Raw genomic sequence first — 288,358 nt, 5'->3', positions numbered from 1 at the left:
TTATTCCATTGGCATCCGCGCGATCTGCGCTCTCTTCGTTTCTTCCTCGCTATTCTAATGGTCGGGAGAGATTCTTGGAAAATGGCGACAGATAAATTGCAGCTTTCCAACTTTTTGTCGCGTTAAGGCAATTCTATTGTCAGATATTCTTCGTTTATTCCTAAGCAACTAATTTATTGGTATTTTTATCGTTGGATGGAATTGCGGGACTCGATGGCATTTCGAAAGCGGAGAATTGCTGTTATATGTCAGAAATAATTAATTATTGAAGCGAAATACGGTGACGTGCTCCGTAGAATAAATTTTCTATTCTATACCAGATTCCTATAATTTTATCCTCTTATGTAAGTACTCAAAACTAATACGGCTATCATCGATAGACGACGGAGAAAGAATTTCGTGGAAATCGACTATCGTCGATCAACGGCGACGTATTTATTATTATTATTGCATTTTTTACTCCGTCATTACTTTCCATTTAAAGGTAACCATTTATGAAAGTATACTCGTACTTAAGCAATTAAAATCTACAAGAACTTATTCAACACCTTGCATGATGATATTGCAACGATATCGTATGAAAAACACGGAATTCGGGTTCGTGTTAATTTCCCGAATAAAAATTCCAGGCGAACGGCACAAAAAAAAGGTTATCGACCCTGAACAGGCACCATCGTATGGTAGTTCGCCACTGATGGGCTGGCCACTTTTTACCCAGCTTCCGGCTCGGGAACCCTTCGCGTGGCACCGGAAGCGTTTAGGCCTCGTCACGCTTGTTTTAATTACGTGAGCAGGCCACGATGCCCCGGTCCTTCTCGTCCGTGATCACGTAACACACCCACGAACACACGTAGATCAACCACATCCTTGGCAGGAGCTTCGACACCTGGCATTCTCCAGAAGGGAATTAATTTTTCGGATTAGCTTATCGCCTGAAGCCGAGCTAGCTATTTCACCCGAGAACGGGGTTAAGACCGGCTAAGCAGCTTTGTCTTAATGAGGTTCCGGCCTGAAACATCGACGCTCGTTTCTTCTTCCTTCCTCGCGGCTGGTTATTACTTTCAACCCATCCGATAATATCAATTTGCTCCTCGATGAATATGCTTAACGAATATATTGTCTCTAAAGATCGTATCATAAAAATTCTGCCTTCTGTTCTACCAGCGAGCATCGTCACGCGATTAAATTTCTATAAACTTGTTCCCTTCTCGGAGCTTCACATGAAACGAAGATAATAACATTAAATTCTCAGTCGCGATGAACATGAAAGGAATACCGTAAAATAACGTCGTTTAACACTCGTCTCATTGATGTGTGTCCCATACGAGCAAAAATAATGATCCCTGCAGGTGAACTCAGAGTGCTTTGGGTGTTCAGGTGTCGGACGGAACACGTGAAACAGGTTAATCTCTGGATCAGGCGATCAAAGTTCCTATCGCCGTTTGTGGCCATCTCGCGAGATTTACTGGTAATGCTCGTCGTAACGTAGATTATACGTGGCCACGGTTTCCTCCAGTCGCCGCATAAACGACCGATTAATTCGAAAATAGTGTCCTGACCGTCGTTCTTCCCTTCCGCCATCGATTCAACGTCTCGTTTTGCCTTTTTCCCGTACGCTGTGTTCCTTTTCGCAAAGAAATCGTTTGAGCAATGCTGACTCTCATGGTGCACGCGCTCCTGTCGCGGTTAAACGCCGTTCCGAGAATAATGAAACGAAAGTTTACATCTCGTCCGACTGTTTATACGGTCGATAAACCAACCGCCGTGGCATCGACAAAAATAAACGTTAATTGTAATGTCCACGCTAAAGCGAGTTAAAGGCGAACTCGTACGATTGCACGCAATGGATGTTCCATCGGTGGATGGTGCGAGATGACGAAAACGAAGAGGCAAGCTACCCTGCGGAGGCGCTGGTCGTTCACACGAGCGGATTCGTGACTCCTTGAAGGTCCTAAACGCCTCGCGAGTAGAATAAATTGCAACCAATCGCATGCTGGGAGACCATGCCCCTTACGATATACGTGTAAGACACCGTTTACAAAGTATGAACTTTTGTCGGGAACGTGGCGAATGCGCCGCTTGATGGCTCGTGCGCGCAGGTAGATAATGTTACCGCGAGATTTCCATCCCGCGTTTGACGAGGGTGAACGTAATAAAACGTTGATATAGCCGAACGTTACAATTACGAAAGATTTTTTTACGCGATCACGTAATACGAGGTCGACGCTGGGAATAGTACCGTACGCTAACGGTAATTACGAGGCATTCTTTAGTATAGATCGCGAAGAACTTGTGTTCTGAGCGTTTATCGATGAAAACCGTATTGTTTCTTCAGACTAGAGTCCCTTCGATCTTTCTAAAATTAATCAATGGTGACGGATTAAAATTCTAATTGATATGAATTTCGGTTCTTATTATTCTATAAAATAACGTAGAATTCAAAATTCCTCGTTTAGAGTATCATAAAAAAAATCTTCCAACCAGTACACCGCTAGAATAGTCTTCCACAAACTCTTCCGCGTATGAGTGGAGGAAAGGGAAAAAGTCTATCTTTGGAATGACGATAATTCTTCGAGCTAAGCATAGGGGGATGCGGTCGGTTTTGTTGAAAAGCGGGTGAAAACAAGCGAAAAACCGAATCGTCGGATCATCTGGTCGAATGAAACGAACCGCGAGCCAGGAGAATCTCCCAAAGCTATCTATACACGGTTACCCCGGGTCCGTCTTTCTTCTATCAAGACGATCCAGGACGATCCTTTGCGGTACTATCCGTTTCAGTGTCCCATTGTCTTCCCGTGGCTCCTTGTCTATTTACACGTGGACCCTTTGAAGAAGCCGCTGCCAGTTTTTCGTTGCTACCGCTGTTAAACTAAGCGAAAGGCATTCTTAGAGAGCAGCAAGTAGGCTGGGTTCCCGTGGTAGGTACACGCTGGTACACTAGACACCACAACCGAGAGAGACCGAGGCCCTGTTTTAGGTCGGTATACGAGGTCAGCACGCGCTTTGTACTATGCGGGTTAAGTTACTCGAGCACCAAATCGAGCCTTTGTACCTTGTTAAGTTAAAACCTCGCTCTACTGCAGGGGATTGCTTGTCTTCCGAACATGGTGTTCGGGAGAACCGAGCGGACCGTTCTTATAGGAAATGCACGATACTGAAACACACCGGGACGTTGACTAATCTCCGTGTTTCCTTCTCTCCCGGTGTTTGGTACCATAGTTTTCGCGCCTAACCGTGGCGCACGAATCACCGATATCGATGAACTATTCGCTCGTAATTTGTAAACGGTTATCCCACGTCGTTCTTGGGAACCAACGAAATACAACTAGAACGCTATTTTCAATTCTGTGAATATCGATTGTGTTCGTGGCAGCTCTTGTTTCTTTGCTTTCTTTTGGTCATTCTTCCGAGTCTTTCTGAATTTTCTTTCCTCTTTGACACTGGAGAACACGAATTGAGAACACACTGAAATGATCCCACGGTCCTTTCAGATCGCAGCATCCTTTATTACGAGTCGTTTGATTCAGTATCACGCCTCGCTCGCGAGAGTCTTCACGGCCCCCTTTCACAGGGCACAAGACGCTTTAACATATGAAAAAGTCCGCCGAGGGGATGAAAGGAACGACGTCGCTTTTGTCGCATCTCTTCTTCTGCTTCTTCTTCGTCGTCTTCTCCTATGGACCATGTTTCCTTTCTGCATGCTGTGTCTACGATGCCTCCGACGACAGGTTCGCGCGCTATCATATGGGAAGGGTGGTGTCAATCCCGGATACACCTTTGCATACATAAATGTTTATTGGGCTTCTCTTTGTGTTCCGCTTTGTTCATTCAGAACCCCATGTTGCTCGTCACACGCTCTGGCAAGGTGGTACACTATGTTGAAAAACGATATTTCGTGGATTACGGTATTCCTTGATTTCAATGGTGGAAAAGCTTTTATAATAACTCTGAAATTAAGTAGAATAGACCATTATCAAGATAAAATGGAACGTCTTTTGTGGGAAAATTGTTATTTATTACTATAAAAAGAAATGGCGATATACTTAACTTCTGTTTCTTTTTATCACATGAATTTGTTTATTTATTATATTCTAATATGATATACACCGCAACTGATTTTACACTTTGCTGATTTACATTCTCATACGAACACTCAATAACCCCTGCATAACTTTAATCCTCATTATACCATCATTTCGCGTCCCACTAGACTCTGAACCAGAAAAGATCTCGTCTAGCGTTCGTCAACGAAGAATTCCTTGCCGGTTACCTCTTTTTCAAACTGCGCCACTTAACTCCTTGACTTACAATGCTCGACCACGAGGCCTCTGCATCTCCACCCCTCTTTCCCCCCCCAGCTCGATCTCCCCCTCTCGCCCAGATTTTATTCTTTTGTACTGCTATCCACGAGCTACGCAACCCTTAATGCGGGTTCATTATATTCTGGTTCCGGACGTGCGCGCAAAGATCGCGATCGGCTTGAGAACTTTAGGGTGGTCGTACGGGACGGTGTTTCTACGCCACATTACGCAGCAACATGCACCGCGGATCAAAGGGAGCTGAAGGAGCGGAAAGTACATTTGCCGGACAAGTGGCTCGCATCCCCCTGCTGCTTGCCACCCCACGGAAACCTCATAGTACGAGAAACGTCAACGGCCATCTAATTGCCACTCAACAACGCATCTTGATTCGGCTCCACCGCGGCTCCAGCCACCTGGCAAAATCCACGATAATGCGATTGAGGTCTACGGGATGGTAGAGTTGCCAATTCGTTACGAGAACGTAGATCAAACGCGTGGAATAAAGTTACTCCTCTTTTCGTATTCAATAAGTTTGAGAAAGGTTTTTAATTGGATGAAATACAGGGGACGAAGTTACATAATCGCCCATTATATATTTAGAAAATCCAATTTTTTTTTCAAATCCAATTTTCCTTTGAATGTCACAAGTTTGAGAAATTTAATTGTGCGAAGGAAATAGGATGAAGTTTAGATAGTCTCAATTTAAATTTCTTTTGCAATTCCATAGGTTTGAAGAAACTTTTAATTCCGCGGAGGAGATTGACAACTGGTAATTAAATATTTGGAGAAGCATGAATATGAATATTTCTGAGAACTGAGATTCGATAGCAATAGGATATTATTTAATAAAGAGCGCCCGCATCGGTAACTTATCCCTCGCCTGAGATTTATTACACCACCAACTGTAGGGACTCCCTGTGCAAATAGATGAAACTGTAATTTGTACATCGTCAATGAAGTAGTTTTCACAGACTGTATCCTAACCGAGATGGTGAAGGGCAAAGAGGGGAGGAGGAGCACATCGTTCGCGAGGCTGAATACCATGAAATATTCAAGGGGACGAGACTCTTTGTTCGAGCATGTTCCAATGCCGCGACAAAGACATCCGTTGAACGACAGAAACATACATTTCATGCAAGGACTCGTGCGACACGGGCTATTATATTGTCGGGCCGATTAAATCGTAGTCGAGATTCAAGCCAAGCAGTCAAGACGAACAAGCGTAATGAGTCTATTCCGAAGCACCCCTTTTTTTGATCGTTATTCCGTGAACCTACCCCTGGCGCGCATAATGTCGATGGAAATCGTACGAGACACGATAACATCTTAACGGTCACAGGCCTAGAAATGCTCGTGGAAGGCGCGCACAGACCCCGTAGGATGGTTTAAGGCGGGGGAAAAATAGCGGCGGTAGTAAAAAGGAGGGCCAACAATAGTCAAGTGTCGTGATTTGTGCTCGACCAGTGGGGTATACCTTCTATCCAGTCTTAATTAAGCCCCGTTTCCCACGTGACTTCTTACCCCCGTGCGTACGGGAATAGTTTTACAAGCTAACGTACTTTTTTTTCGCTCCGTTAAGCTTCGTCGTGGAACGAGATCGTCGAATCACTTGCTATCGCATCACCTGCATCTACTAGCTTTCGGATTTTACGGTTAGAAATCGTGGTACTTGATTTGGGAGAAAGAAAAGTAGAATCTCGGTGGCTCTCGATAGAATAATCATGTGATAAAGGATTTCGCTTATATTTGTTAATAAGTTACTAAAAGTAAAACTTCCGTGCAGTTGGCGCGGATCACAAGACACTCGCTTTAAGAAAGTATAATACTCTGACTTTTTTTTAAATAGAAAAACGGGAATTATCGCTAATGAAGATGAACTATAATAGCACCGCGATTCACGCATCGCAGCAGTAAACATTAATTCTTCCATAAATCGTTCCTCATTCGATCCACTTGATCCGACATGCTAATATCCTCCTGTCCTAATCACCGACACACATAACGCTGCAAAATGGTCTAAAAGCGTTGATCCGCGGGATACCTCGTCGAAGATTGTACCCGTTTGCCTGGTGATGCATTTACGATTGATTCGCCGCAGTTATTCAAACTTGATCATCATCCACCCCACCACGAAAATTCAATCTCTCGCGGTGCGGTACTTTGTAGCCCGTCATGAAGGCCGAATTCCGTTAACGGGCGCAAAACCCGGCAACCGCTTATTATCGATAATATGCAATACACACGCAACCTGGCCCCTAACCGCTCGGTATGTTGTCTATTCATTATCCCGACGGCATTCTAGCCGGCGCGTATGTGCGCTTAATGGCTCAATACTCCATCGCGAGGGGAGCCGCAGCCATAGATCACGGCTAACGTTGCACCAGAGAGACGCTGCATCTCGCCTCGCGCGTTCACGTACTACCAATATTGTTTCCACGAATGGTGAGAAATGCCCCGGTGGCTTTATAACGCCTCCTGCCCTCACGGGGTTAACCGTCCGTCCAGCAGGCGTCAGAATAATGGCGACTATTAGGTAAGTACCGTCTCTCTGCCTCGAGCACGAGCATCGTTCTTGAGCATCGTGCTTGCGTTGCAGGTATGGGATATTGAGACGTGGCGATGTGCGTGTTCAATTTTACGAGTTTCCGTGTTGTGCATAAATATTTAATAAGCCTGTGAGAATATTGTATAAGCAGAAACGCCACTAAGAATGAAACGAGCCAAACAGTCCGCTTTCAACTACGGATCGCTCACAATTTACTCGTAATCGAATTTGATAATTACGAGGTAAATCGCTTATGTAACTCGATTAAAATATTTTACTGATCTATGTAATCCTACTACTGCCACTTTCTAACTCTTCTAAGATCTTTCGTGTCTTTGAATATTATTATTTTATTTAAAGTTTGAAAAGTTGCGAGTAACAATCTGAATCATAGAAACAATAAGATTTTTTAATCCTTCCAATGCACCACATGAGTCTAAGTGAGATTCAACGAATCTGCTATACAGAGCGACACAGCTCGCAAGAGTTAATGAGTCCACGTATACCAGTCATTCAACGAACTTTCGTATTATCCCCCGTTGATTGTTGCTTCGTTTACCGTAACGGTACGCCAGTGATTACTACGTAGATTTGGTAGATGAGTGGCGCCAGCTCGGTAACTAGCTCGCGGAGCTAATATCGCGGCTAATGCGCAAACGATAGGCTGGCCTGTTCGTACAAACGCAAAAGGAGGAGTCAAGGGTCCGCGAACCACCATGGCCAGGAAAATGCGTTTCCGGCCAGGTACGGGACTTATGACCCTGGCCAGATGAGGTGCTGTCCCGGCCTGTAATCTCGTCTAACAGGGGCCACCGACAATTCTGACTTTGCTTTCGAGCAACCCTGTTACTTTAATCCGCGGAACCGGATAATGGAAACGCCGTGTTAGCACGTTGCCCGTTCGACTTCTGGTTGCGTGCCACTCCATGAGAACTAACCACTGAATCAATGAGATCGATGGTGGAACAGCGTGTCTTTAAATCCAACTCTGACTACTCCGCTGAAGCCTCGAATTTTTTCACGAGTTTACCTGTCGATCGATAAACAGGTTCGACGTTCTGCTCGAGTGCTGCATTGGTCTCGATTCTCATGGAAGAATCGGTAGATAACATCGAGAACGATATGTACCGTGTGAAGTATTACAAATTTCATAAGAATCACGGAAACGGATCGAGTCAGACGAAAGAAAATGAAGGCTAAGTTATTCCACAGTTTCCATTTATACCATAGGAGTATCCGTCGTGATTCTCGTTCGATCTCGACGAACAATTACAAGAGGCAGTAGTCGTTAGCCTATGCCCCCCGTTAGTATGCGCACCGTCACACCTGACTGGCCGCGCACACGCGCTCTACCTTCTTGCCAGCGATTCTAGAGAAATATCCTCGGTTATTCGTGCCGTTTCGTAACGTCTGTCCGGGTTAATGGGGAAGAAACGCAGCGAATTCCGACCTGATTACCCACTACTTGGCCATCTGGTTTCTTTCATCGTGACTTTCGATCGTTTCGATCGAACGTGCTTAGTCGATCCGCTTTCACTGCGAAACATTTTTTCGATGATTTTGCATTTCTAGTCTTAAGATTCGAGAGCTTTAAAGATATAACACGTTATTTATGAACGCGTACAATGGCGCTCACGTCTGGAACCAATTCGAAACCTAGGTCGTAATTGAAACAAAGAAATAAAAAGTAGATACAGAATCTGCATATACATTGGATAAGTTATTAAGAAATGATATATTTTTAATAATTACCATTTCATTTTAAATATGCCATTCACTGTTAATCCTCCTCCAAACTCCTTAGAACACGAGCAAATAGATTTCCATCGCTACTATTAGATTTCACATCAAGCAAATGTTTATTAAATCTGTATTTTACAGATAATTTCGCTTGTGAATGATATTACCCTTGTGTCCTTTGATAACACTAATATCGTGTAAGCGCACAAAATCAAGGGTTATCTTTTAATCTTCCAGAATCTGTCCGCTTCGCATGATACGCTGTACGTAGAAATCGGTAAGGGAGAAGATGATCATCCAGGAAAGTATGGACCGTTCAAAGGTCGACGGAGGGAGGCAGACGTAGCAGGGTCGATGTCGGAAGGCCCAGGGGCTCTACGGATTCCGATGCCTCTCGCGTAGGTAAACGAGAGAAGCGAGGAACGGATAAAATGCGAACTGTTGCCGCGTGCAGTTAGGTTCCCAGGCAATTCTATGAATACGAAATACGAGGTCAGCCGAACCGGTGCACCGTGCACTGCCCGTTTCGTTCAATCATCGTTGAATCTTAGACACGCCCGGCATGTTTGTTTTGCATAAGCTAGCCCGCGAGCCTTCTGTATCTCGCTCGCGACGACGACAACGACGACGATGCTTCGTGGGTGTCGCGTGTGAACGTGCATGGCGCCCTGCGCACGCAAAGGTCGGCTATCCCGAGGGAAAATCACGGGTTACGTCGCTACCGATGTTGATAATTATTTAACCGCTAAACGCCAGCAAACCCGCGATTACTGTCGTTCACGATCTCGAGGGCTGCGTGCCAGTAATTCTCCGTGTCTTACATTGCTCGGAAATGAAATAAACTTGATTAAACTGGGTGGCTAGATCGCACGAAACGGAAAGTTGCTACTCCTAATCTTTTAGAATGGCAAGGTTGAAAGAAATTTGTATATAGGCTTATGTCGACTTTCAAGGGGATATTACCAACGGTTCTTTCTTTTATTATTAGCCCCTACTTAAAAAGTCTCTCGAAAGCCTCTCCCCTCGAGCCCCATCGTGTCAATACTATTCTTCGCGAACCGGAAATTTGAAGAAAGGCGCTGGGTAAAAGACCGGACCGTCGAGATTGGCGCGAGTCGTAAGCGGAGCGGTCGCATTAATAATCGGAACAATATTATTAGTCAGCTCGGCGGGCCAACGATGCAGCCTGTATCGACGAGGCTGATATACGATCAAGTAGTCGCGCACCATCTGAACCAGCCACGGTGTAATGTTCCAACGCGAAAATTTTTTCCTCTGCAAAAGGCTCGTCGCGGACTTTTTGCCGACAGGCCGTGCGCGCCGGGACCGATTGTTTAAGAACGTTCGATCCCCGATACCGACGCAGGGGCTGGTTATTGATGAGCCGGCGGTCTTTCGCGCGCGCACAGCCAAGCTGCTTTTGGCTTAGGTTACCTGCGATTTGTATGACATTCGATCCCTCGCCCACGCGAGTATCAGAGACCTCTCCGCTGCTCTCTGTGCGCTCTCCACGCACTCTCTTCTCCACCTCTAGCCTCCTTGTCCAGCTCTCCTGACCATCCCTCTTCTCCGTGTGTTTCGTTCCCGCCACCGTTTCTTCTTGCCTCGAGTCGCCCGTCGAACCCGCCCGTTCGACGGCTCTATTTATTTCTGTAATTCGCGTTATTTATCCAACGCTACCCAACGATGAACCGTTCTATCCCGTGTTCCTCGCCTTGTAGCCCTGTCACCGTTCATAATTCGCATTAAGTCTCCATCGATGACTCGTGGACGCCCTCGAGCTGCCCTACGAGACTGGATCGGACTAGATCAACGGGAGAAAAAACGAGAGCACGCGAGAATGTCCTCCGGTTGCAGCTACATCAGCCAGTCGACTTCTCGCAGCTGCGTTTGCCTCGATATCGCCGATGTGACCAATCACGCGCCTTGCTGCGTGGGTCTTCCGCAACCGACCAACTGCATCGCTCTTGCAGTTTAGCGAAAATTACTCTTCGCGTGTACGCGCGACGTGAATCTACTAATCTAGTAGCTGATCGCGGCGATACGTCACCGCCGTGCCGACGATTTATGCTTCCCATTATTTTCCCGCGTTTTCGTCTCTTTTGCGGCTCCGTTCCTTGGTCCAATTTCACGGTTCGATGTCGTGATGGAAGGTGCCTTCGACCCGGGGAATCCAAGTAATATTAGAGAGACGTTTATGGGCTAAAGCACGTCAAGCATTTTTTAAGAGAGTCGAAAGGTTCTTCGTCTTTACAAATTTTTCTACAAGAATTTCTTGAATTCGCCACAGGTCTTCCAAATTTCTTTGTCCCTAAAGTTTGAATTTTTTAGAGATATTCATATTTTCCATTAATATTCATTCGTTCTCGGACAAGTACAAATTAGAGACGATGTAAGTAATTAATAGAACCTAATTTTGTACGCGTTTATTTTTCACGCGTAAGAGATTTCCACTTCTCGGCCCGATATCTAATCAATTATTCGATGCAGAAGAAACTCTGGTTTCACGTCGTTCCACGACACGACCTCTCAATTTACGGGACTCGAACAACAACGCGTGGGCATCCGGATCCAATGACGACATCAAAGCGAACGAGAGACGTTCTTAACGTTCGATAAAAATCGCTCTCGGATCTAGCACGCGCCGTTAACCGACGATACATCTTTTTCGAGTCGCGACCACGAGTCTCCGCCAGGTCTCTACCGGTCGTTTATGGTCCAAGTGGAAGCCTTTCACAGTTTGTAATGTCTACATCGGGCTGGTCCTAAATTACGTTGATCACCGGCGGTCTCTTAACGATCGTTGCGCCAGCGGTGTCATTCCGCATTGTTCGACGTCTAACAAACACGTCGTGTGCCGCCAAGCAGCCGTGCAGGAAATTCGATATTTCCTGCATCGTGTTGTGTGTGCCTCTCTCTGTGCCAGGGTATACGCCCGACTTTCCTCTTCCCCTTTTCGCCTTCGTCGAGTTCCACCCGGTTTCTAGTTCCTACAAGAGTCACGAGCCTTCACGGAAAATCGTGAACCCTCTTCTTTTGGATCTTCCGGACGAAAGAAGTTCTCCGTTGCTGGAGGGAGTCAAGCGAAGCCCAAGCGGAAGACACACAGGGTAAAGAAAGACACACACTGGAGGTGGACGAACAGAACGAGTCCTCTTTTGCCACGTAACGAAGCCAGTTGTAAATAACGCGGACGGACAATGTTGTGAGTTATGGTGGTACCAATCCCATAAATGGCGTGGTTTTATGTTGGCAGCGAGGAGAGACGCGGCCAGCCACACAGGACGATCATTCGCTTCTTCGCTGGTTCGTGTAATGTCGGTTCAGCAACGGCCACGTTGTCACGCAACAGACGTGCCTCGCTTATTGTCGGATCGTTACTTTCTCCTCTCTGTGCTCGGTTTTCAGTTTTCGAGTGAAGTCGACTCCGGTTCCCCGTAATATTCGTCCAAGATTTATCGCCGGCTCTAACTCGCTAACCCTGGGTAAAACAATCACCCGAGCTAATGGAATTAGACGATTGACTCTTGCAAATTCGACGCCACGATGTTTCTATAATACGCTTTTGTACGAAAGCACGAAAGAACGGTACACGGAATGGGAATAGGCAAAAATTAAAGGTGGAACCTTCAATCTACGAGCGATAGCATGATCCAGGTACCTTTATTGCCCGGCGGGAGTTACGTATCAAGCTCAGGCCGCGTGTCGGCTCTGAAACGGATAAGTCCACGGACTGGAGAGAATAATGGAAGGACTTTCTACTATCAAATAGATTTATGGATATCCAGCCGCGTACCTACTACCGAGGTTTATACGGCCGCGAGTCCGACGTCGTGCTTTATCCGCTGTTAACCGTACACGTCTCACCGATATACGCGAGAAGCGAATATGTTTATCCCCCAGAGTGTGAACCCTCTCGAGGAACACGCGGGGGAGAAGGAGAATATTGGACGCGCGAGAAAGCGGAATTTCGTATTGTTTGGGGATACTATTTCATGGAAGTTAGCGTTCTATGGCCAGATCCACGACGATACGCTGGCTGGATTTTGAATTATGTACACCGTGGATAGAAGTTGCTTGCCTATCCGCGAGACAGATTACTCGAATGGAACAATGGCCCCGGTAATATTGGAGTTTCCCGGTAGGGTCATCGAGATATCGTACCGTCACTTTAGCCTTGAACCGACGATGATCGATACTTTTCTGGCGGACTGTCGCATCTTCCAGCCCGTTTCGAAGCTACGATTCGTGGTCAATTATTCACTCGGATGACTCGACGGAATCGGTGGTCCGCCTTTGAACAAGATTGGAGAACAACGATACCTATCGTCTACTTCTAATCCACGATTCACGGTGGAATGACTTTAGTCTCGATCATTGTTAGCCCTGTTTCATTCTCTACCGAAGTATTTCGATACTTGTAACTGGGTTGCGATTTAAATGTCCACTGTGCGCGATATGAATCTGATTCGACGTATAGTTAAAAAAAAAAAAAAAGAAAATATATATACATGGTATCCGTAAAAAATATAAAGATGACAGGATGCTCATAATATATAAAGATATACAAAATATCTAAAAAAAAAAAACTTTTAATAATATTCAATAGGAGAAGAAAATTGTTCGGTTCTGTTCGTACAAAATTTGGATTTGCGTAAATATCCCTAAGAATACGATTCTCGTGGAGCTTAGAGAAAAGCATACACTTTGACGATATTAGAATTGCATTGGAATATTTCCTTGCTACTTGTGTAAAACACGCAATGGTATAACTTACTCGAGTAGAACAATGGCTGCTTTATTTTTGCCAATTATCGCATATCGACAGACCACGTGACATGAAACGCGTGAAAGTTGGCGAATCGTTTAGATAAATCAAATTCCCTCTATAGCTTCACAATATTAAACCGCATCCTAAACGTTCCGGCAACTGGTATCGTTATCGCGTTCGATGCGGCGACTTTTCACCGGGATTGAAATCGGCATTGGTCGAAGAAAAAGAAGAAGAAAAATATGAAAGCTCGTTACTTCTTTAGAAAGCAGATATCGCGTTACCGTGCACAACGCGAAACGCACTTAATGCCACAATTCATCAATCGCACACAGAGGCTAGGGAGCCAGGGCCGAGGCATATTTCGAATACGAAAGATAAGTCACCTGTCCAATGGGGCCGGCGTATCGGTCGATTATCTGCGATCCGGATAAACCGGCCACAGCTTGGAACCGCTATCGAGGACCGATATAGAGCGTCGTGCGTTATCGGGCTCGATCTTGATACTTCCGTTTGCTCGAGGGCGTAATCCCGCCCTCGATCACGCCGAGATTCGCTCGTCTACGATTACACGATAAAAGTGTGTAAACCTGTTCGTGAATTACTATAAAGTGGTCTCTCTTCCACTTTTCTCTCTTCCCTCGACTCGTTCTCTAAAGGATCTTCTTCGAAAAGGAAAAACGCCGCTTTGCTCTCGCTTCCACTTATAATTATTTTATCTTTTAATGGCGAGCGTGTTTCGATGCGATTTTACAGCGCGGAAAACGCGATTGTCTCATAATCGTAGGGTTAGAATTTTACGATACTGGCTGGTCGATAATAATCCAACGAGCTCTCGCTGTGAAAAGACGCGGTATAAATAGTCATTGGCATCCAGTGCGCAATTTATTCTCCAATGAACGTTTCCTTTCACGTGGCGCTGTAAATAAGAAAATTCAGATCGTAAGTTCGAAAGGGAAATCGTTGATAGACGTAATTGACAGGAGCAGGAAAAAGTGTCAAAGTATAAGTGGCTCGCCAATGTTTGTCCATTTTTCCACAACTGCTCGTAGACACACGTTGGCGTGGCGTAACGTGCGCGCGTGGCAGTCGCGTGTCACCTGTCCGCTACGGTTTCGTGAGTGCACGCTACTTTCCCTGGACACCCTCCACGAGGAGGAGACATGGCCGACTGATCGCCAAGACCTGCTGCTGGAGACCGAAACTATTCGCTCCCCTCCGGGGCAATATTAATTCGAAGTGTTTCGCGGAGAATTTATTCGTCGTTGGAGAGCGTAACGTTTGGTTCCAGTAATTAAGTCGAATTTGTTTCGAGATATTATGTAATTAAGAAGGCGGTATTATTTAATAGTTGTAACATTTGGTGAACGAATGGTAACGATGTTTAGCTAATGTAGGTTATATATAAAAATAAAAACACTGCCATAAATTAAATTTATGGGGCACTTGGTACTTGGAAAGTAACAGTAAAATTTTGTAGAATAATTAGAAAGTAAGAATAAAGTTAGAGATAAGAATAACGAAACTAATAAAATATAGAATACAAAATAACTATAATGGGAAAATAAAATTTCATGGCAGGATATAATAGACTTAGCGATTTAACATTTGCCTAAATTTTCGTTTCGTGATGCCCCCAAGCGTGTATTAAAAATTTAGGTGGCTGCTTAGAGTGGCGGAATGCAAGGCGTCATGTGCCAAGGAATCACGCACGACTGCTCCTTGGGTAGAAGCACCCTGTCTTGGGGGTTGCAGGTGCAGCAATACCTCCTTTGGCGGATTCATGGTTGCGTGATTCCAAGTTCTGGCAGGTCCTCCACGAAGAACCCGACTCAATGGGTTCTCCTGGCACGCGCTTTTCGTACGCTGGTGTTGCAACAACGAAGGTGGAACATATGTGAAGGAATCATGCTCGAATGGGTTGGCTCGCCACCCCGCAGGTACCACGAAGACATTCGGCCGCAGGTGGTGGTGCACCTTAAACCGCCACCTTGTTCGCAGCAGGTTTCCAGAAACCGTTTCCTTGCCACCATAGTGAACATGAAATATGTCGATTTATAAAAGGCTTGTGTCTAGCTAGATGAAAAATGACCCTCTCATTTTACTGCTCCGTACAATACTCTCGAACTAAATTCTGAATTTTTTTAACGCGTTTACTTTGTCGCTAAATACAAATATATGCGCCATATCGCTGTTATTATATCGTTGTTATTTGAAGCTGGTTTATAAGCGAATATGATTATGATTACTTTTTATTGTGTTTCGTCTTACAAGGATCTAGATAAATATAACTATAGTGCAGTATAACTCTGCAGTTTGAAATCGAAATAAATACAAAAAACATGATAGATCATAGATAATATATTTTATGGCTGGCATTCAATGAACGGTTTGACTTAATAGACTGTTTAATGGAAATCGATGTGGATTTTTATGGATAAAGCCACGTTTCTTTGACCCCAGGCGGAAGTGTTCTATAACGTATTCAAGAAGGAACGATAATGGGTACCCGTATCGGCAGGAAGTTAAAAAAGGAAGAATGGAAAAAACGCGGGGAAAGAAACGAAAACGTAACGCGACACGTCGATGCACCGGTAGGTAACAGGAAGAAGCTTAAACAGACAAAACCCGTGGGATAGGCACACAGAAGTTAACGGGGTCGGCTCGGGTCAAACAGTAAAATTAATTCTTGCCGTGTGCATCCGCTCGTTTAGATCGAAGGGGACGTGATCGAGACCCACAGGTACGGATACTAATTTCATGAAGTAACTTATGTGACATAATACGTTTAATTACGCTTGGCCCTCTCCGCGAGAACTACGTTTTTTTCCTGTACTTATGACTCAAGTAATTTGGAAATTAATAGGATAGACTCTACAGACTTTAATAAATTGCAGAGAATTCGTGAGATATATAAATAACTTTTGGTTCAAATATAGATCGTAGTTGGTATTTGCTAAAAAAAACCATCAATTTCAGCCGAATTATTTTCTACTTTTAACTTCATATAGAAAACTTGGAAAAGTTTACTCTCACAAAGAATAGGGAAATTATATTTCCAAATATTCTGAATAAAAATCGCCACGAAAGCACAACGCTCTTTCTAAATGCTCCAGATACAGAAATTTCTCGAGCTCAGATTTCCCAGCTTTTACAAAAATTTCGAATTCTATCTTCTAAGTTCGGTTTCTCCGAGTGTCACAAGATCCTCAAGCTGTCACAGGCTTCTTGGAAGAAACCATAGGAAGGCGATTGAAATCAGATGTCGCGATAATGAAACGCACCCTTTCGGTTTGTTCGCCATGGCAACTGTCGTTTAAAACAACGAAACAGACACGCTGAGACGACGTTACATTCGCTCGCGTGCAACGCGTTGTCACGGCAATCGGCTTGTGCTGGACGCGTGCATGCGTCGGCACGCGCGGCCTGCAGGTGCCTTCTAGCTGCATCGTTGCACCGCAACCCACTACCCGCACGATTTCTAAGATAACGGGTGACTCTCGTAATTATCCTGCCCTAAGCAGATACGCATTTTTATGTGCGGTCTGCAGCGCGATATACAAACGGGGTTACGCCCACCAGTTTTCGGTTATTTTTAGCCCCAGTGGCTGCAGAACGTTATAAATCATCGGCTGCTGCGCGTTGCTCTCAGATCTACTATCTAACGTGTTACCGAGAACTTGTTATTTACACCTTGCTCAGGAGCGTTCGTCTCTTAGTATTATCAAAGGGTGGAATTCGAGATCGAAGATCGAGTCTTTTGCGACGAGTAATAAGCAGTTCGGATTAGAAATTCAGATATCTGATGTAATATCTCTTCAAAGCGATCAGCTTACAAGTTGTTCTACTTTGAAATTTTCTCATTTGGAGGATTTGCATAAATACATAAGTGATTCTTGGGATATTTTGTACAAGTATTTCTGATTAGTTTGTTACATGTTCATTAGTTATAACGAAAGGCAAACAAGTTTATTAGAACCAGAAAGATAATTTTATCCATGACTAGTCAGGCAATTTTATTCGTCATCGACCTAGTTAAGCGACGACCGTTGTCATCTAAAGGCGTTGGCATTGATCGTGCAATTACACGGTGTGACTCGATCGTTTCATTAACGTCAATTGTCACAGGTAACGAGTATTCTTTGCGACGCAGCTACAAAACTGGTCGCGTGGCTGGCACGCGTCGGGCAATGACAATTTCCGCCCCTCGTACCGGAAGTCGGACTGTGCCCGGAACGAGCAACTGCAACCTGCATTCTAGATGCACCCGCCTTTACACGAGTACGTTAAGTGCGAGGTAAATATCGACTTTATATGATGTATGCGTATAAATGATAGACTACTATCATTTATATGCTCGTACATTACTTTTTGCGCGTAACCGCCAGCCTATAATTTTCTAACTATTCAACATTATAAAATCGTTTCTGCAAATAAGCAACAAATTTTAACGTTGAAACGTGAGATACATTTAATGATAACGTAGATGGATCGATAGTTTCTATTAAAATTCGAATCTTTAATTAATTAATTTTGTAAAAAAGTAATTGTTTTTTGGTAATAAAAATTTGGATTAAAAAAACATATGTGTTTCTCTTCTTTTCCCCAAAAAAATTTCATTATATAATTCTTGATGGTATTCGATCTTGAATTCCATTTCATTTCGCGTATAAAAGATTTCTGTGACGTCTTCGTATCGATACTGATCACGTCCAATCAATTTAACAAAAGCACACATTAAAAAAACATACGAGTCCGCACATTTTACATAATTCCACGACTTTTCAGTTTCTTTCGCCAGCTTCCCGTGTTTCACCTCAAAGGCCCTAGGAAATCACACGTTTCAGTGAATCATATTTCATAACACGAGATTTACAGCGTCACCAATGATATCCATCTGCGAATAAGCATCTCTCTTGCTTTTGACACGATAATAGTAACAATCGTTCGGCGTGCCTTCGCCAGGCCCAGCGCACTCGTACGCGGATCCATGAAGATCAAGATAGCGTTTATTTACGTATTCCAAGATGGCAGGTGGGTCGACGTAAAAGTTAACTCGTTACATGATATAGTGCTGTATCGATGCTCCAGCAATGTGGGAGCAGTTCCATAATGATCGTCGTTTTATCGCCGCGACCACCGATCGGTTAACTCTTTCTTGTTTACCCGAGAAATTAACGGGAAATCGGACGACTTCGGTCGTTACCTATCCCACATAATGTGCTACGGATTTACGAGATCGGTTTAAAACTACTACACGTGGTCTACAATGAAGTAGAAACGGTAATAGAATTCTAAATCGCAGGCAAACGCTTGCTATTCTCCTTTGTAACTGTGATCGAGATTACTATCTGATCACGCTTAATTAAAAAAAAAGAAAATATCCAATAAAAATAACCAGAAACCTTTTGGTATTTTGAAATATACAAAAATCGTAAAGATCATCGTCAATTATTTTAAAAGCCAGGCGAAAGCTTAACGAAGAGGAAGAAGTCGCGCGTAAAGATACAGCGGAATACTCGCAGCAAGCCAATACAATATTGCCCCTCTCGGCAGCGGTCCGGACGTATTTACGACGGAAGATTCGTCCTCGATCAGCGCGGCGTAAAACGCTCGCAAGCGGTAAAAGGTATATATCGTGGCGCGACTATATTACGAAAAAGGTTCGATGACCTAAGACGCAGCCACCCCGTACATAAGTACGTACGTTTGGTCGTACGTTTCAAGGACAAAAGTCGACCTCCTTCGGGGTCTTTTCCTGGTTCCTGATGCTGGTGGGCCATCTCTCCCATGCGCCAGCTTAATTTAAAGCCACTCGAAAACCACGGTACGACAGCCACGACCTTCTTTTCTTTCACAGAAAACCCAGCCACCTCCTCCAAGCTCGTTCGCTTTTTGCTTCGTCCAGCTTCTCACCTACCTCCTCGGGACCCCATCCTCCTCGGGGATCGTTGGCCACCTTGAAAAAGTACCCGACGCGGAGCTGTATATCGCGGCTGGCTAATCTAAAAATACTAAAGTCGACCTTTCCCGCGGCAAGAGTGATGGCCCCGGACGACTGCTAAATCAACGGCGAGATTGAGATGCAAATGCAACGTCCCTCTCTTTCTCGCAGCTTTCTTCGTTCAGCACCGGTGATCGAGCAAAAGAGCTACGGAGGAGGGAGAAAGTTTACGAGAGAAAGAGAACAGCCAGCCGCTCGACCGAAGTTACGCCGTTGGAAGCTCCGCCGCGAACGAAACGACGAGGAATGCTCAGGGAGGCGGGTGAAAAAACCTGAGGAACCTAACAGCCGAGGGTGGAAGAGAAACGAGACGCGCGATAACTGTGCAATTCGTGCAATTAACATTTATAATGTCTCCATTGGGCGTCGTTGACAAGGCTGGCCAGTCGCGCGCGTAAAACGCGAAGTTTAACGCCGATAATTCAATCCTACCGCGATTGTGCGCCGCCCCCGACTTCTCTTCCTCTCTTTCCCTTTCTTTCTCTATTTTCGTAGGCTGGTGAGTACACGATGGAAGAAATAACTTTATTGAATTTCGCGCGGTTCGCCGATATCGCAATAATTCATGCGCGACGCGCTGGTGGAGAGTCGCGAGCGAGCGCGCGCCCGCTCAAACCCGCCTCGTATCGCGGCACACGATCTGCCTTGGGTGAACCACGGCGAAGTGTGCCGCAGCGTGGTGCTCTCTTACACACAAACGCGCGCGCCTACTTCGACTCCCTCCGCGGAAATAAGTATAAATCATGCGACTGCGTTCGCGTCGGTGTCGTCGGCGTCATGGCCCCTTCCTTGCCGCTCGTCGCGACGCGTCCTTAGCCTTTTACGCTTGTCTCCTTCTGCTTCGAGTCTACACAGATCGCAGACGTTATGAGAGAAACGAGAGGCTTTTGGAAAAGCAGCAATTTCGTGCGTAACGCGTGGTGGCTATATATTTGAAAAATTTGAAGAAATTGATTTTGTATTGTAGGAAGAAACAAGTTGGAACGCGATATGCAATTCGTATGTTCCTCAAGGATCACAATGAACGTTGTATATTCGAATAATGAGAAAGATATTCAGGATTACATGGAGAGATTTTGATAACAGCTCTATATGTTTCTTTGTAATATTTGTAACGATGTTACACGAGGGAACGGTTGGAAGTCGCACGAAAGAAACGATATTTTGTAGCACGTACTCGAAGGGAAAATTTATTCAGGACTTAACTCTCGTCGACTGGCTTACGAATTCGGTGACAGGTAACGCATTCATGTCCCTTTCTTCCACCGGCAACCACTTCCAGTCCATTTCCGCGGTCGACTGAATTGAAAGAATCGTAAATTTCATCAACGTTGACAAGCGTTGCTACGTTATTCAACTAAACTAACGGTTTCGAATACGCTTCCGTTCTTGTCCATCTTGCAAATCTCGTACTTAAAAAGTATAGTGTGCGGCCTTTCGCCAATATAAAACGTTCTTTCGCGGTAATTTCTCCTCAAGCGAATGGCGGACTCGTTGGTAACGAGCACTCCGGTAATCAGACCGAACCAATCCGCCGTTGCGAGGTCTGAAATATAGAAACGTGCATCTAAATGCAACTAAATCCCTTTTCACCGTGTTAGCGACGCTCGTGATCGTATACCGCCATTATCTATAATTTCGTTAGTTCGGAGAAAGTTCGATCCGAGTTTATCTTATTCTTACGAGGATACTGTTATCCATACCTTCGTGAGTCGACCGATCTATGGTCATCTCCCCCTCGATCAACAAGTCCGGTGCTTTGTCCAAGAAATAGCAGTCGATAGCTTTGAAATCCATTTTGTGTTTACCATGGTACAGGTTTACCTTAGATAATCGTAACACAACGTATAGTATCTAGCAATTTGTTCTCTTTCGAAGAGAATGAGGTTCAATTACTCGAAAATCTCTGTTATCGTCGGTAGTCTTAATTACTGGAAGATTCTTATCCAACCATTTAGGGTTACTTTTCTCGTGTACAAGAAAATCGCGAATAGGACCAAGCACTTTCAACTGCGGGGCGGCACAGAAGCATTGCACCTATAACGTATTATGAAATCATTAAACGAATTCGTCTTGATCGATCACGCGTTTTTTCGTCAGATTTACGTTAGAAGATTCTTGCACGAAGATATGGCCAATCTGATAGGCTTTCGTATCGAGGAAGTAGGGAATGGCCACGTATCCTGATCCAGCGATGTGCTCGACAACGAAAGGTCTCAGTACGTACCAACTCTTCACTATACACATGTCTTTCGAAACGTGTACTCTGTAATTTTTCTTCAATGTAATCAACCCCGCATCTCTCGACATTTTGAGGCCTGTGTGTGAAAATCGTGCCGTCAGATTACCAAGTATCTTCTTCCAACTATTTATCCGGAATATCATTTTATTACAACGATACTTTTATTTCATTTCAATCACGCGTAATCGTTCGATTTCCCACAGTATTCTCTATCGAAACTTTTAATAAAATGCATCCAAGTATCGCGCGACATTTTTACCTCGGTCGCTGTAGGTTAGGTTCTAAAATATCGAATCGAAACGCTCCTCCGATCGAAAGTTGCCCAAGAATTCGACTGCGCCACGAATGGTTCCTAAATCGAATTAAGCGATATTGGGGGAAGCGATCGATCACTCGACTTGTCCTTTTGGTCGGCGCAAGTACATCGGCCCGGCCATTTGTAATCATTAGCACCATGGTGCCGTTGGCACAAGTATCTTATTATGTCATTTCATTTCGTCCGTTTGCTTTCTGTCTACCCACGTTTCTCCATCTCCTTCTTTCTTCTCTCCAGGACTTGGTCGCGGTGTGTAGGCACACGTATATTTGCTATTGTCGATGATGAACCTAAGCGCAAAGAAGCGTTCAAAGATCGTAGCCAAGGGTGGTATCAACCTGACCTGCGCGAGAATCCTATCATGCGAACAAAGCATTTTCACCTACGTTTAATTAACCTCTTCCCTCTAAGCTACCTGCAAGGAACGTTCATTGACGATATAACTAACTTATACTTTTTACTTTATGATATTCCTCGATATTTGACTCAATTTTTAAGTATTTGTATCTCGTCAAATGTCTTCTTTTCTTCGAATGTTTTATTTGTAAAAAGCATACACAAATTATACTGAACACTAAAACACCAAGCAATTAAAATGTATTTTTAAAATGTATATTTTGATATTTATCGAAGAAGAAAAACAGATTAAAAGATAATAAATATGATTAAATGAATATTCCAAAAAGCTTGAAATATAAAAAAATAGAAGGGGACTGGATAAATATTCCCTAATTAAAGTAAAGAGAAATGGAACCTTAATAATCGCTAATAGAGGATTTCAAGCACAGATAATATTTTATCTAAGCTCACTTAAATCGCAATTTCTCATTTTCTCCTAATTCTAAGGATAGAACATCGGTGATAAATATCCTGACACGCTTCTAGTTTCGCGCAGCGTGCTAAATGGAGCGGCGATTAACCCAGTTTAACGCAATTGCTTTCAGAAATCACGACCGGCACTGTAATTATCGTGTTCGTGGATAAACACACGAAAACACCGATCATCTTGTAATATCGCGGCCGAGTTAGCGGTAATTCCGAGGATGCTGCAACCACACGGCTCGCGTGTTAGAAGCACAGCTCGCACGGTAGTAAAGTAGCTTACAGTATAGTAACTACAGAGAGATATTTAATTCCCGGAATGCGATAAACCCGCTAATATGTGGATCCACGGGCCACGGGCCACGGGCGCGAGTATGAAATTAGTATCGCGACCCCCCTCAGATTTCTCTAATTTACGTGCTCCATATAGCTAGCCATGGTGTAATTAAAAGAATCGCGGCCACAACGACTAGAAGTTACATTTTCCCACGAATTTCACGCGATCTTCCTATTTACAGGGATTAGAAGATTGTTAATGCACGCTGCTTGGAATCTAACTACTGGCAGTGGCGATTTAATATTAAAACGCATTAAAGGATGTTAGTATCGTAAGTTTACTCCAATTGAAGACTACAAAGGAAGAATGTATTCATATAAGTCACATTTTTCATTCATTACGGAGAAACTGTTTTAAAATTCAATATGATTTGAATTAATCGCGCGTCCTTTTGTTCGATTTTAGAGTCAAACATGAACTTTTCCATCCTCTTCCGAGTTTCGAAAGTAATAATCCCAAAATATTATTTGTCTTGGCGATTATATCTTCAGCTAGCATAAAATATCAACTTATTTTTGGATCTAACAGGCTATTTTCATATTAAAGTATTAGCCGTTAGTTATCAAGTTACATTAAAATCCAAAAATCAATGAAAACGTACTGTGTAATATAGAAATATTTAGGAAGAGTTTGCTTGATAAATTTTCATTGTAAAATGTTATACACTCTGAGAATTTAATTACGATTAGATAATCTTTGAATCTACCTATTCCAAATTTTATAAACGTAGCATCTAAATGTGTAACACGATCAGTTCCACAATTTTATTTCCACTTCCCTTTAATCACCCAAGTAGACAAAAGTGCGGTTTAACGCGAAGGCGGGACGTAGTAGCACCGATAAGATGTGTGCAGGGTTCCCGGACGAGCCTTAAATTTCCAAACTAACAAATTGAAACGAGCTTGGTCCGCATCGTGATATTGCTTATGGTACAAATTTAATAAGACGCCCGCTGAGACTCCCAGTTACCATGTTAATATCATCCACGTTCAAACGTAGAGTCCAGCTCTTCCACCTGACTCGACCGGACTCTGGTACGCGCGGAGAAAAAGAGACTTGAGAAGGCTGGAAAAAGGCGGCCAGGTAAGCGTGAAGAAAATGAAAAAAGCGAGAAGGAAGAAAACGAACAAGCTAAGAAACCCCGGCAAAGATGACGAGGAGGATGACCACGGTGAACGAGAGAGTTCCTGAAGAGAGAGACTCGTAACCCGTAATGTTATGGCACTGCCCACCGCGAGGGGGGTGCTTTAAAGGGCCCTCGTGGCGGGGTCTTTAGTGCCAAATTGGTTATGCGGACGCTTTACGACACGGTTCGCCGATATTAGCCGAATGAATTACATAAATTATCCTTAGCGTTACGACGACGACGACTGTGACGAAAAAATCGCCGGGAAGGAGAGACACGCCTGGCGAAGGGTGGCGGACTGTGATTTTTATGCTCCTTGTTGGACCTTTAAGCCCCATGGAACGTCGAAAAAATTCATGCAAAGATAATTTATCTCGCCATCAAATTAGAGAATAAGTATCCACAGCTGATCTACCCAAGTCGAATTGTATTACATACAATTAAAGTTTAACAAAGCTTTAAATAAAATTGAATAATCTCAGCGACGTTAATGGAGAAAAAAGGCGGAATCGAAAAATATTCTCTGGATTTCTCCAAACCGAAGCTGTTGACGATTGGACGAGATGCGAGGAGGCCACAGGTTTCGCGAACGAGAGGAAGACAGTGTCTACGCGTCGCATGAGGTCCGATCTCATCCCCGTCGTTTTATCATCCCGCAGAGTCTTGCGGGGTACCTACCGCATGGCTCTGCTCGTCTCGTCTCGTCTCGTCTCGACAGGCGCGTCTCAACGGGCAGCGCTGCGGTAATCTCGCATGTCCCTCGTGCTTCGTTCATTCCAAATAAGACGAGGATAAAGACGCACAGGGAAACGGGAGGACGGAGAAACGGAGAAAGAGTTAGAGTAAGAACATTTTTATCAGTTGTCGCTCGAGTCCTCCGCGGGAGGTCCTATGTGTGCGTGTGGTGCACGTATACCTAGTCACCACGCGAACCCACTACCAGGTGGATTTCGATGGCTGATAGATGCGCTGGAAAATCCATGAAAATTCTACGTGGCTTCCTTTTAAAGAAATCTTCAGGATCCTCGTTGAATACGTTTGGATACCGAAACATAGAAAGGCCATCGATAGTCGCTTTTACCAGTCAATCTACAGAATCATACAATTCTTTGTTGCGAAAATAAAATTTCATTGTATTTATAAAGTAACTGCTATCTAGTAATTCCTCCTCTGCACCGCAGAATACAAGATAGGTAACTGTTTCGTTTCTAAGTAGACAACGAGTCTAAGATGCGGGCTTCCGAAGACGCAGGTGACAAGCTTCGGAGTTCGTCAGCCTCAAAAGATGTGCGAACGTAATGCGAGTAATTGGAATGCAGCTTAAAGAACTTGGATAGATATCTGGTCGCAGTTCGTCCCGCTTGAAAACGGAACAGCGATTTGAATCGCGAAAACGGAATGGCGCAAGATTTAACGTGGCGGTGCTCGAGGACGTGTCCTCGAAGATCTCCTCCTATTTCCGTTCGGGCCGCCGCGATACAAGACGCGGCGAACGCGCCGGTTCAGAAGAGAATTAGCATATGGTTGGAATCGAACGTGGTACCCCCGATGTCTCCATCGCTCGTGAAATGGATATCCCATTGCATCGCGTTCTGTTTTCAGGATTGGTTTATGCTCGTGCAAGACATACAACCGGGCCGTGGCTCAATCGCTGTGAAGAGGAGCCCATACGGGCTGCCGCGCGTGTGGGTGTTTACGCGGATGTTATTGACTCCGTCTTGCTTTTTGTCGTCCGCCTCGTTTCCTTGAAACGTTCGGAAAAGTTGTTCCACCGCCTCGTCCTCGATTCCGACCAATTGAAGATTGTAAAGTTTAATTCGTTTGAGAAAGAAAGCTTTATGAACAACATAAAGGAAATATAAGACAAGTTATGTTTTTTATCCGTTACAAGAAAGCAATTTTAGCATCTAGAGTAGTCACAATTCCATTTTAACGATATTCTGTTTTCATTTGATTTTAGCTTTCTTCCACTTTCTAAGTATGTCAAAAATGTCGATTGTTGTAACGTTAGTTAAGCTGTTGCGAATCTTGCATAAAATTTTAAAATTTTATGCGTAACCGTCAACCATTTAGGTTCATTGAAACGTCGAAAATGTAATATTCATCAGCGTGGTGATAAAGACATTTAATGTTCTCCGTTTGTGAAATTGAGACACGTGTGAAAAATTACGGGACCACCGCTAATATAGCTTCCAGGTAAAGACCATAAAGAGGCGTTCGGGAATCGATGTGATCGTTCTATTATAGCGATCGGTGCCGGAGGTGTGTAACAAAGCGATACGATCGTCGTAGCCGTACGTGAACACCTCGAAACAACCTGGATTTCTGCCTCTTCAGAGAAGCTAGCCGCTGGGTTTAATAGAGCAAATTGTTCCCCTGCTTTCGACCAATTATCCGCCTCTTTCTCGCATGTATCCCTTGCTACTGTACCTGCGCGCAACCACAGAGGCTCGATACGCCCGGCATCATTTTTTCTTTCGAAGCAGACAGTATCCGAGATCCCACCCACTAGCGTAAAGTCCAATTAGAGTCGACTAGCCGTTCGAGATAATTGGCAAACACTCGTGCGACCACGTAACTCAACAGCCGGTAGCGTTTCCTCCTTCTTCTCTTCTTCGTTGCCGATCTTGTATCACGATCACCCAGGGTCATACGACTTTCGCCAGTTCCTTCGAACCATGCAGGGTCCCTGATCGCGTTTGACGAAGATAGCGCGTCCCTTAACTCTCTCTGTGCACTCTTCTCGTTTATTTTTTCTTTTGGATATTCCACGTTTCGATTTAGGATACACAATTTGTATGTACGTAATTGCTCGTTGTTTCGACCATCTATCGTTCGATATATATGCAATGACGACCATTTTTCGTCGGTGTATGCATTAGGGTGAAAAGATGGCTAGGCAAAGGAATACGACGTTGATTGGTTATTTTTGATCGCATGAAACCTCCTATCGTCGTATCGAACCTCCAATTCTCGATACTCAACGAATACATCTCCGGATCGATCAGCCAACACGACAATTCCCATTTCCATCGATCCATACAAGAGTGAGCAATTTTACGGTTCGCGAGAGGTGCATAAACTTGAACGGTGGGCATGATAGAAAGGAGGGTAGCCTCCTATCCCCATCGTGAGCGGTTTCTCGTCCTTTCCTCTTGCGATCTCGCTGTGTACGCGCGCGTGTAACGAGTTCGCGACGCGGCGTGCCGAACGGGAGACGTATGGGAAGACTGGTAACCGGGTGTACCGCGGCAACGGAGCAGAGTCGAACCGATCCCTCGCTTGTTTTTGTTCCGACTGACTTATCGATATTGGCACGTTGTGTTACGAACGTGTACGTAACTACTCCTCCGGGGGATGAGGAGAGAAGACAGAGGACAAGAAAGAAGAGAAAAGAGACGGGCCGGCAAAGAGGGAGAAAAGAAGAGCGATGGAAGAATTGTGGAGAACGAAGCCGCACGGAGGCAGAGGACTCGAGAAGCCAGGATAAATCGAACTCGACTGAATTATTGCTAAGCGAGGGTAGAACTTTGACCGGCGCGGCGCCGTGGCGTGCCGCGCGTGCCTGTGCGCGCGTTCAAGTTTCCGACGAGGACTAGGACATTTTACACGATATTTTACGTCCAAAGAAAGTATAATTTCAATGCTATTAAAAAAGGATATTATCTTCTACGTTACACGAACGTTACACAAGATTTAAATTTACTAAAACTCTGGATCCCGTTAGTTTTCTCGGATACGGTGAAACGATAAGAGACAATATACTTGTACTATGGAACGATAAAGGCATAACTCATCGTTTGTCGCAATTTTTCACAAGAAAACAAGCTGAAGCAGTAAGAAAAAGATGCATTATACGTCCAAGGATAACCATGATGGTACGCTAATATGGAAACGGGTATAATGTTGAAACGTGTTTACCTCTATCAAGAGTATATTATTACCGTCCACCGAGCGATTGTAATGGCCGGCGGGAGTGAAAGAATAGCTACATGACAGTCAAAAGAAGCTACTCCCTCGTCTTTAGAGGAGGCCGATACGCCACTTCCGCCGGCGTTAGAGAAAGGAGTATCGAGCAGCGTTCAAGAAAAGCGAACGAACGTTCCTTTCATGAGGCTCGAGTTAGGCGAGAGTTATTGCCAAGTAGACGCGTTGTAATAGAGACAAGTGAGTAATAGTTGATTCCTAGCCGAGTCTCGCGCCTCGCTTCGAAGTGGTTAATTATGTAATCTCGCTAATTGCGGGCGGGGGAATGATCGTTTCCGTTCCGTTCTTTTCTTCGCGTCTAGAAGACTGCCCTGTCGGTCTTCGGGCGATCATTTCGACTAAAACGGCTAGCGCGTGTTTGATCAACGAAGAAGACGCGATCCGAGGAACTGGTTTCGAGATAAACGCAACTATGTAAATTTCGGCAGCCGGACACGTGTATTAACGCTACATTTGCCAGCGGGGAGCAATAAATCCTTTTGTTCCTTCCACCAGGGATGGCGAAAGAGGACGAAGCACGGGCCACCTCTTTGTGTGCCCTCTCGTCTCGTTTTATTTCGTTCGATTTCTTTTCACGGGGGAAGCGGGGGGCGGGAGGGAGCTGCGTTAACGGTGTATCGACCTACTCGCGGTCAGAAGTGCAAACTGAGCGAAAGCTAACGACGTACTGCTCAAAACAAACGTGCACAACTTCTGTTCATTTTTTAAATCCATTTCTTGGACCAGTAACTTTTGTTCTTCGAGTCACCTGTTATTCGATTTTTACGAAAGAATTAGATAGAACGTTGAAAATTTTATTACATAGCAAGCAAACATTGCGATCAACGAGGAGGAAAGGAAGGGCAGTTTAGATGGAAACACGCGCGAGTAGACCGCATTGCGCAAGAAAACGGTAACCGCGATGCCATGTGAACGCTTTAATTATTTAAGTCCCGGATCCTGCGGCTCGATTCCACCTTCCTCGTTTTCTTGCCACGGCCTTGGTAACCCTCTCTTCTTCTAATTATTACCAGTGGCACGGTGCTCCTTACATGCCGCTCGGTAAACACAGGCCTCCGCCACTACCTGCTGACCGCGGGATTATTTATTTCTCTTAATTGCCCGTCGCGTTGCCTCCTTCGCCGCGATTTAAGTCATCGAGTATCGAGGCGATAACGAGAGGAACGAATTACTCATACATTGCACGAACCAAGCTGGAAATTATGAGCTTACGATAACAAAAGATACTAAATCGACATTTTTCACTGCTTCTTGTTGAAAAAAAATATCAAAACTGCCTTCGAAAAGAGAATGAAGCTCTAAAATTTTCAGTGAAAATTCTACGAAACGAAGCAACTAAAAAAGTACCACAAACTTGGAATATTTCACACCAATGCATTAAAGCTATCGATTATAGACACAATAACCGTTCAAACTCGGAATAAAATTGAATACTAAAAATTTTTGCGAAAGTTAAAGCGCTCGTCTCTCGGCGGAGCAGAAGACGGAAGATTTCCGGCGGAAAATCGAAAGCAAGAGAGGACGGGTCCAAAAATATCGCGTTAGACGGGCGAGCCGGTGAAACAGGTTCCACGTTCGCTTTTCGTCAACGGCAAAGTCAATACACGCAAGGCCGTCTAGCCAGAAGATGACCCAAGATGATCTTGCCCGTTCGCAATATGCATTTTTCCTTTTTTCTTTCCCCTTCTCTTTTCACCTGACACGAAAATAGATTAATACGTCGGCGCGAATCGAGCGTGAAGAATTTGTGCACGCTCGTCTCCACTGATCGGATGATCAATAAAGAATTAGCGGCGTGCTAAACGGCGAACGAATTAGAAACGGTTGCCCCGTTGTGGGCCGCGAGAGCAAACAGGTTTGACGTTTTCCATGCTGCACAAGGACACATCCGAGACATACTAGGTTCGCACTTTCACTCGATTTTTCCAGCGACGAGACACGTTAAATTAACGACTGGCGCGCGTTAGAAGTTCACGCGGATCGGTTAGCACCTTGTTTAGAGGCGATGTACGTAATGTAATCCCGATCGTGCCGGCGAATGTCTGTATTTTGTGTTTTAACGAGCTTAAATTGCACGTTTGAAATGTAATATCGACGCCTGGCCGAGTTGGTACGGTCGAATAATTCCTCTTGTATAAATCGTATCGATTCAGTTAGACGACGATAAAACGTACCGAGGGATGCAGGATGTTGTTTTTAAGGTGTTTCTAATGGTCAATAAAACGTGGTTATTAAATCTGGGAAATAAATAGCATTATTACGTGATACTCTTTTTCTCTTTTACTCTCGAACACGACCTGAGTCGTTGGGCTCCATTCCGAGGGTTAAATCGAAGATAAGAATGTCGAGCATTTAGTTCACCATTTATTGCGAGGCGAATACGGCCGGTAGGGTGGACAAGACACGCAGAGAGACTCCAGAAAGGGACTCCAGAATGTGGGGGAGGAGAGAAGAAGTCAGATATGAAGAAGAAGAAGAAGAGGAGGAGGAGGAGGAAGAGGAGGAGGAGGAGGAGAAGGAGGAGGAGGAGAAATAAAATGGTTAGGAAGGCGGTGGAGGCGGAGGAAAGAAAGGAAAAAGAGCAGACCAAGTAGGAAGAGGAGACGAAGAGGAACGGAATAGAGAGAGAAAGAGAGACGCTGATGGGATTATAAGTAATGCGCCGCAGCACGTGGCCCCGGTGAGCCCACCTCCAGGTTGTCAAACCTGTTTCTTCCTATGTGCCATCGTCTCGAAGGCGAAGATGCAGCGTGAGCGCGGGTGCCGCGCGTACCACGAAATCCTATCGACCGATTTCAGCGTTCGTCCCACAAAATAGACATCTTATGTACCACCTTTCATAACATCCACCAGAAATTCATCAATTAGAATAAAAAAGTTTCCAATGTCGACACATAAGAGAGGATTTACGAACAGGCTTTTCGTGTTGGTTGTTTGGCAACGCGGAGGCGTTACCTCGTCAGGAGTGAGATCCACTGTCGAAATACCCGGAGGAGCAAGTAGCAACCATTAGGCGACCAACCTGTGCCTTAATGGAAAAATTGAAGATAACCACCGGCCTGCCACTCGACCACTCAACCGATTCGCCTGCCTCGCTATGGGAGGCGTTTTCGTCGATTACGTCAACAAACTGGCCCCGATCGTTTCGTCTCGGTGAGCCTAAACCCTTCCCCCGGTAACCTGCCACAATCTCGATCTCCTTTCGTTTCCTTCGTTCGTGGTGTTCTTCGTCCCGAGAATAAAGCAAAGAAGGAGAGAGAGAGAGAGAGAGAGAGAGAGAGAAAGACTGCGATTTTTCGCGATCGTTAACATATACAGGCGATAGATCGTAACCTTAATCATAATTCTTCCCGCTATACGTTTCTCGCTTTAAATATTTCCAGCAATTAGCCCGCGATTTCTGCTAACGTGCTTGTTATTACGTGCATCGGCCGGCCCCTTTTAGCCAGATAATTACAGATCAGTATTCGAAACGCGCCAAAGATTCGTGTTCTGCCGCGTTAGCCGGTATCTACCATTGATTATTCGCTCCTATGTCAAATATGCGGCTGCTCGGATCGCGACCTGCCTTTCAAGCCGTTATAATTGAATCAGTTTAACGCGGTCAGGCAAAAGTAACATAGCGTTTCTGTTTGCAGTAGATATTATCTTTGTACAGCACATACGTCAATTTTGGAATATAAATCTACATATGCATTCTTTCAAAAAAATTTTTCACTAACTTAACACGCAATTTCGTTTATAATTTAACTGCTTTTACAACAAACGATTGCAATACGATTTCAGATAGGACCTATTTAAGAATCGATTCGAAAGATCCGTTTGCTGTAGAACAGGGAAGAAATTGAAACGTTGTATGTGCGTTCAATTTCGACGCTACCGGATCAATTTTATTTTATATTCGATCGCAGAGACACAAGAAATCTTTCGATCGATCGTCCTACCGCTGGTCACCGATCACCGGCGCCGATTTCTCCGCAGGTGTTCCGATCCGTGGCCGATCATCGATATTCTTTTTCAGGAAGATCGATGGATCACGGTTTGTATCATGGCTACACCTCGAGCCGGTATATTGTTACTCGCATTAAAACCTCTTCATCCAGACTTCCCCTTTTTTCCTGTTTCTCCCCGTCCCCCTTCTGCGTGATAATATTAATGGCCAATTTGATTTATCCTCCTCGAATATTGATTCAGTGTTATATTCAATTGCATCATGCATTGATGTTTAAAACTGGTAACTTGAATTTGTATATTAGAAAGTTTCAGAAAATTCTGTATTCTCCGATATTAAACGGTGTTTCAACGTAGAAGAGAAACTTGATAAATACCAATAAACAAAAGACTAGCCATTTTGCTCGGCAAAAGTAAAACTACTTTTAAAATTATTAATAAATATGAGACAAAAATCTGCGAGACTTCATCGAGGAGATATATGGAAATCATCAGGAGATCGACGTACATCGACAAAGAGAATTGACGATAAAACATGGTTACGAAAATCAGGGTAGACAAACCGCGGAAGATTAACGCTATTTAAGAACGTGCGTGAAAGTGGCTATTTGAGGCACAGGTGGCGAAACGATCGCTTTTACATCGAGCCATTAAAATAAGACTCGATCGTGCCGCATAATGGGATCGATTTGTACCAGCCAGCAAGTAAGCAGGAATCCACTTACGCGAGGACCGACTTTTCGTTGGAAACCTGTCGTACACGTTTCTCAAAATAAACCGGCAATAAATGACCGGGAGAATCGGATATCGTCGTCGTGTCTAATCGCAGAACCGTGGGTGACGTTCGATCTTCTAAGAAGCTAACACATGTTCTGTAAACCTAAAAGATTTTAGCTTCTAACGTTCCTTTGAATATTTGTGATTTGTTATTTCTAACATTCGTTGACAGTGAGCAACTATATTCCATAACCACACGAAATACGTGAAAAACTCTGCTATAATATAAAAATATTAAATGTCAAATGAATATAACATTTGACTCACGGAATATTCTACTTATTGTAAAATTATAAAGAAAGCAAACTAAATAAAGTAAATAGTATACAAAAGCAAAATGAACCTGCAATTCATATTTAACTGTAAATGTAAAAGATACAAATTCCAGAAATAGAATTTCTCAATGAAATATAAAAATTGTTTAACCTCTGATTAACTACATCTTAATTAAATTACTGTGTACGACACGAAAGTTTCAATGGCGTGCAAGGATATCGACGACAGAGATTCGCGAAATCGTGCTGAATATATTTCACAAGGAATGGTGGAAGGGACCGTGGAAGGTTAAAGGGGGTTGGGTCAGATGGAGACTGCATGGGTGTATCATTACCAGGCTGACCCCTCCCGCGACTGATCTTTCAGAATCTGGAGCAGACCGTTTCACATGTGAAAGGATACCGGTTGTGTCAACGCGTAATTATTGTCTGGGCTCATGGATCCAGTCGCAACTCGCGAATCAGACAATAGTTTCGCTGTCAACGCGTACTGGCGTTCGAGTGAAACGTCTTGTAGGACACCGAAGCCGGTCACGAAACGAAGTTTAGAACAGAAACCGCGCCGCTGCCTGCGGCTTCCTCCAGACCTTGCATGAATATACGGGGAAGCAGGAGACGTCGATCGGAATTTCATTGGAAACCAGCGTTTCCCACAGCTCATCAAAGGAGAATTCATAAAATATGTACACACGTCGACGGACGAGAATTTTTAAAAATATACAGGGCTATTAACGACAAGACCTTTTCATTTTTATTTGAATAAGACATTTTTCAAAGACAGTACCGTTCGATGGAAGATTTATTTTATGACGGAAATGACAGAGATGAGAAAAATGAAGGTTCGAAAAGTGAGGAAGGTGACGACGTCCAACCGAGTGACGTTTATCCGAGCAGACGGAACGCTCGTGCCATAAAGAACTTTTTTATTAGCCTGTGCACGAAGGGAGCAACGGTTGTCGACAGTCGCTACCCAGTAATGCGAACAGAAATTACTGCTATTAGCGATTGTAACGTTGCAAACGGGCAACGGCGAAAAGGCCGAATATCGATTGGCGTACAGACTTAACGATACGTTCGCGCCAGATATAAAAACAAATCTATAATTTCTGCCGTCGAAAAAGCGTTTCGCGTGCCGACCGGAGACAATAACCAAGCCACGGCCGGCCCTGGCAATTTTACATAAACGCAATTATCCTTTTACTGCCCTAATTGCTTTCGTAACGTCCACCGTCTCCGAAGGTCTGCGTCTCTGTAAGAAACACGAGCAACGTCGAACAGCAGCCTCTTTGTCGAGTCTATAGATACCGAATGTATCTCGAATCCGATCGAGATCGTAGCGAAACGATGGCACGCTGTAATCGATCGTTGCATAGCTCAATCGCGGCTGTCTGCACGCGTCCCGATTACCTTAGCCGGAGGCTATGGTTCATGCTGAATTTTAATTCACAACTGGTAGAGGGTGTAATTAGATAGTAACGGCGGCGATCCGACAGACTTGGGCAAGCTCTAAATTAAATCGCGAGCCGATCCCCTTGTACAGCTCGTGATCCCGCCACACGGTTCCGTGAGAGAAAACACGCGGCAAGACGAAAAGAGAAACGAAGAGAAACGGACAGATATGCATGCTTATCGATCGTGCCACGGCTTGGTGTGGGAACGCGTCATAATTAGGTAACCAGTGAAAAAGTAGCGAGCAAGGAGTTATGGAAACTGAATCGTTGGAACGCGATAATAGCTCTCCGGAATCACTATTGAAAATTGTCTTCTACAAGCAGGATCTTGACGACCGCAAAGACGTCTCCTGGTAAAATACACGCACGTGCCACGTACACGGGGAAATATACGCGAGGTGAAACTGCCATGCGGGGTTCGGATAGGTCAACCTTCGAGACCCGAGCTCCGATGTCGACTTAACGATTTGACCGGTTCCAGTCGTTAATCAGCTAGGATAGTCCGGTGGTGGGTATCTAATTGACGGCTAATTGAAACGGATTGTTAAATGAGAAACACGATAACGAACAGTACCAGGATTATTACAAAACGTTCTTGCAACAGCGTGGCCACCGATACGAACGAAAGGTACAAATGGCTATGGTGATTACGATTTCCTGAAACGACGCGATGACGAGCGACCGATGGAATTTTCGACGCATTTTTTAACACGTCTCCGACGACAGATGAAAAATCGCCACTATGTCTCTTCCCTTTTAGTCGTCGATCAGTCGTCTCTCTGATAGATCGAAAGCGAAGTCAGGTGTTTCGTTTATCCTTCGCCTCCTTTTTTTTTTTTCAGAAAATGGACTACGTGGTTTTCAGAGTAACGTACGACACCAGAAGCAAAAAGAATGGGGGGGGGGGGACGACCCATGCTCGACGCACTTCACGACTTATCTTTGCATCTGTCCCACTGACAGATTGTTTCCCGAAGCACGAAAGCGTGCCAAGCACAGGCGTCTGACTATTTTTGTTCGTCATCCTGGAGCAGATTCTGATGCACGCAGACGATCGTGGGGTGTCTTGAGCTAAATCATCAAGGTTTTCCAGTACCCGGAAGGAAAGAAATAGAAAATGTTCGCTTGTCAGAGATTTATTGTTTCTAAGTTTCATATTGTGAGATATGGAAGAAGAAATTGAGAAATTCAATTACCGGAATGATGAAATCTTAAAAATTCGAACTTTATCTTACTATATTTTTATTCAAGCAAACGTTTAAAAATTGGAACAAAATGGAACGAGGTTCCCTTAACATTCTGGCAGTGTTGGTCACTTATTCGAAAGATCAAAGAAACGCCGTAATTCACTGTTCCACATCACTCGAAGGAAAATTGAGAAGCTCTGGAAAAAAAAGGTTTCGTTAGCGCGAGCCGAAACGAGAGAAATCCTTATTTTCGATAAGCCGTCGGCGTGTTCCGCGGTGAATTGGGACCCGGAGAGTGATTTATACCGCCTCTGGATGAATCATCCTCGTCGGCAAAAGGAGCCGGATAAGTATATAACCGTGTGTCGATGCCGGGAGATTACCAAGATCTGTGCTTGATACGCGCTTGATGTGGAAGTGTGTGGGTGCGACGACCAGGCGAAGGAGGATCGACTGCACATTTTTCCTCCGAAACCCTCGTCGTTCTCTCCTCTTACGTCGCGCTACGGAGAAAGTTAGCGTATACACGTGAAAGCAGCTCGTATAATCTCGCAAGGACTCGCCTTGCTGCCGGTTTCCAACGATCGCGTCAACAATCGAGTCAAATACGGCTCCGATATCTGCATTGTTATCAACACTCTAATGCGCCTACGACAAGATTATCGCCGGATTCATGGAATACGAAACGTCGACGAAGAACAAGCCTCGAGCAAACAACCGCTTTAAGCGTTTATCTCGCGTTGCCTCAAGATTAACGTCTCATTTCGCGAATACAGCCGATTCATCCAAATTCGATCTTCATTGAATCGGCCGATAAATCAAGCCTCGGCCTCTCCGCGCTACGCAGGCCGAGCAATTAAGAGGCCTCCTAAACTCTAAAGGCGTTTCCAGTCTATTGTGCGGCCGCTATTGGCGATTCAAAGGCGCCGACACGAATCAAACGGTGGAAAATCGAAGGGAACAGAGCTCCTTCGGGATCACGGGCTCGTACAAGGACCTGCTCGCACATGTTTCGGTTTAAGTTCCCTCCAGCGGCACCTGGCGTTGAGTCCTTGAACCTTTGGAGCCGCGCCTTCCGGGTACGACCAGGGACCCACACCTACACATCGGTGAACACTCGTGCACACGTTCGGCTCACCGCGCCGCCGCGCACACATGTGTTTTCTCCCCCGCACCAAAGCCAGAGAGCAGTGGCGTAGCCAGTATGTAAATCAGTTCGTTCCTTCTGCTTCGCCACGGACTAGCCGAGCCGTTGCGAGGGAGGATCGAGAGTTTCGAAAGAAGATTCGCCTTCCTCTAACCGACGTTCAGAGGGGACGACCGATAGAAATTTGAGGAAAAATCGCACGCAATCGCGATTTATCGACGAACTTTTTTCGTTACTTTCTAATTGTCAGTTTGATGACGGTGTGATATGTTGAAATTGTTTATGACCTACAAATGTTATGCGAATTATACGAAAGTTAGAAAAGTTCTTTGACGTTTCAAAGATGGATTAGGAGGTTCTGATTTTTTTGGAAGTTCACTCGCATGTCGATGTACGGAATAAGAATAAGGAAAGAGAGACGCCAATGGGAATCACCCCGTGGCACGCGCTATCGCATGGAAACACCCTCTTGAGTAGGATTTAGACGTTATATACGGAAGTCTGCCGTTTCCTGACATGCACTTCCCGATACGACACGTGTCTTGCCAGCCACAGTAGTCGCAATGGATCCGAAAAGTCGTGGGGGGAAATAAGATTTATGTATTAGGAAGCAAGCAGACTAAACTGCATCTGATGCACCGAACGGAGGATTCTATAAATACCGATAACCAGCTACAACCATTTTCCATTTACGCTTCAATCAATTGTACACAAGTTTTCAACTATGTTGCTCAGAACCAAATACATATCTGCTGAGCTTTAATGCAGAAATCTTCGTTACAACGTGAAAGCAATAAATATATATTTCATTTATTTCCAAAAGATATGAAAAGTTCTTCGTATTCTAATTTATTCCAAATCATTTTTCGTGTCCTAAGATGCGCTTGTATTTTAATGGTAAGAGAATTATCAATTCACTTCTAGTTGAAATGCTTCGATGAGGAGCAAATTCGAGCAACGAAGACAGGTCCAAGTAAATGATAACGTCAACCGGGTTACCCTTTCTCTGAAGTCGCTTTAGGAGCTGCCGCCGGGTTCAGAGGAACACGCAGCATCGTGCCAGCACAAATGAGCGCGATGTTCCATCCGGTCGACGTGAATCCTGGTGCATGTCGCGAGCCCACGCCCAGAATTCCCGATCCTCTTCATCACCCCGGACCCGCCAAATGATATTGTTGCCCCGAAATCTCACCATTCCGCCGTTACAACGGCGGCGATGAAACAACAGAATCGGCCAAGAACGAGAATTCCACAGCTTGTCCCGTAAAACACGACGCAAGGTTCCAAGTACAAGGAAGGGAACAGCTCCAACGATTCTGCGTAGCGGTTCCCTTGTCACCGTGTAAGTATATCCGTTTTCTTGGCCGGAATCTGATTCGTACAATCGGAAACTTGATAGAAAAATTAGTAAAGACGTTGGAATCCTTCATTTAGCATTTGTTGAAAATTGCCCGAAAACGATTTAACTGGCAAAATAAATTTTTAGCATTTACATTGTCTAACATTTCCACTCCCGAATTATGGATCTACTTTAGGTTTGAAAGCTTTGAGAAGTTGAAACTGAGATTTCGTGGTTTCCTCGTTCGTATCGAAAACTACGAAGTGTCTGAATGACTCTTGCAACCCGAAGATCAACGCGTATTCACTTTCCCATCTTAAAATTTCGTGTAACTATTATAGCAAAGAGCAAGGAAGTAGATTCTCGAATTCAGTAGCCAGAGATAAACTGAAAGCTAAACGACGACTGTGAGGAGCTATCAATGTACAAAATAGAGCGATCTCCTGGGAGCGTCGGGGGTTTCACTCGTAGCTCTCTACAGCCTCATTGTTTTCTAGTCTGGCTGTCGTTTGGGCGTGGAGATCGTATCAGCTCGATTCACGTGTCGCGCCCATCCTCTCCGTTGATTTGACAATGTCTAGAGCACGGAAGCTGGAAAGGTCACGGATGACACCTAAGTGGAAATGCAAATAAATTACGCGACGGCCGTGGCCACGATTATTGCTCCACGCCGCACATAACCGTCCATTTGTAATTATAATGCAGCAATTAGGGGGCTGTCGTGATCCTGAGAGATCTACCGACCCGATCGCAAGGACGATTACGATCGGATCGTCGTGTATACTCGATCCTAAACTTAATCTTAAATGTAAAGTCTCCTCCCTCGTTTGACCCGCCCGTCGCGGTTGGGTCTTGGGAAACTAGGAAGAGATATCTGTTATTTTTTTTAATTGCTCTCTCTCCTCCATGTACAAGAAGCAGCGACCGAGTGATGCAAGCCGACCTAACGACTTGTTTAGGATTTTACGATAGATTGATTGGTCGTAAACGAAATCTTCGAAACCAGTCTACAACATAGATACGTTAGCTCGATAGCGTTGTAGCTTCAAGAATTCGTAGATGCACCGATCCGTTACGTGTCACGTGTGTACACGTGTGTTATGTACATTACGTGTTACGTTGTAAGTGCATATTTCACACACGTGTAAGTTGAAACGAAAGGAAGTGACGATGACAGGCAAGGAGAACGACTTCCGAGAGCAACCTTTAGACTTTAGACTAATTCAACGATTTCCCTCAGCGAAATTGTTCCAACCTCCCACTAAGATTTCACGGATATCCCCCTGAGCTGTTGGAGGATAGTCCTGAGAATGGTTACGCTCGTGGTGTCGGTGAGCACTTGGAGTCTTAACGCGCTGCACTTACGAGCACGTGCCTTCGAAGCGTAGGTGATTCGATAAAGGTTCTCGTGCATGTACATCTCAATGGTGGTCGAAGGATGAAGCCAGCGAGTTAAAGGAAGCGGAAAGAGGAACGGATGGAACGAGCAAGGGGGAAGAAGACGAAAGCTGAAGAAGAACGAAGCAAAAGAAAAGCACGAAGGCGCGAACGCAACAGTATAAGGAGGTTTATGTAAAACGGCATTCCACGTAGTGGTGTCTACTCAATCCTTATCTAAAGCAGTTATATAGAGTCGTTGGGAGTCGCGCCTTCTTCAGAAGGTAATGCACGCCCGGTACGTCTCGCTTACCTTCCCCTTTCCTCCATCACTGGCCACTCTGGTTCTCCTTTCCACGGACTGCCTATCCTCCCTTAACGTCTATCGGATCCTTTACTTACACGAGTGCGTGCGTACGCGTAGCACCAACGTTGCACGCAGGTGAGTATTTGCCTAGAGTGCTCCACCCGGTATTCTATCGGTTAAAGCCGCACTCGTTCTCTGTCTGTCTGTCTCTCTCTCTCTCTTTCTCTTTGCTCCTCTTTCTGCCGATCCTCGTGCAGCGGCTTTAGAACGCGCCTGCAGGGTTATCGAAACGTAGCGAAACGTGGTCGAAGAGCAGGCTGCGATCAAGCCGTAACGCGGCTACGCGGATGCTTCGTCCCGATAAAGATATCTTTGGTTAAGGTACGACTCTAACGTGGGCAACCTCGGGGCTCTGGCTTGTTCCGCCGTTTCCAGGTACCTGTAGTACCTGTAACGTTGCACCGGTGCATCGTGCACGCGGAACTCGAGCCACGAGGCCAGATAATTCTCGAGAAAAATTACGAGAGCACTTTTCGCCTCGCTTGTACGCGAACCACGAATGGATCTGTAGCATCGATTTCGAATCAATTAACTTTCGAACCCGACTAACGAGGGAGAAAGAGAAAGAGCAAGAGGAAGAACGAAGAGGAGTGGTATACCGCGAACACGAGGCAGATACGGAAAGCTGGATTCGATCCCGGCAAGATGGAACTACTACTTAAACCAGGCATTGGGTGTCCTCGTGGATCGTAAATATCGCGTCGGCCCCGGTAGTTGTAAAGCCACGGCAGGTGATTAAATAAGAAGAAAGACATCATTTGTCGCGTGTATCTGAACCTTGATCGGGCCCCGTTTTACGACGTTCAGCCTTCGGGTTCGACGAGATAGAGGGAAACGTTCTCGCGTGGGGTGGAGGGGCACGGCGAAAAAAATCGTTGCCCTCGATTCGATTGGACCTCAGAGCATCGTCTGCTGGCCGGTCGACCCCTCGGACGCAGAAAGGCGTGTCGGATAAAAAAGGTTGCAGATTACGCGGCGAGTGCAACTTTAGTGGCATCGTAAACCGGTATCTTTACCACCAGACGCCCACGCGTCCACGCACTATCCTAGAGCGATCTGCCTATCAACTCGGCGTGAAAACTTGGTTTAACACTCTCGCGCACTTACCGCTGCCTTTCATGACAACCACGGAGAGTGGCCTCGGCCTTACCAACTCTCTCGCTCGTGGCACCCATTTCGCGTCCATACGTCTCCGCGAGATCGCTAAGATCGAAACGCAACTATCGTTGCCTCTCAAGCCAGAGGCGAGTCGGTCGAACAATCGAGACGATCGATTACGTATTCCGTTCATTCAATCGCACCGTTCCGACGTACTGTGTTACATCTGAGAGAGGAGGAACAATAATAGCAAGGCTCCAAGAATGTCGCGTCGCACGGTAGCTGCAGATACGTTTGGCGAAAATTGGCGCTCTCGAGAATGAAAAAAGCAAACAGGAAAGGAAACAACGCGCAATAGTGTGTATAGGGCCACCTGTGTCAGCGAACCGGATGCTCCATTGACCATTGTCCAATTCTGTGGGCGGTACCGTCCTAGGAACGTAGCACAACGAGATTCTAAATAGAGTTTAGTTGTACCTAGTCAGGAGGCAAGATCGACGACACATTGTCGAAGGTGTAGCTCTTTCAGTGTTACGGAAGGAAAGAAGATACGCTACGAAAGAGAACTTCCCGTGAAATTTTCCTCATACAAATATCGTTTGAATCTCCGCTTATTTCTCACCGAATTTGGACGAAGCATAGAGATTGAAGCATAGAAACTGAATTTCAACATTGAAAAGTAAACAGATTCTATTCGTGAAAACGCTCTAAGGAAATTTACCTGCTAACCTCGGGTGAGAACGATTTTTAAGAAACTAAAAATCATTCTCACGAGGCTAGACGACGATGGTTTTCGACGATGATCGACTTCGAATTATTACGGGTTACTCGGGAATAGAGAACACTGGCTAAACGTTGGATACGGTGTTAATGGATTGGTTCTACGCTCACGTTGCAGCGCGTGGACCGTCTGTCGGGTCTCGATCGCACCTCTTACGCGGCCCAAAAAGAAGCGAGGCACGTGGTCTGCATTTCACGGTTTACCAAAAAATTAGCCATTAATTTACGCTCGGTCTATGGCCGATGGTCCGAGGCCTGTTCTTCTCTGCCTAATAGCCTAGCCTAAATATCCTAGCGCGGTAATCGGAGCCCACATGGTGTTTTCCAAGGGATTACCAAAATTTCGGAACGTGTCTACAAGAAAAATGCAGCAGATGATATACAGCCACGTGTACAACACGGATATTTGTACATATGATTACGATGATCCTCCTAGAGACTGTTTTGAGGGGCCTTCTCTCGTCTTAGGAAAATACTAGAAGATTAACTACGAATTAGGAACTAAGAAAAAACACCGTATTGTCCAGTCAAACTGGAGAACACGTGTCTTCCAGGATTATCGCAACTTTCTTGTACAAAACCAATATCAGTTAGCGAAATTTTCTACGTTCGAACGTATACGATATACAAGTTTTATAATAAAACTATGAACAAATTTTACAAATTACGAGACACCTGATTATACTATTTGACGTAAAACTGTAAACACCGTCAATTCACTAACGTTATTAGCCAGTAAATTAACGTGGTAGAAAGCCAAGATCTCCCATAAAATACTTTCATCCAACACACAGTTTCTATCGTATGATTTACTATAAAACAAGCATGACCTCTCGCGACAAGGTATTAACAATATCCGCCGTGTCCGGTGCGCACGAGCCAAGCGGATCATCAGCGGTTGTTCCGTTCGCCTCGTAACTTTCATCGTAATTATGCATTTTTACGACGGAGCTAGAAGCAGTCTCTGCCTGAAGCAGGTGCGATAGAGATCTCTTTCCGGCGAGACCACCGGCGCACGTACACGGTCCTGTAACCACCTGAACCAACGCGCGGCGGTACGTTCACGGGGCTCGTTCCATTAGCCATCGGCGTGCGCCGTAAGACCTCGCCTCACCGAGAGATAACCCCTTCTGTCGGCGCGTCGAAATATTTTAATTCCCCGTGGATGGAAACGCCTCGTTCTCTCGCCTCGTCTGCGCTAACTCATCCGCCGTGTCAGTACCAGCCAACCGGCCGGACCAAATTACGATCCTTCGCGGCGAGAACGAGGCGTGGTTTCTCGTAAATTCCATAGCTGATAAAAGGATACCGTGGAGACGGCACATGCCGAGCAACCGTGTGTCGCGTACCACACGGTCCGATAATCGAGGTCGAAGACTGTTTCTATTTTCTATTCCCAACCTTCTCACCCGAAGGTTGCCTAGAACGAGTACAATCCCCGCCGCGTATCCATTTTTCCACATTGCTGAATACAAGCTATGCCCCCTATCAACTAATTCTGATCTCGGCCGACCGATTTCCTCAGGTTCGACACGTCGCTGATTACGTATTTATATGCGTCGTTACCATGCATGTAATAAAACGTTCTTTTTTTCTCCTCGTTCCTCGATCAGGGTAAACTATATATTTGCATGTGACAAACTGCTCGGGAGTCCGGAACCTCGTTTCACGACAACGTTCTCCAGCACCAGATAACGAAACGAACGATTTCGTTTGGGATCTAGGGCCAAAGGTTTCCCCTCTTTGTTTAAAGTTTCCCTCGGTGTACGTGAAACCTACCTGCGCCCATAGATACCCTCGGTAAAAGGCATGCGCATCGACGATCACGGAACCTTACTGCCGGCATAAAACGACGATCTTAGGAGCGGCCGCGATGCCACGAGACGTTATTGCGCAACACTTAAAACGGTCCAGCTCGTATCAACCCGCGTACACTGCCTCCTTCCCGGCGCATCTCCACCCCTTCAACGAAGATAAACAATGCGCCAGGGATTCTCGGACTTTTCGAACAGGATATGGAACTTGAGAAGTCGGTTGGAAGACGGTCGGTTAAACGGTCGGTGCGCGAGACGTAGAGGATGAGTACCGACTCATAACACTCGCACGTATCTCCTCCTCGCCGCTGCCCAGAGAGAGATCCCGGATAAGATGGCGCCGTGGGTGGCCTACTCGCCCGGTAAGTAGTAAACGCCGAAGCGGACACGTAACCGCGGCCACGAGCTGCACTTACACTCGCCTTTTTCTCGCCTAAGTGCCGTCCGCGCTAGGCGTTTCGCCGCGTTCATGCTGCAGGAGAAACGAATCGAGGGCAGCTCGCGATCACCTCTGGCGATTCGCGCCAACGATCGTGTTATGCTCTTTCGAAGGATATTCGACAGCTATGGGGGTGGATTTTGAATGACACGTAGTATTTGCTTGGATTATAGAAAGATATTACGTTGAAACTTCGCAGATTTTTCGAGATTAACAAACTCGGTGCCATAGATTCGTTCTATTGCGAACTGAAATCTTTTCAAATTTTTATGTATTTTATAATTTCTTTTCTAGTTGCTGATATGTAATTGCTCGCTATCTCGATAAATTGAAAAATTAATTTCATACGTTCAAATTTTCCTCAAAGACATAAATATCTGCAGTTTATTTGTTGCGATTGCTCGATGCCTTGATAGATAGGAATAAAATATTTTAAGGATAAAATCTTCATTACCCAAAGCCTAGTATCTCTAGCTCATACGGCCAATATTTCTTTCGAAGAAGACCACGTTGGAGGCTCATCTTCACAAGTATCGCTCTACAAACACTCGTTGCATCGTTTGGATATCCGAGATTGGTGCAGGTAGATGAAACCTGTCAGTGCAGGGCATATAATTACAGGATATTTAGTAGGCATTCGGATGCACCTGTGAGGAGGTATCCTCTCAAGGTGATCCGTATGGAAGGCGAGAGGGGTTTAAGTACACGAGGCATGGAATAAAATAGCCAGGCGTAGGCGAGTGTCCGGTTCCCTTTGTGTCCGCTACCTGTCTTAAGACATCGCCTGCTCCCTTCCTCGCTCGCTCCTCTTCCACATCTGCCCCTCTACCCAGGTCTTCCTTCTTTTTCCCTGCACACGCGTATTTACGTGAAGAGGAAGAGAGGACGAGGCCAGATCCTTTGATAGCACGGCATTCTTGCCCATTCGTCAGACATTTGATAGCTTCACGTGGGAGCCGCGGAATTCTTCGTGGAGGCTACCTTTATCCCCCAGACCTCTTCGACCGCGTTCGAGTGTCAGGTACGTGTGGTTCCTAGCGTCGATACTCCTTCCCGATACTTCACCGAGAGACCTCATGCTTTTTGCATCCTAACGCTCAACTCTACCATACATTACTAGAGACGCTTCTACCTTTACCACCGTAAACTCTCGTAACTCTTCGAGTTACCAGATTTAGTCGTGCACAAATTATTGCGCCACGGTCTCGTACACGTACCCGCTGGGTTACACATCGCGGTGGAATTTTCCAGGAAAACGCAGGCGGGTATTAAACGGTATACAAAAGCGGAGGGAACAACAAGGTTTCAGACTGCTTCCGCTCCTTCTATCCTAGCAACGATCCAAGCGTTATCGTTTGATAAATAATCGGGCATGCCAAAGTAGCCAAGCGGCCGTTTCCAGCGACACACGGTCTCACTGTGGCCGATTCACCGCAGCGAAATAATTAATGACACGCGTGCCATCGGCCGGACCGGCGATTTCGTTGTACCCGAGCGGAAAGTAACGCGCGGCGTTCGTCAAGCGTGCGGCGGACGATGAACGGTGGTGGATGCTGCGCGCTGGAATTTGCATAGCGGTTATCGTGCCGCGCGACATATGCTGGCGACTACCTAGAACCAGCCAGGGACTACCACGTTTGCGCCGGTGGACATGGCCATGGAACGCATAAATAGAAGCGTACGCATAATGCACGTAATATATTTGTAGATCGCCATGATACAGGCGCGGTGGCGTACTGTACGGTGAAGCGACGCGATCACCGTGCCGCTACGCCACACCACACGACACCACACCGCACCGTGGCACGCTACGCTACACCATAACCTCGAGGGGACCATGCTCGTCTCTGTTCCGCTCGTGGTGGCCATAGTACGCCACGAAGGCAACGACGAACACCGCCATGTGGTGGGAGACGGCATATGGGCACGCGCCCAAGATCTGATAAGGTCGGCCTCTTCAATTGACTACAATCATGGGGGTTAGATATTAACTCGCGGGGATTCTTGCGCGCGGGATCGCCTGCCGCTGGCCAACGCCACGGGAATTTTTGCGTAACGAGAACCTGCAATTGACGGTTGTGTTATCGTGATTACGGTGGAAAATCGCGTCGTTCATCGGTGAAGCTTATTGTAACTGGGAGATAAGGGGTTGAAGCTCGTTAGCGTATGAATTTTAGGTAATTGTTACACGTGTTCGTTAGGAAGCCACCGTCATTTTTTAACGAACATGTGGTTGATTAGAAAAAAACGATCAATTTGGGGAATAGGTTTGTTACGTGGACGTCTATTACGGAGTATATCTTCGTTAATCGAACGAAAGGAATTTTTGTAGCAAACGAGGTACAAGAGGAACCAGTTGATACATCGATTGACCGCGCATCGTCATCGACGAACGACATCGGATGAGGTAATGAATGGGGTCGATTCATTAGTATCAATTTCATGCCCAATATGGTAGGCCCGGCCGACCGGCTGCTACTTGTTTTTGTCAAATTAATCGGCCTACAATTACCGTATTAGACGGGTCGAGCACGGCATAGGAGCGTTTCTCGTGTCAGTTGGTAGAACGCAATATGCTGCAACTGAAACCGCGATGCATAGTGATGACAGTACGCTTCTGTTCGTTAAAAACGGGGCGATTACGTATGCCACGGTTGAGCAGGAAACCGACGTCGGTCATCCTTTTGTATATAGTTGAATTATCACCTACGAAAGGGGTCGACCGTCTGTGTAGGCGCATAACATTAAAATTGAAATTAGTGGAACAAATGCTGAAACAACGCGACTGGTTAATTTGAAATTTCAAACAGAGAACATCGTAGCGAGCCGAGTAACCGTGGATTTCCTATTTCCACGGCGCGACGTAGATCGCTAGGTTAGGTTCTTCGCGAGAAGAACCTCGCCTCAAGGAACAATTCACAGAAATCAATCGCGATCTGCCTTTCTACGAAGGACTCTTTTCTTCCGTGATTGAGTCCTCCATTAGAATTTCGCCCCGCGGCGGATCCAACGTTAAGCGGAATCTCTCACGGGGCAAGAGAGGTGAAACGAGACGAAGAATAGCATACTGGATGCTGACATTCCAGCTGTGGAAGCTCCATTGGCGTTTCGTGAAAAATTCCCGAGGAAAGCCTGCGAGACATCTCCATATTTTCCCGAACAGCCGCCGAAACACTTTCGAACAAGCAACGAGACAAGAATAGAACGCGAAGTTGCATCACCGACAGTTCGAACGGAGAAAGGAGAATTCCTCTTGCGATGGTTGCCCTCGGGATGCGAGAAAAATCCCACAGTTCGAGATGCACGAGAGACATTATACCTGTGATTGGTGTTGGTCCACACAACGATTCTGGACAAAGCACCTTGCATTGTGTTGCTGTCAAAGCCCGAGGGCCACGCTGGCCCCCTGATTCCAATCGTAACGAGATTATTGTAGGCGTTGAGCCATAGAGAATGCCCATACAGTCCACAATAAGAGTCCCAGAATGAATCCCTGGTCCTTTTAAACGCTGTTGCCAAACTCCTCTGTGTTTTCCCGTCTCTTTCACCTTGCGTACACAGCTTTTCCTTTCGCCCTCTTAGCTGCTAAATTCCGACGTTCTGTCAAAGCACCGGAAGGCAAGAATCACGGACAGGTACGAGGCTACCAGCGAAGACAGTTTATTTGGTATACAAAGAGGTGGGTGTGTATAAGCGAGTTACGATTATCCCGCGATCGAGACAGAGTATGGCGAGAAAAGGGGGAGAATATTTGCACGGTGATGCAATTTCGGCCTGGGTCACCATGCGAATCCGGCTTACAGCGCGTAAAATATCGGACGAGCGACTTCGCTGGGGACTTTTTTATTACCCTCTGGTCGGATTAACGGTTCCCCGTCTCTCGATCCTTGCGCTTATCTTCCTCGTCCCCGTATCCTGGATCACTCGAAAAATATGGAACGGCCTCGCGGAACAAGCTCGAGGTCGTCCCCCGAGTGCCGGCGTGGCACTGATTTTATATACTCGTAAAACGAGCCGTATTTACGCGTTTATGAGATACATCGACGCCGGTGAGTTTTTACAAACGGTTACTTTGTACGCCGATTTAACGTCTCCTTCGTCCTAGCCGGTCGGCCCAACTAAATATAGATTATATTTTTCGCTTAGACGGGCCAATTAACTTCGGGACCAGCCACGGCCACCCACTTTTCGTCACGTAGAACCACCAGGATACCGTTCGTGAAATGGTTCGTTGCATGGTATCGTTTTCGTGCAACGTGCGAATAGCGTGTAGCGAAGAGTGCGGAGACTCGTCAGCCTAGCCACGAACCATCGTGTCTACCTGCTCGATCGTTCGCGACAGGGGGTCAGGGCTACCATAATTCCAGCTTTACCATCCTCCAGCGTCATTAAGAGACGCGTGTTGTGCGTTAGACATCGGCTACCAGCGGACCAGCTCCTTCCATGTAAACGTGACGAGACCTTATCTTCTCGCCATCGTCTACCTGACCCCTTGTCTGGCCAGATGACACTTGGACCGATCTTCCGGTGGAACGTGTTTCCCTCTGCCTACCTTGCCGTATATCGTTCAGTGGAAATGAACATCGAACAGTGTATGACAGCTTTTGCCACCAGTAGTCGTCATTTGTGATGATGTAAACCAGATAGATGAGTCACTTAACCATAAGAACCAGTCCATGAAAATTAACGAAACGAGATTAGGGGAAGGTGTACGGAAAGAGCAACTACCAAACGAGGTTTATCTTAATTTTGCCATCTTTTTATTGGCTATAGTTGATTACGATTAATTAGCTTTAGTGCCATTGACAATTAGCGTCGTTATTGAGAGTTAAACGATCGACTTATAATGGCATTGGTGTTAGAGATATAAAGGACAATGTTAAGATAAAAATTGCGGATTCTAAAATTTTTACTTTCAGAGAGAATGTAATGAGTTCAAGGAGTTAGTCACGTCATTAACTATATTGAAACCGAAGAAACCTGATGCACAATGTGTTCCATCAGAACGACCCTCGCCCGTACATGTCCAATTAATTCAATGAGTGAATCAGTCCCCCACCTAGCCGCCTGGCTCGCCATGTAACGTTTTAATGATGCGCCACGTCTAGACCAGATGACTCTCGATGCTTATCTACCCTCTTGCCACCAGCAGGCACACCCCTGCAGTCGATCCCCCCGACATCGAGCACGTGCCACCGAGGAAAAGGGCACATGTGACGGAATACGCGATTGCTCGTTACCTTAGTGTCAACGAATGCCCCGTTCGAAAGTAGGGTTAATTTCTGCTTGTCGCGATCGGTCATTCGTTATGTTAGACGCTAGGCAGATATCAAACGAAAACTTTTAGCCTCCTTTACTTCGATTTTACTAACTTTAACTACGGCTGAGAGTGTAAAAGTTTCGAAAACTAAAGTCCTTGACGCACATAGAATTTTTCCGACAAACTGATCATTTTCAGGAGACTCAAAAGCATCGTATAGCACTGGAATAATGACAAGTAGAAAGACTACTGTCCGATTAGTTTTGATACAATTAACGTAATTTTAAACTGTAGCGTATTATTAGACAGAATCTACAAATTATTTATTAATTCACTCGGTACTGAACGGGGGTGTTCTCGTGCCATTAGGCTAATCTTCTTTCTACCTCTGAGTAGCGGCATATTCTAAAATTGTCGATATCTTTATCCCAGGAAACTTCAAATATCCTCTCGCAATCTCTTCATCTTTAAGATTTCAAACATCAGCCAAGGAAAGGATCCGGTTTAAACGCTTTCTCTCTTCTTCTGTAATAAGTATTCAGAAAGGACGAAATTTCACAGTAAACTACATCGACCAGGGACAGGATACAACCGCGACGATTTTGTCGGCGGCGATAATTGAGAATGACGTACAATACGTCCGCGTACCGCCGCCGCGACCGCGATGGCGGCGGCTTTTAAGATCTCGAGACGCAGAGGGTGGGCGTACTAGAAACGTCGTTGCACGAGATTATATGCACGCCCGTTATATAGCGCGAGAAAGGCGGAGAACACGGATGGAAGGAGAAATAAAGAGACATACAAAAGAAACAGAAAGGAAGGGAGGAATACAGACGGAAGAAGAGGGAAGAGGAGGTTGGCAGACACGCACGTGGTGCGGCTCGCCTCATGGAATACGTATTACCTTGGGGTGTCGGAATTATTGCCCCGTGGGCCGCGGTCGAGCCGCAAATGGGACAGGTTGTTTCGCGTTGGTGGAAACGGCCGATAAATCGCGGAAATTAAATCGACGCCATCGGCTGTCGATAGGCGTCCCGCGAGGACGACGTATGAGACACGTCGGCCACAAAGAAAACCGAGGACTGGCGGATTTCACCTTCCTACCTGGTACACAAGTGTATCTGGATACATAATGACCTGTTCGAGCGATCCCAAAAGAGATCGTGTACCTGTGTTTCGGAGGGATGCCGATATTTTTAGTAGCACTGGTGTACAAGACATAAGCGATCGTATGGTATCAGTTTTCTCTACTGAAATATCTTAATTATGCGACTCCCAATAAACAGGAAAAAAATTAAATGGAATTCGTGAAATACCAGTAATAGCTTCTGCCTGTAGAAAGGAATATCAGGACAGTTTCTAAGAACACGATGATCACGATATGTTACAAATTACAGCAAAGTGAATTAGCGATGAGTTAGAAAAATCTTAAACAAATTGACCATGCAGATTTGTTAAGGGTAATTCCAGAGGCAATGTTCGTCTCTGCTTCAGAGGAACGCCGATATTTTAATTAGCGCCAATACTTGAAGTTTAAACAATCGATGTTCTCTACCGAAACGCTTGATTATACGAGTTAGAGGACTATCTAAGATTCTTGAAACGTACCAAAGACTTTAACCATGAAAAAGCGCGGTTTCTAGGAACACGCTAGTTATACGCGATAGCGTGATAAATTAACGATGGATTAGTAAAACTTCGTACAGACTGGTCGACGAAGGTGCATATAAACAAATGCAGTAGGATATGAATGAACGTAACGAGGTTTTCTGTGAAGTTTCGCATGATGTTTCCATCACGAAGTAGCGTCAGTCTGGAAGACCTGGCCCTGACACTCGCGCGGTGGCCTGTATGGCGTCGCTGTCCAAGATCCCATCGTGTATAAAGCTACACTGGGCATAGCGTGTGGAGTAAATGTTCCAATCGTCGTCGTGGCCTGTCCACAAATTATTCCTCGTGTTCAGCACGATGCGCAGCACGAGCTGGTCACACATACACACGCGTGCCACCATTCTCTCCGTGTGGATAGAGGTGCACGAGAGAGTTCAGCGGCGCCGGTTTCAGCGGGTGCAGCGACTCTTCCACTCATTCCGAGAACCGAGGATATCACGTCTTGGACTCGTAGAGACCGTCCCCCTGTCCCGTATGCCACGATCGGCCTAGCTGGACTCGATTCAGGGTCCACGGGGTGGCGTGGATCCCGAATGGAAGGAGAACGAGAAGCAGAGTTAAAAGAAAGGACGAAAGGAGTATGGAACTGTTGCCCGTGGAACACGAACCACGAGAAGACAGAAGGGGATGGCCGCTGTTGCACCACGTGTGTCCAAGTTGCCTCGTTTCGTTTCGCTTCGCTTCGGGAGAGCAGTCAAGGTGCTCTCGTTTGTTCCTCGTTTCGAGTCGTGTCGTCGTTCGCGTCGTCAGGAGCTCGTGTGCAAGCCGGCCACGCTCTCCTATCTCACATCTACCGTCCACCTGTATTCCCCGTATTGTCAGCACGTGGAATTCCGCAGAAATTAACGATTGACCCCCGCGAAAGCCTCCTCCTTATCTGACTCGTTCGATCATCCTATAGAACGCGGCTGTAAGCCTCGCCACGGAGAGGACCTCTCTTCTTACCGAGCTGCTATTCACTGCTGGCGATCGTAGATATTATACAGGACGCCGTGGCTGAACGTGACGGTAGAATAGAATTTGAATAAGTATATCGTTGCTTGACGCGCCCCGGGCTTCAAGGCACGATGGCGGTGCCGCGGCGTCGTTTAATCTCGACAATTAATTACCGAGTCTCACGTTTTCGCGTTTAATCGACGATGAATCTTCCAGAATTATGAAACCTTTCTAGGTTAGATGAAATTCGAAGGATGTAGTAAATCGTATTCTTTCGCATTTCTTAATATAAAAGGAAAACATTCGAATAGATTACGTTACTTGCAACGCTGTTGTATTCGATGACTTGCAACTATGTTTCTCTTTTAATTAAACTTCTTGCCGAAGGATCGTATGAAACACGATAGTGTTCGCTGGTTTTCGAAGCGAAAGAAAACGACCGAGTCATTCCTGAGACATTCGCGGCGAAGTCTCGCAATGACAACGGTGCTCGTGATACATTGCATCTCGCTCTAAAATGTAACAGGGTTCGCGAATCTTGTGTTTTTGTCGCGTTATCGAGCAACTGTATCTCAGGAAAAGAATACCTCTCGGGGTAAAGGTCTAATCTCCTGGGTGGAAACCACTTGCACGTACGAGAACAACGACGTGAAATAGTAATCGTTTGGATGCTACTTAGACAAATGGTAAGATCGGAGCTCGCGTTTCAATCCCAGAGTTCTTTTTCAATGTGACGGTACGTTCAAATTATTTTTAAAGCTTCCCTTTCGGATGTTATTATGGAATAAAAATATTTAAAAATATGTGGCAAAATAAACATCTGACGCTTATGTTGAAACGAAAAGTGGATGAACATCCAGGGTCAATTTCCTCTGAAAGCAACGAGGTGTTCGAAAAAAGCACCTGTTTGTCGTACGTGGGCAGAGAGAGGCAAGAAGAAGAGCACGATTTGTAGCGGTGAGGACGACGAAGTCGTAACCCCGAAGAGGCGACCGCGCCCATATAGAGCGACAGCCCGTTAAGCCCACTCTGAACTCCATACAGATATCATCGCGAATGCAAAACAGAAGGGCGACTTCCCTCGTTCTTTCTCCTCTCGATACCTCGCGACTTCATGCATCGAGATAACTCAACCAGCAATGCTGCACTGACCTTTCTGGTAAAATTGCAATGCAATTATCCGTAACTTTGTATATACTTGTCCTACCGTTCGTCGACATCCTTTTCGTCGTGATACACAAGAGTCTGCAGGCGGAAGATCCAGTTTGGCAATGTGGAACATGAAACGAAAGAAGAGATGAAAAGCCAGGTTGATCCAAAGTACGTCGTCGATAAGGCACTCGATAAAGGATTACCATCCTTAATCGAAGAAGCTCGAAGTTCAATTTGAATTTACAAGCAGCATGGAAACCACTGATGGTCATGCGTCGTTTCGTAAATCGCATCAACGGTATAGCTCGTAAAAACTACATAGGTATATATAGTCACACGTTATAGCTTTACAGAGCGAAGTTTGTTAAAATCAAAGCGAATGATTTAGCAACGTAAATCGGAGTGAACGATTAGTGTCAAAAAGTTCGACCAGAAGAGAGGATAGCGTTGATAATAGCACGCCGCGCCGGTTTATTTACGATCGAAGCGATGATTTTCAAGAATGAAAGCGAAATCCGGTGAAATCCTGCGAAAACGTTGCGCGTGCTGTGTTTGGTTCGCTACCACCTGCACCGGGTATTTTTATGTCACGACGTGGGAGGACGAGAAAGAAACGCGCGTCTCTTTGTTACGAAGCAAAACGTAGGCGGTCGTAGCCAGGTTCGCCGTGCAGCAACGTTGTCGCCGTCGTATCGTCGGCCAAACACCAGGAACGTATACCGCGGCATTATAATATATCGCGCGTATAAAGTGATTTTCAGTGGCCCGGGAGAAGATTTTCGAAGCAAGCCTGTCGATGCCGGCCTTCGAAAATAAGAGTTCCTCTCGCTTGATCTTCTTCAGGCGCGTTTTACGGTCTAATAAAAACAGCGGACAAATTACTGTGTTCGAGTTTTATCGATTATCAAACGGACGATTCGGTCGTTCGATGAAGAAACCGAAACGAAAGCGTACGGCATACTTGCTTCGCCGACGAAGAAAAATCGCGTCTCGTTCGCAGCGAGACGTTCGCCAAGAAGATACGCGGCGGTTAAAATAATGCTCGCACGAACTGTTTACTGCGTTACGTGGGCGTGATTAAGGCCCGTGGCAAACGAACCGTTCATTTTCACCGTCTGTCCGTGACTTTTTCTTTCAACATCTCCGCACCTTTCCGGTGTGTGTAGTTATTCGCAGGAAGGAGGCCGCAGGAAGAGACGAACGATGATCGTCAACGCTCGAACGAGGATACTGTAAGTAGGTGTCTTGTACGTACACGTACGGTACGTGGGCAAGTCAGGAAACGAGGGCACTCGAGGATATCACGGAGATTCCCCCCTCCCCTTCATATTAATAGGGACAATCGAGCGTCTGTCACGGGACAATGGCCAAGACTACGCCTAAGAATCAGTTTCGTCGGTTAACTGGCGTCACGTGAACGGTTTGCGTATGTCAATGTGTGTTATATTTGCGCGTACACTACGGATCATGAACTTCGCGGTGACGTACATGTGTTCCGTGTCTCCACGACCTCTGAACACCTATGCAACGATGTAAAAAGGGCATCCGGTGCACCTATCGTGTTAACTTCGCGCTACTTCGCGCTCGTGCCACGAGTCCATGACATCGGGGCACACCTACGAAGGAAATACCTGCCTGCATATTCAGCGAGCTTCCTCCATGAAACTCGACTGACCACGAGGTCAGGCAGCGAACCACGGGTGGCTTGATCAAGCCGTTCGTTTCTGCCGTTTCTGTCGGCTCTGTCGTTCGTTCGCAAGCGAACGATAGTAGGCAAGATTATAATTCACGTCGCTTAGCAGCATTTTACCTTTCGAACGTCTCGAATTAATACAAATTCTGAAAATCCATTATCTATTATAATGACACTAGTACGTCAACCAGCGAAATAATGCTTAATTTATATCCTACCAATTTAAAAATAACGTTTAAAATATATGAATATTAATTAAAAGCTCCTAAAGAAAGTACAATTCATGCGATTGCTTTACTTTCTAATTTAGATTCGGAGGAAGCCTGCATCATGATCGAAACGCTTCTATTATACCCATGATGACACATCTATAAGATTGAAACGGAGCAGTCCGTCAGGTATCGAGAGGTATCGAGCAAGGTATCGAGAGTAAAGCGGTGAGCGCAACGAGAGGGCATGGCTCATGTCGCGGCATCTTTGTCGGCAGGGCCGGTTCTTCATCATCGTTTTGCCGATACGAGCGGACTGTGCGAGAACAAGAAAGAAGGAGAGGGACGAGATGAGTCCCGAACAGAGACGAAAGTACGAAAGAGGAAAGAGGAAGAGGACGGTAAGCGAGTCTTTAAGATCGTCCCGCGAGACGAACCTGCTCGCCTCTTTGCCGGCCGATGGCGCTCATATATTAATTAGTACGAGGAGTCCGAGTTATTATTGGCTCAAAATTAATAGACCCTTCCGCGGATAAATAACCGAGGCCCCCTGCCTCTCCTCTGAGGTAGCTCCAAACTGTTCCACCTTGCGTCACTGAAGGCTGAAGAAGGAACGAGAGAACCTGGGCAACAAGAAGAGGGAATAAGGGACGTGTTTATTGGCACGGGCCCAACGAGTTTCCTTTTGTCGAACAGGTACAAGCAATTAGTTTCGTTCGGATTCGTATTTTATGGCGGCGCATCCAGCGCCGCGACCCATCGGCATCGTACGATCGCGGATATAACGAGAAACTCGCTGGTGTCTGGTGTGTACCAGGTGTAATAAAATCGTTCTTACGGCGTACAAGTTTAATCACAGCCTAATTGTTCCCGGAACGATCGTATAGAGGAACGTCAATTAGTAGTAACCAGGAAATCAATGTACAACGAATACGGTAGAATTTTATTTGACCTAATTATGACACGCGTTTGTATAATACGAATTTTTGGTTAATCAAATAATTTTGCTTTCATACAAGAGGAGATATCTTTAACTATTTTACGAATATTAAAAAAATGTAACAATTTCTTTCAGTTTCTACTCTTTATTTCTTACAAGTAACCATTAACTTTCCATTTAATCTGTATTCCAATAATGCATATCGTTCTATTAATCGACGTTCTGTTGCACGTGATAGGACAGGCAAATTGAATTCGTAATTCAGTGTACATCAGGCTTAATAAAATCGTTCTTACAGCATACAAGTTCAATCACAACTCAATTGTTCTCGAAACGTTCGTACAGAGAAACGACAATTAGTTTTCGTGTATCGAGGAAATCGGTGTGTAATAAATATACGATAGGGCAGGCTGGCAGATTGAATTCAAGATTGGAAGGATATCTAATGATCTTTAATTAACATGTAGCATATCCGGTTGATAGACAAGTTATAAGACGCGGCTCGATATTCAAGTCGTCGAGTTTATGGACACGCGTGCTTCGTACGGGGGCTGAAATTTCTTCAACTACGAGGGATCATTAATCGCCATCACGTCGACGATGCACGAGCGAATATCGAATTTCCTGGCGCGCCCTCGATTGACTGATACTTCGCCATTGTACCGGCATCGAGATCTACGAGGCGCGAACTCGTCGGTATCATTTATAAAAGCATTGTCCGGTTTGACAAATGTTCCATGCTTGAATACAAATGCGTACGCGGCACGGAAATTTATGTAACTTTTCCTTAAAACGCGTTCTCCCCCACTGATGAATCGATCTGATTAGCGAGCCCACGGTAGGAATGAGCGATCCAGCTAGTCCGGGAAGTTTGCAGAATCGTTTAGCTGTCAGGCGAAGGTTTCTGAAACGTTCCGGAGATCTTGATACCGTTATGTTGTGATTACTGGTCCCGCTGTTTTAATATTTCAGATAGATTGTCGCTCTGACTCATCTAGGAAGTTTGTCCGCGGAAGTCCTGGGTGTTGATTGATGCACGCAAAACCATAAAACGAATATTCTGGACATAGCTTCAGTAAACTGTAGCTGTGCTTCTCGATGAAGTACACTCTCACCCATGAGTCATCCGATACTTAGTCAAATTAAGAGACGGACGATTTAAAAATTATATTGCTAAGATTATATACCAATGACAGACGAACGACTGCATCTTCGCAACCTCATTCTTTGTTCTGCGTAATAACGAAACTTCTCTTGAGATATTTGTTTTGAAAGATTCCCCAGATAATTCTGAAGTCCCAAAGTTAAAACAACGGGTTATCTAACTCTAATTGCAGAAATCGAATGTGCGCGTTCTTTTGGCATTTAATCAAATTTTCGTACGTACGGTCTAACAACGATTTTACCCAAGATAAGCAAGTGTCCGCGATGCAAATGTGACAAGTGGGCAGGAATCTGAATATTCGATATTTTTCATAACATTCCTCAAAAAATTCCAGCGAAACTGTGATTTCTAAATTTCAAGGTCTTTAATTCATAATTGGAAAAGAGGAAAAATATTATCGAAAGTTTGAATGACGCGGGTTTCGCGCAGGTTGCTCCGGATCCGTGGCAGGCGTGCTGCCGACTTGCAGGGTGGTCTCGATGGCTGAGCACTGAGCACAGGACAAGCGGGCGACACGGGCAACGTGCTTCGCATCGTATACCCCTTCCACGCACCCTGTGCGCCGTTCCTTTGGGTGCCGTACATCCACCCTCACGGTGGACGTCATAACCATCTAACAAATGGCCGACAGATTAGAACTAGAAACGGGTACGCGCCGGGTCTCTTCCCGTGAGAGTCGGTGCCTTCGGTCGGTGCCTTTCATGAAACTGGATCTGAAGGGGGCCGTCGCCCCTCCCACGCTGTGCAACCAGCCAAGATAACAGGGCAATAATTCAACAACTTCACGATACTGGGACACGCGCGGGACTCCTCACCGTGAAAGATTAGTCACGGTTACATACGTTTGTGCCGCGCTTCCTTTCCGCTGGATTCTTCTTTCTTCTCCATATCGTCGTCGTCGTTGTTGTCGTTGTCGTCGTCGTCGTCGTCGATTCCTTGCTTCGCTCCATCGTTTTTCTTCAGGGTGGCACGAAAAGCGTATACACACGAGCCGGAAAGGGCGAGATCCGGTCGACCCGCTGTCGCTTCTTGCCATCTACGAGCATGCATGGCGACCACGAGCGTGGAAACGATCCACCGGATACGCTCCGCGAACAGGGCATATACCGCGGCATTGTTTCGAGTACTGTTATGCGCAACAGAATATGTTGGCAAGAATAATGGGGTTTACGGCGGTTATTAATCCTCTATGGCTCCTTCAGACTCTTTGGTATAGGGGATCCTCTGATCTCTTAACGTAAAATTCGTAAGAAGATCGCAGAATGTTCGAAGAAGTCGCAGAGGGTGTATTACGAAAGTCCTATTGACATACATTTGGAAGATGTTTCTCAGAGAAGATTCGTGGTATACACGGACACGTGTAGGCTGTAAATTCCGCGACAAAGAGGAAGATTACGAGGATCTTAATTGCACACCGTGGATGCACACGAGCTCTCCCATGTGTAACATCTTTACGACGTCCCCGTGAAATAGTTTGCGAACGTGATAGTACACGGAGGGCATGCGACACACATCTTCGCCTGCAATCTGCCCTCCTGGAATCGTTTCGACGATGATATACCAAAATGAGAGTGTACTAAGAAGTAGTTGACTATATTCCAGATAATTTCGAGAATCGCGAAAGATTTAAAAAAAAAACCACGAGTTGAAGCAATTTTCCCAGGTAAACGTTATATAATAAGAGTTAATTCAAAGCAAATAAAGAGAATAGAATCCTGAGAGTGGCAAGATAATTTCTTTAAACGTTGGTAAATGTTTGTAGAATAATAAAATAAATAGATACAGACCAGAGTCCTGAGAACCTTTCAAAATAATCTTTCTAAGCATCGATAAACATCTATGAGATAGTATTCCACGATCTGTCGAGGAATCGCTCGTGGATGAAGGTTGATTTAATCGATCAACCGACAGATATCACGCAGCGAGATCAATATAATCAAGAAACGGATCGAATGATCGGTATCCATGGTAAGAGATCGCGGACCACCCTGACTTCATCGGCCGGGGGTAATTAAGTACTGAAGACTGAAGAGTGATAGGTTGGCGTGACCGGCGGTCATACATCGCGCCTCTGCGTTCGTGATCCGGGCCATGGGTTCCTGCTGATTGTTTCAATTCACGAATCGCTTAGCTCGATCAATTTGTCAGACCCTAGGCAACAGATCAAAAATTCGACACACCAAATTTCGACTTCATTTCTGAGTGATGCGGCGATTGCAGATTACGAGATGAACTTGCGTAATATCGAAACCTATTTCAAATTTTTTAATGGACGTTCGCAAGATCAATTACGATTACGAGAGAATATGAACAGAGTTTTTGAAAACAAAGTTCTATGTTAATTGTAACAAGAAAACTGAAATCAAATGAAATGTAAAACGCACCTAACTACGAATCAATAGAGGCAAACACATCTAGAATTATTTAATCTTTAAATCTTTGTTTCATTAGTAATGCGCATAAAAGAAATTTCTTATTCCTTAGCGAGAATGGCCGCCAGATACGCTCCATTCCTACGTCGAGACTAATTGTAAGGCTCATGATCACGCGTGCACGCGTATACGCATACGAGAAAACTCGCCCATTGCGAGCAGGTTGCTTATATTCGGAATTTTATGTACTCAGCCGCGCCTTCGTAAGATGCACAACACGTCGCACTTTCATTCGCGTACTGTAAACTCTTTGTCTCCTTTCTCATAATAAGATCGTTCTCCTTGCGTACAAGGCTGTTTACTCTTTTAACTTCATTAGAACGTAGACATAATTAATAGATGTCGTATCGTATATATTGTTTGTTTCTTGATTGTTTCTCGGATTGTTGAATCGCTGAAAAGATCTAGACAAAGTGCGAACAATATTTGCAATAATCACTATCCTTATAGGAAATCTTTGACCATATCAATAAAGAAAGATTAACGTTATAAAGTAACTTCCCAGTTCCAACTCATTCATCTTCAGTCTTCGGAATCTTCTCTACCTTCTCATTCCTTTTTCTCCTTTCTTCTTTCTCCCTTCCGCATCTTCTTTTCTTTCCTTCCTACCTCCTTGTTTACATGAACAATGTTTGGAAAATGTTACCTTCCGATCTTTTGGAAAACTATGAAAAAGAATTTAAATAAGTCTGACTTTTCTTCCCTCAAGCAGAGTTGTAGAAATATAACAATATAATTTTCCGTGATATCTGGACGCCGTAAAGAGAAGCGATTCCATGACGATTAGCGGCAAGTTTCGAGCTGCAGATGGCGAACCATTCCAGTGCCGGTTTTACGCGATCGTTCCCCGATAAAAATCGCGTTATCAATGACCCTCGATTATAGCAACGCACGATAGCGGCTACCACGTTATAAATCAGTGGCATTCAGTGCGAGTCCGCGGGAATCCACGGGAGATTCTGCTCGATTAGCTGATCGTGATTATGTCGTAGAAGCGTTACGGAAATCTCTCGAAACTGGGAAATCTCGTTCAAAACTGCGAACATAAACGAAGAACTAATCAACGCGATATTTATACGATCAAAGTCGTATCCTTATACATATCCCTATACATAATTAGTTGACAGAGAAAAGTGTTCGCCCTTGATTTATGATCTATTTGCACTTCTACGCATCGTGGTTACACTTTACGATGTAGTCTAAAAGGAAATCCAATCTCGAGGTTTAATCATTTTTCCGTGAAACCTTGTAACTATTCTAGCTATTCTAATTAATTTGCACGAATTGACAAATTGTAAATCTGGTTAAATCGACGAGAAACAGTAAAAAGAAAACAGAGAAAACATGATCGTTTAAAGGATGCAAGATCGGTGACATTTATCATTCGTTCAAGCTGAATCTCTCTGTTTACCGAGGTTTATCGCGTATGCTATTAATTATAAATTGTTTGCTTTTTAACCGGTTCGTTTCTGACTCTTGTAGCTGTAAGAAAAATTACTGCCCAGGCTGAATTCGGACTAATCCTTTCATCGAGGTAGAGTTCCTGTACCATTCACTCTTTCGCATCCCGGGCAAACCTCAGGGACCTCAGTCAGCACAGCATGAATGTGAGGTGAGTGGATTTGACTAGAATAGGCCTCCCAATTCGTCGGAATTCCTCTTAAGAGAGAACATCAACTTCATGTCGGTTTCTGATCTACCCAAAATGAGTAGAAAATCCCATCCATTTTAGCTGACCATCGCAGCAATGGCTAGACTGCGGATTTTTATGCATTTATGAAAAATTTGAAGATGCAAAAATGTACAGCGTGTATATAATGTGTACAAATATATATACACCTATAGTAAAATATTTGTCATAATTGTTAGCAAGCAAAACAAATTCCTATTTCATTTCTATTTCTTCGGTTCTATTTATAAAAACATAAGTCTGCGTAACAATCCGCGGTCTAGTAACGACAAAAAAATAAAGCTACAAATGTGGGCTCGCTGTAAGCATTCAAAGGCGAATTTCTATCGATCCGTAGCTCTCTGTCGTCTCTATCATCAACGAGTACAAGCTACAAGCTCCTCGATTCCAGTCGAACAACATCAAAACACATTTCCATCGATGCACCGTACGACTCAAGGGACAGATCAATGGAATCGACGTATTTCTTTCTCTCTCGCTCTCCCCCTTCGCTGCACTTTACACGATCGTCCGTTTCACTCGCGCCATCGAACGAAGCACATGGTGGAGGCTCATGAATATTCAGCGGACAAGTTGCTCGCGAGACGCTCGCGGCTCTAACGGGTGACGTATACCCTTGTTGATCATAAGTGGGTTTGTTTCGCTGATTGTTGTCGCATCGAGGCGACTGGCCCAGGGGGTCCGTTGAATATGCATCGCGAGGGCCAGGTTGCGTGCGTCGCGATATGGAGCTCGGCTTATAGCTTCTATAATTTGCACCGTGCCGATAAGAGAACGGTCCTGGCGCAACCCGCAGACCTGGTCTCGGGTTAGGTATCAGCCGGGTATCACGAGCGGAGAACGCGTTCTTGCGCTGGCATCGCGATTCTCGAAACTGGCGGCGACGTGCAACAACACGGTGCACGTGGAACCGGTACATAAAGTACGAGTTGACCCGCGTTATATCAAACGGGAGTACGAACTAATTTGCAAGATAATGGCGGCGACTACCAGCGCGATTGAAAGGTCACAGGAGTTATCGAGCCGTTCGTACGAGTATATTTCAGTGAAAATAATACCTACCGAGGCGCGTTTTCTTTCCCCATTTTTTCAGTCGATATATTAATTATATTCTCGCGGAATTCTCCAACATGCAAAAGAAAAACTCTGCCGACCTAATGATATATTTTAGACGTCGTCGAGGCAATGATCCTTGCAACCGAATCAATGGTGCATATCGCGAAACCTGCTTTAGCCGGAGCTTCAAAACCGCGTGCACGCACCGTGCGCTGCCACGGAGCAAGCCGAGTCGAACACAGTTCGAACTGCTTCGAGCCTTGGCTGTAAATTAATTTACCAAAGGGTACAAGGGGAACAAGTTGTCCTCCGGTCGAGCGCGGCCGGCAATCTTCTTAATCGCGATGAATTCATCTTTGCGCGCCGTGGCTCGTCCCTGTTCGTGCACGCGCGAACACAGATTCCGATCGTTAACGCCTTTCGCTCCCGGGACCAGCAACTCGATACTTCAGACTTCTTTTCTGCGTCGAGTACACGCTGTTGCGCTATGACGACCGACACATAATACCCGAACCAACATCCCTATAAAGCCGAGAAACTCCGACGTGATTGCAAACTCGCTATCGTGAGAGTTTCTCCGATGGAACGAATGGAAAGGCTGTAATGAGAAGCAAAACGAGTAAAGACACGAGCGTGGAACCGAGAATCGGAGATGCCATTCGATGGATCGATACTCGGGGGGGATATCCCGCGGTGATTATACCGACGATCGACCGCGGTCTCTCCGACTACCGACAAAATGCTCCATACTGGCGGACTCCCGGTACCACTTATCGGCTCCTCAATCGAGCGTGTACACGACAACGGTAGTCTTGCGCAACCTGTTCGAACCACCTTCGCGACCTCGCGCTCGATTGCATCCATCGAAGCACGAATTATCGTCGGCACCTAACACGCATGATTGAGCGATCATTGGCTCGTTGCTGAGACGATAGAACCACGATCGTGAGCTTCCGATCATCGTCGACGATTCGTTCTTCTGCGAACGTGTGTGGTCGCTGCTTCGTTCACCCGGCATTGATGTTTCGCGGACGGTAGCTCTGACTGATTGCCCCCCTAACGGTGGTTATTGATCGAAATCATTCGTAGATACTACACGGAGGTACATTTGTTTCGACTCGTGTATTCTATCTGTTGGCTGGTTAGCGAGGCTCGTACCATAGAAACGAAGCAGGTAGCATCGAAATTGGATCGAGATAAGTGGCAACGGTTCGAGCTACGATCGTTAGTTGCGTAAGAATAAGATATTTCTCCATTGAAGTAGGCTTTTACGAAAGACAGTTGGCGATACGTACCACCTGAAAAGGGCCAATTTCCCTGGACGGAGCTAGGTCCGTGAATTAACCGTGCTATCGTCTAATGTCCCGATATATTATCCCGGCAGGGACATATTTCACGCGCGTATCCATCGTCACCGGCGATTGGTGGCGGTCAGTCCATAAAATCTAGAATTTCACGTCGCTTACCGGAGAAACGGGTCTGCCGTCTCGATATCTTACGCGTGGGTGGGGCTTTGTTCCTAACATCTTTATAGCAGAAGGCAGACGAAAGGCTTAGTGGCACGGTCCGGAAGTGTCCATACGTCTGCGACGCCCATGGACACGACGCAGCGGCGCGGTTCGCCGCTTATCGATATTAAATTGCCCGTAAATGGCTAGTTATCTGCAACAATGAGCAGCCATCGGTCTTCCGGGTCATCCTATTAGATCACCACGCGAGGATACCGTGATGTATGTTTTTCTCTTCTCTTCTACCTCTCGTCCTCTGTATTCGCGTAGCTGACAGTGGCTGCGAGAGAGCTTATAAGCGTGTGTGTGTGTCTATGTGTGTGTGTCACGGTGGTAAGTGTGTGCACGCGGTAAACGCGCGAGGGCCGTTGATCGTGTCTCGCACGTCCGCGAGGAGGATTGATTTATCACACGGCAAGAGACAGATTGCCGTACGACGCACGTTCGGCTCGCGAGGACTTGTAGCTGGACTCGGGCAAGAACCGAGAGAGAAAAACGACGCCGAGGGGAAACGAGGATGTATGGAATGGAAAGAGAGAACGATGCTGGAACGGGGCAATCCCGCTCGGAAGCAGATACTCGCCGCAACGCGCTCCAACTTGCTTATCTCGCTCTTTTCGTCTAGCTGGTTCTGTTAGGGAAGTTTCACGTAAATGGAACGAACGCCGACCGTGTATAGCACGCGGCCGATAAAGGGTTGGCAGCTTGCAGATTTGCCCTTTCGCTACGATCCCTCTTCCACGGGGAATTGATCCCAAGAATGGTTGCCTCGAAAGATCTTAATTCGGGGGAAGATAGATTGCTGAGAGGAACGTAATTGGAGGGTACGCTAGAGTGAATTTCCTTCATTGGATCATTTAAACTTAAGTTTCATTCTTTTCCAAGTATCATCGATGAAGTTCTTCGTGTAACTTACGTTCTTCTGTGATTCAACAAAAGTAGTCGTTCTTTCATTTCGTTTACCATCTTAGTAATTTTTACTGTATTTACACTTCTTGGTATTTGTTCTTGTAAAATATATTGAATTTTAAAGTTGTTCATCTACGAAAAGCGGAAAATGTGATTTACTATATATTATTGCCAAAAAAATTCATTTGAAACACGCGAGCGGACTATTATTAAAAAACTAGGTCAAAAAGAAACAATATTGGAGACAGATTGTTGGTTTCGGTGAAGAGAATCAGGTGGAAATAAGCAGGTTGAAACCAGCGTTCATCGACCATCGTTTACCTCTCGAGTGACACGTTTCTCGTATCTGTAGAAACAGGAACACGCGAGGAAGAAAACGATGAGGTGAAGGTGGACTTTGGTGTGTCCAGAACTTTTCGTAGAGAGATAACAACTTGATAATGACTATGCTGACCCAAGGTCTTGGAAGATAACCAAACGACTCTGAACATCTCGAGTCGAGGCCTCACGGCGGTATTTGGATCCTTGTCGGGAGTACGCGAGGGGATCATTATAGTGATTAATGCTGATGGAAGGCCCCGATAGCGCTGATTTATCGATGTCACCGGCAACGGATCGGAGACGGTGACGAGATAAATGGTAGACGCGTCCTCTTACGCCTTTCTTCCCGCTTGCGACGTAATGCCCGCGAAATAGTGCCGATCAACAGTGAAAACCGGCGGCCATCGACTCGATAAGTCGATTAAAGGTCTTCGGCCACGGATTTCTCCCATTAAAATTGCTCCTGCCACGCGGAAGATGCACACATTCACGAACCCATATTGAATCCGAAGGAATGCGACCGACTAATGTGAGAATATAATTCAACTATAACAGTTATACTCATTAGGATCGCGGTACAGCGAACCGTTTGACTCGCTAGAATTTCTGAACTGGTACCAAATAGAGAAGGAAATTTATAGGGTATCGTGCGATGATATTTAATCGTCGATAAATTTCGTTGCAAAAACGAAGATTAAATTAATAAAGTCGTCGTGCAACCTGCAACAAAGCGAGACTATGCTTTTTGTCTTTTAAGTCTAGATTCATTGTCATTCTGAATCACTACGAATCGTTGATCCAATTTCAACGAACGTCAAGCCTTATTACAGAGACAAGAACCTTCTTGTATTCCCATGTATTTATGCCAACAGAGCACTATTATCTCTCAGGCCAGCTCCAAAATCGCAAGAAGTGATATTATATCGTTGTTACCGTGATGTATACGATCATGTGCTGTGTCATTTTGCCGACCAACGACAACGAAACCGGGTGTACGAATCGACGTACGTCGAGAAAGGTTTGGACGGATTTCGAAAGAGCTACTTTTCGAGACAACTTTATTCCTTGCCCTCTTTCTCGGCTGTCTGTTACTACCTGGCGGACAATACGCTTTCCTTGTTCGTGTCGTACGCGGGCTGCGCGGTGTTTTCTCCGCGGTTCGCCTTTCGTGGCGTGGGCTAATGTATTCTATTCGATTAAACAAACACGGTATCTCGTAGGGAAGCTTGTACGTACGCAACGTTGCGATGTCAGGCCCTGAGAGTCGAGGGCAAGCGATATCCCTGCGGATATTCAAAGTTTGACCTCCCACTTCGTCAGCATCCATTGAATACTCCATGATACCACGATTACCATTTTCTTCCTTTCTCTTTTTTTCTTTTAGTTCATGGTGTCGATCGGAACGGTAGGACTCGTGGTTTATCAAACGAAAGAACGCGATTCCGTGTAGGGTGGAAGTTAGAGTTCTGGTAGGCCGTTGAAAAAGAGACATCTCGTAAAATTCGGTCGAGCTCACCGGTAGAAGTAGAAACCCACGCCTCCCAGCGACGTCGGCCACGTGGGCGAAACGAGAGTTATACCATGTATTGTCTACGATCCATTTTTTCCTCTATCCTTCGTCTCGCTGAGATATTCGAAGACGCCAGCAGCGTCAGTTGACCGAAACATCGATGTAGATCCGCGGCGTAAAGAAATTTACGGTGTATTAATGACGCACGAGGTAATAAGATTTCTGGAGTATCTTCGGCATATATTTTGCGTCAAGGTGGAAAGACTTGGCGATGTGATCGAGATCGCAAATAAGGTTCGCCGGTCGTTCTTAAGGTGTACAAGGCTTTTCAACTTTCCAGCCAACACACTGAGAGATGGGAAGTGCAGCGTCGTTTGTAAGCTCGCCATTCAAATACTATGCCGCGTATGATAATTCGCCGTGAACCAACCGGCCACAAGAGATCTCGAGAATCGCGGCTCGAGAAGCAGTTGGTAACACCACGGCAGCCAGGCTTAGGCTCGATAAGCCTGGACCACCTCTGAGAAACTATTGGCACCGTTGAAAAAAACGTTTCAGAGGATATTATCGAGCGGAGTGCAAGGAACACCATTTCGATATGGAATCGTAAAAGAGAGACTTCTCTGGAAATATCATCGATGTATTTCAAAGAATATTGTCAAGAAATTACCGAGAAACAAAAAATACCTACATATTCCGTGAGACGCTTTCTCTCTTTAAACCTTAACATCGAAGTTATTTAATTATCCACTGGACAAATCGTCGTTTAAAAAGAGATCCGTAAAATAAAAGAAAAAATCACACAAAAAAAGACATACGCACTGGCCTGTCGAGCGACGGAGTAAACATACGATACGCTCCAAAATTAAATTAACACTTATTACCCAACATGCAAATGAGAGGAGGGCCGGCGAGTCGACCGGCAAGGAAATACCGCGATAAAAAATTTATTTCGACTTACACCGACCAAGCGGACCCGCCGCATCGCGACGACTTATATTATATTCCTCCCCTCTTCCTTCGTCCCTCTCTTTGACATACAAATTTACCTCGTTATCCGGCTGTGCGCGCGGACGGCGAACACCGTGGCCGGATACCGGCGCTATGGAATTTTCGATCGATCGTAGAAGCTCGGCGGAGGCGCACGTGGGGTCCAGCCGAGCTGCCGCTTCGCCCTGGTCACAACAGCCGTTTGCTTTTCGTTCGATACACACGGCTAAACAAATCCGCCGGCTCGGAAACGCAATAAACGTCGGCGTGGCGACGCCGTACGAGCTCGTTCCGGCGACAGTTAGGTGGCCACTTTCCCCACGTGGAACACCGGCGCACCGAAGCGCCGGAAAGAAATGTGGCGCTTAAATAAGAGGGACCTCGAGATTACCGCGCGAGGTCTCGCGCGTGTATAAGTAAGATCTCGGGATTTTATGTCGTTACCTCACACGAAGCTGCCGCTTCGACTTGCCCGTTAAACGACCGAGCCTGTCTCTCTTTCCTTCTTAACTTTTTCCTTTCCACCTTTTTATCTGTCTTTCTTCTTTCTATTTTCATCGATCTGTCGCCTACCTCTCTGTCCTCGTCTGTCATTTTCTTTTCATCGTCCTTCCTTTTCCGTTTCGCGCTTTCATCGGATCCAGAGATTGTCGAAGACCGTGGGTGGCTCGTGTGTTCACCGCGTAAACAGGTGTAATGGGAACTGGTGAGATGATTCATGCAAGCCCGTATACTACACCTATGAAGCGAGTTTGAAATTTCGTGTTGCTAATACAGCGACTGATAGATTTTGATTTCTTCATTTCACGTGGTTTGCCAGAACGACGATTGCGAGTTACGCGATTGTTCCTCGGGTACAAAATAGAAGAGAGTACACGGTTTTCGTCGCGGATACGGAGTTCTCGTTGCGCTTAATGTATCTTTACGACACGGCTCCAGTTGGCTATAAAGCGACTAGATTTCAACGCGAAGCGTGCAGCGATTAAGAGAGAGGCGTTCGAGAAAATTTCGGTCTGGCGTCACGGTGACAGGTAACACGATAGGTAATAAACGTGTCAAGATTATGGAAGAAATGTGTCACGTTTCTTAGACACGGTTTAGATGTTAACAGGCGCCAATTGGAATTTACGAGCCGTTAGTATGTTCAACCCTTGTATGGTGAAACGCTTTCTACGTGGCTAGTGGAACGAGGTGAAATTGTTTTGGAGGTTTCGTAAAGATTCCTCACAATCAACCGATCAAAAATTAACATTGTAATATATTTAGAAACTTGTTGGATCAAGAGAATCCAATAGAAACGAATACTTCGTTTTCTTGCAATTCTTATTATACAAACGACACTCGTGCTCTTCACGAATTCTGGTTACAATTTTAAAAAACTAGATAGAACTAAAGATTTATAAGAAAGCTTAGTTATTACTATAACTTTAGTATTAATTTCTCAAGATTTGAAGATCAAATTGAAGAATAGCTAACAGCTGCTTAATTAGTTACTAAAAATATTCTGAAGCAAAGGGATAATACCACGCGGGTAAATACAAGCTGAATAAAGCGATTCAAGGAACTGGGCGGAATAAATACATTCTTTTAAGGAGTACTCGTCACTCTCACGTATTCAGCTATAACGTTGTACATTCTGGCGCCAGTCTGCCTACTTACACGGTCAGAAACCACCGGGGAAAGTGGTCGGAGTAAGTCGCAAAACTTCCCCGGCCGTTTTATCGCCGAATGGTAAAATGTATGAAATACGATAAAATGTACCGGTATTTTCTCACCGGCACGATCTTTAACACGCACGAGACAAGGTGGAGGGATTCTACGAGATCGTAAAGTAAAGCTCTATTGGATCGTCACGGTGTCCATGAGGAATCGTACGAGGCGGATCGCGCGGAGCCGCGTACACCGCGCGCGAACCAGCTCGTCGTCCGTCGTCTATGGACGTGGGCTAGTAAAGGTTTACGGCCAGGTAATTGAACACCCATGTCTTTCGAGATTCCTTCGAGCTGATTTAAGCCTCCATAATACCAAGAGAGCACACGCTGCCGTGGTATACCCATCTATGGTGTATTCGAGCCGGTTGTGTCATGGCCGTCATGGGTGTCACCACCCCCCACAATGCAGCCGATCCTATCATCATTAGTCTCGGTGACAGATAAGCAAAAACTACGAGACAACGTCGGGATATTCCTTCGCGGGGCGAAATACATTGGACGTGCTGTGGGGCTGGCATCAAAGCGAATAGAAAAGGCACACATTGCTACCTTCTTACATTTCTCTCGATGCTTAAAACGACGAGAGATGTTTTTTTTTTTAGGATCTCTGTGCGCGGCGACGAAAGTACGTGTATAAATAACCAAACGTATAAGAGACGCGACGCATGGAAGATACGACCACACGATAGAAACACTTTGATTGGTAAAAAGCTAGCGCAGGCCTACGTACCATTTAATTTGCGACGATTAATCAGTCTAGGGGATGGAAGATCGCATCTGAAAGCTGCAAAGCGAGGCGTAATAGGGGATAGAAGTGGCCATGGCCTCGCGCAATATAGAACGGCGATTTTAATCGGGAACCAAGATATCTGCAACTGTAAATCAATAAACGATACATACCGCGGAGCCACCTCCTCTCGCGTTGCCGATAGCACCGTCAGGTAAAATACCAGAGGTATCGTCGAGACTGTACCAAACATTTCGTTAGCCAGGAGTAACACCGAACGATACTTCTCCTAAACCTTTTTTTCTGCTGCTTCGTCTTTCTCTTCTTCCTCCTCTTCCAACGCGTAGACGCGACCGAGCGCGGTCGTTACTTAGTAGCTTATTTATTTTTGCATAGATAATCCGCCAGAGATACGAAACGAGATGTGGGTGGAGCGCATATGCTTGAGTCACGTGTGATTAAGCGATGTTATCCGCGGTTCTCGGTGCCGTCGCACCTGTATGCTCGGAACGCCTACGACTTCTTTGCTTTTCTTCGACTTTTTCTCCCTCCTTTCTCTTCGTCCGTCTCAGCTTCATCCCTGAAGCTCACGATTGACGGTCCAGGCGATTGTCCTTCGCGGAATGGAAAAAATAGAAAGAACGTAGACGGCGGTTCTCCTTGGCTGTTAAAGGAGGGCACGAATCGCGAGAGAAACGAATTAGATACGATGATAAATTACGCGATAAGGGGATCACGAAAAATTAATGATAGATATTATTGCTCCGGTTGTTCACGTGCGCACACCTGCTAGCGCGTGTCGTTAGAAACGCTCCGTTTGCCTGCAGTGCGTATTATATTCAGGCATCGGTCGTACATGCGTGTCAGGGTCTCGCGTGTACGAGGAGAGAAAGAAAAGAAAACGCGTCTACGAATCGCCAGGTTGCGATATCCGGACCGGAGTGCAACCGCCGCTCCGTATTTATAATTGCACTTTCTGTCCCGCAGCGGCTGATAGCGGTTCCATACGGAGAAAACAAGTGCAGCGTGGAACGAGGGGGGCAGCAGTGACTCTGTGGGTGCAGGCCATTTCATTCGACCATTATCCTGTTTGCGCGTACCGACGCCAGAAAGGAAGAAAAAGAAGCTAGACACGTGGAGAACACGAAGGACGGGCCAGAAACTCGGAATAAAAGAAAAAGGCGATACAGTGAAATGGAGTCTCTCTACTTCTGCAACGTATTTTGTGAATTATCGTAAATTTGATAATTTGCCTCGTTTTGTAACTCGATGGATCAATAATCGCTTGAATCCACAGACACAATACGAGAGTAGTTTATATAGTGTAGGTATTTGGATGGCCAAATTGATAAAAATTATTACAAATTGTTTCTGTTTTTATTCCATAATATCTGTCGTATTTTATTTTTTGTCGCTGCACTCTTGTCTCTTTTATTATACAAGATTTCTTTTTTTAGTATCATCGCGTCACTCTTTTTATTGTTACAACTCCTTTCCTTTTTGGTATACTTATGACATTTCTTTTTATTGTTGGTACTTCTTTTTTATGTCTTTGTGCTACTTTTCTGCAGCTGGAACTTCTTCCTTTTACTAATTTGGGACGGACGTTTCTCGCTGAAATAGTCGGAACCAGAAAGGAAGAAATTTTTTGAGAGAGATGTCCCACCGTTAATGTGACTCTACTTTTGGCCTACAGAATGGACGACACCCAAACGATAGCGGTAAAACTCGACCAAGGGGTAGATAATGCACAGCAACTTTAAATACTTTGGTGTTCGCATAAAAAAGACGAAGGTTCGGGAACTGATTCAAAGCTCCGTAAAATATATACGGTACCTGTCGTGAATCTCGACAAGAGATGCTAACCAGGAACAGCAGCTGGTTACCGGCAAATGTTTCGCGGTATCTTCGTGTTCGAGTCGATTCTTTAATAAGGTATACGAGTATCGAAATCCTCATTGATTATAAACCCATCGCTACACACGCTACTTCGCATGATCAATCGCTGCCGCTGTTTGACGCTTTAATTTAAGACCTCGAAATATCGTCTACTACACCCTTTAATATCCGGAGATTTCGAGTAACCCGTCCCGCTGCAGACGCCAATATCGTCCAGGTAAATTAAGAGGGGGCCACGGTCGATTAGTCGCGGCTGGCCGTGAAGCGCGTTCGTTCTCGTTAGTTATCGGCGTACGTGTACAGCCGATAGGAGAATCGGCCGTCACCGCGACGAGAGGAGAAATGAAAGGAACCGTGGCGAGAGCGTATCTCGTGATTCAGTAGCTTCTTACCGAACCGAGTAATGCAGTACTCGTGTACCAACGTTGATACACCGGCCGTTGAAACGTCGTTTTGCTCGCCTCTAATCCGCCGCTCAATAAGGAAACCGCTATCTACTTTCCACGTTGATATCAGTTGGCGAGCAACGGTGGCAAGATCGATCCCGAGCGTCAGTGGCGAACTCGTGCCGCTACTTTTGACCGAGCCAAATGAAAGAAAAGAACAACGAAAGAAGGAAAGAAAGCGAGCGAGCCAATCTGAGAGAGTGGCGAGGAGATATTCCACAAGCGGGTACTCGATTCGACTCCTTCAAAGTTACTTAACTAACCCACGTGCTGGAAACCGAACGAACTCGTGTAACTGTATCGCAGAACGAGCATTGTACTTTCACGATGTCAGATCAAAATCTACCGACCGACCGGTCGGTTAGGCTAACAATTAACTTTTTCCCTCCACACGAGCCAATGATAATCGACCAGCTTAGTTCCAACGCGACTACGTGGCCGACTAATTGTGACTTTCTTGCCTGGCGTAATCGTCGGAATCGATTTTTTCCGTTTTTCGAAGGTCTTTGTCGGCACGAGCTACGTCAAGAAGTTTATCAATAGACAGCGAGGTAAATTTGTTTACGAATGAGGAATTAGACTGATTATTACCTTTAGATATTTTCGCAACCACACCTGATAAAATTAGCATATTTATCAACTTATCATTGCCGTGCACACGCTACGATCGTACAAATGCATCGAGAACTCAATCTGATCTACTCGTACATACGTTTCAAAAGGAACTCATTTATTCCGCCCCAATTCCGTAGCCAATCGCCAATGGAAAAACCGATATTTACTGTTATCGTTCAGAGAGGAAAAAAAATTTTCTACTAGAAGACCACCTTCGGTCAGACGAGAGATGGTGCGTGGACAGCAACCAGTGTCGCGCGGCTTTTATCTCGCAGATTTCTCGATCGCACCTGCGCGAGATCGGAATTCGACTGGGGGATCGGTCAGGTTGAGGAAGAGAACGGAGAGCAAAAGCGAGGGGGATACAGAGCAGGGGGTCGCATTCTCGGCTTAAGTGAATTCCACGCGCGGCGTGCGGGTGTCGAAAACAAGCACAGGGTCCGAGAGTGGCTCGAAGCCGCGAAGCGTACGCGTGTGCGCGTTCGCTAGCTGCGGGCGTCGCGCTAAGTGCATCGTGTGCACAGGTTGCGGGCGCGCGTTTATGCACAGGGGCGGATCCTTTGTGTTCCATATAAAACGAATCATCGGGCGGCTAAAAGGGACCGCTGGAATTACGACCACAAGGTGCAGGGACAGCAGAGAGTTAGTTAGAAGCTTCGTGGACAATCTCCCCTCCATCTCCCTCCGGTCAAACGGAATTACGTAATGAAATTTATAGAGCTACCTCCGCTAGATTATACAGAGGGAGAAATAGAAAGAGAAGGAGAAAGATTACGTGTGTGTATGTATTCATGGTGATGGTACGCGTCTTTTCGTTACTTAAAACTGAAATCGACCTTAGCCTCCTTCACCCTTGCGTCCGTTTTCTTTGGCGCGCACTCGGGGAAGCAATTGACGCGCGACATAAGTTCGCATCCAGCGAGCCGGTGGCTGGTACATAGAACCACACTTAGGGGATATATATCCGGCCAGGAGGCGCAAGAATACGGAACGTAAGAACGATGTCCACTCGGTGGTTGTCTTCGCTCGAAGGTTAAGGTTCCTCCCAACACGCAGCCGCGGTAGCCACCTATAACCTCGCGCCAACCAGGGACGCACTAATGTTCGAGGTTTCTCGTAAACCTGGCAGATTTATGTACTACCGTGCTGCAGGCTGAATCCGTTTAAATAAAGTCATGACAGATGCTGTAAGATTATTATCGACGTGCCTTCTGCCACGGATGACGACCGTAGGGTAAAGTCGTAGGAATTTATAGAGAGATAAAATTTTCAAAGGAAAGTTGGTATGAGAACGAAGGAAAAATCAACGGTTCATCGTGTAAAATACTTTCCCAGCGAAATGTAGATCGTTGTATCGGAATTTCCCTGTAAACGAGAGATTTGAAAATGTTGAAAAACGCAAGTGGGACAGAAAGATTTACCACCTAGACCGATCGCGGCCCTGCTGGAATTTGCCTTTCTGCTTAATATTCACGGTGCCGCACCGGCGTGTTAATTAATTCTATTTAACGAATACTGCTTAAGAATGCTCGACACACGCTCACGATTACGACAATGTACGCAACGACGCGTACTCGCCAAGTAGAATTGTGTCGTGCTTCTTAACCCCGTGACTGTTAAAGTGTGGTTAAAGCAAGTTACACGTTCCTTCGGCGAACATGCAGAAAATTCACCGGAAAAAAAAACATGAATTTACCATTTATGGGGAGTTGGATCGTACGACTCACAATTTCATAGTGACTTAACCGAATGTTATACCCAGGTACAGTTAGACAGGAAGTAATTCAGCGTGCAGGTACAGGGTGAATATCCCATGCAAACGTTAATACAACAGGCGAACGTGGAACAGGAAGGTGGAAATTCCGTACGGATTTTCGAAAAATCTCACCGTCTCTTGGCAATCGTAGAAATTATGCGACGTAACGTGGCGCGTTTCACGTGGGCGCCCCGAGTTTCCGGAGAAGTTACGATACACGTTTGATCTACGGACAACAATTAAGCATGCCATTATAAATACCGCAGCGCACGCTTGCAAACATAACTTCTCGGCCTCTTTGGTCGCCCGGAGGCACCGTAATGGCGCCTGGAAGACGCGTGTGTGCGCTTTAACGCGCTTAGCTTCACCTACGCACCCCATGAAAAACCTCGTCTTCGTCTAGCTGTCCCTCGACTCCTTGTTCCAAGTTGACCAGCGGTCCCACCGTAAGAATTAGTTGAAGGTGTTGAAGGTGTTCTTCGGAGACGATCTACTGCATCGTTTCGCTCGCTGCAACCCATTTTATACCATGACTATAGAACGAAGATTAAATCTTCCGAGTCTCTAAAACATCATCGACGAAGGCGATCAGGTTCGGACAGTGTGTTTCACGTTGCTCGTTAAAATCGTTGCCCTCGCCTAGGTTTAAGTTTACGAGCGATACCGGCGCGAGCCAAATATGCTTAAATTATCGTAATTTACATCGGGCGTTAATGGTGTACGCGTGTAATCGATAATCGCCTCTACGAAAGCGACCACGTAGCGTCAGGCGTATAGCACGGGGCTGAAGCGGCGCTTCGTAATAAATGCTCGTGTGTCACGGTCATCTTGCGTGCTCGATCTCGAGCGTGGACCTCGGTAGTTTATAGTGGGCCCTCTGTCTTCCTCCCTTCTTCTCCCCCGCGACGATAATGCACGCTTTTCTCCGCTAGTGTCACCGACACGAGGAGGCATAGCATTAACTGGTCGTTGCTCGCGCGCAACTTGCCAGAGCATTCACAGAAGAGGCGATCGCAGCCGACCTAGCAGCCACTATGGTAAGAGAGAATCTTCGGTCTGTCAAGGGAACGGTAGTGCCATACGGTAGCCGTCAGCGTGTCAACCGCTGACTAATGGATCTACGGTGATGAGACGACGTGGTCGCGTCCCCTTCGTCGTAAGTAGCGGAGTCGGTAGCAGTGCCGGCGATCGGTAGCGTCGCAGCATCGCCTTATTATAAATAGATTCCTAGGTGGATCGAGCCGGTACTCGGTCGAGCCCATAAGCATGCGAGATTCATCTTATCGAGACCAGAGAGAAGAAATAAATTACAGTCGTCTGTTTCAGACCGAACGATTAGAACGGAGGAATGAACTTCCTCCATAGATCGCGTTCCCCTGTTTTTTCGATCGGCTCTGTTCCGTCACCATGTACGAGGATACGTAAAAATTACATAAGTTACATCTCTCGATTCGTTCGCAACGAATTACGAACGATATGATCGAGTTTATTAATGAATTTATCGATCGACATAATGCAGCCATCGTCGATTATGAAAGGTCGCTGATAGGAGAGAAATGGTAATTAATACGTCGCTATCGGCTATCGACACTAAATAATGTCCTTATCGGTTTCGCTACGAACCGAACCAGTATTTTGTATTTTTATCCAATTATCAGAGAAGTCTCGCGTGAAACCCTCCAACGATACCCTTCAGCAACAAACTGGAACGTAAACCTTTACGTCTACATCGGAGGTCTGGCGAAACGAAATTCTATATCTTTAGGATCGAAATAGGTAAGAAGGAACGCACGTGTATCTCGTAGAAACGCAACGATGCCCTGGGGTGAAGATAGAAAATAAAAAATAGTGGTCCTCCGCGAATAAAAGGAAAAGACTGACATCACAATCATCGATGATTTAACCCCTCGCGTTCTCCGTCATCTTCGATCACCCTTTTTCTTCGAGTTTCCCACTTGTAGCTGGCGATCCAAGTGGAATCAACCCTCGAGTGATGCCCACACGGTTGATTTATCACCCGTTTGGTCTTCTCCGCGTTTCCTCTGCCTCGTCGTCATCTTACCCCACGATGTTTTCCCTTACCTCTATTTCTTCCTCGTTTCTAACTCATCGAGAATGATCGTGCATGAAACAGGTGACAGGGCCTCATCTAATACAATTACCAATGATCACCGTTATTTATAGCTCATGAAAAACGTCACTGATATGTGGACGCGTATCGGCAAAAAGGGAAAGAAGCTACGAGTTGCCTCGAGCAACGAGACTACTCTGAACACGTATCATGATTGAGAGTGCATAATACAAGGTGTTGGAGCAGGCCCGACCGCGGTACTAATGATCGGGCGTGGGTGCGAATTAAACGGCCAAAGGAAAACGGGCCACGGTAACGATGTTTAATAACGCGGAACGCGATGGAAACGGTGAATATTATACGTATTGTCTGTCGTAATAAATTACACGATATGCATATATAACTTTTTTTTAACAAGTTTTTTACTTCTCCAAATGTACTCAACGAGGTGTCGAATTTAACATAGTCGTTAAGGTAACTGCGATTTTCGGAGACGTTTAATCAGACACGTTGTTCGACTCTTAAATTCGACGTACAATATTTGGACAATAATGAAACGCGAATGCCTGCGACAATCCGTGCATCGTAGCAGTGGTGTGATCCGAAGTATATATCTAAAATTTATGCACGATAGTTGTAACAATGTATCCTTTCATCTTCGACCGCCTACGAGCGAGGTGCACCTCAGGGTCAACGATGAAATCGAATAAAAAAGTACCAACGTCGTCGAGGTGGCTGGCGTCAATGTTAATTTTCGCGTCGCATGCAAATTTCACGATATAAATTTCACGGTGCAAAAGGTGACTCGAGGCATTATCGTTAAAACCATCGAGAAAAAAGTAATCGAACGTCGCGTTATTTTCGCCAATTTATTTAGCAAAAACGATTGCGGCGTAATCGAGAAATGAGCCGAGAGAGAAAAAAGAGAGTACGATACGCGCGCATTCGTTGAACATTTTGGCTATCTTGGCGATTCAACGACACGTACGAGATAGGAAAGAAATTCCCCGCCGACGATTTTAACACTTGGTTCGTTTAGCGGCGCTATTGACCCGCGTCTGGTTCGATTTCAATTGGTATCGAATCTCAATTACTGAAGATTACGAAGCTTTTTTCACCTGCTACCGGTACTAGCAACCGAAGCCTACCCACGGCTCCACGGTACGATAAGGTGCTTATGACTGGAAGAGTAGGGGAGAGTACCACCTACTCTCTCGTTCTCTTCCATCGATCGTGCAACATCTGTATGTCCCTCTCGCTCGGGTTCCGCTCGCGCGGTTTCAATTTATCGGGCCTTAAGATATGCGGCCAGCGCCGAGGCGTGCTGGAATATCATTTCTTCGTGGCAGTGGCGGCGACCGCAGCTACTTACAGGAGAGGCGTCGTCTCTTCCGCCTCCGTAAAGGATCGTTCGCTAGCCGGAGTCTTCCGCGCGCTACCACGGCCAAAAGAATCAGGCAGTTCCAGCACGTGTACGCGCGTGTGCGTGTACGTCCGTAAGGGTCATAACTCATGCGACATTAACGGAATTAGCATAGCAATCTGGCTGCGCAGCTATACGTGTGTTCAGCCTTCACTTCAGTATTCGAGGCTTAAACTCGGCCGAACCATGACGCATCCAATACGAACGCGCGTAACCGAGATAGCTTTCGTTTCTTCTCCAAACTATATCGGTTCTCGATCTACTAATCGGTCTCGTAATATGGCGGTCCCTCTATACCAGACCCTGGTACACGCCGTAACTCATGCGTGACTCCATAATTTTCTAGAGCGGACCATGTATTCTGAATTGTGTTAAACAAAAATCGGTCGACGTCTGTTTATTACTTCTCATTAGGGGGACGAGATTTCGCGCGAGATCTGGCCGGGACGGGGCTACGATAACGACAGCTGTTTCGATTATCGATCCCCGATCGAACACCGATTTCACGTCGTCTGTGTATAACCCTTTACCGCCGTTTAGATCTCGCCCCACTACGCTTCCGCGTTTCGACGATAATTTACGAGGCGATGCGAAAATTTTCCACCGGTTGGATTTATATCGGCTGGACGTGCGCCGGCTGCGTTTCACGCCGGCAACCGTGAACTCCGGAACAGACGCAGAAACACCTTCGTGGGGTAATAAGTTTCGAAAGTGGGTTAGAAAAAGTGTGGTTCGCTGCGAATCGACTTGACTGCTTTTGCGTGTATCAACACCTTCGAGCGGCGGAGGCGGTGTCTTTTAACGCAACTTCAAAAGGTCGATATAACTATATAGCATTCACAAGAGGAAATGGGAGGCACTTCGTCGAAAGAGACGAGAAGGAGAGCAAAAGCAGAGAACTCGGGTTAAAGCAAAAGACAGCGAGGTATAACGCGAAGAAGAGAAAAATTGTCTGAGCTGTGATTAGACCGTGCCGCCTAGTGATTTGTGGCCGAGCGGGTCTGTTAATTGTCACCAAGACGCCCCCACAGTTTTATACGCGCGTGCACGACTGCGTTGCGCCACCTTTTATGCGCCGCTTGTAATGCACTATCAGTTGCAAAGTTTATTTCGTCGGTATACTCGTCGCAGGGAAAAGGAACACGTAATGGCTCCGAATGAACTGCGAGCCGTCGCGAGACCAGAACGCTTTATAGTCGCCTATCTACGAGCATGACGACTCTGGACGCTTCTAAACTCGTGGATGACACCGTATACCTCTGCCCGATAATTCACTTTTCTGTTTGTAATTTAAGCCTGATGTCTTCACCAAGGTTCCTTCTTCGCATGAAATACGCGCAAGTTAAGCTCGAGTTATGCGATTCTCCGGTGTCCATAAAATCCTAATAAAGAGTCTAACGATTCTAGGCGATCGAGGAAACTCGATCGTATATTTTTATGCCCGGATGGCGTGCATACTTGGAAACTATTTACTCTTCTCGGAGGTACTTTTAAACGATAGCATAGAAATGGTACGCTACCATTCCGACAACCTTTAGCGTGCCTATTAGATGCAACGACCTTTCAGATTTTTCATGCAAATCAAAAGACAAACAATTGCCGTGGATGCCGGCGCATAGGGAGGGTAGATGGGACTAGCAACGATAAAGAGAACTACAAGATACCCTCCATAAATGGCGTACGACAAGGACGAAGGGCGACGGTGTCTCGACGACGTGTACGTATGTGGATACGTTTAGGAACGCATCACGCGCGGGAACGGAGGAAAAGGTGGAAGGAGGCCTTGCCGTGCGCGTGCACAATGGCCACGTCCGTCAAGGTTGGATCCTCTTAATTAACTCGACTGGTTACATCGTTCCTTCTCTCGTGGACATTCCGTGTGCACTTCCTCCGCATCCCTTCGTCCATTCCTGAAGATGCTCTTCTTCGTCGGAGCCCCGTTCCTCGACCTTCCATTCTCTTCTCTTCCAGCATCAGCGAGAGAGCGGTATCCTTTTGTCGGGATGAGTTGTGTCGCCGAGTACCAGCCGCTGGTGTCCGTCGTTATTATATCACTCTCATTATGCGCGCTTGCGCCAAAGGCGGTACCGGTCCGATCTCTCATACGTCCCGTTTTACTCCAGCTTGAGCACCGGCATGGGTACGTATAATACGCGAACAAACCGAGCAAAGGACACAATGAAGCGCAAACGAGAAACGGGCCAGCACGGAAAACGAGCGTGAGACGATTACCGGTGCTCTCGATTCGCTCACAGGTGCTGGCTAGATCGGCGATAACGGGAGAAGAATCGACTTCCGGGGTGGTTGTTACACACACGATACAACCAGATACGATAACGACACGGAGCAGGAAGAAACCCGGGAGAGAGGTACGTTCCTTTCGACCCTTTTGTTCCGCGGTGTTGTTCCGCTTTTTCAGCCCAGGTCGAACAACCTGTTTTCTGGAATTCGATGATATCCAACCAAGCGCACAGTCACAGGTGGAGCGAATTCTTCGAGTATCTCGAACGGCGTTGTATCTTTTAACGAGTGAAATAGAGAGAGCGTGTTTCAACTAGGTAGGAGGAGTGCGTAAAGCAAGCCACGTTACTGAGAAGTCAGCTAGATCGATCTTCCTACCAAGGAGGCCGGTGTATCCCGCGTGACGCGAGAGGTCATTAGGCTCCCAAGCTGCGTCGGATCTCGGATGTCGTCGACGCAGGACAATAAATTTCCGAGGAGGTCCACCCGGGGATAACGAGGATTTAGAGATACAGCAGGACGGTCCAGGGGAGAGGAAAAGGGTTAGGTGGTGGGGCCTGTTTCTCAACCCTGTCCGTGGAGCTTGTTGATCCCGGTGTCAGCGGAGGAGGATGTCGAGAGTTGTCGCAGAAAGGCTGCGAGGGGCATCCGTAACGACCGTAAACGTAAGGGCGTAAGGAACGTAAACGCGAGCGTAAAGAGCTTAAAACGTGCCTCGTAAACTGTCCTCTAACAATGTATATACTGTATAGCAAGAACGAGAAGTCTCTGGATGAGACTCGGTCGAGAGACTTTTCTCCCCCGGCTACTTCTCTCCGTCTTTGACTTTTTTCAACGATATATCCTCCTCTCTCTCGTTTACCCCGGAACTCGCGAGATATACGAGCGAATGCAACCTGCCCGGTAATGAATGCAAGCCGTAAAACAAGGATGCCTTGATTTACTCACCGGGCTAATGCTGGACGCGCAGTATTAATAAATTATCGGTTATTAAGTGCGCGACCATACTTTTCCATCGCGAGGTCGTTTCGTTACGTTGCTTCCTTTTTATCGCACGGACTTGTTATATTGAACGATTCACATTGGTACTATCTATGCCTGTTACACGCCCGACTACCGAATGACTATCGCAATCATGAGTAATTTAAGCACCTTACAACTGTTATTTTAATTTTATCTTCGCGAACCGTTGTAATTTTCATCGGTCTGTTGGACAGAACCGATCGTATTCTCGAATCGGGACTAAAACGACGGTATCGTGCAGCCAGAAATGTCTGGTTGCTTCTAGGACGCTGATAATCCTCGATCGAACGTGTATAAAGTAAATAAAATGGTGGCAGGCGTCGTATACTCTCTTGGACCGATGCTATACCTGTGTATAAATGGTCCGTAATCTCGGGACGAGCAGGACCACCATGACCGCTCCGTGGTCTCTCCCGTGTAATACGACAGACTCGTAACTCATATCAGGGCGCCCACGCCCTCAGGTAGCGGCGACAACGCCGGACAACATCGGACACCCAGCGCGAGGACACTCAATTAGGTTCCTCTCCTTCCATCGCGTTCTACCGATAAAACCTCCCTACTCGCGTTTATGGACGGGAAGAGGATGGAGGATTATCAACCTGACGTCGGACACCTTGCGCTCTGTCGCCACCTTTTCTTCGCACCGCGCCACCCTTCGCGGATTCATCCTCGAAATAAATTCCACGGTCGCGTCATAAACTCAAATGCAAATTTACATATGTAATTGACTCTGCAATGATTTGTAACGAAGATAAATAAAAGCACGCGTTCCACAAATTCAATCGTGGTACTTTTCCTCTACTTCCAATTTCGCTGCAGACCTCCCAAGTGTATAATTTTCAGCTTAAAGCTAAGAAGAATATTATTACGATTCCATGCACCGAGAAAACCTCGACGAACGCAGAAATTCATGGCCGTTCGTTAGACGAAGGAGGAGTTTACGGGGTGCCGGAAGGACTTGGTCGAAGTGGGCTCAGCCGGTGGTCACACACCCACGACGACGTGGAGAACGACAAGGGCTATTACGACGACTACCACGGCGACGGTGGTGCAGGTACGATCGGCAAGAGATCGGTATAATGAGCAGAACCAATATTAGTCGGTGTGGCCACCGTCCGGCAAAGGAGTTGGCGAACGAGCACCGAGCCAAGGGATCAGCCGGGTAATTGCCATTACGATATCATCTAAATGCTCTCACGGCTGTCCGTAATGAAGACACACACGGACAACACGTTCGAACACCTACGTGTACGCGGGTGGATATCGACGTACGTATTCGCGACGTGGCGATCTTTCGCGCGTGTGGTTACATCGTACCTTACTCTCGTTGGATCCTCGTTTCGATCGAGCTTCTCCTTGCCTCGATCGTCCCTCACCTTCGTCTTCCGCCGTGACTGCCCAATGCCATCGACGAGATATGAGGCGTGTCTAATTACGCGATCGGTGCACGTCCAATCAAACTGCCTTCCTGTCGGCGATCACCGTCACCATTATCGCGATCGCCCCTCGAGTCGATCGTCTCACCCTTTTCCGTTCGCGCCTCCCTAAGATCTGTAGGCGTTCACGGAGTGTGTCGGTGGTTGACCTCTTTGAAAATCGCATCCACGTATAACCAACTAATCGATCGGTTCCTCCTATTTATATTATTCGTCCGACTTATCTTAACACGATAGACGAATACATTATCCTTTTGCTTCGAAAACGAAAACGTTCCACGAATAACGTTCGATCGATAAGATTGAATCGGCGAAGGAATGTCGATAATTTACAAGCGGTTCGTGGAATAATTTTAAAATTGTAAATGTGATACGCGCGCACCGGTATCGCATAATTATGGGCGTTCGGGACGAAATCTCGTTAAGTCAACACGAGCTCTGCTGGATACGCGTTAGTCCGCGACTAACCTTTCGACGTGACTTTCCTACGATCAAACTCGTTTCTTGATAAGATCATCGGATGGCGTTACGTTCGAAGCAGGTATGCGCGCGTAATCTCCAACGCTGTTACACCACGACGACGCGGGAGAAGCGATTTTTTTGTCGATCTAAAGGACTATTCGCATCAGTGCGGGGAAAATCGACTTAACGGGGTGTAATTCAACGTGCTATCTTCACGCATGATAGCTACTGGTAATTGCAGATTTTACTCGCAATCAGAGCATGAATTTATCGACTACGTATAAGAGATTCGATTGCTTCCACTGTTCATTTGCCTGCTAGAACCAAGAAAACGAATACCCGACTTATAGCGCCTCGTTATTCGAACGTCGCTAATTAGAGTCGTTGTAACATTCGCGGACGATCAATGGGCGAGAATCCTGTAGCAATTTGTCATTTAGCAGTTCGTAATTTCCCTCGTAAAATTTTCCAGATCGTACTAAAGTAACACCGATTATTTATGCGTCTCGCCGCGAGGGAAACGAGAACCTACAGATATGTTAATGCAGCCAATGAAAAGCTCGCCGATCGAGATTATTACGCTCGAGAATCAATGCTCCTAGATGATGTAAAATAATTACTCGCGGGATTACGTTGCTCGTGCGGCATCGCAAAAGCTCTTACAAATTAAAAATGTTTACACGCTCTGAACTAACTAAATTGCATTTTGTATCGTTAAACCTTCTGAGGTGGAGATAATGTATAGTTGTGATAGTGCGCTACTGCTGGCTGTGTGTGTAATCTCCACTGATGTGTAGAGGCCTGGGGATAGTTGCTGGTGTAGATGTTGCTGCTGGGGTACTGCTGTTTTTTTTCTAATTTAGATGCGTGGAAGAAAAATCGGATTCCGGTCGCCGGGATTCGAACCCGGGTCCCGACGTTCGTAACCTAAGGCGCTAACCACTGCGCTGCCGTCGTCCGGCCGTAGTTGGTTGGCTGTCGAGTGCCGCTACAGTACCCCCTTATCAGTGATAACGTTTCTTCTTTCTGTTGTGCATATGGTCGTACGACTTTCGCTTGTCGTTTTCGTTTCAATGCGGGGTAAACGTGAGCCGCTTGTTGTCAAACCCGTGCAGAAATGTTGCGCGAAGTCTTCGATGTGGCGGTGAGCGTTTGGTGGACTACGGACTTTCCTATCACTTCTGGGGTCCGCCATGCTTACGTCAAAAAATTCGTAGTGCAACACAGGCTAAGTTGACTGACCGACCCATCCCCTCCCCTTTTAGGAGAAGAGGCCGCTATATAGTGACACCCATGTGTCCACACTCTCAGGAAAAAATCGGACTATGGGTGCCGAGGTTCGAGAACTCGGTCCCGAACGTTCGTAACCTAAGGCGTTAATCACTGCGCTGCTCTCGTCCGACCGTAGTTGGCTATCGAGTGCTGCTACACTTCCTTCCTGCTGATATCTATTCGTTTCTCGAGTGAACCGTGAAAATTTTGTCGAGTGCGTTATTTTTTTTTAATGAAAGTCTGCACATTTTCCATTCAATCTTGAGACAGGGTTACTCGATTTTCTATTTACGCGTATGTAGATTAGCGGTATTCACCGTTTTCTGATCGACGTCTCATTGCGAACACGATGATACACGGTCCTCGCGGGAGGATATGTGTAAATCCCGCGAGACTAATGCACCGCGCCGCGTATGTTTGCAGTGCAAACTTGTCAAAAGGCGTGTTCGTCGAATATAGGGGCACCGAGCTCCGACAACTTGGGTGGCGGACACGTTTCGAATCTCATCACCCTAGTGATGCTGGGTGTTGAACCCGTTTCGCTCAACCGATCAGAAAAGATGAACCGACAGGCTTGTTGCACGAGTGCCAGCCTTTTACGAGTACGTTTAACAAAACGTCGTTTAATGAACTGCACGCGGTTGACGTATCACACGAAGCTCGCTCGTCTACTATCCTATTAAAAGAAACCACTCTTCGTTCCGTAACCGAGACGATTTAAAGATTGGCTAACGAACGATCCACCGTGCTGGTCGACAAAGGAGAAACCAATCAATTTTCACGACGTTCGTAGACATCCACGAATCCATGAAGATTCCTAGCGCATGGATATGGATATCTCATTCCACGCGATTCTCTGCTCCAATATACAACAGCGTATGGTTGAAAATCCGTCTCGGCTTACAGATCAATTAACTTAACGACTGGCAGCTACAATGGCGGCAAGTTAACGCAGAGTTTCGCGTTAACATGCCGCCGAGAATGCCGTCAGAACTGGCCTCGTGGTCCGTTCATAAAGGCGCATAAACACGAGCGTGTCGACGTCGCGGGTTTATTAACGCCGACAATTATACCGCCGCCGGCTAGGCGTGATTTACAAGGGGAGTTTGTGAAACTTTGCAACCTTCGGTCGTCTCTTTAGCCTGGCTCACCAGGTACCACACACCGACGTCGTTCTTGAAACACAGAAACGCTTCCTGGAAGTATTCTTTCGGTCCGAGACGACGAGAGAATTTAGGGTAGGGCTTGGTTCACGAGCGGGTAACTAAAGTCAAGTTGACTGTCGCGTGAAACATTATCGTAAACATGCGTAGACACGGTTCGTACAAGGTGTTATGATAGCGAAGACAGGTTATAATTCGCAATCAGCACGGATTCGTGGTGATCTGTTTGCTGTTTAAGTTCCTTTGCTCGAACGCGCGGTGAAATTACAATGAAGGCGAAAGACCGAGAAGAGATGAAGAGTTTAAAGAAAGGATAAACGAGTCCGCGGTACCTGTAACTTGCCACGTAACTCTCTCTCTATAGTGAGCAACCGGCCCAAGAATGTGGCTACCTTCTGTTCCAAGAAGAAAGCCGAGTGGACTTGAACCCTGGAAAGCCGCGGTCTCTACCCTGGGTCCAGGATTCCCCTAATTTGTTTGAGTGAAACAATATCGAGTTACGACCGATGCTATCACTGAAACACGCACGTGCTACGGCGCACGGAAGGTTCATCGCAGCCCTCTGACGAGCTACCGTGCCGAGCTATCTTCACGAATCTTCTTGCTCGCTCCGAAAAGAAGCAGTAGAGGGAGGAGGCGAAGAAGAAGGAGGAAAGAACGAGAATGAAAGAGCCAGGGAAGGTGACTCCCTTACGACGCACACGAAACGTATATACTTTCGTCGTATATACTTTCAACTTGTACCACCGTGATACTAAAATCAGAAAGAAACGAAAAAGAAAGAAAGGAAAATAACAGAAACGTCACTTTTTATGAAGTCTCTTTTGTTCGTTAAACGTTTTGTCGGTTAAACTACGATAAAGATCTCGCGGCTTTGTATCGCGAAGAAAGTTCATTCTTGACGTTTAGATCGATTGGCAGCGGTTCGAGGACACGACCCGGGGTTCAATGTAATAGCCGGAGCGCGAGCTCGGGGTTCCGGTCACTCTTTGTGAAAGGAACCGTGCGTAGAACGTTCCCTACTACCGTGGAAACTCTTTGACAAGCCGACACGCCACCCAACGCGCGAAATTAGGGCCGTATCGAGCAAAAAAGGGCCGATATCCCGAGCTCGACAAGATGTCGCTGCTTAAAATTCCACCCATGGCCCGTACGACGTGGCATCAATGATGGATCCACCTTCTTCCTCGTCTTCTTCTTATTCTTCCACGCCGTCATCCTCTTTTTCCTGGTCCTCCTCCGCCGAGGAAACCAAGAGGAAGAGTGACAGCAAAGGGACGGTCCGTGGAACGTCAAGAACGAGATCCCAGATGCGAGTCAGGGGACACGAGAAACTGTCACGTGACATCTGTGAACGTCACTCAATGAAGTGTCAAAACAACGATATCCTTCTTCGATCAGGAAGAATCCTATCCTTCTTCTTTATACCACCTTTCTTCTTTCTCCCTCCCTCTCTCTCTCTCTCTCTCTCGTTTTATTTAATCTTTCTTTCTTGGTTTCCTTCCTTTTTCCTTTTACTCTTCACCCGGGAAGAGAAGCCCTCCATCGAACACGTCGTACGCGCGTGCGGACCAATCGCATTTATTAAGGCGCAGTGTCACCGAACACGTTACCTTCGTCTACCTTGTACGCGTACCTACAGCCTCGAGGTGTCAGCCACATCGATCGAGAACAGGTCGCGACGCGTGTCCCCCCATCGTGTATCCTAACGAGACAAAACGAAGCAATCGAACCGGTCGTCTTGACGCATTCACCGTGCGCCTTCTCTGCTGCCTCCAGTCCTTCCCAATTTCGAACTTCCAGGAACTCCTAGCTAATTGGCATTTTACAGTCATGGAGTAGAATTACGTGCTTCTCTTGACTCCCTTATGGATGTATTTTTCAACTACTTCTCTAATTTAAAGAGGAACAAAAAGAAGGAAGAAATCCGAAAAATCGGAATCTTTCAATATATTACGACAAATACTTGGCGCTATGAAAAAGAAAGCAGCTTCAATAATTTACTTGACACGGATGAGAGATAACATTCAATGGTTTCGTAGATGAATTTTCCGGAAAGCTCGATGTATCAGTCTGCTAAAAATCTCATTCAATTGTGGATATCGTACGATTAGAAGCAATTTAATAAAAGTACGTTTGTACTCTACTGCATTTGAAAATTCTCTTTTGCAGCATCACGTGTGCGTTTCTCTATGATTAATTGAAAGTATTTTGTCGTCTTCAAAGTACCCAAGCACGGCGACAAATTACGAATCGAGGTACGAAATTACACGCGGCGCGGGATAACGATACCGATGATAGTGCGCCATTTCGTAGAGACGCGGTGTTTTACCTGAACATTCGAAACGTGAGAGGAATGCCGGCTTGAAATCGGCCACGTCGGAGCCCGCGGGACGGACAAAGGGGATCGTGATTCCCGTCCGTCAGTCTCCGTATCCTGTCTCCGCGAAAGAAACAAGATCGTGTGAGGAGGATGCCGGAGGAGGTGGAGACGAGGAAGAAGAGAAACAAGAAGGGTAGAGATGGAAGGGAAGCGGATAGAGAAGAGTTGGTCGACGAAGGGAGGAAAAGGGCGAAGAGAGTCGTTTTGAATGCCCTGTCTCCTTTCGGAGAGCCGGATGCTCTCTCGTCTTGGGCGGACGCTTCGTAAGCGTAATCCAGTTTATGAAACCCTGGACGCAACGTGCACGCGTACGCGTGCACATGTATGTGTGTGGGTAACAGTATGAATGTACACCTTCTATTTTGTCGGTACGGTGCGAATGGACAGGAAACGGCTTGTTCTGAATACTTCTGGAATTGGATTAAGACCATTCTAGATCGAGGGCAACATAGTGGCCCCGCAGTTTCGTCATGGCTTCGCCAAATGCCGCAAACGACGCACTATGGCTACCATATACCTGATCGTTGCTCCGATTTTCTGTGAAAAGCTACAGATTAACGGAGCAGATTTTTTACGGAGCCAAGGATCATCCGGGAAGTCGTCCGGCTTCCGAAGAATTACTCGATCCAGATTCTGGAGGATCAACGTGCAAGCTGATCCCACTTTATGGGATCCTAAGTACCTCGTGATGGAGCGAGATATAACGTAACGATCCTTAATTTATGAAGGGTAATATACGTGCACGCCTCTTCGCCATCGAAAACACTTTCATATTTCTCCGTCGCGAATAAGGAATCAACCTCATCGAATATTCCACGCGCATAATTTCGCCCGTGTTCCTAACGAGTTACCAGCTGCCGCTAATTGCGCAATTAGTTTGAATTTGGGCGGAACCGCGTGTCCCGTCTCGAGGAGTGCGAAGTGAGGCGTACGCCCGGTTAACTTCATATAAACCTGAGGAGAAACCGAGAAAGAAGGAGAAAGAAAGAGAGAGAGAGAGAGGAAAAAGGAAAGAAGAGAAGAAGGAGGCAGAAAGAAAAGGGGGTAGAGCAGAGAGGAGAAGGAAAGGAGCGCGAGGGAGACGAGAACCGCTAATTAGGCGCCGCGCGCGAATACCGTGTCGGTATATATCGGGCGCCGTGATTATGGCTAAGCGAAGTCTCGTACGTCGAGAGTGAGAAAGAGAACGGGAGAAAGGGTGACGGAAGAGACGAGGGAGAGCGAGAGCGACTAGGTACGTGCGCAGCTCATACGTGGGCTTCATTAACGGGCCGTGTTAATTAGTCGCAGATAGCCGATCGGCCGTGGTTGGTATACAGTAAGGCAACCTCGTCGATGCCCTTCGTCCTGGAGCCAAGCGAGTGTGCACACACGCTCGACGCTGATCACCGAGAAAAAACGTACGTGATCCTTGATTTTCATCGAGTCCACGTGGACCCGGGTCAAGAAAAGTCATTCGTTTAACAAGGTTCCAGGATAAACCGTAACCAATTATAACGGGACGTTTGAGGACCACCCGTATGCTCTATTTATGCCAGAAAGGTTTGCTTGCTTTCCTTATCCCTTGACTTATTCCATGCGAACCTTTTCCTCGTCAAATTCTCGTATCACGAGCCTCGTTTTATCGCGCCTAATTAGCGTTTACCACGAGGATTTTATCGTAGAAATATCTTGCCCGATTGTGACTCTCTGATAGAACACTAAGGAAAGATGGAGATAAAAGATCGCGATCCGCCGGGGATGAACTGGAAAGATTCGAAACGGTTGATGCGAATACGATGCAATGGTTGGAGTTTATATTTGAAATTCTATTATTGCTATCCCTTGCAAGAGGAAGTATAAATCGGTGCGAGCGTAATGCTCAGAAATTGTTGGCAGAAATTGATTGGACACGGAACGCGTCAAGTAATCAGGAAATATGGTGTACGAGGCAAAAAAGCTCCTGAAGATCTAGAATAATTCGTGCAGCAAATATACGGAACGAGACATTAACGACACGTGGTGAGGCACGCCTACCGACAAGGCGGCGCAGGTTGGCCAACCGCAATTAACATTAGAGCCGATCAGAGAGGCACGGCTCAACGTTAATTAACGAAACGAAACGAAACGTTGTTCGAACGTTGGACTTCGGCCAGCAATGCAAGGTAAGAGGGGGTGGTGCAGCAACTGTTGGAAGCGCAAAGAAACGGCGGTATCTTTCGTCTCTAACACAAACTATCCGCGGCCGAGCTATTTAACAGTTTTCAGGCTGTCGCCGCGCGTCAGGTACAAGACAGGAGACGAGGACAGCCTTCGGCCAACCTTCGTCCATAGCAACGCTATGCATCGTTGCACCGGCTACCGCGTGGCGGATCGGCAGCAAAAGATCCTTTGCGGTAAGACGGCTGCTGCACTTGTTCATTAAAACGGGAAGATTGTTTATCCTCGGTTGGTTAAAGGAAGAATTTTTACTGGCTGATCGGAGAGCTCGACTATTGTTCGACGAACGAAAATACGTTCGTTGGAACAGGCAGGTACACGCGAAGCTGTATATCAGAGAACACAAAAGGCGCAGGGGGATAGAGAAATGTAGAAAGTCAAGCGAACTGGCGGATGACGGGAAACAAAGGACCGTTTTCTCGATGCATTATAATAATAAAGGCCCGAAGTCGCTCGTTACTCGACGAGTCACTCTCTGGTCATGCACCTACACCTCGGCTTAACAGTCGAAACGTGGAGTGGGCACACAGCCGGGGTCGTTTCTTCAATGGAATGGTGGGCGATCTACCATGAATGGAGGTCATTTATTCGCATTCAGCATCGTCCGACTGCATCGTGGACCTGCTATTGTGTGCAGGAGGACGAAGACTATACGGGGGCAAAGTCTATGATCTGACAAAAAAGTCGGACACCTCCGACATGACACCGACCGGAGGTGACGTCTATCTCTCCTTCTTTCGTCCGCGTTCCCTTGAATCATTTTTAAAGGGTATCTCTGGCGTCCTGTCTTCAAGTTATACATTCAAAGATCACTTAGCCACGGATCCTTTTACCCGGGACTTTAACCTTGCTTCTGACAGTCACAGAACGACTGTATCACAATGATGATGGAACGACGAGCAGTTAAAGGAATCATGTTCTCTAGCTAGCCAGGAGGTTACTCACCTCTCTAAGAATAATTCTCAATCGGACGCGAGACGATAGAACGATGCAACAAAGTTAAGTTACTTAGCTCGTGTCTGTAACGATAATTGATGCTGATTAACGCTGAACTCTACATGGAGTACGAGACGAAAGAGGCTATCGAAACAACCAACGAATGTTTTCTACGGGGCCACAATGCGTCATAGCATGTTCAGAGCCGCGTATCTTCCAACCCTGGTCACCGCATGAAATTCAAAGCGGACTCGTGTGAAACTGCTAGTGCCTCAATAGCTCAATGCTCACGAAGCGGTGTAGTATATGCAACAATGTCCGGGTGGTTCATATCGCGTAATCAAAGGCGAACTGCTGAGACATTGGTTTCCCGTACACGTCCACAATGCGAAACAAGTGGTATAAGCGCTAGCAGTCGCATAACACGTGCTATTGTGCGTGGCCATAGTACGCATAGAGAACCCTGAAGAAAAGGCTGTAAATCCCCGAGTTCTCTCATGCGCGTTTCATTGTACGCCGTGCTTACAATCTCGCTCGTTTCATGGCAAATCCTTCGTCAGGATAACCTGTACAACGACGTGTGTGGCCTGCGTGAACGTGTCGTTGCTGCTCCACGAAATTCATCGTATTCGCAATCCCACGCAACCCATCGCAACGAGAACACTGCCCCAAGAAATCAAGATCTCGAGAAGACAACGACGATGAATTCGAAACATGATGCTTCTTAGGCGTGGCTGCATACTCGTGACTTCTGTTATGTGAAAGTAGATCGAGGCTATTGGTCTCCTATGCGTCGAACAAACACATTTATTTATATAAGATACAGTTAAACCTACATATTCACGCGTGACTGCTGCGCTATAAAATTAAATAACACACTTCAATGTTCTACCAGCAAGAAGTATATTATAATAACGCAGCTGTATAATATTATAGCTGTATAATAGCCTATGTTACTTATTTCATTTCGTTTCATCTCATAGGAATTGTATTACTATCGCATAACTTTTAGCATTATGTTTCTATCGTTTTACGTTACGTGTCTGATTAAGAAATTAAATTTTACTACAGGTATTCGTTGTGAGACTGGAAACTTATCCACGCGGATACGATGGTTCTTTGTTTAAATATCTAAAAGATCATTTAGAAGGCTCCTTAAAAAACAAAGACATTATCCACAATATGTCTAACCTGAAGTTAGGCGTCCATTAGAAGGGACCGAATGTTTTCCAGCTATTACGGAAACATTGGGCCAATTGGACTTCGCAACAGGTGGGCCACGAAGTCCAGAAAGAAAGATCCTCTATATGGACCCACGTCAATGATCGAGAAGGCCACGTACGAGCAAGGTGGTCGAGCCCATGGGGGTGGATAAGCTCGACCGTTTTTCCCGACACGAGGATCGATTTATTATTAGCAAGGTGGCGGATAGCTCGTTTCGTAGACCCTAGTGGGTTCATATATAGCACCAGACACGCGCCATGTGGAAGCTGAACTTGCTATGATATATTGCAGGGGTGCGTCAGAAATTCATGTGAAAAATCATGCACAATTCATCGTGGGCGTCACCGAAAGAATTAGGAAAACAAAAATAGATAAAATATTATCCCTGTTGGGAAGTATCTGTCAGAATTCGTTGGAATTTCGATTGACTGTATCTTTCTTTTTCTTCAATTCTTAACATTTACGAAAACGTAGAAAGGAAGTGATCAAAGAATAGAAACCTGTAATAAACCGCAGTTTATAAAAGAGCAACATCATCGTGATGTCGCAACATGGAAGCGACAGCAGCTGACATTTACCTAAAATATCGATTCGGTGACCGTGTCGTCGGTAAAAATCAAATAAAGAACACACGGCTGAGTATAGACCTGACAGTTGCGACTACAAATGAGCCTGAGCCTCCATGTTCGTTGAGTTTCCTCGGATGGCCACATGGTGCAATTAAAAACGGCGCCGACTCTCTTTATGCCACGCGACCCGGAGGTGCCATATGGCTCTTCGGCACCCTCTTTTGGTCCTCTTCCATTCTCGAGGGTCGCGCTAGATAACTAAGTGGTTAAGAACACAGACTCGAGTGCACCCTCGAGAATGTCTTCTTCTTTTACGAAGAAAACCACCATAGTTGCTGGTATTCGAGAAGAAATCCTATACAACGCTTGTAAAATTCAATAATTTTGTTAACTTTGGTCGCAGAGAATATAATTAAGAAGAATGGCTTCTTTTCGCAAAGGATGCGCAATGGAAGATTTGTAGAATCGAAAGATCGTCAAATTCTAGTTTCTTTGTTTCTTCTTTTATCCGTATTTACATCTTAAGTCTGTATTCGTACGAATTTCAATGGGTGATGCAAACAAATAAAGGTTATCAACCGAATAAACAGTCGTTTGTTTTTTCTGAGGCGCACAAAGCAGTATTTATTGTTAAATGCACTTAAGAACAAAAGTACGATCATGGAAACGAAGAAATATCCCAAAAGTAAACCCATTCCTAAGATTGCTCTCTAAGCTTCTTACTTCTCTCATGGCAGCAGATTGTAAAGATCAGAGATTAAAGAAAAAAAAATTCAAGATTCGTTTGATCAGCTGTAAAACGTTTTACACGGAAGAGCTGGAGTGTGAAAGAAAGGCGTGGAATCTTACGTAAAAATCTGAAAGGATTGCGAAGCCTTCGGGTTGACAACGTCCAAGCATCAAAGATGATCTCCGTGAGTTTGTACGAATAAAGAAGGTATACACGGGGAAAGCGTCTTTCTGCCTGGTTCGAGCTCCATTCCCATGCAGAAAGTTCTCTTCTACAGGAAGGGGAAGGGCGGAAAAAACACGGAGAATAGAGGACGGTTTCCAAGATTCGGGCAATTCTGTGGGAAAGGAATGAATGAACGTCGTACCGGTGTCCTGCGGTGCTCTAGTATTATTCGTCAGGACAATGGAAATTCAAGCACAGACTGCTTCAAAATTGAGGGACGCAGAACTGTTCGAGGAAGGGATTAATTCACCAAATTAGAAAAGATCTCTCATTTCATTTTACTCTGTCCTATCATCTTCTTTCAAGATTGATTTTCCAAAAAAAAAAGAAACTTTCCACTTGACAAAATTTACCATGGAAACAAAACTACCAAGTTTTTCGAACGTAATACCCCATGAAATCCGCAATCTCTTTCAATTAAACGTACCTATACCTGCTGCAAAGCATCGCTGTCACCTATATCAAAAATTACATATATTATGTAACAATTAATTTGTATAAATTGTATTATCACATAATTTCTATAAATTAATTAATTTTGCATCGCTTTTAAACGTAATTAAAGCATTTTATTATATTTCTGATGCTATTTATACGTATACCGAAGGGTTGTCTATTCATAAGTAAATAAATAAATGAATAATGAAACCTTTTCTGCGGATTTCGAACTTTTTGTTTTGCAATATTAAGGAGGCGGCGTTTCGCCTAACTCAAGTCCAACAGCCGCGTAATTTCGAATTCCTAGGGGCTTAAGAAGGCTTCGAGAATCAGGTGTGGTCGGTCCCTTTGGGTCTTCTGCATAGGTGTCGTCGCGTCGCCAACGACAGACTCGAGCGACAAAGGACCCGAATCCGCGTAAAAGCGAACTCCTCTTGTCGGATAGACAACGCGGCGGCAAAACTTCAGAGGGACTAACGCGGGCAGAAACGGGGGCGAAGCGCAACTCGAAAGGAAGGTGCTGGTAAAAGGGACAGAAGAAGAGGATGAGGTGAAACCTTCGTCGCTCATGGCGCGTATTTCGCGATGCGCTCGGCGCGACGCGGTCGAGAAAAAAACTTGTCAACAACGAGAGACGGAGAGAAAAAGTGCATTGTACGGAAGAACGAAAGGAGCAAAGAGGTGGAGAGAGAGATGCCCTCCTCGAGTCGCAGACGAGAGATTAGCAGCGATGCCCGGCTGGTAAAAAAGCCAGTCCACCGACTGAATAATGCCCGGTTCCCGGGGAACTCGTTGCCAGGAATGCGAGACGTTTCTGCCCCGAACGCCAGCGTCCATCCGTTGCCTCGTACAAATTTGCTCTAATACGATAAAAACGCGAACATGCCGGCTATTTACTTTACAAATTTAGCCGGCGAAAGGATAAAGAATCCGGAGACGCACGACTCGTGCTACGTGAAATATCCACGAAGCATTTCTGTAGCTACTGTGAAGGTTTCTTTAAGGTGTTTTCTCTTCGACGAGAAGTTTGGAAAATTGGAAGAATTAAAATGAAGATCGTATCGATCAGGCGTAGCGTTGCGATACGTCAAGTTTCGTCCGAGGACTCGATATTTTTTTGTCTTTTTCATAGAATTGTAAGCGCAGGTTCATCGAAGGAAAAAGGACGGCGGTGTCTATTATTCGATTCGCTGAAAAAAACGGGGGAACCGTCGACGAAAGAGATCCGTGGTGCGTCGATGCACAGTGTGGGGGCGTTCTTTCGTAAGAATAGGAGTAAGAAATAAATACGTATGGGAAGGAAGAAAGACGAACGGACAGGTCTAGTCCGAGAAGAAAAAGACGTTCCCCGAAACGTAAACACGATAAAATCAACAAGGAACACGAAGACCGCGGAACAGAGGCGCAAAGAGAGTCAGATAATTCTCGATACCGTGACGACACGATCGAGAGGAACTAAAAAGCACGAAACGAAGGATTCTTTTCTATTCACCGACCTTTTTACAATGAATGGAACGTTCGACCGGTGTGTACAGACCGATGTATACCTATGTATGGGGTACATCCAGGCTCTATGGAAACGTAAGGTGCAATGTATTGTCGCGCGAGCATGAATGGACGAAAGAATGGAAAGGCTGGAACAAGTGTACCGACCCACAATGCCGAGAATGCGTGGAATCCAGAGTGATTTATGGAGTCAGTCTTGGCCGAGCTCATCGACGTTGGTCGGTTGGTTCGAAACAAGTCGAAGGACGAAGTCGATGACGACGGTGGACGAAGTCGACGCCCACACGGCCTGCAGCGTCTCTATACCCGCTGCCAATTACCGATACCGTGAACATTCATAAATCGTAATTCGTTAATTCGCGGTGTTCGTGAGCGGCGTGCGAGAGCGCAGACGTGCGTACGGCTAGCGGGATTCAAAATACGAACGTCCAAGTCCGCCTGCGGGCGGAATGCTATTCATTCGGTTCGAGAGATTCGCGTGGCCATTGTTCATGAGTTATGTTCTGGTAACGAGAAACGAGACTCGGGACGAGATGCAGGATGTTAACAGTCGTCGATTCGATCGTCCCCTCGGTTTTGTAACCAGACGTAAAATAAAAACGGGTATGCCAAAAATGGCATTTTTTGAACGATTGCTTTATAAATCGAAAGAATTTGATCTGAACTGAAAGAGGAATTTAGACACTCGTTTTTGGTTTCCGATCACACAACGCGATCGACGTTCTGTGATAGATTAATAGAGAATGGAATGCAGTTTCCTATGTCAGGTTATTGAGATCGATACAGTGCTTTTCAAAGGCGAATAGACCAACTTATTCCTATCAGAAACGATGCCGGTCCTTCAAAGATTTTCGTTAGATGGATGAATGAGACTATTATTCGCTTCTTATGGCTGCAGGTTGCGAATGCAGGTTGTATGCGACCCACCGCCAAAGCCGGATTATATTATGGAATTTCAAAAGTACCTTAAACCTAACCCGCGTTACCTGGACACCTTCTCCTCCCACTTTCCTCCGCGCTCACGACTTCTTCCTCGCATTCTTTCATCGTTCAAGTACGTAACGTAGCGTGCAAGGCGAAGCTATAGCTTCGAGGATCCATTAATTTTTAATGGTACATTTTCGGGTATTGTATGGGCACAGCCATAAGCGACAGAGAGTGGAGGAGCTACGTTTTTAAAATGTATGAACCGTTCGTTCGTCGAATCGTTAAAAAGTTAAATACATTGGAGATCTTTCGATAGGGGATGTTGAGAAACTAAAGGCAACGTTTCTGGTTAAATAAGGTGAATCAGGGAAAAAGATCACGCGCGTAGATTTTATTATACGCGCGAGACCGTGTCCCGAGATTCTCTTTCCTATAAATCTTGGATCCCGGTCCTGTTTTCGTGCTCGAGCAGTCGAGCGTGCCGGCTAAATCTCCCTGGCACAAAGGATTTCATAAAGTGGGTGGAACTTGTAAAGTGACCTTTTATGATCTCAACGAATGAGTGTCACGTGAACCGCTGCTACAATGCGGCTGGGATTTTCCAATTTCCTATGTCACCGTCGAGTCGGGTCGTGAGAGATCGAAGAAGGCGTCGTGTGAACAACGGCAAACGGGCATAAAACGGGAACAATTTTCACTAAGTTGCAGAGAATGGAGGTCTCTGCCGGCTTTTGAGTGATGTGAACACGACAAAGCGGTAATGGACTCTCGCTCCGGCCGATGTCAGAAGTGAAAGTCGCATTTCGTCGTTTCCATCTCGTCCGTATTATTCCACGAAATCAGCTTAACTCTTGTCAACGATCGCGGACTCTTATCGTAAGCACGAGGACAACATTAAGTGCCAAGATAGAGATGGGGAGGAGAGGGAGAGAGAGAGAGAGAGAAAAGAAGGAATAAAACGGTACGATACACGGTGCAGGTCTCGGAGAAACGAGTTATTTGGCTCGTTCGCGCTACCGAATATCATTAGACAGGCCCCATTAACATTTAAAGCACCGTGTCCACGACTACCAAGATTCTACCTTCGATCAGAATCCCATTGATCCGTGTTTGCTACGGAGAGAAGGGAATCCACCTAATGATGTTGATCAGTCAATAGAGTTGACAGGGAGACCGAGATCAAATCGGTAGTAACGCTTCCACTTATGTGTCCCATTAGAAATGAAATTCTTACCCATGAGATATCTTATCGAACGAACCTGCCTCAATTTTCTCGGACAAATATAGATCGGGAACGAAAAGAACGCATTAAGCGACAATGTGTTTTTGAGTCTCGTGGTTTATCGAAGGATCGTGGCTTGCAAAAAACTAAAAGGTTAACAGTCGAAGATCGCGAGATATTGGGTTTTCGCAGGTGGTGTTTCAATCGTGAGGAGCAGTTGCTGGTATATTCGAAAGTAACGGTCCAGTCAATGACATCTCTTCGATCTTCACGGAATGACGTGACCCCTGATCGGTCATCGGACGATCAGACTTAACCTCAAGGATTCTTCGATCGATTGGTCATTGTTCTCTTTCACGTCCGTGACACTCCGAGTCGTCTAGAATCGAATCGTTTCGTTCGTGCGAATAAAGGTCCTCTAAATACTTCGCGATATAAAAAAGTATCGAAGAAAATCCCGGCTGTTAACCGAGACACGGATACATTCCCACTACGTTTACAGACACGACGGATACTTTGTTTCAACGAAGAGAGGAGGCACGCTCTAGAAGAGACGCAAAATCGTGCGAGGGCGTGACTGGGAACACTTGGACGTTCCACATCTAGGATTCGCTTCGTGCCCTAGTGGCCGTAGAGACCATACGGTACTCGTCGTTTTCTCAGCAGCGAATCCCGCTTCGAGTAGAAACATCCCTGCAGCATATCGAGGGAACCCGGAGTTCGAGGCAATGGTAATGACACCTGATACTCCAGCGTCTCGACGGACGCGTGACCCGGAAACCGACCCGAGGCCATTTTTCGAGTCTTCGTCCAAGTGAAGCGGACGCGACGTTCCGCCGCGATCTAGATGCTCGCTCCTCTTGGTCCTGTTTTATTCCTCCCCTCTCCTTTTTCTTCTTCCGTCTCCTTTCTTTCTCTCGTTCCTTCTGCCGGTACCACTCGGAGCTGTGGCAGTCGAACTTCGTACAGCCGTGGCCGAGACGTTCTTCTTCATAGCACAGAGAGTCCGTGTAATAGCATACATAGAAAGGAACGGGCGAGATTAGAGGGACGATGGTCTCAGCTCCGACCGTCCTGGACCTACGGAGTCTACGGTCTCTCGAGGTCAACCCGCTTTGGGGCATCGTGCTAACCGCACCGGTGGATCCTTCTACCCGGAAACGGGTTTCTATCGGGCTCTCGCGCGCTCGATCCTAGGGTAAGGCGCTGCTGCCTTCTTCGGTCGCCTCTTCGTTTTCTGGTTACGATCACTCATAGGGGTTTTATGGTTTCTTTGCTCCGAGGCGGAATGCACTCTTCTCGTATCGACGAGATGGTTACGAGAGAAACACATTAAGCAGAGAATATTGAATTTTGGACATTACCGCGCCGTTTTCAAAGCTTGCTTCGATTTAAAATGACGGGAGTGTAGAAAAATTTAAGGTATTTATATCTGAAAACTATTTCTAATATCTGGACTTGGACAAACATTTAATACATCGACGAATAATATTATCCTACAACACATATCGGAATATCTTATTAACATAGAAATACGAAAAGATTGGTCACGGAGAAGCGATTCGGTGCTGTTAGAAATGTAACGCAATAGACTACGAATGGAATTAAGCAATATCCCTCGATCGATCGGCCACGTACTCGGCTTCCTACCCGTGGTTGTTACGAAGATGAACCTTGTACGAGCGGGTAGCCGCACCTCCGTGCCAGATGATTATCCGTTCTCGGAGGATCGTCAGACTAGAGGCACACGACTTCCTTCCTCAATTCTCGTGGCAATCAGACCGCGATTTCTACCCTCCCATAGACACAACGGGCAATTAGTTCGTCGAGCGTGTATCGGAGTGTATCGACCGATCGGCACGGCGGCTGGCGTCCTGCTGCCGTTCGTGATTTATGCCGCATTGTCTTCTGCCCCACAGCAGCGGTCGTATAGCTTCGACCGTTCAAATCCATCCGTCGTTTATATATCCCTTCCTCTTTCCTCGTTGCTTCTTCCACCTCTGTTCGAATCACTCGCTCTCGATATCGTGATTCGGTATCGTTGTTCCAGTGCCTCGAACCGGCGAGCTGGTTCTACGCGTGACCGAGTCCTCCCTCTCTTTTCTTCTTTATTCACCTCAAGCGAGTACTGTCTCCTTCATCGTTCGATGCCACGCCATGCCACGCCGACGCTGTTGCCGAGGAGAAGTACTCGTCGCGGCACGGCGTAACCTCATTAGTCGCCTGATGTCTTCCTTAATTGCCCACCTTCCACCCCGTCGTTTATTTATTGACGCTGATCGTGATCGCCATGGGTCGTCGCGTACCGTACCGTTCCATCCTTCGCCGAATCTCGCTTCTTCCTGCCTTCTCGCTTCTCCTTATGATTCGTTTTATTCAAGTTTGTTCGCGATCTTTCGCCATCCAAACAGAGAAGACATGCATCGATCGGCACGTTTCATCCGTGGCTCGGTGAAAAATCGCAACGCAAACGCGTCGGTTGTGTTCCTCTCGTGTCACTGCATCACATGGCCATATATTTTCCGACAACGAACGTCGACTCCCCTATATCCCTGTGCCGTCCGTGTATCGATCTCTTCTCACGAGTGATCGATGCGCAGATCCGAGACTATGGTCTCGTCGATCGTCACCGTCGTCGATACCGTCGTTGTTACACGATGATTTAAGTCCCTAACCCGAGACTCCTGCTGTCAGCCGCAACACAACGCCGTTCCCACTTCTACGCGGACTGCACCCTGTTCCCTCTTCCCTTTGCTCTTCCTTATCGACTCTTTTCGCTTTTTTCCATTACTTATGTTCATGAATTACGACTCTTTCGAAACATGCCCACTGACACAAGAGTCACGTACGCGTGCTCCACTCTGTGTCATAATTTATACGAGTATATTGGTCTACGTTCCAACAGTCGAGATCCTTATTGTCCCAAAGATACTTCCACCTACGATGTTTCGTACAAACGCTTCCCATCGCACGAGCACCACCGAAAATCCTGTTTCGACTCCTTCGATTCACTGATTCTCCTTCGAATTTATGCTATCGCGGTAGACACGTGTGCATTCGAGGATAATATTGTTCTACAAATCAGACAGCACGCACGCGTAGAACGTGTTCAGGTGCGGCCGCGCGGCCGCACGTTCCTGTTCGCGTCGGCTCCAGTCGAAACGGAAGAGGGAAAAGATAGGAGAAAAAGGAAAGAACGAAAGAAAAAAAGAAAAAAGAGGAGCGAACGCGTACGTCTTACACGTACGATCGCAAGAGGATCGAGAAGGTAGATCCGGAGAGTCGGTGGAGGGACCCGCTGAGTTATGGACACATTCGGGATTTCTTCAGGTTGTACCTGCTGGCACTGGTTAGAGGGAAAGGGCATAGTGCTTTATTGAATTGGGTTACATGATTTACGACACCGCCTTCCGATCTCGCTCGATCAGCACTCCCTGTCCAGGTTGACTCGTAACGCTTAACCCCTTTCGGGGTACTTGCTCTTTGCGTCGACTTTTTGTCAGAGACACGCTCTTGTTACGACTTGAAACAAACAAATCTCCAACAGGTGTTGATAATCGACGAATTCAAAGAATAGAGTTCCAAGAACGTAAAAGTTACTCGAACTTGTTTCGACTAGTATAATGCAGAATTTTCATGAGAAGCGATTATGAATGAAATCGACAGGGTGATAAGTAAGAAGAATACAATTATAATAAAAGGGTATTTATCTTGGCCAAAGACATCGCGCGCGATATGTTGCATCGAAGTGAACAGGAAAAGATAAGGGAATAAAACGGTCGAAAGATCGCTGCTTCCCTGTGTTCGTATTATTAGAGGTTTCGTCTTATCGCGACAGGTCGAAGACAAATTCTCGACAAGCGCGGACGTTAAATAGTTCTCCTCTCACGAAGCGTAGAACGTACACGCGATATCAGGCGGTCAAATGAGAAATGTAAATTCTCTCGCGGCGTAGACTGATGTAATTTAGTGATGCTCGAGAAACCTACCGATCGTCGAGAGGATTGTAGGTGCGCGCTCGCGGAGAGATATTAGCGATAAGGTGTATCTGCTTCAACCTGTTGCACGAACGATATTACCGCGGATTGATATAGTGCCGCGTCCTGGTGAATATGTTGCTTCGTGTACTGTTCAGCATAATGACGTTGTACAGTAATGGCATGGTAATCACTGCAACTATTAATACACCGACGCGATATTTGTTCTCGAGCCACGATCGTTCAGCGATCTCGGTCGCGGTCGAGATAGTAAGACGGTGGTTAGTAAGTTGGTATCAGTGTGCATTATAAAGATATTCCCGTGGATTTCGCTCGTTTTCGGTGTTTGATAAATATCGACAGAACCTCCTCAAGCCTCTTACATAGACTTGCAGACTACGCCCAGGCGCGTTCTTAATCGTTGGCGAGAAATAGGATCGTTCGATGAAATCGTACGGGTGAAATTAAGCAACGAACGACGAGGTCTGTGCGATGAAACGGATAACATTATTTTCACGAGACGCTTGACGCAATTGGATCGAACTTGAGCTAAATGCGGCACGTGGGTTGGAAAATATTCCGTGGATGCATAGCGATAAAACAGAAGTGAAATCTTTTCGCGGCTACGCAAGGTAAAACGATTTCAGCACCTTCGGCCAAGATGCGGAGCACGCGCCATGACCGCTCGTACGTCAATAAAATCAGCGGGTGTGGCTCGGATCATTGACAAACTCGTATAGGGTCGCTTAGATGTTATGATGCGAGAAGAGAGCCTCGTAAAACTAGCGACAGAGTGCCGTTTGTTTGCAGATCGAGTCACGGAAAAACCCTTTCGAACGCTAATCGAGACGCGACTAAACCAATCAAGCGATCGAATCGACATATCAAATTCGTATCTTTCGATGTGAAGTTTCTCGCAAACCTCGACTCAATCTAGAAGATTATAATATGGTAGAATCGAACAGGAACCTGCCGAATATAGAACGAAGTTCTGTTATAATCCGAATGGATAAATTTAAAGCCGTCTTCAGGGAAGCTGTATCTCGTGTAACCTCTGTAACGAGGCGATGGAGTGTAACGGTGTTCGCAGGATCCTTCGATCAAATTTAATCGAGAGCAGCTCGATCGGAGCTGTCGCAAACGCTTGACAAGCGATTGCATAAAGAATTGGGTAATCCGACAGGACCGGTACGCAACGACGGATGCAAACGTTTCTCCAATTTGGAACGACCTCGCAATCACGATACATCGCGTTGGACCAGGCTGGACTTGTTGCCGGTGTTGACGTGTACGGAGGCCAGACCGATGGCACGGGCTTAGAACGTGTACCATAAAACCGTTCCACTATATCAATCTCCTTGCTTCTTTCTTACACAGAGCTATATCGCGGTAAAAGCCGACGAGCCGTCGACATAATTCTTATGCTCGCTTTGCTCGATTGCGTGCGTTAAAAGAGGAAGAAAAGAACGATGAAAAAAATAGGCTGCGCTTTCGCGAGGAAGAAATAATCCGGGTCGTACAAAATATAAGTTACTGGTCGACCAAATCGATATCCTGAATTATCGCCAGTGAGCAAAGGGCGAGACCGTGCAAAAATGTATGACTGTTATACGTTACGGATCGCCCGAAGATGGCGAAGAAAAATGTCGTTTCAAAAGCGGTTTTGCGTGCACCAAGAAAATTGGCGATATACCTTACAGTAGGCATACACGTTCAGAGCAAACGACTTTCGTCGAGTCAACAACAAGCCCTGAGGATTTTATCGCTCGGTGACACCCGCAACAATTTCACGAATGAATTACACGCGAGTCGTTATTCCCTGGAATCCTTGGACGAGGACAGGCAGCAACAATCGCGGGTACTAGCATCGCGGTAATTACTGTCTCGTAACAACGGAGTTCCACGTTCGGTAATAATTTATATCCAAATGATATACCGCGACGTGGGTCTGGCTAATACGGTCGCGGAATAAGCTAGTGTAACCCAGCGCGACGTGTGTCTATCGGAAAAATTTCGTGAGAGACAGAGCGAGGCGGGGAAGGCTGGGACTATTGCTTAGAAATTACAACGATGCGTTCCGCGAACGGAGGAGTCGTAATACGATTTAACAGTGATTTAATAAGTGGACGCAGTGTGTGTACGCCAAGGAGAATGTCTCCAATATCGGTGCTCTCCGTTCTACGTCCTTTCTGAATGTTATTTCCACCTTTCTTCCAGTTCCTCCATCTCACTTACACGATCTTTCTCGGTGGAACTCCGCTGGACGCCGCCATAGTGGCGCCACGCACTCCCACCCACACTCACGTGTGCGGTTAAAGAAGGTTGCACGTATACACGCGGTGGTATAGTGCACTCAACGGCAGCGCTGGCCGGCCGTGCAAGTGCAACGTGTGCATCACGTACATCGACGATGATGTCAGAAGAATTTGCACCTGGCGGTACGCGAATGTATGCCGACGATCGTACGCTACATCGTCCGGAGGAAACGAAGAAGGAGAAGCGAATTCCTGGTGTCGTTAGGAGGTATATTGTATGTATATATATGTATATACGTATATACGAGGATCCGCGGACTACGGCGGTTACATGGGAAATCCTGCAGGCGATGGAAACTCCTGGCGAATGTATGGCTACATCTTACTCCATGGATACACACCGGTTGAATGCAAATAATTATCGTGGTTAGTTTACGGTTGCTCGCACGGTATCGTTTGCTACTGCCGAGATAAGAACATGGAAGGGAAATATGCGCGTCTGATGTGTGTACGGCATGTGAGAGAACGGACACGTTGTCTCGTATAGCGTAAGTTATCGGAGACGCTGCTACGGTAATTTCTTGTCATTCCTTAATAAATTCCCTAATAATTACGCAGACGATCGTACGACTAAACAGGAGGATATGTAAATCTGGTCGAACGATGATTAATATACGTTGAGAAGCGTGGTCTCGTCCATGGTGCAGGTAGACCGCCACGAACGCGATTGCGAAAGGAAGACAAGGCGGGAAGGAAGGGGTAAGTGCACGAGATACAGGTTGATCGATTTGGTAGACAGGTTACCGGTTCCTCAGGGGCGGCATCAGTGGATCTTCAGAGGTTCCAGAGAGGCTACTGAATTACTGACAGCCAAATAACAGGCCGATCCCTGGCGTGATGTTCCACGCGTTGTCGGCGCCCTTTCTCTTCCACCGTTCCTCGTGCTCTCCGGCGTCTCGCAGCTCGAACCTGCGGTGCTTGGTTGTCCCAATATGGGCCAACATATTATGCATATCGGCCATCGTGCCTCTTATCTAAACGACGTAAGTACGGGCGCTTCTCTTTGGAGAAGCCGCCTGCAAATGTTCATCGTGTCCCGGTGCTTATCCGAGCCGCTGCCATTCGTCGGATCAACTTGATTAGGCCAGAATCCTTCGGACAGCTCCGTAAATGAAACGTACCCATCTCGAAAACTAGTAAGACGATCCCGCAGCTACCGTCCTCCGACCGCTAGAAAATAACACTGGTAATAATACCAGGTTTTAACCAGATGCGATAAAGCGAATCGTTCCTGTTTCGTTCTTCGTTTAGATACTTGTTGCATCACGGCATTCGGAGAATAGCGTTGCAATGGTTCGTGGATAGTGCAAATGCGTGCATCGAACCTGCGATTTCGTATCGGTGTATAAGCGCGCCGATGTAATTATAGATTATGTCTCTGCGCGATCCATGCGCCGGATCTTATCGAACCATCCTGGAAATCGTTAGATCGTAATTATTGCGGCAACCATGGTTTAACGAATGTCTACCTTTATTGGATAACTTGGACCGGGCTCTTAGATCCTCGAGTAGATCGAGTTCTATACTCGTAGGAGAACAGAAGGCCGAATTCGGGTGCGGCTGTCTCGGAGAGAGGAACAAATGGCAGCGATTATGCATACATACATTAAAATGGATGAAACAAATTGTCACGATTAATCGTCTCGCTTCTACGATACGCACCTTGTGTAATTCTCTGTCAAAATAGTTTTAGACGATTATGCGAATTAATGACTGGCGCTCTTCTATCAGATTTAATATTCGGATATAAATCTAATTTTTCGGTGTCACGAGACGTGTCCGATTCCCCTGACAAGGTTATTAAACCGTGGATCACGCGTGGAGTCGTTCGACGCTCGAAGGTGCTGACTTCACCTGCCGTCATTTGAATGCCAGTATCCTTTGGTCGAAGCTTGTATATCAAATATCCATTGAACGCGTCTTCGTGCCAGGTATTTCGATACGTTTCATCGCCTTGTCATCGATAAGTTCGACCGATACTCGCATATACGGGCGACTTGGTTACTTGGGACGCGCGAATACGTGTCCCCAGAAACTCCGAACGACCCAGATGTGGCGAGCAAACATTAATTTGTTCCCCGTCGAATGCAATCGAGTCTCTGGAGAGTTTAACCGGGTATGGCAGCTTGTCGTGTCGCAGTTAGTCAACGGTGAAGTCGAGACCACCCCGGTTTGCTCGGGTTGCCCTGTGCTGTCTTTCCTTTGCTTTCCTTCGTGGTGCACCGACCTCCGCCTGTCTCTCCGTCCCCTTCCTTCTGCATGTGTTTCCTGCTTACCCCCTTTGTACTTTGTCTCTCCCTTTCTTACTCCTATGTGATTCATAGACTGGCCAGAAAGGAGCTACACGCGGGTGTAGATACAGCTCGGTTGAGTACCGCGGTAAGAATCTACCTGCTTCTCTTGGATCACGCTGGGTTCGTTCGCGTTCAACGCAAAAATATAGGTCTTCACGATGTACGAAACGTTTATTCGCGTTCGTCGTTAGTATGCGATCAATCACTTCCATTCTCTTTACATCCACGATCTTTTCGACGTTCCAGAGAAATAAATAGTTACTTCGATAAGCTGTGCTTCGTGATAGCTCGCGCGAGCGTAGGATTCTTACATCGAAAGGAACGGTGATTATCTAGTAAACCAGATCTAAACGAAACCTGAAATTCAACGTTACGATTGGGTATAATCGGTAATAAAGACTTTTGGTATTCGGTGTTAATTGCTGTTATTATTCTCTCTCTTTCTCTTTCTCTCTCTCTCTCTCTCTCTCTCTCTCTCTCTCTCTCTCTCTCAAGAGTAATATCTTGTCAGATATTAGATGCCTGTTTGGCGAAAGGAGAATTCGCAACTTTGAAATTTGTCACGGCGCTCCCAACGTGTAAAGAGACGTACTGGGACGCTGCATTGCACGAAGTGACGCGAAAATCGGCTTGGTCATCTTGGGGCATCGACAGAAATATCAAGGCTGCGAAAGTGTACACTTGCAACATGTTAACCAGCGATGTCAATGTAACGATGACAACGTTCTATTCGCGCATTGTCGCTGTGATTACGCAAATCCAAGATTGGCACTGTGAAATAACGGACGAGGTTTGGTTTAGAAAATACGTAGATCGTAGCTCGTCGACGTCTTCCTTGACTTTCGTTCAAAAGTAAATTCTACATACTTTGAACATTCGATCAATCGTTCTCGTATTAAACCTGTTTCTCGAATAATCGAATGAATTAATCAATATGATAGACATCACGAATTTCAACGGATTAATAGTCGAGATCTTTTAATAGCACTGACAAAAAGTACGATCACGTTGGTGGAAGTCGGTTTAAGTAGCTAACAGTAGGCACGAGATAACACGGGAGAACACATCGAGACCCGGTGGCTTAAAACATCCGATAAGGAGCACACGCAAAGGATGCTTAACGATTTCATAAAAGAGATAGCAGCCGAGGGTAGAGCTAATTAAGCGATATAATCCCTACATTCTGATGGTCATTAAAGGCAACATCAAATGTACGCTTATCCATAACGGAAGATATTTACGATAACAGGCTGTAACATCATTCTGTCTAATTATCGATGACATTCGTATACCAAATAAGACTGTAATGCGATTCAGTGTTTAGAATTCTATGTTTTAACACGCTATAAAACGAGCCATATCACTGACAGATACGCAGCCAGGGCGGCATATACCGACGCGTATTCAATTTGCCCAAGTAATAGTTAAGGATCAACGAAAAACGCAATTGCGTCGAGAAGCGGCAATTGCAGGACTAGTATTCGCGAGCTTCGTTACAACTAGTAATTCTTGTTTAACCAGTTCCCCTAGAGTCTAGCTCGTCATGAAAAATCGTTCAACGATGAGTTAAATGTTCTTCGAATACGATTAACTTTCATTTCGATCGATTAGGACATTCCGAGTCTTTTCCTTTATTTTTGTAGGATCTTAAAGTGAAAATCCAATATCGTCTTACTATAAGAGTACTATATGAGAATGTACGCTACGATGGAGGATAAATAGGCGGAGCCGGTGGTACAGAGTGTTCGTACCTGTAGAGGACAGGTCCGTAGCCAGAAGTTGATCCACGATTATAGCCGTGGCTGTCCTTGTTCTCTCGATCTGGCCCGATAACCGGGGCACTTGATATAGGGATTCGTGGAGCAGTTTTCGGCCAGAACAGTTTTCGATGTCGAGCCAATCTGCCTCGACCCGGAATGTGTGCGTACTGTCGTTGGACAACCCGCTGCGCCACCGATTTTTCGACGCTTAACCCCGTGATCTGTAGGACAAACGACTTTCCGACGGAAAATAAATTCCGCAAGCTATTCTCCAACAGACAGAACAATTCGAATAAAAATACTCCTGAGATCTGAATTATGCACATAAAGGGACCAAAGAACGGTTCGATGATAATTGTAGTACAAACTGGCTGCATAGTCGATATGTGTTAGTACTGAACGCGAATCAAATCGCGAAAAGAGTACGATAATCGAAGAATATGGCTCGATGACATTTTCTATCGCGAAACACCCACTCGCCGACAGGACGAGCGCAGGTGTGTCCTTCCGTTTCTTTTTGCCGTGCATTCACCACCACGATCGAACGCTGTTTCGCGCTCCCATGTAGACCACACCGGTCCAGGAATGCATGGCACTTTCTTCGTCTCTTTATGGAAACGCGAGAAGTGTGCGAATCGGTTCCTCGCGTCTCGTGGTTCCGTGGTGGTAGCGAAGAGAGAAAGGTGCCGAGAAGAAAGAGAGAGGAAACGTGAATTCTCGTACGGTTCACGAGTCAGACCGCACCTGCACGATTCCTATTCCTTACATGCAATATCACTGTCCATGATTAGGTTCCGTTCGTGTAAGTGCGCTTGCATTGTGGAACCGTGCACACCTGATTACGTTTAGGTGAACCGTACGCCGACCAACGAATCGTATGCAGAAAGCTTGCGTGCTTATCAGATGATAAACGTCCAATTCATCTCCATTTACTTTCAATTTAAAAACCATAAGCGTCTTAAATGGGTTCTCTAATGATTTCGAAGCTGCCGCCATTGCGCCTGGCACAATGCAACCGCGCCACGTCGCGGCACTGTCAGCCACCAACTGCGGGGGGTTACGCGACATTCGGTATTTCCGCTTCGAGATTATTTTCTCCCGTGAAAGTTCCACGTGTCATGATGATAATTAAAATAATTTGCTTCCATTATAAATCATGGGGTCATGAACAAAATGCATAAACCCAACATGTGAGGTCGATACCGAGCTGGATTATGGGAGTCTATAACGTTAGGCACGCGTAAAGATGGCCATAAAGAAATCGAACGAGACTCTGTGCCTTGACGCATTGCTCATAGTGGGCGTTGAAGAAAGAACGTAAAACAACCTTCTGAAACTATCAACTAAGGAGTCCGTATCTTCGAACCAACTGTGTACTACTTTAGAAAAGATTCTGGGCTAAAAGAGAACACAACCTTTTCTAAGTAACATCTGACGGTTTAAAAAAATCCGTGTCCTTTGACTATCCGCTTGATTCATACCGTGGTCACACTCTTGAAAACGTAAGAAGAGAAGCATCTTGAAAGGGACACCAAAGTCGTTGTCAGAGATTACCAACCAGGAGATCCTCTTAACAACTGCTGACCGAACCAAGGGCTCGGTGCAGTGGATATATCTGGAGAACGAACCGTGAATACGAGTCGTGGTACGCTCGTAAAAAGGTGAGCCGGTGACAACCGCTATGACGCAAAATTTACGACTCCGAGGTCGTAGCCCAGGTCGAATCGTGAACACCGCGGGACAAGTTGTCGTTCACGTTAGCAAAAACATCCTCTATTTCTGCTTCACCTCTGGCGCGCGTCCATCTTAGAAGCAAACACTCGTACTGGTCAACATTCGTCAAGACGTTTCGTCTTCCTTCGCCAATTTATTTTCCGGATATGAACAGTTAGAGGAGCAATTGCCTTGTAGAAACGACGAGCCAGTTAGACGATGCCACGCTTAAACGATCGTGCTAGGATTTTTGAATCGCAGAAGATTTTCGACTCTACGGTTAATGTGGTAGCCGTGTCTCTCGGAAGATTAAGACACATTTAAGATGGATGATGTGACAAAGCTTTGATTTATGGTTCCATCGCAATCGACCTGTGGAGTGATAATAATTCGTTAGAGTCCTCGTGTTATTCGTAGCCGTACACATTGTCGTTCGAACCCATATTAATGCGACCAAGCCTTCTTCCGTTTACAACTTTCATACCAACATAATAACGTATCATAGCTGCCGTGTTGTCTGATATCTCATTAATATTTCAATTACTGTCTTCCATTTACGATCCAGAGACTCTCGAGTGTGAGTACATATTGTATAACGAACTGCGAGTTTGTCATCGTCAATGATAGATCGCATTCCCATTTATTTATTGAATTTATTGTAATAAGACGACTATCGTTAACATTTTCGTTTTACAACGACGTAATGCGCCATCATGAATTATACGAGATTACGATGTTTGCCGTATCGCTCGAGTATTTCATTACTATACGCGATTTATACCTGTGATTAGGAGTATAACGTGTGTTTATGGCTGTTTACAATGTGGAATCGGTGTCAACCGTAAGTATAGGGTGATAGAAAGGAAAGTCGATTTAACAACTACCGAACATTATTTATCATCTTGATCCCTGTTTCCCATACTTTTCAATTAGTGACATAATTATGAGGAATTATTCATCATTGTTGCATCAGGGTAGCCAACATTTTCTCGTTCGTGTTGAAAAAAATCCACTCATTCGTCGTTCTATATAAATGCTATATACATACATGTATACAGTTCATTATATAACTCTGATCTGCACCGTTAACTTCGCGAACAAAGATCGGTACAGCAATTGATATTAATTTCAATGGAGGAGGGTTTTATGCTTGTCGCGCTTCGAGAATTATTCGATGCCGAGTCGTACGGTTTTCGAAAGAATCGCGTCTTAAATTTAAAGATACTTCATGCGCGAAGGAAACCTTAAACTCACTTCGCCAGCCCCCATGCGATATTTTAAGATTCGCGCGTTTTTTTCATTCGCACGACATCAGGAACCATAACCCCGTGACCTCGTGATGGCGCAGGAGGATATATCGTTTGTCGAAAATTCGAGGGCCCTTACGGTTGATAAAAAGATGACTTCCCTGTCCCCTAAGTTGGATGCAGGTCTCCATTTAATCGTTTCCTCTAGATAATTAATTGGCCACAGTAACGAAGTACGTGTAGAGGGCCGGGAGGCTCGCCAACGGAATTACAAACATTTATCATCTATTAATTAAGCGATTAGTCCGGCACTAACGAGAAGCTAGCGTGTGATGGAATTTCTCTGCCGTGCGTCTAATGCCGCCGGGCAATTTCTGTCTAACGTACGCCGGTTCGAAGCAATCGAGATAATCGGATTCTAATTTGGTTCATTATAAATGTGGATAGATTAGATCTCGGTTTCTCAATTACCGCGAGATCTGTTACATGGTACTTCGCACCATAAATCGGATATTTCGAAAGATCGGGCTCTTTGTTGCATTCGAAATTATCATGGGATAATGAAGCAAGTTTTTTCTATCGAATCGAAGAAACGACTAGGTGTAAACGTATCGTACAAGAATAAAATACCTAATTTCTGACTTCCAAACGTCGTCGAATACCTATCTTGCGAATCGAATATACGCTTTAATTCTAGAACAAAGTATCTCCGATCATTGCAATGACTCTCCAAAGCAAAGGGCCGAGTCACCCATTCCACGAATTGTTCCATCGGAAAAATCAGGATTTACGTCGATTATTTTACAGGCAGTAACCCGTACACTTACGATTGTTGTTCCAAGGATCTACAAAGCATTGTCTACCGATAACCGAACGATTCTACGTGGCCAGAAGGACCGGCAATCGTTACACTTTATGTCTGTATACGTATTCAAATGGGATGCGTGGGTGGCAAAGAGAAAAGACGCAGGTAGATTCACGATAATATACGACGCGTTGCACGCTTCGCACAGGTTGATAGACGCAACTATTCGGATCCGGCCATGGAAACGGCAACTTTTTCTGGAAGAGCGTTGCACGAGAAATGTAACGAAAAGTACGTGCATCCGGGGAAATTTGTATCCGCGAAATTTTTTCACGCTCCGCGTGGGTGCCTCATGTTCTGGTTTCGCAAGACATCCGTTGCAATCGCGACTGGTGACGCGCCGCCCCCACGATTTTCTCCATGTTACCACGGGAGGACCCCTAAGAGCTCTATGAAGAAAACATTATAGCGCTGAATTTCGCGTAGGCTGCATCGTGTCGCCCGCGAAGCGTGGCGCCACCGTGGCGGGACAATCCGCGTTATACCGATGCCACGCGCTCGTTTTACAACTTGCACGCCACATTTCTACGTGTTACAGTTCCACGTGAAGCCCGTTTATCAAACCGTTACGCAATCCTGTCGCGAAATTGATCATACAAATGCTCCGTTACCGGCCATTATTCCATTCTTCGAAGCGTGGGTCGAGAGAGCTGGTTCGATTCAGTAATTCCCGGCGCAACGGCATTTTTCATCCCGAGACTCGATCAATAACGCTCCCCGATCAGATCGTACCGCGAACTTACAAAAGCCGATTCAGACTGATAAAATTATCAGAAAGAAAGATGATGGCGATTTCGTCGATAATGGACAACGAAGAGGTACCGTTGTAGCCGCACCGTGCCCGTTGCGGATCAGGGTGAGGGTGCCGTGATCGTGATCGATGTAGATCATTTCCTCCATCTATCCGCGGCGATCCATGCCGGCTAGTCCGGTATGTCTCCACCGATATATACGTGTATTTGTACATACATATATACCGGCTTGTTCGAAGCGATCTGTTTCCGGGTCACGCCATGGCAGGTTGACGCCAGAGGTACGCTATTGTGTCTCCTATCCGATATCTCGGTTCTCTGGCATCGATTAGCATTGATTTGTGAATTATCGATAAATACGGAACTCAAAGAAGAATCGAAGTGTATCCATGTTAATTCCCACAGATCGCGTATAACCATGTGAAACTGTCCAACACCGATCGATGTTGTCTCGATTAGAATTCTGTATCTATCTCGAACTATTCCTACTACTAAAGTAGAAGTTGGGGTTACAGAAGAAAGCGGAGTTACGCTTTTGTAGCATGAGTGTTTCGAAACAAAGTTTTCACTGTAGTTTCACGTCCATTGTATTCCCACGTAACATTAAATGTTTATCCAATTCGCCACGAGTCTCCGCATAGAATATATACGAAATTAAAATTAGAAAGGAATCGTTGTACCAAATAAATAACTTTCTTAGCCCGACGTACACGTACCTTTTGTTGACCACAATGTCTAACTGTACCAAACCTGGCTTTAATTGCATAGAAAGGATTTCTGGCGAACAGATAAAGACACCTGCGAGCAACGAGAACTGCAGCTATCCGAGTCTTCCAGATTACGTAACGATTCATGCCTAACCGAGTGTGGGACTCGGTGTATTTCAAGCAGTACACATCGAGACCCTTAGATTCAAATCTCTCTTCGACGAACAAAATCGTATAAACTGCGAAGATACGATCTACATCGGCCACGCCTCGAGAGAAGATCGAACTGTCTCTACCGTATACATCGAAACGGTTTTTGACGTATCCACGAGGAATTAGCATAAGGTGCGTCTCGTGGGCTTATCGAGAGTCAATACAGCGTTTATTTTGCGTGCAAACATGCTGAATAACGAAACCCATCAGTCTGTACTGACATTGGACAATAGTAACGTTAGACCTACCACTATACAGTCATGCCTTTTACGAGAACAAGGTACGCCATGTACGTAGATATATCTGTGAAACTGATTCCGAAGAATACAAATTTCTCAAGTTAAAATCTGGAAAATACAATTTCAAATTTCTTGCGAAAGTTGACGATACTTGTGAAGTAATGATTCTTGTATTTCCTATAACTTTTTAGCTATTGGGAATTATTTAGCTAAATGGCATATGTGATAAATGCGATCGATTCGTGTAAAAAATATTTAGGAAAATTTAAATTGACGTTTTAAGAAGTATAAAACCAATTGCAAAGAGAACTAATTTATGTAATTTTCTGCGATACTCTAATATAGCTTTAGTTGGTAAAAGAGATTTCTAGTAGAAGAATGACGTGAATATCTACGTAAAATAATAGAGAAAAATAAATAAATTATACTTTGTGCACCAAACATTCAATGACGAGTACATACAAAATAAGATGAAAGTAGTAAATTGCATTTCTTTAATTCCATACTCAAAGACTCTAACTACAGCTTGCTTACCATTACAATATAATTTCCAACTTTGCCGATTGAGCACAGAATAAGAATGCAACATTAGTAGTGGTTGGAATTACAACTAAATTGAATTATGAAATTACTAGCCGCAATCAATTAGCACATATTATTTTCTATATAATTCTTGATCGTATTATTCACAATTGTATCTATTAACTATTATTTATTTATTATCATCATTATTATTGTGTTGAGTCTTTGCCTTATTATTATAAGCTTGTGTTATTGTAAGCTATACGTATAATAATGCAATTAGTAATTATATACGAAATAATACTGATTGTTCAGGTTTCACCAAAAAACCGACGTGGCATAGTAGATTTGAAACCTAAAGATGAAATTCAATTGTAACATTTATGTGATTCTGTACTTGTATAGAACTCTACTTTATATGTATATATATATATTAATATTTTACTCTTTTATTTTTAAAATATAAAATAATCTATTATTTTTAAAAACAAAATAAAATGAGGTGTGAAATATGATTGCAACACAATATCAAACCGAATTTGGAATGTTCTCGCTATTTTAACTCAAACCGAAATGAATATTCATTCGCAATTCTGACTTATATCTCAAAATTTGAACTATTTTGTAATACTCAAACTGACATTTATCATTCGCAACACTAATAAAAATTTACCATTTGCTAAGCATGATGATGTACCAAGCTGTACATCGGCAAAAAAACAAAATACTACTAAATGCAAACATAATGACAAAGTAGTAACGAGAATGACTTCCTATACTCTGGGTGATCCAGTCATCCAGGAGATGGAGAGTCATTAATAGTTGCCCTTTTCTACGACAAAATTGTGCCGGGCCTGTTCGCTTCGTTGCTTTTACTGAAACTTCGTTGAAACTTACCTCTAGACTCGAAATTCTCTAAACAAAAAGAAAAAAAGAAGATTATGTTTGTCTTCCAAAAGAATTACATCATTTTTTTGGAAAAATGTTGTACTTTGTAATTGGATTGCCATTTGCAGGAATCATTCCGTATTCTTAGTATATCTTCTTAATATATCTTATATCCTATATATATATATGTTTCTCATATGTATATTCAAAATTATTCTGAATACAGTAAAAGAAAAATCAACGTAATTCAACAGCCTAACCACACGCATATACAATGTGAACAATACGTCGTGCATGATACGCTAACACGTTGTCAGTCGCTGAAAAATTGTTGAGTTATAAAGTCATCGTGCTTATGACCTTTCTCCCACCCAAGTAGCACCTTGGCACGTGAGCGAGGTCCTGACTATTAACACGGAGAAGCTTAAATCTGTAAGATTTAAAAATCCTGGATTAGAAAAAAGATTAATTTATCCATTTTGTATCTAACGAATTCACATTTCTTAATTTCGTATTTTCTTTCTTTATTTTACGTGATAATGGCTCTACCTTATTAATTTCATAAATTATTGAAATTCTAATTTTTGTTGAAACTATTGACTGAAGAAATTGATAATAAATAAAAGATATATTTATCGAAAAAGATACTAAGAATTTTATTAACTTTATAATAAGTATTCGTTAGTAAAACTCGATGAAATGAAATAATTGACTCTGTTTTAATATTGATAGAAATGATACCAGGCGAACCCTTTATCAAAGCATATTTTCAAAAGCATTGAGGCAGTGTTTCAATTTATTGCTTTGATTAAAAAATCCACCTGCAGCAAAGTATCTTCTTGCGCGTAAAATTTAATACGTTCTCATACGGAAAACATTGAGTTTTATATTTCATATTTTTATAGTATTTTTTTTAGTATTTTATAGTATTTTTATAGATATTTTTCAAGTATTTATATTGAATTCCTTATACTATAATATAGTATATGGACTTATAAATAATTACCATGAACATATTTTTAAACATATATTTTCAAACTAATTATTAAAATCTCCACGTGCAAGAAGACCTAGCCTGAATTAATAAATATAACACAGAAAGAGTAATGTTACTATTCACGAGTACAATAAGTATTCGCGATCATTATGTCCGCCAAAAATTCTACTTAATACAACCAGCCACCCGTGTCGACTCGGATCTTTCATGTTACGACATGATCGAGTGACCAGAGAAACAAAAATGTATATGACTCACGATTAGATGCGATGAACGTTACCATCGGTGATGCACTAGCCCGGAGAAAATTATCACGAAGATGGTCACCAAGCAGGAACCATCGAAGTCCATGGTGGAAACGGAGGATGTAAAAAATCTACCTGTTACAATGCGTGGTATATTATAATTTCTTTTTAAAAATATAACGTTGATTATTTAAAAAGTTTAAGAACATGAAAAACAAATCTTTAAACTTGAAATAAAATACTTCCTAAATTTATAATAGAATTGTACTTCCTAATTAATAATAATTACAACAATAATTAATAATAACTACAATATTAAAATTAAATTACAATAAAGTAAGAAAAAAGAAGGCGAGGTACAGAATTAATCAATGTTGCAATTCCTTCCTGTACCTCATCTGTGTTATAATCTGATTTTATCCTGAATCGATAACACTGGTAGTGACATTTATTACAACAGGCAAATACGCTTTTCCCGATACTTGATTATGAAGAAATTTTATTAACAAGTATTGTTAACATAGAAAACCTAACATCCATTTATGGTATATATCAGGAATTTAAAAATAAAAATATCTATGTATGTATTTATGTATATTAAACGTCGATTATCGACGCAGTTAATTGACCTGGAAGTGAAATCAAATGTCTGTTCTCCCAAGCTTCTTTCGATAAGACCGTCATTATAATATTTTTACACTCTAAGAAAAGATATCAACATAATTTTTAATTTAGGTTTTGACCATTTTAATCATATAGGAATGTAGCAAACGAGGCATTATTATTTCTGCTGATTCTATCAACTTTGGTGATTGAATTCAATGTATGTATGTATATAATCTCTAGATTCTTACATTCAGCACTCGAAACCATAGAGGGCACAAACAAACCCATTGATTTTTTGCACGATCGGTATTTCAGGAAATGTAACACGAAATCCCATAAGGTGTTGAATCTATCGTACACCTTATCTGTGATAGTCACATTAGTGCGCCATAAATGATGTAAGTTACCGCGTGTCTACCTCTAACATTGACTTTCACCGATTTTTTTAAGAAGATACGCGTTCATGTGGGTGTACATGAACATTGGTGTTTGTGTGACAGAGCCTACGCACAGTAGGTGAGGTCATATACCCATTCGCTCGTACAGGTGGTTCCTCCTCCATTCACGCCGTGCAGTCACTCTGTAAAGCGAGTGTACGACACCATCTCTCAGGGAATCTCGATTTAATTTTCATTAGTGCATCTCGCTAGGATGACAGATAACGCGTTAAGTATTAAATACTCAGTGACGATCGTACTGGTGTTCGCGATCACACAAACATACAGTAATTACACGGAAATTGATCTGCCGCCTGATCACATCAAGTATTATTTCAACTCTTTTCCCACGGTGGCCGAAGAGTGCCGTAATAATACCGCCTGTCCATACAAGGTAATACGCGGTTTGTTAATAACGTGATTCTGTTAGGATTTATTGATTAAAGGAGAAATTATATGCCCGGTGTATTTCTCATTGTTATTTCGTTTTCATTATTTGCACGAAAGCGTAATACGATAGTCGTGGAAGCATTGGACACACGCGCAAACACTTGTATAAAATTCGAGCTTACGAAAGATATTAACAAAGAATTTTTCTTGGAAAAACTTAGGATAGCCTTGATACCAAAGCTTGTTGGGGTTACGAGCCGAATTGCAAAGCCGAAAATTCTTTTTCCGTTCCTCAATGTCCAGGTGATCACAGAGGATGGGTAACAACGAAAAAAGCACAGGTAGAGACATTTTACGCTCAAGGCGATTTTGGCTACGTACGCGACCAAAGGAAAGAAATGTCGATATTTTGCAAACCATTGTTTGTGGTAAGTTTGACTAAATTAAAAAAAATATATGCTTTCTTTTATTTCTTATTTCATACTTTCGATCATAGGACGACTCATCGCTAGAGTGTTCGGAGCACATGAGATTTTGTCGAGCAAGGAACATAATGATCAATTTCACGGATTTAATTCAAAGAAAGGAACCTATACGATACAAGATGGATGTTCTGAAAGAGGGCCAAATTGGAGGATATTGCACGTAATTAAAGCAACGCGTTAATGAATTACTTTTATCTCGCTTAGTATTCATATTATCTCGATCATCCAGATTAAATGAGAAAAGATTGCAAGAAAACGCGGACCATATTAGCCCATTGCAATCTTGGGGACCTGAATTGCGAAATTTCCGGAAATTACCTCGACCGCCGATTGTCAACCACGACTGTGATATCGTGATCGAAAAGCCAACGTACATAATGAAAATAGACGCTAGTAAGTCGTAAAAAATGATTCTCCCGATTAATGACTGTGATGCAAAATTCGTCGAACACGCAAGTCATTCTGTTTCAGTAGTAAATATGTATCATCATTTTTGCGACTTTTTCAACTTATACGCGTCATTACACGTAAACCTCTCGCACCCCGCTGCATTCAGCACTGATAATCATATAATGATCTGGGAAAGCTACAGGTAACTGACACCGGTGCAATACGAAAACTACGAGATACTAGATACCATGAATTCTCTCTTACTTTCAGCTACCGTTCTGCATTCCAAGACGCCTTCCAGGCTTTCACGAGAAATCCGCTCTGGGATTTACATACGTTCCGCGGAGAAACCGTCTGCTTCAAGAATCTCGTGTTTCCCCTATTACCACGAATGATTTTTGGTCTTTACTATAATACACCTCTTGTACGATTACTCACTTTTTGTTTCTTGAGATCACGATCATAAGGTCAAAGCAATTTTTGTATCAATGGATACGCTTTTAGATTTATGGCTGTGAAAAGAGCGGATTGTTTAAAGCTTTCGGCGACCACGTGTTACATAGATTACGTATACCTCATCACGAAAGAAAGAACCAAAGGATACGTGTTACTTTACTTAGCAGAGATACTCAATATAGAAGAATTTTGAACGAGGATGAATTAACAAAGGCTTTGAAGGAAAATCCGGAGTATAAAGTGCGAAAGGTAGAGAGGTTCTAATAATATGGCATAAGAAATTAATTAAGGTGTTAAATATAATTACAATATATTTAAAACATGTTTTCCTTCTCAGGTAGTATACAATAAAAAAATATCATTCAAAAAACAATTAGAAATTACAAGAAACTCTGACATTTTTATTGGAATACATGGAGCTGGATTAACGCATCTTATGTTTTTGCCAGATTGGGCTGCAGTATTTGAGATGTAAGTATAACAGACATGATTTCCCACGGAAATGTATCTCATACATAATTACTGTGCAGATATAATTGCGAAGATCCAGGATGTTATAAAGATCTCGCCCGTTTACGCGGTGTGAAGTACTTTACATGGGAAAATGCCTCAATGCTAGTGCAACAAGATCCCGTAAGCGATTGTATTCCAAATAAAAAAAAATTTCTTCAACATTTATTGCAAGACTAATTGAAATTCTGTACAGGGTACACATCCTGATGGAGGAGCACACGCAAAATTCACTAACTACAGTTTTGATGTCAAAGAATTTTTACGTATAGTTTCACAAGCTACGGATTATGTGAAAAATCATGATTTGTTCAAAAGATTTATCAGTGGACGATTACAACATAAGAGAACAGGAATAAAAAATCGGACTAGAACAACAAGTGATGTAAATGCAACTCCGAAGTCAAAGAAAGTAACCAACTTGAAATCTGACATTCAATCCAAAGACGAATTATGATAAATATTTTAGGTAATGTGTTTCGATGACAACGAAACCTCTGAATAATAGGCTCACGATTATTAGTATTAATATCGAGTGAAAGAAACGACTTGTTACCAACTAAACTTTTTACTTATTTTTATACAAATATATGTATATACTTATTTTAATAAAAAAAGAGGAGCAATAAATATGGAATACAATTTGACATGTCTACGCAATGGCAGTGTAAATATTTCGAAGTTACTAATTGTTCACGCTGATTCGTTATTTAATTATACGATATAGAAAAGTGCATACTCTACAATCAGTACAACGAATTGTACATTTGTATTTATAATTTAATTTGTACCTGTTTTCTGTACAATAATAAAACCGATAATATATTTACAGCCATGTATGCAATCAATATTAGCAAAGCTTTTAAGTGACTTAAATATAACGTACGTACTAACATATTAATCGCGCCAGTCATTAAGTTTGACAATAAAAAGAAAAATAGACCATTGTAATTTACAGCTTCGAGTATTTCAATTATATTTTTATTCGTATCTTTTTCGCATTTATCAGCCACACTATCTCGCTTACTTTTTACATTCATTTTACATGTTTTTGTCTTCTGGTTAAGTTTCGAATCTATGGTTGCATGAATTAATATGTCACATATTATTTCTATCAATAGTAATAACGTAAGTACCATAACACCTAAAGTAAGAATCCACATACAATAACCTGCATTTGCTAATCGTCTAGATACTCCAAAATATGCATCGCAAAATAAAGTAGCTGCGCACGTTTGCGCTGATATCAAGGACAATTTAATACATAAAATCATAGACTGATTATAGTGCGCATCAAATTCATATCCAAATAATTTAATATGAAATGTTTTATGCCTATGTAGTAACGAATCTTGTGCATGTGAATTCTGATAAGTAGAATGTATTAACCTACCAACTGCTACACCTATTAGATAAAGCCCAACATATCCAGGTACAGATACCACACCTTCCCGATTAGCAGATATAAAATCATTCCTTGGTCTATTACTCAAAACCCATTCCTTCAACCCCTTAGTACTCAAAACATATTCATGCATTCCTAAAATCCAAATTCCTGATAACAGTGAGTACTTTGAATTGATAGTACTTGTTATAGAACTAGTAAATAATTTAACAAAGGCAAGAGTAATAAAAAAATTCCAATGAATCCCATATTCAGTAACATGCTTCTGATAACCTAAAACTTCAATGGCAACAGATCTGCTAAAGCCTAATATTAAAAGTGGAATACAACTTCTTGCTGAATGCTTTATATTTTTTGATATAGTATGGAAAAAGCCTATTCTAGGTTTAAGAGCAAAGTCTTTGGCTTCTGGAGCCACTAAAGCATTAGCAAATATAAATAACCCAACACCAGTATCCATTAAACTATACCCAAACAATTCAGTTTTGGCAAATTTACGAGGAAAAATGTGAAAATCTATCGCTAATATACATATTGCTGTTATTAAGTTAGTGAATGCTCTAAAATTTGTAATGAAGGGCCTTTTGTCATTAACCGGTCTCATATTGTACATTGATGTAACATCAGAATTAATTCCTAATAATAAAATATTAATAATAGATATTATAATCATGGCACAACATACTGTAACAACATAATCAGACAATACAGTACAACATAAAATACATGGCATTACAATTAACGCAAATTCTATTATAACCCTAATATTTTTATGAATAATCCGTCCTAAAAGACCCATTGCAGTTTTAGTTAAAAGAATACTACAAATATTTGGCATGAGTGCATATATGACCTCTCTGGAGGTTGTTCCACCATGACCAGAAACAAATGCTTCTTGTTCTTGGCGATAGATATTTCTATTCCATGTATTTGACATATTTATGCAACGAATAATTATTTGTCCTGACACAAAATCTGTAAAGAAACAATATTTATTGGTAATACAGAATACTACGAAAATCCCAACGTACTTGGAAGAACATTATCTGAATATCTACCTCAAAATATTACATTTTATGCAAACTGCAGTTACAAATAATTCAAGTCGATCAGTATTTTAAGTTAATGACAATGTCTATAGAGACATAGACAGAGTGCGAAAGTCAAATATTGCCGTGTAAGTGAATGGTAGAAAGGAATAGAAAGAGAACGCTGCATAGAGGTCGCTTCTGTCTTTGCCAAATCAGCATGCTCACTTATACCCCTCATTGATCAGTGTTACACGTTACATTTATAATTTATTGCGTGACTGTGCATGCATTATTAGATAAGAGATCAAGGGGACAAGGGACCTCCATGATTCGTTCTCTTTCTACTCTATTGCTTTTTCAGCTCGCTCACGCACTCTATTTTTATATGTATGGTCTGTCCAATGAGACGAGGCAGTAAACGTAAACAAAATTTGATTACTGTGGCTGCAACTATTGGCTACCGACTAGTGACACTCGAATGATACTAGTCGGTAGCCAATAGTTGCAGCCACAGTAATCAAATTTTGTTTACGTTTACTGCTTCGTTTTGTTGGACAGATAATATGTATCTCTGTAATAACCGAAACGTATACAATAAGCAATAGATGACGCTACGACTCATCTTAATGTCAGAAATCTAATTTAAATCGTTCAAACTAAGGAACGCATTTTCTTCACGCTTAATTTTGATAGAAATAATCAGATTTTAATGATAAATAATATATCTGAATATTATAAATTGATTGAAAATAAACAATACAAAATCCAAACTACAACACAACTGATACAGTGTATAGAACAATGTACAGAAAAATCTGAGTACTATGTTGTGTCCAGTATGCAGAAAAGATTACTCTATAGATGATGTAGAAAATTATATTGGTTAATGCTTTGGTTCAATTGATACGATTTTAATGGAAACATTATCAACAGCAAAGAGATCTCTTTCATATGAAGATATTAATCAAACAAATCCACTAAAGAAACACAAAGCCAATACAGTGATTAATATAACAAATATGAATCAACAGAAATCATCACCAAATAAAGAATTCATTTCTCTTTCTGAAAGAATGAGGCCTACATGCATTGATGATTACATAGGGCAGGAAAAAGTTATTGGATCTCACACAATACTAAAACAATTGCTAATAAAAGGGCATATTCCTAGCATGATATTTTGGGGTCCACCAGGATGTGGAAAGGTAAGATATTTACAAATTTGTATCATTTTCTAATTATTGATACTTATTTCTTGAAATATTTTTCAGACATCTTTAGCTAATGTTATATCAAAACTAATTAAAGAAATACATGGAGAAAAAGTACATATTAAAAATCTTTCTGCAACATCCTCTGGTGTGAGTAATATCAGAAATATTGTTAACACAACAAAAACTAAATCAAAATTGAACAATCAAGTTATTGTATTTATGGATGAAATACATCGCTTTAATAAATTGCAACAAGATATTTTTTTACCACATATTGAGGCAGGCACATTTACTCTAATTGGTACAACTACAGAGAATCCATCTTATAGTTTAAATTCTGCTCTGCTAAGTAGATGCCGTGTATTTGCTTTAAATAAGTTAACGGTATCAAATATTGTAGATATTCTTTGTAAAGCCATTTCATCTATTAACGGAGAAATATATAATTTTCCACAAAAAACTTTATTGACTAATTTAAAGTATAGTTTAAGCTGTAGTTCTAAACCATGTTTCTCCATTAATCAGATGGTAATTGATTGGCTAGCAGAGGTATGTGATGGAGATGCACGTGTTGCATTAAATAGTTTAGAACTGGCAGTTAAAAGTAAAGTGTCAAACGAACTAAGTTCTTCTCATCTTGTTTCAATAACTCTTGACGATGTTAAAGAAAGTCTTAAACAAGCACATACATTATCTGATAAACATAATAATACTCATCATTTATATTCTGCTTTACACAAATCAATAAAAGCTGGCAAAGAAAACGCATCTTTATATTGGTTAGCACGGATTATGGCAGTTAAAGAAGATCCAGTGGATGTAGCAAGAAGATTAGTAAGAATATCAAGTGAAGATATTGGCTTAGCAGACCCTGATGCTTTAGGTATATATGATTAATAACAGTTTATTTATTAATGCAGGAAAATGAAAAGCTTGCAGTTGTCTTGAAACAGAATGCACTTTGAAGTAAAACTTTGTAATATTTTATTCTAATTAAAATGACATTTTTATAAGATGCACATTGATCTTTTTGGGTGAAATATATTGAAATATATTGATAAGTGACTTAATATTGTAATGAATAGCACAGTAACATAAGAGATTAATTTTAAATTCTAGGCATAGCTGTTCATACTATGCATGGATGTCAAATGATCGGAATGCCAGAATGTGATGTGATTTTAGCACAATGTGTCATATATTTAACTAGAGCACCAAAGTCTCAACTTGTGTATAATGCTTTAAAATCTGCTAAAAATATAATTATAAACCACAAAGATCCACAACCTAGAGTACCAGTACATATCAGAGATAGTACGGGACAAGAAAAACATTATGCTATTTTTGGTAAGATATTAAACATTTAACATAAAATTTTATCATTTTCTCTTATTATTATTTATAGGTTGCCAAGAAGAAAATTTATTGCATAAAGAGAAAGACGTTCAAACCTACCTACCATTTAGCTTACAGCATGTTGATTTCTTCTCCGAAAGTTGATAAATTCTTTATGTCGCTCAACATATTTTCTTCTAAAAACAATTTTCAATTTGTTTTACCTACACAAGACAAATTCTACTTCATACACATTGAAATAAATAAAATAAAGTTATATAAGTCTAATTTATTGATAAGTCGAACATATTTTACTGAAATTACAAAATCGCATGAACTACTATTAAAATTTGAATAACAATTAATAACAATGAAGAAGAGTTACGACTTACGTCGCTGCCAACGTCAACATTACGAAATGATTATATGAGAAAGTACAATTAAATATTAAATCCAAAAAACTATTGAAATTGTTTACTGATTTGAAGTAACAAAGAAGTAAAAAGTAAACAGAAGCAATAATCTTGACAATATAAAAAATTATAGTTCACTGTTCTAACGAGATGATTTTCGGATGTAATTCAACGTGACTTCTTCGTCCGAACGTTTTTGAATTAATAGAAAGTACCGCCTAACGATAGACCAATCAGATTCAATTGAAAAATTTGCAAGAAGAATAGCCAATCAGATTGAATTAGGGAAAACCTCATTGGTTGTGAAAATATTGCAAGTAATATTACATTTTTCAATTGTTATCCTTTTGAAAAGAGTACATATATTTACCGTTGTTCTTCTCAAATTATATTCTGCAATAATGCCACTCACCGTCTTCCTTTGATTGGTTAAATGCTTAGACGATCTATTTATACAAAATACAAATAAATATTAAAATTCCGAAATACTTCAATTGTTTAACTAAAATTACTAAAGGAAACTTTTTATGACTAAATTAAACGTGATTTGATTAGTTAATATTTTTGAATTAATAGAAAGCAGCGCGCTGTGATAGACCAATCAGATTGAACTGGAGACAAGCTCATTGGTTGCTAGAAGCAGGTATACCAACTCTTGGTGGATCAATATACAATATATAATAAAAGTGGAGACCTTTCGTACTGTCTTTTATATTACATCAGGTTTTGGAATTGGTAGATGAACCTTGTAGTACTAGTGAGTAATGTTTTCGTGTGATTATTAACAATTTAAATTATAGTCTTAACCATACGTTATATTGAAAAATTCTATAAACATGAAGTTGTGGACATCACACCATACTTTTGAGTAAGTTTTCTTTGTAAATGTTTTCTCATTTCTAACTATCAAAAGTAGAATATAGAAATGCTTTATCATATGCTCTTGTCAGAAAAAAAATTATATGACAGAAAATTTCAATCTGCTTTATGATTGTAGTCATCCATGGGACACTGTTGTGAAAGCAGCATGCAGAAAGTATCCAAATCCTTTAAACCCATCGGTTTTGGGTACAGATGTCATCGACAGAGAAGTCAGGGACGGTGTTCTCTATTCTCATAGATTGGTCACCACTCAATGGCGTTTTCCTAAATGGCTATCACCAGTAAGTATTGTAAATTATAGTTATTGAAGTTATTCATTTCATGTAGTATTGAACATAACCTCTCTAATGAACTCATTTTTTGCAACCATATAGAATTTAATTTAATGGATGTAACTGAACAGAATTCAATAAATAATGTACAGATTTATAAATATGTATATGTCTTTAACATATTGTCATTGAAGTTTAATCATATGATTATGTGTAATTAGAATGCTATAGTATGAACTCTGTAATACAATTTATATATTAGTAATAGAAGTACAGAGGTTATTTATAAGCTTTCTTCTTTCTTTAAGTATTAAATCCTTAGATTCATGAATATTTCAAGTTAGAGATAATCATATTATTACAACGTATTACAATGTGTTATATTATTAAATTATTTTAGTTTATATTATATTATACCATCGAAAAGACCTTTTACTTTTATTTGCTATCATTTTATTTTGAAATACTGAGTATTATTTCACATAAAAAGATAGAGGTTTTTGAATAGTTTAAAGTTTAAATTCTCATCTTGCAATGCATGACAGTGATTGATGTGTTAGAGAATGTTTGTTTGTTTCAATTATTCTGTATCAGGAAGTATAATTACTTTACTTGTGATGCATATCTAGCTAATCATTCTGCAAAATTTCATTTGCCTCAAGGATCTAAAATCTTCCATTATGTCAGTTTTGATTCTTACAGTTACCACGTTAGCGCTAGCGTCGATTAAGATTGTTCATTTTTCAGTTAATTTTCTGACTGAGGAAAATTTAGAAACGGCTTAGCTTATCGATTTTCAGCAGCGAGCGTCGTCATAGATATGTTATATACAAATTATTCATGCATCGCTGATGTTTATCGAAATCGACCTTTTCATCTCTCTTCCTGTCTCAGCCGCGAAGAACTTATCGTGTTAACTTATTTTGGAAATTATAAATATCAAAGAGATTTATTTATAATTGCATTTACAATATAGTATGAATACATCGATACGAGTAATTACGTTCGTAATACGATAGAAGGATTGGCAAAATGCCTCTCAGTGCAAGTTAACAAGATACGTTTATACTTGCGTAATCAATGATTTTCCTTACTTAAATGTAGCATAGATTTACATTTGGCGCGTGCAAGGTCTTCGTTACGTTGTTCCTACTTTCTAAATAGATTATGCGTTTCTATAATCAGACATCGGTTAACCCTCAATTAGATAACATATATCTGCTATATAATTGGCTTAGTAACAGTGATCTTGACGTACCAGAAGCGTCCAAGTTAATGCCAGGCTAATCCTTTTTACAGAAATTATATAGCTTATGAACATATTGGCAAACCGTAATATTAAATTAATACATTATATCAATGTAGTAGACATAGAGCATGCAAAATGCTAGATAGACAATTATAGTCGTTTTTCCCCTATTCTATATTCACTTGTTCAGTAAGTACTTTTCATACATTACAGTCTTACTCTAAACTAAGCCTAAAATATCATGTACATGTATCCAACAGTGGAGTTTATTACGAAGTTTGGATATCGTAAGAAATCAATCTACACGGGGTGTTATGCATTCCTTCTTTGCCGGATAACAGTTTATAGGCAAAACAGTTCCCTGCCGTTTGACCAAGCAATCTATACAAACAGCGGCAGTAGCTAGCAGGAAATTCGAAACTTTCGACAACGTCGAGCAAGAAGAAGATGCGGGGTGGACTCGGGTTCGAGACTAGAGGGAATTACAAAACAACGACACCGTATCAACTTTCATAATGAGCGCTTCCACCAATGTTACGCTCTTTGGCAATCATCCAGCTAGGCGCCTGCGTTTTGGAATATAGACTGGCCTCCCTTAGAACCTCTTCTCTCAGTCCTGTTTCTTCTTCAGCCAACGGGAGATCCCAGCTTCGAATCCTTTTCGGCTCGGCGAATTGCTTCCTTTCGCAGGATTTTCTATAAGCTTGGCCATTTCGCAAAGCCATCCTGTTGTGCTGGCGCTCTCGCTCGAATGCCTCGAATCACAGTTTTGTATATAACGAATGCATAGTAGGTGGAACGAAAAGATAGAAAAAGAGGGAGAAAGGTATCGCCTTCACGTTTAGGCACTCTTGAAATTACTTGACGGAAGGGAAAGTGCAAAGCCTCGTTTCAACTTGAGTTAGCTACCTCCTCCCTGTTTTTCTTTTAGTTTTTCCCTTTCTCTTCCACCAGGAGAACGAATTCGTCGAGCCTGCTGCTGCATCGGCGAAAATTTTTGACTAATTAACAGATGTACTCAAATAACAAGTTTCGTTGTATATTCGAACATTAACCGATGCGGGAATGACTTTATAGACGTTGTAATAATTGACTGGGTCGCGCAATTAAAGTATAATTAATCAGAGGAACATAATTAATTAGAAGCGAACAGTAAGTCATAAACACAGGTGGACTTATGAACTTGCTTTTAAATTAATTTAATATGCTTTGATATAAATGTAAATGTATAGTGACGTAGATGTTGTACTTTTATTGATAAAATTAAATTATTCTAATTTGTCGTATCTTTGTTATATATTATATAACATTGAAAGATTTAACAAATTCATATCTTGTTGTTATGCGAACATGCTGCACCTTCGACAGAAATTCCTCTCATTTTATAGATAATTGAATCAGCAAATGCTCCATGTATATTGATATTATTATCGCTTGCAGTTTGTACTCTTTGAATGAATCTTTGTGAAAAAGAATTTTGTTTGTTCTTGTTGCAGTTCTTCGGTCATCAAGGTCCATACTACGCCAGCGAATGGAGCGAAGTAAATCCAGAATCTAAAGAAATGGTAGTCCGAACGGTAAACGTAAGTTGATTAATAATTCTGTATTATTTATATAGATTACTTTAATGTAATGTCAATTGTCAAACAATTTTTCAATTAGTGAAATACTTTGAGAGATTCACGATTACATTAGGACGATACTTCACATTAACGCTCTGTTAACAAGTTGCCCCGATATGCAGAAATAGTTCCACGGCTCGTTCCCACTTAATTCATATTGTTAATCGAAATATCGTGTATAATGTTTAATCAGTCGAATGAGAACTCCTATGAAGCATGCTTTTACGGAGATTTCATTACATTTGCTCTTTATTACTCACATATTACTCGACAAAGTGCTCTGACCGCATTTGTAATTTATCTTCGTGAAACGAGATAAATGGAGGATGAATAAATCGATATCGAAGGTGCAAATGTTGCTTCGTATCGGATCGTTGAATCGTATTATATTCGTATCGATCTAATTGAAACGAATAATTCGACGATAAAGCCTGCGAAAGAACGGATGCTTCTTTAATATTAAACATGCACACGTTGGTATTCGAGCATTTTAATGTTTCACACCATCGATATAGTTACTCCTTTTTCGTACTTGCATTAGCAATTCATTTGAGCAGTGAAAATAAATTTGATGAACGAAGTGCAATGCATACACACGTGCTGCTCGTGTGCCCGTGTAATCGAACAATCAATATATTCTCAATTCCATTCGAGTCGAGATCAGCAAGAATAATTGGAAAATAGGTTGGTGGAATTTCATCTGTAGCATTACACTCCGTTTTTTTCGACGACCCATGCTCATCGTGTATACTTGTAATACACGGTATAATTGAAAAACATGTTGACATACGTGAGTAATTTTATATTTTGAAAAATAACTACAAACAAAAGTGTCACCATCGGTCTTCCTGTTCTTTTTCACGGAAATATTTACCGCGGTGAAAATTATGGACGCGTAGAGCTTGTAGCTCGAGTAGTAGATACATTTACTCGAGTTACAAGCACGAAAAGATCGGCACATCGTAGAGTCTGGGCGTATAGCATCGCATCGCATCTAGAAGGTTGGATATGATAGGTTATTGATGCGCGCATTACCGGGAGTTGCATAGCTTCGTGGTCTCTTCGGAGGGACGTGCCAGGAGGGTTTTAGGAAGACAGGGCGGAAAACGGCGAAGGAAAGGGAACCGAAGCATTGCTCTCTTGCTACGCGTCGAAGATCGTTCGCTCGCTTCCTCGCTCGATCCTCGGTCAAAAAAAAAGGAAAAAAGGAGAAACTGGGCGGCTAGATGCATTACAGGTATGATGAACGATCCGCAGATGGCTCTGTACAAAAAGTGCAACCTTTCCATCTACAAGGAGTTGCCGTCGTGTCGATCGTTTTTACTTATCGAGTCTTGATACACGAACAAGCCTTAGTATCGGGTATTTAGACGTGCACAAATTTGTACACGGAGATGCTTTTACTGGCGCGCAAAAAAGCGTGTTTGTTTTCCATGCGTGAAGTATCGGGATAATTTTTGGAAAGAAGCGTATGTGGCAAAAAGCATTTTGAATTCGGTAATATCTGCGTTAGAAAATTTTACTAAAATATGAACTGAAACATGTGCAAATTCGCGGCTGACTTGTTACGTAAACATTAACAGCGAAACACTGAGCGCAGCTACTAGCTGTCCATTTATCAGCTGTTTTATATGTAACTCTACTGTTTGCCGTTATACATCAAGTATAAAGCGTAAACGGAGCTATCGTGAAACGAGATACAACACGGATCTCACAATACGTGCTCATTGCCTAAATAGCATGTTTGGATACATTATGCGTTGCCTGGTTCCTTTAATACGGTTAATTATTTAAAAACAGAACACATTTCGAAGCGTTATTGTATAGTGACCGGAGGTAATAAATTAAAAAAAATGGAGCTTATATTATGCAGTACCGCTGCAATGAATTCCCAGAAGTAATTCTAGAGATTCCGGATAAAATATGTCACTGTTAAACATCATACAAACGAATATAAAAGTGTAACAGGAAACCGTGCAAGAGTATACAAAAAACATGAACGTATCCTGGGAAGTAGAAAGACCCATTCGTGATCCGACACATTCGAGCGTATGCTGGTTAATTTTTGACTGTACTGTTACTAAAGGAAATGTACACGAACTTATGGATTAGTGCGACACATCAATGCACAGTGAAATAGCGCTGCCAGTAACGATACAAACGTGGAATTTCCTCGTCACGCGGGTCGTTCGTCTTGTACACTGTACGCAGGACACAGGCATCCACGTTCACAACCCTTGACGTCCTCTTTCCCGCTGTCGTCTTTCTAATTAAGGTGAGACAGCAGTAGGAAGCGTCGTGTGATATTTCCTCGCTGATCGTCCCACGCTTGCGTAATCTACGGGGACGCGTTTCCGCGTTTTCTGCACGCTGAGGGCTAGAGATGAACTTTAACTAAAATTGAACAATTCCCGGCGGGATGTCAACGCTTTCTCTATGCTCGGCCTGTTTGGCGAGTATAAGTGCAAGCACGCTGTTGATACGTTCGCATCCTCGCACGCGTACTAAGCCACGTTCTCTCTAATATTGAAGGGCGTACGCACCACGCGGACAAACGAACATTGTAGAGAAGCGTACCAGAGGCAATGTATTCCACATAAGCTCGAGCAGAGTCCGGGCCAGGTTATAACCTATCCCCGTCGAATCCCAAGGGGGAGATATCTTTTAGCAATTTACCCCCTCTCAGCAGGCCGTGCTGCATACGTTACACGAGATGCATACGTATCGTGCCGCCGTTTGGAACGTAATGCGGCATCGTATCGTTGAACCTAAATGCATCTGGCGCATATGCATCGAGTTCAAGCTGAACATAATGGGCTTGAGTCTCTCTAGTGTTGCTGGTATGTACTGGTCAGACTACTGGTCGGTCGTTGCATATTTTGGAGTTGATCATGGATTCAGGGATATATGCAGAGAGATGGATCTCCTGAAGAGATACTGGATGTCGGATCGTTGTTCCGATACTCTGGTGGGGATTGTTGTTCCGATACTTTGGTGGGGATTGTTGTTCCGATACTCTGGTGGGGATCGTGAAGTAGCGGAACTGTAAATATTGTGACGTTGTAGAGTCGCCTACCGTTAATCTAAAACAATGCCTGCGTTAGCGTCTGGGGAATCACGTTGCAATGAATACAACCGATCGGCAGAAAAAACGATGAAACATTCTCCCGGTGGTGCAGGTGGATGGATGATATTATCGGATTATCAAACGGACACACTGCATTCGTGCAACATATGACGCTTGATCGCGTTAAGTTAATCGTGTTATTATTTAAAACGTGTTGCATGGTGCGCCTGACTTTCAACCTCGATGACGTCTGCGTAAATGTTTTGCAGCTGTTGTGTGCATTGATGTATCCAACGGGGATGCTGGTAGTAATATTTTTTATTGGACTCGTGTCGCACGGCAAATCTTAATCAAAGCGTAATATAAATATACAATAATAGTAATAAATATATAATAATTATAATACAGTAAAAAAACGGTAATAATAAAATGTGTATATACATACTTCGTTCGTGAGTTAGCTTCATTATAAACCTGCACTAATAATTTTTTTAAAGAGAGTTTTTCCAATTATCTGATTAACTTTTTAGAAAGTTTAGGTATGACAAACTCTATCGATTCATATATATCGTATTTTCTATGTGGCACGATTTCCTTGAATCGCTAGTCAAAAGAGATATACGGGAAATTGAACCGGTAGAAGTCGATCAAAACATAATGATACCTCTGGAAGGAAAAAATGTTTGAGTGGATTCGCGAAAGCCTTACAAACGACCCGATAGATTCTACATATTCGAAATCGTAGAAAAGTAAACGGCAATAGATCAATCGAATTTCCGTTCCCGCGCGTCTACCGCAATACGTTGCCAGACACAAAGTAAATCGGAACAATATTTTATCAGCGACGACTCGTGTATTCTCTCTAACGATCCTTCCTTCGTCCTGCCACGAATTTCCGTGCGTGTGACTGCGAAAACCCAAGACACGGTAGAGATAGAAGTATATAGCTAGATACTAGGGACTGAAGGGGATGGCATTGGACGAGAATTAATAACGGACGCGTATATCGGTGATGTATCCTAGTCGTGTTCGGGGACTCCCCGTGGACTCTGCTGATGGAGATCTCGAGGGGGTTGCATTTGGGTGGTGGTGCACGATGCTGACTGAATGTGCCACCGACTGAATTATTATACTCGCGGCTCTCTAAATCATAAAAACAACAAATTGTACGTGGCTGAATGCGCGCCGTGAAGGGTACGTGTTCCTAGAACGCGTACCAGTCCGCCGCCATGGCATTTACGTATTTTTATACGGACATAGCAGCAGGCAGCGGCAGCATTTTTTGAATCGATTGAAATATGGAGTCACGGAGACGGTGGGCCAGTTTAATGAAAAATGGTAACTTCAGACTAGCGGGATTCGCGCGTTGTACGATGCTAGTGTACATGCTTCGGGTTGAAACCCCGTTGATCCCTCTGAACCCTTGTCGACTGTGTGTTGTCACGCGACGCTCCCATCGAAATGTTTCCCGCCGAGTTGATCCACCAGACTCGTTGGGAAAGTTTCACAGAATGGATATTAATGATCTCGCGACAGCAGATGCGCTAACGTTGAGGGTGAAAATGTTTGGTTGCGTATCGCGTACGCATTTTCACGGGTAGTTTGTCACGCGTAAAAATCTCACTGGGAGATACATACGTGTCTGCGCCCATGCCTTTTCGAATATTTCACGAGTATGAATCAAAATGGTCACAGAGAGTATCGATTCGGATTAGGAATGCGGCTCTGTTTGTTCAGAAATGTACATACACGTGGAAACAAGTAATTGAATCGAATGTGCAAGGAAACCACGCGTATCCATTCGACTGCAGAAGCAGATGACTGGAAGCTCCCGTTTACACGATCTAATACGGATTTGTCAGCACACGATTCCGAATCTCCCCAAAATCCGCTGAAATCTGCGATTATCGTGCGCAAGAGAAAGCCCGAGGCCCAAACTCTATTGGAGGTCGATTCAGTTTCCGACGTTGTGTCCTGCTAGATTTGAGCTTCCGGCCATGGCACCCTCTCGAGGCATCGAATGGTACGGTCGAATTGGGAGCATACCATGGCTCGAATAATGCTGCTTGCAGCTAGATCCGTAAAGTCCTCTCAATTATGCGGCGATGCTAATTACTCGCGAGTGCGCATTGAAGAACGTCCTTTAGCCCGCACAACGACCCTTCACAGAGCTTGGTCTACCGTTTCGTTCTCTCCTCGTTATATCGACGAAGGATGAAACGGAATCACGGGAATTCTTGATTGGACGCGTTTGTACGATAGTTTACACTCTTCTTCTATAACCGCGATTAGATCTTTTCACAAAACGTCCACACATTTTCCTTATTAAGAAAGTTTAATTCTGCTACTTTGTACGGACTGGTAATCTCAGTGTAAATCAGAAATGGAATAGAAGATTGATAAGTTTGGAACTTTTTCAATTCATCTAACATCCTGTATGAGTTTACTTCTTTCGCGAAATCTTTACTTTTCCTGGAGAGGCGTTACCCTGTTTCTTCCGATTCTAGGTTAAAAGGATTCAAGCATCTCAAGAGACTTAAAAAAGTTATTTAATAAGAAGATAGGAGGCTCGGTGTGATTAGGATTACGTTAAATTTTGCGGCTTCGCGTGCCTCGGATGTGTATTCCTTTCTTTTACCGCGGTCTTGATTTTAGTTAACGACTTTCACCCTAACTGCGCTACTAAACGTGACCATACCGCAACGCTGCGGTAAATGAAAAGCAAACGCCGTGCTTGCTGCGGAGACCGAGGGATTGGCAAACATCGGTTTCGACGCGCGGCTGATGAAAAAAATTTCAATTAACCGATGCACTAGATCGGACGCGGGGTAGGGGAGACAGGATCGACGATGTACGCTTTTCGTACTCTCTACAGCCTAGCCGAAAAAAAGTGAAAATTAATTACTTCGTCGTTGACGCCAGGACCGGAAGAGGGATCGATCGTCCGCTTGATAGGATTAAATTGCGCGCCAGGCGTTTACCTTTTCCACGTGTTCTTTTTTTCTTTATTTTTATTTCTATTTTTTTCGCGACGATACTAACGCATCACTCTTCTGATGCTTTTCGTTGGGCCACTGATGATACACAACGAAAGATGATCACGTTGTGGCAGAAGAGAGGGGTGAATATCTCTCTGGCAAAGTTCTTCTTCCGATGTCTCCCCGTGGAAAAGGGATTTGTTGTGACGTTGAAGAAAGAGTCGATGTTTCGAAGGTACTCCCGAGAGTAGGTTGAGCTCAAAATGGATTTTCATTTTTCCCAGAAATTTATATTTCAAATGGAACTTATTAAGGGTACGATTACGAAGAAGCTACTACACGATTTCGATGAAGATTATAAATTTATTATGCGCGTTAGGTTATGCAAGTACGTTGAGATCTTGGATCTCGAATGAGGAAATAGGAGAAACAAAAGATTTTTTATTTGACGTCTAATCACGATGATTTCAGTTCGCGTAAAGGTAGGAAGCATGCTCTCGTTACCGCGCTCAAAAACACGCCTTTATCACGTTCAGAGTCGCTTGTTACGGAAGCTACAATGAAACCATCCGTCCTTCCAATTATAGCCTCCTCGTCTTCTTTTTCTTCGTCTTTCTTTATTTCCCATACACCGAGCAGAATCTCCGAACCAATGTTCTTGAAACGTTTAAATAATAAGAGAGACGCGAAGTGCTAATTATCTCCACTGAAAAGAATTCTATTTACACCGTTCTCGTAGTTTCCGCGAGAAAATTACTCTCAACCTGCATAAAAATCGCAGCTCCGCGTGCAAGACTTGGAAAAATTCCCTCGAGTGAACCGAGCTTCTACCAAGTAACTTTTATCAGGATTAAAGGGAAAAATCGTTCTCGATATTTACTTCTTTTATTATACAATCGTCCGTATTTTCGAGTAAATAACGAGCAGGATAAAAAGAGAGCAAAACGAGAGAGATAGAAGTAGATGTGTATAACACTCGTGTAACGTCAATAGAGGTTCTATCGATGGCGAGAACAAAGAACTGTATTCGACAGCGTTGAACGCGTCTCAATAACGATTCCCCGATGGCTGACGAATTAAACCATTCGCATTTTCCCTAAACCCCGATCCGCGTAATTGATGAAACGCTAGTTGAAGCGGGGCGTTAATTTTTTGACCTCTTGCAATTGTACAGGGGCGATGGCAGCGCAAGATTGGGGGCTGGAGAGACTACGAAGCGTACGGTGACTGGATAGTTGGGCGCGATGTAACACAGTCGACTTCACTGATTGCCAATATGGCGGAGGGTATAGAGAACCGCGTCTCTCTATCTCGATCAGTGTGGATCCACAATGTGCCGCGGGCGTTAATTCCCCCGTGAAACGTATTGCACCCCCGCGATTCAATTGTTCCAGCTCCGCGGCCACAGTGCTTCAAGCTGCACTGCTGCGAACGAGTCGTATGGAGCTCATAATGATGTAATTTTCGAAGTGGTGGGCGTATCATTGTCGTTACCGTTCAGACGTGTTCATTGTCGGCACGTACTCGTGAACTCGAGGAACGTAGAACACGCGAATATCTCATTGGGCTCGTCTTTGATTACGATTCTTTGCCAGACGTACTCTTGTTTTGACTCTCGTATTCGAACATTATGATTACTTAGTATGGAAGTTTTTGCAGGCTCTTTTCATACGTAATAACATAATAGAGCATAAGTAATAACAATTTTTCCAATGTAAAAGCAGACCATTAGACGTTTGTACTTTGGTTCTTTATCTGTTTCGTAGAAACTCCGTGATGTAGTTACATCGCCCATATATGCTGTTAAACGATACACACGGGTACCGTGAAATCGTGACCATTTATTTTACATCTGTACTATCATTTGTACATATTGTACGTGCCATTACGTTTGCAACGTGAAAGGAAAGAATGGAGAACCCGATGTCTTTTGAATAATTCTAAAACGCGCACGAATGTTTTATTTAACGATCAGTGAACGGGATAACGAATCTTTAAAAGACTTCGAAATGCAACGTCGGTTAAATGGTCAACGGAACATCGATTTTGTTCAGTCACAAGGGCCATCACGAACCCGTTGCCAGCCTTTATTTCGTGGCATCGATTATTCATGGCACCGCGTCACTTTCGTGGAAACCTTTTATCTCGATAATGTTGGCTAACCATCTATCTGAAGGTTGCTAACCCCGCGAGTTGTACAACACGCGATGGATACAAGAACACGTAACTGAAATAAGAGACTTTCAGCATCTAATGACAAGAATTGCGAGAAATTGTTCTATGTGCAGTTTACATTATTTTCTTTTGCTTGCAGATAAGCTTGGGGAAGCACGTTTCGGTCGGTGAAGTAGTCACGTATTCACCACATCCAGAGAATCCGGAGACAACGCTTTTAACACAACAGGCAGTAATTTCTATCCAAGGGGTGCCGCTCATAGACCATCTAGAAAGGTTACTGACACTAACGATCGAACAAAACGCGAATAAGGTTAATACTTCTATCTTTTAGTAGCTTTGAATTTAATTGTTTAACAAAGTTTCACGCAGTATATAAATTTAGTTTTGTTTGAACGACAGTACAAGTTCGAGCTCTTTATAGAATCTTTACGCACTTTAAATTTAGAACGAATCAATGATTTATTCGATAGATATTTATAGGTCTCTTCATGTGCAAAGATTTCGTAAGAGTTTGCTAATTATGCTGAAATCGCGATACACAGGTGCAAATTGCTTGATTTTCGCACGGTAACGATGTGTCTTCGCCTGATTCCGTTTCAGGGACGACAAGCAGTGGAATGGGTCATCGAGAAACTCCAATCAGAAGTGAAAGATATCGCGTCCACTGCCGCGAAATCGACAGACGACTTACTCAATCAAACGCGTCGGCAATTCGATGACATCACGAATATTACGAAACAGGGCATGGAAGATATTCAAAACGTAGCGAAGAAGTCGTTCGATGAGTTTCAGAATTTGACAGTACCACCTCCGTCACAGTCGATACCAAAGTTATAGCTAATATATCACGCTAGCTTCAATCTCTTTAACTAACGCCATGTAGATCTTCGATGGAACGATTGTAAATGAAATAAAACGATTCGATGAGAAACAATTCCCTTCACTATAGTTTCGGTGCTATTTCCAAAAGTATACACAGGAGGGACGGAATTAACAATTTTTATATTGTTGCCCAATAACTGTACAGCCAATAAGATTGATGAGTTAATCTATTGAACTGTTATCAGTTAGAAGACTATTTTATCAAACGTATAAGTATCAAATTATATAAATGGATTTTTCATATGGATATAATATATTTTTTAGAGCTCAGAGAAAGACTTGATAATTTTCGAATGAAGGAATAGAGGTGTTGCAAACAAGGTTATCGGTGAAAGTACAAAATAACGTTAGTTTACTAATTTATATAGAAATAAAAAAGAAACATTTTTTACCGTCAATCGTTCCGCAGAAGTCGCTTTAGTAAAAGAGATGTGGCTGCGGTAGTTAATGAAAAAGAGATAACTGATAATATCACGATTTAATATTAAAAGGATTCGTTTTTGCAGAAATTCTATTGAAAGCAACTTGCTAACGAGAAAGTCATTGAAAATATAACAGTAACGTATTTTATAGACAGCTGGTATGTTTTATGTACGTGTTGTCTATGAGACTGATTGAACATTTCACCAAACGCTTATTTCTTTAGCTTTATATTTGTTTGAGTATTAAGCCCACAGAATTCTTTAAAACGATGTCAAACGTTGTCTGAGGCAGTTGTGCCTTCAAACGTGTCTTCAACCTTATACGTGTTCAAACTTAGTCTTGTCGTATTAAATCGTAGTGTTAGCGACATATCTTTCCTATAGTTGCTAAAAAAGAGCATATCAATGTAATTAATCATTTGCATAAATGTGAGGCTTGTGCAGTTGCAGTAGTAGTTAATTTAGTAAATAAAGCGCAACATAAATCATAAGAGGACGCAACAAACTAGATACATCGCGTAACATTTAGTGCACAGATAATTCATGTCAATTGATCAGAATCTAAAGCAGAGCTTAAGTTCGTCTACTCTGATAGTTGAATTGGAGACCATAAAAGCCGAAATATATATATATTTATTTTCAAAGCAACAGGTATATTATATTGTTTCCTATCGTTGTTACAATTTATTATTACAATAATGAATAAATTCAATTATAATAATGATGAACAAATTCAACAGTAAATGACTATAAGAACACGTAAGCTGTCTCTGTTTTAGCCAGTTTGTAGCGGTCACTCGCGATACGGAAAGAAATAAGAAAACCCAGGTCCATCTTTGGAAAACGTTGTCCCAGGTGGTTCGTCGATACTCGTATCATTTGAAATCGTACACCACGAAATACCTGATATCTCTACTCGACGTCCCTGTCCTCCTCCGATTTCCCTGAGGGAATATTCGCGCGAGTCAGCGAGTGCTACCACGCGTCGAGAACGAAACACACTCGTATAATACGGGCCAAGTATCGATTCAACGATGGAGGACTGGTCTCGACATTCCGCCCGAGCAATTTCCAGCGAAGCGGAATTTCGACCGGGTCATTATTGTTCTCGGTGGTCTAGAGACAATTTCCATCGGTTTACTCAAATCTGGCTGGCCAACTCTCTAGGTAAGTAGAAAGAGGGACAATGGAGAGCGAATAGGTGGGATAGAGAGAAAGAGAATGAGGGAAGGGAAAGAGGGTGGATAGTGGCACGTGAGGTCTGCAATCGTGGCATCGTGCATGGGGCAGGAAACAGACGAAATTTGACATCAGGCTTGACCAGTGGTATGTAAGAGATAATTGATGACGTTACGGTTCATCGCTCGCTACTCGGTTACCGGACATAGACAAATATTGACAGCTTCCGATCACAGAGCCGCTAGTATCCTTTGTAGGTAGCTCACGCACACGATCCTCCGATGTCTGTTCGGTTTTCCTGTCGAATCACTTCGCTTAGTCTCTGGTACGTTAGTAAATCAATGTCCCCTGGACGTGCATGTCGAGCAAGTTTCGTAAATTAAAGTGGCCTCGTTTGTTCCTATAAAGCTTGCCTGTGGCTATTGGTTGCACGTGACGTCGCGCACCACGCTTTGAGGACAAAGTGGCAGTTTTCCCTTTACCTTACTTTTATTATAGTCGGTCGTGCCTGTCTTCGTGCCACTCCGGCCGGAACACAAAATTGCAGCCGGAAACTTAAGCCCGGGAATTTGAAGGGTTCTCCGGCCAGTGAATCGGAGAGGAAGTACAGGTGACCGAACCTTCAGCCCGGGCATAGCTTCGAGCGCATCAATGACTGTACCGCGTTGCATTGTTCATCTTTAATTGTCTGTACGGTTCTCACTTCGGTATTTTGCAAGCGAGTGCACCTTCAAAGGAAGCACCGTGGCAAATCAGTTCATAACAAGTTTTGCAAAATTCGATTAGGTACCTTCCTTATTCTGGATCGTTTGCGGCGAGACAAAGGGTCGCTTGTTATCTAACTGTTATTGTTCTTGTACTCTATATAAGTGCTTAGTATTTCTATCAAATTCATTCTAAAACTTGCATAGTTAAATTCTGACTAACGAATAATATCACTTATTCGTTCAGTATTTTTTTCATTTTATTACAACAGTATTATCAAATAAATCTTGGAGGCTGATATTCAACCGCTTGAAAATATTCGAGTTAGCTTGTTTAAAAGCTACTCTCGAGCTTTGAAAGGAATATTGTCAAGGCTGTCCTTGGCTGCTCCATTTTCCATTCCTTTAGGTTCAGCGCCGAAAGAAAAGGAGAGCTTCAAAGGCTCGAGCGGCTGTCGAAAAGGCTCATGGTTTACACATCGTGACGTTACTTTCTCGTCAAGGCTCGTAAAAGCTCTCGGGACGATCGACTGTAAAAGTCGGCGACACGGTCAAGAAGATCCTTCTTGATTTTCCGGTTCTCAATTCACGAGCTCGTGAAAAACCACACTCCACACATTCCCGGTCACTGCCTCGTTTATCCATTCCTTTCTATTCTCAACTTTTTCATTGTTCTCTTGACTTTAAGAGACGACAGCAAATTATTCGTTGGTAGTTGAGAATTTTGTTCGGAATAATAAATTCAATTCTTGATTCTCTTTTTCGATGTATTAATTCGAGAACTCGTTTGGAAGTTTGCACGGTTCCATCGAAATTTTCTACAATTTCGAGAATAACCTTTTCAGCGAAATTGATCGTTCGAATAATTTGAATGAACAATTGAATTAATTTGAATTAAAATCAGTTTGCTCGATTTATTTTTAGTACCTTCTCTATTATTCTATTAATGATCGTTCAATTAGCTTAAAACGAAGTTTAATACATTTGAAAGTAGCAAGAAAAAATAGTGTATCATATAGGAATTTGATCATCAACATCAAAAGTATTATAGAAAAAGATGAAAGCAAATATAAAATAAAAAGATGAAAGAATGGTTCTTAAATGAAATGGGGACAAGGTATAACAGGTTATATGTTCTTTTTTCCGCATGGCTCCTTTCGCAAAACTTGATCACATGAAATTAGCTCGTGTCAACGTCGTATCACAGAAATTGTACGGCGAGAAACAGTGAAGATTCGTGTGTGTAGGTGGTATAACGCAGCTACGTAGGTAATAACGGGAGATGTTGAGCTGTTCTGGGCGACGTGGCGCATACGCTCTGCCTATTAGCATACAATTATCTTTATGCTTCTTTTATGATTCATATTTAGTACCAGTCTCGTCCGCTTTTCGCTTCGTCGACCAGCGCAGCTTCAAGTTTGCAACTTTTACGATCGTGCTTGTTTCTAAACTTAACGTCCTCCGGTTTTCACCCCTTATCATCGTTTCTCGGTGCAACGCTGGTATTCTTGCTAAACGTGCTTTTGCAAATATTCGCAACATCGGCAGCGAAAGGGGGGGGGAAGCTCGAAAATTTGTTGTCGTACGTGCTGAAAATCAGCAACAACTATTGATTTCGTTCACGCTCGTTTTTGTTCCTCGTTACGAACCAAACTCATCCAATGGCAAGGAAGTTCATTGAATAGTTTTTATGGTTTTACATTGTCCCAAATATCGATAAAGCGACGCATAAAATATTTAAAATTGGAGAGATTTTCTTCTGTATTTTTTGGTAGAGACAAAATAATTGAACCGTGAAAAAGATTAAAAGAATAAAATTGGATAACAAAGAGGTAGCTACGCATCCCCAGAGTACCATACCATTTCGTACGGTGTATGGGTTTGATCGTGGTTCCAATGACCCGGCATTGCTACCGGCTACAGTTGAACATTAATTTAATTAATTCAGATCCATTTGCAGTCGCACGCGAGCTAGCCATTTCGGCATTTATTTTGCGCCATTTGTACTTTATTTTTTACAAAATCCGAACCTACTATGATTGTCTAGAATATGTGTATAATGCGAAATTTGTTTACCCAATCTAGATTCTAGCCTCGTTCGTATTTTCATCGTTTTCTCTACTCTTCTTTTTCTTGTCTCACCTTTGTGGCATTATGCCATTTCAGGTTTCAAAGGAAGATAATGCGATAACAATTTTTTAATGATGAAATGATACTAGACACTTTTTTAACGACACGTGTAATTTCCTAATTATTTTATAATTGAATCTTTAATTAGTTTGTAAAATTCCATTAAAATTTGGTAAGCTGCCCGAGAAAAAAGTTTCAGTCTGTTACATAACTTGTGACGCTCTATAAATTAGTAAGGAGGGTCGTCCTAGATCGTTGAGATCGATTCAGATTTTAGTAGTTTTAGACCACATCCGGCCGAATGGCTAATAACGGACGTGCTCTGACTACTAATCGGCTTTGCGGAGATTTCCTGATGTACGAAGGGGTGTATGGGCTAAACGCTACGGGGAGGAGGGTCAAAGGGCAAGATTAGATGCTTACGATAGACTTCTACGGGGTTTGTGCATAATACGTAGCTCCTCGATAATTTGTCCACTAATAATAATATTCATCCTATCAAAATACATTCCATTTTCATGTAATTTATACCTAACACGAATAAAATGGGAAATTCTTTGCTAAATCGTGTGAATAATTCCTGTAATTTTTATCCGATTACTCTCTTCTTCTTCAAAATCCGTTGACTTCTTAGAACCTGATACGGAAAAAGAAAATTGCGAAGAAAATTACGCCGAATCACTATCCCGATTTTCTTTCTTTTTTTTTTTTTTTTTTGCTTTCTCTTGGAATTAATTTATCTAATCCGACCAAGTACTTCCGTTGAGACTTCATTTACATGTAATCCGGGAACAGTTGATTGTATCTCTAATTGCTTGGCGGCGAACACTGGAACCGATGCTCGTGAAGTTTGTTATAATATTAATTTCTTATCGTTGATCTTGCGCGGCGACGCTATTCTCCGAATATCGCCAGTTTCACCTTCCATGTGCAAACATACTATGGGAACTAGTTGGTTGAATATCTTGCGATCTCTACGAAGCAGGAAGGTGTAAGTACCGTGTTAGTCTTTGGGGTTACGTCGCTGCTCGCAGAGCTAACTAATAGCCTCTTAGCCTCGGCTTAGGGAGGATCATGCTACAGGCAGCCGCACCCTCCATTGCTCTAAGACTCAGACCGCACATCCTCAGCCCTTAGTGCAATCCTTAAGCCACGCCAGGCCTGCAAACAACCGATCTCCTTCTCGAACGTAGACGATGGATTAACGATAATGATTGATTGGATTCCACATTCTTACCTATCTTTCTTTCCAACGACATACCGAACCACCTGGTCTTAAACGACTTAAATTAGGTTGTTACTCGGATTCTGTTCGTAGATTACATGGACTTGGTGGCTATCTAGAGAAAACGATAAATCTTTATTTCGAATACACGTACGAGAGGCATATGTATAAGAATGCAAGTTAAGAATTGGATTCGTAGAGTTTGTATTAAGAAACAACATGAAAGCGAGAGATACCAATGATTCCTGAATTAGTCACAGCTTGATTAAACCGGCATGCAGTCTAATTTTCATTTTCATTCGCATAAAGAAGCGGCGCATTCAATGTAATAAATTCTCACCGGAGATGCAGCAAAGATTTTCATTCGCGCGGTTATTCGCTTATTCTCGTCCGGCGTTTCTCGTACAAATGAACCTGTTACCGTAGGGTTTACGCGAAATTTACATTCGCCCCCGAGGTGAAACAGTCCGAAGGAGATTTCTCCCGTTATAGTTCAGTCAACGGAGGGCTGTCTGTGCTTCTTCCCCATAAGCAGACTTTCAGCGAAAGCTCAATCGGTGGATTTGCGGTAACAGTTCGCTCTGTATGCGTTCGCGTATTTCTCAAATCCCTCGCGGATAGTAGGACCATTTCCTTTCGTTCCTCGGATATCGTTCGCTCGCGTGGTAAATACGCGCGTATACGTATCTGTATACATATGTACATATACGTATTACGAATACTCAGAAATACGAAGATACCAACTAGACATCCATTTATTTGATACAATCCCAAGATCGTACATATACACAATTATGTAAACGGTAGTTGTGTAAAATCGTGAAAACTGAAACGTGTAGCTCCATGTAAAAATACATCGATTGGATCCGATGTGAGTGTGTAGCGTGTATGAATCGCGCTAAGCGGTAGCACGGCTTCCATGAAAAATCGTACACGAAACTCCAATTGGGCGTGACTGAGTCTAATTTATTTAGTAGCCCAAAGGAGAGACAAGTACTGGTGTGGCTGGACGTCGTCTGTGCCATTGTATCGGCAGCTTTTCAGCGCTTTGAAATATAGTCGTCCTGCGGGCTTGTTCGGCCCTTTACCACGATCCCATGGGCTCGAATTAATTTCGCGAAGAAACAACTGTCCGCTAACGCTGTCTCGCTCCATTCGAGGGAATTCGATCCCAGAAAAATAAATTCCAACCCGCCGGTGAACTCCACCGCAAAACGCTCCACCGGTATCGTTTTTCTCTTTTCTCTCTCGTTTTTTTTTTTCTTTCATTTAGTTTGGACGCGAAATTCGCGAAAGAGTAGGCGAACGACGAATAGGTACGATCATTTGCAATTCCACGAGGTCAATAACGATACATCAAGGGGCAAGTTTAGGTATCGAGAGTATTTCGACAACGTGGTAAGGAGCGCGGCCGGATGCCATGTTGCACGACACGGTTTCTGAATACAAAGCGCGAATCTCGCATACAGTCGGTCACCGAATCTATTTCGGTGCTGGTTTACAGAACAAGAAGGCAATAATACAAGGATGGGAATGTTTCGACCAATATTGCGAAAGTTTTCGTACATGGGCTCTTGGTCCGTTGAAGTTCCGCCGATCCTCCTTTTCTTTGGAGCGACTGACGTATGAATAGAAAGGAAAGAAGGAATGCCACTTGATGCTCGATGGAATCCAGACACGTTTCGACGTTGACAGATGTTTGCGAGACTGTACGTGCAACTTCTGCAATTTCCTGTACACGCGAGGATGATAATCGTTAATACGATTTTGTAACTTTTCTTGTTTTACCATTCGAAATTTAAACGATCATAGACTGGAAATTTACACGACTTTCCGCTATAAATGAAACCTTTGTTTGATCGATGCTATGATGCTACGACGTAGAGGATATTTTAGTCTCAACATTTTTCCGCGTGATCGGGACTTTGACCGCTATCGTTCGATTATTACGATCGAACTATGTATGAACACGGGCAGATCGTATCAATGCTGTTCAACTTGCTATTCGCTGCTTTTATTCCTCTTTACAAGAGTTTCGCGTGTGACGTTTAATCACGCGAGATCATTGGGCACGTAATCGGTTGTAAACGACCGCGACGATAGGTACGGTCGTTCTCGAAGACGATCTACTCGAGACGCTCGTGAAAGACGTTTAACGAACCGCTTAGTAGCCAGATAACGGGATCACGTCACATGAAACGTTACAAGGCTAGTTTCTTTGTAGCCGTCGTGGGTTGGCGCCGAGAATTACACCCTTCGGAGCAGCTTCAATGACGTTTTCCAGCATCGAACGATCATTCGATAAAAATCACACTTCCGTACTGGTAAATTCCTTTTTCCCTTTTTTCTGTCGAGGAACCTACGCGAAACGTGCTATTCTTGCGAAAGATAAACCGTAGCTTATTTTTTCTGGCGGTTCAGCGAGACGAGAGAAGCGCGTGGTGCAATTTTAAAACGCGTCGCCAGAGAAGATCTCCCGTGGGGACTCGACCGCGCTAGGTATCGTTTAATCGACTTGTCCATGGTTTCACAGAGGCTGCACGTTCACCAACATCCCGGTAACGACGCTTTTTCCCCGCTTTTTGCCCTCCGCACAATTTTCAGAATTTCCCCATTTCCCACTCCTGTGTCCCTTTTATTACGGTCGTTGCGTGACAGGGTTTTTTAAAATCGAGGACACTGTCCCGAGGATATTAGATACCGCGGTCGGTGCAAAGTGGCCAGTAAAAGGGCCCTGTCGAGTATAAGCGCTGCCGCCGAATCCTGGAAACCCGCTCTACCGTTGGGTCGGCAGATGTCTGTGGAGATCCTGTCGACGTGTAACTACGTATGTAGAGTAACGTGCTTGCCACCGTGCTCAGTAATATCCGTGGTTGGCCATAAAGGGAGTTCGTAAACGACTGGTACGGCTTTCCTCCTTCCAGCCTGTATCTCGCTCTCCCTACATGGAAACGGCTATTCGAAATGTACATGCCGGCGTACGGGTGGAAAACGAGGCGAAACGGAGAATGAATATAGACTTTGCTTACTGTTCGTACGTGCCAATATATTCGCGCTAGCTTTCGCGGCTAAGCTGTTCCCTTTCAGCCTAAAATGCAGGTTAAATTCGCTGCGGTTAGGTACAGCAAACACACGATCGGCTCATTGTATTCATTGGCTAGGTTGTATTTCATTCGCGTGATAAACGAAACCAAGGAGAATGTGTTTTGATAGAGTGCAGCCGAATTTAATTGAGCTCTAACTTTACGGAACGCGCCTGTTACTGGAGGAACGTTGAATTGCTGGCAGACTTTTATTAGAAAATATAAAATGAAATAACGGTAATTGTATTTATTGGTGAATTAATAACGATAGTTCTCAATTTCCTTTACTCTGTAATCATTTATGCGGAACTCTCCCTCGCTTCTGGATCATATCGCATTCCTAAAAATTCCACTTGCACAGCACACATTCTTACCACGTGCTGCCAAAAGCGCACGTAACACTATGCATGTCAAATCTCCACGTGTATTCTCTGAATTGCTTCTCATTCGTTCCTGATATTCCAGTATAAATATCCGCTTCGGTCCCAATCTCTAGTCATTCATAAGTAATTCCTGTGAATTCGGTGTATCTCCCACATTATGCCTTGATTGTAAGAATAAAAGGAAGTATTTAACGATTACTTGTCCGTCGTCACTATGCTCGTAATTTATTCATATTGTGTATAGATGTTTATTAATTTACTGTTTCTATTATGGTTAAGAATGTATAAAAATAAACAAAATAAAAGAGAAAGTTCGTGATTCATTCTTTAAAAATGTTATCCTCCTTATCTTTTTAGCAACTTCTATACTTATCATTCCCTGAGCTACAAATCTAAAATTGAACTGCTCATAATTAAGCTTGAAAAATGAATCGACTGCCTCTAACTACCTTACGTCAGACTATTGAATTTGTTTGAAACGAATGTATTATGTAACGTGAAAGTGTTGTTACAGTTGGCGACGTGAGGTGGTTACATTTGGCAACATTCCGCTTCGCGAGCTCTGATACATCGTGGCTGAAGATAATTAGTAACGAGCTTGATAGCGTTTCACGACGATGCTCGTCAAGAGACGCGCTTAATTGTGAATCCTCAGAAGTGGATGCATCGTGGCATTAGGGATGTTTAAAGGGACGGATTTCCTGTGCGTTTGTCGTGGATCTGCGGGTTTCCGCCCTCGAATACGCCACTTTAATTAGCTTTTCTTCCAACTGGTGTCTATCCTCGTCTTTTCAGAGTTCGACGGTCCTTCAGCTAAGTCAAGGATTCGAAGAGTCGCGTAATTGACACGCGAAATTGTCTCACGTGTTTGGCCACCAGTTTATTTACTCCGAAACTTTCGACCGTTCATTGGAGTTCCCGGGTTTCCACGGCACGGAGATGGAGACGAAGCGAGAGGGGGCTTCTCCCAATCGGCAAACTCAAAAAGCAAAGCTTGCGATATCTTAAGTCTTAATGGATATTTTGTCAAGATAATTACCGCGTGAACACGAATGAATTTCATTAAATCATTTTTAACGATTTTCCATGGTGATATTATATTCGCGGAAATGATATTCGTGGAGAGACAGCAGTGAGCGAGTAAGAGCAAAAGTAAATGTTATTTTATCAACAATTAAAATTTTCTTTGATAATTTGAAAATATGTATATGTATTAACGAATCTAAATCGAATTGTAATTAAGCCATCGCGTTTCTGACTGAGCATATTTAATGTAAAATCCCTCTCCCTCAATTATTCGCTTTGTACATATTGTATATATATCTTTTCTCATTTAACATACTCAATTTCAGAATATTCAAAGGAAGCAACGAACGATACATCATTGGTTTCCTTATTCGATTGTGAAAACACAGGTGAGGGAATTATGTTTTATTACGAGAAACAGAGGAACAAAAATGCCATCAAATTGTAACTACCACTGTAAAATACGAAGTTTTAACCCGTAAAGCCGGATTACGATACACGGTAATTATCCATTTTAATTGCGGACTACATTCGCTGTTATCCAAACGACTGCAAAAATGGACGCGTCCAGAGCGTGCGCGCGTTCATCTGACGTTTAAGCCCTCGAGATTTTCTCTAAAGATTATAAGTAATTACCTAATTATTCGCGTGAAGTTCGCGTCTTAAATGTCATGAGCCGGTAAGAGCAGCTTCTTTCATCGGCGAGAACTGGAGAAAGGGGAACATTTGTGAAGCTGCTTGAGCGCGTTTGCGTTTAAAGTTACAACCTTGAAGAAGTTAAATTACATAGCGCAGTCAGGACACAATTACACAGTATGTTTAATGAATCGTGCTACAACTGACAACGAGGTAATTGTTCGTGACAAAGCAGCTACGGCAATCTGATAAAGCAAAAACTGACAAAGCATTTTGTATAAACTGTCTAGCTTTTGAGAAGGATGATCCAGACCATCTAATTGTTGCAAGCCAGCTAGAATATAAATACGTTCAGCACGGTCCATTTATGGTGCAGTCCGTTTTTAAAAACAGGCATTAATTTTTTAAGAACGACAGATCGTGGCAGAGTGATTTGCGAATATAATTTTCGAGTTGCACCCGCTCTAAATACTAGAACGATCCTCAGTTATCCAGTCTTTTATGTAGGAGACATTACAGACACTACGAAATATCACACTATAACTGGTTAGTCATGTAAGAAGAATTTATACTGCGTCATTTCATGGTATATTTATTTTTCCTGTTAGTCACTTCAAATTTATCTTAGTTAATCGTATTGTTTATTTAATACCTTCCCTCTACCAAGCTACACGATGTAATTAGCCAAAGTCGAAAAACATGTCTGCATATTATTTATTTTTTTCTTTACTCAAAATATTCGTCTTTTATTTTTCCATAATACAGGTAATACAAATTGTGAAAAACTTACATAACCCACCAAGAAAAAACAAATTGAAAGGAGCTTGCATAACCCGCCAAAAAAAGCAAAACACTCATGCCCTCTATATTAAAAAATACATTCAAGTAGAGAACGTGATCGAGAAATGGTCCTATGAAAAAGCGTAGTTACTACTAGTTATCTATAGAAGACAAAGATAAATACACAACGGACCGAGAAGGCCAATGAAAGCTGGTAGTATCACCGTGACTGTCTATTCGTAAACACGATCGCGTGTGTGGTCTGACTATATAAAAACGCCAGAGATTAAGTATACCGGTCTAGCTATATCGACACTTTGCAGGTGAAACAAACCAGGTGGAGCTATAGGATCTTATAGTTCGATCTGTAAATCCTCATCAGGTCTATCGCGTCATCAATGAAAGTAAACGTTTTATTTCGATCAGTTTTTGTCCGGTTTTGCTTTCTTTTCTCTTAGTGTAAACGTGAAGCGTGAGTCGGCTCACCGAGCTAATTGCGCACGTGTGAGTTTGTGTACGATTGTGTGTGAACCCCTGCATAGCGTAGAGCGCGCGTGGAACTTGTCCCTCGTCGCAGAGTGCCAACATGACGATAGAGCATGAAAACGACACGAAGGTGAGGTTAAGGAGGACGAAAAGCGTGACACGAGCCGAGGAGATCCAAAAAGCGGAAATGTTGGCACGTAAATCACAGCCTGACAAACCGTGAGTCTTACATTTTTGTTATATACGACTGTAAACAGTCTCGAGTGTAAACGAACTAGAAGTCGATTTCTGTTACGGTTCACGTAAACACTTTGTCGTTTTTTCCGATGATCGTTTGAAACTGTCGGTAAGGGAGTATCGCTGAGAAGACGATGATCGACGTCGACGAGAATACGGTTACACAAAATTTTCTGATTCTCTGGAGTTGCTCCAACGTAACAGACAACTTTACGAAACAACACGCATGCGCGTTTCGTTTCTGATCGAGCACAACTGTGAATTCACGATCCCCTCCTTCGAACGCTGCATTCCTTTTCTCGTTTTAACATACGTTCCTCCACGCCGTTCTGTCGCACATCATAATCGATGCGGAGGTCAGTCGGTAGTGTAGTGCACATAAATTTCCTATAGTTCGTTTCATAATACCTTCCACGTCCTTAGTTAATTAATCTGTTCTATAGGTGATCTGAGATGACTCAGGCTAACGATAAAACACCTCTCTTCTATCCGATTTGATCAGGCTTTATTTATGCTTATGGCAGAATCGAGCGATTTTTAGATATTCCGATATGGAGTAATGAATTCAAATTAGGGCTAATGAGATGAAAAAGATTCATTACATACCTTTTTGGAATTGATAAAAATATTATATCCTTTTAAGGCAAGTGTTACATCAATTGAAAATTAGGTTTCGCTATTTAAACATTAGATTTGTAGCTTAAATCGTACAAATTTTTATTGATATAAACTCTATATTTCACTACTATTGAAGAGATGATAAGATACAGTTTTATCATTTGGAACAGGGTTAAGGTTCACGTAACGTCTTAGACGTAGTATACACTTACGTTGACAAGTAATTGGTGTTTAATTGTTTGATTGTATTCATGCACCTAATTCGATAGAAAGTAGAAGTAGCGACCAACGCCGTAACGTCTGGATCGTATTACAGACGTTATTATTATCGAAGAGTGTCTCCATAGAAATATGGAATATCTTGGTGTAGAAATCGAAGACAAATCTCGTTTTCAAAGTTACCAGTTTAAACATCGACAAATTAGGAACTGGTTTTAGGAAAGTGAATAACGCGATAGTCAATATTTGCAGTGACGTGGATGATTTCAGAAACAAAGTTGGAGGTGGGAATAAGCTGTTTAAAGTTCATTCAGTAGAACGAACACGAGGACAGACAATCGAATGCAGTCTTGAGTGCACGTCGTGGAAATGAAAACTTTCTTAACGAGCCGTTCGCCTCTTCTAATGGAACTGCACGTCAAGAAAACACAGCTAGATAATTCGTTCTCTAGCTATGGCATAATTATTGAGTTTCGCTCTCCCCACGCTTATGCGTCAGTCCCCATTCCTTTGCAACAGGGAAACTTATCTCGATGCCAGGTTCGCGATAACCGACAGTGATACTCGAGCTTCATGCTTGAAAACAATGGGAACCTCGGCTGAAGCTTCATTTAAAGTTCAAGCAAAGTGAATGACAATTAACTGTCCTAACTTTACGATCAATAAGATCTCGTTAGACGTCTGAAATAAGTAATGAACGGGTTCCGGAACGTGTTGATCGACCAATTTTAATCCGACTATATATTTTTTCCTCGTTTCTTGCATTTTGTAATAAATCAAGCCTTGTCCGTTTTATGCCGAACGAATCTTAATTGCGTGTCAATACTTCAGGCGTTTGCCTCTCGAGTTTTAACGAATTGAAGAAAATATCGCAGTGACGTTTAGTCATCTGATCGTTCAGTTCCGTTTTATGACTTAATACGGTAGTATTGAACGATAAGAACATATTATTCGATATCTCTTAAGTTATGATAATTCATTCGATACTCACGTGATTGTTTAGAACGAATTTAAAGTAATTAAGGCAATTCTCGAGATTTCAATATGCGATTGTAAATCATCCTACATGTCGTAGATTGCAAGAAAAACGCAGAATATTCTGATGGCGGCTTAAAGTCGTTAATAATCCTGAAATAATGCTTGCTTTTCTTCGCTCAGAAGATTGTATGTACACGGAATTCTATCATGTTTAGCCGATAACGTTGTTGGTTTATGCACTGAATTGTCTTAAGATATATTTGCACGCTATTAGATTAGACTTTGCTGATATATAAATAGCAATATATCAGGCTTAATCGTGGCTCGCTTCGGTTACACAAACAGAAAGTTGTTCGTGTGCGGACTTGATGGTATTTTATAGCAAAGCGCAGTATTAACATACACGCGTAAATTTTACTGCTACATTTCCTGTTCTATTCGTTGGAATTAATTATGATAATAGATGCGCTTAAAAAATCAATACTCATACAATAAATTACGTTTAAATACAAATGTACTTAACATATTGTGTAAATTACAAATTACAAAATAAAATTGTACATACAGAATAAAGTATGTTAATTTACACAATTCTCTAGTATCATAATTTCAAGGCTGCAAACATTTTATAATCTTATTTTATGAACGTAGCAAAATATGTTACAAGTTTTCAAATAAAATTCTACATTGTTTTAATAAGTATCAAAAAGAGATTATTGGCACGTAATTAAAACGACAATACAGCTCGCTCGATACCGAATGTTATGTTGCTTGTAGTAAAATGCAGTCGCAAACGGTTTCTATTAATTAACAAATCAAACGCTCAAAAACCGCGTCCTGTTGGGTCACACAGTATCGCTGTGCACATTGGGTAATGCGAATCGGAACAACAGAGTGCTGTGAATTCTCTTTGTACGAATTACGGAATAATTCCCATAGGTGCGCTTGGAACAAACCGCACACTTCTGTTCACAGTAATTAACAATCTCCTGTCCACTTTTTTTACGCGATAAGCCTGCCGTAATTAATTATTCCCTTTTTCTTGCTTCTCCATCGAACGCTATTTATACGAGCGACAATGAGTCGTTTAAACTGCGAGTTAGTTACGTAACGCGAGCTTTATAATTCAAGGCTGAAGGAATTAATCTTTGAATAAAGCTAATCAAGATATGGCATATCTTGTTTCAATGAGAATCGTAACGTATATATTAATTTGAACTTTTGCCTCCCAAGCTTTTTCGTAACGTCTTCTAAAATAGCTGACGAGGTTAATATCTACTATAGAATGGTTGGCAGCGCGTTTGCTCTAGCATGCTCTTAATTAAAATGTTAATTTCAGTGACGAGGCAAAAGCATATTGTGATAGGGAAAAGAGGCGGCGGTAGACGAGGAGTGCAGGATAACCGGGATATATCGCGGAAATACTTTCGTGAATTCGTACGCGTTCCCGCGAGCAATGAAGTATCATAAATTCATGATCGGTTTACGGCGTACCCAATTCAAAACGTAGATTCCGCGACCTGCCGCGTTCCTGCAATCAGAATCGCTAATCAAAGAATCCTCGAGCGTTCGTGAAAGTACCGAGGGAAAGCTGTAACTCGCGTTAATATTTCTCCGTAAACAAAAAGGGAGGATGGTCGGCGGCTGGAGAAGCCAGAGCAGTGGGCAAATTCCATTTGTTCAGATTTATGAAGTTTCGCGCGCGCGTGTGGCTTTAATATCTATCCGCCGTGGAAAAAAATTTAATCAAGTCCACGGTCTAATCGAGCGCACGATCAAAAATTAATGCGTTAAAAACAGGATTAAATCTGGAGAAGCGTTAAGACTAAAAGAAAATTCATGAGGCTTTCTGTTTGGATTTTAGAGACACGATGAGACTGGCGGGAAAAATGTTGCGAACAAGGCTCCGCTAAAAAAAAAAAAAAAAAAAAAAAAAAGAAAGAAACAGGAGTGGTAGGAGACCAAAAGAAATAAACGTAGTCACTTTAGATGGAGTTATCATCTCGTGCAAGCGGACGTTAATTAGCGAGACGAGATGAACACTGGCGATGATGATGCCAGGGGCGCTTTATTTCAGAACACATCCTTCCGGCAAGTTCTGTTTTATTAGCGAGAGGTCAGCTACCGAAAACACAGTGAAATCTTCTCTTGCCCCTTTGACAAGCTATAATGACCTGCAAACAAGTCTCCTTTCTTTTTTTCTCTCTTACTTTTGCTCTTCGCGAAGGAGCACCTTTCTACCTTTAGTTGTTTCTTCTCCCCATTTCGCACTCCTCCTCCACCTCCTCCCCCGCTTCTCGCTTTCTTGCCCGAGATCGTCCATTATGCCGGAGAATCAGAGATGGCACACCACTCCTTCGTCTCTTAAACAAACGAGCCCTACTGTATTTACCCGTTCCGTGTTTGCCAGATACTTCTTGTTTTCGCCAACTTTGCAATTAGGCGCGAGCGCGTTTGGGTTCGTTGGACGCGGTGAATATCGAATGATCAAACCCTTTGGTCGAAGGAATTCACACGGAAAGCTATGTCTGGCTTGCACGATCTTTCAATTCCAGATTGATTTTAAAGTTTCCGTTTGCACGATCCTTCGATGCGAACATCCTGCTCGCATGTGTTTACCCGTAAATTGAATTTAATCCCCGATGACTTCCGCTCTGGTGGTAGAGCCAGTGCCTATCCGTAAAATATTCACCCAACAACGTCCATTTCAAAGCAAAAAAGTTTGTTATTCTCGCAGTGACACGGATTGTAATTACACGTTATATAGTTAGACGGCGAAGAATGCCATTAACTTCCAGTATGAACATTTTCCAATATGTCTGTCTGTGCCCTGAAATGACATGATATTGCTGAAGGGCAATAATCATTCGCTAATGTATAGTCGAATGAGAGGCGGATAACAATGATATCCCAGGTATTTTCCTCCCCATCTTTCTCTCGCATATATTGCGGCCCTTTCTCGGGTGTTATCAATACGTTCTCACCTACTATTTGCTAATATTTCTGCAGTATTTCCAACTGCTGGATTGCTCTTATCCAGTCTCTGGGCTCGATATTCGAATCGATAACAACTACGAGGAAGCAGAAGGAGAGCAGATTGGTGATTATTTCGCGGACATTCTTTTGCGTTCTCTCTCCTCGATATATGCATGTGTATGTACATGGAAATAATTATTCGGTGTTACAGTATCGAACGACTCGCGAAGGGAATGCGCAAGATTTTCCTCGAGGATTTTAATTTGCCGCTCATGCACATTCATCATCACCATCCCCAGGCTTCGTATCATTATCACAAGCCTTCGTGTTCGAACTAACACCTCCTTTTCGTAGCTCGTAGCGTCGGGTGTTGAAAAAGTACCTAGCGATACTTGGGTCTCGTTATTTTCGAAGCTTTCCTCGCTGTCTTATTTCCTTCACAGAAAATGCATTATTTGTTATCTACCAGTTGTTTCGACGTTTGATTCCTTCTTTTTTTTCTTTTCGGAGATTCGTCTAGTCAGGCAAAAACTTTTTAATCTTCGTCATCGGACGGACTGGACGACGCGCCACCGTTTCGGCTGACACGACTTCGAAACGAATGAGGATTAACGGTATTGTGCTGTCAATCCGGCCGTCGCTTTCTAGTTTCCTCTTGTTTCCTCCCTTTTCATCGTACGGCTCTTTTCTTCGCGGAAGATTGCGGCGTTGGTGTCGAATCTCGCGCGTGAAATCAGCCGGAAGAACAATGGAAAGCGATTACGTCGACAGAAAGGGACTGAACGAGCGTTGGTGGATTAGGCACGAAGACGATTGCGGTTTTTGAGGTTGGATTCGGTGTTGCCCCGCACGATCCACATCACCGGCCGCGATTCATTCGTCCCTGGAATTCATTCATTCACGGAATCTACTTGCCAAAATCGATTATTGAAAACGGCTAAAATAAACGAATCGCTTTAACTAAAATTAAAATGGTATTTCGCTGCTGTCCAAATGTTAGGCAGGAAATATCGTAGTATTGAAATACATCCAGTTAAAAGCCGTATCTAAATTCCCAGCGAAAATTTATTGACATTACCGTAATAAAAATAGTGGAGTGTAGAAAAATTCAATCCAAGTAGCCAAGAGAGAGAATTCTCTTCAAAGTCTAAACGTTCCTAACTCCGACTTTACCCTTGTCGAACAAGGATTTATATTTCCAACAACGAGGCTGTCTTCTTACAACAGGCGAGGGGGGAACCCTGATGAACCTCGGGGATCGTGAACGGAAGGAATGCAACGGCGAAAGTTAGGGATGTCGCGGTGAAAGGATGGGGGACAATAAAACAGGCAGACAGACATGCGGACGGAACCGACAGATAGACAGGGGGCGAGAAAGACGGAATACCGTGGCTCCTGGTAATCGATTCCGGTGTGCTTCCAACTTGGAAGGAGAACAGGACGACGAACGGAAGGAAGACGAGGTGAACGAAAATCGGGCTAGGAAGAAGATCTGTTTAAGGCGCCATTTAATTTTCCTTCATGAATCATTTAGAGTATTCTTCTACCCTCTACTGTTCCTGCTACTGCCCGTTCTCTTTCGTTTGCTCCCGATTCGCCGGTGGCGGCTGGCTGAGCGGCAAGTTTTCCTCCCTCATTACACGGGTAATATATGTATATCCGTCTATCGTTTAAATATTCACGAGGGTTCCGGTGTCAGGAAGATTCGCAAGGCAGATACGGGAATCCTATGAACCTGCTGCCCCTTTCTGCCATTCTACGCCCTTTCGTCTCCGCCCTTTTTTACCCATCCTCCTCTCATCTTCGTGTCCGCTCTTGTATGTACAACGGCTTCCCCGCTTCCGTATCCGATGAGACTGACTTCAGATTCGAGGAACAGCTAAGGGGATGAAAGAGAAACGCGAGTGCCGTGCTCCCTTTTGTGGGTGCTCGTCTTTCCCCTCGTCTCTCGCATTTCGGGATCGCATCAAGTGTTACCTACCGGTTTCTTGCGAGACGTAGTAGCTGTATCGATGCTGGTTCATTCATAGTTCGCGAGATAAAAATATAGAAACCTTATTGAACTAGAGTTGAAGAATAGACTCGATCGAAACATCTTTTCTTTTTATGGATACCGAACAGCTATTTGAGGACGATACCTATAACGAACTGATAACTTCAAGCTTCCCAATAAAGTTAATAGAATTTGTAAATTGCGATAAAAATGAAAATGAAAAGTTTGGAATTTCAAAATTATTTCCAAGTTCGTATCTGTAGTCTGTATCTTGTTTAGTTGATTAAGCGAAAATGATGCTTTAAAACAGTGAGTATCATTTCCAAAGATTTGGAAAGATCTTCTTATCGAATTATTAATTTCGAAATTGCCCTATAACCGACCGACAATCTACTGGCAGCCTTTCAATTCCGGCCGTATAATAGAAATCACCACGAATGTTGACAGCGTGTAATATACTTTTCATGGACTTGTGCGGTTTAGATAATGGCCGTTGGACCATGTCCGTTATCGTGAAACGAATTATGAGCGGCCGGATAAGCATGACTTGGATCGTGACGACGCGTATCCCCCGATATAATGGCACTTTAGTTGCGTCAGACGTTCGTATTAAGTTTACGATTCGCCGTGCGTCAAATATGGATTTTGGTGCGTGCAAAACGTACGCATAATTCACCGAGCAATAAAATGTTACCGGTATACGCCGTTCCGAATATTAATTACGTGAATAGAACTACAATTACTCAGGTTGGCACTGCGGGACCACGGAGCACGTCGCGCTTCGTTATCAGTATCGATAATTTTAATGAGCGTGTAATTAACTAACGATACGCCCGTTCATAGGTCAGGAGGTTTTCGTATTAGACTTTCTCTGTTTAGAGACGAAATACGGTTAGTTTCGAATAAGCCAGAGAGTTAATAGAGTTTTACGCGTTTTTAAATGTTGATATTCACGTGTTTTTGAGGGAGTTTACCGCGAACAAATGGAAAATTAACGAACTGAAATGAACAAATGGAAAATCGAGAGTAGTTGGAATGATCCGGATTTTTGGACAGTCCACGTAGATCGCCCAGTTTACAAAAACTCTTCCAGACTAAACCATATTACTCGGTTCGATCGCACGGTTGGGTAATTATACCAAAACATCGTTCGCTATTTCGTTTCGGTGCACCATGCAAAAATACGTTACCGTTCTTTATTCCGTTTCGTGCTACTGGTATGCGCCGATTATTCCCTTCCCTTTCCATTCACGTTTTCACGCTCGCATGCAGCGTGTCTGGTGGATGGAAGATTGTTCCCGCGTCGACTTGTCTAACGTGGGAAACAACGATCGGCCACATTTTTTAATTAGCGGTCACAATAACGTCGAGCGCACAGTAACGCGATTTTTATACGCTTCCATTTACATGTTTCGTGACGTGAAAATAAGTAGGATTATATTTGTGATACAGTGAACTTTTAAATTAATACATTAAGTAGCGCAGTAATTTTTAGTACCGCATAAAATATTTCAGATTTGTCGATAAAAAGTGAAAACTAAAATATTCACTGCCACATAAGGTATTTTTCGATAATTTCGATATCGAAAGATACATCCATATAGCCCGCAATTTTTCAACAAGAAACTAAATCGGACACGAATGAATTTTAATGACATTATTCCGCGAACTTGATTTATATACGGCGAGGGAGGGAACGATTGTTGTTACGTTTTCTCGTAAACGAGTCTACCAAGATTATTTTCACGAAAATTAAACCATGTTTTTGCGTTACAGCGAACGAGGGGTGTCTCTTGTTATCGAATGCCTACGGGCAAAAAGTTTGCCGCCTCGTTTTACGACATCAATAATCGAGGGGCTTATAACACGCGCCATCGACGAGTCGTGTTGAAAACTGCCGTGTCGCGAACTTTCTCACCATGGGAGCGACCGTTTTTTCGCATCTACAGGAAAGAAGTCCCCTCCATTTTAGCAGTAAGAAACAGAGATGCCGGTCCAAAAGCAGTATGCCGAGTACCCTCAAACTTTGAAAAGTAGACGGTAACTTGTGCCTTCTTGTCAGGGGTCATTGGGTGGATCGTCCTCAGCCTCGCGGAAATACATTGTTTCTAACTGATATCACGACTCCGTGCTCCGAAACATTGCCCTTCCTCTCGTCAGTCGGCAGTGGAATTTTATAAAACAAAGATTTGCGATTATTTCTATTCTAAAGGAATTCTCCGAACAAAGAGATTCTTTCGAAACAGCGAGTTGCAAACTATTCTTCTCTAACGGATATGAGATGACTTCTTTCCAAGTTTATTAAAAGATATCTCGCGAAGATACGAGTAACCTTCATAAATATTAAACACGATCGTAATCACGCCGTGTTTACACTGAATTATTTCGTCAGAATGAAAAGACGTTGTAACAGTTGTTAGACCACTTAAGATCTCAACTCACGCGAACGCGTACAGGTCCCTGTGGTACACCTTAACCATATGCAAGTACTCGAAAGACCGTTTACGCTTTTATTGCTCTGGCCCTATTGTTCAGGGCAAGTTGGTCGCGACACTTTGAACACCCAGTACAGTAGCACTCATGCATATGGAAGTTCTCGGTGACACGTCTGCATCCTGCCATGCAGGCCGTGGCCAGTATCAGAAGTGTGAGATAGCTCTTCCTGTGCGGCTCTCCGGCCGACTCTGTTGGCTTTATCGCGGCTCTATTAATTACCACGATCTGCCATAAATTCGGAGTAATAGTTAGGATTTACTCGAGACAGCGACCAGGTTAAACGATCACATTAAATGCACATAGTTGCTGGAAATAAGGGACTTCTGTCAGGTAATTACGAGGGACAAACGGCGCAGTATTTCAGGAAAGACTTCCTTTCGCTGTCTTTAATCTTTCGTGGCTTAATCGCGGTATTACGTTCACGGTGCAACTTCTACACCACTGTGCCACTTTTTCATTTTGTTTTATCCAGTATCGTATTGTTCCTTTGAGATTTGGTAGACTTAACGTCAAGGGGATTGAACTCTCCAATCGAGTTGCTCGTAGGATCTTCCCTTGTAAATACTTAAGACTCGTGGCTTCCTGCGATGGCGGCTTAGAAGCCGTTGTAGTTTCAACCTTAATCATGTCCTAATGTAAAAACCAGTTAGAACTTGGTAGACGGACAGTAAGAAGATCGAAGTTTAAATACTGAGTAGCAGTCTATTTTTTGATGGCAGAGAAAAATTCGCGAATGATTTCTATCTAAGGCATAGGTTAGAGTAGACTTGTGTATTCCACTTTTAACCAACGCCGTGAACTCTTCGTGCTTTGTTTCGTCTCCCTAAATTCTCACACTCAGGCAAGCACGTCTTATCCGGAGGAAGAACAAGTGTCTCCCTGAACGCTTTATGCTTCGAGACAAAACGCTTTTGAAAAGTTTACATGATGGTCCTTGTCAGCCCTTGTCGCGCTCGCAGTCACGAAGGGATGATATCAGTAGTCCGTGGAAGCCGATTACTCAGGTTCACCCTGTGTATTATCTGCGTGAGAGATACCTAAGGCGATGACGGGCTTTTGTATTTGCCACTCATCGCGATGTTGTATATGCTATTGAAATTCCATGAGATGGAGAACTGGTGTATTGTTAACATTGTCCACTTAATAGCCATAGAAGTTCCATGTCGTAGGTGAGAAGGAATCTCCAATGTGCCGAGCATTTCTCCTATATTATACAGCGTAGATACGGTAGCGATATTCCTTCGAAGATGCAGAAATAGAACTGTCCTTAATACGCTTGTCTGACATGCCCTGTTCGTTTCTACCAGCGTTCGTTTCAGGTGGTATGGATCACGAATCGTATATATTTGCCGAGAGGGAAGGATGAAGGGAGAAAAAAAGGAAGATGGAGTAACCGAGTGGATAGGAAAGATAGAAGGAAATAGGAGAAGCTTGAGCAAATGTTTTCAATACGTTGCATAAATCGTGTACCTCTTCGTAAATTGAAATGGAAATGCATATAACTGTACGGGTATGGAAGCGGCTTTATTGTTCCATTCTTATTCTAGTGATGTATCTATGATGCCTCTCCTTCTTTATATCGCGGACCAGAGCAGTATGATATCGATTTGAAATGAGAATTTCTTTTAACTTGGACCGTTCTTTTTCCTTACAGATGTCATCGTCCCAGAGACAGTCTGTTCTCCTGGAGCTCGGGCTTCGGCAACTTCACGGGATTCGTCAACTGGGGCTTCCTGTTGTTGGGCATCGGCGGAATCCGATTGCTCCTCGAAAATTTCATAAAGTGAGTGTATACCGAGAATCTTGATAAAACCACTAGCTTATCAAATGTATCGTGGACGACACGTGATCGGATTCGTTGAGAATTTTAGACTTCATACTACACCGGACGCAGTACTGCCCTGTAATATCATAGAGACAGTAATTTATAGGATTTACGATGGATAAAAAGAGCAAGAAGAATGCGGAAGATTCTCGAAAATCTCGACGTTCAATTATTTGTAGCAATTTACGTGGCGCGTAGTCGCGAGCGTAATTTATCAAAGAAACCAGTGTCATTTCGTGACACTGATGTCTTTATCCGCTGCAAAGATACCTGAAGCTTGAGCGTTCGATATGTCCCCGGGGTATTTTTTCGAATGTACGTGCGAAATGGATTATCGAAGCGTAGACCTCTCGATCACGCCACTGGTCAAGGGATGGGGCGTGAAAAACACGAAGGAAAGCCCCTAAATGCGAAAGGTTTCGCTCGAGCCTCGAATAATACCATAAAGGGGGAAATATCCCTGGGAACGACAACTTCATCAAGCTGTCACGGAGACCAGGGAAAGAGACAAGGACGAAAAATAAATTACGAAAGAAAAAATATCAAATTAAATTTTAATTAAACAGCATGGCAGCTTTGAACGACGGATAAATTTTAGTTAATCAGCGAACTGACGAAGTAAAGCTTGAGATACGTTGGGAGGATTTTCCCAAGCTTTTTTTTTCACCTGAAATTCGTCCGGTATGGTAGAAACAAAAAAGGGATCAATCAAGTCAATGGTGAAAAATGAGATTTCCCTTGTCATTCGGACACAATGTAGAATTTCTGGCTGGATCTATTGATGTCATTCTTGTCGAAAATCAAAGTCTTCGTGGCAGTCTAACCTATTTCGATAACTACATCATTATCGATGGTCCCGATAAAATCTTTGCACCGCTATAAAGATTATTACCAGAGATACACGTATGGGCGCATTAATTAACACGTGAAAAGGCGAATATAATTTAGCCACGCTAATATGTCAATAACATTGCCAATAAATGCATTTCTATATTTCACAGAATCTATGTATTTACGAGCTGGTTGAATCTCGATTGAATTATCGGATCGATTTTCGCCAAACTCGCTATATCTGAATGTATCTTGCGAAATGTAGATATTTGCCGCAAGGACAGATCTGTCTAAAATTTAATTAATTTATGAACGGCGTAAATGAGATTCTTTCGTTGCCGGGTTGATTAAAATTAACAGCGTGTCGCGAGTCTGATCTCGAACGAAAGATTTCGCCGCGCGAGAGACACAACTTACCTCCCCCTGCTCCTCCTTTACCAATTTTCTGGCCGTTGAATGGAGAAGGGCGAAGTACAAGCTCGGCCCATGAATAATTTCAACGAGATTTTTATCGCCGTTGTAAACTCTCGGCCTCGGGTCCGCTAGCTCCTGGGAGCGCGTAACAGAAATTTATCACGCTCGTTAAGCGTAGAAAAACTTTCGAAAGAAACTTTCGCGACGTAATTGCTCGGGCTATTCTCGAAGCGTTTTCTAAAACAAACGCTGCTGCAGGTCACTTGAAGACTTTCCGAACAAACACAGGAAATGATTCCACGCGTGACTAGCAGCGACAATTGTTCTCGAGACAGTCAACACGATTTAGCAAATTATTCTCCGATCGTAGAATTTCTAGGAAGTTTTGATCTGCTTTGATACTGTCGCCTTATTTCTTGAATCACCAACAGCGTCTTTCTAGACACTTTCGATGTCTTCTTAAAGGCAGGTTTCGATTACAAAGGGTGTGGGTGCGAAGATCCTTATAACGGACACATTTAACATTGCGTTTGAACATGTAGCAACGTAAAAAGAGGGTGTAATTGAGCTAGAAAGTCGTTGCGTGATTCTCTTTCACGAATTACCATCTATCTAGACGTCTGAGCAAGTTTCTCGAAGAAGAGTGACTTGCCTAAGAAGTGTTGAAATAGTTTGAAGTAGTTTATTCGACTCAAAATATGCTAGCCTTCTGGCTAGCCTTTTATATCGTGATAGGCTCAAGATAAGATTTTTCTTATTTACTTCCACGAAAAAAAAAAGAAAAAATTAAAGAATATCAAGTAATAGTTGTTATCGTTAGTACGAACTTGTGTCATAGACTATTTCAAATACATTTCAGCCGATAGATACATTCGCCTATATTCGATGAATTTTTCGTGCCTCCTTAAATTCCACTTGTTCCATGATAATTGAATTCGTAAGAAATCTGTTGAAGCCTGGAACGGATACAAGAAAAAGCGTTCGTTTGTCGAGTCACTAGAATAGGGCGAAGCAAGCAACGCGATTTCACGGCGATCGAGATTAATCGACGCGGAGAAACGTGGGTGGAGGTGGATGGAGCTTGAAAGAGACACGACAGTAAGAAAGTGGGAGGACGTTTCTCTGCGAAGTGAAAAAAGTAGGAAGAAAACTCAATTAATCGAGACTCTCGGCGAAGGACTCCGGTTCTATCGATAAAAGTCCGTGGAAAGGCATGGAGATAGAAAGACAGAGGTATCGAAGTTTCTATCCCTCCCCTTGTCTTTTCTCGTAGCGGCGTCCGAGAAACTTTTTGAAAGGTCCACGATCTGCTCATAATTTATGCACTTAAACTAGAACTGTACGAAGCTTCGTGCAATTCTTAATGGGTCGAGTTTACGAGGACGCGATTCGTGAAACCGTGAAGATGGAATCAAACGGCGAAATAAGACGAACGTCCTTCTATGTTTAACATTCCTCGCGGAAATTCATGAATTCGCGAAAGATCAAAGCAAGTATGGAATAAAAACCGCGGAACTTGTTATAAAATTATCCGAAGGGAAGAATAAACGAGCGAATGCTCTTCTTCTCCGTCTGTCGAATAACGAACTCGCGCTATTTCCCTGCGATTTTTTAAATCTCCATCGTATCGGTTAAAAGTACTGCGTGAAATCGAGAAAGAGCGAACGCAAAGAGCAAAAATACATTGATGTGTCGAATGATAACAAATACCCTTGAACAACAACCGTGAAAGCGTATAGAGTCGCGATAAAGTTTCAGCCATTATTTTTTGAAGCTTCGTTGGCGAGTTTCATATTCGTAGGAACGATTACAATGTCCGGCTTTGGAAATTTTCGACGATTCGATATCGGGTTCGTCGTGGAGAGACAGTCGGATTCATCGTGTCACGCTCACATCTCCGTCGTTCTATTTTGCCCGCGATTTTCGCAAGGATTCACGTCATACCGAGAAATAAAACTCGTCCACCGTTCATCCGGATTACTCGAGCTATAGTCGGAGAATCCTCGGAACTGTACCGTTGCCCGGTATTACCGAGCGCGAAAAAATGGCATTAGTCGTTTCCGGCATCGCGATAGCTTCCGTTTCGCACTGTTTCCGTACCGTTCGGCTATCTTCGTTCTCAATTTCTGTATATCGATATTCCCGCGCCATAAATCAATCATCGGAGCCTAGAGATTCCACAACTGTATCCTTTGGGAACGGAGGTCGCGGCGCTGCCGTCATGAGATTTATTTCCAAGTAGCTTAGAACGACATTCTCACTAGGAAGGCTCAAAGTGCGTTATCCTGCAGAAATAAGTTTACTTTAGAGTTTGGCCTAAAGTGTCCGTAGCTTTAGGTCTGTTTTAAGAGGATTTATTCAGGTTTATGGACACGCTTATGTGTTGACGTGTGTCCGTGTGAATGTGTATGCACGAATAAGCACGCGTTTAAGTGAAAGTTGAGTACGCGTTGTATGACGGAGAGTTCCTGCAAACTAACTTGAAAAATGAACACTTACGCGCTGTAAAGATTACGGTTCTACATCCTCGTGCTTATCCCTGTGTTTCGTGTCGAATTTAATTACAATAGGACCGCCGTTTTATTTAATTATATCAATTTCTATGCTCGTTTCAAATAATTGTGAACGCAATTTCGTTGACAAGTCGATCGCTAGTCGTCGGCGTGCTTTTGAGTCTAATTGAGGATACTACTGTTGGATGTTTACGCCGAGTTGCATGCACATTTCGCCAGCACTTTAATCCGATTAACGACCCACGGAAAGTGATTTAATCTGACAGATTGCACGGTAAACCTTTGTACTCGTAATCGGATCGCGCCAATTACACTATGAACTTGAAATTCCATTAGATGATCATGCGCTGCCGGACAAAATCCAGGTCACCGGATTACACCCCTAAACGAGGTTTTAAATCGTATCAATGATGGCACGGCCGACCATACAGGTCACTGATCTTTCTAGCTAGTGGCCTCTCTAGAGAGACAGCCAAGGCTTTTTTTACATGTCGTTCCATTACACCGGAACGCACACCGGAGTCTCGACTGTTTCGATAGGAGAGAAAAATATTGCTTGCCCCGGTTTATATAGGGACGCGAACGTGTTGGTTAATGTGTGTCAATGCGCCTCTGCTCATTTATAGCTCGATCGCGTAAACTATCAAATCACCGAGCCGTGTCGTGGCAGGCGGCCACTCTCTTTAGACCAACGATAAAAGGTAACAACGTAAACGTGCTCACCGGCTGCCGGTGTAAGATAAACCACATCCTCATCCCTGACCTCATTTATTAATATTTAACGCGAACCATTCGCGGTCGCGTTTTTACACCAAAACGTTTCATATTGACGTCGTAACTCTTTCAATCTAAACTTCTCCAGCCATCATCCTCTTTCTCTTCTACCTTTCCTCCTACCTACCTCTGTCTAGCTCGACACGAGTGTACGACTCTTTTCTCGATCACCTTCTTTATCCATCTCCGTTCTTCTTCTGGATCGACGTGGAATTGGGGATTTTATCGTGACGCTGTATTAACGAACTTCGATGAGCAAAGAACGGGCGCGGATTTAACGGGTTCGCCCAGATCAGAACGGCTATTCTCGTTCGGCAAAAGAAATTTAATATCGTTCCTACTCACGCCTTAGATCGATGAATTTCGATGGTTCGGATATCTCCTCGAGTTCATGTTGTTTCGGTTACTTTATCAGGCTTATCTGGAGTAAACAACCACCGATCATCGTATTTTTGATAAATCCAATAAACTTTTAAGCCGGAAACGTACACTTCCACGCCTCTAAAGCCGAGACAGTCGATTGCAATTTTTGTACGTACTGTCAGTTTTACGTTTGTGTTGTAACGACGAGGGATGAACGCGAGCGGAGATGGCTAGCCTTTATCAGATAGGAGATAGAGCTATCGTTCAACGATTTTCTCATAAATTTGTATTAGTTTTGATTGCCAGAGTTATCGATTGTTTTTTATCGAGCATGACTTGCCCAATAAAAATGGCATATTTATATATAGAGTAAGCTTATTTTTGCCTGACTACGTTTCTTTTCAGTGTCTATTGCGTATATTGATGATATTGATATGATAAATAATTGAGGCGCAACGCAACGCAAATTACATTTTCCTGTAACAACAAACACTCGTATTAGAAGCTAGTTCCACTCCCCAAGTAAAGAATGTGCTTGAAGAAATTGATAGGTAATTTAGAAACCGTGGTGAATGAAGACTGATGAAAATGAGAGTTATCGTAACGCTCTTTTAACCGTGCCCTTTTCCTAGTACGTGAATGTATCCCTAATGACAACCTTCGTGTTTTGTCGTAACTATCTTCCATAGCATGAAAGCGGATATTTTTGTTATAACTTGCGGCAAGTTTATTTTACAATTTCCGCAAACCAGCCTCCAATAAAGCATCGGAGATTAACGTTTGAATAATTCATACAATTTTCATACGACTCCATATCGTGTCAAAAAAGCGGCGGGGAAATATTACGATTGAAATCAAGATATTTATATTACATGTTGTCCATTGGTTTCGAAAAACAAAATACATCGTTTCCATGTCGCGTCATTCTTTCTCTCGCAGCATCGGTAAAGCGCTTTTCGATGTCTCGTTGCCTTCACGGCTTTGTATGTTTCATTCACATCGCCGATAGGAATTAACTCGTATTACCACGGTCAATCCTAGATAGACGGTGACGTGTATCGATTTTTTTCGCGGTCCAGCAAAGTGTTTAACAATTCAATCGGTGAAACTGCACAAAGATACACGCGGCATTCTATCCGACCAGTGATTTACCGGATGGTAATATAAGAGGATTGATGTTCCCTTTCGAATCACTTTCGGCTCGCCACCGTACATGGAGTACGCACAGTAGCTATCAATTATAAACGTTTGATTTTTCCAGCTCGCTCTTCAATTATAGTTGCCTGCGTCAACGTGACTGATTGCGTTTGTGCTGACAAAAAGCGGCATGACGGAGGGGTGTGGAAAAGGAGTGGTTGTGGACGTACATGGAGAAAAAAAGAACGAAATAGGCCAGCGATCGCGTCCCAATAAATATCGTGGCCCCATGTCGAACCGCGCCCACTTCAAATACTTTAATTACTTCACCTATAAGCCTCGTTCATCATCGTTAGCCGACGCGTTCGACCTGAAGCCATTAGTGTCGGTTAACCTTTCGGCTCAATTTTTTTTTTCTCCTTCGCTAGCCGACCACGAATGTAGTTCGTTTGTCTTCCATGATCGCCGGCGGTCGTGTGCAACAAACGTTTCTGATGGCTCGGATTGATACGATGGCGCACGATAAATCTCGTCGATATAGAGCTATAAAAATTGGTCACGGGGCGGAGCTCGATGTACTGTGAACTGGCGAGTCGTTTTTCTTTCGGATGAAAGTATGTTTAATAGACAGTGGAACGACGATTTACAGGATTTACACGGATCGAAAGAGGAATCAGCTAGTTTTTCCATAATCGAATCTCGCTGACGTCGATTTATTTATCCGCGAGATTGCTACACGACAAGGGATGGGATAGGGCTGGAATAGAGAGGAAGAGGATCGTTTTCCATTTCTGCTCCCTCCGTGTCCATCGCCCTCTTTTAAATTTTAGAAGCGAGCGCAGGGCGTCGTTTATTATTTGCCCGAAGAACAAAGGGATCAAGGGGCCTGTGACTTTTTATTTCGCTTACTCCTCGCTCTTCCCTTTTTCGTGCTCGAATCTTCTTTCTTCAAGGACCCGTGAGAAGCATCGCACCGAAAACGGACGTTAATAACGACGCCTTTGCCCCTCGACCCGTATCGCGATGTAGACACTCGCGTCACGTGACTTCGTAGATAAAACTACAAGGGTGACAGGGGGATGATAATAACGAACAGTGCGTTCCTTCATTTTTCTTCTTCCCGAAGTGTTTACATACTGTTTTCTTTTGTCCTACCGTAGGTATGGGCTCAGAGTGGATCCGTGGGAATGGTTCCTGTTCTTCAGCGGCAAATACGAAGGTGGCGAAGAGCATCCGTCGATTCTACTCATCATTTGTAAGTCGATCGATGATCTCTAACGGTGAAATTCTTGAAACAGAAAATTACGAAGCACGCGAGATCCTTGTACCTTTATAGATAAAGATCAAACAGGAAATATTAGACTACATATTATATACAATTATCAGACACGCAAAAATTGCAATGTACGCGCTCAGGGAAATTCCTCGTATTTCTGCCGTCATATTTTACTCGACTTTTCTCGAAAGCGCGAAAATAGAAACGTACTACGTAAAAGTGAGGCGGTGTAAAAAGATAATATGTGTCGGGAACGCGAGCAAAAACTGCTAATTTAAATGTAAAAGTAATTAGCGTGTGACTCGTCCGTGCGGATCTACGTTGGATATGCGGGTTGAGAAGATAACAAAAATAACTGTTGTATAAGAATTTTGACCGAAACGTTTACAGAGAATTGAAACGATACCATATTTATTGTAAGTAAAAAGGATTCTGGACAATTTCAACTGAGATTACGGTTCTATATTCTGTTGTTCCAAAATCAAACTCGTACCAAGACCAAACTTAAACTAGAATCAAAAGTTCAAACTAAATTTCAAACAAAGTTCAAACCAAACTGAATCGATGTAACAACTGGTAAACAATTGGTTTCGTACGATAGTATGTCTGCTATGAACTCGTACAATTGCCTAGCAAATTTCAAAGACCTGCTTGACTATAATTTTCAAAAGCATGTTTCAACGCGTCCCGCGTTTATCGTAACGCGTCAGTCGAAAGCCAAGGTGGCCACAAGGGTCTGGTTCGTAGACAAACTGGCCATCCGAGGCAGTGATCCTGGCTGAATTCAAATTTATCACTGAAAGGACGACCCTTTATATCGTCGTTTAAAGCTTGACTTAAAAGGCACGAAATTTAGCGCGGCAAAGTGGCGGTACGCGTAAATTTCGATGCTCTACCAAGCCCGTTTTTGGAATTGCCAACCGCTGCCTGCGCATTGTCCTTTTACTACCGTGCGATGCAGTCGGTTATCCACGTTTTCAACTGGAACCACGACATTCGCTCTCAGTGCGAGTACATGGAGTCGTGAATGTTTGGTTTCTACCTTTGGTTGAGCTGTGGAGAGTCCGGCTAACCCGACTGAATTTACGCGCGAAGAGGCGAATTTTCACGACGTACGCCGTTAAGAATACGCGACGAACATTTTTTCTAAGATACCGACAAATTTCTCTTCTGACGTAGCGTTCGAAAGTAATTGTTTTAAATGACGATCTGATATTTACAAAATGTTCCGAGTGATTTGTTCTTAAACATTTTCACCCCTGTCGGATGTTGCCCGTGGGTTCAGCTTGGTAATTTATTAACAACCTGTACGTTGTCATTAATTCTCGCGTTGCACAACAGTCGGTCACGTGGAATTTGCACGGAGTGTCGACTCACTCGATTAACGGGTACAATGTTTCAAATATTCGGCCAGTTACAGAGTTAGCTACGCCTAGAATATCAGGACTAACACAACAAGTAGCCAACGCAACGAAATGACCTACTAAAACCGGCCTCTTGAGCCTCTTGATCAATTTGTCGATACTCCGCAACTCTCAAGGCTAATTATCCTCGCGATTAGATAGCGAAATTAATTTCTCCCCGGGAAACTTTCTCTCTGTGTAACGCTTTTACAAAGAACCTCCGGCGTCTGATTTTGGAGAAGGGGGCCTGGATGCTTCGGAAACACCTCGTGAATATGCGTTTAAACTCTCGTTCCGCAGCTGCGCCGGCGGGTTGTACGGCCGCGTGCAAGCCTGCAGATTACACGTACAGGGTCACAGGTACGGGGTTAGAGAGGCTGCAAGGTAACAACGGGGGAAGAGGAAGGGGAAGAGGGAAGAAGCGGAGATCCGGGGGAGGTAGCTTGCATTATTTACACATGAGGGAAGGTAATGCTCATAGGGAACTACGGTTAATAGCTCTCATATTTTAGAATTTTCGTCGTGGCAGCCCTTCTTTCCTTACTGCAGAGCCTTAACATCCTTTCCCTTCTTTTTCCTTCTTCCTCTTTTTATAGTCTAGCTCGTTCGTTGAAGCGAATACAGCCCTCCGGCGTGTTGCCTCCTCTATCCGGTGGCCGTGGGTCTCGCATAATAATTTTCACGGCTCCTGTACGGCCTGGCTGCCGAGATTGCTTTTTAAACGGCGCCCTGGCAGGACCTCCCTGAGTTCGCGGCTCGCTCTTTCGCGATTAGGGGATTAATTATTCCATGGACGTCATGAAGCGCGAATTATACCGTTTAAACGGCTGACCTCCGTGATTTATTCTCGGTTTCTACGTTGATTAGCCGTCCGACACACTTCTCCCGTCAGGTTGCTAGCTGTTTTTTCGCCAGTTTTAATTAATCTTTTCGAAGTTTGAATAATAGAGGACCAAAGAGGTTGACAGCTTTACGAGACCCGGTGAATTTTCATTGCTTAACGTGCCGTTGACGCTTGGTCGCCACTCGCATTCTGATATCATTTTCAACGGAATTGTTTCGTTGATCCGACAGAATGACTGCCATCTGATAGGCCACGGGGAAATGTATTTTTCATACGCGCACGCCAAGCGTTAATTGCATACTTTACAGGGGCGCGCGCCCGCGGTGGCGACGGCGCGATGCAATTTCGCCACAGCACTCGGCCACGGGAATTGATGTCGAGAGGGTCATCGGGTTAAGGGATGCGTTATGACATTATTGTTCAAGTTTCACCGGTAATACTCGAAATCTGCTTTTCTTCGCGCCGGAGAATCCGGTCGTCAAACAATCGTACATTGTACAACACGCCCGCGTTGTATTTCTTTTTCGGAAATTCGAAAGCATCCTGGCGTCGACAGAGAAACGAAACACAGACATTGCATTAAGAGTATAATTGAATTGCGCGAAAAAAACTCGCACGCGATAAAAACGTCCGCATTTGTACGTTCCTTTCTCTCGAATCCACATATTCCGGTTGAAGAAACTGCACAACTTCGACTCACCGGAATTGGAGGTGGAAGAAAAAGTGGACCAGAGGGGAAGAGAATAGACGCACTTTCAGCCCTTGCGTTTCTTTCGAGGGAAATGCTCCTCCTGGACCACCTATAGCAAGCGTCCGTTTGATGGTTTCGCAGAAGTTTTGGGACGCCAAGTTTCGAGAAACTTAAAGTTAACTGTAACTCAATGCGCACGGTTCTCAAGTGACATAACGAGTGAAGAGCAAATGCGAAAGGGTGCAACAAACAGATGGCGTTAGACTTGCTGTGATCTTGCTTTGCAGTCTTTGTAACGTCGCGCAGGACGTAACTAAATCCCCTTAACTTTGCTAGAAAAATATCCTTAAAAAATAGTCAAGAGTAAACTGCTTGAAATCAAAGTAACCGTTGCCCGTGGAAATATTAAATCTTACAAACCTCTACCTTTTCCTTCTTATTTAAAGAAACCCGATCTTTCGAAGTAAGATTTCAGATTCGACTTGGCGAAAGGAAACTCGTACTTCTTTTACCGACAGCCTTAAATCAATCTGTCTTGAGTAAACTCCAATCAATTCTTTAAACGTTTCAAGATTCTTGCATACATTCGATCGTTCCGCCGTCCACGCTAATGGATGAAACATTATGAAGGAATGGAAGAACAGAAATCAGGGAAACTCGGAAGACCGAGCGCGATTTAAATTAAGCTGCAAGTGACGGTAACCGGAACAAGGACAAATTGATATATGAAATCAATAATTCTTCCAGTATTTGGATCCATTGGTGCATAGCTCGCCTGTATAGGAGCGACACAAATCGAGTGGCGTTATCGTGAGCAACTCGTGCGCGAAAAATCCAAGTAATTATCACCGATATCAGCCACTTGAAGCAGATTTCTGCTGCAACAGAGAGGAATTAATAGCATCGATGCACTCGCATTCTGGAATACCAGTCATTGAAATTTATTTTCGGCAGAGGATAGAGGAACAGCGATGGAAAAAATATCCCGAAGTTGAAAACCGCGAGAACGTTATTAGCCGGTGGAAAGTGGTAGCTGCAAAGCGGCCATTGAAAGAAATAATTCGGCGCTTTTTTCCATGGCCTCGTTAACGGTCATAACCGTCGTTTCAACGATGGCCGGCCTATGAAACAATCGACGGTCCGGTAAAGTTCGGCTCCATTTTGCGCGATGTACCGATTCGGTTGGAGGAATCGCTTTCAAATCGAATTACGGCTCCGGTAACTTTTCCCATTGATGTAGTTGCGCAGAAGGAACGAGGATGGAGAAGAGAGAAGAAAAGAAATAAAGGAGAGAAACAGCTGGCAGGTATCACTAGCTATTCTTGGGCTACGAGGAATGTTAAACTTTCTCCAACACTGGTAATTGACGTGGATATGAAAAATTTCTCGACTTTGGTCGGAGGTAATTCGAACGAAAGGATGTAATAAAATTTCATTGGAAAAGGGAAAGAACAAAAAACCGCAACGCCAATAGCGGCGACCCTAATTCATTCTGCGGCTGATTTTATTTCTCCGCGGCGACCATAGAGCGTCGTCGGTTCGACTGTGCGTCGTGTGTACATCGTTCCTGTCTGCTCGTAGCGGTGGCAAAATCGTGGAAACTGATTTTCACGTAGCACCAGGGAAATTTGTGGGAACCGTAGTCTAGTCGCGTTAGAGACACAGCCTTTGGAAACGATAGAGACGCGCACGAATCAACGTATGAATTACTTAATCCACTGCCTATACACGGACCAGGCTATAATAATCGAATTATATGCGAGATTGCGTCTGCAAAAAGCCTTTCACGCATCCACCATCCGCGTATTCGGCTTAATGTCGTATCGTTGCCGACGCAGTCGGTTAAATGCCGTGCTTATCAGATACATTTGTCGACTTTGCGTTGTGCACTCGGCTGGCTATTCATCCGGGCATGGAAATCGAATTCCAATTACCCACGCAAGAAACATATTTGCAATTCAACGGGTTTCGTGAAGGGAATTACCCAAAGAATGTTTCATCTTTTACCACGAACTCGAAGCAAAGGGTGTTTCGTTAGACCCTTTATGTTCTTATTAAGGGGTAATACGTTCGATTTAAAAGAAAGAGACTTGGAGGATTCGTGGAAACTCAATGGAGTTTTGACTGATAAATTCTTTGACGATATTTTTCACGATCCGTTAGTTAAATGGGTACACTTTTCTGTTTTGCTTAAAACACGATCTATAAACGTTCGGTCATCCGAAAGACAGAATTTTCATTGATAAAGAGAGTAGGCTAAAATCTTTTCAAAGTTCGATAGCCTTTTATACATTGGTAAAGCGCATCGCGGACAATTTTGTTACGGATATATTTTCGATAATGACAATTTGTTTCATCCTGTCGAAATTTTCGTCAATATCTCATCGCTCATTAAACCATTTTTACATGTTAATCCAGCGCTTATTGCAAAAGTAGCAGAGAAAATTGAAAAACATGGAAGTAACAGCGTGTAAAGCAATGATTAAATCGCGCTCGATTTACATAATTCCACGTAAACGAGAGGGACAGGGTTTGTCCCCGGTGCACGTGAGAACCCATCGAAAGTTTCGTGTTTGCGGGTACATTGCGTGTCTTCAAAGCTGATCATTTCTATGGTGTTAGCATGCGTTTAATAGCGCCGTTAAAGCACGGGTATATTATACGTACGGCTTTGCTCGTAATTCGTGCGCCGCTGCAAAGGGAAGCCTTAATTAGTACTCATAATTATTCGTAATTAGCACTCGGCACCCCGTGGTTTAGGGTACTTGTGAAGCTCTTCTGGTTGATGATGACGCCGCTGCTCGCAATGGAGAAAAAGAAAGAAATAGAGAGAAGGGGAAACGCGGACCAAAGGAAGGAAAAGAGGAAGAAGACGTGAGAATGAAAAAAAGAGAAAAAGAAACTACCGACTGAAAATCATTGCTTTCACTCCTCATCTCTCGAGTCCAAGCGAGTATTTATATCTCGAGCGCACCCTTTGTCTTTCTTTTGCTCTCTCTCTCTCTCTCTCTCTCTCTCTCTCGTTTTCAACCTTCAAAGTATTTCGTTCTCTTTAGTCAGGCCTGTTTTTCCATGCTATTCCTCTTCATATATCCTTGATCCTGAATCGAGCTCGCACTATTCGAACGAAGGCTTTCGCGGGCTCATGCGACTTTAACCCTCTGCTTTCCCGACCTCGCTTTTGCGAATCGTTCACCGTCGGAGATTTATGCGCGCAATTTAGAATCTCGACTCCGATATCGAAACCGTAGGTACCCTTGACGATCCACGCGAAGAACAGGTTACTCGGATCTCTAGTTACCATTATTCGACACGATGGGACCTCGCCGAGGGTAGCAACGTAATTCCCCCATTTCAAAATCTGCAGCCCTTTTGTAATTTATCACGAACCACGGAATGATAAATTGCGTTCGAATTGATAGAGTCCCCGTTGCGCCTCCACGTGATTCATTCCCTTCGAACCGGTGATTAAATACGCCAGATATTATTAACGATATTTTGGAAATTTCGACGGGCCGATTCAAATTTTCTTGCGCCAGAATACTAATTAAATTAAATAGCTACAAACAGCTTCTCTCGTAACGTTTTTTGCCAACTTCTTTATTCGCGTCTATTTCATTCCGTTTTCAACATTTAATCACGGTGCAAATCGTTTTCACATAAATTATAAAATGCAGTTGGCGAATTGCACGGCAAAGGAGATCAACGAATGAAAAATCCTTCGGCTTTTCTCCCATCCTCCGCCATTCTCCAGTCCGTTCTTTTTTTTTTTTTACGAAAGTTTTATTAAAAACGACGGAATGTTGCCAACTCGATGTCGGGATATAATTAAAATTTGCCTGCTCGGATTTGATCTTATCTCGTCGGCCATCCTCTTAGTCCCGTTCCCGACAGCTGTGCACTCGCGCCATCTCGCTCCACGGTTTTTCACGAACCCACGTCCGCAATCAACACCGGTTGTCGTCGTGTCCTCCTTCTACCACCCTCCGGACACTCGAGAAGATAGAAGAGACTTACCAAGGAAAAAGTAAAAGTCTTAATTAGCGGCTGAGATCCGAGAGGTGCTCAAGAGTGGAGGTCGATTACCCTCGAGGCCCCAGATACCACTGCTCATCTCGTCTCTGTCTTTTCCTCTTGCTGGAAAAAAAAAGGAACAAGAGAAAGAAAAAATTTTTTCACTCGTACTCGCTACCTTCCCGATGAATTCCCTGAAAAATTTGATTCCGTTAATACGACGGCTGACTCGTTAGGGAGCAGCCTGCCGTGGCTCATTAGGAAATTCGCGGAAGAATTTCGGCGCCAGAGAAACTCGAAAGTTTGCGTCTGGCGTTTACCACAATTGCGGACACGTTAATACGCGCAGGATTTAGGATCACCGTACTTTTTATTTAGTTCTTTCTCCGAATGATATTCGCTAATCGACAATTATGAACAATTTATGCGAACTAGTAATATGATATTCTATTTGTGAACACTAACAATCGATCTGTAGTGGATTATTGTTCCGTGTACAGTGTAATTTTGTTTAATCAGCCTTGGATAAAATGATACACGCAGCTATTCATTGTCGTCCTGCGTATTTATCGTCGAACACAATTATTCATTAAAATAACATGTCGGCCTGTTATGCTAGCAGATTTTTAGCAGGGCATAAAATTTGATTTTATCATGACCGTTATGCCGTGAAAACAAAACTGTCGCGAGGAACCAGGACGTTCTCGTTTAAATTGTAGCCGTAAACATGGTATCGGGATATATGTAACCAATTTCCTGTTAGTCTCGCAACATTTAATCGGCTTCGTAGCCGTAGCTGTGTATCATCGACATATTCGATGCGTTTGTCGTGCAAACAAACTGTCTCCCTTCAAGTTTCTTTCCATCGTGATACAATAAATTCATCGACGAGATCAAAGAAATGGACGTATACGTGCGACGATTCAATTATGCGAAACGCGACGTAAATTCGATAACTAGATGTTATGTAAATGCATTGAGACCGTGAAACTCAAGTCGCATGCTTCTATTGTGTATAATACTTTGCGTATACTCTATTGTTCTTTTATAACACGTTCCGATGGTTATTCCTGTCGTCTAATTTTTCCGGATATTTTTCTCCAGCGTCGATATGAACGCGTTTCTTTTATATTCTTTAGTATCTTTACCCGTATTTTTAGTTCCCGTTTCTTCTTTTATTCACACTCGATACGAAGCAACGAAGATGCCCTGCTGTTCGTTCGCATGGAAAAACGGTCGTATTTCCACGGCAAAAGGGGTTCCATTAATATCTATTAGCAAGCCGTACTCAACGTCACTTGAATTTGTTCTTTCTCCCTTTCTCGCGGCGTCGTTTCCATAGGGAAAAGAATCGAGAGTAAAGAGGGTCCCAGCTGAAGGAACAAGGGATTCGGTTGTACCTTCAAATATGAGGAATCGTTTGTTCTCATTAAGTAACGGGGGAGGATTGAAGTGGCGATATGTTAGTGTCACGCCGAACCGATACGGTTCTTGAATTATCGATACACCCACTTTGCTGAAATCGGTGAAATTTTCATGCGTGTTCCCGTAAAACTGCTTTCGCGAAACGTCTTCTTAAATGGTAATGCGATAAAGGACGTGTCTTTTCTCATTTCGAATAATAAACTCGAAACATAGAATTCCTTTGTTAATAGCTTAGTTCGATTAAAATTATTATTGCGATTGGATAACGGAATATCGGATGAACGAACATAGAAAAATCCAACCGTGTAAAAGGAAAATTGAAACAGAATATCTTGTGTGATTTGATTTTTTAAAAATTACATTTTATACGAACCACAAAAGCTTCGTGTACCTCTTTCGGAAATAATGACAAATTTTTTCCAGTCGAGGCGCACTCGTAATAATTTCAGTGAATTTATTGAACGCCACTTCAGAAGAAATTTATTTCCTCTACTGTGTATTCGTGTGCTTTGCATGTTGTCCGATAAAATATAGTGAAACACGCGAACGCTATTTATTCTATTAATTGTCTTTTCTATAATTAACCGACTTTTTCACGTCTCCCTTGCTTAATGCAACGCATTTGATTCGTCGATCAAGTCTATTTGTCTTCCTTGGTACAGGCGGCCGCACGTGCGCGTAATTCAGCACACAGTGAATACGCGTGCACGAATCGCTGTGGTACGGGCCAGAAAAATGCTGGAAACTCGTAAAACGCGTACGAATTCAAAGAACTCGTAATTAGTCGACGGGGAACACGTGTCGGTCATGAAAAAACAATCGTCGCCTCTCCCTTTGCCACTTTTCCTACTCTCTTCTTTTTTTATTTGCCGCTTTTGTGAGGTTCGAGCCAGGCTGGACTTGAATTTCTTTTTTCAACCGAAAAACGCGAGGATATCGCGTCTGTCAACCAAAATGTTCAACGCGCGATGGTATCAAGTTGGCGGTGGTCGGTATCTCGGTGACACAGTGCGTTCGAAATGTAACCAACTAAATTAAATATTGTCGGTGAAAAGAATTAGGCATTACGCGTACGGCCAGACGACTATATTTTCCAGCTTGGCTGTTCGATTTTCTGTAAATCGGATTTCACAATGCATTCCTTTCAGCCGTTGGAATCAATTCGAAATCGTACAGTTGATTCGAAAAATTAACGCTGTGCGATCAAGGTAACCACACGCGCAAATATTTTAATCAAACAAAAGCCGGCCTACAACGAGATCGAGCGATTGTTTGTTCAAAAAAATATTTAACGAAGTATTTGCCGGACAGGCTCATCGATATGTGTTCTAGCCGGCCCCGTTAATAATGAAATAAAATAGAGGGGAAGAGCTGGAGGATTGATTTCGATCTACGCGTTGGTGACTAATCGGAAATTGGCGAAAGTTTAGCAAGAGATATTATCCATCATTCACCCTCGTTCGTGATACGCTTTTTCAATTTTCGAACGTCGCTTCTTTGACGTTTGTTATCCGGCCCTGGTGTGAATACGATCGCGGATGAGATAGCACGTTGATATCGACTTGTTTGTAAAATAGCAAAGAATTCATCGGACAGCAACTGTTTTCATTTTGCCAGCGATAGCCTGTAATTGTCGTTAATTCCTTTTTAATTATCCGTTTTATGTCCTCAAGTGCCGTACGTGCCATACGCTGTACTCTTCTATCGAAAGCAGTTGAAATAAAATTGATTCGACGTTCGTGTAATCGAAGCTTTTCCTTTTTTTTTTACGCCTTTATCCTATAGTAATATCGTATAGTATATAAGTATTGGACTTAACGTCGTTGGTTAAGTATTAAGATAGATAATCGTGTCGGTAAAGTACGACAAAAAGTCACAATACCTTTTTATCATAATTAAAACGTCGCGGTTTAATTCACGTCGATATTCCTAACGCAAAGAACATTTTCATTTGCAAATGTCGGAGTGTTTGAGATCCGTGACCTGCTTCCGCAAGGACCTCGCGGCTCTCAATTTTGCGGGCGTGCCTATCGTACGGTTGCATCTCTTAAACTTATTTAAGTTTCGTCATATTTTATCCGCTGGGACGGACGATACTTCGAAGAATGAGGACGAACCACTCGAAATGAAATCGTACGAACGTACCTGTGCTATGATGCTGGTTTGCGTTGAATCCTGCATAATCTACCAAAGTGTTTTGACTCGGCAAATCCTAGAAATTGCTTAAAGAATGATAAAAGAAAAGAACGGAGAATGAACTTCGTATTTTATGAACGTTTCTATTGCAACTCATTTGTGGGTTCGTATTTTTGGAAAGTTTCCCAACTTTCCAATATTTCCTTTATTTGATTTCCGATTGGTTTTTATCCATAAAGGAGTTGATTATGATACGTTGCTAATATTAAGCAGAGTTCTACTTATTTCGATAACCATATCCTTTCTTTCTTTTATTTTGCTATAAAAAGCTTATAACGTAATAAAAGTAAGATTGCACGATGAAGGATGGAACGAAGCGTATAAAAGCAGGCTGAATAAAAGCAAAAAATAGTGGAGGAAAGAAATTTAAATGTTAGAAATTATGTAACGCTTTGAGCGGCAACTGAAACGAGAGGCGCCTAAAAAATCAGTAGTCACGGCTCATTACTGGCTAGAAAACCGTGGCGAACAATATATCTCGCATAATACTCTACATAATCCCCGCCTATTTTTCTCAGGTTTAAGTTTACACTGACTCTTTATAGCGCAGAATGAAATTTCTTTTTTTATATAATGGTAGATATTTACTTTTAACATTTTAAATTCAAACGGTCGTCTAAACTTTTATGAATGTCAATCGCTTTTAGATATTCGAAGTTTAGTGGGCGCTTTGAAATATTCAGGCTATAACTATCATTTTGAAATTAACAGATTTTGATGGCTATTTCCAGATTTTGAAACTTTAACGCACGAACTTTTTAGGTTTTACGCCCATTTTCCAAATATTTCGAGAATATTTTCAAGATCTACAAATTCCGTAAAGACCGTAATTGCAAGATTTACGTTTTCGAAGGTACATTTATCAAAACCACCATACCTGTTGTTTCTTATACCAAAGAAGATACGATCCGTTTTTGTTACCTTGTAGGAACACGACTTTTGATCAGGTTTTCGTTTCGTAGCGTGCGCTGTTTTAGCTGATTTATTGGTGAGTTACTTTCGTCTCTGTTAGCTCGATATCGGTTTTTCCCCCTTTTTTTTTCACAGGGTTGTTCGTGTATGATCGTATACGTGTGTGCCCTGTGTGTTATCCCTTGCAGCCAACCAACCAACGAGGCGCTCGATCACTAGTAACGTTTATCCTCGATGCTCAGCCTTCACCTCGTGCGCTACTGTTTCTCCTGTCATCCCTTTCTCTTTCTCTATTTTGCTCCCTTTTCGCTATCCTTTCGATTGCCTCTGGAACGTCACATCGTGTGACAGACCCTCGTCACTTGCTGTCTGCAGTCAATTGCAGAGGACTGGAACCCGGGTTACTGACCTTTTGAAAGTTTGTCGTTTCGAAAAAGCAGGCAACGAACGAACGAATGAACGAACGAACGGGGGCCACTCGCCAGGCGAATGGATTGTCCGGAATTCGTTCGTTCTTCCTCACACTCGTCAGTCGACATCATTGAATTATTTGTTTCAATATATCTTTTTTTTGGCCTGTTGCAGATTCTACGGTACCCATAGGCCTCTGCTTGTTGATCGAAAAGGGCCTGTCAGTGGTGAGTAACCCTTTTAATATCGCCGGTAACCTAACCACTTTTTTAAAACGAACCGCGGTAAACGTATTCCTCGTGCTAATACGAACGACACAGGATGCGCGGTGATATTAAAAAACTTTCTCTTACGCGTGAGCGTGCAGGAAAATTTATACATTTTTTCGTGGTACATACAGAACAGTACAAAAAGTGAATCGGCCGAGTATAGTGTTGAAAAGGGAGGGACGAACGCGTGCCGGCTGGTTAAGAGGGAAATAGACGAAAGTTGGAAAAATATTTTTCACCTGTTTTGCGGCTGCTTTTTTTCCTCCTCCATTTCTCTCCCCTCCCCCCTTTTGGCAAGAAGCACGTTGCTAAACTAAACTAATAATAATATCTGGAGCATATGGCGTCGCTGCCGGAAACTTTACACGTTCGTGAAGCAAAAATGGCAGACGTGTAGAAGGGACGAGCTGCTGGGGATCGTTGCATTTTTCTCGTATTAAAGCCGACCATGTTGCTTCCGATTCGGGAACGCCTTTTACAGCCTGCATTGCTAAACTGTCGATTCTCATCCCCGTGAATCTATCGGGAAGCGTTAACGCCCGTCGTTCCCTTTTATTTTTCCAGAGAATAATCGAACGAGGCTCGGTTGCTCGCGATACGGCGCGAAATCGCGTTTCAAACGACCCCGTGGATCGATAATTATCGCGCCGGTACCTCACAAACAGAAATCTAATTTCTAATTTCTCTTCTCTTCCGCGGAAACGTTCGCAGAAACGATTGCACCGCGAACCAGCTCGAGTCGTAAAGTCAACACGGACGCGGCTACTTACGTTTTGAAAATTACATTTTTTCGTTTATAGTTCCTCAACGGCACGAAAGCAATTTCCTGGTCAGTAATTTTGAAACTTTATGAGTTTACGACTCCGGCGCAGACCGTTCTTAAAGAATATATGGATTTTCTGTACGTGTCACATAATCACGCCGCTATCAACCCCACCGGTAATTCTATTTCTGCCGGAAATAATTTTTCGCCAATTAGACCGCTGTACAAAAAATTTCTTCATATTTAAAACAATCCTTGTCTCATACTAAAATCTCTTCTATAGTACGTTTCAAGATATGCGAGTCACGTCAGTTCCGTAAAAATCACGAGAATTTTATGGCTAAAGCGTACGGTTCTTCTGACCAAGTAGAAGCTTCAGTTCTAATCAAATCAGTCTGGAAATCGAACTAACTCGTAGAAACCTTGCTCGCAGCTGGATCAGCATAAATTGCACATAGACAGAACTCGCGGATTAAACGAAGTTTATTAAGTGAAAGCTTGTTGATATGCAGGTGCAGTTTGCGGGATATTAAGTCGACATGCCATGTCGGTGAAGCACGTAAGCTAACGCCGAAAGAAACATTTCCCCGAATCTATTTCAATTTGTTTCTCTCTTTTACAAACCGCTGGAAATTCGGTTACCCTGTTAATGTAACGGATTATGAACCCAGCTAACCAAAAGTGGAAGTTTTCACTGGTTCGAATCGATTCGATCGACAGTTTCAGCTACGAACCACAGCGGTGATACTTATTTCCATGGATCGAGCAGGGAGATTGGGACAATGTCATGAAGGCTGAAGTTTTATCAAACGCGATAATAGCGAGTTTAACATAAAATCTAAAGAGTTTATTTTCTTATCTCGAAGCAGTAAAGATTGTCGGACTAGGCTATGAAATGCACATCGCAGTTTTGATGATCGGCCTAGCGTAAGGACCACGTTGCAAACCGTGACTCTCATCTTCCTCTCTCTCTCTCTCTCTCATCCCTTCTACCTACGCCGAGGCGAATTAGCGATGCTCTGGCTAACGTCTATATACCTTATATCGTATATTCCCCTTGGCGATGACGCAAATACACGTCTAGTATCGTGTCAGCGTAAACATTGCTCGTGCTGACTCCGCTCAGGGACTACCTTGTACATCGATCAATGTACAGCAGAAATCCATCCTCGTAAATCTAAATTTTGCACGAATTTTAAAAATCTGACCGGAGAGCCTGCCTCGTCGTTAGGCTTCATTGTTTGGAGAAGGAAGAACAGAAATTTTGTTAAATTCGCGTTGATTAATAGGTTTACGAAGTGAATTTTACGTATATTTAAAAACTGAAATTTCATCCAGATGAATGGGTTGTTTTTATTATGGTTCTTCTGCGTATTCTGAAATATAAACGAATCGTGTAAATATTTACGTGTTCGGATCGCAGTGCCTATTCCAGGTACGTAAAGGAGACGAAATATTTACCGTCCTTGTCGCCTAGCGTACTCCTTTTCGGGTTAAATTTGTTTTAAAATCAGTCGCAATTCAGCTGTCGCCTGGAGCAGAGTGGCGTTCGAATTCCTGCGTCGCTAATTAGAATGGATTCCCGTGCTTTCTGTTCAAGTTCAATATCCGTATACGTGTTTGCATATCTACATATATCTGATACCTCAATTTCGGTAATTCGTGCAACTTTTAATCAGGTGAGATTCATTAACGATTAAAAAGATCTAGCTAATTGTAACACGTTGATAAATTACAAACTGATCGGATGACGATTGTTTATCATCAGGACAATCACAGGGACAGTCATCGTATAGAAAGTTCTACCTGTTTCTCTCACGTTCGCCCCCTCAACAAAACGAGTAATTATATTTACGTTTTATATGAAACGTGTGTGGTTTAATTAAATTTTGTCAAACACATGTATATACATGATTCGCTTGCAAACGATATATTTTAACGTATAATCAGTATATCGCTCGGAGTCAGCGGTCGAAATTACATTCTTCTGGGAGCTAATTTCCTGTCTGTAACAAATAGTACCAATGGCAGTACCGGCCTGCTGAACTTGATAATTACCATAGCCTGATTAATCGTCGGCCGCTAATCGAGTAATAATTCGACTAATGACGATCGCACGGCAACAACCTACTATGAATAATTTGACGACACGAATAATCACCCTATGTATGAATAATACATGACAAATTAATCCCGAAAACTAACGGGAATCCGCGCGGTGCAATTTTCAACCCTGTTTCGCGTCTCCTATCAATTTTCCTGGGATCAGTTTCTCTATCAAGCTCGTAAAACGTATCGCGCGTAATATATATGAGAAGACATGACGTTAAAAAGGGAAATAAAATAAAAGTGGGAAGAGGAAAAAAGAAGAATAGGTGGAAAGGAAAGGGGGAAAAGAGAATAGATTAAAAAAAACGCGGAAGATTGAAGCGTGCTACTAATTAAAATGCAAATGGCCGCGTTTTATTAACGTCGAGAGTGGAGGACGCGTCGTAAGTAATGTCACGGTTTTACGGGACGAGTATTAGCGTGGCTTTTAGCTCGCCTGATTATCCCGATAGATCCATTTGTCTCGATTAACATGTCCTGTTAATTCGATCAGGCGGAATTCCATTTCCTGTTAATACCTTTCTGTCACCGTGATCGTTTCGTCGCAGTCAAAGAGGTCTCTACCACTGTTACAACGGAATTATTATGCCAGTTTCGTTCCGCCCTCGTGCGTTTTCTCTCTTTGTGCCCGCGAAGACGAACGGAGGTCGCCGCGTGTGCTCCATCCGCGGTCCGCTGCACGCGCGTAAATGTTTCAGTTGTGCAATTTGCCGGACCTCCCTTGAAATTCATGGTATTCTTTTGTCCCACGTAATTGGGTCAAGCGCTTCGTAAATATTTGCTCTGACGTACCGGTCGCCGTCGGTTTAGTTGCGGACTGGACAAATACCCTTTCAGTTTAGTCCGGCTGATGTACGGCTTCGTCGATTATCCGGGCTCTGGCCGGTTCATAAAACTTGAAAGATCGGCCTGGCCGGCAGCGAGAAGGTTGGTCTCGAAGAAAGGCAACCGGCGCGGCGTGCTGTAACGTGTTTTCATTCGCGAACGTTGTAACGTTCGTGAAAAATTCGCATCACTGTCTACCTTAAGAGTCTCGTAGCTCGTAAATACGGAATGTGTAATGAACGGCTGTCCTTATTTTTCTCGTTTGTACCTTTTTTATCTTCCTCTCGAGCGGTCCAACGGCGAACAAACAGCGCAACGCACACGGCAAGGCCGACAGTGGGAAATATAACGCGGAAACGTGTCTAGGAATATTTTATATCAGATGAAAATGTTTCATCGCCAGCATGCTGTTTGGCTTTACCACCGCGTATCGTGTATTTTCAACGCGTAATCTCGCAGGCGAGGTACCGTATTAAAAGCAGCGGTACGACGCCTTTAAACAACTAACCCTGCTCTGAATATCGTTTAATTTTTCATCGTGCTATAGGCGTTGAACAGCTCGTATCTCGTAGCCAATGTTTTAAATGCTAGCCCGACTGTGTAATTTCACTCCGCTGTCTTCGCGTACATCGGTGTATAACTATTTCGGATTGTCTGCTTCGTAATGCAAAAGAATCAAATCGAATAAAGCTAGCGTAGTATCGTAAACTATTACGATTAATTTACAATGAATGGATTGCACAAATGTTGATTAAACAGGAAACGATGGTTGTTTAACGGGAACTAAATACAATAACGTACTATAATTTAGACAACTCAATAGTTAATTTGCAACTCTCGTCACCACGGATCCAACGCTCTCTCTCTCTCTCTCATGCGGACCACACTCTCTCGACAACATTAGCAACACTATATCGACAACGCAACTCATACTCTCTGACTTCTCGATTCGCACTCCCTGGCTTCTCCACTGACACCGACTGTTAATTCTCCCTTAGCATCCCTTTATCTTTTGTTAGGCCCACCACGCACGTGTTCCGCTTCTGCTCGTAGCCAGGGTCACGTAGGTCTTTTCTACGAAACTATTCAATTGAAGGATCGGCGACACATTGATGGACCTGACGGCGCCTTGGCTCTCTCGCGATACTGTTTATGATTCACCCGATATCTCTTAGGCCTTTTGTCCACGATATTACACTAGTAAAAGTAAAATCGATCGAAGAATCCATCGTATCTAATATAACACCAATGTATCTAATGTATCACCAATGTAAGAATGTAACGGCATCAAACGAATGTCCTTTGAATGTAGCTAGGGAATAGAACGTCCTCGAACTCCTGTCGCGCTATATTTAAATAAGCAACCCTCGTAGCAGGAACAAGAACGTTTCATTTTGCAGTGGATTCCGCAACAGACACGGCCGGATACGGGGCCTCTGCATGGATAATAAACGACTTTCGGTAGTTCAACGGACTGCATTTCAGCCTTCGTATTTTGAGAAGCTCACCGTTCTCCGGTCACCACCACCCTCGCGCGTCTATCCACGCTGAGAACGAGGATGCCGCGTTTCCCGTTCAACCCTCCTCTTCGCTTTCTATCTGTCTCTCCTCCTTCTATTCCGTACCGTTTCATGTGCCACGCGCTCTCTGCAAGCAACTTCCGCTCGTAACTTGTACCTCTCTATTTTGTGCCGCAGGATATCATAGCTCACGGGCCAGGAATGGTGTTCCACGTCGTAAACCTCATCGTGATGGTACTGGTGCCGATGGTGGTCATCCACGTGAAGGATTCCGGATTCAGCCTGTGTAAGCGCCATTTTACGTATCATTTCGTTCAACGTGATTCTCGGTCTCGTACGGACGACGTCGCTCGTGTACGACGACCACCCATCGAAATGAAATATAGGAAGTAGGAAAATAGTGTTGTGGCAGTGTCTTTGCGTGGCGTAACGACGTTTCGGCTTCCATAGACGTTGATGTAGAGACCGCTTAAGCTGACAATTCATTGCCGAGCTATAAATTTTAATTCTACGTTTAATACTATATTATGAGAGTCGTGATATTTTAAAGAGTTTATTATTCGCGTCATGTACGGTAGCTCGCTAGAATATTTGAACGCTTAATGTAGACAATTTTTGTATATGTATTCCACGTGTATATTATGTATAAAACATTTCGAAATTTCAGCATTGTTGTGAGACTCAATTATCATGATTCATGATCACATTGGTTTGCAGGTTTGTTTTAAAATCGTTCGTATAACGTACATAATATCCATAATGTTCGTAAAATGATACGTTTCTATAAGTATTCGAATGCTTTCGCGAGCTGCTGTATATAGCGCCAGTAACTGAAGCACTTCAGGGGAACGTTGGAAAATATTTCCTTTTCCTAAGACGATTTTACTTATCGCGTGGGTAAGACGCTTAAATTTTCTTCATCACACAAGCATATTTTATAAACCTTTATAACGAAGTATAGTATTACCGATGGCTTTACGGAATCCACGACTCAACGTAAAAGAGAATAGCGCGAGTTTTCACTGCGACTCTTACTTCCAACCACGTGTGAAAAGCTTCTAAGTCCATTTACGAGTGCACACCACGTACGGTTACGGTCGAATAATTTTGAATTATTCCGTCGGGCCGGACTTCAAAAATGCGAAAGCTTACGAAGTCGGCGACGAACAAAGAAAGGAATGTCGAATCGAAATTTTCAGCTGCCGTAAAACCTTTATAGCATTCCGTGAATTGCGAACATCGCGTCTCTTCTCGCGCGATATTGGTGTCCGCTAAGCTGTTTAATTAACGAAACCGTATCGTGCACGACGCCAATATTACGCAGTGCCGTTTAATACGTTGCCATTGCAAAGCAGAATATTGTTAAAATCGAATCGCTGCCGGCTTTTTTTTGAATCGTCTCTATTTCTTTCTTTCTTATTTTAATTACCCGGACCAAGGTAAACCGAGTCGTTGCCTTGCCGCTGTTTACCACTGCCACGCTCATGCCGATCGCCAATATTGCGTTGATTAATGAGATATGATTGATTTACGCTCGTCATTAGCGCAAATTTTCAATTTTCAACCGATTTTGATTAGTCGTTTCTGACCGGCTCGACGTCGCGTGACGGTGCTTGAATTCTCGTTACGGGGAACATGCCGGACATCGTTGTAGCGCCGTATCAAAAATTCTATTTAAATGCAATACGCACGGTGATCCGTGAGATTCGATGGTCGAGTGTCATCGTCCACACGAATGCAATTACACGATGCACCGATTGATCTACGACTCGATCGATCGTTCGATTACGCCGACCTGCCAGTGGACTTTGAAACTTGAATTACCACGGAAACAAAATTTCGTTATTTGTGGGATACAGTTCAATCATAATATTTCATATATTTCAGTATTTATTTTATATTCCATCGAATTCTGCGTAACGTTCTTTAAAAATAATTTCTCATTTAAACAGGTATTCTTATTTATGAAATACTTTCAGTGATGTTTCTTAAACGTGTAAATCATTCAGTAGATCGCGTTGCTTCGTTCAAATTTACACCGTTTACCAGTTGGCCCGTGTACATATATCCAGCTGTAGGCGAATGAAGCCCAAACAAATAATTAAAGTCGGAATGGCGAGAGTCGGTAAAAAAGTTTCTCGCCGATCTAGTTGATCGCAAAGGGGGCTGCAGCTACGAATCTCAATTAAAAGACATTTTATTGGAACGTCTTTCGAGATCGCCGGAAACCGCGCGAAGCGCTCTGAGAACGATCGAAGAAAAGCAATTAAAGAGTAAGCACATCGAGGAATACGAGGAAGACGGCACTCTAATTAAAGGATTTCGAGTTAAAACATCTTCAACCACAAACACGTTCCCTGATATTTCCATCTGCTATCGGTGCAAGCGGCTCGCGATTCTTCAAACGAAACTCGATCCCGAATTTCTTGACGCATTATCATAAACGGCCGCTTAAAGTTTCACAGGGTGGAAACAAGCGAGACAGATGTTTCGCGTTGATTAAAGAATACCGGATTAAAGAAACTAACAGGAGGCGCGTATAATAAGAAAGTTACTTCACCGGAGCAGATGCTTTCGTTGGGGAATTTCCTTCTTCTTTCTTTTGTACACGATGTTACAGCGATTTGTGTTCGTTGCAGGGTTTTATGATGTCTTCCGAGTTATTCTTCCTTGACTGAGACATGCAAGTTTATTGCGAATCTTCTATCTTGAGCAGAAAACTGTAGCAATTCTTCCTTCATGCTGTTGCATAACAATATATCAAAAAAGTTTGATTATTTGCCGGATTTAAACGTTTTATCTTCTGCTAGAAAGCCCTATGGTAATAATAAAGTGGCTTTATTTAGATAACATTGGTTTTCATTCTAGTATTTGCATTTTAAGAGGAAATTGAAAGACCGTTTATTCTGTACAATTGCATATACCAATATAGGAATGTTGAGCTGCAAACAACTTTCCGTATAGAGTAACGTGTATAGAATGACGACTATCTGCAATAATAATTAAACGATACAATAATAATAATTCTTAAAACAACTTTCGATTCTTTGAAAAACTGTATCTTTCCTAACTTAAGACCGTGCCAATTTACAAACGATTCTTGCCCACGAGTCTTGTATGACTTCCCTTGTTCTCGATCATTCCGCATTTTCAAGGATTTTAGACACGCACAAACTCTTTGAATTTGCAATTCTCGAGTCTCTAGTACGAACATATACGTACTTGTTCTCGAGTCATTCGTCATTTAGACGAATTATACCACTTCCAAGCTATAGTATCTTTCTCTATAACTACCTGCCCGACATTTTCCAGACGCGACAAGGAAGTTGAAAAAAGATAGCAGAAAGGATAGAGATAAGTCGACGATGGAGCGAGCGGGACAAATCCGTGAACACTGGCGAGAAAAGTCTTCGGGCCGTGACACGTGAGCCACATAGAGATTCATACGTCAACTAGTCGGTACATCCGGTTGTGTAAGCGCTTCTTAAAAGTTCTGAAGTCTGACGCGAGTGCGCCTGTAGCCTAAAAGTAGTACGATTGAAGTGGCTGTGCAAGAGAACAAGGGCCGGCCTTCTTTTCTTCTTCTTCTTCGCGTTCCACCTCCTTCGTTCTCGTCTTTTCTTCGTTCTTTTCCCTTCTCGGCTTCTTTTCCACGGATTCGTCGAGGTCCTCGACCACCGGCTTGACACGCGAGACGACTCACGTACGCGTGAGAGGGTGTGCAGTGTGCACTCGAAAAAGAAGAGAGAGAGAGAGAGAGAGAGAGAGAGAGAAAGGAGCGTGTATCCGGCTAGCGCAGACACGAGCTCGTCGAGAACCTCGAGGTCTTTGCGCGAGACTGGCGCGCGCCGCATTTCAAAGCAGTTTTGTCTTTCGATTGCCGGCATGAAAGGACGCAAAGCAACCCTGAGCCTGCGTAATTATCGACGAGCGGTTTTATTCGAGCTCTCTTTGCCGGCCCCCGGAATTAAAGACGCCAATGCTTGCCACTTAGCGTCGCCTCTCGGGAAAAAGGCGCGGACAGCCTTTCAGTCGATTGTAAATTTAATGAAACGAAGCTTCCATTTGTCGTCAGTGCCGACCTGAAATTACATAAAGGTTCGAATGATTTTTCTTCTGACACCGACAGAATAACTCGCGACAATTCGCTATCGTAGAATAAAGGAAAGTTCGAATCGATCTCGTTAACGATTCTTGCGAGACAGATGGAAATTTATTTTTTATAAAAGTCGTGCTCACGTATATCGCCCGTCCGTACGAACATAATAAATAGAAATATTCTTAACCCTCTGTTTCGTCATCTTTATTCGAAATTAACCGAACTTCCATTATGTACAATCATAAACGGCATTTAACGCGTGCGATCACGCTGGGAATATAATTTGCCTCCAAATAGCGAGCAATTGAATAAACGATAAAGCCCAAGGATCTCGAGGACACGTTGATATTATGCGCCAGAGAGAATTGTCTGGTGGCACGTGATTCTCGTACCGCTCTTTGGAGATGCAGCGTACCATTAAAGTCAGAAACAGAGGGTGTGCGACTGGTCGAGGGGAGGAAGATTCGATCGCGTCGCATATTGAACGCTGGTCCCGTTCGTATCGAGTTTTTCAGTGAACGAATTGTCCAATCGTTTGTCTCCTTCGATAATTAGCGCTTTTACGCTGCATCCCTTGCTACGGGCGATTCCTTTCAGCGATCAGAGAACGCTAGAAAGCTCCGGCAGCCGTTGGGGAATGGCAGTCCGGATCGACGATTTAATTTTTGCGCTCGCGTACTTGTCGAATCGCGCGTCTCGTTTGGTCATGATGAAGCGGAGACGTAAAAGGTGCGCGAGACAATACTTCGAAAATCGTTGGATTTTGGCGAAGAGTCGAAACGAAAGAGATCCGTTGTAATTACGAGGCCAGGGAAATATCGTGGAATTCCATTCAGTTTCGATATTCCCCTATATAATGCTTCCCTTTTTGTCATTACGAAACGCGACACCCAGTAGAAACATGGAGCTATCGACCTCCGCCTGCGCCCTTCTCGCCCTTCGCCTCTCTTTCTCTCGCTGCCTTCTCTCTTGTCTTTCCTCCTTTCTTTCTCTCTCCTCGCTTTTGACCTCCCATTTATTCCCCTTTTCGGTATCTCTCGCGGCACCATGTTCACCTCTCGTCTTTGTTGCTCTCAGCGTCTCCCTGCCATTCGCATAGCTGCCGCCCGCAAATGCAATAAAAGGCGTCGAGGGTTTACTCGCACTGTTAAGTGGCACTCGGTATCATATTGTGGCAGGACAAGTATTCTCGTCTTCGCGGACGCGCGCGTAGCCCGTGACGTACGATACTCGACGGGCCGCTGGAATTTTTGTGACTTCTTGTTCGATGGCTGACATAAAAGGAAAAAGGGAAACAGACAGACAGCGAGCAGAAACAAATCGAATGAGTGCCGGATCGAATAGGAGAGGTAACAAATGCCCATCCATGTTTCGTAATTAATCGCAATTTCATCGGGATTAATTAGAGCAGCGAGAGAAACGCGTCCGTCGAACGAGACACGCGAGCAGCGTCGAATGTTTCACTGTCACTGTAAAAACGCTCTTGCTGGTTTTATGATCGTATTATCGCGGGAACGAATATCGGCCGCTGCGTTTTTAATGCAAGTCCGATTTAATTGCGGAGAATTATTGAAGGATACAACAAATGTTTGAGTTTGCCGATATATAAATACTCATTTAAAAGCCTTCTATTCTCATCAGTTTGTTTGCATTCAATCAATTACGCGATTAAATATCGTCAAGTTTTTCACTTTGGCAAAAAACAACAGCTGCCGTAGTAAATTCGTGGAAAATTCGCTTCCGTGGAAACGATGATATTACGCGAAACAACGTATTTATTTATTTCCTGTCTGGTATCTTACAACTATAGAAGCATTTTACAACGTGCTATACGTGCAGCGCACAATAGTCGATATCTCGGCATAATAACGAACCCTGTCACTCCGGACGTCACTTAGAATTTCATAATTCGCGAATTCTTACCCTGTCACTGGCAGCGAACGAACGCGTGGAAATCTCGAGCTCGTGTGACTCGCGCATACTGTGCCTGCATCCGCGTTCTAATAATTCTCGGCGTCTTTTGATTTCGCCGTCGACCTATAAATCCGAACCGAAGCATGCACTTTGCACGCACCCTACGTCTCGATATGCCATACACCCGGCATAAAGTCATAACGAGCACGCGACTACCCTCCAACCGTAAAATCCGAACGCATAACGTCAGATGGGAACGTAATAACGCGTCGGACGAAACAAAGAGGCGAGCCTTTACGAATCGAGCTGACGATATCGTTGTGTCTGCCTGGAAAATTCAATCGTCGTCGTCGTCCTCGTCGTCGTCATCTAACGTCGTCGTCGTTGTCGTCATCTAACGTCGTGTACGCGCGTGACACGTTAGCGTTAAAGACGGGGCGGAGAAAGCAAACCGCCAGGCGACATATTTCAAGATCGTGCCGAGAATAAGGCGTTCTCTTTTCCCGTTTAGCTTAGTCATTCTTTTGTTCGTCTCTCTGTCGCTGTACAACGCCGTTATAGTATCATTATCTACGTTCTCTAGGTGAAAAATGCAGCTGCAACAGGATGGATATTGGATGCGAGTAACGTAGGGGTGTTTTTGGAACTAGAGGAAACTTTTGTGAAATCATTTCAAGAGAAAACTAGTGGACGATGACTCGAAGATTTGATTAAATGGACGATAACGAAAGTTTGTTGATGTGAAAAAATAGTGTAAAAGGAAAGATAGTTTCATACGAAGTAAGTTTGAAACTTTCGCAGGAGATAATATTTGCGTGGCAAACGTAAATGATTCTCTTGGAGATGATGTTGAAGAAATTCTGATATAGGTTTCGAATCTTTTATCGCATAAGTCTTTCGTTAAAATAATTTTCTAATTAATGATATTTACGAAAATCCTGAAGAAGGTTCACCCAGTATAAAATTATTGCCGACTTGAAATAGTTTCCTTACAATTAAGTACATAGCTACAAAATTAAAATCACATTTTGGTGCAAACCACTTTGGTCCGAACTAAATTACCTCTCACAAATTTCACTCACGTCCTTAAACCTACATCTTAACCTACTGGCAGATATCAGCGAAGTTTAGCCACCGTAAGAACGAATGAAAATTAAAATCGCTTGACACGGCAAAGTTCGTTGGTCGAAGCGATAAAGTTTAAATGAATCTTATAATCTTTAGGTTCCACGAGGTCCTGAGGTGAGTCGTTTTACCTTATAACGTGGGCGTCGGTAACTGGTGACACAGATTCCGGGAAAATGGCGCGACCTAAACGCTTCCCCATTCACGATAGATGTTCTCGTTTGCTCAACTAGATCCTAGTGGATTACAGCATGATAACGAAGTAGTTATTCCGGCTGGTTCTCTCCCTTTCGTCACAGCGAAAGGGACGGAGTGGTTGAACGGCTGCACGAATTAGTCGGCGGTCCACGATTTGTTATTCAAAATTCGCGGAAAGGCGCCCATCTGGCCACATATCCGGCTGCGTTCGAACGTAATTTCCGTTTCGCCCAAAGCTTCTCTACCTCCGGTGTAAGCCTGTAAACGTTTTAGTGCAGAACCTGGCCTCGATGGAGAAACATTTATGATTCAAAGCGCGTAAATGCCTTGTTAGGTAAATATGAATTGCTGGAAACTGGATAATCTCGAAGGCCAACGACGGTCAGTAACCAAAGATGTTGATGATAAATATTGAAACTTGGAACTCGTTAATTAAGGAATCGCGTGATTTAACAGTTCGTTAACGAGAAGAGTCCAAGGCTATGTTAGGAAAATTATGCCAAGTTCCGTTTCTTCGGCCGTTATTTACAGACGAATCTCCATCTTCTCTTCCTCTCCATGTGAACGTACAAACACACTGATTGCCTCTTACGTTCCACGATGTACCACGTCTGCAGCCTCGACCGTTCTGGCGCGAGACTCGCCGAGATCCTAAATCTGATCCAGCGTTTCCTTTGTTCCAACCTCTACCCTATTCGTTCCTGCCTAAACCAACAGTAGCTCGCTTCTCGCTCTCCGAAGCGAATCTCTCTTGTAGACTGAGAGGACGATGTCTGGACGTGTGATTTGTAATTCCTGAGGAACTCATGCCGCGGTAGTCGAACCGTTCGCTGCATAATTTGTAATTCCAAAGAACACGGCCAGTACGAAATGGTCGATAGGATTGGACGAGGAACGGAGAAAAGGAAGAGAAAACGATCTAAGATGGAACGAGGATGAACTGACTTAAATAGTCAGAGAGCAGGTGGAGAGAAAAAGAAGAGAAAAGTAGAAACGAAGGAAGAAAACGAAGAAGAAGAAGAAAAAAGAGAAGCGGAACGACGAAGAAGCGATGAATTCAGCACTCACACTCCGAAACCGTCAGCCCTTATAAGCAGCCAATTTCGTTGACTTCAAACGAGCACGGTGTTCGACGTAGCGTGAAACACGGCCGAGCCAGGCTAAAGAAGACGCGGATGGTCGAGCATTCGAGCAGAGAACGAGACGCATCCTCGTGTGCGTGCTTGATTCGCTTTCACGCCGCGCGTAATGGCGATCCAGGGGTGCAAGAATTCCATACATATCCTCGCCGGCAAGCAGCGATACAGGCGCGCAGGGGTTTGAGATAGAAACGTCTGGAGTCTAGCCAGCCGGTGTTAGGCTAACTAGCTCGTGGCAGTCGAATGCACAAAGGCAACCGTCGGTGTGCCGTTTACACCGGATAATCCACGCGAAATTAGGATGGTAAATTGGTTACCGTGCGAATAATGCGAACGAAGTCACGGTTCTGAGCAGCATCGCTGGTGGATGTCGCGAGTTACACGTCGCAAGCGCTTGACTCGATAACCGGGTGCTAGCCTTTGTGGATGTCAGATAGAGGAGCCTCTTCAACTGGCTGGCAGGTCTGGTCAGACTGCCTCTAACTACCGGCATACTTGTAAAGATATAACAACGATACGCGGAGAGTCACTTCGCAACGTTACGAGGCTGAGCTACTGAAATATTAACGTCGTCGCGACACCCTTCGTCCGGTGACGATTTGCGTTCAACGCCGGCTTTGGTTTACCATTCTCGACGCATTTTCCCATGGAGTAACTCCTAAACTTGATTTATACACCATCCAGCACCGTTTAAAACGTAGAATTACTTGATATGATTTTCAGAAAATAATACTTTAGTATATCGCAGTAGAAAATATTTTTGGCCAAAAGCATTCTTGTATGTATATCAACATAATACCAGAAGGCTTTCTCATACTAATTCGTAACCAAGAATAGTACAAAGCAAGTTGGACACTTGGAATATCAAACATACAGTTGGATTCTCTGGCAGGAGGCTTTCTTCCCGCAAACGTTCGAGGTAGTCGCATAGAGATGGCAGCGCAAGTGTCTCGCAAGAGGATATCCTGAATTTCCAAAGGGATTCGGCTAGCCAAGAACGTCGCGTTCTAGCTGTTTCTCGACTCCGTAGGGAGTGGCTGGATCGAGGTTAAACTCATAGGAAGGATGTACAAAGCAAGAGCCACACGTTAATGCGGTCACGTTTAAGACCGTTGTGAATGCACGTCTCGCTTTGATCGTCGTTCTCCACGCCGATTTAATCCGGTGCATTTTTAACCTGTGTCTGACCTCGGTCGAGGATACGCCTGAAAGATTCATCGAAATACGAAGTTCGCGCGCTGTGTTCCGCGTCTGGAAACAAACTTGAGAGGAAGCGGTTGCTTTGTGCCTCTTTGGTGCTCGGGGAATCAGCTTCGTTGCAACAACACGTTAAGATGTTTAGTTCTCTGCGAAGTCACGGCGTGGAATGTAAGACGAAATCGATTCTCTCGAGAGCGATACGACGATTGAACTTTGCGTTAGGAGATTGCGCGAACGCTGAAAGAGAAAGCGCAGGAGCGCCGGTCAAGTCGCGGGGAAAGATGCTTGAAATTTAATTCGAGTCTATTCGGGCGAATTTCGTTTCAGAGAATACCGCGCCGATCGCTGACACGTTCCTTAAACGAGTAAGAAGAAGCAGAACCTTAGGGAGATGTATAGCGAAAACAACTATCGGAAACAAAAATTGGAAAGAAAAGTTTGGAACCTTTTTAAGTTGGAGAGGGAGAGAAATGATTGCCTATGTTAGAAGAACACCTATTGGAAGGGAGTATCTTTGTAGCGTGGAAATAAACGTGCTGGATTTTGCACACCCCACCATTGTGGTTAGAGAGAGAGAGAGGGAGAGAGAGAGAGAGAAGGAGAGAGAGAGAGAGAGAGAGAGAGTGAAAGAAAAAAACCGATATGGAAATGTTGTACCAGTTTACGAACGTACCAATGGAAGAGAAAACGCTATTTTTCGTGAAAGGAAAATCCCTCGGATATGCGTTTTGCTCGCCTATTGATTCAATTGAAAAAAGCAGAAACGACGTCCTTCCAACTGTATCATCCTATCCATCCCATAAACGCGTGAAAACAAACGAACACACAGAGCCACGCGATCAGCATAGTCGTGCGTGAAACGAATGCACGCAGCTTGCCAAGTTCCGGCTTCACGCACGGTAACTTCGCGAGGTGATTACAAGCTCGAGCCAACTGGATATCGTGCCAGGATCATAGATGTTCCTCTGGAGTGGGGCGGGAACAGACTGTGGAAATCGAAGATACGAGCAGAGGAATCGTCAGGACATAAGTATGGAATTACGCGTGCCAGATGAATTACGGCCGGGCGATCGATCACCAAGCACGTCCGTGCAAAAGACACGACTTCCGGAAGCGAAGTCTCCGGGTGAATTTATCGACGAACATCGTCGAAAAATAAAGACAGCCTCGTTTTTGCTTCGCAGGTATCCTGGCCTGAAGAAGATTCTTATTGATTTTGTTGTTAGCGAATACCGGAAGGTCGCAGAGAGATTCTTGGTTTATTCCGTTTGATCAACGTCAGATTGACTGGTGTTCACTTTGTATCAACCAGACGAAGATCGGGTTTGAAAGGATGTTGTATTAATTCGATGGATATTCGATCTTTGATGTAACTTCTGAAGACTTTCCGAGGCTTGTTTTAAAGCATTGGCTTTTAGTATTAGTGCCCCGTTTAGAATTCTGCTCATGATTTCCTGTCTTGCTGTATCAAAAATTGATAAAGATTAAAAATGTCGAGATCCTATCTCCTAAAGAATTAAGTAGGTCTTACCGAATAAACGTAGGTCGGTAATAAAAATATTTAAAACGATTTAAAAATTGAAAAGCACGTTTAAGAAATTTTATTACTTAAGAAAATGTCTCGTGACTTTTTGAATACTTCCGTTGACAGAAATATTAGCGAAGCTAACAGCGCGATCTCTTAATTGTCTGTGTGCATCGATGCATCAAATAATAATCTCTTAAAATTAATGGGAAGAGCATTTCACAAGTTCCCCAATTACGATACGGACAGCGGTTTCGTTGGAGGAAACTCGATACCAGCGATCGAGGGCGCCGATATTGCGGAATCGGTATAACTGATCGTGTTATTGTCACACTACTCGTAGTACATACATATATTCCATCTGGGCGCATTGGAGCGGTGATATTGACACGAGGCACTCACATCGCCTCACAATTGCACGAAATATAGTATCGTTCCACCAGATAATTATTCTTCGAGCTAATTAATGAAAACTTTGGACGTTTTGTTTCAGCCAGCCGAATTTTGGGAACTCGTCTAATTCCTAACTATCGTTTGGTAATTCCCTCGGTTCGCCGAAATTTGCTTATAATTCCCGTGTATCTCCTATTTTACTGAATTCACATAGAATCGAACTGGGACTCGGATCTTGTTAATTAATAACGTTGAATTCTCGTGTTAATTAGTGGAACATCTGGGATAGTTGGAACTGTTAGATCGTTTAATAATATAGTTTAACTGGTCATCGAACCAGTCGGTCGTGAAGACAATCGTAATAGCGAATCACATTTCATGCTCTAATAGAAAGAACGACCGTGACATGCAACCATTTAAAAAATAACGTTTCGGTTGTCGTTCTTTGTTCCCCGGGAAAAATAAAAGGAAACAGTTCTCCCTGACGTGCATATTCACGATGGCGCTGTGTCGCGCGTCTTTCATCCGTGAAACACCTTTGACATTTTTATTCCGAACATTACGGATTTTTATGAAATCGTAATTTCGAAGGTTTATTCGATTCAGTCGCGTATGCACGCTTGAATAAAAGTTTCTGCGTAAAACACGTTGAAAGAATAAATTCCAGACCCGACGGGTGGAGTAAGAAAGTAGTGGGAATAAAAATACAATCGAAATATCTATTTCCAGCTACGATTTTTTACGCTTTTTATCAACCACGCTTTTCCTAAATTGAGTTATTTTAATATTGCACACGCATATTTATATACTACCTTTTTTTACGTTTCATTCTGTATACACCATTCATTATATATTCATTATGTATATATATTTTATTTTTCTTTTAAAGTAATGTTGCACAATTATGAATCCGGGGGAATATAGTCGTTGGAGTAAACTCGATCGGCCGTGGTTCATCGAAATTCAGCGAATACGTATTGCAGAAATTTTAACGACGATAACGATGAGCGTCGTCTTGCTCACGAATTCTGGCGGGATAGTAGGTAGGCGAATACGTGGAATTGGAAGCGCAGTCGCCGTTTCTGATTACGATCGCGAATCGAGGATATACCATCGTCCTGGCTTGTATCGTCGACCTCCCGCTGCTCTTTTCGGATTCCTCTTTCCGTTTTTTGCTTTTTATTCTCTTCTTTTTCCCTTTTGATGTTTCTTTCTTGGGTCTTTCATTCTTCTTTTCCCCTTCCTTCTTTTTTATTTGATTATTTTATTCATTATTCTCGATTTATACGTTAGAATAGTTCAGGTGTGTCGCCTACACGCATCCGCGTTGTCACGCTAAATGCAACGTGCACGCTACGCGGAACAAAATTGCAGACCACGTTCGACGTAGGTGCGACATTGTTCCGCGAACTCGCAGTTACCTTCTAATAGCTTCGATGAAACGATTAATCGTCGACAGAGAGACCAGGTACTACATCGTGCTCAATTAAGGATTTTCGATTCATTGTACCGATATTTCGCGTTCATTAATATTTTTTTTTCAAGTTCACGCATCGCGCGTATGGCAATTTGTCGAACGGCAAAGAGAAACGAACGTCAACTCGAGCATACATTTTAAGCGATCAAATATTTAGGATATGAGATTGAGCCTCAAATTTGTATTTTAATTAATTATTCGCCAACTGTTCGTTACTACGTATCAATTCCATATGCATGAGTCCTCGAATTTCATGGAATAAAAAACGAAGGAAAAACAATCCTCGTAAATTCCTTTCGTCTAAATTACAGACAGGATCAATTACAAAAATATCGAAGTGATTTCGTTCGATTTTTATCCGGATATATATAGGTAACGTCGTATCTATGAAAATATTGAAACGTTGTTCCCTTGTCTGACGATCGCGCTGTCTGTCTAATGGCGGGACAATACTACTGCCAGCGAACCGAGAAATGTCACTATATCCTACGTCTGTCATAATTTCTCATGCGTTCGCCACGATACTTGGTTCCATTAGGAGCCTTAATGAATTTATATTTACATCTTTCAAAGCACCGCTCTTCTGGAATTACCTGAACAGAGATGAAAAATGAAATTAAATACATTGATGTGAAATTCAGGAGAAAATTAAATATCCAATGAAATATCGGATCATGTTTCATATAAAAGGCTATTAATTATAAAGGAAGATTTATAGCAAATTCGAATTGTTCAAGGTAAAAACTATCTACCTTATTTTTTCTATTATTACATTTTTACTTTCCAATTAATAACTGCAAACAATCTGTGCATAATCACAAAAACCTGTTGACTCACAATACATCACAGAGCTTCGTTGTAAAGCGGCTGGAAGCAATCGTGGCGTTTATTCCGTGGAGCAGAATCGCCGCGGATGCGGGGATGATGAAAGGGGATCGAACCTATAAAAGATGAAGAAACTAAGTCGACCCATGGTATGAGCGTGTTTCAAAGAGAGGACGTTCTCGATGACACGTTTCCTAGGCGAGGGTGAAAGAGCCCTGGAGTCTCTTCCGTTCGAGTCGGCACGCGGAAATGGATCCTGATCAAAATGCATCAGTCTGCTTTTTCTGGCATCAGTACGATCGAAAAAAAGAGGGAGAAAACGGTGGCGTAAAGATAGACGAGAACGACTGTGTCAGTTGACAGAAGAGGAAGGAGGAATCGTCGTACTACGAGCCTGGGATAAGGTGAGAAGATGGAAGGGGAGGCTGGTTGAAATCGAGAGGAGAAGTAGCGGGTCGAAATGGGATGGCGAAGATCGGGAGTTGCGGATCTTGAAGTATACCGGGCGACAATGGGGTCCGATGTGAAAACTGGCAATTCCTCAGCTCGACGAGCGGCCGAAGAAAATGGAGAAACTATTTTCAGTGGTGGAACTTTCGCTATTGTTGCACGCTGGCTGCACAATGCAACAATCCCCTTGGTCTCTTCATCGTTGAACGGCGTGTTCGTTGCAGCAAAATCAGTAGAATAATTCTATACGTTAACCGAGGGCGTGATTTTTGTTTTATTTTTTTTTTTTCGTCCTTTCTTTTTTTGCGCTCTTTTTTATAGTTCCTCTTTTCTACACGTCGACGCTATTGTCGGAGATGAAATATGACGGTGTCTTGAAAAATTTTGGAAAATTGTTTGCCACCGAACGATATATCTTCGGGGGTTTATCTCTCCCGCGGACAGCTGAATCGAGAGCGGAGTAATAAAATCATCGATACGTATTCGAGTACGTGAAAGAACGTGTTTGCATATAAATAGTCTTACTCATTCGCTGTCTTTGGCGTTGCGGCGCTTTATAACTGTCCATTGTACGACTGTCGATAGTTCGGTATCGGCGAATTGGAAAAAATATTGTGTAATAGGAAGAATCCCGTTTCCGTTGTTGGGCGATTTAGATTATCCAACAGTGTTTTATAATGTCGCAATATCGTCGCTCGAAAATTTACCGTCACGTAATACCATCGATGAAAAGTCTACCGGACAGCGTATCGTTTCGTATAAATCTTCCGTGACAGTGCGCCTTACGGTCCAACATAGGGACAAATTGTCGCGACTCAATTGCGGCGTGCTCGTATATTGCGACCGGACACGAAAAACGTACCGGCGTGTGTCTCCGGCGTAATGTCTCGTGCAAGAACGGTGATTTCAATCGACGTAACTCGAGTATACTATATATCTTAAACCTCGCCAGATATGTTTTCTATGGTTATAGAACAATTAAGGCATTAAGTTGCTTGACCGCTGAAAAATTACTGGACATGTAATAATTTTCGAGGGAGGAAGGTTCAAGGGTATATTGAAGAAACGAAAAGAAAGGGAATTAATACTGGGCCTACCGATCTGCATATAGACGGCTATAACGAAAAGAATATTTCCATTTCAAGAGAAATGAACTATATCGTCAAAATCATTTTTTGTAATAATTATAGGTTTTGAAAAATTAGAGATTTGTTATTTTCCTAGGTTTGGCAGTTTTAGTATTAACAATGGAAGTTTAAGGTAAAGTAAAATAAAAATACATAGACAGTTAGATTCGAATGACAAAGTTTCTTCCTTGATCCGAGGAATTTTAGAGATATTCCGTCGTCTCGTATTTACCATGACGTCGATCCAAGGCAATTCACTCGATCGTGTCAAAATCGCATAAGAGGCGTGCACACGCATAATGTATTGGAAGTGACGCAGCGCGCCCCTCAGCAAGATAGATTCGTTTCAACGTACTCGGTGTCAAACTATACTAAGCGTGTACCTGCGTCACGGCATTTGGCAATTATCTTACCTCGTACAGGTATACAACGTACATGTATTATATTCCGGCGTTAGTCGCGCGAACTTTCGTGCGAGCGATAATCTCGGAGCGAGTATAAGCGACAAACAGGGACGCAGATGTACTTCCTTCGTTTTGCGATAACTGCCACGCAATCCTGTAACGCGTGCTCTTTTCCAGTTTCTTTAGGAATTTCCTCGTTGATTCCACTTCACGCTCGATCGATCCTTCAAAGTTACTCGGGGTCGTGAGTTTTAAATCTTCGTTTGATATACGGTAGGGACAGATCCCCTTTTCCCATGCTATCCCGTAGCGAAGATTGATTTGTCAGGAGCGTGACAATGGTAACTCGAGCCGGGAAATTAATATTTATATCGTTTTGATAGCTTTTTAACGAAGTCAAACGAAGAAACTCACGGTTGAATCCCAAAGCGGGTAAACACGGAATCTGTTGAAAAGTTTCGTCCATTTACGACAGTTATCGGGGAAATTACGCTCGAGGGAAGAGATGAATCAAGGGCTTCCTATCTAGCCCCTTAATGCTTTCGAGGTAAAACTCCTTCGATGTTATTAACAAGGCCTGACAAGGACCGCTTTCTTGTCAAAGAAGTCGCGTCGTAGCATCGTCGACGGTATAATGGTGAGCACTTAAACGCATCCACATAGGAATCTGAGAATCCTCCTAATTAGCACTGTAGCTGGGTTTTCAGGTGTCACCGTGGCAAAGAAAATATTTCTCGCGCGAAAAACGAGAAAAACACGGGGCCAAAGGGAACATCACGGTTGAATATATTAGTATACGCTTTAACCGGGTAAAGGACATTCCCGTGGTTATTCCGGAAGCTCGCGTACAGCGGCAAATCCATGCATTTGTGCATATTTCCTGGAAATAACGTAGCCTAGCCCTTCGTGGCACCGTTGTATATCGTGGCCATTAACGAACGATAGTATCGGCCGATTATGCTTGTTACAAGCTTTCTCGCTTTCTCATTATCGTAGCTTCATCTCGCTGTCTGACTCACACGAATCAGGCGATTTCGATGCATTAATTATCATTCTTTCGAATAATTTAAACAACGAGTTGTTTAATGTGCTGCGGGAATACTCGGTGTTTATCGTCATACAGATTGGAACAAAAATATATGTCGAAACGAGAAACAAGCAGTAAGTCGATCAAGAAGTTGTTGAAACAGAAATTTTTTTGTAGGAGGAAGACTTAGTAGAAATTGTAAACGTTACGGACGAGCCGGATACCGATGATACGTTTTTAAGTTTCGCTCGAGTAGTGGTAGATGATTCGAAGGAACAATAAGTTGTTGTACCTCCACTTCCTTTAAAACCGTAGGCTAAGTAAGATCAACACGAAATACAAGAAGCATTTGTTCTGATTGGTCCATAGTGTGTCCTCGTTCGCCATTATCATTCTTGGACTAACAAGTTGCAAATTTTAATAAAATCTAGCGACGTGATTCGGGAGAGAAATAAAAAACGGTTTATCTCATCGTTTTGTCTTAACGAGATCATGTTTCATGGCTACTTTATTCTAGCTGCTTAGTTCTCATCTTCGATACGAGAGTTCGATATTCTGTTCAACGACTCGCTCGTTTAATTCGTTGAGTAATCGAGAACAGAATAACGTTCGTCACGATGCGATGTGGTACTGAGGAGTCAAAGAAGCAAGTGACCGCCTAGCCGCGGCTAAAGTTATGAATCCAGCAATTAAACGTTTATTCGAGGTCGAAGTTTTTGCTGCCGGCCTTATTTCATCCGCGTGAACGCAATGCGTTTTCCAACGTTATTTACATGCAAATAAAACCTTAATCCGAATAAATATTTATTAAAACTGTTTTGCCTTTGATGACGGGCACGGGTCAGCCCTGTCCTGGGAAAAAGTTTCACGATAAACATAGGAACAGCAAACTACTAAAAACGAGAAAAAAGAAAAACGTAAAAAATAAAGAAACGAACATTTTACTCGTGCCCCTTGAAGAGCACGTCCCATTAATGTACGGAATCTCAGCACACCTGGATAACCAGGTAGCAAACGCGATTTAATTAAGATACGAACAATCCGGGACGAAGGAGGTGGCCAGGATCGATGGAAATATCGGAAAATATGAGCTTCGGGCTTCGTCATCGTCTATAATTCCGCGCCATTAGCTGTAGCAGCCCTTACTGCCACCGCATAATAATAACTGACATTCTTAAAATCGCGATGCAAATACCGTTGGCTATAATTAAACGCGGACTATGTCGGACAGAGTCACGGCCGAGGCGTTGGAAAAGAAAATGTGTTCGCGTCCCGATGTTCCGGTCAACGGAAGGAAAAATCGCGAGAAATGCTTCTGAGCCTTTAATCATTACACGTTCGTTCAGTCACAGGCTTTGTTGGGACGTTCAGTGTAAAAGAGGAAGTATAAAAAAGAAAGAGTAGGCAGAAAAAAGAAGGATAAATTCAGCGTGGACGAAATTGCCGACCGTGAATGCGTAATGCCGTGCTTTATAAACCCTTTAATTGCCACATTCGGACACGTACATCCGGTGTAACAGCGTATGCTTTATTCACGCAGACGTATCCGCTGTCACGTTCCCGGAGGCGCGTAAAATTGCGATGATTAAAATGTACTTGCACGTCGTGCACCAGCTTGCACATGTCACCACACCGTTTTCCCTTCTCTCTTTCTTTCGTCTTTTTTTCATCTCAATATTCATCTTTTTTTCGTAACGGTGCGTCTCTTTGTCCTTCTAACTTGTTCTTTTTTTTTTTTTTTTTTTTTTTTTGAATTTAGAAGGAACGTAGTACGCGCCGGGGATAACGAATGCCATGGATTTTTCAGAATTTGTTTAATGAAATTCTCGGAAAGTAAATTTTGCTTCGTCTCTCCTTATTCGTTCTTCTTGATTAAAGATCGGTAAGCTCGAGGCTATTGTTTCGTTTTTACTTTGTTTGAGAATCCAATGTACATATCGACAGCCGCTCTCCGAGTAATCAGTTTTTACAGATGGCAAGAGGGCGAATTAATTAACTTTTACTCGACAGTAAGGGTACTAAAAGGAAACGAAAAATTGTATTAATATCTCCTCGTATATTTGACTTTAACAGCGTAGACGATCGACGTACTTGTAACTTCTTTCTTTGATTCAAAATGTAGACGAAAAACCACGTCGAGAGGTAACGATTTCACCAAGATTGCCGCGAATATTATCTTTTGAATTTTCCAGACCGTGGTATACGAAATAAAATTGCGATCGATGATAAGCTGCTACGATAATTTGCGATATTATAAATACAATTAATTTTGTCGGTTGTTTCAGTCGGTGCCATGTATGTATGTATGCTGTACGCCATCCTGTTCCTGAAGCTATGGTCGTACGTGCAAGTGAACATGTGGTGTCGTCTAAGCGGCCGAAGAAAGGCAAAGAGCCAGGGCAGAATGCGACGGAAATCTTTGTCGTGCGATAATCTACAGTGTAAGTAGACAATGCTCGCGTAATTTCGCTTTGACACCGTATTTTCCACTTCCTTCCTATTCCCGACGTTTTATATTCAAGAGACTTTTGTATCAATTTGCGGTTGCATAATAACTCGACGGCGCGACGTTTATTTCTATCAACGATATCAATTTATCGCGTCGAACGAAACGGCAAACGTTATTTCGGAATGCATGGTACGCGCATCCCGGCATTTTCGATAACAACTATTACGCATTCCCTTTACATTGTTTCGTGCTTTCGCGTAACACCCTCTAATTTTACGCGAATACCGCCCGAAAAACGTCGACCATCGGGCGTGTACAGCGTATGCGCGTGGATTTTTGGTCGGCCGCCTCTGTGACGGGGCTCACACGAAAATGCTTGTTACAAGTTTTTGGACGACTGGTTAAATCCCGTGTGCAACGGTTATACACGTTTCGCGACCAGCCAGAGTTGGTTTCTATTCTAAGCGAAATTAATTAAAGGAACGCGACGAGTAAAAAAGCAGAAGAGCGTGCAGAATTTGTTGCCTCTATTCTGATTTATTTCTGGATATCAGTTTTATATATGTTCCTCTTGAGATCGATATCCGACTGACTCTGTTTCTTCTTTCACGCTACGATGCATTCGTGAGTTCAAAGTACGCGATGAATTTATCCTGAAAGCCAGCCGATGTAAACTGCAAATATTCGTGACGCGTAATAGACTCTGACATGCATACATTACAGCCTACACGCGCGTCTTTTGAGCGTCGCAATACAGTCCTCCACGTTGTTGGTATTTGTTCGCTCCTGAAGTTGCATACAGAATGTCCTGCTTGGTCACGACGCGTGTGCACATCCCAGCTTGGTACGCACACAGAGAGCCGTAGTGGAAGAGGCGAATAATTTCCACCCAATTTAAACTCTCGATCAGCCTCGCCTCTGTTTCCGGGTATTGGCCGGTTAGGTGGTGGTATATCGATTATTCAGCCCGGCAAAGTCAAATTATACGAGCGACCTTTCCCCAATAAACTCACCGCATGGAATATTAACCCTTCTCCAACCTCCTACGCCACGGTCTCCTTTCGTTTCGCCTTCCCTCTGTTTCTCCCTGTACGGGAGATTGGTAGTACTGCAAAGACCTCGTGTATCATTGTGACGCGTTATGACCCTCTTTCGTGCAGTGGAAATCTGTTACACAACTCTTCCGCTTCCATAAAGACGCTTTAAGGAGACTTCGAGGGCTGTAGAAGTCACTTAGAAAAAATCAATCTGAAAAAATTACTCCCTCTATGTTCCACGAAGCCGCGTTCACCTACACTCGCCCGTTTAATCGCGTCGTATTTCTTTTATGCTGGTATTATCGTTGTCGAGATTGTGCTCCTTTTATTCGTGATTCTGCAAATAACGATCTTTATTCGGTAAATAAGCGATTACTAAAACTTTTGGAAATTGAGATTCGGAAAGAAGAGAAATCTTTTCTTTGCTCTCCTACAAAGGCAATGTTTACCGTTGCATTCTTACGTTTCTCGTTGGTATTATTTGCTCCACTTATTGTTAGTCAAATAATCAAGTAGAACATGGAAAAGAGAATCTCACAATGATGTCTGTATGCCTGGTTCTATGAGTGCGATGTACCGTTACGCTTACATAAAGAGACATACCTCTGACGTTGCTGTTTGCAAATTCGATTCGAGTCCATTTGGTAGCCGGTTCTCTTCTCGTTTCCTGAGTTCCTGTTCGCGACCTAGGCTCGTTAATCAACGCCAAGATAATGTGAGAGGAAGACATAATGGTGGATGTATGTGAATGGTGAGTCGCGGTACTGATACCTTTCCCGGAAACACGTGGTACAGATGTTGAGAAATGGTCGAACGTTAAGTATCGCGCGGTAGGATAATGTAGATGTTAAAACGTTTGACCATAGCCGACCGCCGTTTCCTTTCAGACATAGATGCGCAATTACCATGATTATTCATCGGCCCAAGAACGAAAATTTCAGACTAAGAAAAATTAGACGACTGTTAATTCTTCGCTAGATCGACTCCGCTGTTCGATCACACATAACGTTACCAAGCGAAGTATGAAAAGCGCCGCGGGCTGATATAATTATCGAAATTCGATGGGACGCCTGGGTTGCGGCGAGCAGAGCACGCATCACGGCCTCTACGATCGATTCTCTTGATCGAATCGAAGTGGCGCGATCGACGAATGCATCCTAGCTACGGCGGAGCCACGAGCGCGTGTATAATCCTGCCTCTGTACCTCGTGCCGTGTAATTTTCGTCCTCTGCACCCTTTCTGCTCTCTATCGGGCGAACGCCAAGGCAAGCCGTATTATTGCGTCGCATAATGACGGTGTTGACTTTTGCGAGCGTTACGTTGCCGCGCGTACGCGACTTTCGCGGAAGCTTTTTATCTGTGACATTTAAATGAGGATTTAGGACACAGATAAAAAAAATGCATATAACGTGCAATTTCCCTGATATTCGATATTAGCGATCCAATGTGAGTAAAAGTGTCTGTAGGGTTTCTCCTACTCTCTGGTTTAGATTAAATGTCTTGATTATTGATCTCTTTATACAACTACACACGTTGGCGTATTTTAATATAGAAAATTGTGTCCATGTCGGGAACGATCTTTCCATTTTTATGTAAGTACCATGCAGAAGTCATTTATTCTCTCTTCCGTTTCATCGTATATTGTACCGACATTTTGTAAAGAACAGAGTTTCTGTGTAACTTTAAAAATTTTCTTGGAACAAGTGTGGTGAATATCTACTGTTCAACCAAGTTGCGATTGCGAATAGGATTTCACTAAAAAACTGACATTGAGGGTAGCAGTTTGTAGCAGAAAAGGATTACGTAGCAATGCGATACAATACCCTCTTGACACAGAACAATATCAATTACAAATATTACAGGATGCTTTGAACCACTTTTTAGATTGCTCCTTAAAGAAAGAAAGAAATTTTTTAATTGGAAAATGAAAACTATATATACCTTTTCTCAAATTTTCCATGTCTGAGACGTACCAAATGCTATGTAACAAGAATTAATGAACAGGAATGTGTAACGAATGAGTAAGCTAATTTTTAGTGATTAGATTTTGATGTACAAACGAGCTCTACTAATCCTCTATCGAGGAATTATTGTTTATACTTATGTCACTTGCCTACAAACTGATGATATCGTCAAATAATGAGATCGAAATCGAACAGTGATTATTAGTTCACTACATGCCGCACTGTGATGTTCGTACCAATCGATTGGTTAAAACGAGTTCGATGGCCTTTCTCGCCGAACGTTACTTTCAATAAGCAATCTTCTCTAATGTCTCTCTTAGCCAGCGCAAAGCGAGAAAGTCCTTTCGGAACGTAGACACGAACAAACGGACCTTGCCGATCGGTCGAGTAAAAATAAAGCGAAAACGGTCCAGTCTTGAGCCAAACGTGGTTCGTGGCTATCCTTTCGCGTGCCACGTCGCCATTCCGACCAACGAGTTCCTGGTGAATGTCGTGGAGTTTCCTTAGGAAGCCCCTTTTTTTTCATCGCTTTGTCGAGGGAAGACCGCGCTGTCGTGTGATAGTTGTTTGCAGAGAAATTTGAAAATTTTTGCAGCAAGCGGGATTAATAATGTATGAATGACGAGGGAATTTGCAGAAGGTATTCATTTTCGGGGGGTTTTAACATTGTGGCGTGACGTTCCTTTTTGAAATGTTGGCAGTTTTTAGAATTAATATCCTGTTCATCGTCGTAGTCATTTTTGAACAACCTTGTGTAAGTGAATTCGTGATAAAATATTTAAAGTATCGTGCTATTTAGGAGTATGAAAATGGACTATAGTTGGATGAAATTTTATTCTTCAATTTTCAATACGGGGATTTATTTAATTATATTATCTACATTAACGATTTTATGTAGTAACATAAAACTTGTTTGCTAACTTCACAGAGATGGAAAATTTTTCGTGGATTCACGTCTCTCATGGATGCAAAAATCGGCTAGTTAGTGGTAATCCCTTACTTTCGCGTAATGAGCAATACGAAAATCTGGAAATAATTATTCGTTTGTAGGGAACATTTTGTTCTATAATATCAATGTTATACATAGTTCCACATTCTGACCAATTCGTTCATTAAAACATACTAAAACCACGGCTGTTGGTATTAATGGTAGTAGCATGAAATTCCAAACCCATTGTGGTTATACTGATATCTTTCTGATACTCGATATCATTCTCACACGTAACCCAATAATGATGTTCAATAGTATCTTAAAATCCTTCTGTAATAAATGTAAATTTTTTTTCTGTAAAAAATTTTCAGAATATGAAAAATTTAGTTTTTTTTTAAATATCGTACAATTGACCCTATTTTTGCAACAGTTTTTAGTTTCTGGTTCTTCAAGGCCACTGTTTTCAAAATTTCTATCGTTTACGGTTTTAAATATTATACTTACGCAACGTTAAATATGCCGTCATATATCATGTGTCGGGAGAAGAGAGTCGTTTAATGCTACTGTCGGACGAATTTCCTCTAATTTATTACTCCGTTGACGTCCAACCTTTCATACCGCGAGCTCACGGAAGCATCTACGCGTCTAAAATCTTCTTACGTGCCGGTATCACGGGCTTCGCAGCACTCGCGAGAACTACGAACCCAACAAGTTCGCACCCCTCTGTTCTTATCATCGTGGGGTAGCAAGCTGGATGTTACGAGATCGTGCAGGCTTTCATTCAGGGAAGCAATTTCTATTTTTTTCCAATTTCTTCGGGAGATTAGAATTTGTGTTATTTTAGGAACTTGTATTGTGCATAGTATATCGATACAAGTTCCTAAAGTAACAAGAGTTCTAATGCCCAAATCTATATCCGGAGCATTCGATATTTTCATCCAAAATTAAAAGATTTCGGTAGAGGTCAGTTACTTAGAATAGTTATTCAGAGTTTCAACAATTACACGCGATTACGTTGAAAATGAGTCCTTGAACGATAAAATTTTTATAGAATTAATCGCGTGTCGATTGCTTACGCATATCTGTTGAGAATTGTGGATCCTAATTACCGAAATAAAAGTAAAGGAACACTAAGGTCACACTTAGAATTCATATTCAAATAGTTTTAGATTTATTTAATAAATAATTTCCAGGATCTTCGTCGATATCGACATTTGCACGCGTTTCAGTACTCTCTTTGTCTCACCATCTTCTATATCACACTGCCAACGGAACAGTTACATTCATCTGTTTTTTGAGACGCCGCGCACACACATACTTCCACACACTCATATTCACATACGTGTGTCACTACTTCACGGCCAATCTAATCTAGCACGCAAAATTATACATATCTCAATAATATCATTGTTTGAGTACTGCCGATCTATGATACATTGTAACTCATGACATGATAAAATAGAACCGGTTGGAACTGTGAAAGAGCCAGCAGCAAGTTGTCGAAGAAAGCGACAAAGGGAAAAGGAAGGCGAACGATCGAACGGAAGGATCGCACAGCGAACGAGAAATCTCACAAATTAAGCTTGAGCGGTACAAGAGACGAAGCTTCCGACCGATAGGATTGGCTGCAATCTTCGACAAGGCAATCCGGCGAACCCGTAAATTTCCTGGAACAGTGCGAACCGAGCCTAACAGACCCCGGCTGTCTCGATACCAGTTGGCCACAATTTCCCGACGACATGGAGATCTAATTCTAGAAATTTATTTGCCCGATAAACTGAAGGTGTTTTCAGGCGGATCCTCGAAACGTTCGTGATTCATTAGCCAACGGACGGTTTCCAATCCATGGACGTCGTTTGTAGAACATTTTCTTTCGAAAATACCCGGGTCACAGTTGCCAGCCACTTTCCGACGTGGTTGTTCCCGCGAATTATTGCACGCTGATTCGTATGGTAATTAGAGGAACAAAGTATCGCATAGAAACCGGTTATCGACCGTAATAAATTCCGAAAGTTCCCGAGACTTTAACGACACTTTTCGACTCCTTCTGGTTATTACATTCGATATTGGTCAGCAAAGCGATCGAACAGTCCTTCGATATTTTGACAAAGAGGTCGGTTATAGCGATTCAATTCGATTAATATATTTCTCACTCATTGGAACACCTATTGCGAATCAATCAACAAATTTCGACGATGGAGCAATCGCACCGGGCACGAGGATCGTGTATTAAAAATTCCAATCGCATCTCTGCAATGGCATTGCTCGCATGGAATCCTCGCGATATCTCACGGTTTATCGCGCACATCGGTTGATCATCGCGCGGCATCGTATTAACTCGAACAACGACCAGACGAAACAAGGAATTCCGTGCTGTTCGGTATTGAGTACCAAGCAGCCAGCCACCGTGCTGGGAAAAAAACATGACGGAGAATAAATGAAGCAGCTATGAGATCAGTGGAATAAGAGCGAGAAAGAGGGGACAAGAACGGAGCAGAAAAACGGAAGTGAGACGAACGAAAAAGAGGCAGGAGGAATTTAATTTGGACGAATTCTTGGGCACTTATTACCCGAGGCGAGGGCTCGAGGCCCATGGAACGTCGCTAGGCGTCGTTCCGAACGTCTCTCGTCGGCACGATGGTACTCGCGGCAGTCACGTCGATTTCCTCCCGGTTGCAAACAGCGTTTTGGACGTTGAGCGTGTCGCAACGACTCGAATCGGACCGATCGCTCGGTTCCACGGCCCTTTCCGGGTAACAGCCGGCGCGTAACTGAGCTTATTTGAATTCCAGATTGGATTATCCGTTGGATTTGGATAAATGAGGGGATTCTATCAGTTAGCTATTCGTGCTGGCAGGGGATTAGGCGCATAGATGAGAATCGGTCGCGTTTCGAGTCAACCAACGAGGAAAAACTTTCCGCCGATCCTGGCGAAATTTTGTCGTGGTATACACTACCACGCTTTAACGTGTTCCACCGCCTTCATATTGAAATCGTGTAATAACGATGACTACCGTAACAGTCGCGTAGCAATTTGAACTTACGTCGCACGAGGGATCGAAGTTTAAATACTCGCTGGTTTTTCTTGGAAAGATTAAACTACACCGGCTCTTCCCGGTCCTTGGGGATGCACGGAATGATTCTCGAGCACTGCACGGCGGAGCAACTAACTTCCCGGGTACCTTTTCATCAAATTCCCCGTTGAAGCTTTCACTTTCTTCTTTTTTCCTTTTCTTTCTCTCTTCCTCTCTTCTTTCCTTCCTTTTATTTAGTCGATTTTTGCTTTTCTCCGGTTTTGGCCCGGTTGCAAGCACGAGAGGCTGTCCAAGGGTTCGCGAAATTCCTGTTGCTTGCCAGCCGTGGCGTGTGATTCATCGCTGTAATCTGTTTTTTCTCCCTTTAGTCTAACGCGGATACGATTCGTTGTTGCAGCTTCCATCGCGAAGCAAAACGGCGACCTGGCCGACGACTCGAAGCACAAAGTAGACGGCATGGTCTTGGTGCAATATCCGGACAACTTGAATCTCCGTGATCTTTACTACTACATCCTGGCGCCTACCCTCTGCTACGAACTGAATTTCCCCAGAACACAAAGGATTCGGAAAAGGTAAATAGCGAGAGGTCGAATTTTTTTTTTCTTTTTATAAACCGTTTGATCAATACATTTTAGGAAATATTCGAACGTTTTAGTTTTCCGTGCACGGTGAAATTGTCGGAAAGATTTTTAAAACAAAGAGAAGAGAAACTCGAGGTATATTTTAGAACCTCTGGTATCATTGGATATTCTACGCCTGGAATATACGTTCTATAAAACATCCATCATAGAACAGCCCAATATTGCCTTTTTTCTCTCTTCGCATATTCTATTTTTGAAAATATAGATTTAGTTTTAAAATAAGTAAAACCTGTTCCAGTATCCTGCTTTTAAGAAACTACTTTTTACTTAGTCATCTTAAATAATCGACATCGATCGCTCTGAAAAAGGTATGTTCGGTTAAGTTGTTAAAATCACTAAATTTTTTAACTGCAGTTTACGAGAAAATTGCGCAGCTGAAGTTGCTTTTCGTTCTAATCTCCGCAGCGTACACATTTTTCTACGTAAGAGTGGTAGATCTTGGCCAGGTTTGCACGTCACTTGCCGAAAAAGTTTCCCTTCTTCCTCGGTTTCGGTGGTGCACACTTCCTTTTGGAAGAGAGAAACGAAAGGGAAGAAGGCAAAGTTGGCGAGCGGAAATGTTCGCGAAATTAGATTTAAGTGGGCTATTGTTGGGAAAATAGAGAGAGGGTACGTTTGGATGGACTCGCCCGGAGGCAAGGTGATGTATTCCTTTTCGTGCTTCCGGGTTCGTACTTCCGATTGTATCCGGAATCCCGGAGATTTTCGTGGAACACTTTCCTCCGTCTGTACGGACGTATTTCGACGATGCATACAGCCGCCGCCGCCGCCGCCGCCGCCGCCGCCGCCGCCGCCGCTGCCGATTCGGTCGGATGGAATGCATCGGCGAAAGAGAAGTCTGTGGCTGGCCGACGTTTCTTGCCACCGGCAGTTGTTGGCCCACGAAAATCCCAGGGACGAATTGCGACGGGGAAAAGAAACGTCATATCGCGTGATTCCCTCTTGTCGAGTCATATTTTTGGATTTTCTCGGCGAGCGTGGCGAATTTTCGACGTACACGGAGTGTGCATGATAAGAGAAATGTAACCAACGTGGCTAATGTATTATTTGCAGAAAAGTCGTGACGTAGACTAAAAAGACGTGGCTGACTCTGTTTGACTAACGTACGGTGGAAATGGGTCATGCTTTTACAGGACTAGAAACTCTCGGTACATTTTCTCCGAAGCGAAATAGTATATTTAAACAAGGGACAATATTTTTGTTTTACTACGTCCGCGTTGAACGAGTCTGTAATTACGTAATTCACGTTTTACTTATCTGTGCAGATTTCTAATTAAACGAATCTTGGAGGTGGTGGTCGGCTTGCAAGTAGTCATGTCGCTGTTCCAGCAATGGATGATCCCGTGTGTGAAGAATTCGCTAGTCCCTTTCAGCGTAAGTGTTTCATTTAGTCTTTCATATAGCCCGTTAAATCCTCTGTACAACGGCGCGATGGAAAAATCTCATTACGCCTGGAGAAACGGCCCTCTAGAACATCGTACATCATAGAAAACAATTTTCCATTTTCCTTATCCGTTTTACTTTCGTACTCGTTGAACCAGTACCACGGTACTAGTATCGCGGCGCTATGCATCACGCGTTTATCCCTTTTATTCTTTACTCGAAATAAATAATAATCTATCGTTCGATATATCGACGTGTATCGCGAACGTTATTAAGGTGGCTAATTATTTATACGAACGGTCGTAAATAAGATCTAGGAGACTAGCCATTGGAAGCAAAATGGCTCCTAAGATAGTGAGAGTGGATGAACAGAAGTGTAATTTGGTTTCAGCAAATAGGTACGATCAATCTTTCTTGTAATTCCCAGACTGCTAGCTACGATACGCACAAATATATGGTCGACCGACCCCAACCTGTTCTATCCAGCCTCTCGCACGCCCGTTCCTCACAGAAAATCCCCATGCACCCCTGGGTAATGACATGTTTCTACGCACACCGCACAATAATGGCCCTGACGACCCATCAGTTTTTATCTCGTCAGGCTGTTAAGCGGCCTCTTCGCTCCTCTTTTTCCAGTTATATTTGACAGGCTGGATCATTTGTTAGGAAACATGGTCGTGAGGCCCGGCTCTCGCAAAAATCTACCAAGAATTGTACGTGTTTCGCCGATGTATCTCGCCACAGTCGACTGTAATCAGGCTGAAGCTGTAAATATGGCGGATAAGCTAGTTGGACAATTTGGACGGAATGCAACTTGGAGAATACGATTGTATCTTCTATTATTGGCGATACAATGGCGCAGGAAAATAACGTCCGTCCAGGGAAAATGATAAAGTTAAATGAACAACGACATTGATGGGCAATTCTGTTTGATAATTCAGTCGATCTGTGTAATGGTGTGGTGTATTTTCGGTGTAAATTTCGTCGATGGCAGGGACAAGAACGGAACTTGAGATCGTGAGCTGGCAATTAAACTCGTTCATTCTCGTCGATTGGTCGATTTACTCGTTGCCTCGTTATTCGTTATCGAATCGCGGCGTATCTCGGCGTATCTGTTATTTACAGCCGCCAAATCGCAACGTTGCGTTGTCAAAAAGTCGAAAGAGAAGAGTTACGTCGCTTTCATATGGCACGGTAAACCGCGGGCGTGTTAACTCGAAAAGGGGTGAGAGACTGTAATGTCGCAAAATTATTTTTCACCTAGCATTGGTCCGACACGAAACAGCCACCGCGATAAAGACAACGGCGATCTCGTGCGCGTAATGAGTCGACGGCAATTTTGCCAGCACGTGAAATTAGCGTTGCGCGAGCAGCAATTGCCGTGGAAACAATACGAAGAACCGGCAAACAACGTACTGACGTTGCCACCATTTTTCACTAATTTTTTTCCTCCTTTACCTTTTTGCTTCATTTTAATTTGTTCGTCCCTTCTTTTCATCTTTTATTCCTTTCTACCCTTTTTCACCACGTAACTCTTTACCTTTGGTTAACGGTTAAATCGCAGACGTTCCAGTTCGTTTCACGGTTAGTGAAGTACCGGGGGTGATCAACAATTTGACGTTTATTCGTTTAATTCTGTGACATTAATTGAAAAAATTCAACCAGGCTGCGGTTTTGATTGTTCGTTAACGAGGAGATGAATAGCTCCGCTGCCAGTGTGCATCGGTGGCAGAAATTTCCCGCGTGTGTTCGCCCAGTTCGTGGATTTAAATGGATCCTTTTACGCGGACAGTTTTAACCACGGCTGATCCGCGCCGGACATCCGCGGTTTACCAGCTATATCCATAGATGGCCGTATAATGTAGTCGGCTGTTACCAATGCGCTACCATCCTAAAACGTTGGAAATTTTGGTGATTTCTTTGTTTCGAATGGTTCGTCACGTGTATGCACATTTTTCTTTCCCGCGAGAAAGATCAAGAGTTTCACGCAAATGGAATTGATAACAGGAATTAGTAGATACGTTCGTGTATGGTCAGATGTTAAAATTTAGAATGTCACAAACACAATTATTCCAGAGTTGTTCTTAATGTTTCTCCGTACCGCTTAACGACGCTTTTCACTGTACACTTCATTGACAACCACCACACTCCACTTTTATTACCTTCTTCTCTGTAGAATGTTATAAAACTATTCAAGAAGTTTCCAGCTACTCGTATTTTCTTTCATAATTAATGGTACTGGCTAAGAGAAGCGTATTCACGATGTCGTACATTTTTTATGAGTTCCAAAATTGAAATATTATCATAGTGGAAGGTACTTAGGGAAACACTCTTCGGAAAATCTAATATGCTACTTCTCGAGAGTAAAAAACTGAAACTTCCGGTTAATATACTCTTTTATTCGCTTTGTCTGCGCAACAAAAGATAATATCCAGATAATGAGTAGCCAGTCCAGTCTCGCGGCAGCTTTGGAGGGTGCGCGGGGCGTGTCGTCGCGAAGTAAAAACGGAAGGCGAAGAGAGACGGGGCGTAATTACAATGTGATGAGCAGCGGGCGCAGTTATCAATTCCCGTGGATAGCCGCGATTCATTGGCGCCCGCTCGCAGAGGAAAGCAATATCCACGAAATCGATTTCTTCTCGATGCCCCTCGGTGTCAAGCTTCACGCGACAGTGATAGACCATCGCGAAGTAGGTCGAAAGACGGAGACATTTCCCCCTGCCAGCTGGCCGGCAACGATCAACGACGTGACTGTCGTCTCTGCCATCGTGATTCGCAATTATCGAATCCAATTTGTCGGCTAGAAAGGCAGTCGAGGTGGCCATACTGAACGAGAAAGGGAGAGAAAATGTTGAAAAAGGGTGGGGACCGGCGTTGCGATCGAAGATAGAGAAAATGACGAGGCGGACGACGTGGAAATGGATAGAGAAAGAGCTTGCCACCCCGGAATTAACTCTCGTGCACCTTGCACGGTAATTACTTGAGTTCGATCGATGTCGTCAGTTTCAAGATTCCTTTATAGGCTAGGAGAAAAACGAGACCGAGAACAATATCTCTGGTTAGTTCTATTGTTACGTCAAGATTTAACCGTTTCTATTTCTATTTCTATTTCTTCGACACCATCTTCTTTACCGTAGGATTTGGAATCTTACAGTTACAGGGAATCTCGAACAATTTACCAGAAGCAATTTGTCCTCGATTGAAAATCGTGTACCGATGGAGCTCGGCTTGTTCGGGATCGACGCGGAATCTCTTCTTGAACGCCGGTGCTTACGTCGATCTACTGGATTCGATGCTATGGAAACGTTTAATAATCCGTCGGAGAATAGGTGAGCAGGAAGAGAACTGCTCGAAAAGCACCGGCGGGACAAGGAACTAGCGGGAACTATCTAATCAGCGGTACCCAAGTTTTGACTGGCTGTCTTGGCCTAAGGGCGACTCCTGTTGTTACCAAGTTCTGTGTTCCAAGTGTCCGGTTCTAGTTGTTTAAGGGCATGCTACCGTTTAAGGCTTGCTCAGTATTCGAGGAAAACGAAAACATTATGCGTCACTAGAGTTGGAATATTCTCGAAGTTTACTCGAAATTATGTCGAGAGTATTGTCGAATTTATCATTGTTTATAAACATAGATCTCATATCGTCGTTGCATTTGAGAATATTTTTATCTCAAAGGATATTGGAGTTTTCTTTTTAAGATTACTATGTATATCACTCCAGTATATTTTATTGTACCATATTCTCAATACTATATATGTATATATATATACCACGTTTTCGTAGTAACTGAAATTTCTCGAGCAGTTCTGTCGAGTCACACTTTCTAAGAAATAGTCTGCACGCTTCTACTTTTCTTACATTGATCCCATCCATCTTGGGATCTTTTTGTTCTGATCCTCCCCCAGATCTATATGTATGCTTCAACTATAAGTTACAATAAAAAATTGCCAGTTTTCTCTTTTGGTTTCAAACTCCAATAAAATGATCTGCTATTACAATTGCAATTGTTAATTGCACATGATTACGTATACAATTTGCATGCAACTTCGCTATTGATACATTTACATTTCCCACTTTTTAATTACAAGAAATTTCATTAAAGCGTGTTCTTTTTAATTAACAGTGTACATTAATTTACTTCTCCTTTAGTAGCTTCGTTGACGAGCCACTGAACGTAGAGTGCAAAACAGTATCGAAACCGAAGTTAAAGTCACCCTACCTCAACTATCAGGAACATCATCGAACTTAGTATTACTAATTAACACGAGCACAACTGTCAAACGAACTTCTGTTAACAAACTTCTCGTTCATTCAGGTATTAATGGCTATTTATCCGTATCTAGTGAGAATAATATTATTAATTACACCTGGATAGAATCACGTGCCTGTTATAGACGAAAGATCGCACGTACATACGTCGTAACTTAATCTTAATCAGACATAGCCACTGTTTGGTTCTCTATATGGTTAACATAGCCGGATAATTAATTATTTGAACGTTTACAGGTTGACAAGGATAATTTTTTCTAAAGGATTTCACTCAGTAACTTCGCGCCACCGGGCTACCAACTTATCAATCTCAAACGTCATTAGGGTTCGTGTTGTGCCATAGAGGTGATTCATGTCATTGGCGATTAAAATCATCTGCGGGTCACGCGAGTCATCGATGTCGTATAATTTGTACTCTAGGTATAATTTGTACTAAAGGTAAATAGGAATTTCACTATGTGAAACGATATTCTGCAGGGTGATAAGATTTTTCAGTCTGACGCGCATACATAACATTGATGGTTAATAGCGCTACCAGCAAGAGGCCATTCATCTTATAGGTCATTGAATATTTTCTGTTTGCCGTGACGTGTAAATAGCCGGTTGTACGTTTCGCCTATCTTTCACGGCGCACATCCCTGCACACGAATGACTTCACACTCTAGAGCAACGGTGACGGCGTGGTCGCATCGAACGTCACCTTATCGGCTCGACGACGTGCTACTGCTTAAAGGGATGAACGTTTAAAGGATTTTCGAGGGTGCTGGAGAGTGCACAAAGGATGGTGAGTCAGTGGGTGCAGGTTCTGCAGCTTGGTTGTTCGCACTTTCGAGGCCGTTGACGACAAAACGGATGAAATATCGTATCGATTTCCCATCATGAATGGTCGTAAACTGCCTCCTTTCTCTCTCTCTCTCTCTCTCTTTCTCTCTCTTTATCTCTCTCTCGCCTTCTTTTTTACTCGCCGTGGTATGCAATCTTCTTCGGAGGCCGTGACTGCACGCACGTCAACGAGCAGTTGAGAAAGGAAAAAAATCGTGTCCGACTTTTCTGTACATCGACGACTTCCAATATTTTTATTTTCACCCATTCACTCATTCTTCTTCTTTTTCCTCCTCGTGTCGGCTTTGAGCTTGAGTATTCCTGCTAAACATTGTCGTTTGAAAGGAATTTTCAGTCTGTCGGATATTTGTCCGGTTCCATCTAAGAGGTAAAACGACCAACAGTGACTGGAGATGACGGAAGATAAAATACGACAGGTAAAAATATCTCAGCTCGTGGTAGTTGAAAAGCCGATCGTCCATGTTCGGTTGATAGCCGTGATTATTGCAAATGAAACGGTATCCTTAATAATTTCGCCCGTGACACGGGCAAGAAACCAGACTATTCTATTTTGTCGACTTGACGCTGTTTCCTGATATCTTCAACCGGAAATTGAGGTTCTGTTCACTCGATCGTTAACGAACTTCCATGAATATTCCTTTCAGCATTGGACATCGAGTATCGAGGGTTATACGTATCGAACCGTAACCAAACGTCAACTCGAGAGCAGCCGAGACGGGAAACGTATCGAGAAGACCTTAATTCTTTCGGCTTGTTCGTGATAACAGCGGCGTACAGCTGACAGACGGGAAACGGGAAGAACTATTACTTTCGTTTACACTGTGATGGGAATTCAATTACGGAACGTAGTTTCACGGTTGCTCAAAAACGTATCTCCACCGTCGATCTTCCCTCCGCTTTGTAGAGAACTAACGTCATCGCTGAATGGTACCGTTGCGTCCGTTATGACATTTAATAAATGACAAGAGCTAGGAGAATTGATTCGACGAAAAATAACAAGAGATGGAGAGAAGAGAGAGAGAGAGAGAGAGAGAGAGCGAGAGAGAGATTGTGTGTGTGTGTGTTCTTCCACGTCGTTTGCTCGAGCTAACATCGGATGTGCCGCGACCCTTCTCTCGAAATTACTCCTAATTTTTCTGCCGCGAGTGACGGAACGAGATGAAGGGAAGATAAAACGCACACATAAACACTCTGTGTATAGCAACGATTCCCTCGATTGCTCAGCCATTGTTGACTCGCTCGGAATTCAATTCGGGGCTAGTGAATCGTCAGTATCTCGAGAATAATCGTGGTAGCGCGACAAGAAGGTGTTCGTGGATGCAAAGTCGTAAATCTCTGATCGCTAATTGAAACGATATCGCGCAAGCTTCCACGGCGGAGCTGTCCTAGTGCGAGTAGGAAGGAATGGCTTCTTCCAACCGTTTCTCATTCCTTCTTTTTGCTACTCGTCCCTTCTTTCGTTTCTGTTTCTCTCTCCCTCCTTCTCTCTCTCTCTCCCTTTCTCTCTGTCTCTTTCCTACCGAGTCTGAGAAGACGCTTATAGGACCCTCGCGAGACGAAAAGTATTCGTCGCGTTTCATTCTAGTGAAAGCTAGTATTCAGTTTCAGTGGTGTAGACAACACCGTTCGTGGGCTCGAGTTACGACTACTTTAGTAGCTAGAGACCGTTGGCGTTTCCGTCCGAGACGGCTTATTATAACCCTTTCCACCCCAAGGTTTCTGGCCTTTGACTCGGTCAGAGACGATCGATCCACATGGCACACCATCTCACGCGACAAAGAAAGAGAAGAAATAGGAGGATACGAAAAGATACGATACATTCTCTTTTTATTTTCGCTTCGAACGCCTCTCCACTTTCCCCTTCTGTGCACGCGGTGAACGCGACTCAAGCTGTACCATTCATTCGGGAAACCTCTCGAGCCAACCAAGCATCCTTTCAACTGGAAATAGAAACGCGATCGTTCAAGATACCGTCGGTTTTTCGGCGAAGTTCAACAAGTCCTTTTTCGTTTCTTGGACGGGCCACGCGTCATCGAACAGTGACACCATTTTTTACAAACACAGAGGGAAGATAAAGCAGTTCCTTTCGGACCTTTGATCGCTTTTAGGGTCAAAGGGTTTCTAACTGAAGTGACATTAGCATGAAGCTTTATAACGCGTACTTAATTTTCTCGAGAAACGCGATGCCCTGTTACAGTCTCAGAGTGAGTTAAAAAGTGAATGTCAAAGGTATTACTTTTCCTAGAATGTAGTACTAATGAAAAAGGAAGATTTTGAGGAAAATTGTTATACTTTTAATCAGCGATGTCTTATCAAAGTTACAAGAACTTTGTTAAACAAGATTTTGTTTTGCCATTGACTTTACTCACGCTACATATAAACCTGTAAACATATATACCTGTAAACTTAATTACTTCCGTTGGAATACTACTCAGAAACTTCGACAAATTTATATTTATAATATTCTGTTTCTTTTCGATAAAATTGAATGTTCATTCGGTGTTTCATTGACGACGGTTCTCATTATAAAAGACCAACATGAACAGATCAATAGTTTGTTGAACAATTGTTTATTTGTTTACAACAACAGATTGTTTATTTGTTTGTAAACAACAAATGTTTATCTAGTATTTTTAATTTTATAAAAGGGTGGTATATATTTTACATCACTTTGGTATAAATATATTATTTTTTAATTTAATCCTCCATTAACGAGCAAAAGTCGATTTATTCTGTATTTGTGACAGTATTTAAACTCCGTGAAAATTTGGCAGGTTTACGATTAAACGATTCAACGCGATGCTTAACTCATCGCTTCCTTATCGTTCGTCAGATTCGTAGAATAGAACAATCGAAAGAGCTTTCACACTTTTTCCGTTAATTATATTCATCCACGAATCTTGATATCCGCTCACGAAACGTCAATTATCTTCTTTGCGAAATTTTTATCGGTCCGATCAAAACGATTATTTAAGCCCGAATTCATGGAACATCTCGTTAGCCAGTTCGAGCGTTCCCAGACCGCGCGGGTCCCCTCAAATTAGAATATTATATTCCGGGTTTATAACGAACATGCATCAAGCACTGTAATTACGAATCCCACGATGCATATAATTATACATAGTTTCGTTTTAATCTGCGAAACGTTGGCGAAATTGCCGTCTCCGAAACGGAATCGAATTACATTCAAATTGCACACGCATAATTTCATATTTCCCCGAAACTTTGCACATTCTTCATTCGAACGAAATTTTATTCCACGAATCGTTGTTCTGTTTTTTCCCACTCCTACATTTTTCCATTCCTTTTCTTTCTCGGCGATTTTTATCCTCCGTAAAAGTCTAAAGATTACATGGTCACGAATACACCCGCTGTATTTCTGTATTTACGTAAGCCTGAGTGTATGTGTGCATACAAATGGCGTGTTGAAATCGACAGGAGGCTCTTTAGGTATTTATTTGTAAGCCTGGGTATATAAGCACCGTGAGTTCTCGTGTTGTGCCATTCGGAGAGACCTCGACAAACCGCCACTTAAGCAGAACGCCGGAAGGGTAGTTTCCTTCCCCTGTATTCAATTAGTACACCGCACGAAATATCAATTCCATTGCTGGAAAGCTCCTTCGACGTTTTCGAGTGTGGGGGAATAAGAGGATACTTTCCAGCGACCACAAGTACTCATTGCGCCCAGTTACCGAACGCTGTTAATCTATGGAACTTCGTACTCTCCATTTGGTTTATCAGTCGCCATTTCAATTGATGTACATTTGCATACCCTTTATAAACCGAGTATTGTTGCCTCCATTCCTTTAAATGGCAGTTTTTAAATTCTGACGTAGTATCTGAACCTCCATTTTCAACTTTTTTAGCTTTCGCTCCGATATGATGTTAAGAACTACCACTGTCTTTTCAAAAAGAAAAATGGTTAGCGATTCGTGTTAAATAAAAGAGATTCAGGGGTTGTAGAGTATTGTGTATAAAGTGGATTCTTTAAACGTGGAATGGTATTTCAGAGTTTTTTACAGGAACGTTTTTCTTTATCACGTATAATTACGATACCTTGCTACATGACGCGGATCGCAGGGAGGAAACATTGGTAGCATTATATTTTCATTGGAAAATATACAACGAATATAACGCGAAGTATGATAAATTTCGAGGATATATTTCCATTGTTTCTACCGCAATGAATAAATATAAATATTAATAGTTACACAACTGCATCTACGTATCTGCACCTATGTATTTCGCACGCTTGCCGAAGATATACTCGGAATTTATTTTCAAAAAATACTATTCTTTCAAACAAAAAAATACCATCGTATATAGTATATTGTGATATAATTTAATTTTTCTTGTAACTGTAGCAAATATTCTTGTACCGGCCAAATATCGACATGGCCGAAGAATCTTTAAACATCTCAAAATATTTTCAAATTCCATGCAATTGTGCTTACATCACTGAATTTGCAAGAATTCCACGCCAGCTAATTATTTCGAGCTAATTTTAATTACGAGCCACTACTGTTCATCGCGATCATTGTGCAAAAATTTCTGAGCGTACTGGGCGAATTCCGCTACATATTCCGCAGGTTTGAATCCAATTAGGAACTTTCGTTTCGTACCATTCTTTCACCCAACCCCCGTCCCCGTCCCTGCAGCTCCCAATTTCGGCCTTTTAGTTTATTTATTTTCCCTTATTTAGCGCTCACGTGACTTCCTTTGTATTAATGATCGAACTTCGTTTATTTTCCAGAATATGGACGTGGCGAAGGCTTCCGAGCGTTTGCTGAAACTGGCCGTGAGTATAATCCAATTCAGTTGAAAACAAAGTAGGCGCGTGCTGTGGACCAGAAACACTTAAGCGCTTGCATCATCGAAGCGTGATTAAATCTACGAGAATTCGTATCTTTTAATGTGAGAAATCTAAATTTTTTTTTTTTTTTTTTTTTTTTATGAAATGCCAACAACGAGCACAAGTCATTTGTTTTTAAAATGCAATCGAAGACAGAAGTGGACTGTAAGCATACGTATGCATCAATGAAGTTTAATCCAACTATTACTAGTGTTGTATGTTTAAGTTTTATTTATTATATATACTTGTAGCACATAAATAATCTAGTAAATAATTGAAATTAATTTTGTGCAAACAAATCGTATTTGACGAAACTTCATCGATACCTATTTTCGCTACTGTCCGCTTATTTTTGCCTCCGACTGTATTTCATCGGTTCGCGATAAGAATTCCTCGAAAAATAGTAAACGTGGAAACCACGTTCTCTCGTTAGAATTACTAAACCTGCCTCAAATGAACGTTTCCTGTTTCCAGCCAGACTCGTGGCGCGTATTTTCTCTCAGCAACGTACGAACTTATACCGACGCCTGTGCGAAACATTATTGCACCTGTGTTCTCCGCGAGATCCTCCTAGAATCGTTTGCCATCCCGTCGCCATCCGCTTTTAGGCGGAAAGCCTCGGAGCAATATTTGCGAATTCAATCTCCTTTACTGTTCGCGAACTCGTCGGTCCTCGCTGGAACAGTGAAAGCGATGTGCGATCTCGTAACGTCGAGGACCGGGAACCGTGTCGTCGATAAGTATACCACTTAATACAGTGCGTCGTTGCAAACCTCTGGCGCGGATAGACACGGCGAGAACGTTTCAGTTTCGATTTGGCGAAACATGGCTACAACCGTTTCAATGCACTCGCTTGTGAAACTTTCGGCAGAAAGTACGAATTCATGATTCAACTTTCGTCCTATGTACAGCCGGCCGTGCACCTTCGCGTCGTCGTCTCCGCGTGAATTATACGCTCGCAGAAGTCGTAGAGACTGCCGGGTAACGGAGTTTTCCTGTAACTCGTGCTGCCTTTGCCATCGATAATCGAGCCAGCAACTCGAGGCAACCGCTCGAAGGGAGAGCTATTCCCCCTCTTAATAAGATATTCTTTCCTCTGTCGTGCCGGGGGCGACGTTTTCCTCCGCGGGGGAAGTTGCTTCGTCGATTCCGGAAGTGGAAGGCAATGTAACTCCGATGCGGCACGTATACGTATAATTCTCTTACGAACTTCGTATTTCCTGGCCGGTGTTCCGAAAGCAGTGGAGAAGCTCCGAGCGCGTCGTCGACGAAAACATATAACAGCGGGAGGCCACGTCCGCCATCTCGTATTCGGAGTACTTTCGTTGCCTTTAAAACGCGTACCAAGGTAATTTCATGAAGCTTCTCTCGCATCTTCATTTTACTTGGGTATTCCTCCCCACCCGATTGTTTCACTTTGGTGGCGGTGTTGCTGCGTGACACCAGAAACAGCGATCGCGAAATACGAATAGTTTGTGATATCTCCTGGGCGTCGTTCATTTGCAAAGGGCTTGGGAGCTTTAACCCGCGTAGTTCTACGTGTATGGATTTTATCGAGTTTCGAATGGCGAGGGGAAATAGCCGCGTTATCCCATAACCGGCGACGTAAACTCGGAAAACACAGCTTCATAATTTGACACGTAACATTTGCGGATACCATTAAAGCCACGATCCGATACTCTACCTCCCACCCCGCCCACCTCCCTTGGACCGCGCTTTCAATGCGTTAATTAAAATTTTCACTTCGGGTTTACAGCGATAACAGTACACAGTCTCGTGTAGCATGTTGAAAGGGGTCACACGATGCGTAAAATACGCGTCGGGACTGGCGTATCAAAGGAACAACGCGTCCATCATCAACGATAAAAACCATTAGATTAATTCTGTATAATGTGATATCGCGGAACGCTGTTATTCGCGTACGAAAAGCCGGCGGCGATGTCGGGTGAAAATGGGGGATTGGGGGTCACATTAATGGAAGGGTAATCAGAAAAATGGATTTTCGAGTTGACCCCGTCCACAACATTTTCCTGTATTAACGTGAAAGCCATGTTCGGCTAGAAACAAGTGTCGTGCAAATAAGCAACCCCTGTCGTCGATAATGGACGAAGGATTTTTAGCCCCGCGAGCGCGGGAAAACCGTAAATGTAAATTTATGGTCCGTACCGGTGTTTCTGTGACAGCCTCGTCACGTATAACTAATATGCCTGACAATTGAAATGTTTAATATCGGTCAACGTGTTGGAAAGAGCCGTGCATTTTCGAAATATTCGCCTTTTTATGCGATATTCGTTTGTAGTTGATATATTAATCGAACGACGAGCCAACGCTCGCCAAACAAAGGATCGATTGGCACGCGAAGAAGAATATGTATGTTCTCTCGTTTGAGAGCGAGGAAATTTGAACAAGCACTCGCGAATGAAATCGTACAATGTGTACAGCATGACTCTTACGAAATGATTGATGTTGTTCCCTTCGAATCTCGGAGATTCCTGATGGAATCTTTCTTTTCACTGCGTACTTCAGGATTTTAAATTATACAGATCGCAACAAAAATCTTTCCATATCGATCGATGCTTTCTAAAATTCTAGAAAACGTGTCCTTAACATTCAGTTTCATCGATCTAAGGAGATATAAAAATTTGGGGTTCCGATGGAACTTTTAAATTCGTCGTTTCCACTACTTCGGTCTTTCTTAAATCTACCCAGCCTGGTCGACGAATCGAAAGAAGTTTGTTCAACTGGATAAAAGTTCGCTTGTCTCTGTAAAAGGCTACCAATGCAGTTTATCACAGACATTTAACAAATATTCTGCATTGTTTACCACACAGCGTTCGCCAAAATGGCATAGCTTCGCTCATCGAAGACAATCGGCTGTTTGCCAAGAATCACCCTGTATATTTTACTCGCGTCTTCGCTGTTGTGTTGGAGGCAATCTGCCATGGCGTCCATCGAGATCGTCAGCCCGATTCCATTCGATCGTCGTTACCCGTGCTCGTTATTCTCTCGTTAGTCCGAATGCTCCAGATCGAAGCTAGCCAGCCGTAGTGTTTCGATCAGTGAACCGGACTCGGTGAACCGAATTCAATTATATGACTTGGTCCCAAAGCGACTACCGCGAATGTCCTCCTGGAGCGTGTATAATAGTCGTGTTGTTGGTTGTTTGCGATTAAAACACGCCAGCCGAAAAGTCACGCATGGCTGAGCTTTGCTAACAAATTTTTGCCGGGTGCCAGTTAATTGGACCCATCGCGTCATTAATTATCGACGTCTGCGGCTCGACGTGTAAACAACAGTCTAGCGGGTCTGACGTTTTGCGGAAAAATCTCTCTCTCTCTCTCTCTCTCCCCCCTCTCTCTCTTTCCCTCTTTCTCTTCACCTTCGAGGATTATTCGATTTCTCTGCAGGAAAAAAGCTCGATCACGCGATCAAATAATTTTGAAAAAGGGGATTACTGGGAAAAATCGAAGAGCAGAGGATCGAGTCGACTAGTAATAACCTTCTCCAAGAGCGATATCGACACAAGCTTTAACTGGAAGATATAAGTGGTTCGGTCGAAGGTTCCTCGGGGCGAACGCAACGAAAACTCCTCTTCCAATCTCATAAGTCACGCCACGAGAAGGATTGCTCATTCTTGAAGCGCCTCTTTTGTCCCCTTTTGTTTTCTACCTCCGCCGTATCATGCTGAGAGCGAAGCGAGAAAGAGAGAGACAGAGAGAGAGAGAGAGAAAGAGAGTGGAAGAAGTTTGAAACGGGAAAAATAATTGTTTGCCGATCGAAGGAGCGAAATCTGCGACAACGGAGGGTCTGCAGAAGAAAAGAAGCCCTCCAGAGAAAGAGGAGACCACCTCCGGGATACACGAGCCTGATACAGGATCGAGCGAATCCTTATTTTCGTTTACACCGCAAATAACTGCGAGGCTGTTCGCACAGACCACTGACCATGATCGTCGTCGGTTAATTGCGGTTCTTATATACGAACCTCGGCTGAACTTGGAAAACAGAGGGTGGCAATGTTCGACCAAGGGGATGAATCGGTGTGTATAGAGATGGTCGCGAAGAGGAGGTGGTTTCGGTACTGCAATGTAGGACGAGACTTTAATCTCGTCGTAATGGGGAAACGCAATTTTCCTGCAGTCCGTTGCCAACGAGGTCGTTTCCTTAGATCGATGTACTTTATACGAGCGCGATCCTTCGCCCCGTCCACTCGTCGCTCGTTTCGGAATCTCTTTGACGCGCGACAGCCCCTCTGACGAAAAAGACGAAGTACCAGGTGAAAGGAGGGGAGGGGAAGACCATGGGATACACAGACACTCTCCTTTTGCTCTTTTATTCGGTGTCGACCATGTGCAGATCGTGTCCCGTCCTCATTGCAGTTTCTCCTGCGTTAGACTCTAATGTGTACTTTATGTATATATACGGAACGAACGATCGATCGATTTCTATCAATAATGTAGGCATATTGGATTCGGAACTACGACCAGAGAAGGGTCCATTGAATTTCCGATATGTACTTACTCATGGTTGAACGTAATATAGTCACGATCGTGATGGGTGGTATCGTTAACCGATCGGGTAAAAGTGGCGGATAAGTGCGATCAACGATCGTCGTAATCGTTTATGTATCCGACTTGCGCTGATTGCTAATTCTTTGGAAAGATTTATCGTCGTTCATTATACTATTCGCAATATTTTTGACTATTTTTGTCGTATCTTAATCCTACATTTTGTAACTCTAATAACGTATACATTTTGAAAATTCTTGAATTGTTAATCGATACTCTTTCCATTTTCCTCGGAATCTTTACCACGTTTCAGCTTCGTACTCTCATTTCTTTTTTTTTGTTCTTCTTCTCGCTTTTCGTTTTCTGTCTGCTCATCATTGCCCTCGTGGGAGCATGTCACGTACTATTTACTGCAGCGGCAAGGTCTACGCGGCTATGTAATATAACGGGAGTAGCTGTTATCGTATGAAGAACGGGATATAAGAATAACAATCAGGAACGGAAGAAAAATTGAGCAAACTTTATAGACGTCTCGTCGAGATGACGGAGAAATTGCCCGATCCTTTTTAACCTTGTCATTATTTCTTCTCCGACGAGCACGATACGATTTCCCATCAGGAATCGATCTTCCATTCCGCTCTTTGAGCCACAAGGACGATCTCTTGAAAAAATATTGCTTTAATAACGATACAATCTTCGGTAGACTAACATTTGATACGAAACGTAAGCACGTTCGTTCTGTTTGGTTAAAGGACTGGATCTATTTGAGCACAGCAAGCTTCGCGTAATAGTGATTCGATCTTTTATTAAACACTTGTTATATCTTCTATATAAGTTGGCACGAGTTGTGAAATTTAGACTCCTGTAACTGCATGGTCCTCGTCTTGTCCCTGATGTATTAAAACAACGTTTATCAAGAGGAAAGAAAGGTTTAAATCTTTAAATAGATTAAAACAGCTTCGCCGAAGCAGGAAATAATTTTTCGTGGGTTCTCGAGAATAAAAAAGAAGAAGAGTGAAGTATAACAATGTAACGTAACTGGGAGCAGTTCGTTGAAAAGAGCGGGCTTAATAGGAAAACTTAGTTGCCACGAGCCGACCAAACGAACCGAGAAAATTCAAATTCCCGCGGGTCTCTCGCTCTGCCGCGTCACATATCACCCGCCAAGATTTTTCCTCCTTGATGGAAACTTGGGGCCACGGTAGAAGCCGTATCGTTCTTGAAATAGCCGCTGGCCAGGAAGCCGAGACTCAAAGTTCTCCCGACCACTTTTTCCTTTGTGGTATCATTGGCGTGTCTCAAACGGTTCAACAAGGTTTTATCCCGCCCACTCCTGTGGGTGATTTCGTGCTCTACCCCTTTCTACTCTTTTAACCGACGTCATACCCGAGGTAAACGAAATTAAAAGAGGAGGTAAGTTTTTGCGAAGTTTTACCCATGAGGGAAGAGAGGCGCAATAGCGGTGTGGTGATGGTGATGGTGGTAAAAAGGAGTGATGAAATGAGGAAAGACAGAGGAGATCCTATCTTCTGCGAAGAAAGATGTGCTCTCCCTCTCTTTTCATAAAAGTGCCACGAATGCCTGCCGGCAGAACAGACTTGACCTTTGTGCTCGGCAACATTATTAAGTCCTTTGGAGCGCGTAAAGGGCCAACGGAAGCAGCGAGGGTGCTTCAGGGGGAATTAGAGAAGACATTCGAAACGAAATAACTTCAAAATTCTTCGTTGGACCGAGTGGGGCAAGCCGGAAAGGAAGATGGTTACGCCGGAAGAATCCGTCTGATCTCGCTGCAGACACGATTGCCTTTTACCTTCCTCTGTGTTCTTCTCTGCGATTCTGTGCAGCGATTGCACTCTCCCGGTGATATTATTTCGTCGCAATTTTTCGGAAATTCGCTGCCAAAGACTCGGCAACAAGAAGACTTAACAAGACGCGCTGACTCGAGCGTGGAATTACCTCTCGCCCTGGAGTCCAATGTGAATAACGCGGCCGATCCTTCTCTTTTTTTCGTACCGCCCCCTGTTAATTCTTTGTCTCGTCATTAGCAGGTTATTTCAAATATTCTGCAACGCGAAACAGCTATCGATGTTCCTTTAGTAGTTACGCCTCGGCGGCTATCATATTTTCTTCCTCCCATCGCGTCGTTACTCTTCCCAGTCAGTTTCTGTACTCGGCGAGTGTGCGCTAACACTGGTTAAGAATTACACGAAATTGCACTGTCGCCTAAGGCTACGGGAATGGAATATCGAGAGACGCGAATTTGCATTGGATTAACGAGCCGCCCCCGGACGAAGATACGAAACAAAGGGAAATAAAATATTGGCTGGCGTCGCTGTCGGCTATCTGGTCCTCGCATGTTGTACATTTGCGATCTAACAAAGATCAACGCGCGCCAAACGATACATCGCGTGAAAAACATTTCACCGCCGGTAATAGAGAAGATGAAAGTGACTTCCATTTGCACCCGTTCTCCGAATAAATGTTCACCCTTCTGACATACGACTCTCGTTATAATCCCAAATGCTCTTTTTTAACCACGCGTATGAACGTATATTTGTTTTCGTGCGTTTTTGTAGATACCGAACCATCTGGTCTGGCTGTGCTTCTTCTACTTGATGTTCCATTCGCTCCTCAATCTGATGGGTGAACTGTTACATTTTGCTGATCGAAATTTCTACTGCGACTGGTGGAACGCGGATAACATCGACACCTTCTGGAGGACATGGAATATGCCTGTACATCGGTGGGCCGTGCGGTAAGTATCGCTGATACGATGTTCCGGGCGCCACAATACGTTGGATTTCGATCGTGCGACGACCAGCCACCGTTTGGTCGAGTAAACGATCCTGCGCACACCCTATTTGGTTCGATCGAAAAATACCGGTATAAAAGGTTAGATCGTAGATTGCTACGATTCGAAATGGAGCCACCGTTTACGTTTAAGCGATAGCCTAGGCTAGATTACACCATTTTGATTCTATCTCGCAGCAGGCTGCTAGCATACCTACAATTTTGAGGTTTTAAGATGTTGAATCTTGTATTGTTTCGTGACAGTTAATCGTGTTATTTCGCTGAAAAGTATAGATTTGGTAAAACTTGAAGTTAGTGTAACGTTGCAAATACGGGCTATAGTAATTTGCAGATTTTTACGATTAACGATATAGTATAGAGATATAATTTAGCTTCGAGTCAAAAGATAGCTACTTCGAGTTATTTCTAGTAAAATCGATAGTATGATCAAACTTGCATTAAGATTCAGAAGAAGATGTCGCGTTTAATCGAACGCGTTACAGTACTTCAAATAGCTTTGCAAATTGTCATTTCGAGCTTGAGCGCGCAGAAATTATGAAACTTAGCTTTCCTGGCGAATAGTTCCGCAGTAGACGGTGTAAATGGTAGGAGCGAGGCGTGATACATAAAGGTAGATCGGCGAGGAGAGGTAAAAGAAAGAAAACAATATCCAGCCGCGAGTCGTACTTTTGATCGAGCTTCTTTTCGCCTAAGCGGCTAAACTTCGTTAACGAGTGTGTCCTGCTTTAAGGAATATTTAATTACATTTTTCGCGAGAACCCGGGACCTGTCTGGTCTCCGAATAGGAAGAGAAATTTCCGCGAATCAGAGACTTTCCCCCGTAACCTGTACACCATCCCTCGGACCGCCGCCTCTTTCAACCCCTGTGGAAACTGCTCTGCGGCTAATTGTTTTAGCTTCTACCGTACACTCCCACCTTTTCTCTACACCCTTCTATATATATAACCGCTGCCACTCTAAGTAGTACTTTTAATGTCTGTGTAACTGGAAAGGGTGTCGGACGGCGGCTGCTGTTTGAAAACTATTCTGCCGCAAAATGGAACTACCTGCAGATCTGTGCGCGTCGAAATCTTCTGTTTTAACGTTCATTTCGGAAAATTAATTCGTAGCCGCGTTTACGCGCGTAACACCGACCATCGATGTCACTTTAAATTAGTTTCCATTTTAAACCATTGCTATTTCCATTTGGCCCGAATCATACACGACTGTTACAGGGTAGTTGAATCGTTGTGTAACAAATGAAATATTCACATCTGTACACGTCAAAAACTAATTTCAATCGAGAACAATTAGGCGTGATATTCAAATCCCAGTATATAGAATTTTGTAGTACGTGATTTCATACGTTTTCGATATGGAATCACGTTTTGGTACTCTGACGATTGTTCGAAGGTTGAATATCCTTTTTTTTTCCAGTCACCTATCGTCAAGTTCAAACTTAGTATTTACGATTTTCCAAGAACTTCTGGATAAATCTTGTTCAGAGTACACTGTCAGATAAGCGCGAGCTTACGCCCTGTTGGCACTTTTTATTCCCATACGTCTTACCCGTCATCGTTCCATTGGATTATGCATCGCTTGCTCAATACAATCAGCAAAGTTGCGAGAAACTTTCCATATAGGGCCTTCCACTTTTCCACCGGTTTTGCCGGTGCACGTGCCGCTAACAACTCGCGCCATCGCGGTGACGACGGCCGCTTTTACTTCGAAAGTAGCTCCGCGGAAAGTTTAAATCCTCGAAAAAGGTAGCCGTGGAAAAGTTGTTATTGCGGGGCCGCGGGAGACGAACGGTGTCGTGTACGTGGAAGGGTTGGAAATCCGAGGATCGAAGGGATCTCGTGAGAAACGATACACGAGAAAACAATAATTCTTTACTGTCTAAAGGTATAACTCTCAGAGGAGAGGAGGTGCACGCCTGTGCATGAAGATCGAGTAAAACGGCCGAGTTTCGACAGATACGCGACGCAGTTAATGTTCCAGGCCTGTGAACGCCTCGGTCCGAGGTAGATTAATCTGGAAGGAATCTTATTAAGTTGCAATTAACTGAATTCTATATAATTAAACCGGGCAAAAACAAAGATCTATTTCGCTGTTCGGAAACGTCGGAATCGGCGACGTTCCCAAGACTCGAATTTCATTCCCGTCCCTCGACGTTCTTCGAACTGCACCTGTGCTCCCAACTCTTCTCCGCGTTCTTCTCTTCCTTCTTCCCTCTTTTTTTTCTTCTCTGTCTGGGCCGAGATATGCAGCTGCAATTGCGAGCTGCAACTGGCACGCAGCCATGCGACCGCGGCGGCAACGAGTGGTAGAAAAGCGAGCGAAGGGCGGGGAGGGGAATGGGCGCGAGAGGTGAAAATGGAAAAGCTGCACGGAGGAGGATGGGTACAGGGAGAGGACGTAGACGGTCGCAGACGGCGGAAAGGGGGAAGGACGACTGTCGACGAAGACGACGTCTTTTCAGGTTTGTAATGGGAAAAGCCGATACGCATCGTGGTGCGCGCACTTAAGGCTGTTTATTCCCCGCGGCACTTATAATGCCTCTATAACTGGAAGATATTTCGAAGCGTCTTTTCCATGAACGACGAGAATCACGAGCAAGGGAAGTGGAGAGAAGGAGAAAGACCGAGATTGAAGGAGGAATGGTAAAAACGAAACAGAAAGAAGAAAAGGGGCCGCTATTTCGTGGAGCAACAAGGAGAGTGGACCTTTAAGGAAAGACATCTCTTCATCGCGGCGACGAAACCGTCCACGACGACAGCTTCCCACCTTTGAATTTCCTTCCTTCCTTCCTTCCGTTTCTCTCGCTCTTGTACGCCGGCTCTTTTCTTTGCGTCATTTTTTTCCTCTTCCCTCGCCGTCTTGCAGCTTTCTTCATTCCAATGCACTGCTACTGATAACCAAGCCGGCTAACGATCTCTTCCTGTCTCTCGGTGACTCGTGTCGTTCCCCTCCCCCATTCTGTGAACCGACACATACCACAGTGTCGCTATTCCGACAAACTTGCACAGCCATTGCTTTAATTTTTCGAGACGATTCCGCCCACGCTGATCCTTAAACGCCACGCTCCTTATCTACATCCTCGTTCTCCTTCGCCTCTCTCGTCCTTTTTTTAACGCTTGCGCGCGCTATTTTGCGGTACAACATTGTAATAGGGGCGACTACACGCCGAGGAGACGCTCTCTCGGGTATTTTCGCTGCACAGAGAATCGTCGAGGGAAACGAGCCAGAGAACGCCTCGATCCTTTCTATTAAACGGCCGCGTAATTTTCCTCCGTTTAATCGTGGCCAAGCTTGAAACGTTTTTGCGCGATTATTTTGGTTCCAGGCACTTGTACATTCCCATCATCGAGATCGGCTATGGGAAAACGACCGCGTCCGTCATCGTGTTCTTCATCAGCGCCTTCTTCCACGAGTACCTCGTCAGCGTGCCGTTGAAGACGTTCAAAACGTGGGCGTTCTTGGGAATGATGGGACAGGTAAAATTTACTCGTATAATATTCGACTCACGATCTAAATTATGTCTATGGAGCCGATGTTCAATCTTTTCGGCACGGTGGGAGACTATAATCACCCATCGCTGGTGCACTCGCTAGCTTCGGGAATTTTGTCCTCATATATTTAAATAAGAAAATGAAGAATAGCTGCCGAGTAGCTTTGAGAATTTATTATTAACTCTACAGAAGTCGCGAGAAATCTGTCAGTTACATAAGAAACCTTTTTACAAATATTTTTCTATAGACGCGTTGTCAAGTTTATTAATAACGAAGTGCTTTATGTTACATATGACATTTCTACGTGTCTGTCGCTCCCGATTAGACTTTGATAGTGCAAATTTCTTAGAATGACATCGACATTTCTATATTTCTGAGATTATGACAAAATATATCCCAAACATACTAGTATTATTTATAACGATCGTTATACAGATATACGCGCATCAAAGAAGGATTCTGGTCACTGTATTTAAAAAGGATTATTACAAACTTAGTTACTTTATTAGTTCATTTTTCACATTCTTTTTATATAAAAGAGGAAACATTACACCACTGCATTAAACATTGTCACTGAAGTGCATATTATTAAACTCACTGCATTTCTCAGATACACTGCAGCGGGAATTTCTAGGATCGCGATCTTCGCAGGCTTAAAACTTTGAAACGTTCATCCACGTTCAGCCAATAGGCACTCTCCTGATCCGAGCTGTACTGTACCGAAAGAGTTGAAAGAAATTTTAATCAACCAATTCCTTCGTCAAACATCCAGTCACACAAAGAACCAAAGAAATCCTCCGACACGATATCAGCTATCTCAGTCGCTCGAAAGTTTCCCGCGGAAGAATCATCTTCTCGGAAGCGATCCAACTGTCGAAGGATTAATATTAATTTGCAGTCTGCCACCCTCGATGAAGAAACTTTTTTAATTGATTTTCCAGATACCATTATCACTGATAAGTAAGAAGGTGCAGAAGCATTGCGGCGCCAGATGGGGCAATATCACAGTGTGGGCGAGTCTCATTATCGGACAACCACTTTGCATAATGATGTATTACCACGATTACGTGATAACTCACTTCGGTGAGAACCTGATCGAGGATTACTCCACGGTATAGGAAACAAGGAATCGAACGTGAAGCGAAGATTACAGAGAGGTCGGCAAGAAGAATTTCAGTCGGTGAATGAGGCAAACTCGCCACTGTTCCATCAATCGTACTTTTCCTCTTGTTTTTCACACCTCGCAGACTTTACCTTCGATCCGTGTATAAGCTATTTTTCAAACGATTCCTCGACGTTAACGGGAGTCTAAGTTTTTTATTATCTCGATCGCGAAAAAGGAACGGTGACACTTCATAAACGAAATTTTAAATCACAAGCAAATGCCTTAAGTATTATGCTTCGATTCAAGGAGTTTAGAAATTCATGCGCCTAGTTTATATCGTTTTTAACATTTGTGAGTGTAAGCCGGTATCCAATAGGAATTATATCTCGATGTTTTTCTAGCATTGCAGTTATCTTTTTAAGGTGGATCGAGTGGGACAGTATGAATATATTATAATTCCTAGTGGATTGATACGTTAATACATCGATGTTTAACTCTGCATCATGAGAAAGTAGCCCGATTCAAGTTCGAGAATTTTACATGAACACACGATATGACGCAGTTATTATATAATTATTATTATAAGATAGGACAAAACGTCGTACGATGTATTATATTCTACTTCTTTTCTCATTGACGTGTGGTGGTGGTAATGTTCGTGGAATTGTTGCTGTAAGACTGTTGTTTACTTTGTTACAAGCGTTTTATAGATTACTGCATCTCATGTGCATCTCGTCTTCGTTGATGCTCGATCAATCGCCTTTTCATAAAGATTACGATATTATAAAGCGATGAAATTATAAAATTGAAAAGACCAAATACTGTTTGTCGCGTATCTACGCGACTGGCATTTTAATCGATGGCGTGTGCCGTGCAAAATGTATATTTTATCTTTTGAAACGATTTTATATTTGATCGCGCCCGTGCCTCATAAATCCTCGAGCATCCTTTACTTCACGAACGGCGAAACTCGCACGAACGGTGATATTATGCGTGCATTAAGACAATAATTCAGCATATTTTTTCTATTTGACGATGTTTTATTGCTTGGAAGGGAGGTAAGAGCGCATCGAGGGAATATTAGCCGTAATAAATTTATCCCGGGTGCAGTTTGCTGTTGCGTATTCGGTAAATATTTCAGGCCAACCGTTGCGTATCACGAAGGAGCAGCTGCCGAGGATTTAACGAGGCAACTTGGTGCCAGTTGTATACGAACATACGATTTTGTAGATTTCGTCCTGCGCTCCCGCTCGCGTGCTGTACGAACGCGACTGGTTGTCGAATAAACGAGATCTTTGTTACCAGCCTCGTTAAATTTACTTCCATCCCTTCAGAGAAGATTTGATGGAAATGTCGTCGACACTGGGATAGAAAGCAAATCTGAATGTAACGATATAGTATTAATACAAAATATACCATTTGATACTTAAAACTGCAATACAAGTAGATCCGTGAGTTATAATTAGATTGCGGATTTTTATGCACTTTCTTTTATTTTTATGAACATAACTAAAGAGATGGAATTAGAATAGAAATTTGCTTCATCTACTAAATATTATAATAAATACCTTATTTTGGATATTTTATATATTATATTACATGTATTTTTGCAACTTCAAATTTCCCATATATGTATAAAACTCCGCAGTTTAATTAGTTATAACATCTCGGGGATCCAACATTTAAAAAATCTCTTTAGGCAAACCATATCAAATGAATCGAATCTGATCTCCTTAAGACGAATCCAAGACGCGTATACAACTTTCAGAATATATGCAAAAGCCTACAATTTGTCAAATTACCTGTTTCACTAATCTCCTTATAATGAGAAACAACTCAGGAAGATCTCGCGTTACTCCATGTCTCTCTATACTCGCGTCATGTTTTTAAACGAAACGCTCTGTTTCGTCTTCAATTTCCTTCGGCTCTTGAAACGCGAGAAAATAAGAAAGAAACGACAGCTGCAACACCTGGCAGAGGTATGAAACAATCACCTTCTCCCAGATACGTTCGAAGCAAAGAACAAAAGACGATGGAATCATCTCCAGGCCAAAGATGCTCGGAAAAGGATGTTTTTTCGAGCCATCATCCCCTGGGCTTTCCTGGTTGTCTGATGAGCTTGGATGTCGCGACCCGTTTGCCCCGGAGCAGTCTCGGCGATGGATAAATTAATGATGCGGGACGTTCACCACCGACAGTTGGACATACGTCTGCGTCAGAGAGACGCGATGTTATATACCATGCAGGTACGTGACAAGCGTAGAGACTTACGAGCAGGCGGATCCAAACGAGTTGAAGCGGATTGACGCGCATTCGAGCGGATACGCGCGGCTATCGCTAGATCTATTGACACGAGAGCGCTGCGCGAGTTAGAGAACTTTGGAAAGAGGGTTGACGCGAGTTCTGGGCTTGAGGAGCGTAGTAGCGGATTAATGTGAATTAGAAATGGACACTACGTGATTTGAGACAGATTCGAGGGGACAGAGAATTTGGCACGAAGTGAAATTAGAAAATTTTATGTGGATCCCTCCCGGGATTAATATGACTAATTCAAATTGAATGATGGAATGATGGAAGATTAGATTTTACGTGAGAGAAGCTCCGATTTGTTTGAGAAATTTAACATGAGTTAAAGCGTGTGGCGGAATTGCAAAACAGTTGATAGGGAAATTTGCTATTGGGTCCTGTGTTAATGTAAATAACTCGAGTTGGCTATGCTAACGGTGATTAGACGCGGGTCGTACGTCAGAGAAGCTGCGATCTATTCGAAGCAGATCGAATTTAAGAAATTTAATATGATTTAGAGCGAGTAGTAGAATTGCGAAACAGTTAACAGAAGTCGAGGTATCCACGAGTTTCTCAGTACACATCCAAATAGGTTCGTGCAGGTCGGTGTGCTTGTGGGAAAAGTTAGCACGAATTGAAACGATTCCGCAGGATTTCCAGTGGATTCTAGAAGTTCGCTCAAATTGAAACCGGTCCTCGTGAGTTGGAACGAATCGAAGAAGGTTAGCGTGACGTTCACGCGCGGTATGACGAGCACTGGAGCGAGTCCAAGTGATTTACAGCGGGATAACGCGAGTGCCAGTGAGTTCGAGTAAATTAGAATCTGTCTAGACCTTGTGCCATCCAACCTTTTTTCGCTAACAATCCTTCAGTTTATAAAAAGGATAATCCTCGATGTCAATCAATGATATTCCAAGTTCCATCTGAAATATCTATCGGTAATTCTCGAACGAAACCAAAAAAAAAAAAAAAAAAAGAAAAAAAAAGGAAAAAGAACAAAAATAGATATGCTGATACCAATCGTTCGATCGTTGAAATCAGCGAAACTGCATCTCGAACACGTTCATTTCTCAAGCCGTTCGATTTTTCGCGCACAAGGTACCGAAGCATACACGAAGAATGCTTCGGCTGGTCTTTTGAACGCTTATTCCAGAACGCTTGCGTTATCCTCTAAGGTGGGTGGTGGCAATGGTGACGGTGCAGAGTACGGGGATGGAAGGGTGACGGTATGGGTGGTCAGGGTGGCGGCGTGGGTGGTCAGGATGGCGCGAGGGGTGCTCGAGGTTCGCGGTACGGTGCAGAGGGTTGAAACGAAGGGTGAAGAGCGAGAGAAACGCTGGAGGAGGGGACCGAGCGAGGGGAGGGGGCACGGTGTGAGCGCAACACGATGCTATAAGGGCGGGTACGCAGCGAAGTCTCCGCAGTGAGCGCCGCGACGCCTTCGGAGACGTATCGTATGAGACGGTCGATTGGTGATCGCCGGTAACACGAGGCGGTCTCAGCTATTTCTCAAGGACGATTGTGCTGTGTTTTTGTGCTTAATTTTTGGTTCTGTCAGACCCGAAGAGCAGATTTCACGGGAAACTGGGAGATTTCTACGAACGAAGACGAGCACCTGCGATTTGGTTTCGCATCGATAACGAAAAGCAGAAACGATTTGGCCGGGACACACGGCGGGTTTTTGGAGCTGGAGGATGCCCAGGCTGCTCCTAAACAGTGATAGGTATGTGTGAATTCTGTATTGATGATTGTAATTAGCAACGGGGAAATTAAAAATCAAGCGTACGTTATTAGCAATAGCAATCGGTGATTAACGAAGGTTGTTGTTAGGTTATTATTTCGTTTAGTTTCTCTAATTTTTCAACGCTACTGCGATATTATTCTCGTCTGAATTTATCTCGATTGAATACAATTACAATCAGTCATTTGTGCGTCAATTAACTCTCTGTACGTCAATTAAGCTTCTATGTAATTTGAAAATTCGATTTCGTATTAAAAAAGAAATGGATCGATGTGTCGATAAAGTATGTATACCGGATTTAAATGTTCGTTTAGTTAGTTTAATTGGAAGCGGCGTTAAAAAATAATTCGTCTGGACCTCGCTCGAACGATACCATCAAGTAGATCGTGTCAAGTAGAATAGGACATTGCAGTCAGACCGGGCGTACTTCACCCAGTTTCGTCTCCTATAAATTCGATCCAACGTCTTATTTATTTTGTTCACTCGTGTGTTAACGGGAACGATCGACGTTCGAGACTCGACGATAGATGTGGCATCCAGCGAGGTTCCGCCTCTGCTTCGCCCTCTTGGTTATCGCTAAAAAGCGACGGACCACGTCGTTCCCCGGCGCGATAACAATGACTCGACGTTTGTTAAAGAGCTCGGTAGTAATTTCACGTCGAAGAAAAATGGTGCTGCCGTTGCCTCGGTCGTTCGTCATGATACGACCAAGTTCACCGGCGGAGAACAAGAGGCCGACGCACGGGAAATTGAAACGATGCCCGGTCTCTCGTAGGATGATCGGCAATATCTCACGCGATGGAACGTGACGCGGCGTTGCACGAGGTTTTTGCAGGTGACAGAGGAAAATTATTCGCAGTCACGTGCCGATATTATCGTCTGGTGGTCGGATACGTAAATGGTATGTGTCTCTGGCGTTCCAAGAAAAGTAATTGCATAGCCATGTTTTTAAGATATAAAGAAATACTCCCTTCGATTTCATGTTTGCGTAATTTTAAGAATGTCTCGGAAACTTTAGCTTTAACTGCGATACGTTACGATTCGATTTGGATTCTTTTATGTCGGTTTGGAGTTTATGAGGTGAGTTTAAGTTATGGGAACATCAGTTTTTGTAGGAACTCGAATAATGGAGCGGTGTGTTCAATAAAGTCGTTAGGTAAACTATCCGAATAATCATTGATCGAAGCATCGTTCTTTTTTCGTACATAAAGACCCGCACTTTCTAAAGAATAAATAGCGTAAACTTTCCTCGCTATAGCTTTACGCGAAAAATATACGCGACGTGAAAGACTTAATAGGAAGTCAGTTTCCTCGCAGGATGTACCACTGTAAACAGAGAAGAGATGCACACCAGCCATTTGACTTTCAAAGTGCATTTCGCGAGGGAAATATTAATAGAACGACTCGTAGCCGAGTTAAAATTCAGTTAGGGAAAGTTTTTGAAACTTACATGTTAGGGAGAACATTTTTCTACCGATACCCCGATTCCCTGGAGCGTACGTTCGCTTTTTTCCTTTCACCCTTTTTCCACGGCAAAAACTTTCCTAACCCGTCAAACGCCGAATCATTGCCCGACTCAAGGTTTTCAATCCCTGATTGCCGATTCAGGATTACACGGTGTTAATGTCGGCTCATCGAATCGAACATTACGCGATCCATTCGCGCGTAACCGCAAAAAACTGGCATCGATTTTTCTTTCGTTCCGGAAAATTAGATTCTCGTTACGTTCGTGACTATTATTCTCGTTTGAATCTCCGATGATGGGCACAAACCCGTTTCTTGCAAATACGAAGATCGTATAAAATCGCTTTGATTGCTATTTTTATGCGGGTATTTTCATAGAGACAAAGAAAAAGAAACGAATCGGCCTTGGAAAATCGGAAGATAAATAATGCGGCTGGCGAATCTGAATCGTGTGAAACATTTGACGATTGAACGCGAGCATGCGAAAATTTCGAAACTCGTGCTGTTGCCTCTTCGCGCTCTCTCAATATTCCATTATTCAATTATTATTCAGTTCCAGTGGAGAGCCAATTAGTCAAGTTAGACGCCGCAGACTCGGAACGTATTTGACGAGCGCGGGTAAAGTTTGCGAACGATCCGAAGGTCCGTGACCTCCGTTTCAAATATCTCGCTATTTTCCGATTTCCGCCGTTTCGGTGTTCATTTCTAAATCTCTACGAATTCGTGAATGCAATTCTGTCATATATTAAGCAATTCGTGTTACGCAATTCTTTAATCATAATCTAGCTCATCCTCGGTATTCAGAAATCAGAACTGGCTTCTGTTTCAACTATATTCGAGAGTTATGTTGGAAAAAGAGAATTAGATTTTATCGAACCGACTTTGTTCTACGATAATTGCCGGGACGATCGAGAATCTCGACATGCTGCAAAAATTTATGAAAACTATCTTGCTGAAAATTTATGATAACTATCTTTCAATAATATATTATGGAAATTTACTACGTACGTGGAATAATATATTAGCGAAACGTAGAAACCACGCTATCGCTTGTCATCATTTGTTAAATTTGACCACTATTGTTGCGTATCGCGTATCGTTTTGCGGAATAATTGTCATTATTACGGTTCAACATGCACGAGATTTATTTCTTTGATCAGAATGCTCGATAAAACCTACTCCTTGACCCAGTTGTTGGGGACATAAATAAAGTAATGTATTTTTTTTCTTTTTTCGTTTTGACGGGGAAGATTCGTGAAAGAGAGCAGAACAGACCGTTGAGATATCGAAAGAACAGAGAAGGCAGAGTGGGAAAGGGTGCAAAGGAGAGGCGGAAGCGTGAGGATTTATATATTGAGAGCACGAAGTAAAAAGGGGATGAGACATAGAGAAAAATGAAGACAAAAGAAAGTAGAAAGATGACAGGAGAAAGGAGATGGCGAGAAATCATGTTCAACACGTGTTACTCTTATCACGTTCATTTTAAAACACAGAGCTCTCGCCGTTCTTTTGACGAGAAGCGTAATAAGAACGAAAGGCTTGGGATACTCCTCGCGAGTTTCATCCGAATGTTACTCGTTAATACGAACTTCCTGTATCCTACGTGTTCTTTCGAGGGGATTCTATTTTTCTTCTCTTTTGCTCTTGTAAACGTTTCGAATTATCCAGCGATATTTCGTCCCAGGCTTTTGGCATTAAATATAAAAAGATGTGTCGATGTTGTACCGTGTCACGTTTTTATTCGTTCTCCCTTTTATCGTAATTATGTAAAATACGAAACGAAAGAGCATGTGTTGGTATATCGGAGAAATCTGCGTGATATATTTTCTTAGAAGGTATTACATTATATTTTACCGTGTACACTAAAGAGGCAGAATTGTTTTGGTATTATGAAATAATGGAGCAATCTTGTGCTTCACAATGGCCATCGTTGAGAAAAGACGGAATATCGCATAATGAATAACAAAATTGTAAATATTAGAACAAACAATTGAAACGCAAGGAAAGGAGGACATTCAACCGAGAAGAATTAAATTGTAGGTTCTTCAACGTAGAAGCGTGTTTGTTAATAATTCCAGCAATTTCTATTCCAAGAAGAGACAATATTTAAACCAAGTCATCGTAACGACACAGAGAATCATAATACGATATTTTGTGGCTTTCCTTTATCGAGAAACCCATCATCCACGGGCGAAACTCATACCAACTATTATTATCCGCGATATCAATGAAACAACGACCAAGATATTTCATATACTTTCATCTTCTGCTGTTGGCAGGGGCGTGCCTTCGTCGAGCAGTAGATATTCGATCTAAGAACAAATCAGAAAAACACAAGCGTGGTGGAGGAAGCGATGACGAAGAGAAAAGGGGTTTGTATATCGAGACAGCGGAAGATGAGGGCATAAGAAAAGAGGGTGAGAAAGCGTGCTCAACACGTGTTTCTCTTATCGCGTTCATTTCGAAGCGTGGAGTGCGACCCCTCTGATACCATCACGGCCTGTACTCGTCGCAGAAACAGCGGCAGCATCGCGAGCACACACCAGGGCCTGATTTATTTCTCTCTTCAATAATTCTCTTTTATTTTCTTGCTTGCCCACCGTTGCTTGGCCCGCAGCTACCTTTTGATCTATCGCTCTCTCCCCCGCGACGTCGATTCATTTTTATTTACGAGCCGATGCCCTCTACTCCATTCTACGTTCTACGTTTCTTCCTCTTTTTTTTTCATGCGCTTCTCTTTTCCTCTTCTTCAACCCACTATTGGAATCATTATCGACGTATCGGGTATCGCGACACACGCGACCATCCTTTTGCAATCGAATCAAAGCAACTCATCTTCTCGATGAATTTACTCCTCGTTATTTTTCGTTTTTTAATTAGATCGTCCTGGGCTCAAGTTGCTTTTAGACCTGAAGCTTCTTTGATGGAAATGGAAACTGCGAAACTCGCGAATAGATACAGAGATAAGTCGGCTACCTCTGTTCTCAACGTTCTGTTCTCTAGTTGAATTTCACTTTATGTTGAAACGTACATATACAGCGAGAGTTAAACGGGGTTACTTTGAAGGCACGAAATTTATTCGAGAATTCCTAAAAGTATGTTGCATCGATTGAAGATTGATTGAAAAGGTATAAAGTATGATGCGCTATGGAATACCAACTAATAGCAAAAGATATAACTAAACTTGTAGATAAGTTATTTTTGTAGGGCTTACGCTCACTTCCGACTCTCGCTGTATTTTATCCTAAATTTCGATATCTACGATCAAATTAATAGCCAAGTCATTTATTTTTTATTAACCATTTCCCTTAGATACGATTAAAATAGATAAAATATACAAAAGTGTTAAAATCGTAACGCGTTTACCAATCCACAAATAAATTTAGAAACAATTTTTCTTATTTCAAGGGTATTAATCCGTTACGTGATATCTGATCAAACATAGAAATCGTTGCGTTTGTTGAGAACCGAACTCGTTACTATCCTGAATAAGTCGTGCTTTGGTATACAAGGGATTCCGGAAGGTGGCCAACAAAACGAGATTTCAAAAGATTTGTTTGCAATTGATGCGCGACTCGTATTGATTATTAAGAAAAACAGACTGTCGGTCATGAACAGGGTGATGGGAACAACGCGATGTTTCCGACACGAAGGAAATATTTGTCGAAGCAAATTCGTCCGTGTCGAATCAGCAGACTGTAATTGGATTTAATTGCCGCGCCAATTCTGCTAAAGTACGAGCTTTATCATTAATTGTCCGACCCGGTAATTAAGTTATACGCGCCAGATGCAAGGCCAAAGAAAGAGAGCAAAGGCGAAAAACAGAGTAAGCTTTTTATTGTTCAATTACAATCTGGTCTCGCGCGAGCCGATGAATACCACTACATCACCCACGTTATATCAAACGTTTATCCCATAGTTTTCAAGATCGAGCTATCGGTCGAAAATCGTCCGCATGCAGGGAATCTATTTTCGCGTCCACGGGATCAGAACTCGCGATACGCTGTTTATGGGGTTTTTATTGCATCGTCGAAACGAGAATCGAACTCGCCCATCGACGAAGAAGCATCTCGTAATCGATTCGATTTTGCACGAACGAAAAAAAATGTGTTACAAGCGCACACATAGACAGAGGGCAGCGATAGGATGGAGGAGTGAGGAAGATCGAGATCGATGCGGGAAATGTTGCCGAAATTCGAGGTGCGGGAACAACGTGCATTCCCCCGTTTATTTTTATTCAATATAACCACCCGTTGGCGACGATATTCGAATCAGGCACGAGCGATCTCTTGAACCCTGTTAAAAATGGCGTGCGCGTTAAAACGAGCAAATAGAAATAAAGGGCAGACAGCTGGTACAACAAAAATGGTGGCTCGTAAAGAGTCGACGATTTAGGATCGTGGCTCTATTTCGATCAACGACGGTCGAATCGAAACCGAACCATGCATATCGTAATGCTTTTCCGGCCGAAGTGGTGCACATCGTGTTCCGTGTTCAGCGACGTGTTCCCGTCGCACCGGGTGAAAAAGTCGCGTAAAATTTCGACCGACTAGGCGAACAATTCCGCTACGTTCAGAACTTCATCAATTCGCGGATTAAACAATGAACGAGATGAAACCCGACGGAGTTTTCTGCCTGTTGGACGCTGCAAGAGCTTTGATCGCCTTTTTTCTTTTTAATTTTTTGTAAATTTCTTTTTTTTTTTTTGCCTCTCTGAAGACTGGAGCCCGTTAAATCGACCGAATTTTTCCACGTTGATTTCGCTCTTAATTACGTGCGTACGCTCTCTAGTCCATCTACATGTTCTACACCGTTATACTATGTCGTGTTGAAATGTTTCCAGAGTAGAATCTCTCGATGGTTCGATACCAGCGAGGGGGTGTTATTAAAAGAATATTCAAGGCGACACGTGGACAGGAGACGCGGAAATAACAGCTGTGAGACATCTGGCATCTGGCATTTCGTTGCTGAACGGTTGAAAGAATCTTTCTCTTGTAGCGATTGCCTCCTCGTCGATGCGTTTTACGTCCGAATGAATTCTCTTTATTATTACTTGGTTTGCCAGGTAAAACCGGTATCTGAAATTGAATAAAATTAAACGCGTTTAAAAACGATTCTCTGTTTGTATACGACGAATATCGGGAAATAAATTTTTCAAGAGATATCTAATTCAATTGGGTAGATTCAGTCGGAAGAAATGTAACAAATTAAAAATGTAGAATGGCAGACGCGAGCAGTTCGTTCGTGTTTGTTAGAATCTTCCCTGGCTTAAACGATGTCACGTGTTTGCGGTGACGTTAATTTTTCCTGTGGAAAATATGACGAGAGAGGGCAAATACAGGCCGCTTGAGAATTTCAAACTCTGCAAATCGTGAAACATTACGCTGAACGATGAAATTTCTTTTTGCATAAACCGTCGGTGAAATTCATAAATTATAAATTTTAATCGTTCGAACGTTTCATGGTGAATGAGATTCGTCTTCTCTGCCTTCGTCTCTGCCACGGGCGAATAACGATACTTGTTTGCATAAAATATTCATTAGTCATGGGGCTAGCGGTTGGAAACATTTTGATAACAATGCGAGCGATTATCGAGCTTCAAATGGAAACTCGCGAAGATCCTGATTCTTTATAAGATGCTTGTTAAGATGTATCGAAAATTTGTGAAACTTTTTCATATAATAAAACGCGTATCGTCTCTCGAATGCGGTATATTTCATACTTTCAGGTTTGGATAATATTCTCATGAAGAAACGGGCTAAAAAGTTAGTTTATTAAAGCATCATTTTCTAATAAGCTTGTTTATTAAAGTTCCATAAGATTAAGCTCCTGTAAAGTTTGTTCGTTAAAGCGTGACTTACTCGAAACCGAAACTACTTTGCTACGGACGACAAGACACCGATCTATTTAGCCGTTCCTCCGTGTTTCGTAACTTTTTTAATATGACATCGTAATTAAACATTATTCCACTATGAAAAGTACTATACATGTTCTATATTATTATTACTCGTAGAAACGTCATTTAGTTAGCTATTCATGATTACACGATCAGGGTACAATTACAGCGGTAATTAACATCCAAATATCCATCACACTCGATGTTGTTCTATGTAAGTAGAATAGGCCAGTCATTTATCAGCCATTCTCATCGTACGTCTGTTACCGATTTCTCAATTATTTATGCCGCTTCAAAAAGTGAACGTGGCACTAAAAATTAATCAGTTTTGTGTCGTTAATGCCGTAAGACATTTACAAACCACAAAAATTTATAATTTTTCATCGAATATAAAATCACACTTTCCACTTGTTTTCGTGACGTAACAAGTTTTTCATCTTACAAACGCGTTACTGGAAAATGTCAACCGACGCTTCACAGAAGAAGGCAGGAACGCAGCATAGTTCAAAACCGTTGGTCGTACGAGTACACGAATATATATATATATAGACAATCGTCGACGGAAAATATGATTATGCGACATCAGCTGACAAGTGAGGTATGCATCGTCTTGCGACGAACAACGCCTTATCGATTCTTACCCAGTTTCTGGGTACAGCGTGCTTAAGGGTAGCTCGCGACGTCACGTATCCAATAATTCTCCAGGGCTTTCGAAACATACGGTCCATCGCGAGCAACTTCTGTCCCTCCTGTAAATCACATTAAGCCCTCGCAGTCCTATGACCGCACGTTACTAGACGATATATCAATAGAAGGCGCGTGGTTACAGAGGCAAATTTCTCTTTCGAACTGTCCGCATTTCGAAACGCGTCTAAGTGGACGTAATACTCCGTCAAAATCTTTATGAATGGCTTGATTCACGCTCTTCAAATCTGCAAACGATAGGACCACGACTGGTAACGAGAAAACGATATAATTTCCCCGACTCTCGAGCGTGGTAGACGAGACAGTAATAATCCTGGAGAGTAAGACAGAGATAGACAGATAGATAGATAGAGAGAGAGAGCGAGGGAGCGTGAAAAAGGGTAAAGGATGAATTCAAGAGACAGCAGAGCGGTATTGGCTCGAAATATCTCTCGTCTCTGCCACTTTTCCAACTCCGACGCGTGCATTCTTGATATACGAGCGAACTGTCCTCGATTTTCTCGAGTGCATTCCTCAGATCGGAAAGCCGATAGCGTGTCGATAAATTACACCGGCAGATTCCCCGACCGATTTTTATTTATTCATCGTGGCAATGGGCTACCCTAGCCTTGCCTGACCGACATACATGGGAACCGTGTGGACGATGGGGAAACTCCGGCTTTGCCTTATGGACCGACCATGTACGTGCACAGGGCGAGGGGCAAGATCGTAGAGAGAGAAACGAAAGAAAGAGGCAGAGTGGAGGGAATTACGGGGCGAAGTAAACTTCTCTCGCGTCAAGTCTGATAAGGATGAAGCGGCTTCGACGCTGTCGCCGGAAAAATACGGGATCAACCGTGTCGATGGTGTAGTGTACGTGCACGTGGCCATTGTTCCTATTTTGGGACCTGTGAAATTTTCACGCTACTGCTTTTAACTCCTTCGTATCCGTGAACAAGACACTTCTAGATGCAATTTCCTCTATAAATTCGTAAATATCGTGAGGTATCACGTTTGCGTATGTGAAACAACTAATCGTATTGAACGTAAGTTATATACAATGGCTGGCGGAAGTATTTCAACGCTTGTAGAAACTTTTTATCAGTGTATTGCATACGCTGTACGAAATTTTTAATATTAACGTTGTAACAAGACACGACCACCATAATTTCATTGGTAAAATTTGAAGCCAATCACGATAGTCCTGTCTCATTAGAGTGCTGGTGAAATTTTAGGAGGATTCGTGTAACACATATAGTATGCTTCATGGTAGGTGTTCGAGTACTTTTACAAGCCATTGTTAAAATTAATGAGTTGTAATCTTGCATGAATTACTAAAATTACAACGTTTCACATGATTCTTTGATAGCAACTATGGCACGATCCCTGAACGATCCTATAATAGGAACTCTGGCAACTCACGAGCGGCTCTAGCTTCTCAATCATATATGCAATACGTTTTTACCACGTACAACTAAGTCTCTACATAGATCTATGCATCTCAATTTTCAATGAATACCATAGCCTAAGCATCTGACACATTTCTTTTAGTTTGCTCGTATCTTATCTTACACTTCACCCTTTACGCTTATCATTTACTCTACAGATATGTTTGATTTTTGGAAACAAATTCTCCTTTATCTTTCCTTATGCCAATTAATATGTAGCGACACTCGGCAACAATGTATATCGCCGAAGCGAAGTGCCTAATGAGCCATCAATATCCCAAGGGTCCTTTCGTCGAATGTTCGAAAAGAAGGCGTGCGTGGCAACGGTCGCGGACGCCTAACAAACGCGTGGATAGTGGGAATACTGAGGGGCGACAAAAAGAAAAGAATCGAATCCGATCGACAGTTAGGTTCGAACCAGGAAGCGATAAAATCGAGTTGTAATCGGACAGCGAGATCGACTAGCGAAACCGAAAGCGATACACGACGCGATCAAAAGAAGACACTTGTTAATAAATATATTGTTGATCTAAACACCGAGTGATTATTTAACGCAGTATACCCAATAACACCTCAAATATTTAGCCTTAATCCTCGACAAGCGGAGACTAGATCATATACTGCCAGGAATATTTTACTATGTACGGATGAAACGTAAAGTCGACTGAATGTGGTAATAAAATTTACTTAGAAAATAAAATCTTCGTATAAAGATCATAAAAGAAAGTCTTGATGAGTACCTCTGTTTCCGTGTAAAAAAATAGAAGATGTGATTTATCGCGTTCTTGCCTGCACTGTTCACATAAATGTAACGGAAAGTAACGAGTATAAAATTAGCCTTCTTTATTCGAGGGTTAAATATTGAAAGATATAATGAAGTATCTTGTTCATAGCGTTGTACGAAGAAAATTACGTCGCGAGATACCTGATCCCCGTGACTGCATAGATGACGAATGAACGTTCGAAGAGATGGAATAGATGAAATGTGGTGGCGATCGAGGGAAATGGATCACGGATATTGCTGGTGCAGTACGCGGCTGAGAATCGGTTTAAAGGATAAGTAAAATAGGGCGTAAAATTTTACGTAACGACGGTTTCGTAGCTTCTTTCTTTATAGCTGCGTAACGAAGCACGGAACGGGCAAGTTAGAACGATTCTTCTGATTCGAATCGTACCGCGTTGCGGCCGTGCATTTTATCTCGGCCGTATTTTTCTACGGTTTCACTTTTAAGCGCGATCGTCGCCGCGATATTACGGCGCTCGGTCGTGATTGAAAGAACGATAGAGCAGCAGGATTGTTTTTAGTGCATCCGCCGGGGGTCACCGAAGGGAATTTATGAGGTGATTTTAGAATCCGAAATGGGTTGTAAATCTTCTTTAAGTGAGAATGGTGAGATATTGAAGAGAAAAAGGGCTGAACGGGTTAATCTGTTTGTACGACGTAGTCAGAGCTTCTTGATACCCTTTTGCTTCTCACGTATGACGCTATTAAGCTTAACATTATCAAGTAATAAGTAGCACGCAAAATGTCGTGCTTTGTACTTTGGTAGTAAACATGTTATCGACTGGTGTTAAGGAATCGTACTGAATGCTTCATGGGTCGCTGTGATAAACCAGGCTTCTCGTATAAACTACAAGGCACTTGAAAACTTTATTCGCCTTTTAGTAGTGGTATTTTAACTGTTCGATATATATAAAACAGAGGGGAAATTCGATTTATTATATTATATGCTGGTCTCGTGATAAACTTTCCACGTTGTCGTTAAACGAGAAACAAGAGAAAAAGTATGATTATCATCCAAGTGGAAAAGCCTATAGCGGAAATTCCGAAAATTCAATTGTTTAGACGAACCGCAAGCTAAACGAAACAACCACGTTCCATCCCTACGTTGAACGGGTCCCGAGGAAATTTGTAAACACGAATAATCGAGCCCGCTTAAGCGCGCTGCGATACTCGATGTGTTACACGTTTTAACAGTGCATTAACTACCGAGAGGGGGCGGCGTGGTCGATGGGAAACATTGGGTGCGAACGCGTGCTAACGCAAACGCGTTGATTAATCTTCCCTCATTCGTTGGGCCGCGACGCGTTACTCTTTCACGGCTAAATGAAAAATCCACACGCCTTCAACAATGGCTCATCCTGACGGACACCTTTGAGTCGCCCACACTTCTCGTTCTCGTCAAAGAAAAATCCTCCGTGACATTGTTACGCATTTAGTAGAGCAATAAAATATACGACATTTCTACTGAAATTTGAAATTCGAGTAAAAGAAGTTGTAATGTAATATGTATAAAGAAAGCGATCGTGTCAAAGTGTACAAGTTATTGGAATTTAATATAAAGAATAACGAAGAAACAATACGGAGCACATAATGGTTCAAGAACAAAAAGCTCTTCTGTCTTTCACGGTATGTTATTTGTAGACTTTCTTAGTCGATTAGTCAGTCAGAGTACGATTTTTGCCTTAACCAAAGACTCAAGGTTTTCATGTCAGGTATCGTAGAATTTGTAGAATCGAGAGTTATAAATGCGCACCATATCCTTGAAGAAGATACGTTCTGACGTTTCTCCAGAATTGTAGCTAGTTTCATCGTCATGGAGTCGATTGACTTTGGCACATGTATCTATGATCAGTATCGGTCAATCGATCGCCTGAAGATGAAGTCACCTGGAATGTTCGCGAAACGTATCTTCGTATCTTCCTGGTATCACAACGTATTTTCCTGAGAGATAGGTATGGCTCACACTGGAAGAAACCACGATTATGAAGATTATAATATATACAATTTATATATTTAATTTCCTGGTAGCAAAGCTACCTGCGGTACAGGTGAAACTTTCTTCAAAAACACGCATCATTCAACTCACATCTGAAAGTTTCGATCTTAACAATTCTGCAATTTCTGCTCCACATATTCCGAATGTCGTTCGAGAGTTACTCGTCAAAATCGCGTGTTACCGTTTGTTCGCAATAATCTACGATCTTACGACACAGTAACGTAATTACAAGCAGTTTATTATAGTGTACGATATCATCGTAAAGATGATCGTGTGGGTTTCGTCGACCGACCGCATAATTAATTTTCTTCTACGCGAGAAAAAGACCTTAACAGGTCATATCGCATAAAATATAGCTTTTCTATTGCCAGTTCTTTCTCTCTGCCTCTTGGTGTGTTATAGAATATCCTGGTTGGAGTAGTTTAAAATATCATGGCTGTACGCGGAAGCTCCCCCCCTGGCAAATTCTTCCGAACGCATTTTTGCCGGAAGTAAAAAGAGAAGGGTCCCGGATGGAGGGAGAACGAACGGGTTCCTGGTGAAGCTATCGGTATTCTAATTACTCGCAGCACGAAAACAGCTAGCAGGAAGTCGGAACGCGTAATTACAGTCGGGGACGGCGCCTTATTAAGGTATCTCATTTTCTTCGAGGCTGCCGGAGGTGGGAGGAGGGGCGGGGGTTTCCACCGACTGGTCGATGGCTTCTCCGTACTTCTTCATCGAGTTTTATCCAATAAAGCCCGCGCGTTGATCTTCGTCGTTGGAAAATACGATCCACCGAGCTCGGTCACGAGCGAACAGCCACGATGGTCAACATCGATGGCTAATACCGTGAGCAAAAAGCACCCTTTCCGGCTTAGTTAGTTTCTCCTGGCTGGTAGAGAGAACACGAGCTCGTTGGAAACGAGCGAAGACACTTGGCAATTGAATTAGGTCGGACGTGAACTGCAAGATCCTTGTTAACAATGAAGCGAAATTTCGCGATACGTTCGAACGCGTCTGCCACAAGGAAAATCCAGTTTCCGTTGGGTTAGATGCACAGTCGCTTTTACGCGGGAAGTTACGATTCGGCGAGATTGACGCGCGGCTTACAGGCCACACAGTGGTCAATGCATTAATGTAGGAAACCGCGAGACTTCATGATTTTCATAGTCGACGATGATAATTAGTTTCAATTTAGTTCAGAGCGCGGCGAACAGTTGCCGTCGTGCGACTATCATCGCTCTGAATTAGACGAGCCGCGGCGACTTTAATACGCGAAACGATAATCACGGATAATTCTGTCAAATGGAAATTATCACTCAGGAAAATCAGGGGAGCGAATTAGCACTAAAAGCGACGGATCTTTTAAACGGCTGACGTGATTACCCAGCGAACCGCTCACGGTGCACACAGATTTCTCAGATCGCAGTTTCGATCTCGCTCCTCGATCTCGCTCCTCGATCTCGCTTCTCGATCTACTCCCCCTCGATTCAAATCCCGCGTTGGATTCGACTTTTAGTTTTGTGCAACTTCATCACCGAGATTCCAGGCTTTAATGACAGAACTTTACTCGTCATTTGCTTTTCGACGCACGCCGAGTACGTTGGCTTTTACTCTCGGTAGAGAATTTAAAGGCAATCCCCTTCTCGCCTATACTACATCGTACACCGACATCTACAAGCTTTTGAGGGTAACACAGCCGCACAGATCAAGGGAGTATAAGGACGAGACTGTGCTGGCTTGTGGGCGTTTCAGGCTTACATCAACGCTGATTAATTTTGGAAGATTAGCAAACGATCTGTTCTCTCTCTCTCTCTCTTTCTCTCTTTTTCTCTTACTAGTATTAAAGAGAAACAGTGGAATGGTGTACGAATCAGCAGTGTGTCGGTATCGAATCGCGTTAATTAGCCAACGCCTGTTAGAAGAGAAAGAAGTAGAAAGAGAATGAAGTAGAAAGAGAATGAAGGGAAAGGTTGTGACACACGAGGGACTCGAGAATCTTTCAGCAATCTGCGAAACATTGTGAAGTCTCGCGGATTGGCTGAGAGTTTAACATGCTTTCAACCTAAAGTTACATACATTCGCGATTAAAAGGAAAGTACTTTCGAGTTGCAAGAACAGTTGCGAGCCTCTGAAAACGGCGCGCTTTCTTGGCACGTTCTCATACGCGGGCTTTCATGCGAACGTTACGACTATTGCAGTCTGGGGAGTTTCGAGCGAGAATTAGCTCGGCGCGATTAAGCTTACGCCCTCGGATCGAGATAATCGTTAGCGCCAAGTGATTTAGATACGGCTACGGTCGCCATGGAAAACTTTGTATGTATCCCCGGCGCCGTTCTTAATCCTAACGGCTCTATTATGGGAAGACAATAGACGCGTGCTGCGATTTCTTTTAAATAAGATTATAGCGAAGAGAAGATTAATATCTGCTATGGTTAAGAATTTTATGATCCGTTTTAATCGTACCGTTGGCCATCCCATTAAGAATCAAGCGATAAAGTAACGCTTAAAAATTATGTAAATGAAATATTATTAAAAAACTTAAAGCAACTAACATATTCTTTTGCAAAGGTATGTGAGTGTAAAGGTATATAAATAACGTAAAAAAAAAGATTTTTAACAAACGTTTGGTATTTCCGTTTAGAAGCATAGTGTTAGAAAGCAGAAGCTAATAACGTAAATAAATTGAAGAAAAAGCTGCAAATAAAACGTTAACGCAATATTGATCCTTTATAGGTCAATCGTATAATGTGTAGTATTGGTAATTGTCATATTTTCAAAGGATCATTTGTGCCAGGCAAAATGAATGGATTGGAAAGAATTTAACAATGAATATATTGTTTCAACAGCAAATAACACAGGTTTAATGTAATTTATTTGTGGAGGTATGATTTATTTAATGGTAATCTGTGTTTGAGTATTTGTAGCGTGTGTTGGAAAGGGTGTGTCTGCTTTATCTTTACGTACCATGATTGATGAAAAATTTCTAGAAAAATAGTGATGCGAGTAGACGCGAAGTAGATATAAAGTTCATAGTGGTGAATGATGAACTGTGGAGTGACTTGTGCAATAAAATTATAAAGCTGGATCATGCAATCTGACGAATTAGGATATGCGTTTTAAATGGCTCGAAGTAAGTTTAATTTTTTAGTTGGTTTAATGGATGGTTTTATTGCTGTTACGTGCGTTGGTAAAACGGTTTAGGAATTTATGGGAAAATATGTGTGTTTTGGAGAGTAAGGGGTTAAGAAGCTCGTAAATTTGAATCAGAGTTTGGGAACTGTAGAGTAATTTCTCTTTGCTAATTAAATTATGCTGGTCTTCTGTAACTCGATTTCTAATTAATCGTAGAGAAAAATCATATTTGACTCCAATTTCTCTTCGATTGTTTGTTAGCATAATAAAATAGTATGATAGACCCGTAACAAGTAAGCAAACGTAAAATTTAACACTTTCAGAGCGAATGTTTCTTTTAATAACGAAACCGATAATATAATGCTATAGATTATAGTATACTCAAATTAAAAAAGGGGAAAGAGTTACGTGTAATTTTTATATTTATGATGAATCGTATAATTCAATATGTTTCATATCCTGGAATTCATCGTTAGCCTTACTAGGATTAAAAACATAGATGCACGATTTCACGAACCTAAAACTAATGCAATCGTTCAAAAGAAATTCACCACTCTTGAAACAGTCTTAGCTCGTCTTAGATTCTTCGCTAGATTCGTCACGTTATAAACGATCACTGTAAACGTCTCGTCTTTCTGTCTAATTGTACAAAGTGAATTATTTAAAATATCTATTGCAATCGCATTTTCTGATTAATCATGCGATTTCTACTACACGATGCACATAGGCACCAGACGAGAGACGAAAGTAATCGGGGATCGATAGAGCCGTGGTGCGATCGGTCTTTGGGGAAATATTTGCAGAGGCAAGGGGTAAGTTCTCGGTTATATAGACGCTGGTGATCTTATTTCTGTCGAAAACTGGACGTACCTTCGGACCGGATGGATTTTGAGTGCATTAAAGATGGAGGCAATATCGGCGATGGGATTATCTTTGGACGGGCGATATCACGAACGAAAATACTCTCGTTGCAGTCGAACGGAGCGAACAGTTCGTCGCAGGACCGTGTCCGAGGATTAAGCGAGAATTACCTTGGATTCCGGATCTCGAATTCCGCCCACTTAATCCTGTTTCTGTCGGTCTACGTATACGCGCGCAACTTGAATGCCATTTTCTTGTTCGTATAATTCTTTGCCGGTTAATCTTAAATCCTCTGTTAATTGCATCGTTGTAAGAGACACTGCGAACGCCACCCTCCATGGAAATTTTCTTATTACCTTTTTCCTTGCTGCGTTTCGAGGAATGAATAACGAGACTCGTGTTTTCTAAAGAGATTGGGGCTCGCGTTGACTTGCTTTAAAATTATTCTTGTGTCATATTCGCGGCGGGCCGAGAGAAAATTAAGTGTCACAAAAACCGCAACAACTTTCAAGATAATAACATAAACTCAAAAATCTCCATTTTTATTTAAAGCGCTTGAAGCAGTTTTTTAAATTGTATGTCGCTCAGCCCTGTTCTTTTCTTATGGTATATAAGACCCGAAATGAATGTATATTTTAATAGGTAGTGTTAAAATATAGATGAGTTTTAAATATAATTTTACTCTCTTTTATATGTTCTACGTTCTTTATGAAAAAAATATCGCAAAAAAAAAGATATCTAAAGAAGTACAAACACGAAGAGGAAGTAAAGAGAATAGCAAAATTAATTATTAGATTATACAATATTTATTTTTTCTAAGAACTTATATTTTTAAAAAACAAGGAAAAGGAATTCACAAAGAAAAAGGTAGTAATTTCCCAAGTGGAATTTCAAGGATCGGACAATTAAGCACGGTTCCGCGGTGCACTCGACGACCACGCCAGCCTGACGGATATTTTTGTTTCCAGGTGAGACTGTGCTGAAACGACACGTGCTCCAGGGATGCGAGAAATCGCCGGCCCATTAGAGTTCCATCCCGTGAGGCAAGCGTTGCCGAGCGGAGCGTAAAACGAAGCGTATCCACCTAGGATTCTTCCAGAAACCATAAGAGAATGCAATCCTCTAGAACGCTGGAGGGATAATAAAACAGCAGAGTATTCCTTAAACGACAAGGCCATGGGAAGAAGCGCGCGGTTCTATCGAAGAACCTTCGAATAAATATGAAGAAAGAGGAGTTCCACGAGATTTCACGAACCGAGAGGAAAACATTGTCTACCGTCGAAGGATCTTCAATTATCACATTTCGGGTGGAACGAGCGTGTTCTCGGTTGTCTTAATCTCGGTTCGATTCATGCAAACCTCGAAACGACGTGAGAATCAAAAGAGTAGCGAGCTGTTGAAACTGGATGTCGTGAACATGGTAAAGATAACCGATCGAACGAGATCGTATCGAGCCTCCTCGTGATCTAGCCAATCGTTTCTCATGAAAATAACCGTTGGAATCGAAGAACGCGGTGAAGCGAACTCAAAGAAACCACGAAGAGTATAGGAAAGTGGCATAAGAACGAGAGTAACCCAGTTCTCGTTGGCTCGTCGGTTTCATTTGGATATCTCGATTCCCTTTATCTTGGTCGATTTCCATTCCTGGCGACGAACGTCCCGTCGTTTCACATTCTCCCACGTCGTGTACATAAAAATATAACGAGCACCGGCACGGCTTATGGGGGACAACGGGGGACCAAGGGTGAAAGGGAAGAGGATAGAGCGAGGCCACGCGATATACTCGCAGTATTGGCCGGTATAATGTCATAAAACCTGCAGAACAGTCCATCTACGTGAGCGGTAAAGCCGTGGACGACGTCCTAACGCTCGGAATTGGTACACTGGGCATTCGTCCCGGACACTTTCGACGGTTGCTTTATAGTATTCCACGCTATAGGCGAGGACTGCTTCTTCAAAGAATCATCGTCCATCTCGACGAATTCTCTCGGTCACTATCGCAACCGGATAAATGTTTTGTAAACAGTTCTCTCGTGTTTTTAGGCCAGACGATTTCTGATAGATCCTTCGTAAAGCGAAGCAAGAACTATTTTATACGAGTGTTACCATCGTTCGTTCGAATAAGGTAGTCAGCGAACTACCAAAGATTTTGAATTTTCCAGACGCTTCACATTTAAAAAGTATACTCGTAATGGAATAAATTCTCTCGTTGCAAAAACTATTGCCCATTCCAGCTTTCAAGTCTTGATGTAAACAGGTCGGCCAAAGATCTTTTAAGAACCATCAAAACTTTTTATACGAAGACAATGCTTAATCTCCAATATTCTTCGTAAAACTATCAACGAGATAAACCAATTTCATAAAAATTCTAAGAGTATCACTGCTTTTATCGTTGTTATGTCCACGTGCAAGTGTTTCCTGCACACTTCACTGCACGATATCTGAGTACGAATCACGAAAAATGGATCAAGTGCACGTGAAATCGTCGAGGTCGACCTCGAGGAGCAATCCGACGAAAATGGCGTGCGAGAAAGCGAGCAGGCGGCTCAGGACGATCTTGGTGAAGGCATCCCGTCTTGGCGTTTCGACGACGGAAGTTGCCAAGCTGCCCAGCGCCAAGAAACTCATCCCGCAGAGAGATCACGGATGGAAGTTGGCGGTGTTCCTCCTGGTGATGTTCGGCGGTGGCGTGATCGTTGCGTTAGCCTGTACGGCGAGGAAAGGCTGTTCGAAGCTGGAGGAGATCGTAAGTAACATTTTCAATGAGTTTCTTCGTCGAAAACGTCTGTTTAAAATTTATCGTTTTGGCTGAATTTCGGAAAACGATATGTAGATCTTTATATGTATATATAGATCAGAGGAAGCTTTCGATATTTTTGGTGAATTAGAATTTTTCGTATTTTTTATCTTAGCGAAGTTTCAAAACTAATGCGTTTTTCAAAAAATTTTCTATGTGGAAGATATTATTATTTAATTGAAAAGTTTATAGAGAAGATTGTTAGATTATATATAAACTTTTTATAAGGAATTATGAAATTAACTTAAATATCAGTGGATAGAATAAATTCAGTATCGAAAAATATTATTATGATTAACGTAGAACTAATTTAAACGTTCGACAGCATAAATTTAACGCAGAGAAATAATAAAAAAAGAGATTCGGTTCGAATGTTTATATTATCTGACCTTGTTTGCGAGTTAAAACTGTTTTACTGTTTCAATAATTCCCGCTGGATAGCGTGCTTGCGTAATTAATTCCATTCAAATATTTACGAGCCATACTTTCATATCTTATGTATGATTCCGATGAATATTTGCAAACGCTCTTTTGATATTGCGTGAATTATATCCCTTCGTAGCGCTCGATAAGAGTAACATATATAAAAATTGTCGACCGATAATTTTTGCTAAAATACGAATTATCTCTGATATATTTCTATCATTCTGAATTTATTCACAGAGAGTCTCTGTGTTTCAACGCTCGTTTCACCTGAATTAGTATCATTTTAATGTTTCTTCAAAAATGTTAAAAAAGAGCAATGGGAAAACTTTCACGAGCAAAAAGAACTAACGAGATAGACCGACTTCTCCTTTCTTTTAAATGAAATGGTATATCTTTTTCGACCTTTTCTTTTTCTATAATGGACCTTCAAACGAATCACTGGACGCACGAGAAGAGGATAATTGAAGACCGTTTTAAATCCCTTTGTTACGAGGCAATGTTATACATACTGATGAGGCGAATTAGGCTCGTACGGTTACACGAGTGCTCGTAAACGAGAAAATGTTGCGCGTATAAGTACGGAGAGATTTGAAAGCACGGTCATGGCAAAAATATGTATAGACTTGAGTACAAAGAGATCTAAAATGGCCGTCGATGATCTGCATTCATAAATCCTTGCATTCGTCTGTGAGAATTCTTTGTCACGCGAAGAAAAGAAAAAAAGAGAACGCATTTAAAATTCACTATTCTTTCTAACCAGTAAAGTCCGTGCTTTATTTCAAATTTATGGAATAAATCTTCCCTCGAATCCTGTCTCTCGGGTGAAAAACATTTTGCATTTGGGAAACTTGAAAACGGCAGTCGCGACAAATAGCCACTCTTCTAAATCTACTCTAATATCTGTTTTCAATCCGCGCTGCAGACAACACCTATACTTTACCGCATCCGACGGAACCACGATGATAAAACTATATTCTCAACTGAACCATCCCGATAGGAAACTAAAGATCCGGATCAAACTCTGTGGGGAGATTTCCATCGATCTGGGGAAATAACGCTTTACGTCTGACTATGGTCGCTTTATTCTACTGTCGCGGTTCAACGTGACACTAACACCACTCCGTTGTGGAAACAGAAGGGGCATGCGATTAAACGTGACCTTTCGCGCGACAACTCATTGGGTTTTCTCCTCTTGGAGCCTAAAACTTTCTGGATAGTGGTTGTCCGACCACAGGAGATAGGACGTGCATGCGCGAGATATCGACTAGAGTGTCTGTGCCAAGAGAGAAAGGAAAAGGGCGAGAAAGTAAAGCGTCGGAACGGCGTGGAGAGAGAAAGCCATCGAACGGAGTGTCTGGCTCGTGTACAAGAAACTAGCATGATGAAGAGAGAGTGAGAGGAAGTGGGAGCGAGACAAAGAGTCAGAGTGAAACGGAGCGAGAGAGAGCCGTGTTAACGATGTTTCGTGTAGAGAGGAGACCGGGCGCTGAAATTACAGATCAAGGGGTTTCTAAACAATTACGCTGTCGGCAGGAGGTCAGACCGAACAGCGTGAGGTTAGAGGTTACGGCTCGCAGGAGCCGAGGCTTGCGGCCTGCGGCTGGTTGCGGACGAGGGTCGAGGCTAACAGGAAGTGCTCTCTCACCGCTGGCCAATGGCCGGGTTGGCTACATCGGCGACTGGCTAGAGGAGCGGAGCACCACTCTCCTATCCTCTGATATTCCCTTGGGCACCGACCGGGTTCCATTGTCCCTTCAGGGCAAAGAGAGATAGATACGTCGAAGCGGGTGAATTTCGGAGGGCGATGGTAAGAGTGGGATGGTTTCAGCGGGTGTGGTACGGCGGTCGAGTGTGTGCTCCGAGGCGAAGGCGAACCTTACCGCGGCTTTCTCCATGGGAAAGCCTGTACACAACGTTACGCGCGGATCGATCGGTCGCAATAACCACAACTTGGAAAGTTCTCTCTCTTTGAATGGTCGGCAGGATTGGTAGCGATTTTCACTGACGCGGCACGAAGCCGGTCTCGTGATCATCGGGGCTAACCGGCTGATTGCCGGTCAGAAACATCGCCTCCGGGCTTCTCCAACCGAAGCTTTCCCTGACGCGTTAGCGAACCGAACCCTTTCAAGGTATTCCCTTTTTCTCCTTCTCTCTACGCTTGTCCGTCTTCCTCGATCCCTCTATTCAACCTTCCTTCCTTTAACCTCCGCTTACGTCACTAAGTTACCTCGTGCTGCTCGTGTTGCACGTGCGAATCTGGTTTCTTGAGCTCGATTCAGGGTCCTTGACGTACTAGTCTACCCATAGACGAGACCAGGAAGCATGACCGAGACCCTTTGATGTCCGCAAGCAGATCGGTCTCCGGGCCATTGCTTATATAAAGCTTGTTAACGCTATCTCGCTACACGGTTGATGGGCGTACATGCATATTCGGTTAGGCGAGCCGAGATATGGAACACCGGCCGAGATGGTGCGTGAAATGTAAAGTAGGACGATCTCTGTTATCGTAGTTGCCCATATCTGAGCAAGTATCTATTCGGAGGAACCAGCGCAAATTTCGTTATTCCTGTATACCACGATTTAACCGATTCTCACCTTAGTATCATCTATCAAAACTGATATACGGAAGAAATTAGAAAGAAGATAGACGAGAAGTGAGAATCCCACAATCGTTATCAAAATTCCATAAATTAACCGACTTCCGCTTCATCATCATCTATCAGAAATATAATAAAGATATAAAACCCAAGGAGCTAAAAATGTAAGAAAAGGAACAGCATTACGGAGATATGGAAGAATGTACGATGTCGAAAGGTACAAAAATTGCCACGATCTAGAAGCCAAAGGAAAAGGAAGAAGGAAGTAATCGAGAAATACGAGGGCAATGAAACAATAGACAGGGTAAAACTGGACTGGCCGCGTTTCCACTGGCGATTCCACGTTGAAAATCCACGTCTACGCCGTCAAATCCCATCACGGGGACGGCATAAATTTCTCTGGCGGCTGAAACCAACCTCCCTTTTCATTCCCTGGCTCGCCTGGCCCTATAGATACCTCCTCGCAATGTCATGACTCGCTTGCGTTCCCGCAACCGTGTCACACGAAGCAGAGAGCGGACATTTATGATTCCGTTCGTTCCTCATCATGCGTGGAGAACGCGCCTGGCTACCGTTCCACACTCTGCACACACGTACGCGTAGACACGGGTATACATTCACGGGCATGTAGCACAAGCTTGCGTGAACGCACGGCTCGTTGTATATAGGGTGTTTTTCGAAATTCTAGTCACGCTGACTCGATTGCAATAATTTCTAGAAATTGAAGCCACGAAACAAAATCGCGTTCGTCCCAGTGTCCCGAGGGAAGAGCGGATAGGTGTATATATTTTTTTAATTGGACCTGGTCGAGCGAAAAATTTGCAACGCGAATACCGTGGCTGAGTATCGCCGTCAAACGAGAGAACACTGTAAGCATTAGTTCGAAAAGTTTAATTTTGTGAAAAGGCTGGCTCGAATAAGTGGTGTCCGCGATGTGATTGGTAAATCTTTCGCCATTGGAACTGAATATAGCACGCAATCGATTTTTTATAGTATGTTACGAATGCGCGACAATGGTTTTAATCGTCGTTCTGGTCGCTTTTTTCTCTATTTTTCATGCGTGAGTTCTTTTATCACTTTGAAATTTGTCCAAAAGGTCTATAGATTTCCTTTTAGAAATCCTGAACCTGAAATCGAAAGGTTCGAAGTTCAAATGAAAGAAAAATACGAATCTCCGGATCGTCGCTCAGCGATTGAATCGGTCGATTCGCTTCCACTCTGCAATTTGTGTTTGTGTTTCAACGTCAAACGGCACTTGGTCACGGAGGAAATTCTCTCTGAAGAATACTTGAATTAACTCTTTAAGCGGCGAGAGTGGATATATCCGAGAAAGTAGGTTTTTCATACGATAGATCGAGTGGATATATCCATCACTGTCTTTATTTGTTTGGGGGAACGTGATTGCCCGTTCGGGTGAGATCCTTTCCTTTATTTCCTTGTCTGTCCACTCTATCACCGATGGAAGCGTTCTTAACAACTCTCAACAACTCTCAATCGAGTACTTCCAGTTTAACTATCCTATAAAAAACATTAATAAACTCTCACACTATTATCTCCAATTTGTCATTCAATTTTAAAATTAATACTCTGATTAGAAACTCCATTCTTTATATATATTTGTTATTTAATTTTATTCATACATAAATATTGATTTTTAAAATATTGGTTATAAAACTTCATGAATTTGTCGTCTATTGCTAAAAGGCTTATGTCTTTGGATCGCATAGGTTGATTCTCTTCTTAATTATATCATATTAAATTACACTCTTAATCGCTAAAACTATAACGATATTTTACCATCCATACAATTTGACTCATCGTATCTTTCTCTTACTATCTTCATTTTTCAAAGTGATATATATTCGTGAAAGTAATATATTCAAAGTCATATGATACATAATTTAATCAGGTGAAATTGTATTATTTAAAACCCACTATACATCAAAATAAAATTAGTCAGAGGAAATAACAAGTACCCTCCACTAGACGTCACTCGATGAATGCTCATCGACCAACGAAAAGTCAGCCCCCATGGTTAAGGCCATAATGATCAATTACACGGACCATCGTTGTATGTTGTCGCGTATGGACGTACGCTGGTACGACTCGTTAGAGAAGACAGGTGGCATCCACGCTGTCGGGCGTTGCACGCGAATCAACTAGAAATCACCCGATCCGCGGACAGATTCACAGAGACCAGCACAATTTCGAGGTAACCTCGGGAAAGCTGTATGGGATGTCCGTCAGTAGTGTCAGGAATATGATCCTCGACTGCTCGTCGCATCAGATTTGTCTCTACGTCTTGTAATTAATTAATGCATTGATTTACCCTCCAGTTACGCCATTCGATTTCCCCGCTTATGATTAATCAACAGGAATACGAAAAAAGGCGATTCTACTCGATTTCGATGAAATATTCGTCTTGGTGGGATTTCCACTGGCAAATACTTGTGACAAAGGATGACAAATTGTCAAACTTGCACGAGGATTTATCAGGAATGGAAATATGAGTAAACTAGAGGATTTCGATCTGTGATTAATGAACACGGATTTCAGTTTTATTCCCCAACACGCAGGAAATATTCTTTCGAGATATAGTTTTTAAAATATGTAGCTATAAATTTATGAAAAAAAAAGAGATTTTAAATTTGGTTGATAGGAAATCTCGCGATATGAGTCCAGAATCGAAGAAAATACGAGATTTGCACATGTCGAGGATAAAATTCGGCTGTCAAGAGAATACGCACAGATCGTAGATACAAACGAAGTTGCAACTGGGACACATTCTTGGCAACAGTGCGATAGGAATCAATAGTTGAACTAGTTACAAATTAACATTCAACCGAAGTACGAATTTGGATTTGAGCATGACACAAATCAGTAATAGTGTAAATATATTTTATGCAACCAGTCAGAGTTAACCCACGTTTGTTTGACTGTAAACTAATACGTATACGTCACAAAGTATTAGTACGCTTCATCTACGGTGTTTCTATGTTTCCATCCGTTATTTACATATGTACGTATGTTTCTAAGAAACTGCCACCAAATCAAATTAATATCAAATTAAACTGCATTAGACGTGGTCGATTAAAATGAGCCTGGGAAACGAGGGACGCAAGCACGGCAGTTAGTTGTTCCGTTGTCTCGTAACAATAGAACGACAAGTGTCATTAGGAGCAATTTTCTTCGCTAAACAACGCGATGTTGGATGTTTTACGGTGCAATCAGGGTAACAAGCAATCACTCAAACGGATTAAACAAAATTTCGTAAAGGTTAGTCGGCCCAGGAAGAACGTCGAGGGAAAACACAGATAGAGACATAACGAACGAAAATTGGAACGCTCGAGCAGCAAAGTAAATCACATTGAAGCCGTGCAAAGGATCCACACGACCTTGTTTCGTTTCCTGTCACGGTATCGAGAAGGCCGACATGACGATGGCGCGCTGCGACGCTGCTCCGCGCTAGAAAAACGAATGCAAATGGAGAAACGCTTTCGAACGAGCCACGTCGATCCGATTACCGTCGCGACCCGTGGACGGGTGTCACCGGCCATTAGTGGGAACTCGAATTTCAAATCCCGTTTCCGTGATTACCGCGCCGGAAACGAATCCGTGAAAGAGAAGAGGTACGAAGAAATGGAGAGAGAGAGAGAGAGAGAGAGAGAAAAGAACAAAAATACACGGTTGGAAGGTGGTTGAAGGGAAAGCACGGATCTGTGACAGCTGCTGATCATTCCGTGGAATCCTTCTGTCGGTGATCGAAAAGTCGAGCTTCTGAATATCAATTTGTCCGCAGAGTTGCTGACATTCTACGCCATGTGACTTTAATCGCGGTTCGGGATTATCAAACGGGAGAGAGGGAAGTTTTTGGTCGCTTTATCAAAGTCGGCCCTCGGTAATAAGTCGTTGCTCGAACGAATCAAAGGAAGAGCCATTTCGAAGTTGAACCAAGATGGATATCGTTGGATTCTCATCTAAGGAATAACGAAATGTTTTTTCGAGGTCGAAGAGATTCGATGGAAGTTTGCATGGGACTTACAGGGTCGGTCGTTGATTTTATCACCAACGATTAATCTGTCTTTGACCTTTCGAGTCATTCTTCCCCAGGCTAATAAAGGATGTTCGCCCCGACTGACGCAATTCAAAATTTCAGTAGATCGATGCAAAAGGCAGAGAACTAAAACTGGGTAAGATCTCAGAGCCAAGATATCTTTAAAGATGGATAAGAATTCAAAGAGAAATATTGTTGCAAAGATCTCGAGTAGAAAAGGAACGCGATAGTCAGACAATCGAAACCCACGCTCCTATCGTTATAAATATGGCATCACCGCAAAAAATACAATCTCCATTTCAACAAATCGACCTGCCCTAGACCCATCCATCACGCATCGAATCGAAATCAAAATCCACGCGGCATCTTTCATATCAGCCATAACGCTGAACGATCCTACACTGAACGGCGTTAGCAGCATGCAGTGTTCCACGATAATGTCGAGCCTTCGTGACATAAAAGGTGGCAAAAGCAATGAGGAGCGGAGGAGGAGAGGCGGAAGGAAGCAGTGTAAATAGAAAACGAGAGAGAAGGTAAAAGAGACAGGCGTAAGAGGGAAGAGAAAGAAAGAAAGGGAGGGAGCGAGAAGGTGGTGAAAGAGCGAGTGGAAGCTGGCAGGAGGGGTTAGGTTCGTCGGATGGGTCGAATGGGTGGTGGATGGGCGGTGGATGGGCGCTAGAGCGTAACCTGATATAGCTGCCAGCAAGCTGCCGTAGACCGGTATCGTATCCTCCTCCCGTTCCTCCCTTCTCTGAGTCTGTGTCCCACCTTCAGCTTCCATCCTTCTTTGCCTCCACTCTTCGTCTGACTGCATACGCTTCCTAGAGATGCACGGTTACCCAGGAATATTCCCAACGTAAATGCAGCATCGATGTTTTCTCAGCGTCGAGGCATGTAGACGATTCTCCCTGTCTTTCGCTTGTTCCTTTCTCTCCTCCATCGTCCATTTCGTATTCCTATTCTCCTTATTCTTTTCCTCGATGCTGGTTCTGGTTTATCAGCCTTTCTTTCTCTTCTTTCTCGTCTGCTTCGGATGTTACATCGTACCGATGCCTTTTTGTTCGCTGATCCAGAATACAGCAGCTGTTACAGCCAGGAGACAGCCTAATAGGGCAACTGCTCGATATTCGCTCGAGACAATCGCGGGTCCTTCGACCTTAAACCTGAGCGTAGGCGTAGGCGAGACGATCCCCGGAATTGAATATCGTTTTGCAACGGCTGCCATCCGGTTAGAAGCGCACCGTCTTTTATCTTCGGTAGCTTCATTGCTCCGAGAGAAATTTGTAGGAAGTGGTCTGATTACGTAACACAAGGTGGCTGTAGAAATAATCTCGCTACTCTGCGGTAAAGTTTCTACGAAAGCCAGGCCGCAAGAATTGTGTCGGAAAATTCGAACGCTACAGCTCTACGATTATGTTCTACTTCTTTTCACTTGGTATTCTTTTCCGAATCGAAGCGCGGCAAAGTTTCACCCGGGATCTTCGATATCTAAAATTCATTGTTTCCGCCCTAGCATCTTCTTAGCTTAGAAGAATTTCCGAGCTTTCATCTTGAAATTACCTCGCTGCTCTTCTTAACGCGGAGAAACAAGAGGAAAAAGGAGCAACTATCGAAGAACTTCGCCGAGATGAAAATTGATTACGCGATTTCTCCTCTTTCATACCCTCCCCTAACGCTTGCGTTACGTCATAATATTACGCAAGGGATGAAAAAGGAAGGAGGTGCAACGAATAAATAGTAAAATAGCGAGATTGTACGGTCTCATTATCGCAATTCACCTGTGATAGTTATGAAATATTCCTAGCGTCATTACGGTTTCTGCAAATACACGCTAGCAAACTAAGGGCGGTGAGTTCCGCGCGGGCTATCAGCGCGTTTTCGCCGCACGCGCCGGCTGATGGTAGCTGTTGTGCTTGCTCCTTTTGTTCTCAGTTGTTTCGCGAAATTCTCGGGAATTCATTGCCGACACACGGTAGACAAATGCAGCAAATAGAATTACCCTACTCGCAGTGAATTATTAAACGTATATTCGTGATGTATTCTTAATTAAAGTCCCTGTGATTCGTCGCGCAGAACGTTGATGAGTACTCTTAGCGTTACCCACGTAGGAGGGTGGATCTCATCGTGTGGTCGCAAATATTATGAATTTTAATTAAAAACAAACTAATCTTCACGGTCTTTTTGACAGTCGATTTAAACGTCGACAGGTTATAGATCATTCTGGATTTAGCATTTTTCATGATAAAGAGATCGAAAGAAAGTCACGAATCGCGGTTTGTAGAACGTTTGTTTATTTATTCACAAGCTCGATGAAAATGAAAGTTCCTGTGGTAGGAGGTAGTAAAATATTTTAACCACTATTCTACCGCTTTCTCTTTTATATTTCAGTTACGTATGACATGATTTCATACTACGTTTCATAAAAACGCGATTGCCTTTCAAGGAAACGCTCTCTAATTAAACTAAAAGACTATGTAAAATATAACCTGCAATTTTTCTGAAAAGCACCACGCTCTACCGTGAAAACCAAGTCTATAGTATTCAAAAACTTCAATCCCTTTTTAAAAGCAACAATAGAAGTAATCTTACATCATTAGTCAACACTCTAACTGCTCCATTAAACCAAGTTAAACGACTTTATTTAATAATTTTCTTCGTAGATGAAATTAATTCTCGTTTAATAACGCCGAGTCAGTGTTGGCCATGAAGTTTCATTTTCGATATTTACGTCCTTTGTTCCCTTCTTGTATTTTTTCCCGCGGAATTGGAGCGCTAGCTCCGTGAGTCACATGTAGTGGCAGCCACTCAAACAAGCGTAATTTCTCGTCGATCTGGGGTAGGGGGGTGGGCCTATTAACCTCGGTAAAACGCGCCGGCTAATTAGCTCCGCCTCGTCGATACTCGTTATAAACCGTTCTTATCGATATCATAGGTTTGGAACGACACCATTACCGAAGTTCAGTCCGTGGGAACGGTTTTGTCCTCCGTTTAGGGCAACTTGAGAACTCCATTATCCTCGTGGACCGCTCCCTGCAGGCATTCCCGAAAACCAAGCAACACCATTGACCAAGATCCTCCAGAAGGCGGAACGAGGATTGTTGTAACTAAATGGCCTTGAACTCTATTAGATACCGGAATTCGGGTATTAAAATCTCTTTTTACACGTCCGCATTCTCCGCCGGTCGTGTCATAACGGCGTAATGCAGCCGATTAATGCTGAGGTTACGCAACTGGTAATTAGACGGTGTGGGTATTCGTTAAGCGTTAATGTTGCTTGTAACGTGTGTTTATTATGTTGTTGGAACACGATCTCTAATGGGCTATCTTGGTTACGAGTGTTGGAATTGTTTTCGAGAATTGGAGGATGGTCTTCTGTTTCATTAGTGGGTAGATTAATAAAAGAAGAATTCATAAAACTAATGCATTGGTAAAAATCGTCATTATCGGAAGATTGAATGATATACTGGCGTTTTAAGGTTTAATAGTAGTAATTAAGATAGTTGGAGATCTCGTTGCTTGGATCGAACATTGCCGTATAAACTTGAAATAGCTGGATATCTTAAGAGTAGTAAAAGTTTGAACTACCGTGATTATCTAAGTATTCGATTAAGGGCTACGCTCGTGTAACGCTTATTATCTCGTCGGTAACCTATTAGAATTATTTTCCAATTTTTCCAGAATACACTGTGCTACTTGTATCATTTAGTTCGAGTAAAGACTAGAAAATTATATATCATTCGGTTTGCTAGATTATGTATTGCACAAATCTTTGGAACTTAAGTATTTAAAATAGGAAGGATATTCGTATAACATTGATCATATCTTTTCGATAATCTATCAAAATTGTTTCGTAATTTTTTTAAAAGATCCTACATTATTTTGTCATATTACTTGTAAAATTTAATCGAAATGACAAATAGAAAATACTTGCTAAATAATATACGTTTCAATGAATACATTGATCATGAATTTTACAAGCATTATTTATAATAAAAAACACGTTTGTTTAAAATCTCCTCAATAACTTATCAGAATCATTTGGCAATTCTTCCAAAACATCCGGTAAACTTTCACTGTATTATTCGTAATATTTGATCCAAATAACAAATAGAAAATATTTGTAGCATGCTGTATATCAATCAGGAAGTTGAGTCATGAATTCCACAGGTTTGACATTTTATTGGAAGACAGGTAATGAAAGTGTTACAGTCCATAGATTCGCGTAGCTTCCTTGAATAATAAAATTACACGCAAAATTAATTTCCCCGCCAGACGCTTCTGGCGCAGCTTGGCGGCTCGTTAATCGCAGTCCGTTATGTTTACATCGCATTAAAATTACATCCCAACTTAGGAAATTTATAACACAACGAATTTTCCATCGGTCGATTCACGCGAGCGCACTGCGCCTATCTTTTACAATCATCAATCATCCTTGGCAAGAGATCAACCATACCAAGAAGACGACGCGAGTGAACAGTCAACCCTTTACTTTACTCTGCCAAATTCTCAAAATCTACCCTAAATAGAATAACAATAATTCGAAGAGAAACTTTTTAACGTTTTAGATTTTCAACCTTCATAAGGAATAGATAACATATTTGTGATTCTTAGGGTTTCAATCCCATTCTGATTCATTTGCAGACCTGAAACTGTATCTTAAAGGGACAAGGTTAGGTATCTGCGGTGAAGAAGTGAACTGAAATGTTACGAAACGTCAGAATAAAGACACAGCTTACTGATAATACGATTGAAACCCGAAGAATCACAGGTATGTCAATTTTAAACGTTACGAATCTTGCAAAACTCTTGGAATACTGATTACCGAGGAAAGATGGATTATCTTACGTCTTTTACGCTTTAAGCTTTCCATTAAAACCCTGTTAAACCGGTAGAAGCTGAAGTCAGTGGAAGTTGCTGGTAAGGTAACCATCAGTAGCGATTCACTGGCTGCAAATCTTGGAAAATCCTAATTGACTACGATTCGTTAATCCCGGCACCTCGAAGAAGATCGTCGGAATGTCACGTTAGGCGAAACATCCGATTCCCTGTCGATCTATCGATATTCTTGTAAAAATACGTTTTCGCCGAGCGTGGCTGGCAGCTCGTCGTTGCTCAGCCGTCCATGGCCGATAAAACGACGAGACGAGCGTGGCGGACAATTTCGTTTTCGCCTGACGAGAGTTCCAAACGAGCCCAGTAACAGCATCGGTGCCAGCAGCAGCCAGCATCGAACCGATCTACGTAGGATCTGGCAGCAGCTGCAGCGGCGCCCGTGACTGCAGCTGCATCGAGGTCGACCGTATGGAGGAGAGAAAGAGGTGTGTGCACGTGAAGAGAGAAAGAGAGAGAGAGAGAGAGAAGGGTGTGAGAAAGGGAGAAAGAGGAAAGGGTGCGGGGGAAAGGGTTCTTGCATCCGGCAGGGTGCAAGTGCTGACGTGTAGCAGCGTGCACGTATTGCAAAATAGAGGCAGAGAACGGCTGATGCAGGGTAAAGAGTGTGTGCAACGATGGAAAAGAGAAGCTTGGACGATGCACCAGCCGTGCAGCCTACCACGTGGACCACCCGTTTTTAAAGAGCTTGTATCGAGATTCTTTTTGGACCGGACTACTGTCCGGGAGATTGCCTATTTCAAATCGTTCTGGATTATGAATTTGCAATGTACATTTTACACTTCTAGCGGGACGCGTGACTATGAACAGTCTGGCTATTGGGATACTTGAAATTCTTATACGGTGTCAAGCTATTGAATATTTTATCGTATATGTAGATTCGCATAAATGTTTTAATTTCTATTGGAAATGTTCACGAACTTTACTTCCACCGGGCGCACCAGTCCTTTCATAGGTAATTAAGTTAGTAATTTAAAAAATTTCATTTTAAAAGAGGATTTGTGCCATAGCTGAAACTTAAATACCATATGTTATATACCATTTTCAATTTTTTGTTTTACTAAGAATTTATTTGTAATTTTCAATAGCATAAAATTAATCTTCCAATTTAAAACAATTTTATTTGGATATGTTCGATCTTCTGCGTTAGAATAAAAAAGTGACTGTATCTAGTGAATAATTGTCGAAATAAGAATTCCTGAGCATAGCCTGATTTCACAAGAATGGGCGAAAACCGTAGAATTTAAACGCACGTATTTCTCAAACAAATTCGAAATGAAGAAAATAATGACTTACACTGCGATTCCCTAATTTTACTTGAGCTACGTTGTATTTCATTTTTAAAGAAGTATTGACATTTTGTTTTATTGGCTAGAATAAGTACGGTAAAGCTACTTCCTCTGATACGTATCTTAATAAATTAAAGTATCCTTTGCTAGTTGAATCTATTGCGTAGATCCAACAGGTATGTATTGATATTAACGTCGAAAAATGACCAATAGGAAAATTGGTAAAGGAGGATGTTTTTAACGTCCAAGTATTAGATTCTTAATTCTGAGGAATTTCATATGGAGCATGTATGAATTATCTCCGCGAAAAGGAAAACAGAACCATTAAAATCAATATTTGCTATCTTCTCCATTCTTTATTTAGCTCGTGAACGATGTAACGAGATATCAATATTGAATTTCCGTACGATATAATTAGATTTTCTCGCACGAACCACCTGCGCACTGTTTGATGAATGAAACGTGGAACAGTCTCTACTTACGTTGACGTTTCATCAGCAGTTTATTTATTTTTTCATGTGTCCCTGTACAAGATAGGTCTCGCGTATCGTAAAATGTCGACAGCCGGTGTTCCCAGGATGAAACTTTAAATTCTTGATGAACGCGGTCGGAACGATGTAATAAGAAACTCCCTGAGAGGAAAAGAAGTCTCTTCCGCTAACCTCCTTCCTTTTCAGGTGCTTCTTGCATAATTCGCGATTTCGTAATTTGGCAAAGGGTGTTAATTAAACCGGCAATCTGTTCCCTCGTTTCTCCAAAGCAACGCAGCTGACGCCACGACAACGCGCAACTTTCTGTTTGACACTAGATACGTGATATTTCGCGAAGGCAATGAACCCAGCAACGAAGGGTGTACTGCTCAGCTGGGATGAATTTAAAGCTTGTAAACTCGCTTTCGAACAAATCGCATCGACGAGCCTCTGAACGATTCCACGCTTCGCTAATTATTGTGTCTTGATGCACGTGAGATTCTTCGTGGAATATTAACGCTTTCGTGCGTTCATTCTCTCTCTTTTCCTATATTTTTATGTATGTATACTATCGGTTATAAGTTTTAGCATACCCGCTCGTTATATTTATCGAAAAATTCTGATAAAAATTTTACTTGATTTAAAATTTTACAGAATAAGGCTCATACGATGCGAGAAAAGCGACAGTAGAATAAGAGAAAAGATAGCAGCAGCGAGAAAAGTTAAATGTTTCACTGTAGGCATATCTTATGACTTAACACGGCTGGCTTAACTTTGTTAACTTGACTTGAAAAATGCATTCTTCTTTCATAAACGATTACGATGTTAAGTTACAGTGCAGTAGTCCTAAATTAATCTCTTTGTGTTCTAGTTAACGTATCCATTCTGAAAGCTCTGTGCTTGAGTTTTTGGAATCTAGGTTAACTTTTAATTATTTGTGGAATATAGACTATAGGATATAATGTTGTAGTTAGCTGTGCATGATCGGTCTGTTTTTTGAAAGTTTGACCCCTGAAAGCGAAACTTTGAATAAACAGTTTTTTAGGAAATGTATTAAAAGAAATTTTACAATCATTTACGGCTGATTCTGTTTTCGTAATACGTATGACGATTTACTATCTAAATTCATTCGTTAAAATAACAAAACAGGTTTGCGGATTGTCAGTCAACTCTTGTAGAAAATAGACGAAGTTTGGCCTTTGGAATGAGTAAACTTCCGCTTCGACACGTTCTACCCTCCTGGTTAATTCGAAACCCGCTTCAATTCGAGATACGTAAATTCGACGCGACGCATGGTGCTGCATTTGACTAACTGACTGATGATATCATCGAAAAATAAGATCAAATTCGAAGAATGATTGTTTCGATTTTTGTTCGCTTATGCCGCAACGAGAAAAGAAAGTTTCAAATACATAAGCAAGCCTCGTCGAACCATTACGCCCAATTAGAAACGAATTTCACACATACGTCTCTTACTCGCGTCCTCTCATTCGTTGTCTCTCGAATTTCAACGCGTGCGACGCACGACTGATCGACGGAATTGCCGTGGAAACTAGTTGAACGAACTGTAATTACGCGCACACGGGACGGTGTCGCGCTTCGATTCGAGTCGCACGGGAGACTGGCCTTGTTTCGATGGTACGCAATCGCTCGCCGCGAATTTCGTGCCTCGGATCCGCGATACACATCACTGATCACGATGAACCAGACACCCACGAAATTATGAACGCGATAATTAATTAACTCTCGTCGTTTGGAGGAAAGTTGGAGCGCGGTGAACGCGACTGCCGGCACAATGCATCGACGAGAACTTGCATCGGGAAGTTTGATTCACACCGTAGGAAATGATTAGCCGTGTAAACAACCGCTGCTGAATTCTGTCGAGGCCGTGATCATTTGATAATTATCGGCTTAAATATAAGACACGACTTGAAAAGCGGAATTTCGGCAAATTTTTAATAGGAAAATAAAGAATATTTATTTAATTCCGGAATTATCAATCAAACTGACCAATTCGTAATTTTTCATAGAAATCGTCTGGACTTACAGTAGCTGGAAAAGGTATTGCGTACACTCCTATTTTCCAATAGGATCAACCAATTAGGTTCTACATTTTATTTTCATAGCACTAAATTTTTGTAGCCTAATGAAAGTAATTTTAATATATTTACAGGCAATCAATTGACTAATTAACGCACCGAATGAAAACTTATTTCTCCCTTGCATAGCTTATTTTGATTTCCCTGGAATTGATTTTATACTTTAGACGTTGAAAATTGCCAGACTAACATTGAATGAAAATTCACGAATATTTTATTCATCGCTATATAAATTTTGCGGAAGCTTTTTATAAAAAAACATCGTGCATTGAAAAACATTGCGAACAGTTCGACAGTTCATTACTCACAGTTCCTATAGTTCCACTAAAGTCCTACTAAAATCAAAAGGGAAATTCAGGATGATACATGGTCAGTTCTAATAAAAACCAGCGAATACGCCAAACAAGCGTTGAGTCGAAATAAAAATTAAAATATTAATAAGCATGTAACAAAAAACGCAGAGGAAGTTTGAAAAACATTGAGCTTCGTGAACGTTCTATATACGGTGTCTCATCGAAGATATCCATAGAGCTAAGAAATCGCCGCGTCAGTGGTTCAGGAGTGGTTGATAACGCGGTTAGATGAAGGAAAAAAGAAAGAAGAGAGAAAAAGAGAGGAGATACACACACGGAGGGTTAGAGCAATAACGTAGAGGCGACTGGTTTCTAAAGAGAAGGCAAGAATGCGCAAAGAAGGCAGGGGAAGAGTGGAAAAAAGTAGGGAAGGACGTGTTCAGAATAAGAAGACATCGCGGAGGCAAAAATCAGTCGGTGGAAATATTTTAGCACCACAGCATGAATCCCTCGATGACAATTGTAGCACGCGAGACCTAGTCCCGCAGCTTTTTCCTTTTACGGCGTGGTCGTAGAGCGTCTCTTTTTGCGCTGCGACAAGCCACGCACTTCTGGCCGGAAGCGAAATTTCCGTATTACGCTCAGTAGTATGTCTCGTTGCCTCGATATCGTTTCGCGTTCTTCCCATCCCACCGGCGCAGCGGCTCGTTCCTTGCTTTGATCAACGTTCCTCGGGAAAAGGACATCGTGTTGTGTGGCCCTTTGTGCGGTCCCGGCGTGGCATGGTAACCGTTGCCTGAAAGGTTACGCTACTGGCTGTGCACTCCCTATCGACGACACGACACAACGATGGTGCGCGATTCTCTCCGCCGAAGAGGGAGGAGTAGGGAATGAGTCGACCAGACCCGGAAGTCGGGACGCGAAATTAATATTAAAATATGCATGAAGCGCGGTCGCGTATTGCCGTCACGGAATTCGTTAGCGCGTTCTTATCTCGGGCTGGTTTTCTGGCCCCGGCACGAAAGCAATATTCTAGTGTTACGAGGCACGAGCAGCCCAATATACCCCGGTTCGACTGACCGGCTCGATGGTTCGATCGGCTTTACTCGATCAAAAGACACGATGCAACCCTTTGCGCCTGCCGGTCCCTTTAGGGGTGTAGCATATAAATTGCTCCCATCGATTCTACGTCAGCGATTGTGCGACGTCGATGCAACCAGCTCCCGTTGTAGCCTTTCTCGTCTATGTATGTCGGGCTGGATGAGCTTAGGCCAGGTGGGGGTATGTGTTTCGTAAAACGGGGAATTGCTGCGCGCCGTACCGATTCTGTGAGGGGACCTTTGACCGAGAAAGAGAAAGAGATTGTGATTAGTGTTTTGAAAGGGAAGCCAAGTATTCAGCGGATTTTAGATTGCTACGTATATGCGATAATTTGTTGAGAATGTTTAAAACCTACTGTGCGAGCTCTCGTCTCTTTATTTTAAACGGCTTCCGTTACTCGTCTTTTGAACGAACGTTCAGACGAAAATAATTGTTTTGCCAAAAGAACGTTCGGGGTAATTTAACGTTATAAAACGCAGAAACACGCTCTAAACAATAACTTTTAACTAGCGCAAACGATACTGGCACTTATGGAGAGATTGTTTAAAATTATACTATTTCCTGTTAAAATGCTCAGTAATGAATAAAGTAAGTATTCAGAAGGGTAATATTATACGGAACACTATGCGCCTTTATTCTCAGCATATTTCTACCCTTATATTCTACAGAATTACATACTAAAATTATTAATCCACTTCTTTATTCTCGTACTAAAACGAGCCGTTTTGTTTCCATATTATACTTCAAAAAAATATTCTTGTCTTCCTTACTTTATTAATCAAATAATACAGCGTACATTTAACTCATTTAGTAACAATTACACGATTCATTATGTGAGTTAATAAAATGAATACAGCCAACTTGAATAACTGAATATTGTTGTTGTGTATGCCATGATTTTAAGTTTTTCTGATGCGCTTTTTAACATTGGTGTAGGTCCAATGGAACAAAAGCTCTACTAACAAATTATTTATTGAACAAACAATTATAAAATATAGAAATACGTTACAATATCCAGAATGTCACAAAACACGCGAGAATTAATTCTAGACATCAGAACAATGAAAAATGTTTCTGCACATAAACGTCATTCGAGAATTATTTTTAAAGTTAAAAACCATTTCATGTTACGCTTGAAATATCTTTACATCTCAGAAGACTTTCCCGTTTCTGTCCAAGTACATAATTAGTACCTCATCCTCTCAAAAAGCCAGTAACTCACTTTCATGCGTTCATTTATTATAAAGAGATAGCATAAACAATTGTATATTCGAAAGTAATTAAAAAGTAATATTTGTAACATCATCACCGCTTTTCGACTTTCAATTCTTGGAATTGAATATCTGTACGATCGTGTGAAATTTCAGTATAAAAAATATCGAAAAGCAACTTCAAAATTTTTTCTAAAACAGCATGAGTATCTTGAGAAACGCGTGCCCTTGAAAATGCTTTCTGTCTCATCCCGATATCTCGAAGCATTCCGGAGATGCGAGGGGTTTAACGCGTAGTATTACGATACAAGGAATCTGTTCAATAGCCATTGATATACGCGCTATGACGGTCTGACCTACATTTTTTCCTGGAAATGCGTACTCCGTTGTAGGAGCAGTGAAAAAAGCCGTCGAGACAGCATCTGTTACTGACCAGTGTACGCGGCTCGAGTTGGGATAGGTCAGAGAAGACGTGCGAGAGTATGTAGTCTGAGCGTGCGACAAAGACAGAACTAAGGAATGCTAAAAATTCATCTTTTCCTTTGCACGGCGATATCTCGAGAACCATAAGTCGTATCGGAACGAGATGAAGAGAATTTTAAAGGGCAAAATTTCTCGCTTCTAAGAAGTTCCATTTGGTCGAAAACTTTCGCCCAACTTCGGAGATATTGTTGTTTAAACTTTCAGTAGTTTTAATAGGATTTAAGCAAGTTTCTAGAAAAAAAAAAATGTAAAAGAAATCTGTTTAGAATGTTTTTCGTTACGGCGAGATTAGCTTCTTCGGAGACCATAGAAGTAAATTCTTTCAGATTTGGGGAATTTTTGAATCGTATAATTTAAACAAATTTTTTTAATTTCATTTACATCGGTTTCACGAAGTTGCTGGTATATTTAAGCGTACCAATGTGTATTTTGCAACTGTATTATTCAATAAACAGGCGAGTACTTTTATGAGATACACCGGCTGTGTCTCGTAGGGTCGGTTTTGCAAAGTTTTCCTTCGCGTAATTCACTTTCATGCGACTTCCCGCAAAATGTTTGCTTTTGCTCGTCGCGCACTAGCACGCGCGTGCACGTGGCTCCATGAAAATTTACGTAAATAAACCATAGAATATTTGCCGGGAACCGTTTTTTCTCCGATATTTTTTAAAACAACATTGAAAGGATAAACTTTTTGAGGGTAACCAAGAAAATACACACGGCTGAAGGTTTATCCGGTGGGCCTACAAAAATTTCCACCTCGAAATTCACGTTTGAGAAGCTATATTCTATAGTTTTCTTTGCATCTGCCCTCCAAAATATTTCATATAAATTCCAACCTTTCGTTTCGCTGCGGAGTTCGTCCAATCGGATAAAGTAGTGTAAGCGAAAATGTACCGACGATCTTCCAGGTTTCTTTTTCCATGAAAATTCTATCGATTCGTATTCATTTATTGCCGTGCGCATTTCGTTTACTCGAGAATTTTCCTTGAAAGATTCAGGCACGCGGCCAAGAGTAGGGACATTGTCGTTATCATCGTCGTTGGAGCATATGTCGAGCCGAAGGAGTCGCGCAACCGGAATACCGATATTCGAATCGACCAGCTACTAGCGCGAGCATCTTTCACCCGGAGTAAGCAATATATTTGCTGCATCGTGTTCCCTATCAATCTGTTAAACGTACCAAGAAAACGAGTTGTTCGTTTTCGTTTATTCCCTGCACAAATTGTCCCATCGATTTTATTCCTGGAATCGTCAAAACTTGCCTATTCGTCGATGGACCATAAGCGTCCAGCGGTATATTACACAGGAAAATTCCAAGTTGGTATTGGAAAAGAAAGAGGAATATTTCGAACGCAGGAAAGGAAGTAGTGACGTAATTTCCAATGTACAAGAAAGACCGAATGGGCTAGACGGACGTTTGCAACGTGTATCGAACTCGAAGTTGCACGATGTGAACGCATAACAAAGTTACAAAACAGGCGGGGATAAAAATTGATTATCGAACTTGCTATTGGTTTCATCTGTTCGGAACACCTTTGCTGCTTGCCAGTTCTTTTCTTCCCATTTTCCCCTTATTCTTCTCTTTCACCTGTTTCTTTTTTCCTTTCGTTTTTTTTTTCTTTCGATTTTGTCTCGTACAAAACGAGAAGTTCTCGACCCTGGATGGCCTATATCGTATCGATTCGGAGACCGACGGAGTTACTTTGAAACTTGAAATTGCATATTATTGGATTCTATCGACGTCGAGGATATTTCACGCGAAACTAGAATGACCGCGTCCAAACGTATCAATTTCAATTTTTATATATACTTCTGCGCTTTTTCCGGGACCCTCTCTTCTCTCTTTTTCTCTCTTCTCTCCCTTCGGTATCGAAACTCTGTCCCGGCACGTCCGAACGCTTTTATTTTATTCGCATGGCAGCGAGTCGCGTGTTTTGCCTGTTTACTGACTGGAATTGTCGCGTGAATCGAAAACAACTGTACCAGCCACGACAGAATACTTTTTAACTACGGACAAAAGGACACGAACGAGATTGAACTAGTACTGACAATTTATTTCTAATTACTGTCCCGCATACGTAGCAACGTTTTCCGCGGTAGTAATTGTTCAATCGTTAGTCAGTAGGGGCGAAAGAATTGTTGTTCGACACGCGACAGTTAAATCGGCTTTCGTTTATAAAGCCGCGTAAACGCACGGCAGAAAAATCGTCGTGGACGTTGATGGATGCGAAATCAGCCCTAAAACAATCCGAAGAAAATTGCTCATTCCCTTAACTGCACGGTATAATATAGCGATCAACGAAGTGGGATTAGTTTTTTAACGAACCACCCCTATAATTCAACTCGTGCGACGCTTCGTGCGCGGCTCAGAGAATCGCGTTACGTAAACTGCGTGACTACATGCGCACATAGAACCGCTATAAAACAACAGTATTTCGTAGACAATTTATCTACGCATTAACTTTGCAAAATGGATTAAAAAATATTTTGTTACGAAAAGAGAGGGCGAATAAAAGCAATGATTAGAAAAATGTATTGCTTCACGGAAGATTGGAATTCAAAATTTCTTCCAAAATAACGGTTTATTTCACGGCCTATGTAAAGCTAGCAATGTTCGATAAACGCTTGGTAGGTGGAATCATAGGAAAATTACGAGATACTCGAGAACGAAAGGGTGGCACCTTCAGAGAAGAGCAACGCGCATACTTAAGCGAAAAGCGGGTTCGTTTCTAGCGCAACGCGATATCAATTTGGGCAATTAAACGCTCCCTATCCGTAACGCTTAAATGCGTTATCTACGCTATTATATCCGTTAGCAACCCTTTTGCTTTGGTCTGTAGAACCCCGTGGTGAGACTCGTCGAAACGCTGTACCTTGGGAACACGCAGTCGCGACAGCCACCGCGGTATCTATCGGCCTGGTGAAACCTTGTTAGAGGTGAGCACAGTTGGCACTACAATCTCATATCCTGCTCGGCGTACTTGTTGGCGTCGTGAGGACTGTTCCGACCAAATGAAACCTCAGCCTTTCGCCCGCAAATATCGTCGCAACGCTGCGATAAGGAAGGATCAGCTTAGATCTCAGACGACGCCTTGAGAACCAGAATGTCTATCCGTAATTTGTTTTTTCTTGATATTAAACTACAGTGTCTCGCGAAAGTATTTGGACACATAGAATTTTTTTATCGATATATTACGTATGTTACGTAGAACATCATACTAACAATGATTTACGTTCCTTTTATAATGATTAGGTACTAAATAATCATCGAAAGATTAATCGTTTTAATACTTCATCGAAGGTACAAGTTATTTATGAGATAGAATTTAGAAATTTTCAATAATAATTTGTTGAAGTGTTAAACTATCTATATAGAGTACATTTTTGAGGCACGATACATAGCCTCAATATCCACCTACCCCTATAAATGTGCTACAAGTTACGTAAAATTTAGATCAGATTAATTACCTCCCTTGGCCTCTAATTAAATTATTAAAACTTTAACTTCAATTTTCCATATTTCGCACAATATTTGTGAGCTGAATTTGAAAATCCCAACAACGGTTAAACTCAAGATTAAATCTACAACCTTACTTTCCTTATTTCCAGGTAATTAATATTTCCATCCGTTATATCACTCAAATACTAGCCAAATTCTAATTAGACGTGAAAGAACGTGATTTAGGAATCTGTAGAAACCACCTGGTACGAAGAAGTTTGTTTATCCGCGGTCAACTTGGAATTGCGTAACTTTAGAAAAAATAATTAGCCACGGAACCCGTGTCAGAATGTTGAAGTTAATTCCAGAGATAATCGTCGGAACTATTCGGGGAGTGTTCTCGCGGAAGTTGATCCTCGGCAAATTTCGCGTAAATCGTAGGAAAGAAGTCGAAAGGAGAGCGAGAGAAAGATAAAGTTTTTCCGCTGCGTCTTCGAACTGTGCAATTACTAACTAATCGACCAAACTAAAGTTTAAGCCTTTCCTAACGAACACTAACAAATTTTAACTAGATGTCCTCTATACGAACCAGCGAAAGTTGAAATACGCTTTTCGTCGATCAGGGACGACATAAGAAGACGTAAGTACACATTTTAATTCAGAAGTTGAAGAAACTAGCTGGCGTTCTCTTCTTTTCTGGTTGGCAACTTGAAATTCCCGACAGCAGTTCTCTTTACTTAAAATCAACTCACAAAGTTTCTGCCTATAAAAGTTAGAAACACTGTTATTTTTATCAAATTGTCCGCTATATTAATCAGAGTTAACCAACGACTACGAAAAATTATAATTATTTTCCAAATCGAACAATTTTTCAAAACAAGATATTACTTCCTACGAGCAATAAATCGTGAAATATACACAACGATGAATCGAAACACGTGTTTTGAAAAAGGGAGCAATAATCGAAATGAAACATAACCCACAAACAAAATCATACCGAAATTTGCATCGATTCGATCGTAGACATCATCTCAAAGATGATTCACCTTTATCCTTGGAGGCACGCAGGAGCTTTCCCGAAAGATTTACGGATTATTCTCACGATGGCGTGAAACACGACGGATGAGCATCGTCCGGGACAAAAGAAGCATGCAGAGCGCGTTCCATCGCTAAAATGATTGCACCACGGTGATTCATGTGCACGCGAGCAGCCAGCTTCTGTCAAATTCATCACCGCAATATCTTAGAGTGCGCGATGTATTTTAATGCAATCTCCAAAACTAAAACACAGACAAACATCTTCTAAACGATTCCATCCTCTTTCCAATCTCATACACGTTATCCCATGCTGGAATGTAGAAAAACGCATGCACGTAAACCAGGCTATACTATTTGATAGTTGCATCACTGAAATTCCGCTAGACGAAGTTCGTTGGTTTAGCCGCGGCAAATAGGTGAAAATTAGGAACGAAGGGGGGTTTGATTGGGGAAATACGGGTAAAGGGGTGCGTATAATCGGGCCGCCTGTCGTTCCTCTGTAATAACCGCACGCTATTAAGGGCGGTTGGTTCACAGGCGGACTAAGAGGGATGAAGACGATAGGAGAGAGGGGATGGAAACGTGGAGAAGGCGAGCGCCGTCTGCCGCAATTAGTTTTACGCTGCTCCTTTCCTTTTCAACCTACAGACGGGGTAGACGGTGATCAGCTGCTATCGCTCTCCCCTTTAGAAGCTCGCCCTCTTGCTTGTCGTTGTAGAGAAATTCAAACACGCGTAACGAAGGTTAATGTCGTGTCTACACAGGGTCGCTTGTCCCTCTTTTTGCTTCCTTTTTCTCCTTTCCCCTCTACATCCCCTGTAGCCCGTGTTCGTTCCGGCAATTCGTTTATAAAGAAGGGTGGCTGAAGACAAGTCGCGGTACTTCCTCTCTCCACTGCGGCTGGCTCGTTAAGAATTCATGAGTCGAATATGTTAGGCTGTCGGGGAGGATTGCTTGAAATTTCTACGAACGCATCGGCGAGGGATGTATCCCTTAAACGATTCGAGGGCTTTCGTCGAACTTTCCAATATCGAACCATTTCTCTCGCTCCCCCTGGGTGGAAATCGGCCGGGCTGCTTCTATCCCTCGTTTGATTAGCAACCTTATAAAATATTTATCGACAGAGAAAAATCAGCAAACCCTGGGACACGGGATATTTCGCCACGCTACCGCACTATGGTAAATATTTTATGTCAATTACGTATTCCGAAAGCGCGGTCCTTTGGGCGTCCACGTTCAAAAGAATTTCTTTAATTTTAGTTCTCTGATCTTTTATGAAATTACATACTCGCTCGTAGGAATAAAAAGCTGCGAGGAACAGAGAGGGAAAAGAGTAACGATACTGAAGGTAGAAACTCTTCTACATTTTCCGAAAGGGGAAACGTTGGCAGTTCCACTGAAAATATGTATGAAGGTACAAATAAGTGACAGTATATCCTCGCATCATGCGCATGCAGAGTTTCGTGGCATGAGATTCTAGCTCATCCCTTGTGTGTAAACGTCGCTTTGGCATTTATGGGGGCATTTATATCGGCTCGGGGGTTATTCGCCGACCAGAGATAGTTAGAGGCACGATAGCATCGGTGGAGGTGGCTCCAATCATTTCCCAATTAGCAGCTGATTGCGTACAGTCCATGATAGAACTTTGACCTACCGCAGATTGGTCCGGTACGGTTAATTCGGGAACACCAGAGACGTACTCGATGTATGCCGAATGGGGTAGACCGGCAAACGGAGATGCAGTGCAACCAGGTATCGAGGCAGATAGGTGTAGGAGATGGAGGAGGTAACAGGGGAATGGGAGATTGGCGAGAGAAGGGAGGTTTGGTAGCCTGGCGTTAATATCTCACGACGCGACGCGAAACGAGCCGGCAGCAATATCGGAGATCGCGCAAATTGCGATCGGCAACAGAGATCTTCGTATCCGTGCGCGCACGCGGCCATGAAGGATTTATAGGATGTCCGTTTTTCATCTGCAACGCGGCGCCGCTGTAAAATTAGTCGGCGAACAGTCCTATCACGATTTCTCCATTCCCAGTTCTTCGTCGTCGTGCTTGTCATCGTTTTTTCTTCAACCGGGCATTTTTACCGAGATATTCGTGTTGGAGAATGAAGAATGTTGCGTTTTTGGATAAAGGAAAACAGCAAGAAGTAATAAGAATGGATGTGGATTGATAGAAGTGCTCTGGAAGTTATTTGGTGGCTGGTAGACAGAAGCGTAAGGAGAACGAGACCGTGTCTGGTCAAACACGATCTGTGGTCTTTCTACTTAGATATATGATAGGAATTTAGATCTTTCCTGGAAATGTTAGCGGATCCTAAGGATGAAAGCAGTGTATTGTCACATTTTAGGAATTAGAATGCGACATGCCCTTGATTCATGGAACTTTATTCTAATTCTTGCAATCACCAAATAACTCGATTACCTCTAATGATTCTATTACACTTTCTTTACTATTTTAGTGCAATATATAAAAAGATACTGGTGTAATGGAATGGCTTTTAATTTTTCTAAACTCACCTAATTTTGTACAGCCACTTTCCACTATAGCAACAGAATTTTTCTCTTTTTCCATCGTTAAGAAACAGAATCGTTATTCTTCGTTCGCTGTTCCAAGCATCGACACATCCGATAACGAACGTCCTCCTATAACGTGGAAAAGGACGAAGAATTAGTATCCTCAAAGGAGGTGCGCGATATTTCATCAACGATCGAAGTCCTTTGTCTCGTTAACGGACATTGTCGCACGAAATTAGAGACCGATTTTCCTTTATCCAGTTCCCATGCGGAATTTGTCTCTTTAATTCTCGAACAATGTGCGGGAAAGCTGACGCGGTACGGAACGAAGCAGAGAACGAATAGAGGGATGAATAAAAAGAGACACATGCACACATACACACTAGTAAAAAGACGACCAAAAAAAAAAAAAAAAAGAAATACAATTAAAAAGAAAATAAAGAAAGAGCGAGAAACAATGAGATAGGGGAGCGGTCGAAGCTGAAATCGCATGTTTCACGCACTAGGCGTTTTAAACCGTTTTAACGAGAGTCGAGAGAGCGGCAAGCATCGTTCATCATTGCGTGTCATTGTGTGTTGCAGAACCTGGCGACCTAGCCGTCGCGACCCATTGTTCCCCGCTGGCCAACAACGAGCGAAGCAACAGCAACGGCAGCAACAGCACCAACGGCAGCACGAATGCCAGTGGCAGCGCCGCCAGCAAAAGCTATTCGCTCGAGCACCGCATCCAGCGCGTGTCTACGCTCGGCCGGAGGCATTTGGCTGCGCAACGATCCTACCGAGGATTATTCGGATGCCGTAGAAGCATCTTCGCTGCCGCGGAATGTGTCGATCAGAAAATCGGGGATTCTATGCCGCGAGCCGTCGCCTGTCCTCTCCGTGTCGTCGTAAATGCAAACGCTGAAATCGGCAGGATTTTCAGACGAACGCTGACACCGCTGTAACCAAATGAATTACCAAATGAAGGACGCGTTTGAGATATGATACACTGAATTCTGCTCTGCGAATCATCGCACATTCACCTTTCAATACTCGAAATGATCCCGAATCTCTAACGTAATAGTAATTTTCACAACACGAAATCTGCTATTGCTATGGTGAAATATATCGACAGAAGGCTCAAGAAATCTTTACGACGAAATATGAAATCACAAGTACCTACAACGCTAAGCTGAAACAACTTGTTTAAGAACACGAACACTCCAAGTAATCCACAGTGACGAGACGAAGCACAGACTCGTTTCTCCAGTCGAGCAAGAAACGGTTTCCGCTCTGTGCGGTTTTGCGCGGTCTATTTGGCCGGCTAGAAGGGGGTCGAGTGGCCGAGATTTTTCTTTCCGTGGCGAAGTTGCACGCGCTGCGGAGGAAGTCAGCGGGAACGCGGTTGTTACTGGAAGATAAATTAAGGAAGAATACAACAAGGGTTGGAGGCAAACAGAAGAAGAAGAAAGGGCGGAAAGGAAAGTTCATGAATGCCACGAGGAGGCACGCACGCATGCTTGCGTGCTGCCCGCGAATTACAGAGCTCCTGTGTATTTGTATCTGTCTTTCCCCGACAGGCCGTTTTCCTTGCCCGCATAAATCATCGGAATTAGCGCAATTTCGACGTCGAGTGGCCCGGAACAGTTTCTGTCTCTCTGCGTTTCTTCGCGGTAGGGGAGGATTAATGGACGCGACGCGCGGCGAGGAATGAAAATTCGACGAGCGACGAGTACCCCGGAGCATCATTAAGAGGAGGAACTCTGGAGATGAAACGGGAAAGAGGGTTAAAACGATCGACCTCAAATTTTCCTCGTGGGAAAGAGATAAATCACTTTCGTGAAAATAAGGTAGAAAAACGTTGTTGGAAAAGTTTTGTAACATTGCGGAAAGGGTTAACAGCGAAAAAACAACGGAGAAATATTACCACCATGCGTGATTGCGCGGTACTGTGTAATTACGAAGACGTCCTTTCCTTTTCTAATTCCTACTGTTCGTCGAACGATACGCACCACGGTAGGAGAAAAGTGAGGTTGCCCAAATATGTAATCGTCAATTTTTATAGCATCTCCAAAATGTCAAGTCAAAAAACTCAGAAAGCTGGAGACATTACGAAAGAACGACAATTTTTATCCAACGTTCTTATCTCGGCGTTTCTTTGGGGAATGTTAATTACCGTTTTCACGATTTGCCAAGCGGAATAGGATAGTCAAACAACCGCTGAGCGAGAAGCAACGGATCACATCGGTGTGTCGCTTATTATTTTTAATCTTAGCGAACCGGATCTCTGCTTGTCTAACTGTGCACATATGTAGA

The 288,358-nt window shown here is 43.0% G+C and overlaps 5 protein-coding genes and 2 long non-coding RNA genes across 10 annotated transcripts; 4 read left to right on the top strand and 3 right to left on the bottom strand.

Moving 5' to 3' along the window:
- Positions 1-115,918: 115,918 nt before the first annotated feature.
- On the bottom strand, positions 115,919-117,213 carry LOC126872539 (uncharacterized). The gene is made up of 2 exons (XR_007692007.1): positions 116,991-117,213; positions 115,919-116,165 (listed from the first exon to the last, which is right to left on the bottom strand). It is a non-coding gene; the product is annotated as an uncharacterized LOC126872539 (long non-coding RNA).
- Positions 117,214-117,920: 707 nt separating this feature from the next.
- Positions 117,921-121,082, top strand: LOC126872436 (EGF domain-specific O-linked N-acetylglucosamine transferase). 2 transcript variants are annotated; one of them, XM_050632387.1, is made up of 10 exons: positions 117,921-118,414; positions 118,632-118,838; positions 118,907-119,055; positions 119,125-119,288; positions 119,370-119,487; positions 119,556-119,709; positions 119,790-119,990; positions 120,079-120,212; positions 120,272-120,374; positions 120,448-121,082. In XM_050632387.1, the coding sequence occupies exons 1-10, from the start codon at positions 118,235-118,237 to the stop codon at positions 120,706-120,708; spliced, it is 1,671 nt and encodes a 556-aa protein (XP_050488344.1). In that variant the 5' UTR covers positions 117,921-118,234; the 3' UTR covers positions 120,709-121,082. The 2 variants fall into 2 exon arrangements, with proteins under 2 accessions (XP_050488344.1, XP_050488343.1); XM_050632386.1 differs by having other exon boundaries at positions 119,367-119,487.
- On the bottom strand, positions 120,799-122,862 carry LOC126872439 (uncharacterized). Of its 2 annotated transcripts, none has more exons than XM_050632393.1 (2): positions 122,715-122,862; positions 120,799-122,631 (listed from the first exon to the last, which is right to left on the bottom strand). In XM_050632393.1, the coding sequence occupies exon 2, from the start codon at positions 122,591-122,593 to the stop codon at positions 121,025-121,027; it is 1,569 nt and encodes a 522-aa protein (XP_050488350.1). In that variant the 5' UTR covers positions 122,594-122,631; positions 122,715-122,862; the 3' UTR covers positions 120,799-121,024. The 2 variants fall into 2 exon arrangements, with proteins under 2 accessions (XP_050488350.1, XP_050488352.1); XM_050632395.1 differs by having other exon boundaries at positions 122,688-122,756.
- A 737-nt stretch (positions 122,863-123,599) lies between these two features.
- On the top strand, positions 123,600-126,455 carry LOC126872441 (ATPase WRNIP1-like). 2 transcript variants are annotated; one of them, XM_050632398.1, is made up of 4 exons: positions 123,600-123,892; positions 123,959-124,784; positions 125,021-125,248; positions 126,226-126,455. In XM_050632398.1, the coding sequence occupies exons 1-4, from the start codon at positions 123,602-123,604 to the stop codon at positions 126,240-126,242; spliced, it is 1,362 nt and encodes a 453-aa protein (XP_050488355.1). In that variant the 5' UTR covers positions 123,600-123,601; the 3' UTR covers positions 126,243-126,455. The 2 variants fall into 2 exon arrangements, with proteins under 2 accessions (XP_050488355.1, XP_050488354.1); XM_050632397.1 differs by lacking the exon at positions 126,226-126,455 and adding an exon at positions 125,307-125,528.
- On the top strand, positions 126,332-139,849 carry LOC126872445 (protein slowmo). The gene is made up of 5 exons (XM_050632404.1): positions 126,332-126,517; positions 126,647-126,812; positions 129,549-129,635; positions 138,034-138,207; positions 138,498-139,849. The coding sequence occupies exons 1-5, from the start codon at positions 126,486-126,488 to the stop codon at positions 138,732-138,734; spliced, it is 696 nt and encodes a 231-aa protein (XP_050488361.1). The 5' UTR covers positions 126,332-126,485; the 3' UTR covers positions 138,735-139,849.
- A 137-nt stretch (positions 139,850-139,986) lies between these two features.
- On the top strand, positions 139,987-238,382 carry LOC126872440 (diacylglycerol O-acyltransferase 1). Its single transcript, XM_050632396.1, has 13 exons — positions 139,987-140,368; positions 148,701-151,052; positions 162,005-162,133; positions 169,368-169,462; positions 181,554-181,606; positions 187,043-187,151; positions 206,054-206,209; positions 213,582-213,756; positions 215,091-215,199; positions 225,071-225,115; positions 232,251-232,429; positions 235,811-235,961; positions 236,918-238,382. The coding sequence occupies exons 2-13, from the start codon at positions 150,934-150,936 to the stop codon at positions 237,092-237,094; spliced, it is 1,497 nt and encodes a 498-aa protein (XP_050488353.1). The 5' UTR covers positions 139,987-140,368; positions 148,701-150,933; the 3' UTR covers positions 237,095-238,382.
- LOC126872446 (uncharacterized) lies at positions 143,905-153,459 on the bottom strand. The gene is made up of 2 exons (XR_007691980.1): positions 151,064-153,459; positions 143,905-144,554 (listed from the first exon to the last, which is right to left on the bottom strand). It is a non-coding gene; the product is annotated as an uncharacterized LOC126872446 (long non-coding RNA).
- Positions 238,383-288,358: the final 49,976 nt, after the last annotated feature.

The sequence above is a fragment of the Bombus huntii genome, chromosome 13 (assembly GCF_024542735.1).
Source record: "Bombus huntii isolate Logan2020A chromosome 13, iyBomHunt1.1, whole genome shotgun sequence".
Classification (NCBI taxonomy): Eukaryota; Metazoa; Arthropoda; class Insecta; order Hymenoptera; family Apidae; genus Bombus; species Bombus huntii.
Note: the sequence above shows the minus strand (reverse complement) of the source record. Positions and strands in the feature narration are given on the sequence as shown.

Excerpts from the sequence above, each read along its gene's own strand:
- LOC126872445 (XM_050632404.1), top strand. The coding sequence starts at position 126,486 with ATGAAGTTGTGGACATCACACCATACTTTTGA. Across the intron at positions 126,518-126,646 it reads ACATCACACCATACTTTTGA|TCATCCATGGGACACTGTTG; the intron begins GTAAGTTTTCTT and ends TTATGATTGTAG. Across the intron at positions 126,813-129,548 it reads TTCCTAAATGGCTATCACCA|TTCTTCGGTCATCAAGGTCC; the intron begins GTAAGTATTGTA and ends TTCTTGTTGCAG.
- LOC126872436 (XM_050632386.1), top strand. The coding sequence starts at position 118,235 with ATGACAGATAACGCGTTAAGTATTAAATACTCAGTGACGATCGTACTG. Across the intron at positions 119,056-119,124 it reads CAAATTGGAGGATATTGCAC|ATTAAATGAGAAAAGATTGC; the intron begins GTAATTAAAGCA and ends TCGATCATCCAG. Across the intron at positions 119,289-119,366 it reads CATAATGAAAATAGACGCTA|TAGTAAATATGTATCATCAT; the intron begins GTAAGTCGTAAA and ends ATTCTGTTTCAG.
- LOC126872439 (XM_050632393.1), bottom strand. The coding sequence starts at position 122,593 with ATGTCAAATACATGGAATAGAAATATCTATCGCCAAGAACAAGAAGCA.
- LOC126872441 (XM_050632397.1), top strand. The coding sequence starts at position 123,602 with ATGGAAACATTATCAACAGCAAAGAGATCTCTTTCATATGAAGATATT. Across the intron at positions 123,893-123,958 it reads GTCCACCAGGATGTGGAAAG|ACATCTTTAGCTAATGTTAT; the intron begins GTAAGATATTTA and ends AATATTTTTCAG. Across the intron at positions 124,785-125,020 it reads AGCAGACCCTGATGCTTTAG|GCATAGCTGTTCATACTATG; the intron begins GTATATATGATT and ends TTTAAATTCTAG.
- LOC126872440 (XM_050632396.1), top strand. The coding sequence starts at position 150,934 with ATGACGATAGAGCATGAAAACGACACGAAGGTGAGGTTAAGGAGGACG. Across the intron at positions 169,463-181,553 it reads GTCGATTCTACTCATCATTT|ATTCTACGGTACCCATAGGC; the intron begins GTAAGTCGATCG and ends GGCCTGTTGCAG. Across the intron at positions 181,607-187,042 it reads TCGAAAAGGGCCTGTCAGTG|GATATCATAGCTCACGGGCC; the intron begins GTGAGTAACCCT and ends TTTGTGCCGCAG.